This window comes from Anser anser (assembly GCF_964211835.1).
Source record: "Anser anser genome assembly, chromosome: 21".
Classification (NCBI taxonomy): Eukaryota; Metazoa; Chordata; class Aves; order Anseriformes; family Anatidae; genus Anser; species Anser anser.
The window spans coordinates 9292171-9577618 of record NC_139742.1 but is presented as its reverse complement, the minus strand read 5'-3'; the positions used below and the strand labels follow the sequence as shown (position 1 = coordinate 9577618).

At 49.9% G+C, this 285448-nt stretch overlaps 2 protein-coding genes and 3 long non-coding RNA genes across 16 annotated transcripts in view; all 5 read right to left on the bottom strand.

The window, feature by feature from the left end:
- Window positions 1-11509, bottom strand: part of LOC310885114 — a 19857-nt gene extending 8348 nt beyond the window's left edge. The window contains exon 1 of the long non-coding RNA XR_014574560.1: window positions 10794-11509. This is a non-coding gene — a long non-coding RNA (uncharacterized lncRNA). The remainder of the gene's footprint in view (window positions 1-10793) is intronic.
- A 15471-nt stretch (window positions 11510-26980) lies between these two features.
- Window positions 26981-59981, bottom strand: OLFM1 (olfactomedin 1). Of its 4 annotated transcripts, XM_083806879.1 has the most exons (7): window positions 59843-59981; window positions 58034-58201; window positions 45411-45560; window positions 40201-40356; window positions 37659-37878; window positions 31870-31976; window positions 26981-28735 (listed from the first exon to the last, which is right to left on the bottom strand). In XM_083806879.1, the coding sequence occupies exons 2-7, from the start codon at window positions 58097-58099 to the stop codon at window positions 28061-28063; spliced, it is 1374 nt and encodes a 457-aa protein (XP_083663005.1). In that variant the 5' UTR covers window positions 58100-58201; window positions 59843-59981; the 3' UTR covers window positions 26981-28060. The 4 variants fall into 4 exon arrangements, with proteins under 4 accessions (XP_083663005.1, XP_083663004.1, XP_083663003.1 ...); XM_083806878.1 differs by lacking the exon at window positions 59843-59981 and having other exon boundaries at window positions 58034-58640; XM_083806877.1 differs by lacking the exons at window positions 58034-58201; window positions 59843-59981 and adding an exon at window positions 47523-48131.
- Window positions 59982-67706: 7725 nt separating this feature from the next.
- Window positions 67707-90984, bottom strand: LOC310885025. Of its 7 annotated transcripts, XR_014574512.1 has the most exons (9): window positions 90015-90984; window positions 89825-89868; window positions 89391-89527; window positions 87757-87835; window positions 80794-85917; window positions 79835-79952; window positions 78525-78829; window positions 71514-76497; window positions 67707-70680 (listed from the first exon to the last, which is right to left on the bottom strand). It is a non-coding gene; the product is annotated as an uncharacterized lncRNA (long non-coding RNA). The 7 variants fall into 7 exon arrangements; XR_014574513.1 differs by lacking the exon at window positions 67707-70680 and having other exon boundaries at window positions 73045-76497; window positions 78525-78726; window positions 90015-90200; XR_014574515.1 differs by lacking the exon at window positions 67707-70680 and having other exon boundaries at window positions 73046-76497; window positions 78525-78632; window positions 90015-90199.
- Window positions 90985-106990: 16006 nt separating this feature from the next.
- On the bottom strand, window positions 106991-259187 carry COL5A1 (collagen type V alpha 1 chain). 3 transcript variants are annotated; one of them, XM_083807304.1, is made up of 66 exons: window positions 258842-259187; window positions 224140-224307; window positions 218354-218567; window positions 217580-217742; window positions 192439-192570; window positions 190477-190623; window positions 190078-190326; window positions 185986-186135; window positions 185591-185647; window positions 181869-181910; window positions 181528-181590; window positions 175062-175136; window positions 173687-173779; window positions 170813-170869; window positions 170608-170661; window positions 169696-169749; window positions 168795-168848; window positions 164035-164088; window positions 163217-163270; window positions 161776-161820; window positions 158935-158988; window positions 157580-157624; window positions 156905-156958; window positions 156292-156336; window positions 155030-155083; window positions 152643-152687; window positions 150504-150557; window positions 146962-147006; window positions 145755-145808; window positions 144095-144202; window positions 143589-143642; window positions 142320-142373; window positions 138482-138526; window positions 138076-138129; window positions 137157-137201; window positions 136068-136121; window positions 135415-135468; window positions 131893-131946; window positions 130440-130547; window positions 130159-130248; window positions 130013-130066; window positions 129276-129383; window positions 127856-127963; window positions 127257-127310; window positions 126365-126418; window positions 126051-126158; window positions 125899-125952; window positions 125708-125815; window positions 124872-124925; window positions 124394-124501; window positions 123244-123297; window positions 122827-122880; window positions 122324-122377; window positions 121856-121909; window positions 121016-121123; window positions 120492-120545; window positions 120340-120393; window positions 119870-119977; window positions 119323-119376; window positions 118855-118890; window positions 118033-118086; window positions 117451-117709; window positions 116987-117099; window positions 114901-114969; window positions 110918-111151; window positions 106991-108290 (listed from the first exon to the last, which is right to left on the bottom strand). In XM_083807304.1, exons 1-66 carry the CDS (start codon window positions 258927-258929, stop codon window positions 108144-108146), a joined length of 5499 nt encoding a protein of 1832 aa, XP_083663430.1. In that variant the 5' UTR covers window positions 258930-259187; the 3' UTR covers window positions 106991-108143. The 3 variants fall into 3 exon arrangements, with proteins under 3 accessions (XP_083663430.1, XP_083663432.1, XP_083663431.1); XM_083807306.1 differs by having other exon boundaries at window positions 114778-114969; window positions 258842-259186; XM_083807305.1 differs by lacking the exon at window positions 114901-114969 and adding an exon at window positions 114778-114846 and having other exon boundaries at window positions 258842-259185.
- Window positions 259188-262682: 3495 nt separating this feature from the next.
- LOC310884829 lies at window positions 262683-278306 on the bottom strand. Its single transcript, XR_014574427.1, has 2 exons — window positions 278267-278306; window positions 262683-264061 (listed from the first exon to the last, which is right to left on the bottom strand). It is a non-coding gene; the product is annotated as an uncharacterized lncRNA (long non-coding RNA).
- Between the last annotated feature and the right edge of the window lie 7142 nt (window positions 278307-285448).

The window sequence follows — 285448 nt, the reverse complement described above, 5'->3', positions numbered from 1 at the left end:
GCAACAAACCCTGTTCGTGTTGCTTTCCTCTATCGGGGTGATCTCTGGACCCTTCACTCTGTTCATTTCTTTTTCCGCCCCTTCCTGTGCCTGATGCCTGCCTTAGAAGCTCTCAGCTTCTCACTGGGTCCCGCCCATTTCTCTTGCTCTGCCTTCCAACTACACACAGCTAAGTCAGGAATCTAAAACAAGACTTGGCAACACCCCTTCAAGAATTATCTGAAATTGCTGTGTCTCATGCAGCCAGAAGGAGGTCAGAAAAGCCGTGCTGGTTTTGCCTCATGATTCTTCCCAGGATCTGTGAAGAATGGAGGAGATTCATGCAGGATTTCACTCTGATCTCAACATCCAAAAGGGATGAGACACCACAGGGCCGGCAGGTTTTAAAAAAAGTTTTTAAAGGCTTCTGACCTTAGGTGAGGGCTGCTAACTTCAGTCTTTCATGAGATCCATCCCTTGCTTACCAGAAGAAAATGTGCACCACTGGCAAGAGAAACTTGAAGGAGAGTGGTGCTCTCCCAAGCTCTCCTCTTGGAGCATGTTTCTCATCAAGCTCCTCTGCAGCCTCCTAGGTCTCATCCTCCTACAGTTTTGTTTCCTATTATAAGGAACAGCCAACTCCACAGCCCTGATTTATGCCCTCTGCCTCCAGGCAATAACAACCACTTCATCACTTCCTCCAAAAACACAGGAAAAACTCCTTGAAACATGTGGCTCTTCCTGACCCAACACGTAGCTGAGGATGTTCAAACCCAGAGTTTCTTTGTAGTGATGGTGATGAATGGGCTTCCGAACATTTCAGTCACAATACCTCCATCTGGTAATGTGAAAGCGAGTGGGGAAGGAAGATCTGAGGATAAGGCCATGGCACACCTCATAAGTCAGGCTATGCAGAGCCAGAACAGCCAGCTTTGAATTGCAAAGTTCCCCATGCTGGGGAAGGATGCAATCTATCTTGCAATGAAATAAACAATGGGTAGATGCTAAAACTTCTGCAAAGCTGATTTAGGGGTCCCAGAGCTGATTGTCTGTAGGGGAGCTGCCTGCTAGCATCCTGTGGGATAGATGAGCCTTTCTGAAAGCATCTCTAAACTCATTCCGGGGTCTTTCTTTTGCAAGAGAGAGGACTAAAGACAAATATTCACTCTTCTAACCCCCTGCATATGCAAGTATAAAAACAAGAGAAGGAAATAGATGTGCATGAGAAGAGAATCACCTGAGGATGAAACTGGCAGTCTGATTCAGGTGGGCTCCACCACACCTCTGGCAATCCCCTGCAACCCACCTGTGTTAGGTTGGTAAAACACATTCAGTCACTTATTGGAAGTTCAGCCTTTCTTGCTCCTGCAGGTAGAGAAGCCCCTGTGCTGCAGGTGCTGCACACTGATCCCTGGGGATGGGGACATCAGGAGCAGGACAAGGAACAGCTCCACACCATCCCTGGCCACAGCTCTGCAGCCCATTAACTGACAGCACGCAAAAGAAGGGCTCAGTGCAGAGCTGCAGAAGCATCCATTTGAAGCTTCATTTCAGCTGCTAAAAATATGCAAGAGCTGTGTCTCTCCTTCATGGTTTTCCCCTTACAAGACAAAAACCCTCCTGCTAATGGCTTGTAATCTCTCTGCCATTCCTAGTGGCAAAGAGCTGGTGAGTCTCAAAGGGCAAGGGAGCTGACTTCTGCTACTTCTGCTCTCACAGATGGGAAACATTAGCACTGACGGCTTGAGCTGCACAATATGTTTTGCTCTGCAAGGAGAGAAGATGGTGCTGCAGGAACAGCACAAACGAAACCGCAGAGCAGTGCAAGCCACCAGCTCAGAGCTGAGCAGGGAGGGAGCTCTGTCCTCGCTGGTCCCCTGGCAGCAACCTGGCTCAACCCTCTGCCTTCTGCCCAGCATCTCCCCTACCCCAGCAGGGAGGCTCCTCCTGCCCAGCAGAGCCTTCCCGAGGGCTGCAGTCATCCGGAGGTGGTGCTGGGCCATCGCTGCACAGAAGGATGAGCTCGAAGTAATCTCCTCCAGCAAGATATGGAGGCAGGCTTTTGGCCGGGATCCAGGTTTTTTATTAATATCCCAGGCTGGGGGAAGGGAAAGCTGTTCTTCCTTTCATACAGAAAGAGCTGAGAAGGGGGGAGAGACATTTCTGCTTGAGCTTCCCGCAGCCTCCAGGCTTTTGCTGCCCTGGAGGGTGTCTTGTGGGCATGTTTGCGGGTCAGCAGGAAGGCGTGGAGTGATGAATATTGACCATGGAAGGACGTGTGTAAAATTCCTTTTTCATTATACACACTGGTAGCTGGAACTGAGGGGAGGAAGTTTGCTTATTTATTTTTAATCCTAGCTTGTGAAGGCACCTGACTCCTGGAGCAAGTGCTCCAGCCAAAGCAAAGAAACTGCAGAATTCTGGCCAGCTTGGGGAGTTTTAGGATGGAAAGCGCTGTTATCATCTCTGCTCTGTGCCCAGGGGTGCAGCACGTGGCCAAGAAGGGAGGTTTCATCCCCAAAGGCTGCTCAGCCAGCCCACAGTTCCCCACAGGGATCAATTTGTGCCTTAATTTGAGCATCAGAGCTTCAGCCATGGCAAACAATCTCTGCCAATTATTTGTTTTAAGGCAGCCAAGATGCCCCAAAGCCTCCATAAGAAATTTTAAACGCAGAACTGCTAGTCAAAAAGGAAGGATTTGGGGATTAACAGAAATATTAACAGCAGGAGAGAGGCGGAGGATGGTCCCATGCACTCCAACTTCTGCAGGTAATCAGGTAATGTTTATTTTTAGGCTATTTTTAACCTTTTCCTTTTTTTTTTTTAAACAGAGGTTGGGGGTAAGGCTCTAGACTGTCACAGATGACACCACTAATTTGGATTTCAGGAGGCCCTCAAGGAAGATCTCTGGTGACAGCTCTGTTTTTATTTAGCTACTAAAAAAGCCAAGGAGATAGAGGAGAGCCCCGAGGGCAGAGCAGGAGGACAGACCCACAGCCAGCCCTGGACAGGCAAGCCCAGGTGCATTGCATGGAAAGTTCATCTCCAAGGAGCATAAACCAAGGTGACACCGGGAAGCAGGCACCCTACCTTTGGAAAATGTCACCTCATTCCAGGAGCATCATGTTAAATCACATAAGCCCTCCTTCACAGGGACTCGCGTTTCCCATGGCAGCCACAACAGCGTTTTGGATGCAGAGGGGCTGCTTCCCTGCTCTGGAAGGCACCAGGATGCCCCTGCCATCCTGCACCTCCCCGCTTCGCTTCCCACTGCCTGCACAAGGGAGGCAGAAAAAGCACACTCCTCCTTACAGGGCCTTTGTGGACTGTGAGATTTAATTTGCCTTTCTGGGGGATCAGCTCCTCTCCTCTCAGCAGCTCCATATGATTAACCAGTTTGAATTTTCATAATGCCATCACTCATTCAACGGATACATAATGGGCTCTTGCTGAAATGAGGCTTTCACATACAAACAGCATTTAATCTAGGCTTAGTACTTCTTCCTCACAGTTAAATGCTGCACCTTTATTTTGTCATCTCCAGCAGCAGCACATCGCACTCCCCTGCCTAAGCACACTAAAGCCACCAAACACCAGAAACCCAGGATCTTAATGAGCAAACAACCAAGCCCCAGCCAAAGTCCCAAGTTACCCAGGCAGAGAGCACAGTTGTGCTTGTAAATAAGTTGCAAGCAACAGACAGAACAGCATTTTTTAAAAAAAATGTCTGCAGGAACAGGAGCACATTTTCTGCTCCTGTGTGCCCATACTGCTTGTGACATGGAAAAGACACATCCCAGGCCAAGTCTCAGCTCCAGGAGGCTGAACCTGTAAGTGAGCTGCTTTGAAATCAGTGCTCACAGGGCTGGGAAGGGCACGTTGCCACCCCTCCTGCTGCCCCTCCAGCTCCCCAGGGAGTTCGGGGCAGGAAAGCAAAATTGGAAAAACAAGTAAAATCTTCTACCACTCATTAACCACGCTTTTGAGTTTATTCTCACCAGCGAGCATCTGTGCTTACAACAACCCCCTGTCCAAATACAAGGGAGATGTTTGGCTTAGAGCTGTTACAAAGAGCCAGACAGTTCAAATTATACAGCTAGTTTGTACTACTCAGAGACTCCTCTTCAGTCACTTTTACAGGCTTTAATAGCTATGATTCCTAACCCATCCCTTGTTTTTTACATGACAGCATGTATTTAAATATATGTACACAGTTTCTCTACAACAAAGCCCGAGTTCTTGAGAAGCAAACCCTGTTGTTAAAGATCCCAACATTTGTCTTGAGCATCAGCATATTGTTATGTTTTTTTTTTTAAAACCACATTTTTTCAGCACTGAGACCCAGAAGTGGTCAGAAGGGTGGGAGTGCATCCTAGCCTGCAGTCCTGATGCAGGCTGGATTCTCAGGGCTGGCATGAGGCTGTAGCTCTTGCCTGATTGCAGGGAAATGCGAGCCTGCTCGGCAGAAGTCAATACTAAAAGCACAAGTTCACCCTGCCCTTAATGGCTTGTTATACCAGCAAAAAGTTTGTGCCCAGCAGTGCATGAAGATTTCTTGCAGATTTTTCTCAGTGCCAACCTTTAAAAATTGTCTCATTTTCTGAGCTCCTCAGGCTCATCCCCGTTTCACAAACAAGAGCTGCTTCATTTCCCACGAGCGTTCCCACTCCCCACCCTGCCCACTGTGTTCTCTCCACAAGGCTCACACATGCCCACCGCCTCTCCATCCCCAGCCCTGCCGTCCCACACCTCTCAGCCCTCTCATCACCGAGGGAATGAAATCCACCAAGCAGTGGAATTGCTCCTCACTGTCCTCATCCCCAGCTCCAGCAGCACCTGCACTCGATTCAGCACTTCAACCTCTCACCCAAGCCTTCTGTCTGCACATACCTCATTTTTCAGTGCACCAGGCAATTTCAGATCAGTCTCTTCCACCTTGCACTGAGACAATTCAGTCCCCAGGTCCTTATTTAGGAGGCTCTTAAAGCAGTGACCACATTATGTATTCCCCCCCTTGTCCATTGAACTACAGCTCTGCTGTCCGCTCTGACAGGGCTATGGGCTTTACTTCCATGAGATAAAGGAGTCTGCTTTCCTGCCCCGATAAAATAGCACTGGTTGCACAAGGAAGAGGTGTCACTAGATCAGATCAGCCCATAATACATGGCAGTATCTGAGATGAGCCACTACTTCAAGTTAGAGACTGCAAACCCAGGAGTCAGACTCGAGAGGAAAACAAGCCAGCAAGTTATGCTTTCAAATGTGTTTGGACCTACTAATTCAGCAGCTGCATTTTCAAATCCAGCAGCAGCAGGAGGCAGAGGCTGCATGGCATGAGTATGCATTGGGCCTGCAGGATCCCAGGAAAGTCTTGCAAAAAAAACTCCACACTGAATCACTCCAGGCCAAATAAATGTTGAACAACAAATGCTGTGAGCACAGGACAAGTTACTGCTGCTGTGGCCAACACAGTGAACTGCTCCATGGGTACCTTCAGAGCATCAGCTCCTGCAGCTGGAGGGATGTCTGGTGGGACTAAGAGAGAACCAGAATTGCCCCAAGTAGCTTGCAAGAGACATTACACTGGCCAGTTCTGCAAGATCAGCAACCTCTGCTCTGTAATAATCCCTCAGCTGGAAGTACAAAGTTCCTGCTTAGTGTCCTGGAGAGCAGCACAATGGAAAGAGCAAATTACAGAAGCCAGGACAAAGGCTGGGAGAGAAGTGTGCAAGGAACAGTCTATTAATACCTGCCTGTGCTGTCATTGGCTTTAATCAACATTAACAATCCCTCACTGTCAAGAGCATTTCCACTCACCCTCTAATTTTAAATAATTATTATAATAAGGATTCTACTAGAAAATGTTAGAAACAAATTCCTTGTCACTGAAACTGTCTAGGAATTGAAAAACAAACCAGCAGAGGATTTTATCAAGCACACATGCAAAAGAAAAGAACATTAGCTACCGCACTGGAAAAAAAACATTACTTGTCATAATATATTAGGTGTTTCATTACACATCCTGCTGAAGCTGCTAACGCATGGAAACCCAGCTAGTGTGTGGGAAGGAGAGACCTGAAGAGTCAACTTCTTCTAGGGCAAATAAGATTCGTTCACTTTGTCCTGCTCGAATGAAACAACCATCAGAAGGACAGACTTCTAGCTCAGGAACTCGAGGATCACTTTTTTGGGTGCCTGGGAAGCCACCCACCCAGCTGCACGCAGCTCGTGAGGGTGTGAAATCCTTGACGCACATCAGCATCACCCATCTCTGAGTTAATTTTGGGCATTGACTTTTCTCTCATTACTTTAATTCCATCTTAAGGACATCCTTGCCTTTGAACTATTGCTGCTGTAACGCAGCTTCATGGGGCTGGAAACTCTGTGCCAGGAGGGGAGTAGTAGTGCAAGCCTAATTAAGACAGAGGAAGAAAGGCTGTAGTCTCCCTGATCAATTAATCGATTTCTCAGTCACATAGCACACTGATGGGGGCTGCCCAGTGAGCTGGGCAGTTGGGCTGTCCAGGGAAATGAAGCATGAGCCCAGCACAGCAAAATATTTCTAGGCTGCAACAGGAGGCCCTCCCCAGCACCCCCACGCCCACTTTCCTTACCCCACCACCACTTGACTCCCAGGGCAGACACCCTGCAAGGATGCTCATTTTAGGAAAAAAAATGTATTTAGCTCTGTTTTAGAGTTGCAAAGCACAAGAACTGGTTTGTCTCTATTCCTTCCCTCTCCCTAGGAAGTCTGGATGGAAAACGAAACCAATTAGTTGCATAAAAACAGAACTGCAACATAAATTTAATTATTTAAGTACTGTAAAAAATACCAGAAAAAAGTGGTGGCTGCAAATGTTGCTCTCTACAGAGAGACAGAATTTTGTCATTAAGAATAACCACGATGTACAATTTTCCACTGGTGCTACCAAAGGTGTTTAAGTACTTCCCCACATAGCACAGCAACAAGATTACAATATAGACAAGATCACCCTTCCCATTTCATTAAGCATGGACATGAATCCCAGAGGCGATAACAGTTTGCTTAAAACCAGAAAAAAACAGGAAAGAACCATAAATCTCAACTCAGTTTCCTTTTAGCTTTTCCACGGGCTCAGCTCTGTTCCTAAAGAGCTACTCTTTATGTGCCACCAGCTTCTCCTCTGCATTTTACTGTCCTTGAAAACAGGGACTCCTAGCTTTGGCTTAAATTTATTATTGATAATAAAATAAATAAGCAATCATTGCAAAAAGCCCTAAAAGGCTTTCATGCTTAATTTAAATGCACCAGTATAACATTTGGAATAATCTCATGAATAGATGCAGAAACTAAGATCACGTAAAATAACATCAGCAAATTATCTAGTTGCCAACACAACTTTCTGATAATAAAAGGCAGCTCAGGACAATTTACCATTGTTTAAGTTAATTTATTTATCTGCACATAATAGCAGCACAGCCCTAGGGAAAATACAGAGGGGGAAATAATTGGAGTTGATTTATTTGTATTTGTTTGCTCTGAATTGGAGCAAAATAAGAAAGGTAGAATATTTTACAGAAAAACATTCCACGAAGAAACGATATTCTTTTGAAGGAGCTGGTTTTTGGTTGTGAGTTGCCCACCAGGTTCTTCGGAAGGCAGAAAGGAAATTGGGCAGCAGCTGTCCCACAGGCACCAGGGAACAGCCGTTCCCCTTCCCAAAGGGGCAAGATCCATTCTTTCATTCAATAAATCCATTTTTTTGCTGCCAAAAAATCATGATTTTTGTAGAAAGGCTATTTTCCTGCTAAAATGCCAACCCAATCTGGAAATAACAGAGCAGGCCCTGCTAGTGGGAAGTTTGAAAAGGTTAAAGAAAGCCTGAAAGGGGTTTGGAAACACATGGCCACCTCTATGGGAAAGAAAATGCATCATTTCAGAGGTAAAACACAACCACCTGGGCTCTGCAGCCCACCAGACATGTTTTTTTTAGAGCATGCAGAGAAGATGCATGTCTTCACCTGCTGCAGGCTTGACAGGAACACAAGATTTGGGGAGAAGAACAGAAAAGCTCATTCTATATTCAAGACTTGATGCATTAAAGACACCTATTTGCAGAGGAAACAGAGAAAGGTTCCTGCACACATCGTGGTATTTGAACTGATTTTCTCAGAGAAGAAAGTATCCTCCAAACTGACTGCTTTTGGCTGGACTTTCTTGTAAACCCAGATCAGATTTAGACTGAGAAAGATGTACATGAATTTCAGAAAAGCAGAAGGCAGTGCTCCCTTAATTGCCAAGCTGGGAATCTGGTGACAAAACCAAAAAAAGAATGAAATCTGACATGTAATTTTGGATTAGAACTTAGCAAAAAACCCTCCTACTTAGCTCCTTGCTGCAGAAGCTTGCCATATGAGAGCATGTCATTGCTCCTGAGCTGGAAGAGATGCTGCCAAAACGCTCACCAGAATCACCAGTAGGGCAGCACAGGCTGCTCCTGTCTCCCCTGGGAGAACTGGGATCACCCAAGCCCTGTGTGGCTCCTGGCTTTAATTCCACCACCACAGCACAGTCTGCAAGCACTTGGCTTTCTATCTAGAAAGAGGTCACCTTAAAAAAAAGAGCAGGACCACACACTTAATATTTTGCTAAAGTCTTGCTTCTGCATTGAAATCTTCACATGAGCAGTAAGACAAGTTTATTCGTCTAAATCCCATGCCACTGCTGATTCCCTCTGTCCCCACCCAGCCCCATCCCAAAGCTGGGTAAGGGCCAGAGGGGATTTGGGAGGGGATTTGCTCTCCACCTCTGCAGGGCCCCCATCGAGTGCCCTCTCCAACAGCACACAGCTTCAAGCCAGCCTCATTTCTGCTGCTGCTCAGCTGTGCACTTGGGAACTCAAAGCTGTAAACCCTTTCAACAGTATGTTTGTTGTTTTCCTTCCACTGTTATCCATTTAACATCTTTATACATCAAAGCAGGCTATTTATAGTTGCCTTCTGGAGGCAGATCTGAACGTCTCCTTTGGCTGTAGCAGGAACTCTTAGCCATAGGCCACATCAAGCGAGCACACAAACTGAGAAAGATCTGTCTTTATGTTGCAAAGAGGGCTACTCTTTCAACTCTGCCTATAGACAAAGCCAAGCAGGAGCAAGGAACCCAATTCTCCCAGGGACTCTCTGCCTCATCTGTGAAAACAAAGTGCCTCGCATTTTCCTAGCACTAGGCTCTGCTCTAAGTTTTGTCTTGGCAAGAACATTTCATTGCCAGACTGCCAAGGCTGAGATTGCCATTAATGATTTAATTTGTACACAGCTTCTCAAATTGTTTGGGCCTAATTATTCCACTAGGTGGACCTGCTACTATTTGCAGTGCCATGTGCCACTAAAGGGCTGGTGGTCACTGCCCTGGGACAGGTCTCAGGGAGCAGGAAGACGGCCCCAACACAGAGCAGCTCTGAGCAGTCCTGGCTCAACATCCTAGAGCATCAAAGTTGCATTACAATTTCTTCCTTGGTCCCACATCACCATCAGATCTATGGGGAAACAATTCCCTCCAGTCCTTTGCTTTAATTGTGTGTTACAACACCATTTAAATTAAGCTATGGCAAGACCCGCACACAGCTGCCGTGGGGTGCTCCCAGGGCTGCCTCTCCCCTGCCTGTTATTGAGCAGAAAAACACAACAGGAAAAAAATTTGCAGACTCTGTGGTTTGCCTTGTTTTTGTGTCAACCCAGCCACACTTTCCCTGGGAACAGCTGCAGTGCTGCAGGATGGATGTCCATCTAAACAAGACAGCAATCTCTGTTGCCTTTGGCATGTAGGTAAGCTGCCCCATTGGCATTCCTGTTCCCCATCCATCTGAGAGATGCAGATGGCAGGCCTCATCAATATTTTATTGACCTCTGCCACCATCTAAAATCCCCAAGCAGTTTAGTTTCTGCTTTCCTAAGTCTACTGAAATAGAAAGTTTACCCAGAGTGATTTTTCAGCCAAGATGACTGAAGACGGAGTCCTCAACTGAACTCCCTCCACTCTCCGATGGCACAGCCATTTTCAGCTCTTTTTACTTGAAAGTACAGAAGAAATAAAAGGACTGGGCTCTCAGACACGCAGGTGAGCACAGTTGATCTCTACCAGTCAGGTGCCTGGACCAGCACAGGGACTGCTGGAGCCCGGCTGAGTGTTACTAGGAGGGAACAAACACAGAGCTGGTTCCTGTGACATCCCAGGGCCCATCCAGAGAAATGAGCAGTCCAGGGAGCCTGTGCAAGTTAACTCCAAGCTGCTTTCAAGTCTTAGAGAACCCTACGGCTTGAGCAAGAGTAAAAGCACTCACAGTGTTATTAAATGCAACTAAGAGAGGGTTTAATGCCATGCCTAGGCTGATGCTGCCAAGGGCAGCTGGGGTGCGTTTAGCACAGGCTGTTGCTAATGGGCTGGAAGCCTGGCACCACGGGGATGTACACACAATGTGCTCAGCACCTGGGTGTCCCTGCTCTGACCATGCTGGTGATGAATGCACACCCAGACTGGAGAGAAGCCAGCCCACCTTGCTGCTGCAGAGGCAGCCCTCACCTATCCCTTAAGATCACATCACCACCAGCAATCAAAGGCTGGAGGATGGACATCAGAGGTGGCTCTGGAGAGGCGCAGTTCATTCCCTGACACAGCACCCCCAAACTCAGGAGGCAGGCACCAGCAGAACCAATGTCTATGGGCTGCACCCTCCAGACAAGGGCTCCCACATCTCTGCCCAGCTTTAGAAATCGAGCAAGAAAAGCAAAGCGACACAGCCAAGGTCACACAGACAGTGGAGATGCCAGGTACTCACCAAGACGCAGGGCTCCTCTTTGGTCCGACTATCAAACAGCAATCACCCCCTGCAGCCTGGGCCCAGGCACAGCTCCAGCTCTCTGGTCAGAGGCAAACTCCCACCCCCAGGAGCTAGGCTCTGCTTCTGGGGGGGGTATTTCACTGCTTATGCCAAGCGGGAGCTAATTAGCCTCCTTTCTCACCAATTTCCTTCTCACCTGTTTCTTTTGCTGATCAGGTACCCTCTCAGCCTGTTCAATTAGCACCCTCTCCTCATGGGGTGAGGGTGGAGGGGATGCCTTGCCAGCAGAGATTTAACCCTTCACTGAAACCCATCCGGAAAGCCCACAGGCACCAAAATGCCCCTCTCCCCTTGCACCCGTGGCAATCAGGCTTTGGTACTGGGGGTCCTGCCCTGCTCACCGTGATGGTTCCTTGGCTGCATGGTTACAGTTCCCAGCTGGCATTTACTTCTCAAGGCAACACCGATTTTATAAACTTACACCTCTTATGCCAACAGGAGCAATTTTGTGCTTTGTCAGATTTGCGCAGCATCAAGCAGAAGGTTTGATGCAGGAGATGGGGAATTACTTGATTAATTACTTACACAGACCTCCCTGAGATGTCTGGACACTGAAAAGAACTGCTTTCTTTTTTTTTATTTTGTCCTTTACAGCTTAAGATTCTGCATAGCGTCTGCTGATGAATGGTAATTCATGAAGCCCCCATAATTTAATCTCCTGCAACCATCTACCCACATCTTGAGCACTGCCAACAAGAAATGTTGTTTATGCAACTGTGGCAATTTATGTTCATAGGGATGCTCTAGGGCATCCTGAATAATCTAATCTTTAGATGTGATTTGTATACACATTAATGCATGTGTCTTTATAGACAGCACCTTCGTCTCTTCAGCTAGACGTTAAATTGACTAAAACACAGCCCCCAGAACCCAAACCCAGTTCCTCTTGAAAACCTGTGGATGCTGGTGTTTGCTGGTCTGTCCGCAGGGATCCCTGTGCTGGTGGCTCGCCACCAGGTAGATCAGGAGGCCACCAACTGGGGTTCGTTGTGTGGCAAGGAGCTGTGCTGAGCCCCATCCTGGCTGTGCGCTGAGCCCCTGGGCAAGCACGGCGCACCGTAGCAGCATCCCTCCGCAGCTCCGCTCCTCGCATTTTCCCTGAAATAATTATCTAGAATCCAAAACCTGATCAACGAGTGGGTGACGTGGCCCAAGAAAAATACACAGCTGGGAATGCACCAGTACGTCTGATTTCTCCAACTCGCGTTATAATCCTACATCATACTTTATAATGACTCACCCTCCGTCTGTGTTTTTGCGCTCCTGAAATATATTAATGTCAGCTTCTTTGCCCAGTGCTGGGCATTAAAGGCACTGCTGGATTTGAACTGTAATCCTTGAAGCAGAAGTGTAATCCAAGCAGGACGAGCGCGCGTGTGTATAACTGGCCAAAACACCAGATTAAAGGGGCAGCATCTGCCTCAAAACCTCCTCAGGAATTCCTATGCTGCTCAGTGCGAGGGGATGAAACAACTCAGTAGTTTAATTTTCATTTCAAACTAACCCAAATCCGCATTTCTCATCTTCTCCCTGAATTTTGGGGAGGATTTCAGGAACCCATTGGGCAGGTTCTCCCTCCCCTGCACACGGCTGCTCCTATGCCCCAGTTTGCTCTGCTGTGGGGGCAGGCAGGGTCCCACATCCCAGGGACATGAGACCCCATCCCAGCCCTGCTCTCGTGAGGTTTGCAGTGAAAGGCACCAAAAATCAGGGGCGATTTTCTTGGCACTTGCACGTCCCTCCCAGGTTTCGGGTTGGCAGGAGGAACGATGAGTGAGAGGCGCCTGCAGTTTGGGGAGGCAGCGGGCCCGGGTGGAACAGCTTTCAATTATCACGAGCCTCAGACACGGTAATGAAAATAGCGTCCTGCAGAGCTGCAGCCTCTACCAGCAAGGACAGCTTCTCGGCGCAGGCAGCACCCCGTGGTTTCTCAGCTGTGGGGCTGCGTATCCTGCCTGCACGTCCCCACGTCGGGCTGCAGACACGGCCACGAAAGAGGACAAACTCCCTGAAGCAGAAGGGACGGGGCATATTTGCACCAGCTGAAGGTCTGGCTGCTGGGTGCCGTGCTCTTGCTGGATCTAGGCACTGGTGGCTGTTGCCTGCACCTTTAGGAACAGATGCCGCCCCATGCTGGAGCTCCTCTCTCCCCATGCAGGAGCAGGGATTGCCCTGCTCCAGGGTTTATTCTCCTGGGTCAGAGACTGTAAGCCAGAGCCCCAGAGAAAAACCACTTGGTTTTCCATGCACCCTGTGCCTTCCCCACCTCCACCACCTCCCTGAACACTGTCCCTGGCCGCAGGGTAGCAGCAGAAGCACCCATCTGCACATCCTCATCAGTCGCTTTTTGTCTCCTTGTCCGTGCTCCTCCTGGCACCCTCATTTGCAATTTCCCCATGTTTTTGCTCTGTTTCCCTGGACTATAAATCAAACACCCGAGAAAGGCAAGCTGGGCTGACAGAAGACATCAGCAATAAGCCAGACAAGACAAGAGATACCATGGCAGCAGAAAACAGGACAGTGCTTTAATAATAGCATCTATTTTATTTATCATGCCATCTAAAAGTTCTTGCCGTCTGCGTCTGAATACTGAGTGCCAGGGGATGGGAAGGACAGCTGGAATATAATAAGAGCTGACCTGAGCTGTTGTGAGGAGCTGAAACAAAAGATGAATAGGGAAGAGCCTGAACGATAAAAAATAACCTCAATAATACAGGTCTTCAGGTGCTGCCTGCTCTTTCTCAAATCTTTCGTGGCTGATGCACAGCGATCCAACACCACCTCCGGACCTGCCTCGCCATTTGGGGTTGACATCTGGGATGGGGTTACTGGGTACTCCATTATACCTGGTACTATTACTTGCACCAGGGCCACAAGGGTGTAAAATGCCACCGTTGATCAAGGGAATCTACCACATGCTTAGCATGGAAGAAAGGGAAAACCCAAAGGGCCACTGTATGGCCACCAGACCCCTCAGGCTTACAAACCTTCCTGGAAGGACACGCGTGGCCCAGACCCACTCCCCCAAAGCATTGTCCTCAAGCTTTGCTGCTGCCTGGCACACAGCAAAATGGAGCAGGACCTTCTAAATATAGAGGTTTTCTAATGGCTGCAAGTGGTGAAAATATCCCGGCTCCATTTATCTTTGCAGGGGAGCACTATGGGGATTTAATAATTAAACTGTGCGCATCCAGTTGCTATGGAGCTCTTACCAGTCCCTGCATCCATCATCCAGAGGAAAGTGGGTCAGTGTAGCTTTTCGCAGCCACCGGTTCCCAAATCTGGTTCCTTCCTCCCAGACCATTGCATTGGTGGAGGTGACCACGGACTGCAGCAGGCTCGGTGCTGGGTGGGATCCCACAGGGGGGCCCAGCAGCATTTTGGGGCTCCTGGTCTCATGGCTATAGCATGGACGAGGCCATGGGAATCTCCACCACATCACTGCGACTGAGCTCTGAGGTTGCAAGGAGCCCTTGGAAAACCTGCCTTTGTTTTTCATCTCTTCAACACCATTAGTCGTAACACTAAAAAAAAAAAAAAAAAAAAAACAGGTAGAAGAAAAACCTTCCTAGCTGAACACCACAGACCAGGTTGGTTGCTCCTCCTTTCCTTCAATTTCTGGCTGCAAAATTCCAAGGGAAATCTTGGAGAAGTTCTTCCTGGAGATAGACGTGCTCTGCTTCACTTACCTTCATTTTTTGTGAAAAGAAGTGAACAGCCCTGCTACCCTGCGAGCGATTCCTTGGAAGAGAGTATTACAGACAAAACACATCCGTGCTCCTTCCTTCAAACCACTCTGGGAAATACACGTGGATTTCCTGATCACCTTTAGCTGGGTTTACGTAAAAGGTCACAGCAGCTGCATCCTCCCTGGATCCAGGGGAGGGGAAACCAAAACAGACAGCCGAGCAGCTGTCCTCAAGGTGGTTTTGACCTTATCAGACGTAGGCAATGCAGGATAGCACATTAAAAAAAAAATTAAAAAAAATATTGCTGGTGCAATTAGGCAGATGCCTCTGAGACTGGGACACAGAAAGCTCCTGCGCAGCCAGCATGGGCTGCGACGTGGGCTGGAGCTACAGCACGTCTGAAAATTGCCAGGCAGTGGAAAGCAGTGGGATATGTGCATATATTACAGGATTAGTGGTAATCTCCCAGACCCCTGTTTGGAAGAGTCAGAGGGATACGTTATTATTACTCATGTTCAATGCAAGAACTTCAAGATTTTCTTTAATCAGCCGTACCACTGGTGATGATTAGTGTTTTGCTGGCTCAAAAATACGCCAAGATGGGGTTTTGGCAGGCAAGCCTGTCCCGAATTATCACGGGGTGTTACAGACCCGCTTGCTGAGCCCGTCAGGAGGAGGAACGTGGGGCAGTGCCAGGCTCCTGGGAGCCTCCTGCTCCTGCTCCTATGGGGCCACGCAGCTCCCGTGGGACCACAGGACAGGATCAGCCCAGTCCTGGCAGGCCAGGACTCTTCCCATCACTTTAATGTAGGCTCGGGGTGGAGGTGGCCCCATAAAAGCCCTAACGAGCACTGCATGCAGCAGAAGGACACTGAGGGATTTCATTTCTTGCAAGTGCCCCCAGCTCCTTGCCAAGGTGGTCATTTACAAACCTCGTTAGGCCACAAAAATAAACCGGCTGGGTGCTCCGGAGCACCGCAGCTTTTATGCAAACACAACAAAGGTCTCTTTTTGGATGTCAGCGGTGAGAGCTGGAAGAGGAAGGGGGCCATAAAGAAGTGATGGATGGAGGTGTGGGAAGGAGAGCCTTCCACCAGGAAGAGGCGATGTGGGAGGCTCTGCCCGGTCTCAGGCATCTGCTCGGTCTGGGAAAACAGTGTCAAGCGGCTGCCAGAGGTTTGCAAGGCCCAGAAGGGTGCCTGGGGACAGGGCAGGGCCTTCACAGCCTCGGCACGAAGCTGGGGCATCGCAGTCGCTGAAGAAGCAGCCGAATAAATCCCAGCCCCAAGCCCGGGCTCCTTGCGAGCTCGCTCCCCAGGGCTGAGCCGGGACTGGACAAAAATCTAAGCAAAATGCAAAGTCCACTTAATGAAGCTTAATTAAAACGTGGAGCCTGGTGCCGGCCTGCAGCTGCAGGCGCATCGGCTGTGCCATTAATACCGGAGGGTGCTGGCAATTAGCGCAGCGCTGGCAATTGCTTGTTTGCTGCTCGTGTCGGGCTTGCTGTGGGTTTTCTCCTCGGGAGAGGGCTGCAGACCCCACGCACCCCCTGAGCCGCTGCAGACTGGGCCCGGCTCCAGGTCAGAACTGAAATGTTGTCAAAGGTGCACCCAAGGCACAGCCAAACTGCAGGGAAAAGAGAAAATTGCCGAATTCTAATGTAAAGACTAACAGCGCAACAGAAAAAAAAAATATTCCACTCTTTGATATTTTCTAAACAAAGGGGTAGCCCCAGAGGCGAGCTCAGGCCCTGCCGGGGAGGCGGAAAAGCACATTGTGCAATTCTGAGAGTTTCCAGGGCTGTTCTTTGCTCCTGAGGTTATACCTCGTACATTTATTTATGTGCCGCGGACTTAATTAGATGTTCTCCTGTCTCAGGCGGCGGCGAGATGAATCAGCACTCCCGCGCCCTGCAAGGTCTCTGCTCGGAGCAGCCCCGGCTTGGATGGGGGCTCGGAGGGGAGGCTGCTCTCGCCCCACACAGGACCCTGTCCCAAATCCGCCCAGCACCGCATCGTCTGCTCCGGTTGCAGCAACGCTGCTGCCAGAGGATATGAGCAAAGGCACCACCACGCTGGCTGTCGGTTGCATCTCAGGCACAAGAAGCCCAAGGCCCCGGGGGCGGTGGGCTCGCTGGGGCTGGGGAGGGGTGTGAGCGGAGCCCGTCCTGCCTCTCCTGCCCCTCGCACCCCAGGGATTTGCTGCAGATCAGCTGGAGCTTATGGTGCTAAAACTTGTCAGGCAGAAGAGCCAGAAAAAGCAGATGAAAAGGCTCCTTGTGATTAATCTTTTTTTTTTTTTTAATTCTGCCTTTGCTGATTATGTTCTTCCTCCTGCCCACCGCTACTTGAACACATGTCCCCCACTTCCAAACCCCTTCTGGCATCAGTATCACACCCCCTTTGCAGCACCAGAGCCATTTATCCAGCGCCCCCTCCCCATTCATCACGCCCAGGTGTGCACCCACAGGGGCAGGGCTAGGGGCACCCTGCTCACACCACAGAGGTGCTGAGCAGCCCCCATCGCTTCAGGGCCATGGGTGGGCACCCGTCTCCTGCAGGCAGGTCCCTGAGGGCGTCCCGGTGCAAGTGCAGAGCACCCAGAGCTTGTGCAGGTGCTGCAAAGGGGCCCTGGCTTCTCCGTGCTGTGTTCTGATCTTCTTCCAGCAGAAGGACTGTTCTCTTGCTGTTTTTTTATAAGCTATGCCCACATGGTCATGTTCAAAGTGATGCAAGCCTGAATTAAGTTTTACACATTTTCCCCACTATCTGGTTTCATTTTTCTTCAGCGCTTTCCTTTAGCATTGCCAATATCACGTTATAAAGCAAATGCGTGACTCTGTCAGCCAGATGCCTGAACTCCAGCACATTTATCAGCTACCAGCAATTCCTCCTGGCTCCAGAGAGGGGCTGGACACAGGTTCCTGCTCCAACAGCATGCAAGGGGCACGGAGCACAAAGCAGGTGCCAGCGCCTAGGGTACAGCGCAGGCTGCAGCCATTCTTCCCAGCTCTCTGTTGCTTCCATTTGGGCAGGGTTTGTAGCTAGCAGATGGGAGTGGGCTGCAGCATTATTTGATTGCTACCTATTTATGGCAGTCTCACAATATTCTGTTCAACCAGGGCAAGAAGCCATTCGCAGAGGGTTGGACATGTGAGTGGGAAGTCGTTAGGAGCCGCTTTTCTTCCGCCCAGTGGTTATGCAAGAGAGGACGGGGTGTCCCACCTGCAGCATCGGCTGGAGCTCTGCCCTGCGGAGGCAGGTCCCTTACGGGGCTGCAAGGGCCGTGCCACCCACGTCTGCTGGGCTGTGGTGGCCTCCCAGGGACGGAGGAGACAAAGCACCAGCGTGCCCACCCGGCTGCGGGTCCTGCGCTGCACGGTGCTGCAGGGGGGGTTGCAATTTGCTCCTCGTGCAGCCGAGCTCACTGCAGGCAACGCTCCACCAAATGCGGTTGGGCTTGCGCAAAGAGTCCTCACATTCATGTTTTCAGGGAGAAATTGGGATTTGGCAAGGGAAAGCAAAGAAGAACAGAAGTCTGGCTAAGCGCTCATAGCATTGCTGAACTGCACTTACACACCAGCCTTCTTCACGCCCCGTTACACTTAGATGCTTTCCCAGGGCAAAACCTCCTTAAAAATAAGAAAGCAGTGCACACCAACCCAGGAGAGCACAAAGCCTGTTGGTGAACCCCATAGGCATGGGGATTTAAAGCCCTGTGCATGGCTCTGAGCATCCCCTGCACCTGCATCCAGGTGCCCGCAGGCAGGGGGACGGAGCAGGGACCGGCTGCAGGAGCTGGGGTCAGAGCAGCCCTCGCACCGCACCGGGGCTGCTGCTGTTATTACTTCCACGGCAGAGGCAATATGATTTATTGAAGCTTTTTTTATTTCCCAGTAGCTCATCCAGTGCTGTATGTGTAAGGAAGATAAACTGTCTCATTACTGTCCTGATCTCTAATCATGTCACATTTTCAGTTACTCTGCAGTCACGGTGACATGTTGGTGTTTTGGGCTGCTCTGATGAAGGGGAAAAAAAAAAAAAAAAGAGGAGAAGGAGTAAGGGAAGCTAATGCAAATGTGATTCTGACTCCAAACTAGCATTGTCCTGGCTTTCCCTGGAAGACCAACACACACTTAAAGGACTCTGCTTGGGCCTGTGGTGTCACTGGAGGCAAGGCGACTGTGGTGTGTAATGTTATCTGCATGCACACAGAAAATTTGGGGGTTTCCAAGTGGCACGTGCTGTTCTGCATGGAGTCAGTGCTCATCCAGATCGGGGGGGGAAGCTGAAGCTCAAATCTGGTGGAGGCGCTGGGTTATTGCTGCACGTGGTTCTTGCAGGGGCCGTGGGCTGGTTCACCCCCCTGCACAGCCCTGGGACAAAGGGACATCGCCTGCCCCAGCACAGACACCTCCACCTCCAGAGGGCCTGACAGCACAGCACAGACTCGTAAAGCCTCCAGGAATCCGAATCAAGAAGAAAAATGGGATTTTTTTTTTCTCCCTCTGCATAGGGAGGCGACACATGGAAAGGGGGAAAACCCTGAACCCAGCCATCTACCTCAGAGCCAGAGGGGTGCTCTTAGAGAGGCCTTTTATCTCCTCCAGCGATGAACTCTCACCTCTACAAGCACGCTAACAACACACTGCTGTACTGACGGGGTTTTTGGTCCCGATGGTGGAGTTCCTCCTTGGGCTGGGGATGCTCCGGGTGCAGCGAGGGCTGCAGGCACAGGGGCGAGCAGCGCTGCGGGCTCTGCCTGCAGGGCCTCTGCATCACCTGCCGGCAGGATGGCTTTCCATATCTAGGGCAAATGCTTTACACAAAATACTTGGTTTTATTCCTTTTTTTTTTTTTTTTTAATTTTTTTTTTTATGCTATCATTAAGCAAGGGAATAATATGACCAGATGCTCTGAAAGAGACTGCTGGATTCATCAGCGAACAACAGAGAAGCTGTAATGATTAAACATATTACATAGTGAAAGACAACAGAGGATTAATTTCAGCACTTAATTAGAGTACCTCTAATCTTCCCTTCCATCACGATTTTCCTTCTCTTCCCTTCCCTACTTTGTCCACATGTGCTTCCAGAGAGCGTCCTTCAGGGAAGAGGGAGGTGTGAGATATGCCAATGTTTATTTTAACAGCTCCTTTTTTAGGGATCTGCTGCGAACACGCTCCTCCTGTTGAACAGGCTTGTTGCTATGGGGTAAAGTGATCCAAGTTCCCCAGTTTTGTACTTTTTCTCCCCTGTGCTTACATGCAGCCCCTGCTCCTGGCTGGCCATACAGCAGCACTGGAGGCACCCCTGGGAGCGCTCCCATGGCACAGCTGCAGCCTCAGGAGCACCCAAGGGCTCCCATGAGGATCAGGGCAGGGTGTGAGTGTTTGCCCTAGCAGCATACTTCCAATAGTGATTTAACAGATGGGAATTATAATATTAATACCGCATCTAATATTTAAAATGCAAAACATCTTAGAACAACGCTGAGGACTATCAGGTCTGGTAGCCTGTTTCCAGAAGCAGCGACCGCTGTGTGCTTTCAGCAGAAGGCAGCACAGCTCCTAACACAGCCCATTAGGTAGCATCACCCCTAGGACAAATCTCTGCCTGACCCTTAGCTGACAACCATCATGTGCCCTGGTGCACGAGGGCTGACTGCCCTTACGCAGCTTTTATCCCATCTGCTTTAACTTCAGAGGCTATTTTTATGCCCGAGACTGGAACGTTTTACAGTTCTTTATCCCCGATTTGCTCGTGCTGGGGATGCTCGCCCTGGCTCCCAGCCGGCCATGGGCAGCGCTCGCCTGCTGCTTGCTGGGGTGGCGAGGGGGAGCGTTGCACGGGGTGTGAGCATCTGGCAGGCATGGAGCAGCCTCTACTCGCTCTCATTATCATAACGCAGTAACGATGTTGGGTAATTAAAAGTCTGACAGTTTTTTCCTGTGCAAAACACCGGTTTATTGAGTTTTTGAAAGAAAGTGTTATGGCTAAAATCTGGGCACGGGGCCCTGCTCGTTTGCAGCAGCTTTCCCTCCCTCCTGTCTTCCCAGGTTCCCAGGATGTGCCACAGGCACCTGCACTTGAGCAGCACTTGTGTCTGTAGCTGTTGGGCACTTCTGGAAGCTCTGCAGGAATGTGGGACCTGCACAGCACCCTGCCTTTCCCAGGGCTGCTTTCCCTTGCAGACACGAGTGGGGTTTTGAACTTGAGCTTGGACTTCTCCTCGCTGCAACAAAAAAACTGCGTGTGGCTTCAGGAAAATGGATTTGTGCTGATTCTGCCTGCTCTGTCGGGGGAAATGACAAGAAAGCAGAACTGTGGAATTTCTGAGACATTTCTCGGCTCTTGCCCGAGCTCTTCAATGCAGCCTGTTGGTCAGCAGCTGAAGGCTGCCAGCTCTCGAGCAGTGTTTGCAAGAGGAAATCTTGTTTGAGAGCACAAATATTTGTGCTCAAAGACGCTGAGCCTAACCTCACACCTTTCCTTCATGCAAACCCCTCCTGGATTACAGGACTCACCCGAGTTTCACTTCCCACTTTTCTCCCCAAGCACTGCCCAAACCCTGGCTCCCGGGGCCACCAGATCCACGCACATTCCCTCACCACGGCACTGCAGAAAGCCCCGTCCCTGCCTGCATCCTTTCATCCATCCCTGCACCCAGGTCACCCCATGCTTCTGCCTGCTCATGCTGCTGGTCATGAGAAGCACCACCAGGAGCCTGGTGCCACCGCCGGGCTTCCCTGAACCTTGCTCCTGCAGCTGAGCAGGGCTGACTGCCCTGTGCTCATGGCCAGCATCAGTGGCAATTAGTGCTCAGCTGCTAATTTAAAATCCCAGCACAGCTCTCGAGACTCACCCTTGCGGCTTCACATTGCAGAATTGCAATAAAACTTTAATTGAATGCCTCCTGCACAAGGGGACCTCCCTGAGCTAATGTCAGCCCCTCCGAGTGACCCTTCGCAGCCACAGTATGTCTATTTTATTATGGCATGCCATGGCCAATTTGATGGGAAAAGGAGACTGCTCGGGCCGCAGAGAGGGAACGCTTTAACATTCATTCAAAGTGACAGTGCCCTAGTGCAATATGACTGGTAAATGCTAAATTGCCACAGATGGCAGATTTATGTTTCCTTTCCCCAAGGTCCCTTGCCTGCCTTGCTGGGACTCGATGTGTGTCTGAGGGAGGACCCACACTGCTGCTGCAGGTGTTGCTTGGCCTGTGGACACTTTTTTTCTTTGTAGCTGGATCCTCAGAATGTATGATCCTCAGAAATGTGAAAGCATGCATAGAAAGGCATAAAAAAAATATCCTGGAATTGATGAGGTCTTTAAAAGCCAGTTCAAAAAGCCAGGAGGAAGGTGAGAAGCAGAGCTCAGCCCTGGCCTGTCGAGAGGGAGCTGATTCACTGCGAGGCCACCCCAAAGCTCCGAGGACACTGGGGGCCAGCAGGGAGGAAGCAGCCTGTGGATAAATGGAGAAGTGGTCCTGAGCCCCCGCCTGGGTGCTGGCTGGTGCTCCGGGATGCTGCTCCCTGTGCTGGGGTGCAGCTGCTGCTCGGGGTGCCTTGTTCCTCCCCCTGGGGCACAGCAAAGTCACGAAGCTGCCCCTTCCCGGAGTGGCCGTGGATGCCTGCGCAGCGAACGCCTTATGTAAGCCCTCCTTTGCATTCCTCCTCTCGTTCTTTTTTTGGTTTTATTTGACAGATTTGCTTAAAAAACAGCGTGGGAATACAAATGACATGTTCAATACAGATCAGCTCACGGCTTTAAAACATCCCAAAGAACATAAGCACCACATTATCAGAAGTCCTCGGCGCAGGCTGAGAACAAAAGCCCGGCGCACGGCGCACGGAGGGGCGATGCTCGTCGTGCACGGTGCTGAGCTCTCCTCGCAGCTCTGCCCCTGCCAAAGCCGCTTCCCTCGCCGTCTCCCCTCGGTGAGGAGAGCCTTCCTGGGGTGATTAGACAAGATTCTTAATGGCCGTGAACTTGTTCAGCCTGCCGGGCCTGGGGACTGCTTTGCAGGAGGAAGAAGCCGTTTGCGGTCGGTTAAAGCTCGGCGCAGCTGAGGTTTTGGTTAAAGCCTGCTGCAGACAGGCTACGTCCCTCCTGTACGCTCTCCGGGTGTGATGTGGAGACAGCCGTGTCTTCTAAATGGCTTGGGACCCATTTTTAAGAGGTTTTAGGCAAATCACTTAATCCTGCCTTCACCCCAGGACTGGGGAGCCACCGTGGCTCCGGCGCTGCCTCCTCCTGCTCTGCCCCAGCTCCGCAGACGCTGGGAACAGCTCGGCCCTGGGCTTTCCAAGAGGCCGCCCACCTCCCTCTTTTTTTGGGCCACCGGCAGCAGACGCACCCGAGGAACCCAGGCGAAGTCTGTGCAGCTCAGTGCTTTGTAGGAGAGACCCATTTTTCTTATGTACTCATGTCTTGGAGCTGCACTCCTCCGGTGAACAGCTTGCGCAATACAGCGAATATAATCCATGCCCATCTGGCTTTTATTTATTCATGACGGGCCTGAGCCTGCAACGTGCTGCCGGAGGAGCTGAGACTTGCAAACTCCTGCCAGCCCCTGCACAAACAGAGGGGCTCAGCACCTCCCCTCATCTGGCAGGGACTTATCCAGGGTAAATTGATATAAGGAGGGATGCGCACATTTGTTTTTATAGTTACTGTGCTGTAAAAGTGGACTTATTAGGAAATCAGCCCATAATTGCCCTCTTAATGATTCTTACTCGTCTGCACTCATTCACAGAGAGTTATCTCTATTGTGTTAGGTATAAAAAGTGTCATTGGCATAGTTTATGACTTTATTAAATCCAAGGATTTAATATTAATAGCTATCATCTCCTCAGCTATATTTCCCTAATGAAGGAAATGTGTGTATTTGTCTAGGTCCAAGGTAATTTGTAAACACAAAGTATTAAAAGGCTCAACAATTCCAAAAAGTTTTAATTGGAAACTCACCAAATTGCTTGCAACATCTTAATGCTTCAATATGGAACTCCCAGATAATGAGGAGCTAATTAAGGGGCCAGGATTCATTTTTTTATGATAACTGTCTCCATATGGGCTCTGCATTCGGTGCTTGCAGAACTAATGAAGGTCAGAGAAGTAACAGCAAAGAAAGAAAGGAAAATTTTGAGCTCTCGGTGTTGTGACGATGCTAAGCAGCTGCCAGCATTCCTGCCCGGGTTGGAGGCCAGGTGCGGAGTGAGCGGCACACAATGGAGTGGGACCGCCTGGCTGTGCACTATCGCAGCACCGAGCTGTATTTCATAGCCCACAGGTGCTCCCGATGGGCTTTGCTGCTGGTGGGAAAGGATGTAGGGATCCCGCGTGTCAGAACAGGAGCTCCCCCATGCACACAACGCCAGCTACGCCTGTACCAGATGCAGCCTGAAGCACTGCAGGACTCCCAGGGTCAATCTCTCCACGGAGGTGCCGAGCCCATTGCTGGTGCCCACGCTGGCCAGCACCAAGCCAGTTTCCAGGAGGCTGTAGCTGTGCAGGAGCCGTGCCATGCCCCAAAGCTGTGCCAGTGTCCTCCAGGACAAGCACTGTGGCTGCAGGGAGGAGGCCTTGTCCCAGGGTGAGGGCCAGAAAGGACTGGGGCTGGGGGAACTGCAGGAATGGAAGCCAGCCTCGTGACAACACGAGCAGATATACTCCATTCATCCCCAGCTGGAGAGCAGTGTTCACCCGACTCAAAGGACAAAGGATAGCGGAAACATGACAGGCGAAATTAAAGCTGCTGTTGTTTGCTCAGATTCCTTGCCAGGACTCGTAGGGCTGGGAGCAGACCCTGGGCGCTACGGAGCCCTCTGAGCACAACGCTCCTCGCCGTCCAACTGAAACACCCACAAATACCTTGTAATACGCTTTTAAATTAATCCCTTGTAAAATATTAACAACACATAAACAGACATACAAATGTATGGTCAGATGTTTTTCTGAAGTAACTCGCTGACTCCCATGACTAAATTTGGACCAGCAAGCCTCGTGCACCAAATAATTAAGTCATAGGCTATAGAAAGCAATCCTCTGGGACGTACTTGTCTTTGACTGGCTCATCCACTTGAAAAGTAATACATACCATTAACTATATGACCATATGGCATCCATTTATAGAATATTGCACTACAGGCAAATAGGACAAAGGTACACCCCTTAAAGCACTTTTCTCATCTCATTAACTTTGGGTACATGTTACAGAAGAGCTGCTCTGCCTTTGTTGTGTTCAAGGACATTTTGTGCTGTTGAGTCTTGTATTAAACGAATTGCACTAGGAAAATTAGAGTCTAAATGTAGCTGTGCCCTAAAGCAAACAGCATTATTTTGCCTTTCTGTAATTCAATTTATTTTTTGCAGATCAATGTTTTCAAGCAAATTTGTTCTTTTGTCCTCAAATCTTGCTTAATGACAAAACTGACTTTGGGTAATTTGGTGCACAAAGAGGCCCGCCAGTGCTTTGGTGCTAGCAGGTTTGGGTGGTGCCCTGCTATGCGCATCAGTATACCCGAAACAGCCACGTGCACCTCCCTGGAACTTCACAGATTGGCTCGGACAACCTCTGTGAGCACCGACAGACGTCCTCGAGAAGACCCATCTGGTGCTCAGCGTGATGCGCTCAGCTCCGTGGCTTGCAAGAGGGCAGGAAGCAGAGTCTGCAAAGCCCAGTTGCTGGGACAATAGGCTACACCGAAAAGCAGTCCTTTGTGTCCTGCAGCTGACAGTGGCTACGATTCAACACTTCAGAAAGACTGTGCGGGAGGAACACCCCGACACACACAGAAGCTGATCCATGAGCACGCTCGGCTTGCTGCAAAAGCTCAGTCCTTCTTGTAGGCATCTGCCCCACTGAGTCCTGCAGCTGCTGCATCCAGCTCTAAAAATTATAAACATGCTGTGCTCCCTTTAAGTTAATTTGCACTGAAGAAATGCATTTGTTAAGTAGAAGTGAGTGTAGGTGCCTTAAAGTATTTTGGCTTAATAATAGCTTTCTCTTGTACACTGAAAATCAATATTGCTGCCAAGTACACTGTGGGTCTATCCCCCTTTCTAGCTTCTTGGAGGGAAAACCACTGCTATATATTGAAGATCTCCACAAATGTGATGGTCCAGTGCACTAGAAACATAGTTTGTAGTAGAGAAATGAGTCCTCAGAGATGTTCCCATTCTGGATACAGCCAACATCTCAGTAAGAGGAGCAGTGCTGACACAGGGCAGTATCTCAAACCCATGTAACTAGCTCAGACATCTGCATGTGGAGGATCATTCATTGCTCATGGTTTAATCCAGCTCTGGGAACCACTTAATGTCTTTTTTTTTTTTAATTTCTTTCCCCTCTCCTCCTGCTGAAGAGCCCAGCAGGGACCTTCTGCAAAGGCTGAGAGGTTGAAATCCACACACGCAATTAGCAGCAATCACCCATTGCTTATATTCCATTTCCTGACATCGGTGAGCCTCTCTCCTTCCAAGGGCGCGAACACTCCAGTCTGTTGAGTTTGAAGGCTGAACCTCAGCAGCGAGCGTAGCTGTTCACATACCACTTAGCTGAAAATAGGCTGCTCAGAAAAAGAGGCAATAGTCTAATGGCACCTTTGCACCGTTTGCAGGGCTCCCAAGCACACCAGCTGCACGTGAGCTGTAGCACAGGGGCTCCTTAGCTGGGCAGCGAAGGCAGGATGAGGCCTTTCCCTTTCCCCATGCAGTGTGGGAGCATGCTAAGCATTGTTCTGCCTGCAGGCACCTGCAGGGACCCAGGGCAATGGCAGCAGTGACCCGACTTGGTGCAGGGTTCCCGGTAGAAAGAGCCCTGCCCGTGGGGAGAGCACAGGGTAGAAACGTGTGAGGGGATAGCAGGGACGCGTGGGATTTATTAAAGGTGCTTGAGATGAGCACGTTAGCATCCGGCATCCTCAGCTCCAAATATTAAAAGCTTTAGGAGTGTTCAGCTGGAAAAATGCCCTGGATCATCTCGAGGTGCGTGCTGCTGTACTGCAGCAGTCTGCAACGCCGTGAGGTCTCCGCCTTGGCAAAAACAGGATGAATGATTGTGTGGAGTGCTCAGGCCCCAGCAGCAACTGGTGCTTGTTATAATAAGCATTGCGGTGCTGGCTGCATGAGATGGAAGACTTTTACTGGTGTAAGACTAGCAAGATCACGGTGAGAAGCGCTCTAAGTGCCTGAGAAGGAAAAGGACCCAATTGCACCAGGCAGCTCGAGGAGAGTCCTGCAGAGGAGAGAGCCAAAGCCTCCAGCCTCTGCTTCCCAGCCGCAGCTGGGCATCAGGTAGTACTTGATTCCAGACATAAAGAAAGTCAGGACGGTTGCTCAACCATCACCCCGAACCCCACAATACTTCCTGTATCCTGCCCCCATGCACCTGGCCACTCGTACACAGAACACGCAATGACCAAAGCAGGGAAGTCTCCTAATATTTTTATTGTTCCTTAGATAACTGTGGATAGTACAAAGTTTTCCTCTTAAAAAAAATTAATTACCTTCACACTTCCATAAACAGAGCTTTCCATGGGAATCTGATGCCACAGAATTTCCACGGAAGCGATTTCCAACCACCATAATGCTATGTAGATATTATAACAGTAAGAGAATATTCTTGTAATTATCAACATGAAATTGGTTATCTGTGTATAAGGGTGAACACTGATCTTTTTTTCTTTTTAGAAACAAAACCATCATTTATTAATCCAAACTACATCATTGCATTTACAACATTCATTGCATAAACTGGACATACGAAGTTTTGCCACCTCTGGTAAATAACAGACATACATTATACAATATATTTGCTGAATACATAAGTTCAAACAATATGGGTACAACAACTTGTTCATAATACATACTTAAACCATCGTGTTTAATAGTTACTAAGACACAGATCCATGAGCTACTTCGGGTCTCAGCACAGTTAATCTAAGTGACAAGAACACAGTTGAGAGACAGTAGCTGCAATGGAAGGCGAATAAAACTAACCTGTGATAGGTCTTGTTCAGACAGCGAGAGCTCCTCACGGGTCAGCTTTTCTGCTTAGAAATACAAATCACACATCCATCACAGCTGACCGCGATGTCGGAAAATGTCCATGCAACCCACACACAGAAGAGAGCGAGTCTCCCAAGGATAAACTTCCAACAGTCATTGCCTTACTGCTTTAGTATGTACTATAGATTTGCTATCGGAACAGAAACAAAACAAAACCCCAAACTTAAGTGGTTCTTCAGGTGCAGTTCCAGCTGCAAGTACATGGTTAGTCGTGAGTCTATAACACAGGGCCAGACTTCTGGAAATGTAGAGGTAATGCTGATCTGTCAGGTTTATGCTGAATAATCCTCCATGACGTTGGTCTTAATTTTGGCAGCTGTTTATTTATTTACTTATTTAAAGTGTGTTTCCTCGATATTAGTATTTCTTTTTAATTCGTTTCTCCCTTTTTTCCTTTTTAATTTTTTTTTTTTCTAAATCAGTTTCTAAACAAGGATGGACTACAACTCATCGGACCTGATGACGTGGAAGAGGGTGACATTGTAAAGTATTTGGTGCCCGTTGTTCCAGGCATAGAGGGCCCGATCCTTGGGGTTGTAGTCCAACATGGAAATGTGCGAGTACTTGTTTTGGAACGGGATGTCGATGTACTCGTAGGTGGAGGCGTTGGTCTGGTAGGCGTAGTGCACCTTGGTGCCTCCCGAGTAGCCGTTGGTGACGTAGAGCGTGCCGCAGATGATGAAGGCCTCCCCGGCGCTGCGTTTCGGGTAGCTGGTGTTCCAGGTCTGGAGGCTCTGCAGGGTGTTGGGGTCCAGCTTGCTGATGACGATGTTGCCCGCGTTCTGGTTGGTGGCGTAGACGGCCCACAGCCCGTTCTCGTCCACCATGAGGTCAATGTCCGAGTGGCCGCCCCAGGCGTAGTGGTACATGTTGTTGTAGCCGGCATAATCCAGGCTGCGAGTCTTGAGAATGGTCTCTGTTTTCAAGTCAAACCTGATAATTATGTGGCTTTGGTATTTATTGAAATAGATAGAGCCGTTGTAGACCACTTGACCGGTGCCTGACCATGGGTGAGGGAGACGGTGAGAGGTAAAGTTGTCGGTATTCATGAAATCTGCCATGGATTTGTATTCGCGGACGAAGCGGTTGTTGTGGTAGCTGTCCATGTACCAGACCTGGGCGAGCAACAGAAAAAGGTGGGGTTAGGAAAGAGCAGAGAGCTGCCCGAGCCCTCCACCAGGGAGAGGTTCTTCACCCCCGCACATCTCCCTAGAAAATGAGCTGGGTGCTAAATCTGCGAGGAGGCCAGCTTCATCGAGCCACCCGCTGGAAAACCACGTGCCCAAAGCCTGTCACCTGCGCCCAGAAATAAACCTCAGCCTGCCACCCCAAATCAGCCAAGAAATCAAGTGAAGAGCGAAGCTTTCCCAGAGGTAAGCCGGCATCTCCCCGGGGGCTGGCACTGTCCTTCCAGAGGGCAATCAGCATCTTTCTCTGGCTAAACCCAGCACATTACATTGATGCTGCCTCTAAGCCCCATCACAATTGCACTCAGTAAATTATTGCAGCTGCTGTGCAAAGCTCCGTTAATTTGGCACGCAGAAGCAATGAACGTAATCGCTCATTGTCAGGGAAATGCAGGCAAAGTCCATATTGGTTTAAAAATCATACACTTCTGCATCAAAAGCTTACACCGAGGCTGCTGAAATACAAAAGACAAAGACATCAAAATCTTGCTATCAGGAGATGGGGGAGAGATTTTAGACCATGACTTAAACACCGGTTCACTGGGGACAGTGTCTAGACTTCTTAAATAAAACAAAAAGAAAAAAAAAGAAAGAAAAGCAAAAGCTTTCATCATTTGAAATCAATTCAGAGGCAAAGAAGAAAGAAGAAATATCCATCCAGCGAGTGACATCCTGTATGCCTTTGCTGCCTAAAGACGAGATAGCTGCTTCCTATAAAAAACGTTTAGGAAGGTAAAGAGGTAAATGAAATAGCAGTGGGGAATGCCTTTAAGGATGCAGATTTGGGTAATGTTGTAGTGCACGCTCCCTTTGCAAACACCTTGCAAAATCTGATCATACCAGAGCCTCAATACAGCTGTCTCCAGGGTCCATTAGAGCAGCAGACAAACATTTACACATGCCTATGTGTGCATACATGTTTGGGCTGCTGTATTTGAAAGGCCAAGTAAGGTCTGCAAAAACTTTGTAGGAAACTTCAGACCTCCCTCCCAGAAACACTGCAGAGGTAGAGAATAATCCTGTGGCAAATTGCTCTGGTCTTCACACCTCCGCTGTAGGCTTGAGGATGGCTGTCAAAGCACCAGAAGAAAACCACACATATCCCCGAGCCCACGGCAGAGAAGTACCTGCAGCCTGGGAGAGCTTCTGCTGTTGGACATGGTGCTGGAGAGCACTCTTTGGTTAATGAAAAGTCTGCATTCAACTAAATAGCTTGAGAAATTACAAAAAAATCTTGAAAACTGACTGTATCTCTGCTGCTCCTGTTTCATTATTTGGCATTAAATAATTCCACGTGTCAGTGCATTGTGCTCAGTTTTTGGAGAGACAAAGAGAAGACCACAAGAGCAGACCCTGTATATCAGGCTGGTGCTGCAAGGTGGCAGGATCCGACGACATTTCGTGCTTTGGAGAAGCAGAGATTGATCGGTAGCAGTGCCTCGTCGTGCCGGCTGGCTCTGAGCAGCCTTCTCCGCACTGTCCTGCCAATACACATCAATCCCGGCGCTCAGCATCCACCTGCTGTCTCGCCGCTCCTGCGAGACTTGCAATTGTGCCTGGCTGTGTTCAATGATTTCATGACACGAACAAATGACCATGAAAACCACCAAACACCTCCCGGGGCCTGGCGAGGGAAGATGGATATGATAAAGTGCCAGTGTCTCCCCATCACCGGTTTCCCACTCCGCCAGGTAGCCAATGAAGTTCACTTGGGTGATTGTGTTTGTAATAAAATTCGCGGTAGATTTATACATTATACACACACACACACGCTTGTGAAGCTTGAGATACAGTCCAGAGAAAACTGCTTATGTACTCTCACAACAAAAACACACTGCAGAAAAAGACATGGGCAAAAAAAAAAAAAAATCCATTTTGAGATAAGACTCTCTGAAGACATGGGAAGATCTTTAGCACGTAATTAATGTACTTCAGCTGCAACCCAGCTCTCCCTTTACAGATGTATAAATCACGCCTAACCCTGTTAGTGCCAAGGGATGCAGCAGACACAGCCTGAAGGGGACAACTCCGTCCCTTCTGATGAGGAAAACAGTGTGTGATGTGGGTAAAACCTTCCCGTTCTACTTCCAAATTAGGATCTTCATGGGGTGATGCTTTGTTTAATAATTGCAAAATAAAGAGGTATTATAGTGGGGAGCCAAGCTGGCTTGCTGGAAGGAACTAGCCCGACATCCCAAGTCACTGCTGCTTCATCGCTGCACACTTCCAGGCACACGGAGCCACCCCCAGCGGTGGCTTCTGCAGAGCATCCCTCGTGCACTCTTAGCTACAGAAAGCCGATCGCAGGGCAAGCTCCCAAAATAGCTGCCCCGACACAGCCCTTGCCAGCGCCTCTATCTTTTGATGAAGGCTGCTTCACGCAGGAGGGAATTGCCATGCAGCCAAGGTCTGTGGTTTCTGTTTTGTTTTGCTGCCTGCAAATCCTCAGCAAACACTCGAGATATTTTCCATTCCATCAGTCATGGGAAGCCTGGATTGATTTTCAGCCAGTTATTGGCCTCCTACCTCTTTGGGATCAAAATTGAATGGTCTGAATGAAAAAAAAAAAAGGAAAAAAAAAAAAGACCAAAACAAAGCAAAACGAATCTCTCTCTGGCTGCAGTCAGTTAAATCCTCACAACATTGCAGGTGGAGGACAGAGGACAAACGGAGTTTGATGACAGTACTGGGGACACAGGCAGCAGAAAAGCAGCAGGGGCCAGCACCATGGGCCCCTCCGCTCTTCCCCAGCTCCCTCCGGGCTGCCAAATCCAGACAAGACACCCAATATTTGATCTTCCATCCCCAGATTTGGTGATACGTCTGAGACCAAGCACACGGTGGCCACAGTGAGGTTCACCTGCTCTGGGAAGGGACCACGGCGTGGGGCTGCTCCCCCCTCATCCTCCTGCCCTTGCCCACCCTCAGCCGAGGTCGGCAGAGCTCCACAAGACGGATTAGGCACCATGGGGCACTACCAGGGATTTGATGCTGGGATTTAAGGAGCTTTCCACGGATTCGGTGGAGGGGGGACCACGGGGACGTCGCCACCGCGCTCTTACCTTGTTCTCTCCCTCCGGGGCGAGCGGGTCCGTCATCCACGATCCGAACCGGGAGCCCGAGGTTTTAATTGTGATGGGGTCACTGATTCCTGTCAGCTTGCCACAAGCTGGAAAAAGAGTGCAAGGCTGGTGAGCACCATTTCCAACACCCTCCGCGGCCCGGGCCCGCGCCTTCTCGCGGCGGGTCTCTGCCTGCCAGGCCCCAGCACAGGGTGCTGTGCCCCGCTGATGGGAAGCCGGTTTTTATTTAATTAGAGGTAATTAGGCTGAGAACAACTGCCGGGTGCTTTTGTTTGTTTCGTGCCTCTTAATAACAAGTGTCCTTATCACACTGCCCCAAGAAAACAAGCTTTCCTGAAGCAGCCACGCTGCTCGAATGGGAAATGAGGAGAGTTAGCCAGGGTCGAGCAGCCAGGTGGAGAAATTAGCTGAATAGCTCTGCTCATTTCTGCCGTAATAGAGTGGGTGCAGCCAAGATAAAAAGACAGACGTGTCTATTCCAGCCCTGCTGGAAACGTGCATTTGTTACAGGTTATGCAGGGAAGAAGAAAAAAAAAAGGTGGGAAATTATAGGCAATATAAATCTCTTCCTCGCGAAGAGCATTTACCAGCTTCTAGCAGCCACCTTCTCTGCTCTCAGCCATGTCTGCTCGCTCAGGAGACACCTGAGACCACCAGCCCCCCGTGGCAACCCTGCTGGCCCCAGGAGGGGACGTCGGGTGCAGCAGAGGACGGAGGCCACACGGGAGCCTCCAGGGCCCAGCCTCAGCATCGCCCCGATGGGGACGTGCACCCACACAGCACCCCGGGGCTCGGAATGAAGGGCCGGGTTTTGAAGCACTTCACCCTGTTGGTTTCATGCCCCTGAACTTAATGTCAGCACATCTGCAAGTCCGGCTAAGCGCCTGGCTGCGTTTTTAAGCCATAAATACCAGGTGAGGCAGCAGCACCTCTCCCCTGTGAGCCTGCTATGCTGGCAGCCCATGGCAGCTAATTTTCCTTCCACCTATCTGTCCCCTGGCACTGAACCCAGCGTCCCTTTTGGGACACCCATGAGTAGATGCCCGCAACGCTACAGCCTCAGCATCGCAGGCAGCCCTACACCAATTAATTTCCTCTTTACATCGATATCCCCACGTTTCAGCCAAGCTGCCATTCCGGTCTCCCAAAACGCCAGCACTTCAGCATATGTGCACGACGTAATGACAGGCAAAGAGACCAAGCTGGATGCGGCAGGAGGGGCTGCAGCCGGTGCTGAAGGCTCTGTTGCTACGGGAGCAGGCATTTAAAATCCGGACACATTCCCAGACTGGCGGCAGCATCTCCTGCCAAGGTCAGCGGTGCAAGGGGACGCCGGCCCCTGGAGTTCACCAGGTGTTTCTGGTTTCTCTCCTGGGATGAGGATGCCCCTGGGATGCTGAGGAAGGGGAAGGTCGCGGTGCTGGGCTGGAGGGGATGCTCCAGGTGCTGGGTTGGGATGTCTGGGGCTGGGCCAGCAGGTGGGAGCCTGCGGGGTGCTGCTGAAAGGCACGGGGAGCTGGGCCAGCTCGGGGCAGGGTCCTTCTGCTCGGTCACCAAGTACGTGCCCCAGGAGCTCTGCACTACCCACCGGCTGCCCTTCTCCTCACCCTGGTCTCATCAGCCCCCTGGGCTCCCAGTTACGGCCACGGGACACATCCACATACCACAGCTCCGAGATGAGGGGCAAAGGGGCCACCTTAGCCTGGGACATAAAACAGATGAAGATTTGCCTGTTCTGCACCAGCATGACATGGCCATGGGCACCATCAGTCTCGCCACAGCCTTCAGACACCAAGCAGCCAAAGAGATCTCCCACCAAAAAGCAGAGAGCTTCCCTGGCCTCACCGAGCCATGGCAGGGGGAATTTGTCCTTCTGCCTGGCTGATGCATTCAAAGCCTCTCAGCTCAGGCGAAGAGCAAGGTATTGACAAAGGGATGCAATGGGTTAAAATAATAAATGCTTAATGTCTGGTAAATTCCCATTGCAGAGGACCAGCCTTCCTCTAATCACAGATCTGCTCAATGCTGCCTTCCATTATCACCGCCCTACATTGCTGTCACTTTATCTCTTTCCTTCCATTTCCCTGGAGAGAAAGGTTGTATAAAAGCTCATTGATCAAAAAAAAAAAGGAAAAAAAAAAAAGGAAAAAAGCAGCAGCAGCTGATAAGGGTAAACTAGTGTTGTTTGAACGTAGTGAGGCTACATCTCATACACGTTTAGCTGGAGGCACATTCACAACAGCTCTTCAGCAGTGCAAGAGGGCTGCTCTTACGCAGGGCGAGGTGTTTTCTGTCTCAGAGAAAATCTACGAGAGGCACTTATACAAGAGAGAAAGTTTGAAAAGGATCCTGGAGCCAAGTGCTTCCTGGCCCCTGGTGAGCTCGGTCCACGCAGCTCTCATAGGGTTACCAGCCCTGTGGTCCTGAGCTCGGGGCCAGGGTCCTGCTTACAGCCCTGCTGCTTCCACCGCGCTCTGCAGTGTTCTCGTACGGCTCCCAGACCGTCTCCCATATTTCATTAAACACAAGAAAGGCAAAGGCTGCGCTCACCGCTTATTTTCCTTCTGGGACCTTTTGACGCCGAAATGCTACAAGCATCTCGAGTCGCTCAGGGATAAATGTGCAGGAGGGAAGCGCGTTCTGGTGGCCGTGCCTGAGGGCACGACGTGGGGGAAGCCTGTGACCAAGGGACTTGGGGGCACTCATGGAGGGTCTGTTTTCACTCCCCTTTCCCCAGAACTATTTGGGGCCCACGGGGGTCTGCGTGTCCCCGTCCCTGGGCATCAGCACAGATCAGCCTCTCCCAGGACGACTCTCCAGGACTCCTTCCTGCAACCCCAGAGAGCAGCAAGGAGATGCCACCACCACGCACATCCCCTTCCTCTACCCACACCAGGAATTTTCCAGCAGCAGCAGACACACTTCCAGCCAGTTACAACGAGCACCGCCATCCCCCCAGGATGCTCACACCCCCGCTCCGTCTTTTTCCTAAGCTCCAGCCCCCCGGCGACGTTTAGCAGCTCAGGAACAATTTCTCCACCAACGCAGCCACCGCACCGCCACCAGCGCTGCCTCGCGCTGCACTCGGGCTGTTCCTGCCCAGCCAGGAGCCCCCAATCCCAAACACACTTGGGACAGGCTGGCAGGACCCTGCTTCTCCAAAAAGGGAGGACACGCTTGCTCTTCCCCATCTCTGCACCAGGACTGTGGGCTGGGATTTTTTGCAGGAGCTGGGGAAGGCTCGTGCCACCAGCAAACGCGAGCCTGTGGAGTTCAGATGAATCAAATTCCCCCTTGACTCGAGGAATGACAGCCTTTCCCCCATTTGAAGGCTCCTCTCAGGAGCATTAATGGAAACGTTAAGATCCCAATATAAATAGTGATCTTTAAGAATGTAAACAGAATAACAGATTGAACGTGCCATTATCGATTTCTTTTTCCCTTCACACACATGCCACGGTCAGGAAGTGTTTTCACTATTGATCCATCAATAATGCTTAAGAAACCCAAAATACCAAAAGGACCTTGTCTAAAGAAAATGCCGCTGCACTGTTGAGCATCAGTGCTACCTGGAGGATAAGGAGAGGCGAACGGGACAGGAGCACAGCACATCCCCTCTGCCTCCCTTGTCCTGTGCTCCCCGGTCCTGTTTTTGGTGCTCTGAGCTGTATCCTGAGCTCTAGCAGGCCAACACACACCAGGTGAGCAGTGCTGCTGGCCCATGCAGGAACAAATTTAAGCTAAAACAGGCTACTTGAGACTCCAGCGCATCCCTCTGAGCAGATAATTTGCAGCTAACAACAATCCTCAGCAAACAGGGTCTCATCGTGTGCCAGCAAAGTGCCTGTAAGGTTGTTATCTGAATTTAACTCAATTAACTACCATTTTCACTGGTTTACACTCTGGAGTGATAAACAACATTGGAAATTCAGTCTGTGCTGTTTGCTGCTAAATGACCAAATAAATCACCCTCCCGGGCCAGCAGCAAATGCTCCCGGGTGCACCCTTGCAAGACTCAGCACTGGTCTCCGTGAGCAGCCGGGGGGGGCTGCAAAGCCCCAAGGCACAAAAGCTGCCCTGGACAGCACGGACACAGAGGGAGCAGACAGGCAGGGGGAAAAAGAAGGGGCAAAGCCAGAATGCCTAAACAAAACCTCAAAGAAATACACAAAAAAAATCCCCAAACTTTCTAGAAAAGGTTGCCCACCAGATCTCAGCACCCCACCTGCCTCAGTCTTAGCTGGGCTGGTGACCTGGCCGGTTGTCCCAGCTGGAAGAACTGAGCATCGGGGGACACAATGAGCCAGGACAGCACGGCCCAGAGCACAAGGGGCTAATGGTGCAAGATCAAACTCGGCTATTTTGAAGCCCTGAATGGTTTGGGAGCAATTTCTTAAAGCCTGCCCCGGGTCTGTGGGAGGATCATCACAACATCCCTCTCTCCGGTGGAGCCAGCCTGGGCTGGGCAGCTCCAGCAAAGCCCACTGGAGAGGGGCTGTGAGGGATTTATTTAAAGACCTGGCCCTAGGAAGGCAATTGCACAGCCCAGATTCAAATCCCTGGTCCTGCTGCTGTTCCCCCTACCCATCAGCGGCAGCTTCTCCTATTCCTCAGGAGATGGGCTGAAGGCTACAGATGCAGCAAGTGGATCCTTGGCACCATCTCCCCCAACCAAACCCAGCCCTACCCTCCAAAATTTCACTGGCGAGGTAGCTGAAAAGGGGAAACGCAGGGAGGAGGCTGCTTGCAGGGGCGTGGAGGTGTCTAGAAACAAGCAAAAGCAATTCCAGCAGCGGAGGCACGAGAGAAAGGAAACGTTACCTTGCCAAGGGTACACAGTTCTGAGAAGAGATCAGCTCTTTCTTGAAGTTACCTGAGAGTGTAATTTCATATGTGCTACCAAAATAGACTGCAGAGCAGTTAATGTGTTTAGATTACCTAAATTGCTTAACGAGAAAGTCAATAATGTAAGGAGAAATTAAATCAAGCCAATGAGCGGCAGGGAGCCCTGCAGCGGCGGGAGGCAGCACCCTCCTTCCCCCCTGCCCGGGGGCAGGACGTGGATTTCGGCTACAGCCGGGACCCCTCGGGCGGGTGCTTGGGCAGCCAAATCCATCCGAAGGGCTCGGGGGCATCTCCCTGGTGCTAGCACTGCTATGACCCAAGGGGCTCCCGGCTCTTTTGGGGAGGGAGGAGGCGGGGAGGGGTCCCATCCTGCACAGTCCGCACCGAACGCGAGCCCGCACCGGCTACACCATCATGCTCTTCTCGACAGTGGTTTGCAAGATGCAAAAGGAAAAAGGAAAACTGGGTCCCCGCCTGCACGCTCGCTGCTTAAGCGGGGTGCAGAGACATTTGGTAATGTGCCAGCTCCAGTTAGCAAACGGGTTGGACACCGATGCGTAAGCGGAACGGGTGCATGTGTTTGCTGTGCATAAGCGTTGTTTAAGAGGCCGCGTGTCGCCGCATTTCACCGCCCGCTTATGCAAACGCTGCAAAGAGTCACATGCCTACTTACGGGCCCGATCCTGAAGCACTTGCACCATGAGCAACATCAGTCGTGCAAGTAATCCTCAGCAGGACTACTCCCAGGACGGATGCTACTTATAGCGCAGGTAGTTGCAGGATCGAGCCTGGCCGGGCGAGCTCCTCTCGCAGCCAGGCGAGGCACCGGGAGATGTCCGGTCTAGCATCTCTGTCTGCAGACGTGACGTGTGTTTTAACATCGATGGTGTTTAGCCAGTGCCACCATGTTGTTCTGAGCCTACCTAATTTTTGCATGCATGCACGAAGCCTTTCTTCAAGATTTGACACTCTGTTCTGAAGCTCTTCGTAGTCATAGGCGCCAATCTCTTCCTGGAGTTCGTTTAGAACTGACGTCAGATTCTGGACCTCCTCTTTAAACTGCAATACCAATTTTGCATCGGCTTTGTACTCTTCCAACACTGGTATCAAAGGCCTAAGTTCCTCCATTTTCGCTTTTATTGCCTGCAAGGTTAAAATAAGCTTGGTTCAGTGCTATGCGTGCAAAAATCTGCAACACTCTGCCTTGACCTGGTTGCTTCCTACGTGAGTGCAATGTTCATATCCCAAAATTATTATCATTAAAATTATTTAAATTATTATTTTGGTCCAAATGATGTATTGGAAAGAACATATTAAACAGGCTGCAGAACACCAAAATATTTGGGAAAGGCCTTTATTTGTCATTTTTAGAATGCAACATCTTAGGGTTACATGCTTCAGATCACATACACAAAGAGTTCTTTTTTTTTTTCTTTCCAAAAAATAAAATAAAATAATATATATGCATTGACAAGGGTTTCAAACTATTCATGAAATGCATCTACAATTGCATGCAAAGGAAGATCTCGGTTGTGTGGTTCAAGGTTCCTTAGTGAGATATGGTGCTAATTTGGAAAATAATCAAAAAAATAAATGCATGGTGCAAAATGCTCTGTGGCCCTCTTTTCATGGTTACATGGGAGTGAACTGCTTCTTCAGTCACTGCAGCATTGAAAAAACTTGCTTTTAAGTTAGCCCTGTAAGCAAGAAAATGAAATACTGTTGAGGATCTAGCTCACTAACCTGCCTTATATAGATAGCCATTCATAGACAAATACAGAACTAAAGAGAAAACAAAACAAAACAAAACAAAAAACAACACAAGATCTCCAAACCACTCATATTTTAACGCTGGCATTAGCAGAAACAAAATGCTGTGGCTGTTATTTAAAATGATGCTTTGGCAGCAAATCATACAAAAATTCCTTACTGTTTTCAGGCCTGCTATGAAGAACACAAAAATCCAAGTCATTACCAAATTTATTTTGCTGCAATGAAAGCTTGTTTTTGTTTTTTGTTTTTAATTAAATGAAGGCCTTGTTTAAAGGCACAGTGTGCAGCATTTTGTTAAGGATGCTTTGCTCCAGCAGCTAATGAGTAGACATAAATATGCATGCACCTACCCGTTAATGAAGCATGTCAGTGTACAGGGTATACCTGGCGCTGCTTACACCAGCCAGAGCAGCGCAGGGGAAGGCTCAGGCTGTGACCTCTGCCTGCCTGGTGAAGCAGCTCCGGGGTGGACAGCATTAGAAACTGGCCCCCAGCCTCGTTTCTTTGCCTCCTATTTAAGTCAAAAGGCTTTCCCTCCTGTGGTTTGCACGTGGGGAATTTGTTTGTTTATTTTCTTAGTGGCTCGGGCTACCTGGTGCAAGCTCCCTGGCAGGCGTTGGGGAGCATTAAACTCATCTGAATGGAGAAGAACAAAAAAAAAACCAAACTCTTGCTCCACTCAGAGAGCTGGGCCTGGCATCCTGGCTGCAGAGCTAAACAGGGTCCTGGGGATGGGGAGTGGAGGAGGCAGAGCTGGTGGAAAGTTTTAAGAGCTTTCTTCCCAGCTTTTTATCACATAATCTTGGTATTTCAGCATGTAACGTATCAATTAAGAAATATCTGGTTTAAAACACCAGTCAGCTGGGCAGCAGGATGGGGATCACTGGGACCTGTCCCCAAATTTCACTAGCAATCTTCCCAATTTGTGCTTAATTCTTAATCCAATATATTACAGAAGTGTAACATTACAAATAGTAATGGCAGTCTCTTTTGGGCAATTTCATTTGGTCTCAGCCAAGTTCTGGAAAGCTGCTGCATTGGCAGCCTCATTTAAATGGCCATTTTTTCCTCCTAATTTGCGTGACACCAGGACAAAAGGCACATCACTGACCAGAAGGCGCTGGCTCTGCTGCCAACATCCTTATTCAAAACTGGACATTCGCACCCCTGAAGGTGCTCAGTTGGCCAGCCTGATGACAGCTGAATTTGTGAATCAGTGAAAAACACTGATTTTTTTGGGGGGGTTGTTTGCTTGACTGATTGCCCCACTGATGCAACCCCGCCAAGGAGGGCAGTGAAGGGGCGAGAGCCTGGCGTGTAGAGAAGTGAACACAAAGCCTCTGCTCGTGGCTCCTCCCAAGGGGAATTGGAGCCGGGCAGGCGTGGGGATGGGGACGGGAGGAAGCCCCAGCTCTGCCTGGCCTCATCCTGCCCAGGCTCTCCCACCACGGAGCCCAGCCTTGTTGGGGCACCACCAGCCTGTGGGTATGGGAATGTGGCGATAAAGGCTTTTACCCTGCAGAAAAATGCTCTGTGGCAGAGGAAGCAATGCTGCAACCTGGATCTGGCCCTGCTTTGGACAGGAGGGTGGCTGGGTGGCCACGAGCACAGTGAAGCAGGGCTGGGGACACAGTGCGCGCCCCGCGGCATCTCCGGCCACGGCTCGGTTAGTGGATTGGAAAGCACACCTACCTTAAACTGCCTTGCCAGGTGCTGCTTGTGGCTTTCTTCCACTTGCTTGAATTTGGATTCCAGTCCCCTCATCTGGTTTTCCATCTTCTCCACGTACTGTAGGTCTCTCTGAGTCCGCCTGTCCAACACCTCTATCGACTGGGACATGTTTTGCACCTGTCAAACGAGAAGGGACTTGTCACGCACAAGGCACATATTCAGCAGCAGGGCAGCGCTGCTCGCGGCCGAATGCAGATGCTGACATTTTCCCCGAGTCAACAAAGCTAAAGGGCAATCAGCAGATGCATTATTTACTGGCTAATCAACAGCATCTCCTCATATTATGACCCCACGCTCCAAACCAGAGCAAAGTGGTTTCATAAACGTTTATTCTGCCGTGCTGCAGAGAATAACTCAGCGATCCCACGTGCAAATGAGGGCTGTAGTCAAGTATGAGGTGCATTAGTGGTAACGGCCTCTTTCGGTCTGGAAGAGCACCCGACGCCTGCTGCTGCACAAGGAGAGCCTATTAGTTTAACGGGAGCACATCTGACTCCGAGAAACGCCTCTGCTGAGATGCACGTTATCATTTCTTCATGCATGTAAGTGACACTGATTGCCTAAGTGCAAACTTTCCTCCCAGCTAGTAAAACTCGGTTACCCAAACAGCCCTACGGTTTATGCAGCGTCTGTCACAACGAATCCAGCTAGAGGCGAGGGCGCCCCGGAGCTGGGGAATAACGGGTGCATCCCTGCCCCGCGGGTGGGTGCTGTGCCGGGCACTTTCCTGCGTCCCCCTGTGTGCCCATCTGGCCCTGCCGAAGGAATGATGCAAGGTTTGGCCGGGCTCCTCGTGAGAAAAAGCTGCTTGTGGCGGAGGTGTAAGGAACGGGGTGAAATGATAGCTTGAATGACCCGATTTGGAAGGCCGGCTGTCCTCTGACTTACTAAGAGATTTGCTTCTCATTTTTCAGGCTATGAGAGGGCAAATGAAGCTCTGACTTAGGCAAGTACCTAAGCACATATTTAGCATCAAGCAAGGGGTGCAATTAAAGGTCTTTGCATCGGGGAGGGTTGTGTTTGTACCACGGTTGGTACATTCTGGGGCTCATCCCACGAGCAGTGCCCCCACCACTGCCACGGTACCCACAGAAATGCCCCGGCCCTGACGGCATTTGCGGGGACAATGCCTGTGTTCAAAGCGAATCAGGCATCCAAGCACGGCGCTGCACGGTGCCTAGCATCAAAGGCCTCCCGGTTCAAGCCTCTTCCTCTGTGGGCGTCTGAGCAAAACCCAACTGTGAGCCAAAACCATCTCCGCGAGTCGCTTCCGAGAGCCCTCCAGCTCCGCTCCAACTCTGTCCATGATGGGGCAAAAACGCAGAAAGCTGAGACGGGGAAAGAAGGGTGTAAGGGCAGCGCTTCCTCCAGCAGACCACACGGTGCTGCTGCGACTTACCTTAGAGGTGGGAAACCCGCGTGCATCGGGCTCTCGCAGCCTGCCTGCTGAAAGCAGCGCAGGTCAAATGCCAACTTTCGTGTCTGCATCTCCAAAGTGATCAAAAAGCCCATCGCTCATGCACGCCGACAAGAAAACTATTACAGGGAACCATTAAAAATGTATGGGCAGCTGGTATTTCAAAGGCCAGCGGCGAGGAAACGTTTTGTACGACCAGCGCAACTGCTCTGGGTCTTTAATAGTCGTCCTCAGCAGAGGTGAAGGTATTTGTCAGTCTGAGACCCTCCGCAGCACCTGGGCTGGAGGGTGCCCCTTGGAGGGAGAGGAGAGGCCTCAGACAAGCATGACTTGCCTGCAATCCCTCCTCTTAGACATCCTTATCCTGTTAATCCAGTCTATTCTCCTTTGAGTCAAGCCATATCTACGTAGCAGAATTGTTTCAAAGGGTCGGAATAGGAACGACTTGTTGGGGTCGCACAAAATTGATCTCATTTAGCCCACTCATGCCCAGCCCCAACTTTAGGCCAAGCAATCAGACGAGCAGCGCTGCGACCATACCATGGTGTGCACCATCACCCGGCCCTGCAGGTGCTGAGCAGGGGGCTCCCGGCGCTGCTCTCGGACCGCGCAGAGGGAGAACAGACTGTGCTGGGAAGTGAATCAGAGCAGCTCGCTCAGGCTCCTGCTCTGAATCACCTCTGGAGGAGCCTGCCTCTCCCCCGACGGCAGAGGAAATTAGCCTCCTCGCAGGGCTCTAAACTCAGATCTCTAAAATTAGCCGCCGTGCTATTTTAGGGATGTGTTTTACAAGTTCAGACTCTCGCTATTTGTTGCCTGTATTGTTTTCAGCCAGGCGGGATTCTGGCCAGACTGGTAAAAACTCAACCTCCGTCATTCCTAATCTCTGACAGTAATGCGTGCTTCATCATCTGGAGATCTACTTGTTTTCCTTCATTAGCATATTAAGCCCTTGATCCAGCAAAGTACTTCGGCACATGATTAGATTTCAATGAGACTGCTCACAGCTTAAACTTAAGCGTGTACATAAGTGCTCTAATGAACTGAGACCTGAGGATATTGTCTCAGATTCCCTCAGCTTCATCCATTAGCTACTACCCTCGAACAGCAGCTAAAATGCTTTTCGCCCCCACTGGCTGAGCGTGCGCTCTCAACGTGAAACCTCATTTTCCATCAAGCTGATGAGAGAGAGAGGTACCTGTGATTGTCTTGGGGAAAAGAGTGCACTTTAGCATTCAAAACAGAAAACTGATACAGGCAAAACTTCCAGTTCTGTTCTTGTCATCTTCGACAAGAGGTCAGGATGACTTCTTTGTCGTCTTGAATCACAGACCAGTCCTGACCAGCTCAGGAAGGCAGTTCAGAGCCCGTTTTGGGGGTCTGAGGCAGGATGAATGCTTAGCTTGAGCTTGGGGTAGCTGGACAAACTGATGGAGCAATAGCTTGAGACATCTTGAGGGAGATTGTTGTGGTCTACAGGAAAAAGTGGCAGAGAGAGGGACTCAGCCAAGGGATCGGTACAAGAGAAGTCCGTTTTATAAGGATTGTGGAAGGCTGAGCAGATCATTGTCCTCTCTAAATAACACCTCAGAGCGAGTATCAAAGGAACAAGAAGAACTGTTTAAGCTGGAAATCAGTGCTGGCAAAGAATAAGCGTTGGCAGGAAACGAGAAGTGGTTTAACTGTCAGAGGAGGAAGTCCTCCCAGATAACAGGGCCAAAAAAAAATAAAAAAAAATCCATTTGAAGATAAAACATAATCTGTTCGTGAACAGGATTTCGGTGACGGCTGGGTTTGGACGCAGCCCAGGATCTGGCCTCAGCACCTGACGCACGGAAGGCAGGAAGGGCTCCGCGCACGGCCGCCAAGGATGAGCTCAGACACCTCGGTGTCAGAAGGCGGCCTGAACAGTTTGTGCGGTGGCGAGCAGACCTCGCTCACCTTAGCTCACTCGCACCTGCTGCTCCTCACACTGACGGGGTGCCCAGGAATCACCTGCAAGCAGCAGGACCCGTGCCCATGTGCTGAGGGGAGCTGGGGTCTCGGCAGCTGGGAACCTCAAGCTGCCTTTGGCTGCTGGTGCCCCTGTGCAGAGATTTTCACTGAGGATGCTGTAACTGCCTCGTGTACACACACACAGAAAAGCAGCTTTCTTCTGGCCCACAAAAGCAATGCCTTATTATTTCTGTAGGTGAGTGCCAGGTTTCCTGCTTTGAAAATCCAAACAGAAATACCTCTCTGACACATTATGCTTCTTCATCTGCTGGCAGAGAGAAATCCGGAGGTGAGAGTTTTCCCATCACAAAACTAGAGGTAAAATGTCAGACTGGGGGAAGAAGCATCCAGGTCTGAAATCCTTCCTGGGGAGCTGGGAGCTCTCCGCTGCAGTTGCGTTTTCCTATAGGGATTATCATTTCAGCCTCGATCAAGATCAGATGTCTGGCACCAAGAGCCTACTCTTTATTTTGGGGTTTTGATATAGGTTAGCGTAGGAGTGAGATGCAGACAGATCCGCAGGCAGGTAGCACATCCCCAGAACACATGCCTTCACGTACCGCTCCCCCCTCACTTTATCCACTCGCAGCCGGAGAGCTGCCCAAGGGAAAAAATCCCTGAGCGTTTCCACCCTCCGCAGTGCACCTGCTGGTATCCCAGGGCTGCTACACCCTGCTCGCCTGCCCATTAGCAGAGGGCATTGGGTCAAACCCTGCTTGTTTTCTGCATGTGAGCAGTTCTGGGAACACGAGCGGGCTCTGACTGCCGCAGCAGCTGCTAGCACAATGCCTGCTGCCTCTCAGACAAATGTGCTGCCGGACCAATTGCCGGTATTGCTTAGAGAAATAGAGGCTTGAGTGCGATTATTTTTAGAAGCCTATGACATACAAAATTGCTGTTTAAGGGCTAAGTGTTTTCTGTCTGAGTTTATTGTCCTTATCACATAGGAGAATCAGTTAAGTGTAGGTTTAATGCTGTTATGAGTTCCTAATACATCAACTTCCCGAGAGCATCAGGGTGGAAGTTATTTTGTCATGCACAACACACGCCAACGTAGCATTAGGGCACAAAGGATAATTACATATCCAGCACACGAGTCCACTTATATTTTAAAGAGAAGAGGACCATTTCGCATGAAACGGCATCTCTTCAATGAAATCTATTATCTAGAAAATTTCTTGTTATCAGGAACGTTTCCCTAATGAGATTCTTTGATCTCTTCGGACAGCAGACTATTAAAAACTAATCAAGTGGATGTCAACATTAGAAAGAAAACCACTAACTGCCATTTCTATAATATTTGATGTTGACAGCTTGTACTGTTCTAGTCGACCTTTTTTTAATATCAGCTCCGCTAAGAGTGCATGGGCTTTGGTTTTTTAATTCTATCTCCTCTCACCTTGTTGAGGCTCATCCTTTCAAACTGCTTGTGTTAACGTAATGAAAAAAATAAAAAGTAAGTCACATCCTTTTTTTTTTTTTTAAACTGATGTGATTCAATATCATTGCTTTGATCTCAGCAGTTTTAACCTGACCTCAGGCCATGGTCCCTTTTCCTCCGTGCCTCAGAAATATTTAGATATTTGTCCTCCTGGCTGATTATTCTCCACTGCATGCCTGGGGACAGCAACAGCACGGGAGGGCTGGCCCAAGGGGGCTGTCTTTTCTGGAAACGAAGGCTCAGCCCAACTCTCTCGTGTTTTTACCCCCTGTGCCACGTCAAACCAAACCACCTTGCCCAGAGCGGGTCAGCCGTTACCTTTTCTAATAGTTGTCTCAGCTGCTTTGTCCTGGCATCACGCGAGCACATCGTCTGTTGAGGTGCCACCACTGTGCATATACAACGTCCCTCGCTATCCTGGGCAGAGCTGTAGACCTGCCAGCTTTCCTCTGGGTTGGTAGGCAACACCTAATTAACACAGGGAAAGACGGGTTAAGTCACGGAGGGAGGGGTGGGGGGAGCCGATGAGGAAGAGGAGGGAGGAAGCAGCACGGAGTGAGAGATACTGGGGCTGTGAAGCAAGCGGAGGGAGCTCCTCCGAGGGCCCAGCCGGCAGAATTCACTTGCAATGCAAAAATATGGATTGGGGACAAATAAAGGAAGGGTCTAAAAGGGAGAGCAAGAGCTGAAGCAGACAGGGCAACGCAAGTGGGGAAGCAGGGACAGGAGGAAAGGCGTGCCGCAGAGAGGGTGGGTAGCGTGCTGTAAGGCACCGAGCGCACCGGGGTGCCGAGCTGGTGGGAAATCCGCTGCCCGGCTGTCATTACAGAGCACTCATCTTCTCCTTGACACCGGGAGAAGGATGTGCCCGAGCTAACAGGGGGCGTACGGTGTCCTGGCTGAGAGCTGAGCAGTGATCAATGAGCATCTGCAGAGCTCTCCTGGAGCCGGCGACAGGAAAATCAGCTCTTCTGAGGAAGCAGATACCAGGAGTTACGTTTCCCCCGTCCTCTGCCAGGTTCACCAGGACCAGCCACTTCTCTCCAAACGTTCTGTGGGTTCCGGACAGGGAAACCCTGGTGCTGTGCCCCACGAAGCACGCCCGCAGCAAAGGGATGCAGGATCGGTGCCTCCGTCAGAGCTTCCAGGACGCAGCACAGAAAGGGAGCCCAGCCCCAAACACAGCACATGCCCCAGCCCCCCCGTGTCCCTTGTGCTCTCCAAAGCTCTCTGATCTTAATTTCCCTTTGATCTTGCAGCACTTTGCAAAATACATTATTTAATCACAATTCAGCCTCCGCTCACTTTGAAGGTACCACTGTTTTGCCAACCGAAAGGGAAATGTTCTTTCTACAGTTTTAATATATTACAAATAACCTTGCAAATACCCATGTGGACAGACACTCACTGAGAGACGGCTAGCAGACAAACAATTCGATTCTCTAGCAAAAGTAACCAGAAATAAAAAAAAAACAAAAGGTCTCATCATCCCCGGTAAAATGGAAAAAAAAAACACCCTAGCTTCATTCACAACCAGCAGAGTCACTACATTAAATACTCATCCTGGAACAGCAGAGCTGAAATACGTTAGCTCTTTTCTAAGGCACAAGCATGCAGCCTGGAGGCAAAAGATTCCCGTTTTTTCCTGCTACGGGAAGACAAGACGGAGGGATTGTTTTCCTCAGCCATTTCCAAAGTGGCAGGACCAGCCACCGTAGCAGCCCTCCAGCACAACAGGGACAGGAAACATAAGGCACGACCGAAATACACCGCAACTCCTCCGCTGCATTTTCCATCCCATTAACGGCTATTGATTAAAGGCAGGGAAGCAAATGAGACCTTGCGGGACTTGCACCTGCTGTCCCAAGCTGCTTCGCCGGGCGACGGCAGAGCAGCGCCGAGGGAAACTTTGCGATCCTCTGGCTGGAGGCAGGGCAAAGCCCCCCCACTTTGCCCATGGCTCGGGATGGGTGAACCCCAGAGCTGAACTGGGGGCGCTCCCCGCACCGCCACCCCACTCCCCCATCTCCTGCCAGCCCCCGCGACCCCAAACCGACCTGACCGTGCCTGCACAGCGCGGGGGGGGCCCTGGTAAAGCACCCCCCCGGGGTGATGCCCCCATCACCCGAGGGGCAGCAGCGCTGCCTCCCCCCCCCCCCCCACGGGGCGCTGCTCTTTGCAGCGGGGGGGGGCTCCCGCTGGGTCTGCCGGGGGGGGGGTGGCAAGGACAAACCCAGACGGCCCGAGGGGGGGTCCCGGGGTGGGATTTAGGCAAGGAAGGATTTTGGCGACCCGGGGGGCACCCGGGCGGGGGGGGACCGGGCGGCCGGGGGGAGCGGGGCGGGAGCCGGGGCGCAGCCACCCCCGGAGGCAGGGATGCTCCGGGCAGACCCCGACCCCCCCAGGCCCCCCCCGGCCCCCCGCACTTACTCCCGTGCTGCGATCCAAGGTGCCGCCCGAGGCCGCCGTGAGTTTGGTGGTGTTGAGCCCCACGAGGGAGGGCAGCGTCTGCGACATCCAGTTGGTGATCATGGCCATGGTGCTGAGGACCACTCCAATCTTGAGTAAAGGCACAGACATGTCTGCGGGGGGGGGCGCCGCGCACCCTTCATTCTGCACCGGCGCCGGGCTCCATGCCGCTGGGGACGGGCTGCGCCAGCCGCCCGGCCACCGCCACCGCCTCTCGCCGCCTTCCCATCGTCCAGAACCTCGCCACGGCCCTGCCCGGGGCTACCGAGGATGCTGAGGGTGTCGGAACCGGTGTCGGAACCGGTGCCGGTGCGGGAGCCGGTCCCGGAGCGGGGCTGCCTCCCTGCGCCCGCCGCCACCGGGCGCGCCCCAGCCGGAGCCGAGCGGCTGCAGGAGGAGGGACGGGACCGGGAGGGAGGGGCAGGGTGGGTAGGAGGGGAGGGGGGGGGAGGGAGAGCCCAGCCTAGCCGGAGAGGCTGCGGAGGGCGGGTGGGAGGCAGAGGGGAGAGAGGGAGAAGGAGGGGAGAAGGGGTTTGGGGAGGGGAGAAAGGGTTTGGGGAGGGGAGGGGGGAGCGGGGAATTTGGGGGAGGGCGAGAGATCTGCTTTTGGGGAGGGGTAGGGGAAGGGGGGAGGGAAAGGTTTAGGGACGGGGGGGGAAAGAATTGGGGAGAAGGGGGTGGATTCGGGGAGCGGGGAAAAGGAGCCGGGGAGAGGAGGAAAGATTTGGGGTGAAGGGGAAAACTGGGGGGAGAAGGGGAAAGAGGCGGGGAGCCGGTACGAGGTGGTGGTGGTGGTGGGGAAAAAGAGCTGGGGAGAGGGGAAAAGACCTGGGGGGGGCGGGGGGGGGGAGAAGGCGGGAGGAAAAGAGCCGGGGGGGGGTCTCGGGCGGGGGCCGGGGCCGGGGGGCGGCTCCCCTATGCGGCGCGGCGCTGCGGTGCCCCCTGCCGGCTGCCGGGGGGGGGGGGGGCGCGGGGCGCTGCGGGGCCAGGGAGCGGGGCCGGGGGGCTGGAGGGCGCACAGCCCCCCCGGGGACCCTATGGAAGGCCCCCCCTGCCCGAGAGGCTGCTTCTGCGGGGGACAAAAGGGAGCTGCTGGCCACCGGGGGGAGTCAGGAGCAGCACTCTGCAGCCGTGCCCCCCCTGTGAATACTCAGGTGCAGGGGGCTCCCCTGCAAACCACGAGGGGTGGGACCCAGGGGTGGCACTTGGTGGTCGCCAGGCCTGCAGCCCCCCCCCCCCCCCCCGTGTTGTGGTGTATCGGAGCATCCCCCGCGTTCCTGCGTGCCCCCTCGCCAGGCTGCAGCCTCAGCCGTCCGCCAGCACCGTGACACGCCACGCTGGAGCTAAACCAAAATGTGCCAGGAAATCAGCCTGCCCTCCAGCTGGCAGTGCCACCCCTAACGCTGCTCTCGCCCCGCTCCCAACAGGCAGGGTTGTATGGCCAGGGGGGGTGGGACAGCACTGGGTGCTGCCAAAATGTCCCCCAAACGTCCTGCAGTTTGAAGAAACCTGGCTTTCTGTGCCTGGTGCGGCTCGGAGGCAAACCGTGGGCTGTTAGGCTGTGAACAGGGTGGTGGCTTTGCCCCATGCGGCTCCTCTGCACCGAGACAGCACTCGTTTGTGACCCAGGTTTCCCAAAGGGGTTCGCAGAACTGTCCCGGTGACTTCAGATCCTCAGCCAGCAGAGAGCTGAGGTCCCCTGCACGTCCTTCCCTAAACTGACCTTAATCACTCAGTGCAAAACAAATCGTGAAGTTGATCCCCCGGCCCTCTCCAGAGGATAGAAGTGATGCCCCTTGCTCCACCAGCACAGCACCAGCCTCAGCACGATGGAGCAGCCACCAGGGCCCTGCTCCAGGACCCCCTGCACTGCCCCACAGCCTCAGCACCCCCAGCCTGGCTGGGCCCCGTGGGGGTCTGATCAGACGAGGTCCAAATCTGCCTCCTTTGGCACCGTTCCTCCCGTGGCACAGCTCCTGGGGGTGGTGGGTGTCACAGCTGTGAGGGCACTGAGGGGCGCCCCAAGGCTGTGACCCCCCTCAGGACTTCCTTGCCACACAGCACCCAGGCCAGTGTGCAGAGCAAATCCCAAATGGGGAAGTAGGGAACCATGCCCTGAAATGCGTTCTCTGCAGAGCTGGCGTGTCCCTAAAGGGACCTTGCCCCTGGCTGGGGACCTGGCCCTTAGCATGGGATTGTCCCAGTGCCCCCCAGCACTGCTGCTGTGGGCAGAGAGACCAGGGACGGACGGCAGCAGAGTGGAGCTGTCTCTGCAGCGAGCGCAAGGGAGTTTCAGTGAAGCACTGAGCATACATTTAGCAAGTCCACCAGGTGGAGAAAAAGAGATGAGTTACAGCGTGAGCGCGGACGCCAGGTCGGATGCTGCCCCTCTGACAGCGCAGCAGCAAGATGGGATGCTGCCAGCTGGGTGGCACTGCCTGGTCAAGTCTGGGATGTTGTTCCCTGTCCTCACTTCCCAGCACCCTTAACCCTGTCGCCCCTGCCCTTTTCCCTGCTGTTCAGGACAGACCAGCGCTATCCCCAGTAAGCCAGCCAGCCGACGGGTCCGTCTGCTGCGCTGAAATCAGTGAGAAAACCACTCCTGACTCTGGGGCAGAAACTGTCCTGCTCCGGGCTCCTGAACTAGCTAAACTACTTCCATCCCATGAGATTGGTTGCACCCAGAAACAGGTCTTCCTCGAGTTTTTGGGCATCCCTTCCATGGCAAAACTGCTGTCAGCTTGTGCACAGTCGTGCCTGTGAAGGTGGTCAGCACCAAGGAGGTGTTTCAGGTGTTTCAACCTGTACATGAACAGGTTCTTCAGGCAAAAGCCTTGCATGACTTCAATATTTTAGAAAAAAAAATTGCAGCTCCTGTTCTGCCTCAGTTCAGCCTGTGCTGCTCTAAGCAGGTGCTTGTGCTGTGCTCAGCACTGCACTGAGACCCTGATGGCGTATCTGATATCATACCACGTAAAACACTGGAGAGCTACACTCAAATCATCCCAATGTTCATTCTGAAACTGAATTTGTAGGTAAAGTTTGTCCCTCGTATTTGCCTACTCCAAACACATGCAAAGGACTTAGACCTACAGACCCGTTATCATCTAAAGTTGTATTCAGTGAGGGAAAAAGCACTCCTGTGCCTTGCTGGGGATTCCACCAGGACTGAAGAAACATTCGTTTCCTGACACCACACACACCTGATTTCATTCACGTGCCCTCAGATGCTGGGCAATGATTAAAGCTTCTGCAGGCGGGGATGGCAGGGCTCAGAGGAGCAGCAGCCACCGGTCCCTGCCATGCAAGGAGGGGCCCAGCACCACGACCCCCATGCAATTCCCCAGCCCACCCCCAGCAACCAGCAGCGCTGCTCTGGCCGCCTGGCGTGGAGCCCTCTGTGCCAGCTCAGGGAGAGGCTGCGTGTGCAGAACCGTGGGAGAAATCAGTCTGAATTTGCTTCTTTTGCTTCGAGTATTTGTGAAATAGCCAAAGGAAGCAGGGTCCTGGGAGTCTTTGCTGCTAACATAAGGGGCGTTAAGGGAGGGACAGCATGAGACCCACGGTTCTCCCATACCTTTTCAGAAAGGTCGGTGCCTGAATGCACTGAGAGCTGAGCAGGATGGTGCTGAGCCCTTAGGACACAGCTGTGCCGACAGAGAGCCAGGGCCCTTCCCCAGAGCCTCTCGGTGGCAAGGCCACGCAAACTTAGCCCACGGCAGTAGGGCCGAAGCAGGACCGGGCACACAAGAGGTCCCCAGAAGTGTCTCCGTTTTCCTTTCTTAGGGATGAAAGGTTTTCAGAGGCGAGAGGTGGTGCTGGCTGCTAGGCACGGAGATGCTGCTGGTCACCCCGGGCTGTGCTAGGCCGTGGGCAGCAGGAAAATGACTTCGGTCACTTCCACGCCCAAAGCAAACGACCTGCAAATGTGGAAAGCTCTTTCCTACCCCAATGGCTTCCCCAGTTTTAAAAGCCTAGCAAGAGAATAAAACCGAAGAAAGCAAAGACAACAAAAAATACAGTAAGGGCACGAACCTGCTGCAGGAGACCAGCATTCACTGACGGGCCTTTCAGGATCTGACCCTTAGAGAGCAACTTTCCATCGTAACATCTGCCGAAACCTCTTCGGTACCAGTTTGCCAAGCTGGTCGAGTTCAACCTTTCTCCTGATCGCTTTGCTTTGTATCACCCAGGGCACTGCCTTGAAAAAAAGGCTCCTGATGTCCCTGAGTTGTCCCTGCCCTGATCTGTGTGCTACATCCACCCTCCCTGCAAGACCCGTGCGCTGGTGTGCACCTCGCAGGTGCCCCGAGGAGAGGAGGGCTGCTGAGAGCAGCGAGCGAACAGCAGGAGAGGACGAACAGTTGGGGAACAAAAGATGCTACTCGCATGCACGTTTTCTGAGCAGAGAAAGAGGAGGACAGAGAGATAAAAGCAAATGACAGAGTCTTCTGAAATAGCTGCTCGGTGGAAAACTCCACTGCTTGGAAGGTTTGTTTTCCTGGGGCAGTGCAAAACGGGACCGGGTGCTGCAAGGAGACCCACGAGGGTCAGCGCCCGCAGAAACCCCACGCGTGTGCGTGTGCGCGCGTGTGTGTGTGCACACACGGCGGTCATTGTCTCCCTCTCCTGGCTGGTTCAGAGAAGAGGTGCTGGAGTCTCCCTCACCACCAAGCTTTAGCGGAGCTGGTGCCCGCAGACCCCGAGCAGAGCGCTCCGCTGGTGGCGCGGGGAGCCAAGGGGGCCGCCTTCAAATACACACGCCAAATTTTAGCAGCCTCGGATCTTGCTGTTGCTCCAAGCTGGCTCGGCTCAGCTGGCACCCAACATCCGCAGCAGGGACGGGTCCCGCCGTGCTGGTTGCCCGCAGCAGCCAGGGCAGGGCCCAGCACCTTCCCAGGGACTGCGGCTTTCTGGAGCCATGTAACTTCAGGGATTCTGCTTTGGCGCTGGGGTTAAGGGTCTTTTCTTCAGAACTCTTTTCTGTAGCTGATGGACAGGCTGTGAACCTGCCTCTGGTGGTCTCTGCTGACCCTTTGCATCCCTCCCGGCAGCCTGTTGTTCCTACTCCTGCCCCACCTCCAGGTGCTGCAGCTCCTGCAAAGCCACGGGGACTGTGTGGAGGTGGCGGAGCAGCAGGGTGGAGGGGACCCACCCTCTACCTGCCGTCACACACGGATGGGGAGAGCACCCCATGAGCTGGGGCGAGGTGCTGAGCTCCCCAGCACCGGCAGCAGAAAGCCCCGGGGATGCTGAGCAGCTCTGCGGGGAGGGGCACAAAGGGGCTGAAGGGAGGAGCAGGGGCTTTGGGCTGAGGTTAAGGAGCCGTCAGGGCTCCGAGCCCACCCCGGCATCACACGAGGCATCGCTGTGCCCCGCTGCTCTCTGCCTGGAGCTGGGGGGGCTAAGGGGAGGAGGACGATGTCGTCCCCCCCCCCCAACTTAGTGAAAGTTCTTCCTCTTCCCTCGCATTCCCCATCACCTGTGCTTGCAGCAGGGGGTGTCCGAAATCCCTCTGCACCAGTATATGGGCACTGAAGAGCTCCAGGTCCACGTTTCCTTGACCTTTCAGCTGTTTTTCTCACTTCTGGCTGTTTTTGTCACTCATACCAGCTTGCCTCAGCCCTGGAGCTGGATCCTGCCACCTCGACACCGCACCAGCACACCTCCTCCCATCACGGGCAGGGTGTGGATGGACAGACAGGGAAAGCAAAGAAAGAGACTGGCACTTAAAGACCCCAACGTGCTCTGGAAGCAGTGTCCCCAACGCCGCAGGTGGCAGCTGCACCTTGCCCCCGGAGCAGCCACATTTGGGGTCAGGCAACCCAACGTGCTCCAGAAAGCCCCTGCAGGAGCTGGGACACCTCCTGCACACAAAACACTCAGCAATATTTCCCTTTTATTGTCCCAAGGTGAGTAGAAACACGCTTCTGCGGGAGGAACATGCTCTTTGTGTTACACTGCAACCGAATAATCCCCTTTGCAGGCCTTCGCTTCGCTAAATCTGTGTTTAGCTAAAGCTGCTCTTGACATTAAACCCGTGCTCTAACAGAGTGCCAACACGCGTCAGAGCCCCTGGGCGAGAGCTGAGCCCGTTAAAGTCAGCCCAGGTTTCACGGGCGCCTCAGCGGGCTCCTGTTACTCCAATGTTTTGGTTAGGAAGGATGATTTTTTTTTTGGCGTATCTCCCCGGGTCAGCCGCATGCCTCCAGTCAGAAAGTGCCTGTGCATCGAAAACTTGCCGGGCGCGCTGCTTGCTCGGAAACACGGCATTGTTCCGGGCTCGTTGGCTGCAGAACGGTCCTAGACCAAGGGCTGGGCCATGCTCTCGTCCTGCTGCCCATCTGCCCAGGAGATTTTTTTGCATTTGGGCTGATTTTGGATGGGGAAGAGGGCTGGAAGCCAGGACCTGGGTCCTGAAAGGGGAGGAAGCTGCACAGGGCCAAAACCCCAGACAGAGCCATCAGGAGGCAGGGGCTGGGGCTCAGCTCTGGGATGGTGGCAGCAAGCAGTGCCTATGGCCTGTAAAAGAGGGAGAATCGGGATTTTGAGGTGCTTTTCCCTTGTGGTCAGGATTTGCTGGTGCTAAGACACAGCTTTGGCTCTGTGCCTCAGTTTCCCCAAGTGCAAGCTTCAGGGGGAACAGCCTGACCAGATCGACCTCTTGGGTACCCTTTTCCAACCTAGGCCTCCCCAAAAGCCCGGCAGAGACACCCGTGGGCAGCACACCCCAAAGGGATGCTCCTCGGTGTCCCTGTCCCTGCCCTGCCCCCGTTTATTTGTGGCTTCCCCAGGGCAAAGCCGAGCCAAAACACACCACTCGTAACTCGGGAATTACCTTCATCCACAGCCGGTGCAGCCTACAGTCTGCATCCATCTAATTCACTCGGATCGTAATTAGTTTTGTATTACTTTCCGCAGTGATGCTAATACTGATTACAAGGACTGATAACTTGAGCAATAAATACAACCCGGGGCTGAAAATTACCTTCCTTTTTTTATTGGTTAAAGCCGAAGTTAGCGAAATGAGACACAAATTGGTTTATGAGATGAGGCAGCTGCCTCCTGTTACAGGCTGCAGATTTGCAGCTTAATCCTGCCACTTCCATGTGTGTCTCCCCGCCAGCGGGGGGGAAGAGTCCGGCCACCAAAGTGGGCACGGGAAGGTCCCCATGGGTCCCACGGCCAGGCTCTGGGGTGGGGACACGCAGGCACATTCCCAGCCCGGTGGGGCTGGCAGCGCTCCCCCTTCCCCCAAAAACAGCCCTGAGAGACCCAGCGAGCATTTAGGAAAATCAACGGCAAAGTTCTTTTTCACCTCGACTCGCCGAAGCCCTAAACGTTTAATCCGTCCCCGCTCCAGGAGCACATTTCTTCCCGTGTGGTTTCAGGGATTGCGGGGTGAGCGTCAGGGCACCAGCTGCCCCGCCAAACTTCGAGGAACGCAGAGAGCTTTCCCTGGAGGTATCCTAGCAGAGCCAGCCAGCACAGGGAGGGACAAAACGATGGGGTGGACAGACGGACAGACAGCATCCTGCACCCCTGCCTTTACTACAGCTGCCCACACCCGCTGTCCTTCTGGCAGCTCTGTCCTGCACGTTACAAGCAATGTGGGGCGGGGGGGGCAAATCCTTAGAGTGTAAGTTGGCTCTGCTCACTCATGGCCACCCGGCGAGCTGAACCGGGCTCTCCTGGAGAAGAGGACCAGGACAGAAAGCCCTGTGTTTTCCCCAGGAAGCCCCAGCCTTGGGCAGCGAGAAGGAATTACAGAGCATCGTGCAGGTCTGGCTCCCGCTGCCCCCCCAGCACTGCCTGCCAGGGGCACGTGGGGGCTCCTGCAAAGGGCTGGGATGGAAGGGAGCGTGTAGGGGCAGCCCCCCCTTGTTTCCCAAAGGAAAACCTACCACCCACCTCAGGCAGGTCCCAAAGCCCCTGCCAAAACTGGGGACGCAGCCTGCAGTGTGTGCATCGCCCGTGCGCTCTCAGCTGTGCACAGGCATCCTTCCTCCCGCCCGGGTGGACCATCAGAGGATGCTGCAGTGCCAACATGTTGAAGACAATGCCCTCCCCTCCACAAGAAGAGCTTTTCAGGCATCCAGCATGGTGCCGGCTGGAAGGACAGTCACGTGCTTGCCCCCTGCAGCCCCTTTTAACAACCGTCCCCCTCTCCATTTCTTCCCTTCTTGCGTGCTGGCATGTCAGTGCCACTGCAAGGAGGGAGAGGAGAGGAAAGCAGGGGCTTCTGCACCATCAGGGAATGCTGCCTGAATCAGCAACCTCTCCCCCCTGAGCCTCGGTCCGTCCTCCCCCAGCACGGGATCTCTGTAGGGGCAGGCAGAGTCTCCACGCACGTGATGGAGACATGAACCCGGCCCCGAACTAAACGTGGAAGACATGGAGCTGGGCGGTGCCTGGGATGAAAGGCATATTTGGGGATTGCATCTGGCAGCTGTGCTACAGAAGTGAGATGCTAAAACTCGGCGAGGGCTCCGCAGTGCCAGGCGAGGCAGCAGGCAGGCTGGTGGGACTGCTCCGCGGGGCCTGGCAGGAGGTGGCTACCTGCAAGCACTGAGTCCTGGCCACCCCTGTGAGCCAGGAAAATGCCAGGAAAGTGCCCCGGCCAAACCCAGCTGGGCAAAGCCACGGCTTCAGAATAGGCTTTGAGCCCCTGCCGGTGGCAGGGCAGGGCTGGGAGGTAGCCAGCAGCGCTCAGCTCTACAGCTCGGGGGGTTCACTCCCCGCTCCCCCCCGCTTTAAAGTTGGGTGAGAAGTTGGCACGCAGCGCTCACAGAAAGGGAAAGCAGGAGGAGGAGGAAGTCGCCAGACACAGAGGCATCCTCAGCGTGAGAGGTGGTAACTCGGCCTCCTTGCACAAACCACCGAAGCAGAGCAACGCGGAGTGACAAAGCCAAAAAGGGGGTGGCAGCACCCGGAGGGGTGCACCAGTGGCATCCCCATGCCACGGCCGCTTTCCCTGGGGCAGACGGCAATGCTGCAGGGGAAGCGGGGCAAGGGGTGACCCCACGGCACCGCTTTGCTTCCCCACACCTCTGCCAGGCCCCGGGCCGGGTGCTGAGCCCCCTTTTTGCCGATTCCCGAGCGATGCCGTGGGATCGGTGGCTGCTTTGTCCGGCGCGACGCATGCGCACTGCTGCGTGCCTCCTCTCGCACACAATGGGCTTCTCTCGGGCACTCACTCACAGCTCTCCTTCCTTCCCCCCCTCCTCCTCATCCAGAGCCTGGATGTCTTCCCTCACCCCCCTCCCCGGTGAATTATTCCCCCCCCCCCCCCAATCCCTTCTCTGGAGGGCTCCATGCAATTAAGGCAGCTCTTACTCGAGCTCTTGCTGGGGGCAGCAGAAATACTCCGAGGGTGCAAAGCCCAAAGGCTTCAGCTACGGAAACTTCAGCACCAGGGCAGCGACAGGAGAGAGCATTGTCAGCAGCAGAAAGGAAGAAATAATCTACATAAAGCATCCAGGATGAGAGCCCAGCTGCTAATTGCTCCTACACTAAGAAGCCTCCATTCCCCTCCTATTTATAGCGTCTTTTTCTCTTTTTTTTTTTGCTTCTAGGCAGCACCACAATTAACCCCACAATCTAGAGCATCCTCTTGCAATTACTTTACTTCATTTCCCACTGTCCGTAGGAAAAAAAAAAAAAAACCACAAAACACAACCTCGCTGCCTCCCTCTCCCCAGTGATGTTAAAGAAGTCAAATGGAGTTTTTATTTCCACTTGCCAGGGACGTGGCCGTGTGCCTCCCCTCCTGCTCCCTTCCACCCCCCCAGCCCCACTACTTACTCGGTGCAGGGGCCAGGAAAGTAAAGGCAAGCATTAAAATCTGGTGAGAAAAAGGGGGAAGGGCTGGGGGGGCAATAAATAAGATGCTTCTCTCTCCCACAAGCCTGTCACAGATGGAAACGTTAAGGGATGCTTAAATGTCCCCTAAAACCCGGTCAAGCTGCCCCCACGCCAGCTGCTGCACGGGCAGGGATCACCACCAGACACTCCCAGCGCATCCCCGTAGGGACACGGGGGGGACATGCGGGGACACGGGACACGCAGCCCCAAACTTCCCCAAGCCGTAGGCAGCGAGGGGCCACGGAGCCCCCCCAACCCACGAACACGAGTGGGGCTGTGGGGGGGCACCGACGGGCCCCGTGTCCCCTAGGGGGGCTGCAGGAGACCCCCCTGCCCCTTCCCCACCCCAGGCAGCCCCTCTCCTCCCCTCCCCAGCCCCCCTCTGCCCGCACCCCCACCCTGTGCCCCCCCCGGCCCCGCTGCAGGTGCACCCACGGCACGGGCTGCAACAAAAGGGGGGGGGGGGCTGGGGGTGCAATTTCCTACTCGAGGGGGATTAAATTTTATTTTTCTTTGAGCTCTCGAGGTTTAGCAGAAAATGGCGTTGGGGAGAAAAAGGTGAGGGGGGGGGTGGGGGTGGGGGGAGAAAAAGCAAGAGCGAAACCTACTTGAGTGAGTTCTGTGCCCATCAGGATGAGAAAGAAGAGGGTCAGGAGCTTGCTTGCCGGTTGCATGTCTCGCACCCCGCTCTAGGCACCTTGCATACAGATCGCCTCCGCTCCTCCCGGCGAGCCTCCCTGTGCCGATCACCGAGCGCCTCGCTGCCTCCTCGCTCCCTTATTGTTAGGATTGTTTTAATTAAAAATAAATGTACAAAAAAAAAATAAAGACAACGAGATGCAATTTAAAAAAATAAAATAAAATAAATCGCTGATTCTCCGGGCGGCTCTCAGCACCCCCAGGAAGCAATGCAAGAAATCTGCTTAGCAGAGCCTTCACTTTGCATATTTATTGGGATCCCAGGTTCTCTCCTCTGCTCTCTGGCAATTTTTTTTTTAATGGCTCCCCTGCTAGAAAGACATTTGCGAGGAGAAATTCACCGGAGCACGAAGCGATTATCCCTGCTATTGCCAAAAGTTTGCCGTGAAAAGGGGGGGGGGGGTGGGTGATGGGGAGAGGACAGGGATTAAAAAAAAAAAAAAGGGGGAAAGGAATTGGTAAGGCTGGCTACTGGCAGGGGATGGCTGTGGAACAGGATGTGACATCAACTAAGGCGGGGGAAATTTAACTAAACACGGCAAAGGGAGAGGGGGAACGGGCAGCCGGCGAGCGGGAGGCTCGGGGATGGGGTGGGGGCGTTTACCCCCTCCCCGCCTGCACCCCGGGGCAGAGGGGCTCCTGCACCCGAATTACCAGACCCCCAGGCAAAGATGCGTGCCCAAATCAAGCCCTCCCGGAGGGCTCCGAACATCTGCTGGGAGGCTCAGACCCGAGCTCACGACAGCAGTAGGGCGGCCGCCCTCTCACTCAGCATCCTCTGCACCCACCGCCCTGCCAGGGCTCTGCCGGCAGCACCCTTCCCCTCCCCTAGGGGCTGTTCCCCTCCCTAAGGTCCCCAGGGGCTATGCACCCCTCATTTCTCCCTCACGCACCCTCTGAATGCTTTCCAACCCACGGTTTTCCCAGGACCTCATAAATGCTATTAAGCCTCTTAGCATCTGGCACTGCAGGTGCCGAGCATCACCTCCCTGTCTCGGAGGTGAGAAATGCAATGCAGAACTTCTCTTAATGATCATCGAGTGTGTTAATAGAAATCGCTTGCTACCGGCCCCCAATTAACAGAGGCCCCACAAGAGGATTTTTCCCTTCCTTGATTGCTCCTTGCAAAGGGTTTCTTCTTCTGCAGTCCCATGGCACAGGTCACTGCAGGAGGGGGCTTTGGGCTTCCCATGGGGATGAGCTGACACAGGGCATCCCCCATGCCCTGAGATCATAAGGGGTGGCAGTAGGCAGAAATTGAGGAATTTGCAGCCCCCTGACCCTGGGCTGAGGTTCAGCAGGGATAAACAGCCAAGAAAAAAAAAAATGCAGAAAAGCTTCGATGTGTTCCCATCAGCAAATGGCCAAGGGAAAGCTGGGCTGTGGGCATGGCTGCTGCATGGCCAGACCTCCCTGCAGGGGGTTTCACCAGCACCATACATCAAGAGAAATCAACAGATTAGTTTAGAAAGAGCTCAGAAAAAGGCACTCCAGAGAGCAGCCGCAGGAAAGCTGGCGTGTCTGGCTATCCAACATAGATCTCTCTTTAATATACTTCCCCCAGCACCTCCCTTTAAGGTCAATGTTTTATAGCCCATAAAAACAGAGGACCTTTAAAGAGCATTAAACTCCCCTTGACTTTAGCAGGAGGAGTGCACAGAGGCCAAAAGCATCAGTTGCCCAATGGGATCTGAACACGCCCTCCCCTGGCACCTTACCTCGGGCATCATCTGTCCCCAACTGGGACCACAGTGGGATGCCTGCCCAGATCGGCTCCAGCACAAGGCAGGGGAAGGCTGGAGAGTTACTAACAAGTGGTACCAAAAATGCTATGAAATGGTATTTTTCCCCCCAAGAAAACCACAACATATTCCCAAAGTGGAATCTCTTTTCTTTTCCCCCCTCCTTTGCTTTTATACACACCCAGCTTCATTGACTTTCAGGGTAATAGTCACGGCTTGCACCTGGGTAAATGACAAAAGCATCAGCTGTGTAATTTAATTTATTCCTCTTTTACACTCTTTCATAATTAACGTCAAGAACCTTGTTTTAGAACTTGGGCTCCGGGCTCCCAAGGGTGAGGCCCTGTAGAGCCACCCTCCAGCCCTGTCCCTCGGAGCTCCCCTCCCAGGACGTAAATCACAGAAACCAGGAGAAATGAAAGGAAAAAGGGGCCCGGTGTGACACAGCCGAGGAGCCTGGGAACACAACCCAGATCCTTTGACTCCCGCGGTGCCTTAACCAGACTTTGAAAAAATACCTCCAGAAAGTTGGAAAAGGTTCAGAGCTGTGAACGTTTCGGGGTCTGGAGCACCTGCCCGTGGCGCCAGACTAAAGCAGCTCCAGCTCTCCCACCAGCTAAAGGGAGTGCTACGAGGAGGCGGCCTGGGGGGAGCTTGCTGTACATGAAGGCTCTTTTATCTGACAAAAAAAAAAAGGTGAAGCTGGAGTCCACAGTGTGGAGTGGAAGTCGGAAAAATTCTGGTTAGAATTAGGCCCTGTTTTTCCCTCGGGGGAGGGTAGTCAGAGCGTGAAACCGCCCGGCTGGAGGCACGGTGCCCCCGCTGCTTGGCACAGTGAACTCAGAGCCAGGAACCCTTCTGAAAGAGGCATCCCGGCCCCTCCAGAATTACAGTGCAGTCAATGAAACTCTGCTGTGCGATGCAGGAGAGCAGATTACGGTGCTGGCGGTTTCCCTTCTGAATCAATAAGTCACAATTTTGGCCAGCGCTCTGCTCCCTGGAGCCTGCTGCCCCCCTGCCCTGGGTGCTTGCATGGTGCGGGCAGGGGGCGGCGATGGTCCCGAGTTGAGCTGGTAGCAACATGTGGAGGGGACGATCACACATTTTCCCCTTCCAGTATTGACTTGAGGATGCTGAAACTCCCCCGGAGTCCTGCTGAGCTCCTGCCTGCCCCTGGCAGCTGGGTTTGGGCTGCTTTGTTCCCTTCGCAGGCGTTGCGGAGCCACGTCCACGGCTTTCGCTGCAGAGGGCTCTTCATTCGCATGGCCTACTTCTCTCTGCCCTTTGCTAGGCTCTGGATCTAAAGCACAGAACTTTCTATTTTCTCCTGAAAGAGCGACGGTGTCCCTTGCTGTGAGCTTTCCTGGTTCTGCCATCTCCTCTCGCCTGCTGTTACGGCTCTCTTAAAAACCTCTCGTGCAGCCAAGTGCCTCTCGCTCGCTAGGATCCGGCTCTTCCTCCCCTGCTGGGATGAAGGCTATTCCAGGTGGGGTGAAAATAGCTTCTGCGATGCTTTGTTAACTACAGAAATGCACATTTCAGACAATTTTTTCAAAAGACCTAATTTCACACTCATTTGTCACGTCCCTTGTATATATTCACTGAAGGCACCTCCCCATCTTTTTTTTTGTGCCTTTTCCCTTGAAATTTTGGTGTCAGGAGTGCCAGGGGAAACGTCTAGCGCAGGCGTGGCTGTAGAAATGCTCCATGAGGACAAGCCAGCTTCTTGCTGCTCCCTGCATGGGCCTCTCCTGCAGAAAGCCACAGGGAAATGAATATTTTCCAGGCTGCGGGTGCCTGCTCCACACCTGCACATTTTTCTGCGTGGATGCCAAGGGAAGCCCCGCACTGAGGGGGGCTGCCCCAGGGCCACCAGCCTGGGGGGCTTTAGAGGATTCACAAAACCAGGGCGGGGAGAGCTATGGCAGCACTGATACAGCCAGAGGACAAAAGAAAGTGAACTCAGTGGAACAGGAGAGATCTTCCACTTGGGATGGTTTGGATGAAGCACTGGAGACTCTCAGCAGCCCCAGGCTGGCTGCCATGGCCCCAGCAGCCCTTCACCCCTTGCATTTCTCTCCTGCCCCCAGTGTGTGTGACCCCAAGGAGGGATGGAGAGCAGCGAGCGACTCTGGGAGCAGCCACAAATAGTTCGCACAGCCAAAATCCCCCCCAGGGGGAAGCAGGCCGCCACGCTCATGGGACAGATGTGGTAGTGGCTCCAAGGGAGACGGCAGGATTTGGACAGGCACTGGGGAGGGCCAGCTGCCCTTTCTCCCTGCAAAAAAAACAACAGGCAGGAGAGGCTGTGCTACCTGGTGATAAATACCCCCACTGAGTCATGCAATTGAACTACACTTGACAACAGCTCCAATCAACACAAAACCCAAGGATTCTGCTCCACGGACACATTTAGGTACGTACATTTGTAAAACATTCCCGTCTCCTCCCCTGCTCTCCACTTGCACCCTCGGGGAGTCCGGATTTTTCTTGTCCCTTCCTGAGGCTCCTGGCTCGGCCGGAATTTGTTGGTGGTCTACATGGGCTGCCAGTGAGAAAACTGACTTTCAAAAGAGACCCAAAGTATCGATCCCTTTGTCAGAAAGCTGCCAGGGGATAGAGGAGAGATGCCTGGCATGAGCATCACTGTCATGGGGCTTCAGCGCGTGTGACGGGAGGACTCGCTGCAAGGACCCCTCGGGGAGCACTCAGTCAGCAGGCAGCGAGGGCTCTGTAGCATCTGATACTCGAGGAGCAGGCAATCTATCCTCAGAGGAAATCATACGTGTGTGAGCCTCCTGAATAGCCCATTTCATGCAGACAAACTCAATGATGAACACGGGATGTTTTCTTCTGGCAGCCGGGATGCCACCGTGACTGTCTGCGTGATGGATTTCTCCTCATCTTCCCTTAGGAATCACCTTGGGATCCCAGCTACAGATACTGGGGGAGAATTTATCTGGTGGTGTTTTTTACTGACATCAGTAAAAAAGAAAGCAAAACTGTTGTTTCTTGGAAAACTGGCCCACTCTGGTAGAAGATGTTAATAAGGACAGTACGGGTGGAGACACCAGACAAAGCTGTTCCACCCCGCTCATCCAGCCTGCCTGTGGTCACCTGCTGCCCTGTTCCTTCTTTTACAAAGTGGAAGCATTTGGGGAAAACAACCCCCTTTTGCCGCAAGTTTACACAGCATGTAGTCCAAAGTGGCTCTGGGCCATGACCCAGTGCTGTGGTCCAAGCAGTAAACCTAAATTAACGCATTTCCTCCTGCTTCATCACCAACTTCTGTGGCTTCCCTGGTGAGGGTGCTGGCTCGGCCGGGCTCCCTCTGTGCGGGGAGAGGCACCAGGAAAGACGGATGTGCTCCTTTAAGGCAGGGCTCCATGTACCTCGGGCAGAGCATCACCATAACGTGATGCGGCAGTTGCTAAGGTAACAGCACCAACATATTTTTTCATGAATAGCAAAGCAAATTGTCATGGAACAGTAAAACCCACATACATTGCCAGGATATACGTTCCGTTGCCCCAGGGTTACAAGTATTTACAGGCTGTTTATTCTTTTTTTCCCCCATCCTGAAAAATGATCCTACATGTGCCCATGTGCTATTGATGTCCACAGACATCTTGCTTGCCCCTGCCCTTGCGCACTGACAACAGAGGCACCAAACCGATGCTGTGCGTTCAGTCAATGCACGGGAGGGGAATTCATCTGGGTCAAAACGCCCCTAGGTTTGAGGTCACTCTTTGCTTTGCTCCTCGGCTGACCAAATGTTCAAAAAGTGGCCCCTTAGTGCCTCCTGGTTCTCATTGGGAGGTTTTGCATTTGGACCCCAGGTGCAGAGCTGAGGGACCCCAGTGGGCAACAGCCATGCCCATTCCCTGCCCTCGGATGAAGACAGCTCTGGGGCCAGGCACACACCTCCTTGCAGATCGGGCTGGGCTGGGTCTCTGCTCCCGGGGGCTGGCTTCCAGCCCGGGTCCTCCTGCCAGAGCCCAGCCCCTCCTGGGAGGTCCCCTCCTCACCTTCACCAGCCGAGGAGAACCCGCTGAGGATGCACAGAGCGTGCCGGTCACGAAGGCGGCCTGGCAAAGGCAGGGGTTGAGCTCAGAGCCGTGCTAACACCCCCAGGTCCCACGCAGGCTCAGTCGGAAGGACCACGAGCAGGAACAGGGCTCCTGCCTCCCCCCGCTGCAGCTGGAGATGCGAGGCTTCAGCAAAAGCCTTCATTCCTGCGTGCCCCACAGCCGCGGCCTGCTCACAGCATGGCTGCAAAGTGTGTGTCCACACCGACACTGGAAAAGCTGCCTCGGTGTCTGCCCACACCCTGTAAGCAACCTAGGGCCTACTTCGGCTGGTTTCAGGCAAATAGCACAGGTTTCTCTTAGGACCTGATCTCTTGGGCTGCTGATCCGAGGTCAGGCAAGGCCACATCCCATGTCTTTTCACCTGTTGTCTCAGCACCGGGGATTCAAAATGCACCCAAAGGACAGAGGAGATAGGAAAGAAATGCAAGTTACACATATGTATCTGAAAAGATGGCTTGCTTTTTATTATTATTATTTTTTTTTTTTTTTTAATTTCAGGAAACAACTCTCATTCTCTGCAGCTCTTCACCTTCCTGCTCAGAAGCGGGTAGAGGAGCAGACACTGCCAGACTACAATCCATCCACTAATGCTTCAGGGAGACCAGGCGAGAACAGGTCAGAAAGCAGCAGTGTGCAGCAGGAATGGTAAGAACCAGCCTTTTACATCAGAGACAAGAAACAATCCAGCAGCTGAAGAACCGGGGAGGTGCAGGAGACAAAGAGTAGGAAAGGAAGTGGAAAAGAGCTCGGTGCTTGGTTGTACCTGGCTCTTTCAGCTGCCACCGTAGCAGCAAGGAGGGTCTCGTGTGTCTGTATGGGATCTGCCTCGGCCTGGGGGGCTTCCTAATTAAACTAATGAGTATGATCTTCCTCAGCCCTACACCTCCCATCTCGGCGAGGGGCCGACTCCTGTCCCCGTGCTGCACCACGTCTCGAATGGTCCTAATGCAAAGTCTGCTGCTGGCTGCAGTGCCCCAGGCAGGACCAGGCTGGTTACAATCCTATAATTGGTCCTGAGTTCCCTTTTTCTGGTGCAAACCACATGCAGATATTCTGCCTTTGTGGCCTGGTGGTTTCCTGGAGTTTTTACAGGTGTAGCCAAAATTTCCAGGTGGTTGCACAGCTAGTTCCATTAGAAGCACTGCCTTTTCCTTTGTTTGCCTTTACAGTTGTATTTTTTCCTCATCAGACAATTCGGTCCAAAGCTCACAGTTGGAAATTTTGTTTCACTGCTTTTAAAGAGTAGAGCAATGCCTCTCCTGGCCTCTTCATTACCGAAATAATTCAAGGACTTGAGCAAGAAAGATAAAACCCCACGGCAGGCAAAGCAGGCTCTGAAGGGCACAATTTTCTGAGCCAGCTGGCCACGACTGCCGGGCATCACCTTCCTTCCCGGCACCGTAAAGGGCTTTGTGTTTTCTTCTTTTGTACCTGACACATTCTCTCCAAGAGAAAACAAAATCCACATTAGCAGACTTTAAAGGGCTCGTGAGCTTTTCTGCAGCCTCGAACCCGCACGAGGACCAACACTTGGTGACAACAAACCTGACTGCTATCCCAGCCGGGCCAAACCTCCGGTATTCTCAGGGTTTCTGACACCTGGAGAGAATCAGCACTTTCTGCCATGGTTTTGTATCAACAGGCAGGGTCAAGGAGGATAATAGCTGGCGTCAGAGGCTCGGCGAGCTCGATTCATACCGGGAATATAGCCTTGTACAGCTTAGCAGCCAGATCACTTCTGAAATAGCACTAAATTGTGCGTGCTTTCTTGAGGAGCCACTTGCTCTCTGAGAGGCTCCTCTAAAAGGTGGGAGTGAAGTCATTTTGCAGTTTGCCTCTTTCCATTTATTTGTGACACATAGATAACAGGATGAGGACTTCATGGGGCTGTCAGGTGCGTGCCCTCCTGCAGCTCCGTGGTGTCCCTGGGTGCAGCCCCTGGTCGGATGCTGGCTGTGATGCTGCTGCTGAGGGCTCTGCTCGCTCAGGTAATTCACAGCTCCTGCAAAGCAGCAAGAAGCCTCATGAAAGAAACCCAAATGAATCAAATAGAAAAAAAAAAATTAAAAGAAAAACAATGCACTCCTGAATTTCCAGAAGTGATATTGGCTCATTGGGAGGGAAGTGCAGACAACAGCTTATGTTGCTAAAAAAACAAGTTTGCACTGTTTTGGGTTCAGCGTTTTAGCCAACTGCTAAGAACTTTAGAGTAAATCTCAGCATTTCCCAGGGCCCAGATTGCATATTGGACCATATACCCTGAAATGTTTTTATTTAATTTGAGTCCACATTATGCTGCCTACATATGGTGACACACACATTTCATTTTATGTAGCAGATGCTGCTTTGCTATTGAGAATGTAATATACTGAGTACATTATAGTATCATTTGGTTTAGGGTAACTGCGGTGTTTTTCAACTCTGATTAGCCTTAATTTTAAACCTGATTTCCTAAGGAAATGAAGCTTATGAGATCCTGCTCTGTATGCATGCTCGTGCGTGCCCATCATCCATCCACTTGCCCATCATTCTCCTGCTTCTTTTGAGCTCGCAGGGCAATCTCAAAGCAGGATGGGAAAACCTGGTGAGCTCCCCCTAACTCTGCACAAAACAACTTCACGTGGGAGATGAAGGTCGCGATACAGGTTCACGAGTCCTGGGAAATGGAGCTGACCCAGCGCTTTCCCCTGAACCGTAAGGACTTCTGAAAATTAGAGAGCTAAGGGTAATAAGGACACTCTCCAATAGCTTCCAGAAGGAGGTATCAGTCAGGCTGAACTGTGCAGCTCTGTGCAGAGACAAAAGCCCATCTCAGTCTTCATTAGAAGCTGATTAAGTCTCCAAGTGATTTCCGCTTTGCTGACCTCTCTGCTGGACCCACGGGCCCCAGGTTTGAGCTGCAGAGACCGGGTTCCCATTCTGGTGGTGATCACGTTGCATCAGGGCAGTCCCAGACACCAAGACGGGTGCTACATGGCAACAGCTCTGACTGGTCTGTTAATTGCATCCAACACATCCACTCCTTTTTGCAGTTTTTTTCCTCAGATTTAACACTTGGATTTGCTGAGATCTTTTAAGAGGCAGCAGGGCACAGCTGTGATCAAAGCGAACTGCAGCGTGAAAATGCAATGTTTTTTATGGAGCTAAAGTAAGTAGTGTTTTGCAATTCTCTGGCACTTTTCAGCAAAATATCACATTTAGCATGTTGAAATAGCACCCGTTTGCTGCACCTGCTGCAGCAGAGGTGCTGCCCGGGCTGTTGCACGGCCCTGCATGTGTGAACTCTGTCTTGTTACAGCACAGACTCCAGCAAGTGTGGCCATAAACAGCACTTAGTGATGCATAATATATGAAAATGGCTCACGCTGAGCTTTTAGATACAGAAGGATTTTTTTTTTTTCTCTTAATACTCTTACAACATTCTCCTGCAGCCATGGAAGCAGTGTCATAAATATTTAAAAGGAGGTTTAAAAGACCCAATCTGTGCAGACTGAATATTTATGGCCCCCAGAACCCTGACCTTTAGATTTAGGGTAAGGCACACATAAACCAGCCTTATTAAACCGTACACCACAGGTCAGCCTGGGGATCAGGTCAGAACTGAAAGCTCCTTCTGGGTACTTAGCATTTTTCAAGTTCCCAGTGGTAAGCAAGCAGAGTGCAATGAAGAATGACTCTATTTGAAGCCCGACGAGATGCCTGCCGTCAGGGGAAGAGATGGGGCACACAAAGCCCAGCAAGGCTGGTGCAGGGATGCCTGGTGCCAGCCCAAGCAGTCCCAAGAGAAGATAATTAGCACTGGGGTAAATCAACAAATATTGGCCACGGTGTTGGATGCAGAGAGAAAATGCAACGCTGGCTGCTCCCAGAGGAATTGCTTGCAATTCTGGAGAGTTTGTCTGGCCTCTGCTTCCTTCGATTTGTCCCTCTATAGCACTAAATCCCCGGTTACACAGAGCCGGGTGTGTTCAGCTGAATGAGGACCTCTTTGCCTTCATTCAGGTTTTTCTAGCAGACCCGCTGCAGCTAAATACTTCAATCAGAGCCAATCAGAGATTTTCAAAACCACCATGCCTCCCAGCTGGCACATCTTTTTTTTTTTTTTCTTTTTTTGTTCCGTTTCTCGAGAATTATGACTCACACTCCGTGTTTTCAAGTTAAAGCCTTGCATTCCCTCTGCACGCTCAGCCCAGTGCCTTCCTCTTCCAAACCCCTGCCCGAGATGGAGCCAACGGGAGGGGGACATGAGCTGCAGGGACACAGGGTTTGGAGGGGGGTGCAGCTAAGGGAGTGCACAGCATCCCTGCGTTTTTTGGAGCCAGGCCTTCAAGAGCTCAAAAGCCCTTCAGCTCTGCATGTAGTCAGGAGTTTGAAATGCTCCTCTGATGTATTTGCATATTTAAAAATAAGGGAGAGGCAAGAAGATAAAAGGGAAGAGTCTGTGCACGGCAGGCAGTGACCTGCTCACAGGGAACACAGAAAGCTGCTGAAATCCCAGACATGGTACTGGAAAACAAAAACTCCATGAATTTTATATCAATTTTTTTTTGCTTGTTCTCGGCCTGCTCCCTCCCTCTCCTTTTCTTGATTTTGTGCTCTCCCTCCCCCGGGAGAAGCAGCCCACCTCCGGCACAGCAAGCTGCAGGCAGAGGGGGCTGTGCTGCCCCAGGGACAGGCAGGGGGGGGCTGCAGGTACCCAGCAGGAGGCTGCGGTGGGCTCCCTGGGTTCCTGCACCCAGGGGTCCTGCCCCGCAGCCCCACGCTGCAAACCCACAGGGTCCGGAGCCCAGCGTGGGGTGTGCTGGGCAGCCCCAAACCAGCACTGCCTGTTGGCTCATGTGTACGTGGGGCCAAAAATATGTGACTGACAGAGCCACCAGATATTTGACATCCACAACGCTCCTGGCAAAGTCCGTCGTGGTGGAGGTGAAGGAAAACGGGCAGAGGCAGCGGGAAGGATGCTCGGGTTTCTGGCGGTTTGCGCTCCAGCTGGGCCACGTGCAACAGAGCCCATGTGTTAAATAACCCGAGCCCAGCGTGGATGAGCAAGGAGCAAAGCTAAAGTGCCACTTAGAGCTTAATGGGGTTGGTAACAAGTGCTGGTTGCTCGGTTTGGACGTCGCATTTTGAACTCATTTGCAGCGCGATGCCAGATGAGCACCATTCAGATGCCACTTAGAGTCCTGCGGGAAGAGTTACTGCAGGGAGCGTTTGCGGCTGGGTTTTTGTGTGTGCTGCCTTGTTTCCAAGCACAATTTTCCCGTCTAGTCAGTGGCTGGTAATAATCAACAGGGCAAACATGCTTCTCTTGCTTTGCCGATGACGGGCTTTCTATGATTTGTGTCCACTTCTGTGAGGCGTTCCTAGCCCTCTGCTATATCGCTGCATTAATCCTGCTGCTGCTAATAACCATCTACAAGGTGTACGCCACAAGTTCTCCAAGGGAATTGCACATCATTTTTCTGATATTCCCAGATTTGTTAGCTGGAATTGATCCTGCTGCTCCATTAGCTGGAAAACAAACAAACCCACAGCCAAGCTGGCTGCATGCTTATTGCTAGGAACCTGCTAGAAAAGACAAAAGATCCAATATTGCCATTAATAGGTCCACAGGGGCATTTTGAGAAGAGCTTCCATGTCCTCACTTTGCTCTGAACCTTCACAAAGCCTTCAGTGCTTCCTTCTGGCCTGAGCCAACAGCTGCTGCAGATGATCCCTGCGCTCCCCAGGCTTGTTCCCCGTGGGGACCCACCGGGATCTGCTTTTCTCCTCCTGTTAGTGTCCTCCCAGGACTGCTGACAGCTTGGAGAGTTGCAAGGGGAAGCCGGGACATCTCTCTGTCTCAGCTCCTTGCACAGACATCGGGTCAAAGAAGCCTTTCACCATCCCAGGCTCCAACCAGTCCCTTCATACAGGGAGCAAAGGAGCAAGCCTGGGGGCTTGGGTCTTTCTCTACCTAACCCCTGTTATTGTTGTTTTTTGCAATCCCAATGAAATATCCTTAAAATTTATCTTCCTCTCCACCTCGGACAGTGCCAGAGATCCCGGGGGTGCTGCTGGCACGGAGGCATCGGGGCTGCTTCGCCTGCTTCCCCAGGAAGCGCTGCCGCCTGCCAACCCGGCCAGAGATGGTTCCTGCAGCCTGGGGAGCCAGAAAGAGTAACTGCAATAATTCCTTTTGTATGTAAATACTTGGAAGGCGTTCAGATGGGCAGAGCTGCGTGGAGCACAGAAGGCCTTGGCAGGTGCAGGAAGGATCCGTTAGTGGGGGCGGCCATCAGACGCCCAGAAAGGGGTGCTGGCTTTTGGGGGGGGTTAACACCTGCTGGGGTCCAGCTCTCATCTGGGGTGGCAAAGGCAAGGATGAAACCTGAACCCCTGGAATCAGACCTATTTGTGGTCCCGGGAGGATCTGTCCCCATCCTGTTGCATTTGGAAGCCTCAATGCAGAGGGAAAGGTTTTCTCACAGACGTCCTGAGGGAACCCCGGGGAATTTTTGTCACCTGAGAATTCAGGAGCAGTCTCACTGCCTTGTTCCCTGGGGTGTTCAGCAAGCTTGCCTCCTGCTGGGGTTGTTTTCACAGGCTTGTTTTCACCACAGGCCACCTCTGAGCCTGGTGGTCTCAGTGGCCGGAGGGGACGTCAGGGACTTGCCCTGTCCCCAAGGATCCCTCCTGGGCTTGTACCCTCCATGCTCCAGCTCCTGGGATTTCAGCGCCTGCCTGGGAACGAGCAAGGAGCTGATGGAGTTAAGCCATTTACAGAAGGCAGGAGATGATATACATCAGCAGAGCAAACCTTTATGGGTGTTTGGCTAGCAGCTCTTTGTAGGCACTTGGCACATTAGCAGGGATGCTGCCACTTATTGTGTAATCGTCAGCTTAAACCCTCTCCTTTTATTCCCCTTACTCCGCAATACTCAAAACAGAGCAATAAAAACCCCACCCGAGGGCGACAAATAATCACCTTTACCATTTGCCCCTGAGCCTGATGTGCTCGCTGCTGGAAAGCTGGCTGGGAGCGTGCCAAGGGCTTGTCTGTGCTGCCTGGGGGGTGAGCAACACAGGGACACCCCACATCTCTGCCGCCCCCCAGCTGGGATGGCAACACCCCAAGTGGGTGAAGGGGAAGGGGACAGTTTGGAGCAAACACGCCCAGGCCACCTGAAAAAAACCTTTCTGGTTTGAAACTGGTCCCGCTTTCCTTTTCTGTCCACAGGGGTGAGGCAGAGCCAAGCCTGCAAAGGGAGCTGGGCTGGTGTTGTCTCTGGCTCAAAGGCTCTCCAATAGCAGTGGTTTTTAAAAATTAAATGCTGGCGTCCGCTTGTATTTGCATTGTGTAACGTCCTTACCCGATGCAATCACTTCAAATCACTGTTCTTCAAATCCTCTGGGGCATCTGCAGCGAGCAGAGTGCCCAGGTCAAGTATAAACCTTCTGGTTTATTTGGGAACGCGTGTGTCGGTGTTACCACCGCATTAATGAGCCGCGTAAATCACGGCCAGTTGTTAAATAACGAGGGGGGGGAGGAGGGGAAGGCAGGAGGGGCTCTGTACCTTTTGCAGGCAGAGCTTTGCAGCTACAGGAATGATCTGTGTCGGTGTTACAACTTGCCAGCTTGGAGGACATAAGTTTCCCATCCAAATATTGCTTCTTCAGAGGCTTTTGCTGCTCCCAAGGGATCCTGCAGAAATTTGTAAAGCCCAACTTCAGCATGTCCTTAGAAGGGTTTTACAGAAGGCTAATATGAATGCAAATTTTGGTTATTAATAACAAGGCAGAGGGAGGCAGGCTGCTCGTCTTTTTGAGGCTCTCCCTGCAAGACTGGGATGCAGAGGTCGGACTCGGACGCCTGTCGCTGGCTCCCAGACGCACCGGGATTTTTCTGGTTTGCCCATCACCCTTCAGTCTGCACATGGAAAAAGCCCAGTCCCGACAGGCATTTGTCACTTCTGCATAATACACTGTTATTACTTTAGTATTAAAGCAAAAGACAGGGGGGGAAGTGGGAAAACAGACATATTGCTTGGCTGCAATCGTATTTTTTTTTTCTGGCTGCCTTCCTTCCGTCTCCGGCTGTCCCTAAAGCCAACATCCTCTCCAGCCTCAGAGCCTCACCAGAGCCCTGCAATGCAGACGGGTAGGATGGGTTTGTCACTGGATAGGATATTTTGGAAGAATATTTGGAAGAATAGGATGCTATGTGCCAGACGGGTGGCACAAGGTATTGCAGCCAGACCCACAGTGCAAACCTGGACCAGGAAACTTCCACAAACACACCTTTACGCCACGGTAAACAGCTGCTGGATGGGGAGGGAGTGTGGGGCTGGTACTCCATTTTTGCCTAAGAGGCTGCTCATGACACTTGTAAAAAGTTTATATTTCCTATCCATTTTATCAAGGAGGTTTTATTTCCTCTGTGTTTTCCCTCCGCAAGATTGACACTCACATTTCTGGTGGAAGCGCTTCTTCACTTGCTGCAGATGTGCTGAAATCTTAATATAGCTTAAATCCTCTCTGCTCCCTTTCCTGAGAATACAAACCGGGATGGTATAAGGCAGAATTGTTATTTTAGTTACCACTCTCCTATGTCACCTTCACAAATCCATCATAATATTCCTGCATACAGGTTGGAGTGAATTACCGTTGGCAAAGGTGTTTTGGGAGCTTTGAGTTTTGATGTGACAAATCAGGTGCGATAAAAAAAAATATAATAGTTCATAACAATGCCATCTATTACAAAAAAAAAAAGCAATAATAATAATATATATATAAATAGGGGTTATTTCTATAATGAGCTTTAAGTATTTCAGTATTACACAGATTACTGGAAAAAAGCTGGTAGGCACCATCAGCTGCGTCCCTCCTGCAGAACCTGACCTCCTCACTTCCCTCCAGGCTGTGGACACAGCCTAACGAAGGCACCAAGGTAACTGGGAAATGAACACATCACGCAGGGAGACTGTTTGGTTATGGAACTGGAGTGGCTGAACTTAAATATGCTCAAAAAGCTCGGGAAAAAATTGGGGTCGGAAAGTTGTGGGTTGGGCCCACCCCAACCCACCCCTGATAAAAGGGACTCAGGTGTCGCAGTGAATCATCCCGAGGCACAAACCCGGCTTACTGGAAACGAAACACCTGCTAGAGAGACGTCACCTGTGCACTGATCTGCAGCCTTCCCCAGTCTGATCTGAAACACCCCGCTGAAAACAGGAAGAAAAATGTTAGGTGCATCCAGCAACACCAGGACAGAGTTTTCCCTTCTCTCCTTTTTCTCGGTGTCAGATCATTTGGATCATTCCCTGGGTCATTTAGATGGAGGAGACGTGTGTGCTTGCACTTGGTCAGGTCTGGAATCAGTCATCCACAGGGTAAAGAGTGACAATATTTCCTGCCCACGTAATCTGCCACGTGAAAGAAATGAGGCTTACGTGGTGCTTGGGCTGAGCTGATCTTTATTTCCTGGGAAGACACATTCCCTGAGCACATCATAATTATTGACACGAAGGTTCAGAACGGCGTGCTGCTAGGGGATGTCAGCCACACGAGCAGATCCCATCTGCCCTGCTCCAGGAGCTGAGCTGCCACCTGGGCTGCCTGGGGTTTGGCTGGGATTGCCTGTGCATCCCCAACCCGTGGGGATGGCATCTGCAAATCCCCGTCCTGCAGGGCCCCAAGGAGGCCGAGCAATAAAGCAACGATGGACCCCATCTCTCTGGCAGGAGGTTGAGCTGGCCCTCAGATTGCAGGTGGTTGTAGTGCAGCAGGGAGGGCTTCAAAGCGGGGGGTCCCTCAGCACCCCCCTTCCAGCCAGCTACAAAGACGACGACCCTCCAGGTTTTGGCTGTGCCAGGGTTATGGGGTGTGTGTTGATGACAAGGCGGGGATATGGGTAGAAGCATGGCCAAGCTGTGCTTGCTCATAGTCAAAAAACATATTGGAAAAGCGCTGCTTATTCCAGACAGCTCAGAGCCAGGCAGGGAAAAATGGCTGAAAATAAAAACCCTGCCCATGTGTTTTGCCCCAGCTCCTGACCAAGCCAGCCTACTATGGCATCTCTGGAGCAGTGGGATTCCTCAAATCCAGCCTCCCTTTCCCCCAACAGCTCCCAAGCGAGGTGAATGAGTGCCTTGGAAAGGAGGGGGAAGGAAAACACAGGAACTGCAAAAGAAAAGTGGTTTCACCATTTTGCCCCTTCATTACTTAACACAGCTCGCACGCCAAATTTCTGCAGAGAGCAGCAGCCGCGGTTTGAAGCCCGACAGAACCCATCAGCACAAGAGCCGTGGGTTGTGCTCCCCCGATTGCCTCCATCACGCCTGCACCCGGAGCAGAGCCCCCACTTGTTTCACTTGGCAGCCCCCTGCGCAAACCCAATCCATTTCCACCTCCGCTGGCGCGCAGCCCCGCTGCACGTTTTCCTCCTTATATCAAAGCTGACATTTGCAAATTGATCTATTTATACATAATCCCTTCTTCTGCTGAGGTGTTTTTTTAACCGGGCTAGAACGAGACAGACACTCATTTTTTTATTTAATAGCGAGATTCCATCAATGCCTCAAGCTGCGCATTTTGCACCCGCAGGAGTCGGGTATTTACGTGCCGGAATAATGAACCATCAGCTGAGGGGCTGCAGAGTGACAGGGACGTTCTGCGTTTTATGGCCTTTAGTGAAAACAGTCCCCAGTCAATAACTACCTATTTTCTCGAGAGAAGACCCTATTTGCAATCGATATTTTCAGGGGAACCGTACACTCGGAGCAGGGCAGTGGCACAGGGTGAGATGTCGCTGTGTCGGAAATAGCCAACATCAGGCATTGATCTTCATCTAGATGTGGCTGTGTGGGACCCAGAGCTGGAGAAATGTAATAACAACCTGATTTTCTATTTTCTCTGCTGAGATGAGTAGCTTTGGAGCTCCATTATCGCACCCCATTTCTGTGATTTAGTTTTAGGGTTTTTTGCATGTCAAATGCTGCTCCAGACACCTGGCAGGGAGCAACCTCAGCCCTGGAGCACACTGGCGGCAGAGGGACATCACCCCGAGGGCTCCCCTGCTCACCTGGTCTGGACCCAACCTGCCAGACACAAACAGCATGGCTGGACAAGTCCCAAAATCTTCACAATTTGAGCGATTCCAACACCTGCAATGGAGGAACAGGAAGGGAACTTGCCCCAACCAAGCTGCTGACAACCTGCTCCTCTGCTACACCATCCTCGGGCAGCTCAGCCCCACATTTCTGTGAGATCAGGGCCAGGCACTGGATTCATTTTTACCAAAAAACCTATATTTGCTGATGAACTCTTCCCAGAAGCACAGAGCAAACTTCAGCGTAATGCAGGGCTTAAAAACTCCAGCAGCTGTAAGCAGGAGATGTTTTGAAGCATTTGATAAAAAACTAGTCCTTACTTCCAGGCTGGCAAAGTTTCACTTTATATTTCTCCCTCTATGGAAGATTTTAGAGTAGGGAGGATTTTGAATACATCCACATAATGCAGCTTCAGACAGCAAACAGGATTAAAACCCGACTCCAGAAAACGAAAGGAAGTCAGATTACTTGTCAAAATTAAATTTGCCTTTGGATGCCATTACTTCCTACATTAAAAACCTCTGGGGATTAGGAGATAAAAGAGCTAAATCCAATCTGGAGACAGGCTCAGAGGAAAATGTCAGCCAGCCGGTAATCCAGGCTCTTTTCTTTAATAGGATCTTCCCGAAGTCAAAGAAAGTGAGAATAATTATTTAATTCCATTTGGAAGCCGGGCTTCCTTATCGACCCGGCTCAGCACCACTGTCTCCGCGGTGAATCAGCCGGTGGCCCAGCCCTCGCAGCTCCACGAGGTGTTGGCTTCGCCCTCCGTGCAAAACGGGCCCTGCAGCTGCTCCGTGCCCTCAGCACCAGCATCCGAGGACCCAGCAGGATGGGGCCGTTCCTGGCAGGTTCCCCTCTGTGTTCTGAAGCACGGAGCCAACCCTGCAGCCTGCCCCAACCATCCTCGCCCCCAAAAGACTGTAACCATGGTTGCACAGCTATCTGCAGGCACGGTTATCTGCACGGCCACACGTGCACTGACACGGGGGACGATTTAATTTTTTGGTGGGGTACAACAGCCACGAGGAGCCCCATGCCATCCGACGTGCTGATAGATTCACGCCGAAGTTTTCTTTAATCCAAGCACCAGACAAAGCTCCTCGGCCACCACCGTGGATGAAAATCAGCGATCAATAAGCATCAAAATGCCTTAGGGCTTAGGGAGAGACCTGAGGCGAGCAGCGGCGGTGGTGGAGGCGTGCTCTGGTTGCCAAAGCCGGGGAGAGCAGGAGATGGACTGCGCTTTGGGGTCTCGTTTAATGAGGGCCCGGGTGACCCTGGGAGCTCAATAGGTGGGCGAGAAGCAAATACTTGCTATGAGAGTGCTATTTTTAATAGGAGAAGGAGAGCGGGAGTCTCTGGAGCTAGAGAGATCACGCGCTGGAGTTCAGCTGAACGCGTGTCAAACTGCAGGTCAAGAACTGTTTATCCACAGACACTCGCTGCTCTGAAAAGGAAACAAAAAGCAGCCGTGGAAAGAGGCGGCGGGGCTCTACCAGTGAGTAGGGAGAACAAAGGCTCCACCAGCCCCTGGTGACTTTGGGTCTGGAAAACGCACCTGCTCGCACAGGGAGGGCAGCTGGGGGCTGCTGGGCGAGGAGGAGGGTACGGGACATCTAACGCTTCCTGCTGGGACGTTACAGGGGTCTGTGCAGGAGCGGGGCTGACAACCCCCACCTTGCCTCAACCACAAACACTGCCAGACCCAGGGGACTCCCCCCCCTCACCTCCCATCCGAAATTAAAGACTTGCCGCTAGCCTTCAGCTCATCAAAATTACGCACATGCAAATGGGAAGGACGGCAGGGCCAAACGCAGCATCTTCAGATGTCGTTTGCTTAAACCAACACACCCCCAGGCTCAAACGAGGGGCAGTGAGGGAAAAAAACTGCAGTGAGGCCGGCCGAGTGGATGCACTGGAGGGGACTCGAGCTGGCAATGAGGGTTTAATAACACAGGAACTGGTTTGGGTGACGTGCCCCCCCCCCCCCCCCACGCCTGGATGCCACTGCCAGCTTTATCCCTTTATCCGTGCCAGCCCTGCCTGTGCCACTTTTGACAAAGCAAAGGTGGCCTGTCACGCCTGATGCCTTTTTTTTTTTTTTTTAATTAAACTAGCTGTAGGGAAATATAACATTTTCCTTCAGTAATTCATCCCCACGGCTCCCCTATTTTGTCATTTTAATTAAAGCCAGCCCCAGCCACAGTTTGGATGTTTGCAGCGATTAGTATTAAATCAAGCTCAGGCCTCGGGGACTGGTCCCTCGTCTGCTTTCGGTTGGGTTTTTACAGCAAAAACCAACAGGACCTGGGGCTGAGTGCCTGAAAAGGGCAGCACAGGCACCGAGGCAGAGATCCGGGGCTCGGCCGGGGCAGGATTTTGCCCCTTTGGTGGCGCTGCCCCTGCCTCTGCTCACCATGGCCAGTCCCAACCGAGCTGGAGTTTCACCCACGTACCCTGACTTGATTCTTCTCTGGAGGAAGCACTCCGTTTTAATTGTTTCTCATTAAACACACCCTCACTGCTCACCTTGTATACACAGAGGGATAGAGAGTTGTTAGGGTTTAATATAAGGGAGGCAAAGGGGCTGGGAGCTCAGCTGCCACCCCAGCCCTGCCCATCCTTCCCTCCCCTGCAATCCCTGCCAGCACGTGCACCTCTTTCAGCCGGAATTTTTAACGCCCAGCCTGAACCTGCCTTTCTTTGAGGTTAAATAATTTGCCCGCAGCTGCTTTAATCATTGTTGCTCTGTTAATCGTGAGTTATACGGTATTCAGAGATTTTGTTAAGCCCACAGCTTCGGGGAAAGGTAGTTACTTGGGTCTCACACATTTCACTTGTAAAAAAGCTCTCATGTTAGCCTCGGAGGTGTCAGAGCAAAGGTGGAGAAGCGTGACCCGTGAATCAGCTAATGGCTCAGAAACAAAGAGAGGAACAAAGGAGGAAAACACCCAGGAAGGATTTGTTAAATCTAATTTCTCCATGATTGCTTTGCCTGGGCCCAGTTCAGAGGATTTCTGAGCAGCAGCAGGGTGGTACTCGGTGTTTTGGGTGACTGGTGGAGCCCAGGAATTGCCGTGCTGCCAGGGCACAGCTCCGCCACTGCCACAACCTTGAGTTTCGCCCCCAGCTGCTTCTTGGCAGGGAGCAGCAGCTGGAGGTGCACAGGGCCAGACCCAGGTACAAGCCCCCCCCGGCTGCTTTTTGACCCCCAGCAGATCCCCCTGGGGCCAGCACCCATCCCCACAGCCCCCCCAGGGGCTCAGCTCATTTTAACAACCCAGCTGCTTGTTGGGAGAGGGCGGCTGAGCCCCGTGCCTGCCCCAGAGGCTGGAGCCAAGGGGGAACCCAGGCTGGCAGCACAGTTACCCGAGCAATAAAACCCTAAACAAACACCCCAAATCCACCGGCTGAAGCCACGCAGGGTTCTGTGTGCGTATGAAGGTGAGAAAGCTCCCCCAGGATGTCAGGTACCTTTGCTTGACCTTGCAGATGGGCACAGGAGGACGCTCGGCGCTCGCTGCGGCACGGGGGCGAGTGGCGGCCAAGGGGGGAAGCAAAAGGCAGGCAGCGCTGCCAGCTCTGCCCGCCCGAGCACCAGCAGATGGAAGAAACAGGAGGAAGCATCGCAGAGTGAGTCAAGACTGTGATTTTGCACAAGGGAAAACTGTTCCTCCTCCCCACAGCAAAAAAATAAAAAAAAATAAAATAGTCGTCTTGTCAACAAATCTTCAGGATTGTGCAGAACACGAGCGGGTGACGAGCCCTCACAGGGACACCTGAAACAGCACCAGCTTTTTCTAGCTGGAATTACACTGGCTTGGTGAAAACGTACACAGAATTAAAAGCTATGGAAACCAAGGGCTTCACAGCCAGAAGCAGGAGTCGTGCTTCGGTTTCTCATCCCCTGCGCAGTCAGAGGAGGAGAGCAGCTGCTGCCACCCCCTGCTTCCCCCCACGGCGCTCAGCACCGCCAGCAAGCTCCGGCCCATCTTCCCTATGAGAGCCACATCCACCACATCTGCCTCACCTTGACCCCTAGAAAATGAGATTGTGTATACAAAGAAATCGAAGTCTGGATACAGAGACCCCAGAGAAATGACAACCTTCTCTAAATGCCAAGTGAAAAATAAAAATACTTCGGTAACAACCCTAGCCTCAGAGGGGAAGGACCAAAACGCTTGCACAAACCAAACCTAAAGGTGGAGGAAGATCCCAAAACTCCTCTCTTCCACCAGACTTCCGCAGCCTCCTTGGTAATGACTTAGTACTTAATTAAGAGTGGTTAAAGTTATTCGTCACACCTGACTTAGGCTTGTCTATGAGGAGAAAAGCTGCGGAGGCTTTGCACAGAGGAAGGTGGTTTAACCCCTTCCCCCCCCCAGCATCTCCGACCTGCTCCCCGGTCTCCTCCCGGGGCTCCGCACATCAGCAGCAGCCAGTTCCCAGGTGTTGGGAAGGCTGGGTCTGATCCAGGTCCCAGTCCACGTAGCACAAGCCAGGCAAGCCAAATCAAAGGACTGCAAAGCAAAGTGCTCATCCACAGGGTGACTGTGGCTGCAGAGCAGCAGATGCAGCCCAGACCTGGCGTGCAAAGCTGGGCGTGCTGTGGGCTTGCAGTAAACACCCTGCGACCTGCTTACTGACCCGCCTGTCTTGGGGTGAAGGGATGTATTGCACACATCCACACGGCTTTATGTAAGGGCTACAGAGATGCTTAAGAATAAATTAAATGCATCCAACTCCCCTCAGAACGATGAATCAATCTCATTTGCATGTCTCACCCACAACTCCCGAAGTGCTGATGCTGGGAGAAAGTTCCTCCAGTTTTCTTTTTTCTCCTTGTCTGTCCTCACACGCATTTCTCCAACCTCCCTCGTGTCTTGGGCAGCCAACGCCACGCTGCGAGGATGAGATGAGTCAAACCCCCTGGAGGAGGGTGGGCACCTGCCCACATTTTACCACTTTTGTGAGGGTGTTTTACAAGCCCACAGCATGCACAGGCTCGTCTGCTCTGCTCATCCCCCCACACTGCCATCCCCAGCGATTAAGGGCTCGTAGCCCTGGCTCGGGCTGCCCTGTGGGGTCGTCCCCTTGCTGCTCCCCTCCCACCCCACCCTAGCCAAGAGCTCACCTGTTTCCAGTGGGCAAAGTGTGTTCATTGATAGCAAAACAGCTCATGGTTGCTAAATGTGGGTGTTCTTGCACTGACCTGGGACAATCAGCACTCCTGGTTAAATTAGCACCAGGGCATTGTTCCGCTCTGGTGCTGCAGCCACCTCTGACCAGAATTGAGTTTTCATTGCCAGATATTTCCGTGCCTTCCTACCTACCACATCGCCAGTGGGACCTGACCCCCCATCAGCTACTAAAAAAAATTCTGCAGATACTTCAGGTGCAGAGACTCCGGGCTCCTGCGTTTTATTGCAAAGGAATCAGTTTTGCATTACAAAGGCCAGCGAGGAAACCTTTCTGTGCTGGGTCTGCAGTTCTCCTCTTGATGCTAACACAAGCTATAAACCGAGCTCACTGAAAGCCTAAAATATTTACTGATCATCCTACTTCTGCTAGCCACGTGGAAGTAATAGCCATGGAGTAAACCAGAGAAAAGATCCATTTATAGCTCTCAGGGAACATTTTTCCCTGAAGGAAGATACCACCTCTCCCCCAAATGTATGAGCTTTGGTCTCCCAACGTACACGTGACACTTTTTTTCTCCTTTTCTCTCCCAAAATCAACACACCTGCTGGCAGCGAGGATGGAGGAGAAATGCTGAGGACCAGGAGGAGACGTGCACCGCAGGCACTGGCGAAGCTCTCGGGGTGATGTGGCTCTCCCTTTACCCACTGGTAGAAATCCGGAGGTGTAAATGTGTGCACCTAAGGAAGCGAATGAAAGGCTGAGCCTCCTCTATTTAGGCCAAGTACATCTCCAGGGTGGGATTCTCACCGCGGAGCCTCAGTGAGCAGCCAGGATGCCCACTGGAGACACAGAACAAGGAGCTAACCGTGCTGAGCGACGTCTGTGTGTGCCTGGGGGCTGCCAGCAAGGAAACTCGGCATGAAGCCGCCTGCTGGACGGGGAGCAGAGGAAAAGAGTTATGGGGGGGATGCTGCCTGTGCTAATTGCCAGTTCAGAGATCAATACAATTATAACCCTTGGGCATACCGCCTTTGGCTTACCGGGAGGTAACGCATTTCTGGGATTTCATCCTAATCCCTAATGTTTATTATCACCTGCTTCCAAACTGAAATCTGGGTATTAAAGGTGGTCCTCGCGGAGGGGCTGGCTGCACAGTAAGGGGGCTGTGACACGAGGTGGCAGTCCCCAGGGCCATGTCCCTGCCCCGTGGGGTCTGCCTGGGGCTCACATCGTGCTCATCCACGGGCATAGGGCAGACACCAGAGCCCCCGTGCAGCCCAGCACCCTGCAGCTCCACGCCTCTTTCCACAGAAAGACTATTCACAGGCAGTGAATAAAAAAAAATGATGTAGTACCAGCTTTACAGGGTTGGCTCGCTGGTACGGAGTAGGAGGAAGCCTTCAAACCCCAGCACTCATTACGAGCCATACATCCGCGGCTGTTGTGCGTAATAGTCTGTTCCTAATGAAGCTTGAACTGAAGCCAGTGAAATCGTACAAATGTAAGAGAGAGGGGAAAAAACAGGCCTGGTGCTTTAAGTCTGCATTAAATCTTGCCTGCTGAATAGCTGTTAAATATCACGGATCGGTTTGCACCTGTGGGTGATGAGAGGCAGCAACCCTGCACCTGCTGCGTTTCATGGTCAGGCCCAGCACGCCAGGTATCTGAGACATGGGCTGCAAAATACCTACCTACACGTGTTGGTAGACATGATCAGCATTGTATGAAATTCTTCAATGGTTTTGCACAGTCTGCTGAGCCACTGTAATGAGGAGGAGGAGGAGGAGCATTTACACAAACCTGCAGTTTATGAATGTGCCATTTATACGCTAAACTTGACTGCTGTTTATCGGACTGGATCTGGCAGCTCAGAGTGAGCTGGAAACAGCAAATCACTTAGTACATTGCCTCCAAAACTAAGCTAAATAAGACTCTGGGGAGCAAGGCAGTCCATGGTCACTGCCTCCATCATATTCTTTACTCTCGACATGTTTTTTTTCTGCGGTTTACATTACAGTGAGGCTACAGAAGCATCTGCTCCAGTCTTTAACTGTATCAGCTTCCTAATAGAGATGCTCTGGTTTTATTTTCTTTTAATTTTTAAAAATTTTAATTTTCTTCTCTGAACATCAATGGAAAGAAAGATGCAATGTTGTCAGAGGTGTGAGTGGAGAGAGAATATTTTATAGGGCTGCTCACCTATTCCTGTACAGCCTCTGCCTGCACAGCTTTGCCAGGGACTTTATCAGGCACTTCATCCAACTCCCAGATAATCAGCGGCCTTGCTCTTAGTAGTTACCGACCCTCATTTGGCACCACCTCACACTTGAGGGCTCTGGAGGGGGCTCAGAGCAATTCCCTGCAGTTGCGCCCACAAAGAGCTGAATTTGGGGGAACGGAGCTGCGCGGGGTCTGCACTGCTATCCGCTTCTGATAACAGCAGCACTGCGAGGGCAAGGTGCACGAGCCCCGTGTTTACTCACATCCGTGTGCTCATCAGGTGAGGAGCAGTGCAGTGCATAATCTTCTGTGACAAACAGATTTTTCCCCAGGAATCTCATAAAGGACTTGGAAAGGACATTTATGGCTTCATAAAGCACTTTGCTAACGACTTGCTTTACCACTGCTAAATCAACTGAAATCATTTAGCACTGTCCTCCTGTAACTTTCCACATTTGGTCTACAGGGGAAGAAAAAAAAAAAGAGTGCTGACATTTGCAAAACACATCTCAACCCATATTAGATGGTGTTAATTAAAATGACTTGCTGGGTAATGAGCTACAAGGGAAAAAAAAGAAATCAATCAGAGGCTTAGCGCAATTAAAGCCAGCTAGCCCAGCTCTGCGCCAGCGTGGCGGCACCAGCACCCCTGGCATGGGGCAGATCCTGCATCCCCGCAGCATGACGGGCTGTGATGGGGCTCGGGCGTGTCGTGGGACTGAAAGCTCCAGTGCCAAGGGGCAGCCAGGGCCTCTGCAGCCCTCTCCTTCCAGCATTCCTCGCCCCATCCCCGAAAACAGAGCATTTCCATCATTGCTGGAGACTGAACACCGTGCATGTGGTGCTGAGCCCGGTGCTGCCCTGCCTCACCTGCCTTCACCCACAGCCAGTGCCTCAAGACCTGCATCTGATCAACACCGGCGGATAAGTCTAAGAACAAGAAAAAAAAAAAAAAGCAATGGGAATAGGGAGGAAAAAACAACAGTATGAAGGAAATGGGCTATTTCTTCCCCCAGAAGGTGCCTTTCAGGTGGTTAGGTCGTGGTGCAAATTAACAGTGTGCTGGGACACCATTGCAGGCATTCTGTGTATTTGGAGACTGAATTACCAAATTAAATGTGACCCTGTCTCCAAAGAGGGGAATTTCAGTGCTGTTCTGTGGGGGGAAGCTTAGCCGTACTGTCTCTAAGCATTTTGCAGCTTCTGCTCCAAAATTCATGTAAACGTCTGCCTTAGCTTAAGTGCTTCCTCAACACCGGCGTTTGCCGAGCAGGGGCCTATTGCAGGCAGTGCAATACAAGGCTTCTGCTGCTACAGCTCTTATTAAGTGTCAGAACAAAATGGGCAAAACTTGCTCGTAAAAGGAGCCCAGCTGACAGCAGCAGGGTAAGTGCTTTTTATTCATCTTCCAAAAAGGTACTTTCAGGCGAGCAGCAATAAAACCTCCCTGCTTGGCCCAGGCCAGACGATGCTGTCCTGGAGGACGATATGCCAAGACAGGGAGGAAGCTCAGTCTTGCAGGCGTGCCACCAAGCCCATACAGCAAGCAATAAATAACCATAATGGGCCCTTTTCACTGCTTCTCTCTTGAGGCTGTCACCCAAGTCACCAAACTGTGGAATTGCATTCACCATTTTAACTGTTTCTAAGAGAACTGAGGACGGAGTTAAAATCGAACAGAAGACGCAGTTTTCTCCTCTATCCAGCTCTCCTCACCCTGCATGTTCAGTCACAGCCCAGAACCATAAAATCACAGAACGGCTTGACTTGGGAGGGACCTCAAAGATCCTCTCGTTCCACCCCCCTGCCACGGACAGGAACCAATACACCTTTCCAATTTTTAAATAAAGAAGTTATCACTGCACGAGTGTCCGGGCACCTCCCTGCTCTCACCTGCTGTTCTGTCCTCCCTCGTCATTTCTTGCGTGAGCAACAGGAGCCAGGGCAGAGCAGACCTAGGTCGGCAGGCAGATAACTGCAGAGGAGGATGAGCATCTTCTGCTGCAGGGCCAGGGCAGAGCTCTCCTCCCAGCTTGCTCTTGCTCCATTACTCTGCCTCTAACAACGAGGCACAGCTGGGATGGCTCTGCAGGAGGAGAAGCCCTGGGTGAGCCTTGACCAGAAAGCCTTTCCCCTGCTCACACACACACGTGGCAAAGGGGAGTAGAAAATCCCTACTTGTCATCAGCAGCAGAGCAGGCACAATCAAGGGGAGCCAGGATTTCAGCTGCCAACAACAAGTGGCATCATGGCACGGATCCTTCACTTCATAACACGGACCCAGATAAATGATAAGCACTGCCAGAAAGATCTGAGAGAAGGCAACTCTCTGGCCAGCCAGACCAGAAGAGAACTTTATTTATTCCAGCAAAGCCCCCGGTGACCATCAGAAGGATGGTCACACACACGCTTCAGATTTAATTTCTCTAAATGATGCATTGTTAGGAGGGACGGGAGCTGTGGAACCGCTCCGGCAAGTCTGTTTGCAGTGATATACCGAAGGCAGCTCCGAAATATCATAGCTGTGATACGGCACTTCAGAGGACGGGGCGGATCATCGATCCAGATTTAGGCCTGTGTAAAAAGCAGCTCATGTGCAGCAGCACACGCAGCACACCTTTATGAAAACCCCTCCACCTCCCTGCCGACAGTGACGAATTTCCCTGCGTTTCCCCAGCGAGGGACCGGAGTGCCAGCCATCCCTCGGGGGAAGGCAGACCCAGGGAGACAAGTCGGATACAGATCGGGAGCAAAGCAGAGGGGGGGGGTTATAAAGCAAGGGGGATGTAGCAGAGCTTGGACAAAGGTTTTTGACAAAGCCGAGTACCCCCACAGGGCTGGGAGAGCACCAGGTGCCCCCGTCGCAGACAGCCCCAGAGGGATGCGCCCCCCCCGCAGCATCGCCGTGCCATGCCTGCTCTTCACACCTCGGGAAGACTGAAGCATCTCCCCCACACGTTCACAGCCAGCAAAAGTGTTCACATTCTCTTAAAGGAAGACTCCAAGCAAACAAACGGGAGTATAAGCAATTCATCACCGTCTGAAAAATGATTCTCTTTGATTTGTGAAGCTCTCAAAGGGTAAAATAGGGAAACGGGCATGCTCGGTCACACCTGAGCTGCCTTCGGCATAGCTCCTCTTTGGGGATGCGTGGTCATTTTTAATTACCTATGCTAGAGGGTATGTTTGGGTAACTGCAAGAAAGATGGGAGGATATATATATAAACCCCCTTCTTTTCAGAATGAATTTTTACAGAAACCGAGCCAAGTGTACACCGTCACCCTTGTACCCAGACTTGAAAGACTCCAGATCTAGCACAGGGACATTCGCTAAGGGAAGATGGGAGCTCCTGGCTCAGAGCAGCCGCTACCAGAGGCACCAGGGAGACTCCACCGTTGTCTCTTCCTCACCACCAACTGATTCTGTCCAGGAGGGCGGTGCAGCTGGGCATTGTGTCAGGAGCCAAAGCACTGGGCATGTGTCAGGAGCAGCACGTAACCAGCACTGTGAGAGGGGTGAAAAAAAGAATCACTCTTTCCTGTAAACTTAGCAGGACTCTTCAGGAAAAAATAAATATAAAATTGCCTGTGTCATTAAAAAAAAAAAGTATGGCTTAAAGAAATCATCAGAGGTAGAGACGCCAGAGAAGCCTGTTGCCTTCTGAAAACACTTATCAGCATCTTTGTCAGAAAGAAAGCTTTATTCTCTTCCTTGATAAACTACCATGAATGATGGAATGCAGAAATAAATGATGAATGAAATGCCTTAATTAAATACAAACTGAGAGCAACTTGGGGCATTGTATTTTAATTCAGTCCTTTGACAGCACTTCATAAGCCTTAGGACAACATCTCACATTTTGTAATGCAAATGAGCTGCTACACTGGTAACCTTCACCCCCCAACAGGAAAGATGGGAGAGCTGAGAGCTTTGGAAAAGACACCTCCCAGGAGCCAAGTGGAATTTGCCTTTTTTTTTTTTAATAGGAAAAAATGTTGGGGTAAGCAGTTTCCCCAGGACTCAAGAGGCAAAGTCCTGCAAGCTGCGAGCACCCTGGGCAGCCCAGCCAGGCTATGTGGGATTCCCAAGGAGCTGCTGGAGCAATCCACCGAGACCATGGCAGAGGAAACTCCATCGCCCTGGGAGGAAGCATTCCCACGGTCTGGGACCATAGGACGTGGGAGAAAACGTGCACTGCAGTGCATGAGGTGCTGCCAGAGGAGGGACTTGCCCGAGCATCACGGACCTGGCTGAAAGGCAGGAAGAGTATGAGCAGAAGGGGGTCACAAAGGTTTAGGGTGACAAAACCCATTACAATTCTAGGAACTGTCTTTTTAAACAATTTCAGAGACTTGCTATGTTCCACCCCAGACACCAAACCTACACACCCTTCTGGGATTAACGTGAAGAATAGCTGCTCAACCAATGCTGGCATCGCCTACCATTAACGTGTAGGGGCCAATTAAATTATCAGTGCAGTCAGATTGCAAATGCCTCTCACAAAGCGATATTTCACCTTCAGTCCCCATCATCATGCAGTGCAAAAAAAGAACAGAAAGAGCATTCCCTCTGTGGGAATTTTCTTCTTTTCTCTCTCTGCTAGTCCTTCCAGATCTAATAAACAGGGCTAATAGACAGCTACATCCAAAGATTTACTGCATTTAAGCCCGACACAAGGATCCGGAGATGTAGCCCTTAAGCACTGATTTGTATTCAGCACGAGACGCTCGCTCGGGGAGCAATGCCAAACTCAGTGCTGAAATACCTGATTTCACAGTGGAAGACTTAAAAGGCTACGAGCACAATGTCATCAGAGAAGGTCTGAACTTGTTCATGAGTTTTTTAATAAGACTCTCAAGCTCCCCGTTTGGGTTACAGGAGGATTTATGGGTTTAGAGAAGAGCTCTTCTCAAGACGTTTTATCAGAAGTTCCAACAGGAAGGGAATAACTCCGTGGCAGACAAACGACAGCGCCAGGGCTGGTGACAGGAGCTGGCTCCCACAGCTGGATGTGCTCCCATCTGAATCCCCTCCAGGGCCTGAACAACACCCCTCTTTCCCAGAAAGGGTAAAGAAGCAGGAGGCTCATCCACAACCCGCATTGTGTTCATTTGCCTCCAATAGTTCAAGCTTTTAGGTACTACAAGGAGCCTAGAAACATTTCCAAGCCTTTTTTCTCCCAGATGTTAGGAAAAAGAGCCTCCAGGATCTCACTGATTTGGGGCTCATGCAAAAAGCAGGATTTGAGGTCCTGCAGAAGGGCGGGCAGATCCATTCACACCCTGCTGTGAGCACATCTCCCGCATCCTCCTCGGAGGCACTGCGGTGCCCATCACTGCTCACCTCTGGTGGACAAAGTGACAGCTCCTTGCTCCGCCATCACTATTAATCATCTCGTTAATGAAGGCTTGGAAAACCAGTCCTGGAGATGGGGGGAAGGGAAAGAAAGGATGAGATCAGCAAACTAATCCATCTCTAAGATTTTTTTAAGCTTTTGACTATAGATTTCTTCCTTCCAGAGTCTGCCAGAGCAGGGAGGGGGTGAGACCTGTGCAGTTAAACAAATCAATTGATGAATTTTCTCCATGACATTCAAGGGCTGAGTCCTGGGCTAATCATAAAAAGGCACTGCCAGAGGATTTTAATAAATCCCCTTAATTAAGTGATATGTTTTAGAATTAAATTATGATGAAAACTATAAATCCTTTCCCAATGAATGGAGTTCAGTGTGTACAGAGGGAGCAGGGCATCCCTCTTCTATCTTTCTGTTTTTCCCCTCCTTAATACAACAGGATTCAAACAATTAATTATCAAACAATACAGGAAGCCATGTCATTTATCACCCTGCAATCCAGCCTTTTGAGAAGTGAGATTTAACCTTGCGCTAACTAATCCTGTGCCGGCAGAACAGTTTAAGGCTTTTTCTTCCCCCTTCTTCCTTCCTCTCCTCGCTGAAGGACTCCAGGGCTAGTGCCCTCAGCTTGCCAATGCCCCTTTGGAAACCTTGTCCCTCTGCCTCACCTGCGATGCGGTGCTCAGCCAGCCAGCCCCATGGACGTGCAAGCAGAGGTGGTGTTTGCACCACTTGGTGCTCACAGAAAGCACAGGGAGCTGCCTTCGTACGTAAGGAGTTCATACAGGGAGAGCTACAATAAGATGGGGCGAGGTAGATGGGTCACTTGTCCCTGACCCCAAGAGACTGTGCCCGTGTGCCTCATTGATAGTCACAGCCAACAATGGCACCAAGCTCAGCTCCAGCAGGAACAGCTTGGTGCCCTGCTCCTGCCCTTGCAGGGACCCCTGGTCACACAGATGGTGCTTGCCCGCAGCTCTGTGGTACACGGCTTCCTGGATTGAGAAACATCCCTGTGGGACCGAGCTCAGCATCCCACAGGGCAGGTGAATGGCTGTCGGGCAGGAAATTGCAGGTGGGGCAAGAAAGATCCCGGTCTGATCCCCTTGGCCAGAGCCAAGGGCAGGGCAGAGGCATTCACTGCTGTAAATTGGCATTAAGGGATAGAGGAATGCATTAAAAAAGGAGCTGATGGACAGAGGAGAATTACAGCAGGACCCCAGAGGAGGGAAAGGATGGTCTCAGCACCCTCCCCATGCTTCTGTGCTGATGACTCTGCCAGGGTTGTTTCTCAAGAGCTGGTTTATCTCCTACACTGAACACAGCGCTCATACATTCAGTACAGGGAGACCTTGACCCAGGACAGCTGAGAGCAGGAAAGAATAGAGAGATGTAAAGGAAAACAGTTCTGGAGAGGGGGGAAAAAAAGTGTATATAGCACAAAGCTTTACCTGCACAATGGGTTGCTTTAGCTGTAGCATTGTTATACAATGCAAAAGCTGCCATAATGCAGTGGAGGGAGAGTCAATATGAACTGGAGAGAAACTTAACAAGAGAGATTGCTCCCCAAGACACAGCCTTGTCACAGCTGATGCAAACAGAGGCTCTTTGTTAGCATATTTACCTTGCTCCACGATCATTTACTTGCTGCATAAATAGAACTGTTCATTTTCTTCTCCCAGCCAGCTCTTCTCCTCCGTGGGGATATCAGTGCAAATAGCTCAGGGTATCAGGCCAATGTAATATCCTTTTCCAACAAGGCTGCCGGTAATTGCAGGAAGAAAAGGAGAAGACAAAAAAAAAATCAGTTGTAATAGCTGCTGAAAAGTTGCAATTAAAGCAAAGAAAATACGCAAAAGGAATAATACAGTACTAAGAAAATAAAGTAACTAATAATAGGAACTTCCTTGATATTGACTTATCTGTAGCTGTAGTAGGACCAGTGCCCTGCTGCTATTTCTGTAACCTCCAGAAGCTACACCAAGAACAAGAGCAGCACTTAGCACGCAGCCATTGCTTTCACTTTTCAATACACCACTCCATCGCTGAGCAACTTACCAAGCAGCACAACAGCCAGATGAATTTTTCCAATTAATCTCCTTCTGAAAGAGAAATAACTTGGGGTCAATAAATTCACGAGAGAGTTTTCCACGTTCATCTGAAAATGCCTGTTGTTCAATAAAAACCCTGAATGCTGATAGGATTTATCAGTTTCCAAATGCTACCAGCACTAAACCTTTTGGCTTACCTCTACTTCAAACTATCCACAGGGGAGCTTCTTGCCCCCTCAGTCTGCAGGGAACAAGAGGGGGAGCAGCTGCTGGCATTTTATGGGGCAAAAGCAATCAGGAGCTTCACCTGGCGAAAGCCTTGGTTTACTACCACCTGTCTCCGAATTGCCCTCTCAAATCTTGGTAAATACAGCAAGTCTGAATACTTTCCAGGGCCTCCCACCCTGAAAACATTTTCTGGGGTTTTTCATTAACTTTGCCACAAACACCACTGGTTACAGAACAGAGGTCCTTTGCACAGGGACATTCAAAAGTGTCACCTTGAGTGGCATGTACGCACGTCACCTCTGTATTGCCAAGCAGCCCACAGGGCCTGTGCAGGTGCAAAAATCCCCTTTAATCATGAGAAATGATAAAGTGGGAGAAAGAAGAGCAGTATCTGCTGTTTATCCATCCCCTAGTGAAAGAGAGAATCAAAACATTTCCCCATTCAAACTCTCTTGAAAGACGGCAACTGGTGAAATGTAACTTGCTGCTGGTAAAAACACAATTGTTTTCAATAATTAATATACAAGATACTTTAAAGAAAAGCAGAGGTCTCGTGGAGTGGAAGGTGCAATTATTGTTTCATTAAAGATTGATTGCGTGTGCGGCCATTCATTTGAATAATGGCGCTGCTGACACCTTAAATGGAATGATAAATGAGGTTTGGTGTACTGCTGTGACTTGATACACAAGTTGGCTCATGGATGCTAGTGAGAAACAGCAGCATCCCTCCAGCCCCAAAGGTCACCTGAAATATTAAAGAGCTGAAGATCAAGTAACAATGAATAAGGTCGAACAGAATGTTACGGTGACAGGACTGGAATTAATTGGGTGATAATTGTCTTACATTTTTGCCTTTATTTTTAGTTTATTTTTCTTATGAAAAGAACCCAGAGGCATGGCCCCGCTTGGCAGTGAAATGCAGCGCGCTTGCCACCAGCCGCAGCAGAACAGTTTCTCTTCTCGGGGGGAAAGCAAGGTGCCCCCAGCAAGCGGCAGGGGCCATCTGGGAAAGGGGCTTCCTAAATCCCAGCTCTGGGCTAGGTGGGATGCTCATCATTCCCATCCCAGCCCCAAAAGAAGCCTGGAGGGCAATGCTCGCTGAGAGTACCCCTACTGTCACCCAGAGTGTTTGTGCTTGAGATAAAAGTGTGGTTCCCACGATGTTTTTCTCCAGCTGCTTGGCTGGGGAGAGCAGAGGGGGTGGGAGCGTTCCCCTCGTCTCCTTGGCAGGGCAGGGGGCAGACCAGGGCCACCGTCCTTCTGCAGGCAGCGAGGCTTGCAGGGCAGGAGTTACAGGAAGAACAAACACATGTTGGAAGTAAATGCCTTAATTATATTCATGATCGGTTTTGCCCTAGTCTGCAGCACTGAGGAGACCCCCTTCTATCAAAGTCAATTAAATGGATGCTATTCTACTAAAACCTAGCAATAAAACAAGGGCTGTACATATCCATTAAACTGCAGTACATATCCATTAAACTTGCTTTTGCTGCTGCAGTTCATTTACTGCCAGGTTTTGGACTCGATTCTGATCTCATTTACGTGGGTTTTACCCTGGTGTAATAGCAGAGACTTCTCAAAGTCAGTCCGGCTGATTTACTCCAGCCTGGTACAGATATTGACACAGTTACAAAGGGATGAGACAGATACTTTCATTTCAAAGACCTGCAAATAATCTTTGAGCATCAATAAACCCCAGAGATTAATGGCTTGCTAAGCAGCCAGGTTGCCCTACAGACGCTCACACACACACACATCTAAATGCAACTCCTAAAACAAATTTCTCCTGGAGACAGGAAAGCTTTCTCCCCGACCACCCCAGCAGGATCCGTGCTGATGATGCCCTCTGACTTCATGCCCCTTCTGTCCCCACGGGCCCTGGGGACAAAAGCTGGAGGTGACAATGCGGGGGGCAGTGCTGGGGCTGGGTGGGCTCTGAGGGCCCGGCCAACCCAAAGCAGGTCGTGATTCCGTGCTTCTAACAGATTTTTTTTTTCTCTTTTATAGGAAAAGTGGCTCAATGCCTGCTTGTGTCAGGGGGCGTAACGCCCATACGGCCAGGACTGACTTTCTGTTTTAACAGACACCAAGAGCATCCCTGGATTTTATACCCTGCTGTCATATTCTATAAATTTATCTTTTATATACATACTGATGCTTTTAAAATAAACCTTCAGAAAAGCATCTTCAGCTCCTTCCCTTCAATCTCCGTCCACCCCTGGCCTCTCGTGGTGTCCCTGCGCAGAGGTGACATGCTCCTGCCCTTGTCCCCAGGGACCCTCACACAGACAGTGCTGGGGTGGCACCTGCACCTCCGCCAGGCATGGCACACTGCATTCAGAACAGAGCGGTGTGATCGGGGTGAAATTTAACATTTCATAGCTGCTTTTTGTATTTCAAAGGGCTTGCAGGCAACCCGCTCGTGCAGTGCAGCCCGGAAGCTGAAGACGAGGTGGTGAAGTTATCAGCACTTTAAAGACGCCTTTGCTTTCTTCAGGTTTCCTTAAGGAGTCTCACGGTAGTTTTCTTAAAGGGGGCTGAAGATAACAGGGAAATGGCAGCACGTGTAGAAAAGGGAAAGGAGAAATCCGTGTTTGCCTGTAGGCAGAGCAGCAGGGAGGTCAGGCAGGCAGGGTGGCTCGTTCTCAAACATCCACACAAGTTAAAAGCTTGAGTCCCGGTGACTTTCGCACAAAGTTAGGAAGATGCCTTTGAAAATATGATGCACGCATCCCAGAGCATCAGCAGCTCCGTCCCCATCCGTCTTTAGCCTCTGTGGTTCTCACTGCCCTGCTCCGATCAGCTGGAGACGCACGGAAGGACACGCACAAGGGGAGACAGAAACCAAGGACGTCCTGGTTTGGGACGATGTGCTGGGTGCACCTTTGGGGTGACCCACACTTATGGCTGTCGTTTTGCCTTAAAAGCAGCTGCAAGCACAAAGCTATAACGCTTCACGGCAATAAGCAGGGATTTAATGAACTTGACAAAAAAAAAAAAAAAAAGGAAAAGGTCACCACGTCCTTGTCTATTAATGTGGCCCTGCAGAAAGACCCAGTGACTAATTAAAACTGTGGGCTTCGCAGCCAGGAATACTAATCTTTATATCTGCACCGGCCTTAATTATCTGCCTCTGCGTGCTTCTTCATGAAGTGGGAAAACAACCCATATTCAATCTAATTGGCTTAATTTTTATAACTGTGTTCCCCCCTGAGATCCATTTCTAAAACAATTTGGACCATTCTTTCAATATCCTTTTCTTATCTCCTTATGATCATCTCATTCACTCTAATTTGGAAAGAGGCCCATGAAAGACAGAAAAAAAAAAAAAGAAAAAAAAAGTCTTTTTTGCTTTACAGAGTGCCCAATGTGAATTTTCTGACAACAAAACTTCGAGTTACTTTGGGCTCTGCTAAAGACAAAAGGAAAAAAAAGGAGGTGAGAGCTCTGAGATTTATGGCACCCAATGAAGGCTCTGTACATCGTGATTTACACAGCCACAGCAGCGGGTTGAGTCTGGAGAGAAAAATGCGTGGGACTCTACGATTTATGAACACCCACCTGGCATTTTCAAAACTCTCGAGCAGCAAACTATCAGGTCAATAATTCTGCAAGTGATCAGCACTGGGCACTAGGTCAGGTACCAGACCCATTACAAACACCTTTGTGCCCATTTATTTACTTGTTTAAACCGCCTTAACACCAGGACTCAGCGAGGACACGCTCCGGGCCATTGACAACTGGATGCTCCTGCAGGTTCCCAGGCACGGCTGTAACCCTACTTTCGTGGCCAGCTGCACTGGGCCATCAGGCCAAGGCTTTATTTTGGCAGTTTCACCTCTTGGGGTTGAAGTCTTCGTGGGCCCAGCCCTGGGACTCGCCAGGTGCCCCAGCGGGCACGAGGCAGGGACTTACACACAGATAAATAGCAGATAAAGAGCAGAGGGAAAGAACAATTTGGTGTGCCAGGCGTGGCAGCTAGGGAAGGTTCCCAGCGGTGGCAGGCAGTGGCGAGCTGATGAAGAGGAGCAGGGAGGAAGGCTGACTCAGAGGTGTGGCGTGGTGGAGACAGGTGAGGTGCTGAAGGACGAGGACAGTAACGAGACAACTCTTAGCATTACGGGAGGGTAAGTGGTTAGAGGTGATTGTTAGCACAAGTTTCCGGACTGTTAGCATGCTAATGAAGTTTTTAATAACGTGTTAAAATTTTCCTCAGTCCTCCACTCCGGCAAATCACACCGCTTCTGTGGGTGGGTGGAAAGGGCTGCCCTGGGGCCATGCAGAGCTTCCAGCTGGTGAGGCCACGCGTGCAGCAGAGGAAGGAGGCTTGGCTCCAAAACCAAACCTGCCTGAACCCCCCCGAGCTCCCTGCAGCTCCTGGCACCGCTCCCTCCGCAGGAGAATCTGCTTTGCTACTTGCGCTATTTTATTGCTGGCATTTATTTGTTGTTTGGCGGATTTTAGTTTTCCATAAGCAGACATGGCTGGTTAGAAATTCAGCAGGGATAAGAGATGCCTTATAGGTGCCAAAAAGGAAATATCAGCAGATGCTACGCACAGACTGAAGGTGCCACCGAGCTTCCTCTGGCTCCCGTGCTGCTCAGGAAGCGCATCGCCTTCCCTCGCTCCCAAACTCTGTTTAGTGAATGAAACTCATTTTCTCGTACAGCATTTCACAAAGCTTCCACCGGTTACTGGCTGAGGATGGGCAGTAAGACAAAAAACCCTCTCCCTCCATCTCTGGGAAAAACAGCTTTGGATAATATTGATTCCTCCACTCCTTAAATTGTTTCGCTTTTGTTTCACACAGGTGGCTCCTCCAGCCTCGTCTGACACACCGTCAGTACAGACACACAGAGAAGATGATTACACACGGTTCCTCCTCAGTCCTGGCATTGCTGCAGGTTCGGAGACGTCTGCTGCAAAGGGCCGAGCTGCCACCTGAGCACTGGCCATGCCACGGGACCGGGGAACGCAGCGACGGCCCTGGCCTGGTGCCTCTCGTAAGCTCCCCTAATTTCATTTTTCTTGCTGTGATTTATGACACGGGGAGAAAGGCCCTGCTCGAGCTATTTCTGAGGAAGGCGCTGGGGGGGTTGCAGGCAGCTTCGCTCTTTGCACCAAGCGGAAAGGGGAAAGCAAAGCCCTGCTGTGGCTGCAGCAAACGGAGAGGCACCGCGCAGCCCCACAGAAAGCAGGGGCACGGAAACTTCGCACCAAAGGGCTGAGAGCTGTGGATGGCAAAGAAAGTGCTCCTCTTTCCCTGCCTGCCTGGCAGCCAAAATTATTCATCACAAGCGAGCAGGCAGTCACAAGGCTGCGTTTCTTTGGTATTCAAGCATATGGGCAGAGGCTCCATCGCAGCAATAAATGAACCTCAGCAGATTCAGGAAAGCAGCTGAAGCCCGGATCTGGACAGGGACAGGGAACTTTCCCCATCTCTGGGGAGCCTGGAGCCCTCTCCCCTCTGCATGCCCCGCAGGGACGTGCAGGAAGCGGAGCCCATCACACCCAGGGGCACAGCCCAGGCTCGCTGCTGGCCCAGCCGGGGGACGCTGGGCACCACGGGGACCCGGTGTTCTGCACATCAGCAAATGCATTCACAAGTAAAACCGACACAAGTTGAAAGAGATGTTTATCCCCTGTGGCATCCCACACAAGCCCCGTCACAGCCGGACCTCCTGAACATCCTCCTGATTGATGAGTATCGACCCGGAGGTGGTTCGCCTCCCAGCACTCTGGGTTTGGAAGCCTGCCTCTAAAAAGTGAGGGATGCACGTGCACGGGCCTGTGCTGCTCGCCTCCTCCTGCATCGCCCACGTCCCCGAGACGAGCCTGGTGCAGAGGCAGTGCTGCAGAAACGGGGCTGCTCCTGCACTCAGGATTTGAGCCTCACCTGGTGCCACGGGACCCGGCACCGCAGCAGTCAGTAGAGCATCGGGGTTCTGCAGCAGCTGGGGAGAGGGCTAAGACTTTGGTTTTATCGAGTGCAGTCAAGAAAGCTTCTTCACGCGATCCTCTCTATAAATCATCTATACAGCACCTATAAATCTCATCAGTCAAAGGCAGCAATACTCGATGATTTATTTTTACAGCTGGCTGAAAAATCTCCTTCAAAGTACCCCTTCTGGGAGAAAATGGCTTTTTAACAACACGGAGATCTGCTAAAGTTTCTCACTTTGAAAAGTTTCCCATCCAGAAAAGAGCAGTTTCTGGAGATTTCTGGAATTTTGAACGACGAAAGGGAAATCGAATATTTTGTTTTAGGTGTTCTCCCTCTTCCCCACAAGAAAAGGGATAAATATTTTTCATCCCTGTGTCAATTTACATTAGTGGCTCTGTTTAGGCTCTTGCATTATAGGGCTTCCATAGCTTTATGAGACACAGGAAGATCGCTGACCCAGGGAGAGTACAGCCAGGCCTGAAATAAAATGGATGAACTGGGAGAAAATGAGACAAAAGGAACAGGGTGCAAAAGCTGCAGGCTTGGAGAGGGCGACGGGCTGGGACCTGAACCTGCGCCGAGTCCCTTTACTGACCTGAACCTCCTTGTGCCCTTGACCCCATCACTTAACCCACGCTCTTTACAGGAGCTGTGAGCTGTAGGGCTGCTGCTCCCACCCGTCCCCGGTTCACTCTTGCTCTCGTAGCTCCAGTTTCTGGTTCCTCGTCCCCACAGTGGCCCCTGCACTCAGCCAAATCTTTAGGGCCGCTGCGATGCACGGCACCAGTCACCACATAACGAGATGGCCGCTGCTCCCCACCTTCGTTTCATTTTCAGACTTGATTACCGAACTCGTATTTCATCCAGATAATTTACGGTGTCTTGGCTGCGAGCAAATGGGCAGTTTATTATCTGCAATTGGCCTCTGCAGCAGGGTGGTGTCTGTTCTTGTACCGCTGGGCTCGAGCTCGGGGTTTTTTACCTCGGAATGATATTTCTAAGCCCTTTCCCAGGCGAGGGGAGATAGCGAGTTTGTTATTGATAGAATTTCCATTTAAATTGAGGACGTTGCTCAGCGCAACACGTGTACCAGTTAAACGAGACTCCTCCAGCAAAAAGCAGAAAATTATATGATGGGGAAAAAAAAAATGTCGGGAAGGGGAGGGAGGAAGGGAGAAATCACAAAACCTAATATGAAATCCAGCCGGATATATGTCTGCAATAAAGCATCTAGATCTTAATAAGGCTGTGGGTAAGGCTCGGATTACACTCCCAGCTCTCTATGCTATCTGCTAGTCAGCAGCTGCTTCTCTTGAAAGCTCCTTTCTCTGCTTGCCAATCCGATTAGCTCTCTAGAAAATTAGAAACAAAACAACACAAAATCCTTCGCTTTTAGAAAATAAATAGAAAGGCAGCCATGAGAAGGGGGGCGGATCAGCCCCGAAAAGTCTTTTCAAGTGGGTAATGACATGGGACAGACGTTTCAGGTGGTTTTCTTTTTCATCTCACATTTTAATTTACTCTGTAATTAAAGGGAGGGATGCAGGGAACAGGAGGAAAATGCTTCCCTGCGGGGCTCTGCCCGGCCTTTCCAGCCACTTCCCCAGGCACCCAGGGCTGCACCTCCTCTCCTGCATGGCCCCGCAGCGCCAGCTCTGAGCCTCTTACCAGCAGGTTAAGGGGGTCCTGGTGCCCCTCACTCGGTCGGAGCCACCGGGGCTCTGCTCCCAAGCTAAAACGCACAAAGCCCTGGATAACGGGAGGGTTTCTAGCCAGGAGGACTGGGCATTTCCCGGTCTGATCGCTCTTCTCTCCCAGCCCGCAGCTGCTTTCTGTCGCCAATCAGAAGAAAAATGCTGTGCAACGAACCCGTGCAAGCAGCGTTAGTCCCTGCAAAAAGGGGAAACCGTCCTGCATCTGGCCCAGGAAATGCACCCAGGCTCAGGCCCCCTGCACTGCGCAGGCGAAGCTGTGCCCGCTCTGAGTTCCGGGGATGGAGAGGTGACACCGGGGCCGTGAGCTGCTCCCTAGGACTGATGTGCTGAGCCCTGCTCCGGCTCCTGGCTGCTCTGCTCCTCCCGGCAGCACAGGATCCACATGATGAGCTCTTTTTTTTTTTTTTTTTTTTGCCGTTTGCAGGGTCACCTCTAAGTCTAAATCACAGGTGTGAAGCAATCAGCTCCATATTGTACGTTGGCGGTTGCTACGGGGGAAGAAATGATTAATTTATCACCCATTCCAAGATCTGAAGAAAGAAAGATAGGGAGGGAAAGACAGAAAGAAGGAAAACAGAAAAAATAAAAAATAAAAAGAAACAGCCCCAAATAATTCTGCCCGAGCTGCGCGGCGACATTATTTATGGTCCAAAACTTCCACAACACTCTGAATGTAAAGCAGGATCCCCAGCACTGATAAGATCGTGCCCTGATCGGAGGGAAGAGACATCTGAGGGAGGGAAATAATGGCATATTTTCAACTAGCCAGGGAGATTGCAAAAGGATTTTAATTCCGAAGATGCTGAACAAATTGCAGGTGAGACTCTATGAGAATAAATAGTGTCTGGTCATAGATCAGCACAACTTGACTTTCTCCCCCTTATGGTAAAGCGCTATCAATCTTTAGAGGGGAGGGAGGGAAAAAAATCAAGGTGGAAAATGAATTATTCCTCAGACCTTTCTCCTCACGTGGGAGAAACAGGAAAACCTTGCACTCTGCAATGTGTGTGACCCCGAGGAGACGGGGATGCTCCTTGGCACGAACCCCGGGGGAGCAAACGGCTTCGTGCAGCGACGTGGCGTGCCGGCTGGAAAGGGCGATGCTGCAGTGGGTGGTGTGTGTGGGCTCCCCGTTACTTCATCTACAGCACTGAACACAAATATTTTGTTCCCGGAGCATCGCTGACCTTATTAACAATATCTAATAGCAAATAGCTGGCTTTCAACCAAGGGTCTCAAATCCTTGCGGAAACATTTATTTAATTAGACGACACAGCACTCAGCAGTAAGGATGGCTGTGTTTTGCCATACGCCAAATGGAAGAATTAGAGGAAAAAGGGAGCAAAATATGGAGAGGTGAGTTGTACATCCCCCTCGGGCGTGCTAAAAATACCCACGCATTTGGAGTTCTCCAGGCCCTGGGGAAACACTAATTAATCCTTGGGGGGCTGTGGCAGGTGGAAGGAAGGCCGGGAGTACTTTGGGGGCCTTTTCTGACCTGTTTCAGGGTGTATATTTGAGCCCCACTTCTCTTGCCCCAGCAGGCCGGCGTCCCTTGCGGCAGTCTGACCTCTCGGGGCAGGAGGCAGCGGCACCGGGGCCGTTCTGCACAGGCTCAGAGACGCCACCCGTTACCCACAGGGGTTTCTGTAGGGCCGCCGTTGTGAGCAGGCGATGGGGAGCACCAGCAGGGCCATCTCGGGCTGGTGTGACCCCGCGGGGGCCCTGCCTGGTGAAATCCCTCCCGGCGCACGGAGATGGCCGGGCTCCCCGGCACTAATAAACGCAGCAGTAGCACCGCTGGTAGGAGAGCGATTAGCTCAGCGTAAAACCCATAAGGATCGGAGATGAGAGAGGCTATTTGGGACTGAATGGCTTTTCCAAAGGCATATTTCATCCCCAGAGCACTGAGGCTGCGGGCTAAATCGTGCATTTTCTTTGCTCCTTGGACATCAGCAAAGGGCGACCGCGAGGCTCGCAGGGCTCCGAAACATCCGGGGCTGCAGGAGCAAGGGACGGGGGCTGCTGCACCAGGCTGTGCTCAGGGACAGACGTTTCTACTCAAAATAACATTAATGCTCATTAACGATAACAGACTGATTAGCAGCTACGTTGTGCAAAACCGCTCGTGGTCCAGGTGTGCTGCTTTGCTGGGCAGACAGGCTGTGGCAGGTGAAGCAGCCAAAACGCAGAGCTGGAGAGAAGGGGGGAGGGAAGGGAAGAGGAGATATTTACATACAACATATATTTGTCTCTTCTTGGTGTTTCCTCCTGAAGAAACTCGGAGCAGGGATTAAGTTTTATACATTCTGCCTGCTCTGCTAATGCCCTTCAGCAAGGTTAATCTTTGCATGATGCAGGTTTGGAAATTAAATCCACGGCGGTGTACAAACTTCCCGGGTAGTTTGATTCAGTTTCTTTCATTTGCCACCAAAATGATATATGCGCGTCGAATTCACAAACGCTTCCTTTCAGAGCAAATAATTCACAAACAGGCGCTCCCCTCCGTGCTTCTCCCCGTCTCTCCCTGTTGTGTGTCTTAATTAATGCTTCAGGTCCGGCAGCTTTTTGATTTCCATTTCAGCAGGGTCTCTGATCAGCCTGCCTGAAAGGCAAACCGCAAGAAAGGACATTTGGTTTTCGGGTGGCTGCTCCCACTTTCTCCTGAAATTGAGCATCACCCACACGGCCAGGGTCTGTCCTGGAGCAGGGACGCTCCAGCTCTTGGTGAGACGGGGCCTCAGGACCAGCCCAGCACCTGGGACCGTGACTTGGCCACTCTAAGGGATGTCCCCAGGGTCACACAGGCCGTTAGGACCAGCACGGTGCTCGCCCAGCACGGTGACACCATCGCCCACCCTGGGGTGTGAGGGAAGGGTCCCCTCGGGTGCAGCCCCCGGCTCTGCCCCCAGGGCAACGGAGAGAACAGAAAATCCACAGAGCCAAGGAGCAGCTGGAGAAAAAGCCCAGCCCAGCGCTGAAAATTTCCTGCGAAGAGGAACGTCTCATTGTCAAATTAACATACTAATAATTAGCCAGCACGAGAACGCGACGTCCCAGCGCAGGGCCCGAAGACGGCACATTTGCTCTCCGCATTCGGCTGTGTCGAGCTGTGATTCAGGGGTGCCTCTGAGCGTGACAGCCTGTGCTGTACAAGATGTAATTTTAGCGCTTCAGAGCTCTCTTAGTTATGCATCTCCTAAAAAAAAAACAGAAGTGTGTCGGCTTCTCTCTGAATAAGAAAAAAACAGCTTCCTCTTTAGGGTTTTCATGCGTTTGATTTCTTTGGGGTGTTTAGTTTTGCTCTGGGCTATTTGAGAAAACCCATTAAATACGAGCATATATTGCTAAGTTTTGTTTGCTGGGAAGGTAGAAGCGCACAGGGCCTGTCTGAACTATTGAGTTTGTGCCTCTGGAGAAAATCACTTCGCTGCCATGATGCCCCAGGATGAAAAAATCTGCAGCCAGAAGTTACGAGGAATAAATGAAACAGCGATAGGTGCCATAAATAAAAGCACGGCGCATTAACACTCCCCCCACTTCGGGGATCAAAAGCAAAATAGCTCTCAGTGTTGTGACATGGGGAAAATCCAGCGAGAGCCCCAAACCCAGCAGGCTGATTACATGCCCAGCAAAGGCTCTGGTACCGGAGCTCTCCTTGCATTTACACACGTACAAGGGTCGTATTCAAGGGGGCTGCAATCCCCCCGCAGCTGGAAGCACTGGTGGAGGGATGGGTTAAGAATAAATTCCTTCCAAGGCTGTTCTGTGGACTCTAACGCCAGCAGTGCCCCCTGGTTGGATTCAGACCTTGGATTAAGCCTTGAAAAGCTCCGAAGCTCGACCGTTTTGTGCCACTGTAACAGCAGGAGAGCAGCACCGCTGGAACAGCTGCTGCAGATGCTGAGAGCAGCAGCCCAGGTTGGCTTCAAAGGCTGCCAAGCAGCGAAGTCACTCTTGCCTTAAAGTAAGAAGAATAGACGGCAAGAACAGAAGAAAGGAAAGACGAAGCAGAAGGCCCCACTGCGGCGATGATTTATGGATAATTACACGTTGAGGCCCTGCTGCCCACCTGCTGCTCCTGCGCCATGCGGCAGGGCAGAAAGGAAGCAAAGTGGGAGCAGGAAAGGAGAGCAGAGGGGGCGGCCGTGTCTGAGGGGCTCAGCTCCAGCCCTCAGCACCAGCAGGGGCCAGGGGGCTGCGGGGACGGATCCTGCCCTGCCACCAGCACAGCACCAGGCAGAGCAGAGGACGTGGTGCCACAAACATGGGGGCACAGCTTAAGGATAACCGATTATTTCTTCCTGATTCCAAGGCACGTAATGGTTGGAAAAAAAGTCTAGAGGACTTTCCGGACATCTGAAACCCCCAAGGGTCTGTCTGTCCTGCTCAGGTCACCTGCATGAAAGCAAAGATAATCGGGAAGTTGCACGTCTGGTGGAGCGCTTGCTGGAAGGAAAACCAGCAGCGAGCTTGCAGTGGCACAGTTCCCATGCAAGGTGTGAAAGGGGAGGGCAGGCCTTCAACCTGCGCTGAATTGGCTTCGCTGGAGACTCCACAGCTTAATTTACAGGTAGCAGAGAACTGCCAGGAGGTCTCTCCAGCTCACTTGCCCCTTCTCATAGCAAGCCATGGAGAGAGGCTTTTATTTATATGTATTTTTTTCCCCTGGAGCTGTGAGTCAGATCACTTCAATTCATTTGATTGAGATGTTAATAAAAAAGCAGCCAAACCAGGCCTAGCTGAGGAGAAGATGCTGGACAAAAAGCAGCTGAGCACTGAAAATAATCCTAGTTTGCCTTTCACACCATGAAAGCCACACTCTACCCAACACTTTGCATTCCCTTCGTGCTAGAGCTTATTCCTCTCCCCTTCTAGTGACTGCCTCCCACTTCTCCTTGCTGTTTCGCTCTTTCCAGGAGAGCTTCAGTCGCACTAAGGAAGCCCAACACTTCGTATAAAACACACATTCACAGGTTTTCTTCTGGGTTGGTTGCCCAAACTCACCCAGACCATAGGGAATAAATCCCCAGGATCTGCTCTCTAAATTTAACCCTAGCCAACGCTTCTTTTTTAGCCATTTTTATTTTTACCAGTCTCATGCAGACGTGGTATTTAGGGAGCTGGGAGGAGCATCGCTTCCAGAGATAATAATAGAGCACAGCACATTGCAACCAAAAGCTGCCACGTCTTGCAACGAGCAAACAGGGCGTGAGCAGGGCATGAGCATGGTGTGAGCACGGCGTGTCCCAGCACCACGCAGACGGGACCAACACGAGCACCCGGTGTGCTGCAGCACCTGCCCTGTGCCACCAACCCTGTCCCCGTTCCCATCCCACAAGCTGTGAGGGGGACCAGGAGCACGTTGGTCACCAGCAGCACATCCCCAGGGCTGAAATATGAGCGGAGGGTGCTGCATTTTGGCAGGGATGCTCTGCACCACGCCGGGCGGAGGTGGGCAGCTGACCTGGCAGATGGCAAGCCCATGGCCACGGCTCCATCCCTATGTGCTGTGCCCACACCCACCGAGCACGCCGGCTGCTGTCACACAGCCCTGGACAGGCTGGGATGTGCCTTGCACCCACGTTTCATCCTGCTCGAGTGGTGTGGGCATGGGGCTGAGCTCCAAGGAGCCTCCTGTCCCATAGGTAACCTCGGTGGGGTCTCAAGTGGCTAACGTGGGGCTGAGCTCGTGCTCTTTTCTCCACTCTACTCGTATGAACCGTGCAGGGATGCACTGGTTTAGGGACAGCCACTGCTCGGCCAGCTGAGCTGAACCGAGCTGCTCCAGAACATGAGGTAGGCAAGGGGCTGGCAGACACATGGCGAGCAGGAGGACCTGGGCCGCTTCCTCCAGAAACAGGGCTAAAAAAATAAAGAAAATAACTCGTTGTAACCAGAAAGCAAGTCACAGAGCAATTCACGCTTTACCTTAGGAAGCAGCCTGGGAGCAAACGCACGCATCCTCACGCCGGGGTAAGCCTGGGTAGCAGGAGGGGAAAAGCTCTTCAGGCCTCACGCAGAGTTAAGCCCCGGCTCTTTGGGGACAGCGAGGGCACAAAGCAGCCCCCAGCAGTGCTGCAGCCCCCACGGCCACTGGGAACACAGGGGGCTCGGCGGCACTGGGTGAGCTCCTGCTCCCGAGGCTGTGCCGGGGTAGGTGCTGCTGCTCTGGGGGCCTTCCTCAGTCCTGGTTTCTGTTTGCACCGATGGGATCAAGTGGGAAGAGCAGGGCGAGGAGAACCTCAGAGGATGGAGCAAAACTGAACTACCTCGGTGTTCCAATAACTTGCTGCTTTCTGTTGCGGATCATCCCAAAATTACCTCCGTATTGCACTTGGCAGAGTTACTGCCCTGTAGCTCTCGCACCAAATCACGGGCTCTTTGTTGTAAGAAAAGAGGTGAAAACCTGCCGTGCCTTCCAGCTCTGGCAGCTCCAGGAACAGTCAATCCTTCGCTCAGATCTCTGTTTTCTCCTAATGGCAGATCAAAGCTCCTCTCGGCAGCGAGACCCCAAGGCATTCGTGAGAAATGTTCCCCGCAGCCACTACGACCTACTGCAAACCTCAGCTAGCAATCAGATGAGGTGAGCGTCTCCTTGAAACACCATCAGGATTAAGTTAAATCTTTCTAGCCAGGCCTAAGCAATTCAAGCTCTTTTTTTTTTTTTTAATTACTTTTATTTTTTTTTTAATGTTTGCCCCAGCTGTGGTACCTCTGCATTTCTGTTGTCTGTTTGGATGAAGATCTGGCCGTAACATCCCACGGTTACCCAGACCACTCCTATAAGCTAATTTATACGTAGGATAAAGAACTTTGGCTGCTTATGTGAACAGCTCTCTTAATCAGAGATTCACCACTAATTACAGCCAAAGGATGAAGGGGGAGGCTGACGGGACACAGCTTGCCTGTGGGACACATTTCTCCCGTACCTACCTGCTGCACTGCAAACACCAAGCTTTTAAGGTGCCGACGTCTCCTGAATCTGCGAACCAGCGGCACCAACCAAATGTTCTCTGCAGGAAGCCCTCGAGAAGCAGAGTAACACAAATCCAGCAGCATGGTGCTGACATACAGACGTGCCATTTCTTACAGGGGTTTCCAAAGGAGCCGTCATCTTCTTGTGCGTCCCAGGAGCGAAACCCGGAGAGGCAGGACAAGGAGTACCCCATGCTGCGTCCCCCAGCAGCACCTGGAGGTGGAGGCAGGAGGTCGGGATTGAGAAGCTCACCAGAAAGCTGCAGAAGCGGGGTTTGTTTCCTGAATTCACCTCGGGGCACAGTCAGGCTCCTCGGGTGTTGCTCCTGGGGTGGAGAACTGGAGAGCTGGTGGCCTCCGATCCTCGTCCACATCCCAGCAGCTGAAGTCCCTGCGTGGTGTCTTTGTGCGGCCGGGTCAATCCAAGTTTGTCACTGGGAAATAGGATTCCTGGAAGGTCTCTCTCAGATGCCTTTGCTTTCGTGTTTTATGGTGCGTTACCTTTAGGTGCTTTCACCGCTCCTCTGATGAACTCTTCACGTGCCACCGAGCAGAGGGGTCGTGGGGAAATCCCGCTGCAACCAACTCCAAGAAGACATTCACATCATGTTGGTTTAGGTGGAAACAGTAAACTTGATTTATTGAAAAAATCTATTACATTTATTCCTTTATTACACAGGTTTAAAATATTTAAAAATAGCTCTTATGGGCATTACACTTAAATTTTATGACATGTTTATTGGACTTTGAAGAAATGTACAATATGTCATTTGACAGTATATTTTAAAAAGGGCCTTATGTACTAAATTTTTTTTTTCCATAGGTTTTATTTTTCTTATCAACATTTGTTCAAGTCATATATTAAGGGAAGAGGGAAATAAAATTACACAAAAAGAATGTCTGCAAATACAAGTAGTAATTTTATTGCAATATACCGTAGCTAAGTGGTCTGGGGAAATCGGAACAGTTTGGAGCTCAGTACAATTACAACACTGTGGAATTCAACAGAGGATTTTTTTTTTTCTTAAAGCAAGGAAATAAAAGGAAAAAAAAAAAAAAGAAGAAAAAAGCTCCCTTGATGAAAATTCATCGTAACAGAATCACATGACCTAGACAGACGCACACGTGTGTACATACATTGATATATGGCTTATCTGTTGCAGAGAGGAACGTGCAACCTTTCCTGACCTTCCCACTGTTCCCGGACAAGGCTCTCGCCAAGGTGAGCAGCTAAATTCTGCGATATACCATTTATATACTCATCTGCACTGCTTTGCTGCTGGAGTCTGCAGTTTTTTTAGGATAGCACCTTTTTCTTTTTTTTTTCCCCCAGTGGAAAAAAAAAATAGACAGAACACAACACAAGAAGGGAGACGGATGGACACGGCTCTTGCAGACCCAAAAGCACCACGCAGCGTCGCAGCTCCCGCCGCCGCCTCGAGCCAACACCACGGGCTCGGGCTCGGCATCGCTCCCTCCTCTGCTAGGGAAGGAGGGGGGAAAAGACATCATATATAGGCTCTTCTTCACAGTAAATGTGATGTCCTTTCCTTTACGGTGGCAGGCCCCCCTTGGCTCAACCGTCGCTGTAATACTCCAGGCCAAATAATAATAATAATAATAAAAACCCTGCAACATCTATTTGCCAGCCAAGAGATCTAAACAAGGAAATGGCCAGGGAGAAAACAAACAAACAAATGGTGAAGAAAGGTGGTCTCAGCTGGTTGCGATCCAAAAATGCTGCATGGAGAGAAAAAAAAAAAAAAAAAAGAAAAAAAAAGCCATCCTGGCAGCCACCGTGGGCAGACAAAGAGAATTGCACACGCAGCTTCGTCCTCGCATCCGGACAGCGAACAAGTACATAAATTAGCACCACAAACATTCAGCGACTGAGTACAATCTGGTGTGATTACCACCGTATAAAATGCATGAATATTTTTTTTTGAAAAAAAAAAAAAAAAAAAAGGCGTAAGCACATTTAATACTTTCTACACGGGCCGTAAAAGCTACTGTAATACAATTAAAGAGAGGAGCAGACCTTCTACATAACGAATATGAAGGTGGCATGCATTTATAATCAAAGACTGTAGCAAAAGCGTGCAGTCTGCGTTGGAAGTGGCTAAAGCAAAGGCCAGGGGGAGACTGGCCACTGGCAGGGTATAACCAGTGTTGTGTAAATGTTACTCGAATAGATAGCACCACAGAGACATGTAAAAATAAAAAGCACCTTTTTTTTTTTTCTCTTTTTTTTTGTTTTGTTTTACACTTGGTATTCAGAGAGGACAAATGGATTTCCCCTGCCAGTGCAATCTGCCGCTGGGAATAGTTTTTTTTTTTTTTTTTTTTTAATATTTTAAAAGAATGCTGAAGGAAAAAAGGAGGCGAGAAGAATTAACTTAAAACACATATATTAAGGCGAGCAGGGGTATAAAAGGCAGAGATGCAAATGGGATTCTGCTTTTAGGTCGGCGTTTTGTAGGAATCTTAGCAAAAAGTGGCTTTGTTTTCCTTATTTTGGAGTGAATCCTTCCAAAGGCATCAGTGGCCGGGGGGGGTTGGGGGGGCCTCACCCCACAGAGCCTCGTGCCTGGGTGCAGCCCCCGGGCATGGGGCAGCGCCAGGGGGGGCGCGTGTGGCGGGGCTGTCATCGTACGGACAGGGTCACATGCATGTTATGAAGCCAGGAACGTTTAACCACTTAAAATAATACACAATACACATACTTACTTACAAACATACAAAAATATAAAGCACCTTTAAGACACGGGGAAGAAGACGCCCGGTGTGGCTTTTAGCAACCGAATTGGGTGGGTGAAATTTTGTAAAAAGTGGAATCAGGCGATTCAAGGGAGGTACTACAACTGCTGGAAACGGCCATTACATCTGCTTGCTAGACCCGATCCAAATCTCACGGAAGCCAACGAGATGACCATGAAGAACTTCAGCAGGGTTTGGATTAGAGCCAGGACTGCCCCGGTTTCAACGTCAAGCCGAACGCAGGAGTTTCAAGTTTGTTTTTTTTTTCCTGTATTTTTTTTTTTTTCTTAGAAACAAACAATAACCTCCAGCCAAGCTCTGGGCATCATCTCAAGTCTTTGACGTGTTTCCATCTCCGGACGCCTGGGTGGCTGTGCAGAGGTGGCTGCGGGAGGGAGGTGACACGGGGACAGGTCTCGGGGCCACACGTGCGGCCTCAGGTCATGCGATTCTGGTCTGTCGCGGGAACGGTCCTCGCGGTTGGGTTCGTGTGGGTGCAGCGGCACAGAGGAACTCGGGCAAGACGAGGAACAAAACAAAAGGAAAAAAAAAATAACCCATCGCTGTCCAGTTTCAGAACGTGCATGTGACAAGGAATTCTTTTTTTCTTTTTTTTTTTCTTTTCTTTCTTTTTTTTTTAATTAATTAAATGGCGCAATGAGGTTACGAGGTTGCTCATTTGGAGACTAGTTTTCAGGTGGCTCTTAGCCCATGAAGCAAGCCGGTCCCACCTCGAATCCAAATTTCTGTGACGCTTCTCCGAAGTCATTGAACATGATGTCGACTATGGGTACTTGCTCGACCTTGGGCGTGTTGATTTCCAGGACAGTCTTCTGATAGCCCTTCTTTGCCTGGCGGGGAGAAGGGGGAGAGAGAGGAGCTCTGGTGATGCCTCCAACCCAACACCAGCCAGTTGTCACGAATGAGAATTTACTGGTCAGCTGGGAACACGGAGACCGTATCGCCCAGGTATTTCCTGAGCCGATTCAGAGGCATCCAGCACCAAAAAACAACGCATTTACCCTGCAGATGCGCTAGATACGCTCTCAGGCAGGATGACTGGGGACCACTGAGCAAACCCTGGGGGGGACAAGTGGCCTGAGCACGGACTTTGGAGCAGAACAGCGGTTGCCATGCAGATAGAAAAGCACGAACGCTGCCTTCAGCACGTCTCAGAGCAGGAACGGGAGCCTGGTAAAACTGTTGTGGCTGTGGTATAGCTGTGTTGCCTCCCCGAGGACACGCATGGGTTGTTGAGCAAATGTGAGCGATTTAATTTGAATATATTAGTTTGACTATTATCCGAGCGCTACCGAAAAGCCCACGTTTAAAGTTTGATGGAATTCACAAGGTGATGTTGTCTTTTTATCGTGCCTGCTAGCCATACAGTTATTTCTGAAATATAAATAATTATTGGAGGAGCAGAAGTGCACCCGGGGGCATACAAAGCTGCACAAACAAGTGAATTTATGGAGCAGCTTTTGGCTCTACCTTACCCTCTGATTTGTGTGTCTCAGAAGAATAGGCTATAGCACAGCTACTGAGAAAGGGCTGTAAGATCAGGAAAAACACATCCAAATAATGGCCCAGACATTAGCCCTGGAGTTCCTCCAGCGTGGGCTGCAGCAACCTCAATCACGGTGAGCACGCAGGTCCTGTTGGGACCTCTGTGGCAGTGCCGTGTCGGGTAGGCAGGCCTAATTTTTCACTTGGTAGGGCTCAGCCTTATCAAATCTTGCCCGTGTTTCAGGAAGGATGACCTGCTGAGGTCACAGAGATGGTGGAGGAGTGCAGGAGATGCCGAGCATCTTTCTGCAAGGCTCTTTGAGGGTCTCACAGGGATGCGGCTCTGCACCAAATCGATCCCTGAACGATGCAATGAGCTCCCCTGGCATATTTTACCTCCTCTTCAGAGCCCTGCAGGAATGTATCCTGCAGAGGGGGGCAGGAAGGAAGGCCTGAGACCCAGCAGCTCCAAAGTGATGCCCAAGGAGCCAGGAGACGGCTCCATGCCCTCTGTGGCACCAGCTCCAGGGCTCATCCAGCCTCCCCCTCTGCTCCTGACTTCTACCACGGCCCCTGCTGCTCCCTGCCTAGTTCTTGCCACAACCTTTGATTTTTGGCACGGAGACTGGGCCTGCTGACAGCAGCCTGTGCTACAGCCTTCAAGGAGAAGCAACCAAGCAAATAAACGCCACGGAGCAACAGACCCGTTTCCATGCAAATATCCCTCGTTAGGGAAAAGGGAGAGAAATGTAGGGCACCTAAGCGGCACCGCTTAAGCTGAAAGGATTTTCATCAGACACATCTGCCTTAAAATTCGCAACGTCTGATCTCGCAGCTTCCCCAAGTCTTAAGAAAGAAAAGGGAGGGGAAGTTTTTTTTTTTGCTGAGGACAAGATGTGTTAGCAGGAGACCTGAAGTACTTGAGGATGAACTTCCCCATGTGACTTCTGAGTGTTTTCAGCAGAGGGATGAATGCCCTTTCCCTCTCTGCGTGAGTGTTAAAAGAAGTGATTCTAATTTGATTTTCCTCATTGCTCCTACAGTAAAAAATGTGCGTGCGCCAGAACAGAATCACTTTCATCTCAAATTATGTGGAGGGCTTTTGCTGTCAAACATCTCTATCTTTCAGTCCCGTGGGCTTCAAGCACTGCAGTTGCAGAGGGTGAGAATTATGCAGGCTTTTGCACTGGCAAACTGGATCTCAAAATAAATACAAGCAGCACCTGCTTTGCCAAATTTTCAGCTCCTGAGGGCAGATTGCTCAGAGCTCAGTCCCAAATCAGGTGCCCAAAAGGAGGAGGAAGAACCAAAGGCAGGATGTTGGGCCCCTATGGAAGATCGGGCCATTGCTCATTGCAAAGGCTGGGAGCACTGGGGGCTGCTTTGGCTCGTCCTTCGCCAAGGGCACGGGCAGACCTCGTGCAGAGCAGGCACAGAGCAAACCAAGCGCTGTGCTGGGCTCCTCTGGCAGCTCGGGGATGCCCAGCAGGAGCTGAGCCGCAGCTGCACCCAGCACAACCTGAGCCCTCCTGGAGCTGCACACAGCAGCGTGCCACCAGCAGAGCCACCACCACCCCAATATAATGCTTTGCCTCCAAGATTTCCTGAAAGTTTCCTGAAAGCACTTGCAAAATTATTATATCGAAGCCTACAGAACTCCCCTGCACTTGGGTGTCATCACTCACACCTCCCCGCGTGAGTCAACTGAGTAAGAGCAAAGGCAGGAGGGAATGTTTAAAAGCAAGCAGTGATTTTAGAAAGGTCCCTTCTTTATGCAGAGCCAGCAACAAACCCAACGAACGTGGCTTCTAGAGGTGCTACAGCTTCCCCTGGCCTCGAGATGAGCCGTGGCACAGGGAAGAGCAAGCTCGAGGTCTCCCAACCTGGGAATAACCCTCAAGGCCACCCAATGGCATGGGAAATTTGGAAGCGATTTGCTCAGAGACCCCTTCCGCAGGGGCTTCCCACGTACCGCGCAGCCGTCGAAGGCGGCTCGGATGTAGGGGTTGTTGTCGTAGGACATCTCCTCGTCGTTGGAGCCCAGGAAGCGGATGGCCTTGTCGTAGCTGTCGGTGGTAGCATCGTGCCAGGCTACGGACTGGTAGCAGTTGTAGGTGATGTTCTGGTGGGCCGAGGCGCTCAGGAGCCGGAGGAAAGTCATCTGCACCACTCCGATGGGGTTCCCATCCGAATCCACGTAGGAGAGCTATGGGAAGTGGAGAAGGGGAAACACTGGGCAGTGAGCAGCAATGCAACCTGCCTGGGGGGCTCCAAGGACCACCAGTCTCACCCATCCGTACGCCCACGTGCACGGGCACCCTGCCCTCTGCTCTGGACCTCCCCACCCCAGCGGGGCACGGATCCTGCTCCTGCCATGCTGCACGGCACAAGGATGCTCTGGTTCTTCTGCTGCCAGGGCAGGTTTTTTCTCTTGCCGTTTGTGATCTGTTCATGAGCTGAACCAACAAGGCTAACACAGGGCAGGAGGAGAAAGGAAAGGGGATTTTGGCCCTGGTTGCAAAAGGGTGCAGTGCTGAGCAAATTCGGGGATATATATCCAAAAGCTATTAAAGCCAATACTGAACATACCTCTCCAGCTTCTGAAGAGAGAAGAATGAAGACTTACGGAGGAGCTTGGGGTTTTATTTTCCTGCCCCATTTGACACAATTTTTGACTTCTGTAGATATTTTGCTCTGCACACACAGGGGCATTTCCCATTCATGTTTCCTGGATACCAGTGCAACAGCTTTTAAGCAATCCTTGCAACCTAATCTGCAGGAATCCTGTTCCTGCCGACAGGGGCTGCATGCAGCTCTGGCTGGAGAGGCTCTGTCAGCCACAGGGAGGTCTGCTTGCTGCCCTCGGGGCATGGCGTGAAACGCAGAGCCGCGCAGCTGCGCTTGCACAGGGATTTGCTCTGTTCTGCACATCAGGCTCCTTCTCTCCCCCAAGGGAGAACGGTTTCTGGAAATACATTTCTGCAAAACAAATTACTGAATCCCCTGCAGCACTGCAGGATTCGGGCCTTTCCAGTACTTTCTCTCGTGCTTCCCCACCAAGGAAGCAAACACAGAGTCGGCCAGCCAGACCGCAAGTACAGACCGGCTGTACTCGAGGTGGTGTCTCCAGACATGGCCAAGCTACCAGAGCTGCTGCTGGAAACTGTCCTCTACAGACAGCTGACTTCTTTAGACATGACTGGGGGAAAAACACAGCACAGAAACAACGCAGAGTTCTTCGAGGTACCATGAAACATCAAATTATGGCGCGAGCTGCAAACAGTAGAACAGATTTGTAACCACATGACAAAATCACGAGTAAAAAGATCGTAAAAGTAAATAAATGTATACCAACCGGTTGTCAGGATACCGTTGCGCTGTCCTCCTGAGAGTTAAATATGACTGACCATGAGAGAGCCACGCATGCCAGGTGGAGAGAGACCAGAAAACCACCAGGACATGGAAGGAGAGGGACACAAAATGCCAGCTACTTGGCACGCACTCAACGTCTCAGCTACCCATTGACCTGCAAGATTTGCCTTTCCTTGCACTTTTATTTCAAATCAGTGCTTGGCCTGGGAGCCTGGCTGCTTGCTAAGGGGTCTCAGTTGCTGTTCTGCCTCTGCAGGCTGCGCGAGGTTTGCAACTGGAGCCACTGGAAACTGGTTGCACGCACAAGGCTTGGCTGGTTCTGCAAAAATCAATCTTTTCCTTTTTTCCTGTGTGACAGTATTCGCCTGTGGCAGGTGCCATATGGCACTGAAGGATAACAGGATGGGATAGGTGGCAGGTCTCGTTAGAGCGACTGGGAATTACGGGTGTGCATGAGTAACGCACACGGGAGGAAAGCAGAGTCCAAAAGAAAACATCTGCAACCCTCTTATCCCTCTAAATGCAGGCTGGCTGCATCGTGAGAAATCCTGGGAAGTTAACTCCAGGTACTCTGTGTCATTGATTAATGACAGTGGGGAAGCATCAAAACAAGATGGTTTCTTTGTATTTCACGTTTACTCTGTCCATCTTACTTCAGATGCTCCCAGAAGAAAGGCAAGCCTTGGCACCACTGCACACCTTGTGCGAGCAGAGATTCCTTGGGGTGCCCCATAAGCAGCCCCATGAAAATCCTCCCCATGTCTCCAGGCTCCCCGGGGCTCAGCCCTGGAGAAGCTGGGGCAGGGCTGGGCCGGGCACAAAAGGTCTAGGGATGAGCAGAGCACCCCAAGGGGCACTGACACCCATCCTGCCAGCCTGTACAGACTTCAGTTGATTCACATCCAGGCAAACATCTTCCCCATTTACTGATCTCATAGCTCCAAATACAAATTGGTGTGAAATGGAGCTATTTTTTTTGTTTTAAACAAACTTTACATTTATGGCCTGTGCATTTAACAGTTCTGTGGTTTGCTTAGGAAAGTCTTCTATGTGCTGGTGGCTTTTTTCCAAATGGAAAATGTGAGACAGGTAAAAAGCAAGAAAACGGCAACATGGAAAGATGGAACAAAGGGCTCCAAGTGGCACTGAAATTCCTATTTAAAAATAGGGCCCTGAGCTCTAGGCTGGCCATTCAGTCTCTAAAGTAGCTGACAAACAGACTGGAAAGAAATAAACAAAAGCAGAGAAAATGGAGAGATGAAGGCACTTGTATTAATTGATGAAGAGCTCTGTGACTAAGCTAGGAGCAGTTGCCCTCCAAGGAGCGATGAGGCTGAAGCCTTGGCTTTGCGGCCTTGCCGGATGGTGCAGAAAAGCTGCAGAAGCCATATCCTTCTTGTGGGCAGAATCAGAGCATACACGTTTAGTGGCGATGAAATGGGGCTTAGGAAAACAAGGCAGTGTTTTCCTTTGTTTGCTCTTTAAGGTGGAAGTTTGCACGTTCTGCAGGAAACCTCAGCCCTGGCCAGCGGGGCCATCGGCACCTCCACCTGCTTCTCTCTGCTGAGTATTTCCTCCTTCCCTAATCCTCCTGATTTGATTGAGCTCATTACGTGCATCCTGCTAATCCTACACGAATTGATACACACGCGGGAGATTTCTGTTTCCGAAGGAGAGCTGGATCGTGCTAATCACTTGCTGACGGGCTCTGTGGGAGAGCAATCCATCCACCACAAACCTGCTACAGGACAAAACCCTTTTTACGTGTTGCTGCCTTGGCTGCTTGCTGACACCAAGCATTGTTTGGCCTCACAATAGCAACAATTAAGGATTTTTTAAAGGAGAAAAAAATCAGTAAAATTCCAGGCTACCAAGCCTGGCACACACTCACGGCTTGAAATCTTCGTTTGACTCAATGACTTCACCTCTCCCAGGCTCTGGGGGTGCTGCGGGAGCCCCCCATTCTTCCCCTGGGCACAGCCTGACCCAGTCCAGCCATGTGCAGACTCCCCAGCCCAGCCTGGCTCCACACGAGGGTTCTCTGAAGATAAAGCTACTCTCCTTGGGGACAGCAGCATGGGGACACCCAGTTTGCCTTCTCCAGAATGGGAACGGCTCAGGAGGTAGCAGCACCCTCCTGCAGGGCACAGCCTGCATGGGGCAAGGCAGACCTGCAGGGGCTCCAGCCCTACCAGTGCCCGGGCACATCAGTGCGTCCCCTTCTGATGCAAGGAAAAGCTCAAGAGCTGCTTGTCGACTTAAAGCCAGGCAGAGTGCTGGCTGAAAAAAAGTGTCCATATTGGGTTTTGCTTCTTTTTCGCCTTACATATTCCACCTTAAATGTTTCAACTGCAGCTTGTGATGGTGATTAGTCCAGCATGCAGAGTGCAACAGGTCTGGCCATACCAAAGCAGGTGACGTGCTCTGATTCAGACTAGAGGGCCAGGGTTAGCCACTTACCAAAGACCCCCGCTTGTATTGACTATACCATGTGGAAGGCTGTTCTTTGGGCCAACGAGCCATTTTACTCTGTAAAATACGACACGGGTTAAAGAAAACAGAAAGCACTGAGATGCATCTTACCAGTTTACCGCGCTTGAATTCACTGAACCAGGAGCCTGGGTTTTCCTTTGGCCAAGAAGTAATTCTAGCCTAGTTTGTGGACGGCAAGGAGGGAAGAGAGAAAGAAAAGAAAAAAAAAAGAAATAAAAAAAGTTACATTCAGTTCCATGAGTAGAGTCTGCAAGTCTTATAGAAAATGTCCGATTTCTTTTAAAGAGCACGTTTTCTTAATCCTTATAAATCAGTAATAAGACCAGCCTGCAGAGCCCTAAGGTGCCAGCAGCCTCTCGAGCAGAAGGAGATGCCACTGCTTGGCACCAGCCTCCTTCGCTAAGGGCTAATGATCACTAACTCCGGATACTTTGGATGCCAAACTGGCAGTGCAGTCTGTTGGCAGGAGAGCTGAAAGGAAAGACATAGGGGAAAAAAAAGGAAATATGAACACTAAAAGTGCTGGTAACAGACAAGTCTGCTGTCACTCCAATGTCAAATCCAGATGCTGTGGGGCTAGGAAAGGCAAAGAGCACGCTTAAGGAAAAGCCTCCATCTGCCTCCTGCAGTTGTGCAGCAACAAGGGGCAGCACAGGCAGCACATCCTCCTCCATCGGTGCCGGACCATTGCACGTGATGGAGCTCCAGCCACCTGGAGCAGTGCAGGGGGTGACCTTGACAAGAAACGTGCTGTCAGAGCATCCTTTATGGCAGACCGTCCGAGCAGCTGAAGCATTTTTTACAGTCAGAGCACAAGGAAGGAGCGCGGCTGCCGTGTGCTCTCCTGCTTTCCTGAAACCTCCCTCGCTTCTGCCGTAAATCTCTCCAAAAACAATGGGCAAACTTTATGCAGGTGTCTCGGGATTATCCCCTCCTTTCCAGTCTGTGAACCATAAAGCTGGTCAGCGTGCTTCTGCTGTGCTAAGGATGGACTGAAAGGGGAGATGTCAAACTCTGCAGAGACTTCTAATAAAAACCATTCAGCCAACGCTTCATGCTGCTGTGGTAGCAGTTCTCATCCCTCTCCATGGAAAACCAGCAGGCTGAGCCTTTTTCTCATTACGGCATTATTGCAATAGTGTAGCACAGTTTGCATTTGGGGAGCATCACAGCGTGTGCCCACAAGAGCAGTTGGATGAAGTGGGGCCCAACAGCCACTGGCAGAGTCAGTGGGGCATGAATGTGCTCTAAGATTGTGGGCAGACTCCGCTTTTTTAGCTGCCAACACTTTGAGGAGATTCATGGCAAGGTAATGCAAAGGAGAATAAATCTATCTCCTATTTAAACAGCCCTAACAAAAAAATCAGGGAATATTTATGCTCTATGTTATTTGCCCTGCACTGGCACATATTTCTGGTGGATAAAATTCAGCAGGCAAACGGCTTCCACTGGAGCGAACAGCTTCATCTGCACCTTGCGCCAGCTGCAGCACAACCGTGACGTTGGGAGCACTCCCTCGAGCTGCTCTGCAAAAAATTTCAGCTTGGCCAGCACAAGAACTGGTCCCAGGCACTGGGGAGAGGCGCTCCACAGAATAGGGTGTGTGGCTATGGGACAAAAATTGTGAGTATGGGCGAGCTAAGCACATCAGTACATGCTAACTTAATCAACCTTGTGCTTGAGTGCCTGGAACAGCGCTGAGACTGGCTGAAGTCATTTAGGAAACCAGATATCCCCGAGAAGCAGCAGGGGAAGTTACAGGAGGTGAACATTTATTTGCTCTGCCTGAAGACACAGCCAGGGTGGAGGAGGCTTGTGCACACAAACGGCAGAGTGGCAGCCCAGCTGCAGGAGGGAAGACAAGGAATGAATTAAACGTGGGGAGCCACAGCTCCTGCACCAACACAGTTCTGCCTTTGCAAAGTAAAAAAATAAGGTTTTAGCATTTATCATGCCTGAAAACATCAAAGTTTAAAACTGACTTACTCAAAAAAATTCTCTTGGTAAACACAGTCCTTAGTATTTTAAAAGCCAGCATTGTACAACAAAAGAACAGTTCTGGATTTTTACTTGCTACTGTTCAATTCACCTGATATGGATTGTCTGTGAATATTCGCATTAGGAAACAACCTCTTTCATCATAATATATAAGAAAAAGAAAGTTGTACGGACTTACTCCTTCAGACTTCTTATCCGGGAAGATGCAAGTCTCTCCACCAGCTGTGAAATTACAGTAAACTTTGAAAGAGTCCCTGGAACATCCTTGGTTAGGATCAACCCAGTATTCACCTGGATGCACGACAGGGCAGAGAGGGGAAGAAAGAATCAGCACTGTGGAGGGAGGACAATGGGCACTTCAACAACCATCTTAGTAGGTACGTTTCATCTCATTCACAGGCCAAAAAAATACACTATATGTATTTTTGGGAGACCGTTTGTTCTGATTCCAGGTGATACAGTGGCACCTTTCAGAAATAGCTTTTTTTTTGCATCAGGCATCCCCATTCTTCTCTATGAGTCTGCCACGTTCCTCAGGGGACGCAAGGGCCAGAAGTCCCCCAAATCTTTCCCCTTGACTATTCACTATTAGTGGGAAACCCACAGCGTTTTTTCCCCGTCCCTGCTCCGTTCAGGACGCACCATCTGGGAAGTCGGGATGACAGAGCTGCAGATCTTTGCAGGTACGAGCTGGGTTATGCTGAGTTCCCAATGGATGCTTCATTTGCTCAATTTCCAGTTTCAAGGAATTCAGAGAGCCGAAAATTTCCTCCATGCCATCTGCATAGTCCATGTAGTTGTCAGCGTTTCCATCGTCCACCAGCTGGCTGGCATCGATGTTTCTCCTGGTCCTCTTGGAGGCCTGGATGGGCAGCGGCTGGATGACTTCTCCAGGAGGACCCTGATTTGGGGGGAAAGAAGAAAACTTCTCATTGGGAACGGGGAACAGGCAGAAGAAATGGCCAAAGCAGCCACCAGCACTGACAAACAGCACCACAAGACATGTAAAACACCCACGATGGTGCTAATGAAAACCCCAGCCACCAGGCACGAACACGGAGTTCATCTTCTCTTGTCCTCCTCCCATTACTAATTTCTCCCTTCACACCTCTTTTCTTCCCTGGCAGGACTCAGGATATCCTGAATCTTTATCTGGAAATCTACATTACAACACCTGTTAAATCAGAACCTCATTTTACACTTCATGCAATGGGCTGTACTTACAGGAGGCCCTGGGGGCCCAGGAAGACCCGATTCACCCTTTGGACCTGTTGGACCCTAAGTGGAAAAACAATGGAAAAACATAAATCACTCAGAAAAAAAAGCATTTGTTACTGATACTGCACTCTAGTATTTCTTTTAATAGCCTCTAGCAGCAAAAACTATCTTCCTATCCCTTTAGGCACACAAAGGGAGTCTCCCACCACCCTGACCTCCAGTAAAACATTTATTTTGTTTACTCTCTGATACTTGGTAAGAGAAAATGTCTGTCAAACGCTTGGTATTAAGCAGTCAAATTTTGCTCAAGCTTCTGCAGAAAAGGAAGGATATTTCAATGTATGAAATCTCCAAATCAATTCAACAGGTTTATAAATCAAATAAAATCTTAAAAGTGATAAAATATTTAATTCTGCGTGGAAAAAAGACTTTAGGAAGTTGCACAAGAAGAATTTTTAGCTGCCTGAATAGATGATCTGTAGTATGAAGCCTGCTTTAGTGATGCATTTCTCACCTTTGCTTTTCAGCTTGCTACCTACCGCTTCTATTTTTAATATCCTCTGCTTTACAATAGCGGGTTTTCTCCCAAGGACTATGCATTGGATTCCTCCTTATGATCTTTTCTACACTGATGTTCAATGAAGTACAATGCGTGTAACAGAAACCTTCCCCAATTATAACTTCTGGGCTTAGACAGCCTGAAAAGGCTGCGTTTGCTACAGTCATCTTTGGCTAATTGCTGTAATGCGACTGATGGGAGGTGTCGCAGCAGGTTATGCACTTAATAAGAGATCCTCAGCCTCTTCATTTAACAAAGTCTATACTCACTGATGATCCTTTAGCACCTTTGGGACCAGGTGGACCCTGTGTAGAGAAGAATGAAGAAGGGAGTTAGTTTCTTTGTCAGCAGAGAAGTCAGCCTCTCCTTACAGACACAGTACTGTTATATAAGTTTCTGCAATTTTAACATTCACTTTCATTTTTGTGTCCACTTTTCACATCCATTTGAGCTGGATGCTACTTTTATTTGCAAACAGATAAAAACCATTGGTGATAAAAACCAGTCTGCATCCCTCTCACAGGTCCATGCATGCCCTCTGACTTCTACACACTGGGTACTCCTGTAACTCATTCAAGTGTTGTTAACGGGCTCAGCAGGGAAATCCCAGTTCCCCACAGCATCCTCAAACAAGGTCATGCCAGAAGGGCTGAACTGGGTTATCTGGGAGCATCAAGGTGACCCCAGAAGGGCTGTGGAGCTCCCCAGGAATTCAAAGATAATTACTTGTCACATACCGGTAATCCTGGTGGCCCTGGGGGTCCAATTGGTCCAGAAGGACCTGTGATACCCTGAAAAATAAAAGCAGAACAACATTGATTTGCATGCAGTGATGCTGGCCTATTACTATGCAATTAACATCTGCTCACAGTTGACCACCTGATTTTGGAGGACATTCAAATTAGAAAAATCAATTATTATTATTATTTTTTTTTAAGTGTGTGCATCCAGACAAGGTTATGAGGAGGAAATCTCATTTAGGCACACAGTGCTAAAAATCATTCCTCCTGATGCATATTTAATGTTACCATCTCTCCAAGCCTATTCAACTCTTTTCGTATGAGCCCTGAGAAACTGCTTTCCACTAAAACGGGTCATTCTGGAGCACCTCTACATTTCGCATGTAGAATAAACAACATTAATGTACAAAATAGAAAATATTCCTGAAAACTCAGCAAGACTCCCTTGCTGATATTGACCATCTCTGCTATACCGCACCTGCTCAAAGGCAGCAAACCCCCCAGCTCAAAAACGTGTTTAAAGGAGGTCTTATGGGACGTTTACCTGCTCTCCTTTGGGTCCTGCTGAGCCCTGGGGGCCTGGGAGACCTCTGTCGCCCTTTTCTCCCTGCTCACCCGGAGGTCCAATAAGACCAATTAAACCTGGATGACCCTAGGGGAAAATAGCAGATGTTAATTATGATCTCTCTCCGGAGGTAACCGAACGCCAAAGCTACCCATCAAAGACATTTCCAGGTACACAAACAAATACCTAAGCAAGGTGATAGGAGTTTGTAGCTATCCTTGACACCTGGAAGTGGCAGAGCAGTGAAAGCACGAGCTTTTTGCAACGGGAAATGCTACAAATGCAGAAAAAACTGCTGCACCCAAGTGCCTGCTCATTTTGTACGGGACATATACTTCATACCCTTCTACGGGAAGGAGACTCCTGCCCTAAAGCAAGCCGGGTGTTTGCACCGCCCTGTGCCCCACAGCCAGACACAGACATCAGCGAGGTCGTGCACGGACTCTTACCTTTTCGCCTTTAGGGCCAGAGTCTCCTTTAAGACCAGGCAAACCAGGTGGGCCCTTTGGGAGGCAGGAGGGAAAACAAAGGGGAGAATGAGTTTATGGAAAACACACTGTCCCATTTCAAAACCTCATCAGATGTGATGGTCTGGACGTACCATTGGGCCTGGAGGACCGTCTGGGCCAGGTGATCCGGGGAGACCTTGTTCACCCTGTAAAACAATACAATTCCCTCAAAGCCATCGTTCATGCCAGCAGTGTTCCCAGCTGGGGCTACTCAGATTATTCACGCATCCTCATCTGGCCACTGTGCCAGGGAACATTTGCCCTGTTTTCTCAGGGATGGTGAAGACAAATGTATTTCTGTATGTATTTCAAAATCCTTTCGTGCTCCAATCTCCACTGGAAAAGGGGCTTTCAAGCTCCAGGAAATGTTGCCCCAGAGAGGAGGCAAGCAGTCCCAGCACTCGGATAAAAGGTGCTGGGAGCTGGTATTCATCATCACGTTATTTCTATTTCCACTGAGTGTGTTTTGCTGTCAGACACTGCAGCACAGGAACTCTCTGCCCACTTGCAGACAGCACATTACACTGGGAACAAACCGTCTTCCACGGCAGATGCCCCTAAAGCACAGCCCTGAGCAGAAATGTTCTCAGACTCTGCTCCGTTTGGGAATACTCACGACTGGACCAGGAATTCCTCGAAGGCCGTCAGGGCCGGGTTTCCCTGGAGCACCCTGGGGACCGATTGGGCCCGTCTTCCCAGGAGGTCCTTCCAAACCAGCTTCACCCTGCACACAAAGACAGCGTGGTTTAATTTGCATCGGGCCATCAAGCGATCTTCTCAGAGATGCAGCGGCGGCTGGCAGGATGTCACAAAGTGAACACAATTCCCTGCATAGCATGTAAAATTTTCCATTCGTTGGTTTTCCTGCTGCTTCCCTATCCCTGATGTGCTGGGGACAAGTCTCCAAACAGCTTCACTTTTCAGCCTTGCCTATTTCTGCTGATTTACAGCAGGAGCGGTTCTTTGCTGCGAGCCCTCCAGAGCGTGAAGCTTTCTTTGGTTTGGTCCTGAGAGATGTGCTAGCAGAGCACATCCTCCTCCACTAGCGTTCCTGTGCCTGCCACAACAATTAGATCTGTAATTTGCAATCCCACTTTCCGTTTCCCCACCACCCCTAATGAAACTGCCACGGTCCAATAATGCTGTGTTTGCCCTGGGATATGATGTACGGCTCTGCATGCCGTATTATTCACAACACATTAAATTGCCAAATATGGCACTCTGTCATTTCAAAGCAAGAAAAATATTCCCATGACCTTACCAGGCTCTAATCATCTCCACAGAGTTTGTTCAAAGATGAAACATACACTTCAATTTGAGGCCAACGGCCCCAGATTCAGGCTATTTTGTTGTAACACAGCAAAATCCAATCACTGTCTTTCAGTAACAATGTCAGAGGGTGAGTGCATTGGCACATGAAGGATATGGTAGAAGAGAAATCCCATTCAGCTCTCACCTTGGCTCCTTTCTCTCCTTGCCTTCCTTCGGGACCAGCTGGACCAGGAGGGCCCTAGAGAAACCACAAAATAGATGCAAAACACAGTTAGATCACCCTGATCTGTAACGGCCTAGTGCAATTACCAAAACAATGCTACAGCCGCAGAGAAGAAGACAACATGGAGACAAATATCTCTGAAAAGCTTTATAAATTAGCTCCTTGATAAACAAATCCCTGGTCTCTACCAAGAGAGAGAAAGTAAAGGAGCACCTTAAATTTATATTTTCTTTTGGGTGTTGAAATCTTTAAAAAAAGCAATGAAATTTAGCTGATAACTTCCCATTGATTTCCAATGGCTGTGGATGGCATGTCTTTTTTTTTTATACATGCTACTGCCTGGCATTTACTTTAGACGGAGTAATAAAATCGGTTAAAAAAAATCAACACGAATACATTCAGAAAAATATTTTTAAACAATCAGCTTACCCTTTTTCCTGGGGGTCCGGAGGGTCCTGGCTCTCCCGTGGGACCTGGGGAACCCTAGATGGAGAGTGGAGGAGAAGCCATGACTGCACCACGAGACATGGGAAGAAGGAGCAAGCGTGCAAAACTCCAGCTGAGATTTGGAGTTTGTGCTAAGTCGGGGCGTGGGTGGCCAGCACAACTCCCAGCACTTCCTTGGGGTGCAGGTGGTATCTTGTTTTATCCCTTCCCACCATGTAATACCATAAGGCATGGCGAGCTTAAAACGAAAGGCTAGATTTTGGTTTTTTTTTGTAAGCTAAGTTTTGCTTTTTGGATGTGTTGCTGAGCAGCCTGGATGGATGGCAGTAGCCAGGCTGACACAGATGGGAAGGGATGGGACGGGGCAGGCAGCAGGGGAAGGTGCTGGTAGTTAGTTGCTGTACGTCCTTCTGTGTTAAAGCCCTTGGACCTGCACAAAGACACTGTGGGGACTGAACACAGATCCCTTCCATCCAGTTACTCACAGTCTGACCAGGTTCGCCATCATCACCTTTGTCACCAGGGGGACCATCTTGACCCTGAAACGGAAGAAGAAGGAAACAAGGAGGAATATTTAGGGTACAAACGGAGCTAAACAAAGTGTCAGACCCAGCAGGTGTGGTTCAGCTTGTCCTCACGTCACCAGGAACCATCCCTTCCCATCTCTTGCTGGGAGTGCCAGCAACAGCAAACCTCCCAAGTAGCATATTTAATACTGTGGATAGGAACTGCCACTGCCCCAAAGGCTGCAGGGTGGGCAGAAGAACAGTCTTACGGTGGGACTTCCCACGCTTTCTCCGAGTAAAGACCAAAGGAGCTACTGGTGAATGAACAGCACATAATCATATTTCACAAAATCAAGGGGAAGAATCTAATTGCCCCTCTGTGAGGCAAACACTTACAGCTGGACCAGGTTCTCCGGGAGGACCGGGGTCACCAGGGAAACCAACTGGACCCTGCAAAGAGAGAAGAGGGAGACCCCCAAGTCAGAGGTTGCACCCGGAGACCTGCAGAGCACTGTACCTGTCACCCCACTGGCAACATGGGGAGACGCCCCATGGAGCAAAATCCCAATTCCCTACCCTCAAACCCAGTCCCAGTTCACATCCCGGTTTTGTGTCTTCAGTAACTTCATCCCATTACAGTTAGCAGCAGCTCTGCAGCCAGACTATACAAAGCTCCAGTACCTACACAGGGAATTTCATCTAGTTTTTCATAAATATAGTAGACAAGTGACAGTGAAATCCTCTCAGCTTTGGAGAATGTGCAGATTAGAAGGTTTTGCTTTTCTTTACTACACGATGTGTAACATTTTTCACCTGAAGATCTTCTCAAAGCATTTAATGACTAAAACAACTCCACCACTCTCCTCCATATAATGCCTATTGTGCACTTCAAATGATTCTGAGAACAGCGCTCAGACACTAAGTTTGAACCGATAATGCAATATCCCCAAACCCCATCTGTTAAGAGAGATGACTAACTCCCCTGCCTCCTTTGCTGTTTCATGCCATCTTTGCTTATCGCATGATGAATTTCTTCAGCCAACAAGCATCAAAGGAGCAGGCAAGACAAATACTGTACCATTGTCATCTGGTATAAATCAGTACAGCTCTGCTGGCTTCCATAGAGCTACAGCAATTAGCATCAGCAGGGATCTGACCCCAGAGGTACCGCTCCCAGATTCACATAAATCTCCTCTATGCTATCTTGGAAGCTTTGCTCTGGTACAGAGGCAGAGGACCCTTGCAATGCATAAGCTCAAATGTAGAATAATCCTGTTGCAGGCCCTCTCCATAAGTATGAGTTTCCTGACAGCCTGCAAAAAAGGACTAACGATTCAAGTAATGCTGCAAGATATGGTACAGCTGGGTCTTTTCCTCATTAGCACCCTAAAGGAATGGATTAATAGCACATATTATTTGAGGGGAAATTCTCTGGCTGGTAAACTATTTCAAGTTTCCACAACAATCTCTGGAAAACATCTTTCCACGTGGAAATTTCCACAGGGCGAGACAAGGAAGCACTATTTTGACAGCAGGGGGTACTTACAGGGCTGCCTTTGGGCCCATCATCACCTGGTGGACCTTTGGGACCAGGCGGACCGGCAGCACCAGAGGGACCTGCTTCACCCTTTTCACCTCTTTCACCTTTAGGACCCTGTAAAAGAAAAAGGATGTTTCTATTATCCAGTAAACCAACTTACCGATCCCTAATTATCCTTTAATCAATTCTGAACAAGACTCTCTTTGTATCTCAAAGCACAAGGACGTGATTTAGCAGTTCCTTCCCACAAAGATTTGATGGTGTTCCTGTTGTTGTGGGCAGCGTGCATTCAGTGACTAAACGCTGTCCTATAAATACCCCGTACCATGGCAATGCCTCTGCCTGACGCCCAAACCGAGAACCCGGCTGGTTCAGTCCCTGCAGCCCCATCCACACCCATCCCTCCCCAAAACCCCTGCCACCAGCTCCCTGGGGATACCACGGACAAAAAGCTCCTCTCCACCACGTCCCGTAGCGTACTCACCGGCAGGCCAACCTCCCCGGGAAGACCAGGCTCGCCAGATTCACCGGGTTCACCCTGCAGGGGAGAAAAAAGGAAGCCTACAGCTCTGTTTCTGCCAGGTGCTGAGCTTTCTGCTGACGTGCTGAACGCCTCGGGCCTGCTGAGAACCGTGAGCCCCAGCAAGGCACAGGCTGGGTGCTGCCACACCACATGCCGGGGACACTTCACTATTTTCTATTCAGGTACATTTCCATCTTTTTGGCTTATAATAACAAAAATACACAACGTATATATATCTCAATAGATCTGTTTACTTAATTGTGAAGAAATCACTAGTACAAGTACCTCAAGGACAGCATTAAACATGTTTCAGGTTGGGAGAAGCTGCCTCTTTTTAAATGGCACCTCTTTACAGACCAGGTGGATGAACAAAATGACCACAGCCATGAATTTACCCCATCACCACCCCACTCACCTGCCCTAATCCTCACCTTATCACGTGAAAATACAGCTCAGGCTCCAAAATAAATCCTCCCAAAGTTTGTTAATGAGCCTGCGGCAACTGTGGGAATTGGCACAGTCTGCAGTGGCACTCGTCCACCTGAGCCCTCTCGAGATCTCATTTCACATGAGCGCAGCAAGGATGATGCTCACATCATGGGAGCGTTCAGCATCCCAGCTAGGCCAACAAGCAGACTGCCTTATCTTCCTGGACAGGCTTTTCTATTTCCCTTTTCCATTTTAAATGATTAACGATACATTGATGTCTTAATGAAGAAGACCTCCTTATTAGCAAAGCCCCCAAACAAGTAGCAGACTTCTTGCAGGCTTCAGTTGGGTTTGTGCGGATGCTTTACCTTCTCTCCTACTGCGCCAGGATTTCCTATTCCACCGGGAGAACCCTGGGGACCATCTGCTCCTGGTGGTCCGGATGGACCTCTGGGCCCGGGTGGGCCTGGCGGGCCCTGGGGAAAGGGGAGGCAAACTTCAGACAAGTTCTTGGAGAAATATTTACATCGGTAATGAAAACAGGAGGAGAGCATCTTACCATTTGCCCAACGTCACCTGTTTCTCCCTTCTCTCCGGGTGGTCCAGGCAGGCCCTGAGGAGATGTAGGAAGGGATAATTTTTAGCTGTGAACACCTCTGGTGGAGCCCCAGCTTTCATCACCCCCAGCACTGCCTTGATGCTACAAATTACCTGCAGGCCCACAGGGCCAGGGGGACCAGGGAAACCTCGAGGTCCTTCATCACCTTTCTGACCAAAGAGGCCTTGCTGTCCTCTGGGACCTGGCTCTCCATCGGCTCCCTATGAGGAAAAAGTCTAACGTGGCTTAGCAAGGGCACGAGGTGGGTGCACAGCCCCCTGCCCAGCACCTCCCACTGCAGCCAGCAATGTTCATCCCCATGCACTGGGTATGAGCAGTGCCAGGCAGAAACTGAAATTCTTTACAGAGCTTCCCAAAACATTTTTTTTATTTGGTAAGAAGCAGGATTCCTGCTAACAATACTCACAGCTGGGCCTGGCTGACCGATTGGACCCTGGGGGCCAGTAGGACCTGGTGGACCCTGTCATGAAACAGAAGTGCAAGGTCACATTTAGGAGCAGGAGGTGAAAAATCTCACCTGTAAAATAAGCACAGCATCCATTAAACCAGCATAAATCCCCGAAAGAGGGCAGTGGGAGGACAGGGCCCCTGGTGCACCAATGCTGGTGCAGCAGCACTGTGCCCAAGGACATACTTAAACTCATTTTGCAAAACACTTTCTGGCGGCGGTGGAAGCTGGAAATCTTTCTGGAGAGAAGGAAGCCATCTGTGTGTTTCTGTGTAGCATAACATGTCTGACAGATCACCGTTAACCTCCAGCATCCCCTCCTGGGGCGTGCAGCTACCTGTCTCCACAGCCGAGAAGCCAAAACCAGTGCAACCTGACCTCTTCCTTTGGTACATTTACAGGGGAATTTGGTTTTAGCCATCAGTCACACATCTCTGCTGCAGCAAGGCAATATCACACCACTCAGTCCCCTCTAGATACACACGTTCAATTTATTTTCCATCCCTCAGCCTCTGAGCACACAAAGGATGCTTCAGTGTGCTATAAGCAACCAGAAAGGTAACTGCAGCCAAACACCCAGCTCTAAACGCAAGGGCTGCTGATGTTTCAGACATTTACACAGTCAATGGGTGACATGGAAACACCTCAGTGTGTTCCAGGGAGCTGAAGGAGAAAAACACTTAAGGCGCTCGCTCTTGTTTCACATTGTGTGGGTATTTGATGAAGCAAAGGAGAAGAGAAAGGAGTGAGAAGTTGTTAAAACGATACCGTTTTCTGTTTCCAGCAAGCCACACAACATCACCACACGTTCCTCCAAAGAGCAGCTGCTGGCGATGCCCGGCGCACTCACCTGCTCCCCTTTGTCGCCCTTGCTGCCCTTCTGGCCAGGCTCCCCGATCTCGCCCTGCCAGGAGCAAGGGGGCACAGTTAGCTTCTGTGTCCTCATCCAAAAGATGCTGATTCCCACAGAACCCCCGCCCCCAAAGTTCAGAAAAGGGCCAGTGATTTGGCTGCTCCACGTGTAACCAAACCCTTTTGTATCATTAAACTTCCCCGAGCCACCACACGATGCAGGACACAACATCCTGCAGGCCTCGTTAGCTGTGATGAGTGATACATCCCAGCTAACGCTTTCTAAGAATCCTCCAGTCCTAGAGGGGCTTAATGAGAGAGTGGGAAAGGTAATTAATTTGGAAAGGCCAGGCACCTGAGGGCAGGCCACCTGCTACAGGCTCGGGGAAGGCTAACTGGATTTCAGTGAGTGGTTTGGCTGGCAAAGTGCTGATTCTCTCCCAGACCCGACACTGCTTGAATTGCAGGACTGTGAGCACCACAAAACATCCCTGTTTTAGCAGACAGCACGTCCCACCTGCTGCCAGCACGGTGGCAATGGGGCAGGTGGCCCCGCTCCCCCCCAGTAACCCCACACAGCAGGGGGACTGCTCCCACCTTGTCTCCGTCCTCGCCGGGGGGCCCGACAGGACCTGCTGGGCCCGGCAGTCCCACCGGGCCCTGGATGCCGTCCCGACCCGCTGGGCCTTGAGGACCCTTCTCGCCCTGGAAGCAGAAGGAGCAGACAGGTCAGGCAGAGCTCACCTCCACCCTCCGACCGACCCGTCGCAGTCCAGTAACATTTTATTCAGCTGAAAACGACCCTGACTGGACGGGCATGTAGAGCAAGACCGGTTTCCAGATGATATTTCCTGGATCTCTCTCTCTCTCTGTGCTTGCTCTCTGAACAAGACAAAAATTCTATCTCCAGAGATAAAGAACAAACAAATCTAAACGGCGAATACCCAGATCACAGCTGCAATTTCGCTGCTGTAGCTATACAATTAGATTTAATCTGAACCCTCTGCCGCCTCTCTCTGAATGACAAACAAGTCTCCAACTAATTTTTATTCCCACAAACCAGTTCTTACTGATTCTGGTCCTGACTGCCCCAGCTCCATCCCTGGCTAATCCCTAAATAATGGCCCTGAGCTCTCTCCTGAGCCTCCGGACAAAAGAAAATACATGAAGCAAATAAAGCAATCTCTGCTGGCCTCCTGCTTAAACATCTCCTTGTATTCCTCAAGCCTGAAGCCTTCACTCAAATTTGTTTGTTTATAGGAACTGAACAGTGGATATTTTTCAGTTTCCTTGTACATAATTTAATTGCATCTGAATCCTGGATGCTCTCTTCTGAATAATTAGATGCCATATAAATTGCCTATTCATCTGTCCAATAACACATCATATAGATACTTGGCAGGACAGATGTTCGTAAAGATGATTCACCAACAAATTCTTGCCTCTGGACTAGCTGTTGGAGTTCCTAATAAGCCAGCAAATGTGGAATACACTGGCTGATAAACACTTCTGATAACAACAATCAATCAGTGCAAGTGTCCTCGTGCAGTCTGAAATCCCTGATGCCAGTATTTGCTCATTTTGCTGGATCTGAGGCTGAGCCTGGGCATGAATCAAAGCAACCCAGATGTCAGAGATAGTTCCAGCAATGCTCCTGGGGCACGGATTCGAGGCACAGCCTTCCCCTTTGGGACTGCCACGGCACTGGCCTCCTCAGGGACAAGCAGAGGCATCCTGCCCACTCCCTGCCGCCTGCGTGTGACATCTCACGTGCGAGCCGAGGGACTGAAAGACGTGAGAGTGTGCACGGGCTGGCTGGTGAGCGCTGGGAGAGGACCACACAGGGCAGGACTCCACCGTGCTCTGCTTGCAGTATCTTTCCACCACATGCTCACACCACAGGAGCACACAGCATTTGTTTCTTGTTTCCTTTTTTACACCCAGTCCAGGGACTGTCTCCATGCTCAGCTCTAGTTCTACGTGACCCACAGCTGTTAATTGGTGTACTGGTACTTACTGGGGCTCCCTTTTCACCTGCAGGTCCTGGAGGTCCCTGAGGGCCAGGTCGCCCTGGCAAGCCGATGGGGCCGGCTGAGCCCGCGGGGCCTCGCTCACCAGGAGAGCCCTGTTTGGAGAAGGAGGGAGGAAACGTTACTGGATTATTGAGCATTATCTATATACAGAAAGAAAGAAATGCAGCAGTAGGATGCTGCAAATGCATGAAAGTAGTAAGTGAGCACATCTGAGGAGGTGAGTTCCATGCAGTGGCTTGGCACCCTCAGCCCCAGGGGTTCTGCAAATCTTAATTAAAATCCTTGGAACGGCTGAGTTCTCCCCTGGCAGGTGCAGGGTGCTCAGCTCCTGGGGGCACGTTATCAGCTTGGAACATGTGCGTGACCACTTCATGGTTAACGCAGCAGGGAGGGTTCAATGACGAGTATTTTCTTCCAGAAGGGTTGCAATGAGCACAAATCTCAAGTGGGAACAACTTTCAGAGGCAAAGCTGGTGACTTAAAAGCAAAATTCTGGATGTCCTGGATCGTCCCAGTTCCCCCAGCTTGTCACGTATGTTCATAGCTAACCCCATAAAATAACTGAGCTATTACATGTGTGTCTTGTAAAATAAAGCAGTATCCAGAAAGCAATCAGTTAGCGCAGTAACGGAGGAGGCACCGAGTTGTGACTAACCCTCTGTTTTGGCTTGCCAAGCTTGTAAATGCGTTAGGTGGTGCCTGGGAGGGCAAGGATACTCACTGCTGGACCGGGGGGGCCTGGGGGACCTTCGTTGCCTTTCAGTCCTGGAGCACCCTGGAGGGAAGAAGATGGGAAAATGGAGTCATTTGGGGAGCTGTGTGCTGTGCTGCTGGGGCATCCTTCCTGCTGGAAGGACAGAGACTTACGATGGGGCCAGGGAGACCTCGCTCTCCAGGGAAGCCTCGCAAGCCTGGGGGTCCATCCTTCCCGGGGAGGCCGGCAGGACCAGGGTCCCCCTGCAACGACAAGAACAAACAGCTAAGGATCTGCAGATGCCATGGGGGCACAGCTCCTCTCTCTGTGCCAGAGCCTTGACGAACCCTTGCGAAACATCATTTCTTTACTTGATCATCCCTGTCCACCTCTGGGAGAGGGGAAGCCGTCCAGGCGTGCAAGGAGAGGAAGCCAGCAGGCTGCTCATCCCTACCTTGGTCCCTTCCTTTCCAGTGAGGCCAGGGAGACCTTGTTCACCCGGGGGACCTGGAGGACCTGGGTGTCCCCGCTCACCCATGGGACCCGTCTCACCAGTTGGACCCTGAGGACAGAGAGCAGGGAGAAGGCGGTGGGTGTCACCAGAGCAAAAAAAAAGAGGAGGAGGTGAAGGGTAGCAGTTTGCTCCTTTAGGCTGCCACGGGATGGAAGATGCTTCTTCCCTCATCCATCCCCTGCAGCATCACCAGGAATTCCTGCGGAGATGCCTCCTTTGGCACCTAAAAGATCTCTGGTGTGGAAGTGGACAAAATTGCACTGAACAGACAGGAAGTATTGGAATGAAAGCGTTCACCTAAATGAGATTATCACTCAAATTATTACGCTTGGTTTTTTAATTGAAAAATTCCTAAGTATTCTACAATCACGCTGATTTGTCCTAATATGGGGAATAAATAATGGATGAGGCTTGTACTACACGGCGATTGCTGCCTGGCTCTGTGCCGTACACGGGCACTGATGGTGATGAGTGTGCCACGAGGCCCGGAGCTGAAGGTTCCCCAGCGGCCCGTTTTGGAGGAGGACACAAGCCGTGAGCACAACGCTACGACAACCCTGCACGCCGGGGTCTGCTGGGACCATGGTTGTGATTCGTGTCACACTGCAGGGTGCCACTTAGCCTAAGCAGAATGAGAACGCCGCAATCGCTCGGCAGCCACACATCACACTAACTACACGCTGCCGAGCCAAAGAAAATTGCCACGGAACCTAATTTGCACTTGAGAAGACAGACACAGTCAGGGAATTGCCCCTAATCATGGAATTTACAAATCAGAGAATTTACACTGTCATTAAAGAGGACAAATTAATTGCTTTGTAATTAAAGAGCAACCTCCCTGGCAATTCAGGAAAGAAGACAACCAAACCCCAGTCCTTCTCAGCCTAGGATTCCACCTACAAAACCGATGCACGAGCCCTGCATGCTTGTACTTAAGGGGTACAAATTCTGGCTGTGTGGTTATTATTTCCAGATTGCACTGAGATCATTGCAACTGAAATAAAATTAAGAGAAAAAAAAAAGCACAATTCTGACAGAATCTGGCAGCACTTTATGTTAAGCAGGGATGCACTTTCTCATAACGAAATGTCACACCACTCTTGCATCATGCTCCTACTGCTCCGATTGCCCCGGTAGGTTGCACAGCCCTTCTAAATCACATCGAACTCTTCGGTCCTTCTGTCAGGCTGCACACAGCTGGTCTGCGTCTCCCACCCTGCACCCGTTTTACACCAGAGCAGCTCTGTTAAGTTCACAGGAGCCACCTCATCTCCAGCGGGCCTCACACACCTTGTCTGAGCACCATCCTGTTCTCTCCCGCCCTAGGACGCATGCTGTACCCAGAAAGATGAGCCACAAGCGGCTGATGCAAGCACCAATATTTGTTCCTTACCTGAGGGCCTACAACGCCGGGGGGGCCTGGAGGGCCGGTCTTGCCTTGGAAACCCTGTTAGAAAAAGGGAGAAGACAAAGAGATGACACTTCTGCCACGGAGCACTCCCATGAGGCTCACAGCCGGCTGCTGCCTGCTCCTCCCCGGCGGAGCTGCTGACCGTGAGCGATGGGCACCCGAAGGCAGAGGAGAGGAGAAATCAAACAGAAGATGTAAAATATGTATCTGTACATTTATGGGGGCAAGAGAGTGGTAGAGAAAGGATCTATCGAAGCCTTTCGGCTCCAGTGGAGGGTTCTGGGTGCTGCCTCAGGGAAGGAGTGGGTGTTTTAGTGGATGACCATCAGATCTTCAGCTCAGCTCTGCTGGTTTGGTGGAGCTACGGTGGTTTGGCTGAAGGACTGGCCATATAAAAAAATAATAATAAATTGCTACGCTCATAAAACCTACAGAGGAAATGGCTACTAAGGAGTCAGAACGTGCACCGCTCTTAATGCTTAGCAATTCTTTATCACCATTTCCTTTCTCCTGCTCCCAGTTCCAGAGCGGTTCCCAGTTTGAGCTTCACTCCTCGGGAGCTCTGAGGCTGGGTGACTGCAGGCAGTGCCAGTCCCCAGCCCTGCAGAGTTTTATTTCCTTCCTCAACGTCTGCTGAAAGAAATCACAGATGTGTTTCTCTCTGGATGGCCAAATGATGAGTAACGAAGTCTCCACGACAGCTAGTTATAATGACATTTAAAGAGTGGCAATAATGAACTATCACCACTACAATTGTTTAGTTCTCCTAAGCCACTCTTTAAAAAGCACATTAATTATCATTCTTACTGTAGCAGGCTGACAAGCTTGAGAAATGTCAGTTAGGGCATACAGGCTATTTTCTCATTGCCACAAAAGATGAGCAGATAAATCCCAAGCCAACGGTTCTGTGTCATGCTAAGAAACTACTCAAAGCTACTCTAGCTGTCTGCAGATCGCAGAAAATATCGTGTCATTGATGAGGAAATGGCAAGCCATCATTAGGAAATGAATGTACAATTTAAGCTCTTATCTTAGAAAAATACGTCAAGTGGCTCCGTGCGGGACTTTTCTTTTTAATCTGAAGAAAGGAGTTTCCTTTTATCCCGTCTGAACCACGGGCACAGAGCTTTTAGGGTTTTTTTCTCTTGTTTTTTTTAGATTACATCTTAATAAATCTAATACAGCCAAATATTTTGGCTTCCTTCAGCATGACTGTTTGCTCTTAAATGAAGAGCAAAATCAAGGGAACTATTTGACACACAGACTTGTTTCAGTGTTTTGGTGTTAGGTTTTCTTGCATGAAGGTACAGAGTGCACTAACAAGCTTACTGATGCGGAAAACATACTCAATTTGTTATTATGTTCACCTCCTCTCTTTTTGGCACTGTGCAAGGCAGGAGGACAAAACAGTGACTTCTGCTACCTGGGTCTCTGCACGTGTCTGCATGCATCCCAAGAGGATTCAGGGGAAAGTGATCTTTGCTTGTTCATGGGGAAGATTAACAGGCTTTAGAAAGGCAAGTTACTCCCAAAGGCAGCTATCAGGGAATGCTTTCAGACCCAAAATGATTGAAAGCCCATTTTCCACTCATATTCATGCAGACTTGAGAATCTGGCATTTTATTTCAGTCTCAGAAGTTAATAACAGCAGATTCAAGTAAAATTTCTACTGCCTTTTCTGATTTCAGCAAAGGTGTCCTGGCTGTTAGAGATAACTCAGTGAAGGAAGACTGAATGTCACAAGCAGACTCTGGCAGGTGAAAACTCTTCTCTCCATCTTTAAGTTAATCCTGACCTGAGGACTGTGCGCTCAGAATACCACAACCAACGCCATAAAGTCTGACAGAGCATAAATACCCGGTGTGGCACCGAGCAGTGTTTGCATTGCCTGGCTTAGCAAATGCCAGGCAAGTTAATTAAATTGTTGTGTTATAAGTTGAGGGGGGAAAAAACGCACGATGTGCAAAGCCTTCTCAATGCTCATTTGCTAGGAAAGGCGGTGAAGAAAAACACAAGGCTGAGTGGAGGAAGTTGGGTTTCCTTCCCATAAAATAAACACAGAACAAGGAGTCTATTTGCTAACATGCAGCATGCAGTGCTGGGGAGAGAGACATACCAACAGCAAGTGCACTGGATTGTAAACAGCCGAGGAAAAAGAATCAACATCCCCAGAAATGCCAAACAGAGAGGTACTAATTACTGCATGCAGAAAAATACACGGCAGAACAGTCATTTTTGCTTAGGGTATCCTTCAAGCAAAAAGGGGCAGAGAACAGACCACCAGAGACGCACGACAGCCATCATACCTTCCACATGCCTCATCATTCTCCTTTGGTGAGAAACACTGATTACATCTGTGCAACGAAACCTTTTAAAATTGACAAAGCAGTATGCGCACGACGCGGTGAGGTACCTGAACGGCCAGAAGCTGCTCCGTGGGTTGCAGCAAAGGACATTTGCTGGGGGGGAGGCCTTAAGCAAAACTTGGCGAGACCCTTGTGAGTAGCTTTGGCTAAAAGGCAGCGCAGCAGAGATGCTCTGACTGATGTGCTAAGGCAGGGCTGAGAGGTGAGAGTGCTGCAGTAACCGGCGTGGACAGAAAAGCTAGAGCAAAACCATTGCACCACGGATCTTGGTCGGGAGTTGCCTTCCTCTTGAAACAAGCACTGCCAAAACGGGGCTGTAACTGTTTTCTGGTGTGCAACCGTTCTTGGTGCTGGCCACATGGTGCATCAAGAAGGGAAAAGTGTTTATTTCTCCCCATGGCGGGCTCCAGAGAAAGTAAAACTGCCCCTGACCTAAGGCAGCTGTATGCAGAGAGCTGAGCGCTGCCCAGCTGAGGAGTGAGCCTGTCTTGCACGAAAGATCTCTGTTATCACAGACCTAGAGTTGTGAGACCTAAAACCTGCACGTTACCAAAGGGAGGAGTAGGGAAGAAAGCACGGATTCACCCGCAGTGCTCCTACGAGTGGGGCAGAGGCACAGCCTTCCCTTCATCCTCCTTGGAGCACAAAGGGACCAGTGCTTTGGCGAGTCCTTGGGGTACAGTGCCTGCACAGAAATCACTCCCAGCTCCTTCTCCACTTCAGAAAGTAAGCACCACGGTGAGTCCTGGGGTGCTGACCCAGCCACCATCCTCCCACCTAGCCAGGAGCTGCCCCTGCAGCACACAGAAAGCCAGCTGCTCCAGCACTGCTCGCCGCCCTCGCTGCCTCTCTGCTCAAATCCGCTCCGTGCACGACGCACGTGCCCCCCACGATCTACTACAGGGCCAGAGCGAGGGCTTGGTGCACGGCCTTCACCCCAATCATCATTAGCCCGAGCCGTCCTGCTCAGAAGAGGGTTGCTTCCTGTAGACCACCCCACGCAGCTGGGGACACGCAGACCTCGGGGGGAAACAAACGGGCGGCCCCATCTCCCCAGCTGCACAGAGGGCTTTAGAGAAACCAACCAGCAAGACGAGGCTCAGGACTAATGATCTGCCCAGGATTTTTGGCTACTTACAGTTTCTCCTCTCTGTCCGGGGTGACCAGGCAATCCATCCTTCCCAGGAGGACCCTACAGCAGAAAACCAGGGTGAGAGGGACCATGACCAAGTGCAGTAGTAAAAATAAGGTAAAGGACTGTATCGAACCTGCTTGCATCCTTGCAATAATTCCTACCCATTTTACAATGAAATGGGGGTGCTTAGAACTCTGAAAGATATATCCCTTTCCCACACATCCCCCAGAGATCTTACAGGTTTATATTACAGATCCAGACATTGAGCGAGCTGTCACCACAGGGAAAGAAATCGCTCCAAAAACTTTTCTGCGGCTCCCCACCAGTGTACAATAATTGCAGAGACAGACGTGTTACTCTGTTGTGCTGTCATCCCAGTGTACAGAGGAAAAATAAAGAACAGAGTAACCATGAAAGATCCTAGTGATATTGAGTCATTAGGAAATGAACATTTATAATCAGCTGTAATTTACTTGCCTATTTAAAATCTTAAACCGCCGGGTTATTATCATGATGGCTCAGTAATGCCTTTTATTGGGCATGTCACCACTTGTCAGAGAAGCAGCTAAGACTGAGATGGCACAGACAATTACAGCTGGCTGGAAAAAAAATTCTTTATGTACGTTTTTGTATGTTCTGGAAAGAGAGTTACTCACAGGGGGGCCTTTTGGTCCGGGAAATCCAGTTGGTCCTTGAGGCCCTGGTGGTCCCTGGACACAAAACAAGGCAGAGAACGTATGGTTAAGGAGTGTATATGCTTTACTATGAAATACCAGCTCTGTGTGAACAGTAGATGATCACAAAGAAATGGAAAAATGGCTCGTTCTGCCCCAAAGAAATGCTACTGAAGTGCAAGGCACAGCTGCATGGGGCCATCCCTCCAAAAAAACAGCTTGGAGAAGTAAGAACCACAGGGCACGTGTAGCCGAGCATCCTCGCCAGTTGGGAAAAGTGCTGCAAACACAAAGAGGGTCATCCACCTCTTAGTGCCACCTTTCCCTCCCAAAGCTGTGAAAAATAGGTCTTCTCCCATCCCAGCTCAAGTGAGGGCTCCAGGAGCTACCAGCTCACGCAGGGATGGGAAGGAGCCTGGCTCTTTTGGGGCCGGTGCTGCAGGCACCCGCTGCCCTTCACAGTGCTGTGGTGTCATCAGCAACTGCCCCTTCGCCCAAAGCCATCGAAATGTGAAAAGCACAAGGCCAATTCCACGATTCCCGCCTGGGAAATTTTGTAGAGAATTTAGAGGCAAAAGAAAAAATTAAAAAAATTGCAGATATTGAGGTTACAGTCACAAAAGTCCCATCGCTTCACTATTTTCCACCGAGCACGCTGTAGGCTGGGGAAAGCAGAAGAGGGCCTGGAGGATCCAGCTCCTCCAGAAACCAGGCTCTGGCTGTCAGCACAGACAGCATGGGGGGCTTTTCCCTTTTCCCATGGAGCAACGTTGGCACAGGACATCCAAAGGCCCACTTGAGCCTCACTTGTAGAGCTCAGAAGCGCCGTAAGGGCTGTGTGTGACCTGTGAGACCTCTCTCCACACCAATAATTTTCACCTGTCTTTATTTCTAAGCACTTTCTTAGGCCGTATCCTGGCTGCAGGGAGCTCCCCACCCCTTTCTGCTTCACGGGGCACTTGGTAGGGTGCTCGCTGCAGGAAAACCCCCGCGCTGTGAGCCCCCCTCTTCTGCCGGGTTAAACCAGCAGAGGTTGCGGGTGCCTGCCCCAGCCCCGCGGCGCTGCCTTACCCTTTCGCCAGGAGGACCAGGGGGGCCATCGCCACCAGAGTTGCCCTTTTAAGGATAAACAAAAAAACAAAACACCATTAAAAATACATGCATCACCACTTCAGCTGCTTCGCACGAAGACTTCAAATGGCACCGACCCCATGGTGAGAGCCCACCCCCCAACCCCTCTCTATCAATAATTCTCCATCAGGGACAGCATCCGGCGACAAACGAGCGGCTGCTCATTCCCCCCACACTGCTTGATAAAAACACAGGGAAGATAACATCAGCGGGTTCGGGACATCTCCACCAGCTAACAGCCTCCCTCGGAGAGATAAATGCCGCAGCAAAGCCGAGGTATTTATCAAAAATTCATGCCAATACAAAGCCGAGGCATTTATTTTTAACGCCGGCAGCACGGCGGTGACAGTGCCTCGTTACGGCAGCTTTGCTTCCATCACGCCCAGCAATTGATGGTCACTTCACTGATTTCTGCAGCAGGTGCTAGAGCTGAGAACGCCTCCGGACTGGCTGGCAGAACAACGTCTATTGTGTCTGATGGCCAATTGTTGGCCGGCAGTTTGCATGCAAAGCGGCTCGGCATGGTGCAAGGTTGTGCAGGGCTCGGGGGAAGCGTCAGTGGAGCACAGGGTTGGGGTGGTCCCCGGTACGGGGTAACCCTGGGTGCAACGGGGCCTCAGGTCAGGCTTTGTGCTGAAACAAAGCCATTGCATTTTTAGGACCTGTGCGTAGACTTCTCAGCTGGGTTATGAGCTATTTGGCTGGGTAATGCAGATCAGGAGGGCTCAGCTTCCAAAATACAATGGAAAAAAGGAGAGAAGGGAAATGGAGGGCAATGAAGCAGATGGTCTCTAATGCTGACGTTTTTTAGGACGTAGTTCTCTTCCTAATTACTATCGTAGGCTCTCCCAAACCTTACCTTTGGGCCAGGTTTCCCAGTGCTTCCCCTAGGGCCTCTTTCCCCACGTGGACCCTTGGAAAGACACAAAAGATGACAGTTTAGTGCTTTGGGTAGCAAGAAGAACTGCACTGTGATAGGCAAAGAGCTCATGAGCACCTGAGCTGCACGAGGACAAAGAGCAGTCCCACCAGCAGCGCCATGATGCCAGGAGCAGTGCAAACTGGACATCCCATTTTGTTATGGCTTCAAACCAGAACCACTGGTAAACCCCAGCCCCAAACCAGTGTCCCCTCTGCTTGGCTTTAAGGCTGAAGGCCAGATATAGGGCCAGATCCTGCCCAGGTAAGACATGAATCAGAGCACACTTCATCTGGTATTAACAAGCTTTCAAAATGCACAAGAAGGGTAAAAAGAGGATGATTACCGTTGGACCGCGCTGCCCCCTTGGACCTGGTTTGCCAGGTGTCCCCTGCAAGGAGAAGGAAAGCAGGTGAGTCACGGGCCAGCAGCAGCCACAGGCTGAGCTCGCAGCAGGGGAATGCACAACGGAGACCTATCGCACACAGACTGCCCCCCGAACCTCTTCAGTTCTCATTTGCAATTAAAAAGACAATAGCAGTTTTACTCGTACAGTTTTTATACTGTTTGGACGCATCTGAACAGTAACCCCGATGCCCAGATGGCATCTAACACCTGAGCGACAGTCTTCTAAAAGTACCCAAAGTCCTTTAAACCCCACAAGGATACACCCAACTCCTTGGACCACGCAGGCTCCTAAAAAGCCAGCAAACACACCAGGAGCAGCCAAAAGCTCTTCTGCTCTGCCACCCCAAAATCCATAACCCCTCTCCCTGCTGATCTTCGCCCTCCCCTTCTCCCAGCTCACGCAAAGCATGAGCTGATGCACACACACGCTGCAAGACCTGCGTTAAATACGTGCAGAATGACAGCAGCAGAGCAGGAACCCTAACCCGAGCAGTTATTTTACGCTACACAAGCCAATTAAGCTGCCCCACATATTTACAAATCTTCCTTCATCTTTGTGAACTTTGTGCTAAACAAGTAATTTAAGACATTGCTTTGCAGCAGCGACAAAACAGCAGGCTTATGAGCTCTGACAGATGCAGTCAGTTCCCTGTAATGGGCGACTGTGATTAATTCTGACAGAAGAAAGACAAAGACGGCTGGGTTCTAAATCTGGCATTATGCTAAGCTCCATTACCATACGCCTAAAAGAAAAGTAAAAGCCCAGACCTTGCTACCTGAGGACACTGTTTTGGCTAGTATCATTATAAAAAAAAAAAAAAAAAGCCAACAGGTTTGACTTCCTTTGACCTTCCTTGACTTCCTTTGGACCAGCAGCCTACTATTTTTTACCAATCACCTGTTAAAGAAAGGAAGAGCAGGATTTTCTATGTAAGGAACACAGACGCTTAAAATATCATTTGCCATTTTCTGCCCCAAATCCATCATCTAAAAATCTTGCCTTCTCGTATTTGGCACTCATTAACCAGGCAAAAATAAAACAAGAGCTGGAAAAGTTTTAAATCAACTTTCTTCCAGCTGCTAAAATTAGCCCTGCTGAATCTTCCTTGTTCTGCGGTTCCATTTAATAAACACTGCTGGCATACTTTTTAAATTAATTACAAAATATCATTCTGAAGCACTCCATCTGGTTTTCCTTTCCCTACGTGAGGCTGAATTTGGATCAGGTGGTGCAGAGTGCAGCCTCCCTGCAGGTAGCCCCCCACACTCCCTTCCTTCTTCCTCAATTCTATTTTTAAGCAAAATTTTCCCCCTGCTTATTGCTATCATTAATCATGCATACAGCGCTGTGTACTGCTGCTAAGAATTTATATAGCACTGTAAATGCACACAGGCCTACATTTTTCAAACACGGATACCGAAAGGAAAGGCATCTAAATTCAGATTATTTTTTAGGCACCCAAACAAATGGCCTGGATTTTGGCTCCCCCCCTGCACCCTCCAGGCTCTGTCAGCCAGGGCGAGCAGGGAGATCTATTATCCCGTGCTAATGGCTGGGGATTATTAGCTCTAAAAATAAAGATCACTTACTCACATTTCCAAGTATTGATTTCATGATCAGGTTTGGAAAGCGCCCAAGCCAGCCCACCCAAACTCGCCTCGGGCTGCTGGGTGAAGCTGGGCACCGTGATGGGGAGCCGCTTGCCAAAACTACCAGGATATTTTGCAGGGCACTCCTTTCCAAAGACACCAAACACCCTTTTCTTCCTAATTTTTAATTTTGCCAGCCCCTGCGTGCAGCCAAAAGCTGTGGTTTCAGCTTTGGGGAGCTTTAGCACTGCCAGCACCAAAACTCAGCTGCTGGTGCTGGCCCAGCTGCTGATGCTGCTCGCGCTGCTTTTTATTTCACCTTTTTAATTTTAAGGGGGGAATGACTATCCATGTTGTTGAAATAATGAGGTAGAAAGCTTATTTCAATTCCTAGATGATGACAACTGTAGGAAAAACCTGTGATTCTTACTATTCTGGACACGTAAACAACCGTGTGGAGTATCATAATAGTAATACCTTGTAAAAAGAAAAGACAAACAGAAATGATTTTTGGTTGTTTCAGCTGCAAATTGGGTTACCCCGCAATGCACTGGAGAAGCAAATCTTACAAACTCTCTTTCTTGACTGCATGTGGACATGCTCATAAAGTAGCAAATTTACTGGTCTCGGGAGAAGCAGAGTGTAATTTATCAAGTCTAACTCAACGAGGCTTAAATTCAGTTGATGGTCTCCATTTGGTTCGTGCAGTGTGATACTCGCTCAGTCTATTGTTCTCTATATAATCGCTTTCACTTATTTCAAATCAGATACTTGGGAGGGAAAAAAAGAAGGATACCAAAGCAGTCATTGAAAATCTGTATTTCTGCTCCTCTTATAAATTTTTCAAGCTGAGCTCCTTTTACTAAAAGGAGAGATTTGTCCATGAAAGTGTTTCTCTCTCCCACGCAGACAAACGCAGCAATAAAACAAGGGCGAGCTGCTGGACTAGGTGCAGAGTGGCGTAAATGGTCCAAGCGAACACTGGAGCGAATTAGAGTTCACCCAGCCTAATCCTTGATTATTTTTTCTCATTCTTACAGACAACCAGCTCCCACTCTGCTCCTGAAGAAGTCTGCCATCCGAGCGAGCTGGCTCCCCGTCCCACCAAACGCAGCCAGATGAAGCAGGAGGGGTGCAGATGCTCAGGGGGTGCACAGCAGTACATCTCCCCACCACTGCGGTGCCGATGCCCTGGTTTTTATCACCCAAAAATGCAGCCCAAGGATTATTTTTCTTTGCATATTGGATAAGGCGGGTGGTAATTATACGGCTACAGTAAATTTGAGGCTGCCGTGGCAGCTGCCTCCCTCCTCCTGCCTGGCCGGGAGTGGAGGGAGGGGGGTTGTAGTTCAGAACGAGATGAAAATTACTCAGTGGGAAAAAAAAAAAAAAAAGCAGGGATATAAACCAAATTTCAGTGGCACAATATTAATGCAGTGCAAAGTGATTTATATTTTCTGTGCTCCTATCAAACACGTCTGTTAGAAGTCATTTGTATTTAAATGAGAGTAAAAGGGAAACTAATTCCACTTACTCTCCTTACTCCCCCTATTTTTTGCCTGGGACCAGAGCTCATGTAGAAAATGACTGCATTTGTACTCTCCATCCCCTAACTCAACCTTGTCATCCACAAAATAAAATAATACAAAATAAAATAAAAGATCACTGGTGTATTTAGACAATTCCCTGCTACTCAAGCACAAAGCCGAGCAGGGGGTGAGAGGTAGAGGTGAGTTCAGGGGATGGAGCCTCCACATTTCGAGGCTGTTCAGGAATTTAGAATAGCTCCACTTATTAAAAGGAGGAACTTGTTAAGTGTCTTTTCACCTATGCATTTTGAATCTCAAGTTAGGTTAAGATGGTTCTGGCTGCTTCTGAATAGATTCACCCATCTCTAACAATTACCATTAATTAAAAAGCTCTTCATGCCCCGAGCAAAGTCTGGCAGCAAGGAAAGGATTCAGGTTCAGAGAAATCTCTTGAAATATCCTGAGGGAAAGCTTCCCGGTGTGTAATAGGCATACACTGTGCTGTCACTTGTGCCCACCATGGGCATCAGGAGCATCCTGCCCCAGGGACCAGGAGGTGACAGCTGCCAGCGAGGGATTTCACCACCATCAGTCCTGCCCAAGGGCTGCTCTCTGGAGGGAAAAATCAGCGAAGCGGCCAGCCAAAGCAGCTCTTACCCGTGTGCCCTTCTCGCCGTTGGCTCCTGGGAATCCTGGGAAGCCGATCGAGCCCTTTTGGGGGAGAAAAAAAGAGAGGGATGGTTCAGGACACCAGACGGGGTGGCTCTGTCCGGCTGTGCCAGGCGCCCGCTGGCCTGAAATAACCCCGGCCAAACTTGCTGATGTCTGCAGCTCCTGGTGCTTTTTTTTTTTTAAAACCTTCCTCTAACAAAAACAAAATCGAAGACAGACCCGAAATGACCTCAGAAGCCAAATTTTCTCCAAAAATAACAAACCAAAATAAAAAGATCCATGCCTCATTAGAAGTCGCTGCAAAGGCCCAAGCCCACGCTCGCACCAGGTGCCTGGGGAACAGCAGGCTTTTGTGTTTAGCTCCTAAGTCACTATGTTGCACATGAAAATTTAACTCCTGGCTTGTTCCTTTATGATGTAATTGCCTGGAGAATAGCTGCTGCTGCTTTTAAAATATGAATTAGCTGAAGAAATGCAAAAAAAAATTTACCCCAGAAAAAAAAAGGCAAATTAAAAAATAAAACATCAACACCACAACCAGAAAACAATCTCTTGCACTTAATTATGTCTCCAGTGTTAAACAAGCCTGCTTTTTGTTTTTTAAGCAATGAACATGAATAATAAAATATGATTCTAAAAAGAAAAAAAAGTTAACAAAAACATAAGTTCCCAAAGCCTCCAGGGCATGTAAAAGCTGGGCTTTAGCTTCAGTCTATGGAGTGGAATTTGCAGTTTTAATTTAAAAAGGACATTTGAAAATGGCCCAAATGAAGGTGGGCATGTAGGTAGGATATAAAGGATGTTTGCAAATCTGCAAATAGCAGTTTTATTTTAATTTCAGGGAGATCCTGATTCATTAGCTATTCTTCTTCATTAATTAAAGTAGCTCAAAGTTTTGAAGATGCAAGGCCCAATACCGGGAGAAGCACCTCTATGCCTATAGCTAGCACGAAAGCTCCCAAAGAGCCCATATCTGCTGCCCCAGCAGTCCTGCATGCCCTGGCGGGGGCTGCTGTGCGCACTTTGCAGCCCCTGTCCCTGTGCATCTCCTCCCATCACGCTGCAGGAGATGGAAGCAATGCAGAACACAGCCCATTCCCAACCAGCTGAGGGCTGGGAGTTATTTTTACCCATAAATTCATCCTGCTTCAGGCTGCCACACGCCCCGGCCCCCAGCCTGCTGGGGGTCACCGTTGCCCCCCATCCCCGTGAGCAGGGCTCAGCTGGGCAGCACCGCAGCACCCCCCCAGTTACCTTTGGGCCCTGCCTGCCCGGGTAGCCGGGCAGTCCTGGCACGCCGAGTTTTCCCTGAAACACAAAAAGAAAGAGGGTCAGCGGGGGCAAGGGAGGCCTTGAGAGCAGCCACAGGTTTGCACCAGCGAAAAGGGGAGAAGTTAAACACGTAGAAGTCAAGAGCCAAGCTTACGTAGGTGGTTTCCCTCCCCGGTCTTTTTTTTTTTTTCTTTTTTACCAAGACTTTGCACCCAAGCAGATAACCCCAAAGAGACCAACACCTCGATGCACCCAAGTCACATCACTGCAGTAACTCCATCTCCCCTGGGTCCCCTCTGGTACTCACGTTGAATTGCACATGTCAGCCTTTACACAAAGCTCCTGCACCTCCTCTTCATCCCTCTGCCCCAAAGCCACCCCTTGGTGCCCCATGCTGGGCACTGCTCTGGCCAGGCACCACAAAAAAGCCCCAAAGCAGTGTGTTTTGCTGTAAAACCCACGTGGGCATCTCCATCCCACAGACTCACCTTCTCTCCAGCAGGACCAAGAGGACCGGGATCTCCATTGGGGCCAGAGCGACCTTTGGGGCCTTCGGGACCATCCTCACCCCGTGGGCCAGGAGGCCCAATCTCCCCCTGTAAACCACAAGACGGGCACTGACACAGCAATACACGCCATCAGATACTCCCTGGAGCTGCTGAGACAGCTCCTGGAGAAAGTGGCTCAGCCGAGACCGTCCTTGAGTAAATTGTGGAACGTTATCAGAGCACCAAGCTCCTGCTCACGCAACCCGGCTATTATTTCCGACTACAGCCGTCTTTTCCCGTGGCCCAATTATCCCATCTACATGAAGCACATCTCCACCGAAACAGCCTTCATTAGCTCTGATTGCAACGCACCCTTCCCGGCTCCCACATCGCAGTTTGATGTGCAAGCAGGCCCCGGGAAGTGTTTAATTGAGGGCTGAGCCGGGCAACTGGAGAATAGAGATCGGGCTGGAGCTTTTGTGCTGAAAATCATCAGGAAATCTGAGCACGGGCAGATGGAGCCATTAACATGAATTGTTACGGCACTACGGGCTGCAGCACACACAACAGCTGTCATTTTGTCACGGGGCAGCAGGACATGTCTCCTTGCTGTGAATATGGGCTGCGGCCTTCTCACTCACCGGGTGAGCCACAGATCTTTCTGTGAGGCTTTTGGACGCCGTTGTCCTTTCATAGCTCGCTGTAGATCACACAGATAATCATAAAACAGAGAGTTTGATGGTGGGAGCTGGAGCTGTGGGCACCAGGCGAGGACAGCAGTCGCCTCCCCGGCAGGCCACCCTCAGGCCTGCTGAAGCCCTTCGAAGCACCAGCTCCGAGGCGACACGCGGAGTGTGAACCAGGAACCCCACCAATTACACGTTGAAATGCCAGGATTTAAACGGAGGATTTGATTTATACTTTTACAAGCCTTCACGCAAGGCATTCATTTTTCCTTTAAGCACAGGCTCTCCTGTGGCTGGGGGACACACCAAGCCCCGGGCAATGCAACCACTCGAAGAGACGGGCCAAGGGCAGTCCCTTGTCCCCAATAGCTGGATGCTAAGGACGGACAGACACCCTGCAAAGCCCTGTGCTACAGCTGCTGCTCGCATCCAAGTGTGATTTGGGGTTTCTGGCGGTGTGTGTGTGCTCCCAGTGCTTTTAAAAGCTTTGAAGCCAGGCAATGTGCCCCGCTGCTACAGATAAGAGTCTGATGTAAACCTGCACCCCTGGCAGCTTGCACTGCACTCTATTAAAGCGTGTTCCCAGTAACTTTACAATCCACGCTGATGGCATGGAGACACATCAGGTGCAGCAAATAAAGACGCCTACCAGACCCTAGATGCAGTATTATGGGAGAAAAGAGATAACGGAAATAAATATGACACAGCTAGATTGTGCAGGATTCTTAGCTGTCAAAGCAGCAAGACAGGGCCCTCTTTTACTACTCAGTTTTATTTTACCTTCAAGATGGGACTAGAAAATTTAGGAATTTATAACCCCTGTGCTTGATGTGAACATGAAATTCCTGCATTCCTGCCTCGAGATCGGATGTGCCAAAAGGACCCTGACCAGAGCCTGCCCTGCTGCTCCCCTAGAGCCGCGTCTGCAGGGCTGGAAGGAGCACTACGAGACCTCATCGGTCACAAGCTCTTACCCGGTCTCCCTTGATGCCCATGTCACCTTTGAAGCCGGGGAAGCCATCTTCACCCTAAATAACAGAGAGGGGAAAAAACAAAGTGTATAGATGAAAGAAAAGAAAAGAAAAAAAAAAAAGAAAGAAAGAAAGAAAGAAAGGGAAAAAAAGGCTTCTCTAGTCTCACTGTGTGGCCCCTGCACAAGGAGAACAACGTCAGGTCCCTGCACTGCCCGTCACATCGGCTTCTGTAAGCCCTGGGTGCACACAAGCAGGCACGAGGACATGCCTGGAAGCCCAAGCAGGCTGCAGCTGTCGAGGTCCCAGAGGGATCCCAAGCAAGTATTCCTTCACATCCCGCACTGGCTGCCAGTCAGGGTATCACAAATCTGACTCGATATGAGTAACAACACCTTGCCAGTACTGGGAACCAATTATTTCTGAAGTACAACTGGCTTTATTTTCATGGAGGATGTTTTACACCATGCTTCAAGGGAACCTCTAGGACAGTGGCAATATTTCTTTCAGCCAGAAGGTTTAATTGCAGAGCTCAAATCAATAATGTATTTCATCCTACAGCAAATCTCTCATAGGCAATGAGGACACCATTCCCAGAAAGACCTTTCAAGTCTGTAAGGTCCCTGCCAGGACTCCCTAGCTCAAATGCCTAGGAATTTGCTGAATTTTGCTGAATTTTTTGCTGAATTTTTTGGAGCAGGAACAAAGGAATACAGAGCTGTTTAGGGCTGGAACCAGGCAAGATTTTTCTCCACTTCCTTTGGGAGTGCCCAATTGCATCTCTGACATACACACAGACAGACTGTGTCCTCGTTTTTACTGACTTGGGTCTCGCGAGCTGGTCTAATGACCGGGCTGGGTAGCACATCCCATGTGCTGTACTCCCTGGGTCCAGCAGTTCTCCAGCTGTCACATGCTACAAAAACTTCACCTCCGTGGAATCGTGCCCAGAAAACTCAAGCTGAAAATTTTGTCAGAAGGAAATCACCCCAAAGCTGGACCTGAGCTATCCGTAATGGCTGGCTGCAGCAAACAGCCCCGGCCCCGAGCAGGTCCTGGGGGCTCCACTGCTCCCGAGTGCAAAGAAAACAAAATTCTAACAAAACCCCCTGTACAAGAGAATTTCACAGAAAACACATTGTGCAGGACAGGTCTGCAGAAACACTTAGATGCTATAGAAAATCAAACAAAACATAGGGTGTTAACTCACCTTTTCACCTTTGGTGCCTTTCAACCCACGAACACCATCTGCTCCCTTGGAGAAGACAAAACAAGATGTTACATGGTACGTGTAAGCTTAAGGCTGGAGAATCATTAACAATGGTGATTTTTGCTTCCAACATCGACGATGGCATCTTGCAAACTGTGACGGTCTGAATTGCACTGTTAATTGAACATCACCTGCCTAATTTCCAGCTGTGAGTGCCTGGGGACTCAAACCTCTTGGGCTCAGTGTGGCGGGTGGGATTGGTGGTCTCTGCCTCTTCCAAGCCTAACCCCTGGAACCATATTCCCAAGGATAAAACTCGTAATGAAAAGCTTGTTTTCTGCATATATTTTCCACAAAAAAAACATTCTCTGAGTGCTGAGTCCACTTGTGCATTCAGAGAAAGGCGGTGCAGGAGCTGGGCAGGGACACCTGGGCCGTGAATTCAGCCTGAGCACACCAAGGAGATTTCCCTGCGGCTCTGCAGCACCCAGTCTAGCAACCACAAAGGTTTAGCTTGGTTCTTTTTTTCACCATGGTTCTCACCTCTGTGCACGCACTGCTTTATTTTAATTTTAAAGCATCCTGCTGTCATATGAAACCCTGGCGCTCCTCAGATCAACGGCAAAGCCTGGATTTCATTTCTCCTGCCTGGCGGGGTGCAGCCAGACCCTTTGCAGAACAAGTAAACATGTTTGAGGCTGCTCCTGAAGCACCCATTCAGCTTTTGCTTACCCTTAAGCTTTTGCTTAAGGCTTCTGCTTGCTCTGCAAGGGTAGCCCCAGCTGGATCCAGCCCCTCTGCCAGCTGCGAGAGTGCTGCAGAACAGCTCCTTGTGGTGGGATGGGGCTGCCAGGAGCCCGTCATGGCAAAAACCAGAACAGGGCTCTAGATACTGGAACCAGGGCAGGAAGCAACACCGAATGGTGATGCTACTGAGGATAAGGGAAAGAGGATGCAATTTTCCAGTAGATACTACAAGTCTCAGGATTTGAGAGACAGCCAAGTATTATCTAGCACTAAACGCCTCCCCAGATCTGTCTCATTGCCCTCTTTGTTATTATGCTGCACTCAATGCGAAGGCCACCACGGCTCACAGAGAAGCGATGGGTGGGAAGAGGAAAAAGCAGTAAGGCTGAACCTGGTCTAGGATGCAGTGCATAAACAGAAAACTCACTTTTTTAAGCAGCACTGGGGTAACTAAGTGCATTAATGTAGGTCAGTCCCTGTTTCCTGAGCTACTGGTTCTCCAGTAGCTCAACAGAGGTGTCGGGGGAAGATGATGAATTTAGCACTTCTGATGGAGGGGAAGAAGGGGGCAGCAACACAGAAAACTGCCCAAGGAAGCTGGAGGAGGTGAAGGTATCAAGCAGGAGCAGAGAGGGCTCCACCTCAACTGGCATTTCACCTCTGGGAGAGGGACGTGGAGCTCTGCAAGGGTTGGGAAAACCTCATGGGATCTCCTGCCTGGGGCACGGCCGGCTCCCGAGCTACCGCAGCTTACAAAGGACATGCCCAAACAAGATTTTCACCCCCTGAGAAATTTCACCAGGTTATAAATCAGACACGGTGATGCCGAATAAAACCCCAAATAAAGAAAAATAAGAGTTCAAAAAAAAAAAAAGAAAAAGAAAAGACGACAACAAGAATGCCTGCAGCAAACTGCTGACTGAAAGGAGATTCAGTGTCTCCTGGAGGCGTTTGCACAAATACGATTGCTGACCAGAAGCAGAGATGCTGCAGCACAGATGATGCCTGGCACAAAAGCCTTGCTTGGCACATCGTGTCCTCAGCCTGCAGCCGGCTCTGCGTGCTCCCTGGCCATCAGAGGGAAAAATCACCTTTCAGTGTGTTTTTTGCTTAGAAAAATCATTTATGCACTGAAAGGAGAAAAGAAGCAAAACAAAACTAATCTGACTCGTGCAGGCATTTGTGACATTGTGCAAACACGGTGCAGAAACCCTCCAGAGCTTCTCCAAGGCGATCAGTCCATGGAGGTGCTGAGCGCGGTCAGGATCTGCCCCCTGCTCTGCCACCAGCCCTAACCTTGCCAGCCTCCAGGCTCCTCATCTATCCTGCCTCTTGGGATAAAATGCCACCCTAAGGTATCCACGCCAGCTGAGCAGTGCAACTCCTGAAATAAAAAAGCCGAAGATTTTTCTCTTAAAGGAATATTTTGCGCAGGGCATTTGAACTTTTTTTTCTCCCTTAGGCATGTCAAGAAAAAGTATAATTAAAAGTACATCAAAATTTGTGCAGTAGAACAGGGTTCTGGTGAGGCGAGATCTAAAAATTATTTATAGCTGCAAACCCAATGAGACGCATTTTTCTCAGAACTGGAGATTCATTCATTTAATAGGATGCTGCTTGTAGGAAGCAAAACCTCTTCTGTACGCACTATGGATTTGGTGCATGACATACTTTCTGTAGATCACTGTAATGTGGAACAGTTCCACTTTAGCGGTAAACACAACAGCAAACCATTCCCTAATGGACCACTATGTCTCAATCTGCAACCTTGCAAGAACCGAGATGAAAGCTTGCTTTGGTTAAATACATTCAGCTTAAATTTTGAAGGCAGAACGGCAAATGGGTTTCTGCTCTTGAAAAAATATACAAGGGGCTTTAAGAGGGTTTAAATTCACCTATCGTCACCAATCCAGCACAGATCCCTGCGGATTCATTGGACCTTCGGGAAGCAAGATGCAACTGCACCTGAACTAATACATCTTGATGGGGCATAATAGCCAGAGCTGAATCAGGAAAAACACCCAGCACCTTCTTACCGGTGTGCAAGCGCTGCAGGCAGCAAGGAGCAGGGAAGAGCTGGAATTCAATCTACTGAAAGAGCACATTACTGAGACATACAAGCGCCGTCTGACAAGGTTTTGGATCAGGAGCATGAAAAGCTTGCTTTGTTTTAGTAATAGGCTATTTTGTTTTATTAACAAGCCTTGTTAAAGTCTTCATTCTGGCTGAGATTTACTTTGGCTGTAAACTGGAAACGACTGGAATGGGACTGAGCCATGCTCACAAAGAATTAAAAGAAAAATCTCTCCAAAGCACTGGAGGATGCTAGAAGGTGTTATTGGAGAGCAGGGCACCTGTAATCCTCGTGGCCTGCAGGAAGACACAAGACTGAGGCTGAATCGAGCAGCAAACACGGTGTCACCAAGGTGGCCCTAAGCACCTGTGCCCACCAGCAGTGCTTCCTTTGCAGGTAAAAGCTTCTGGACCTGCCAGAAGGATTTGTTTCCTCCACTGTGGGCTGGAAGCTCTGCAGGTTTCCCTGTGGCACTGCTACAGGGCAGGTAATGTGTTACCCATGGGAGTTCCAGGTCATGCCCCAAAAGCATGCTCTCCTACTGCCCCTCACCGTCCGTATGGCCACAGCACCAGAGCACGCAGAGGACCCTTCCCCGGGGTGCTTCGTGTGACTGAGAGGACCTTGTCCAACTCCAGCATGAGGTAGAGATTTCTTAAGCTTCTTCTTAAGAAGTTTTAAGCAAGCAACAGGGCGGACGCTGTTTTGGCATCCTCCTTACCTTGACTCCGCGTGGTCCTGGATAACCAACGGGGCCCTGAGGACCTGGTGGACCCTGGGGTGAAAAAAATGCAAAGAAAAACACGTCAAGTCCATGCGAAGGTGCAGCAGTAAGGAGAACGTGTGGAAAACAAATATCCCAGCCATCTGGCTGCTTCAGACTGGGTGGAAATGGCAGTGGCCATCTGAAAACAGCTCAAAATAGCACGGAGTGCTACAGCAACATCACTTGGAGCAGGTGCACTCAGCTCAGCCAACAGCAAAGGTCCGTACAAAAGGAAAGGATGAAGGAAAGAAACAGCAACAACTCAGTACAAAGGGATTTATACATAAGATCAATGACTTGTGTTTCGGATTGAAAAAGAGAACAAGTCCGAGAGAGGAAGGACGTGCTCTACTGCTGCCTCCCCGCTCCTAAACCATCCTGGTTTTGCAGTAATGCACCAGCCCTGTTCGGACCCGACACGGCTCAGGGCGATGATCACAGGATCAGAGGAGTTATTGCTCGAGGCACATGCCTCGGGTGCTGTCCTTTAGCCTTGGCGACATGGCAGGGAGGTGCTCATGGAGCTCCTTTCTGGCACCGAAAGCTGCCAGCCACCAACGACACCACGAGCACCCACCAGGAGCCGTGCAGGTGGCTCCATCACCACCCCGCTGCCACGCCATCCTGCCTGCTGATAAATCCCGCTCTTTATCAAGCCCAGTTGGCTCTTATCCTCCTCAATCAGCCAGCTAAACAACTACCCTTCCACTTCCTCCAGCCTGAGACAGGCACTTTTTCCAGCCTGACAGCCCAGCGGAGCCCAGGCCCCGCACAAACATCAAGCCCTGCTCCAAGATCACGGCTGCTGGAGAAATAACTCAAGCAACAAGCGGCGCGCCGGTCCTGCACCTCCACCTGCTGACTCCCTGACGTTTGCTAAATGCCCCCCACCACAACCACTGCCTGGCTTCTCATATTCTGCGGCTGCGAGGGTTTTGATTTCTCGGCCGTGAGGGATGCCGGCAGGACAAGGGGCGCAGCCAGGGCTGCAGCCGCTGCTCCGCACGGGGCTGGGGGACTTTGAGGCAGCCGGGCTGTGCTCCGGTAAAACACTTTTGACAAATGCAATGTTTTTCAACCGAATGGGACGCAGAGGGAACGCAGGAGGTAAATCTCCCAGACAGACAGACACCCGTATAATTCAAGGGCTCTAGCCCGCGGCAATATTCTCAAATATATTGTTAGAGAGGGACTTCAACCAAGGGGAGTGGAAGAAAATGGAAGGCCAGGAATACAAAAAGAGTTATTTTCTGCATTCCCCTGTGCCACAAAGGGTATTTATTTATGTCTGCTTAGGCTTCCCTGAGCAGTTTCAGCTTTCACATCAGCCGGGCACTGCTTGCCAGGAAGGAGGGCAGAAGGGACGGTGTTGTGCTGGATTTCAGGGGCAACAACTGTGCATCACCGGAAAAATCACAACTGCCCCCTCTCCTTTCCTGCCACCAAAGCAACGGAGAGAAAATGCTGCGACAAAACCACTACAAACACCTTAACGGAGATCCGAGGGCTGAATAAGCTGCAAACGTTACAACACCCCCTGGCCCTGGGGCATTTTTGGGGTTGTCACAGATGCTGAAAGAACGCTTCGCCATTTCTGCACCTCCCTTTCCCTGAGCTCACGGAGAAAGCTGAGTAAAAAACAGCACAACGGAGAGACCCAAGCAGACGAGCTGGGCTCAGCTTCTGGAGCTGTTTCAGTGGGGTTTGCTTCTCACCAATCCATGCCCTGGCACATCCCGGCAGAGCCGACCCCGTGCAGCACACGGACCCGTCCCCAGCTCGCACCCCGCTCCTGCCCGGCCTTGGCAGCATTGCTGTGTCAGCCAAGAATGCGAAACCGCTCAACGCAGCTCTGCTAGCACAAGTTCTAGTGCTGGCAAACGTCTTCTTGACAACAGTTTGTTTTATTTTGGGAAGAACTATGACCCGTAACAGCGAAATCTCGCCCTCCTACAAGCAGCAGCTCCAGCAGCGAGCTGGCTGCAGCGCTTTCGTGCCGCCCTGGCAATGAATCTTCACTTTTAAGGCTAATGTTAAATTCTTAATTTGTATTTTGCGACACTTAACGGTAATGAGGAGCTTGTTGACACCTACCTGACTCCCCTTCTCTCCAGGAGGACCTTCCTTGCCAGGATGACCCTATTAATACAAGAGACAAACAGAAGAGAAAAATGGGTTTAGTGCATGCCGAACGCTTCGGAAGCCAACAAGCTCGCTCAGGCAGCTATGATTTATTTGCAAGACAACAGTTGCTCTCCAGGAAGCTCTTACTGATACAAAAAGCCCTCTGAAGCCAGGAAGCATTTCCCAAAAGAAAGAGGACTGCATTTAGTCCGTGTTGTTGTTCTTAGATATTTAAACCTTCTTACCCCTTACCACCTTTCGGCAGAGAAGCACAAACCATTCTGCAATATTTTTCGCATATTAGAACATCTCAGTGCGTTCAGCGGCAAGCAGCATATACATTTTGCAGATGGAAAAAAAGATAAAATTATCTCTGTATTTAACAAGCCTGTGAAGGTCACAAGATGCCCAGACTGGTCAGAGCCTCTCGTTAATTCCCTAATTCCTGGAGTCAGTTACAAGATCTCATGACAAAGCCCCAGCTAACCTGCATCCCTGTCAGACGCAGGCTGGCTGAATGCTGGCCAGCATTCCCCTTGGGATTTGATGCTGAATAACCCAACAGCCAAGAGCCTCCACCACGTTCTCATTCACAGTCTTTAGAAGCCTTTTGCTGGGATTTCAATCAGCAGGAAAAAATGGTGTGAATTGCCTCAGGTATAACAGGAAGGATTAGTGAGAAACTGGGGAAATCCTTGAGAGAAGTTTTGAGTGGTGATTTTTCTACTGCAGGAACCGAGATGGAGCCGGGTCAGAAGAGGAATCTCTGTCTGGCAATGCAAACAAAAGCAATAAGCCCTCTGTGAGGGCACTCGCTGCACACCTCAGGACTTTTTTTTTTTTCTCCTATTTTTTTTTATTTTAAAGGAGATGAGAGCACATCCAGCTGCTCTAAAGCCACTAAGACCTTCAGTCAGTAGTTTCTTTACATAAGAACTCTCCTCTAAATACTCAAAATAGAGCGATATAACAAGTAAAATCACGAGACTATTTTCCATAATCAGTCTTCATGACAGCAATGTCAGACAAGCAGGAATTCATAAAACAAGCTGGTTTAATAAAGAAACAACATGACAGCTGTCAGCTATGTGTCAATAACGTAGAGAAAATATAATGTGAATTTGCCTTGTGGTTTTAAACGGCACCAACAGCATCAGTGCACAAAGGGGGGCGCATAAGCACTTGCCTTCGGCTCCTGACATCTGCCTGCAGCCCGGGGGAAGCAAAATGGAAGTGCAACAAGACTTCAGAAGTGCCCGTCCACTCCACACTAAATCATCACCGTTTGCAAAATGCCCATCTCCATTACCAAGATCAAAAATTGATGAGCAACTTGCTTGGCTCTTGCAGCGAGATGCTTCAGGCCCTCGGGGATTTGCAGATGCCTTTCAAGACCCATTTCTATAAAAGGCACACAGGCAGGTTTTGTCCTTGGGAAGAGCAACCCTTACGCTTACAAACCTACACCCTGCTCGCAAACGACGTGGCTACCAGCGGCAAAGGGCCAGCGTCTGGGCACAGCCGTGCACGCTCAGCCTGCTGATCTCACACAGCCTTCGGCCTGCACAGAAATAGACCCAGCGCCTTCTCCAGCTGAAGCTCCCTAGAGGCTGCTGCAGGAATTTCACATCGAAAGCTACAGCCTTAGAGATGTTCTGGGCTTTGCTTCGGCTGCTCTGTTGACTCAGCTAACAATGGTAAGGATGTTTGAAATGCCCCTCATAGGAACGATAATCCCAGGGTGGGAAATGGATTTTTTTTTTGCCATGCTTTGCATTTGCATTAGTGGGATGTAACTATTTTACATTTGTCGCTCGTAAAATCAGGTGTCTCTGAGGTGTGCAAAAATGAGATCCATTTTAAAGGCCAGAGATTTTAGCACCAACTTCTAGAGGAATGAGAAAATGTTGTTTAAAGGAGGATTAGGAGGAAGCTGCAAGAATATCATGCTGATATGCCATTTCAGCCTCTTATCAGCGTTCTGCAGCAGTGCCCAGTGGTCCTGAGCAAGATGAGGACCACCGTGTGCTAGCTCTGCAGTACACACACACACACACACACGAGACCATCCTTACCTCAGTGAGCTGCCAACCTACGTAAAACAGAAACGGAAACAGGAGGAGGGGAAAGAGAAGCCCAAAGAGACGGCGAGAAGTGATCTGTGCTACGTTCTGAGGCTGAGCAAAGCTCAAAGCAGGGCCTGGTCTTCTCCAACTCAAGCCCCGCAGCCCAGGTGAAACATGGGCAGGCTGCAGGCTCATGTGCTTCACAAGCCCACGGTGCACCCAGGCAGGATGGGTGCAGGATCACCCCTGCAGCCCCTGTGCCAAGAAAAGACTTGGGAGCGGATGACTTACCGGAGGACCGTCTGCACCAGGCATCCCAGGAAGACCAGGTTTGCCCAGAGGCCCCTAAAAACAAAGAGAAAAATCATCAGCTGCAATAGCCAGAGCCCCCAGAGCATCACTTTTGCTTGCTTTAGTCGTGAAAGGCTGCAGAGAGGTGGGTCTGTTGGAAAAGCTGCCATGACTTGCAAGGAGTCTGCAAGGAGTCTGGGATTCCAGCATCCCAGGAAGCTGCAGTGTTAGTACCAGCACCTTACCCAGGCCTGGCAGAGCTCAGAGCGAGACGTTTGGGCACGAGGCTGGGAGCAGAGCCCAGGGCTGAGATCAAGCGGCTGCCCTGCAAAAGGCACTGCGCGTAAGCACAGGTGGGAGCAGGTCAAAGCACGGGGCTCGCTGGGCCAGGAAATGCCCACTCCTTGGTGACAAGTGGCAGGAAGATTAACTGGCAAAGGGAGAAAATCAGGAGTGGAGCTGCCCCCATTTACTGCACCTTGCTGCTTTAACGTGGGGAAGTGATCACTTTGTTAATTAAGCAGCCCCCTGATTTCTCACGCTATCGAGGAGCACCACTGCCGCTGCAAGCGTGTGACTCAGCACTAAACCTGAGAGCCCTTTATCTGCTGGAATTGCTAATGTGCTCCTTCACTCTTCCCCTGCTGATCGATAATTTCAGCACGCTGCAGGCTGCCAACATGAGCAGGGAGCTCTCTTGCAAGCATGCTGGATGGATCCCCTGCCCATGGGAGCTGAACTAGCACCCAACAATAGCTGCTTTGTCATCTCCGTAGGCAAAAACGATGCCCTTGATTAAACTCTGATGGTCCCAGAGCTGCTGGGGGAACGAGGACGGCAGCCACTCCACGTCGACAGCAATGGGAAATCAGAGAGAGCTGGCACAGGTCGGGAGCAGGGAGGAGGTAGCACGAGGAGACCTCGGCCGAGCGATCCAACCCCCAGCTCTTCCCATTACCATCCCCATCAGACTTCCAGGCACTTAGCCCAACAGAAAGAGACAATTTTCAGTCCTCTGCTAATGTTTTGCCATAGGCTGCCTTCAAAATGTTTCTGTTAAAATAGGAAATGAATGCAAATATTATGAATTTGAGGTAAACTGCGTTTTCTTGTCTCTCTTCTGTCTGGAATGAGACACATTAGACTTTCATGGACACGGCTGCAAACAGATGTTGCATATGGGGCAAAGGAGCAGCTGAAGCAGCAAATGCATATTAATGGCAACAGTTGTCTTAAGTCAAAGCTGCAGCATTTTAACCTACTTTCTCTCCTGGGGGACCGATGGGGCCTTGTGGACCTGGAAGACCCTGCGAAAAGAAAAACCTAGGGTCATTAAGGAACGAGTTATTCATTCCAAATGCATTTTGGCAATGTCTCAGCTGAGCATCGTTCTAGTGCCTGCGACGGCTGGGGATTTCCCCGGCTCCATTCATTCTCAAAACGCTTTGCACCAGCTGATAAAACTTCATTTTTGTAATTTCATTTTCTCCCCCAGGGAGCCATCGCGCCTCGCGGTGTGCAGCCAGGTTCATCCCCACGATGGGAGCAGAGCCATGCCGAAGGCTGACAGCAGGACTCGGACATCTGCGTTACCCTTCTGGCTCCCAGCATCTGGATGGGGGATGCTGAAAGTCAGACAGGAGCCACAAGATGCGGCTCGGCTGATGAGACTGCTTGGACCAGGGCTTGGCTTTGTATCGTGGCAGCGAGAGCCAGGTGAGGACAGGAGGGATCTGAAACTGGGACCGTTTTCAGGAAGATTTTGGGCCAGCGACGTACATCAAGCCAATTCCCAGCAAATCTCCTTATTGCTGGTCCATCCCTTTCTTCCAAACCAGCATTCCTGTTTTTTCATTCCAGTTTTTTCCCTCTTACCTGAGCACCTGGGTTGCCCTGCTGTCCTGGGGGGCCCGGCTCACCTTGAGGACCCTGTGAGGAGGCAAGGGCAGAGCTGAGAGCAGGAAAACCAAGAGCGGAGCTGCCCCCCTTTACAGCACCATCCCTCTTACATCTCAAAGCCCTCTCTTACCCACTGCTGGCAACCAGGAGCTCCTGGGCACTGAACACAGCTTCACTCCATGGCAGGGCAGGAGGAGTGAAGTTATTTCGCTGCACGCACACTTCTGTGCATGGCCATGCAGCCCAAGCGAGCTGCAAGGGGCTTTAATGCTGCCTGGCTCTGAACGGGCTGTTCTGCAGGAGTCCCTTCAGCCTAGTCGTGCCAAGGAGGCGGCACAGGAAGATTTTTTCCCACTCAGTTAAACTACAGTGCTTCGATGTTCATTAGAACAGCACACATCTTGATGAGAATGTTTGATCTTTCACGGGGAAATAATGTGTAATTCCATCAGAAATTATAATAAATTAACAGCCATTTGCTGATTTGCTGTAGGAAGATACTCTCGGTGGTTTTCACAGGCCCTGATAGGAATCTAGACCAGGCTAAAAAGCAATTAGCGAATCTAATTTAACAGAGTACATTTTACACTTCGCATACGCTCTCTCTATATAACATCTGAGCCGTCTGTAAAATTTGCCCTGAAAACTTACCACATTCCCCTTGGGACCTGTTTGTCCATCCATACCAGCCACACCCTGGGAAAGGATTTAAAAAACAGCATTAAGAAAATATCTGCATATGTTGCACCACAAAAGCAGGGAAAATGCAATAAAAATAAGAAAACATCAGGAGGCCCTTTGGACTGTGTGGAAATGGAACAATTTTCTAAAGGTGTTTGGTCAAGCAGCCAATTCTACGAATCCAGCAAAAATTAACACTTTAAAAAGTCATTTCAGTATTTTCCCACTGGTTTAACTTGCCTGAAAAAGCAGAATCAGCACCAGATCAAGAAATCCTGGCTACGTACTGCAGTCAGATTGCTTCTGACAGCGAGCAGACTGGTAGTAGCTCTTGAGAAGGAACAACTGGACACAGACCTCGCTCGGGACAGGAATGCATTGTTCAGGTGAAGCCAATGAAGCTGTGCCAAAACGAGGATTTGACCCAGATTGTTCTTCATGGTGTTAAAGACAAAGCAGAGCCCCCAAGGCTGAGGTTTCCTCATTAAGAAAACAGAACCTCTGCCCACAAAATAATCCCCCTTGTACCTGAGGGCCACAAAAAAGGCAGCCAGGGTCATGCCTGCTCTGATCATCTTCAGTGAGGGTGTAATGTGGTACGTGGTCAATGCAGACCTCCTGCCGGGGCTTCTGCGTTCACCCATTTGCTCTAGGGCAGGTTAGGTTATCCATTTTTAACAGCATGCTCATGTGAGACCTGTTTTGGAGCAGATCCTGAACCCTCATTTAATTTCAGCAGACTAGGAGTTCAAAGTGAGGATGTCTCCATATCCCAGGAGGGGTTAAGGACCTCACCACACTCACCATTAAAACCCTGACCCCTTCAGCTCTAGCAGCAGCCCAGGGTCTTGTTTTTAAGTCCTGGGACCTCAGTGAGCCGCAGTGCTTTGCCGAAGGAGCCCTTACATCAGCACTTCCCTGGCCAGCAGCGCACGACAAAGAAGGTGGCTGCCTCCTGCGTAAAAACTGCACGTTCTTGCCTTTGCTTTTGCCCGAAACCTGAACAAACTGCTTTAAAGGTTCAACACCCTGTAGGCAAAAGTTAATAGCAAAGCCACCACGTTAATAGCTCCCATTCTGCCCTTCCAGGCTGAGCTAGGCATTAACTTCTACTCGGGTGGGCCAAATCTTGGGCTGCCATATGCGGAGGTGACAGCACTGAAAACGGGGCAGAATCCAGCCTTTGAGCAGCAACTTTTTTGAACACGTCTTCTCATGGCACAGACAAACAGAATCATGAAGATGTATCATCTGCTTGAATGACTAATTGGGGCAGGGTGGTTTGGCTGAGATGACACAGGAAGGCAGCAGCCCCGGGAACTTACCGGTGGCCCTGGTGGTCCTGGTGGCCCCTTCGGTCCCAGCAGTCCTCGGGGTCCCTGTGGGAGCAAACAAGCAGGGTTAGTGCATCCCGTGCTCCCCCATGGGTGCCAGGCACCGCTCTGCCCAACACAGCATCAGGACTGGCCACGACCCCACTGGTTTTGCAGTAACAGCAGCTGCCTGGGTTTAAAAATCAGTAAGAGAAATCCTGTGTGCATGCACCCCTGAAGTGCTTTTTGTCAAGATAATATACATGCATACAGTTATCCCTTGGATTGGAAGAAGGCCTGCTTCAGCCACTTTTTTTTAATTTTTAAATAATTTAATCATATTCCTGGGTTACCCTTTAATGCACACAATGATGCAAAACGTGTCACAGCCAAGTCATTCCAGCCAGAGAGCGCTATGAAGAATGAACTGATTCCACTAATGGGTCGTTAAGGTTAGCATTTCAACATCTCTCCAGATTTAATTCTGGTCATTGACAATCTGTACAATGAAGTAAGGCTGGAAAAGGTTTTAAGCCTGCAGCATAACAGTGCGTTTTCAAAGGCATTTGGTTCTTAAACCATGACCAGCTATCATTGTGTTTTCTTGCCATTCCTAGCTTTCTCACCAGATGAAACCTAGCATCATCTTCAGGGAAATTGGTGAGATTTGAGTACTGCATTGATGTGTCAGGAGAACTGTATCCATGTGAGAGAGTAAATTTGACAGCTAATGCTTCAATGTACTTTGCCTGACTTTGCAAACCCCACTCCGGCAGCCCCTCTACCTGGTGGGTTTGCAGCAAAAGGAAAGGGAGGGGGCCTTGTGTGCCCACCTGAGCACTCAGATGCAGATCTGGAAGCTCGTCTTTTAAATGCAGGCCCTTTCTTCAATTAGAGACTGTAAAAGGACTCTGGACATTTACAGGGATGGCATTCATTCACCGTCATGGAGGAAAACTGTTCTTGATTGATGGGCAGTTTTATCTGTCTGCCCAAATATTGCACATCCCTTTTTATGACGCAGAGGAATTAAAATGAAATGTTAGAGGACAGAAGAGCAGACATTATGAAAGGGTCTGCTCTCAGAGGCCACGGGGATTTTGTTCCTGCAGAAAAGCAGTTTGCAGTGCCAACGGGATGCATGGGCACGGGGCCCTTCCCAGCCACCGGGGTCCTGCAGGGGTTGGGGCTTTGTACCCTGAGCCCCAGGAGAGCAGCTCCTCGGCTGATGCTTGTATAAACCAGCTATGGGAATTGGAAGGAAATGAGGCAGGATGAAGAGGAACGAATTTGGACTTCCCACCACTCGTTTCAGTTACGATTAAATTTGGTAAGACCCTCTTTTCGCTCAGGGCAGGTAGAAACATGCAGATCTGGGACGTGTATTTATGACCAAAAGTTTCCTGTAATGCAATTTAAACCTTTCCTCTGGCCATCACTGATATTTTTTTTTTGTATTGCTGCTATAAAAATAAGCTTCCCTGCACGCACGATCATCATTTAAGTTCCTCTTTTGTTACTCTGTTACCTGAGCATATAAATGCTTTTAAGAAGTTAATAACCCATAAGTTATTGCTTAGACATGTGTTGAGGAGATAGCTGGGTTGATTAATCTTTCCCAGAAGTTAATCAGACATCTCGTCTATAATTTAGTTCCAACGAGTCCGTAAATGCCAAGCCTTCCCTTTCTCATGTGAAGTGTGTCCAACAGTTCTCATCAATTACTCTCGGGCCACCATGCTGGGCCGTGCAACAACAAAATAAGACATTCTGAAAGCAAAGCTGATGGCCAATGATAGATAGTTAATGTTCTTTTTACAACAAAGGAAATGCATTTTGGATACAATGAGCAGCCAATGACTGTACTACACACAGAAATCTACGGTCAGCCAGAAGCAGAGTTTATCATTGCCAACAAAATCAAAAATAGTTGGTGCTGGGGACAGAAAATGCCTTAGGAGTCTTGAATTGAAAACCCAACTGTTTCTTTTTGGTGGGGTGCTCCCCAAAAACACTTGCCGGGATTGTTCAGGAGGTTTTTGTTCAATTCATGAGCATCTCCTTTTCACCTTACTGTTGATAGGAAGTGCCCCCTTCGCTAGCCCCGGCCTGGCTGCTCCAGCGGTAGCAGCACGTGGAGCTGCAGGCCCAGACACTGACAAACTCTGCAGATTTATGAAGTTCTGTGCACTGTGAACAGAACACCGACCCCGCTGAGGTCATGGCAAATGTCCCCTTGAGTTCAGTCCTGCTGAGACTGCGTTCTAAGGTTTAGGTGGGATCACTCACGCTGCACAAAACCAGGGGTGCAGGTGAGGAGCCGCATGGCTAATTGCTGCCATTGCCCCTGCAATAGCAGACAAAACCATTCCTCACTGGTGTTTGCTATGAACACTCACAAAACTCACATTTCACATATGCCTAGCATGTGCACTTCACACCCCAGCCCACTTACCTGACTCCTACACAATCCAGATGAAGGACGCATGCAGGAAAAATGAGAGACCAACCTAAGCTAAGCTTTACCTTTAAAATTACAGGGTTTAAATTTCAAATATCAGCCACTGAGCAAATAGAATCACCGAGAATTTTGCTCATTAGTAACACAAGATCAGAAAGCATCTTCTCTCTACGGTAGGCATCTTGGCGAAAAAAGCAGAAGACAGTTAAGGCAAAGAGACTCCCAACCGTTCACTTGGATCTTCAAGCAGGAGAAGCTCAGTCCCTGCAGGAACTCGGGGGTCTTGCTTAGCACCAGAGGAGCTGCCCCATGGGACACCCAAAGCGCCCTGATCACATCCAGCCCCTGACCAAAGCGGTGCTGCTGCCCACCAAGCCCCAGGAGGTACTCACAGGCTCTCCAGGCAGACCTCGGGGTCCAACTTCTCCATCATCTCCCTGCTCGGCAGCGAAGGCACAGAGGGAAGCAGCAAAAGAGACAGAGCAAAGCAGTTATATTTCAGTCACATCACAGGTGTTTCATTCTTGTTAAATAATAATCACACGGAAAACCAGCTTCCCTGGAGTAATAAAAGGGTAGCCGTGCATAAGGAAGGCCTCGTAAGCCGCGAGACTAATACTGCGTGTGCAGAATTTACCGAGGATTAGAAATGCTGTAAGGATACTTCATAATTCATGTCAGTGTTTATAAAGATGGATTTTGCTAATAGACAAGATACTGTAGGAACAATTTGGGGCATGTGAGTCAATAACCACAAGATTTAGTACCTACTGAACGGGAGCATGGGAGCGCTGACCGGGGAATTTGATTTAGCCACATTAACCCACTGGCTCCTCAGATAAGCCAGAGGCATCAAAGGGGTCATTCTTCATCCCTCCACACCCACCTCCTGTTGATGCCCACCGATGGTGCTTCCTCCGAGTTGCTTTTAAACCACCTAACACTTGAGGCTCCCCCAGGGACACCGTACCGCAACCCGGCACGCTCACTCTCAGGAAATCAATCCTAGCAGCCAGCCCGTGCAAACCCTCCTCTGCTGACGATAAAATGCATTCTCTTCCTCCCAGCTATGCCCTCTGAGCTTCTCTCCCCCTTACACGGTTTCTCTTTCTCTTTAGGATTAAAGTTCTCCAGAAATTTGTTCTTCCCCCCAAAGACGCAAGTTAGGTCTTTCCGACTTCAAAGCCTTTTACATCCGTGACTAATTAATCCTCACAACTTTGTGGTCAGGAAGGCGTTATTATCTGTGCTTTACAGAGGGAACAGATAGCCAAAGGTGGAAAGAGAACATTGTGGAGGGGGATTAGAGCCTGGGAAATCCATACTCCTCCGACTGAACCACACGCTTCCCAGAACTATACATGCAGCATTTGCAATCTCTTCTCTTAAACCAGCCCTCCTAGGCCTCTATCGCTTAGTTTAAGCTTTGCTAAAGGCCTTGCGATTATCAACTGCACGGTGTTAAAGAAGTGAACAATTTAATCTTTGATTCCCATGTCTATGCGGAATCCCCGTTCCCCAAGTCGTGCTGCAATTTGCCGTATCTCAGAAAACAAGCAGCACACCTAGTTGATGACATTATTTTTCATAACAAAAACAGAGTTTTCTGACCAGATACTTAAAATCCACATTCCTCATCATTTTTCTTCCCCCCTCCCAGCTCTGCCTGTCCCATGTCACTCCAGTCCCGTGGCACCACGCTGCAGGGATGAGGTGCTGCTGCTGCAGGCGATGGCAGCAGGCGACACGCACCCGGTGCTGCCATCGCATCTGCTTCTCATTTACAGGGCTCAGTTATGCATTCAAAGGACTGCTGCAGACAGACAAACTTACCCTCTCCCCATCTTCTCCGGGTGCCCCTGGGGGTCCGTGGGGGCCTGGCTCGCCCTGTAAAGGCAAGGCAGAAAATCCTCAGAGAAAGTGGACACAGTCTGGCAATGGAAAACATTGGGTAATAGCGAGAAACCTAGCAACAGGCTTGCCTTTTCTGTCTGCACCATGTGCTGAGGATGCTCGTATCCTCACTTTCCTGTGCATGAGGCACAGGATTTACTCGTGACATCTCGCTAGGGGTCTGGGAAGCAAGCAGATGCTGTATCTCCTTCAAGAAAAGGGGACTCGGGCTCTGCACACAGTTACTCCTTCACCCAAGGCATCCCACTATCCCACTTCTGGCTAATTAAGCATCTCTCTCAAGCATTGTCTTCCCTTTCCTGTGTAGTTTGTAATCATGATGCAATCTCCACTGTTCAAGAACTCCCCAGCTTTATAAACTAATGGTTTAACTGGTGAGACAGTGGCTCTCTCTAGGGAGAGGAGACAGCCCACCAGAATAACTAGCTTCTTGCTTTTTTCCCCCATTGTTTAATTATAAGCCAAAGCGAAGTATCCCGTTGTAGTTTTGGCAGTTTCCATCCACAACTGCACTAAAAGCAGGTTTTGCTTCTTATTTTTCAGTCTGCATTTTATTAAAGTGATCTCCCCCCTCCACGAGCAATGCTGTGACATCCCGCATTATCCTCCAGGACACTCTTGTTCTCGTTGCACTGTTCTGGCTCATCCCCAGCAACAGCTGCCCTCCTCCCAGCCATGTCCTCCTGCCAAGGTTTCATTACAGACCGCAGCCAGGAAACAAGTGGAATATAACTTACTCTATTTCCCTTCTCACCAGGCAAACCAGCCAAGCCATCAAACCCTCGGTCACCCTAAAAGAAAAGCCAGGTTAGTACACGTTTCCACCTGCTGTTGAATGTCTTTCCAATTTGTTTCCTTTCCGTGTCAAGGAGGGATTGATTTTCTCCCTCAGACATTCAGCCTTCACCTCCCATCAGACCAGCGATGATTTCAAAGTTATAGATTAAAAAAAAGAAAAATGCCCAGATAAAGTCATTTTACCTCCTCCCTTTTCCTCCACCACCTACACACTTGTTATTTTTCCATGTGAATTCCGGAGTCCCATCACCTAAAGCATCTCCCTTCTGGACAGGTTATTCTAGTGCAATTATTTTATTTCATTTTATTCCACGGAATTACAAATGATGACCCACTGGTAGCCAGCTGGGCACCAGTATTCCTGCCAGCAGGTCCCCAAACACCACCTTGGGCTCCACCACCATCCATCCCATACGCACCCTTCTAACCCAATGTGTAAGTTTTCCTACTCACTGCCAGTAGCTTCTGCCTACTGCTTTAAATACAGCTCTGGGCCAAGCAGGGCTTTGGCCATGCTGGGGAGCACGATGCCAAGCCCAAAATAAGGAGCTGTGCTGGGAGGGCGGGCGTGTTACTCTGTGCTTGGCACCACGCTGGGAAAACAAAAGTCGTGCGGACACACTGAGCACAAGCAGCTGCTCGCTCCTCACGTCCCCTGCCCAGCTCTGCAGATGCTCCTGAAGGAATCGGGCGACTCACTGGGAAGCTGAAGCGTGAGGAAATAAAATTAAAACCCAGGTAGTTCAAAGAGCTTCCTGGGGCTCGGACCAGTGTGGGTCCCCCAGGGCTGCGATGCAGCCAGGTCCTGGTGAAACCTAGCAAGCCACAGCAGGGCTTCTCCTCTACACAGCTGCTTTTCCTCACTGAATTTGTGCCCTGTTCCATTTTCCTGTATTCTGGGGGGGGAAACGGGGCAGGAATGCACTGAGACAGCCTGTCCGTGAAAGTCTCAGCTCTTTGGAAAAGGGAAGTCCCAAAAGCACCTGCAAACCGCGGGTGATGCTGTCACACAACACCCGGCACGGAGAGAAAAGGAAAGTCCAATTTTCTTTGTATAGTGGGGAGCCACCTGGTCAAAAGGCACATCACACACTAGCGGTAAGTGGAATGAGCACCACTCCTTCCTTCCACAAACCTTTTACCTATGAACGAGGAAGTCAGTTACACCAGAGCATTTTGGAGGATAAATCGACCTGGCCAAGGCTGACTGAGATGCACCAGGGTAACTGACGGCTCCTGCATTTTTGTCAGCTCATGGGGCGTTGCTCCGGCTCTGTTCACAGCAAATTTAGCTCGTTTCCAGAGCTGCTCATTATTCTGTTTTCCCTTCTTCCCTGGCATCCACTCCTTGGAGGGCAGTTGACGCTCATTAAAGCACTTTGCTGGATAAATGATTTGCAGCCTCCTGTATCAAAACCCCCCATCTTTTCCAGCTTTAAGTATCTACACAATAAAGTACTTAAACCTTTAATACGTGATTCCCTGAGCAAACTTTCTTTGCATTCAATTTCAGTGGAACAGCTCCTTTCTTGCTTGATAATACCAGCAGATCACAGCTGAATGAAAGGATTTTGTCTCAAATATAAATACAAGGCATTAAAATTCCTCACCACGCCTTCTACATTTCCTCACCCACTTAATAGGTATTTTTTGGTAGTTATATTTCAGAATATTTCCAACTGCTCATTCATGTTTGTTTTTTGTAATTAGGATTCCGAAGTATTTGTTCTACAACTGCAGCCAAGGGAGCATGTTTCATTCTTAAGAGGATCCAGCAATTCAATAAAATTGCATCAAAAAAAAAAAAAAAAGGAAAGAAAGAAAGAAAAGAAAAGACAATCTATTGCTGTTCCGCCTTTTAGGTGTGTGTTTACTTTCACAGATTCACAGATATTTCTAGGTTGGAAGAGACCTCAAGATCATCGAGTCCAACCTCCGACCTAACACTAAGTACTCCACTAAACCATATCCCCAAGCTCTACATCTAAACGTCTTTTAAAGACCTCCAGGGATGGTGACTCCACCACCTCCCTGGGCAGCCCGTTCCAATGCTTAATAACCCTTTCGGTAAAGAAGTACTTCCTAACATCCAACCTAAAACTCCCCTGTCGCAACTTTAGCCCATTCCCCCTCGTCCTGTCACCAGGCACGTGGGAGAATAGACCAACCCCCACCTCTCTACAGCCTCCTTTCAGGTAACTGTAGAGAGCGATGAGGTCGCCCCTGAGCCTCCTCTTCTCCAGGCTGAACAAGCCCAGCTCCCTCAGCCGCTCCTCGTAAGACTTGTTCTCCAGACCCCTCACCAGCTTGGTCGCCCTTCTCTGGACTCGCTCGAGCACGTCCATGTCCTTCCTGTAGCGAGGGGCCCAAAACTGAACACAGTACTCGAGGTGCGGCCTCACCAGAGCCGAGTACAGGGGCACAATCACTTCCCTCGACCTGCTGGCCACACTGCTTCTTATACAGGCCAGGATGCCGTTGGCCTTCTTGGCCACCTGGGCACACTGCTGGCTCATATTCAGCCGACTATCCACCAATACTCCCAGGTCCTTCTCGGCCAGGCAGCTTTCCAGCCACTCATCTCCCAGCCTGTAGCTCTGCTTGGGGTTGTTGCAGCCCAGGTGCAGGACCCGGCACTTGGCCTTGTTGAACTTCATGCAGTTGACCTCAGCCCATCGCTCCAGCCTATGCAGATCCTCCTGCAGAGCCTTCCTGCCCTCGAGCAGATCGACACACGCACTTAGCTTGGTGTCATCTGCAAACTTACTGAGGGTGCACTGGACGCCCTCATCCAGATCATCAATAAAGATATTAAAGAGGACCGGCCCCAGTACCGAGCCCTGGGGGACTCCACTAGTGACCGGCCTCCAGCCAGATTTGACTCCATTCACCACAACTCTCTGGGCCCGGCCATCCAGCCAGTTTCTAACCCAGCGAAGCGTACGCCAGTCCAAGCCCCGAGCAGCCAGTTTCTTGAGGAGAATGTTGTGGGGAACGGTGTCAAAAGCCTTACTGAGGTCAAGGTAGACCACGTCCACAGCCTTTCCCTCATCCACCAAGCGCGTCACTTGGTCATAGAAGGAGATCAGGTTCGTCAAGCAGGACCTGCCTTTCATAAACCCATGCTGACTGGGCCTGATCGCCTGCTTGCCCTGCAAGTGCCGCGTGATGACCCTCAAGATAATCTGCTCCATGAGCTTCCCCGGCACTGAGGTCAAACTGACAGGCCTATAGTTCCCCGGGTCTGCCCTGCGGCCCTTCTTATAGATAGGCGTCACATTGGCTAGCCGCCAGTCAACCGGGACCTCCCCCGATAGCCAGGACTGCCGATAAATGATGGAAAGCGGCTCGGCCAGCTCCTCCGCCAGTTCTCTCAGTACCCTCGGGTGGATCCCATCCGGCCCCATCGACTTGCGCACATCCAAGCTCCGTAGCAGGTCGCCAACCATTTCCTCATGGATAGCGAAGGCCACATCCAGCTCCCCATCCCCTTCCACCAGCTCAGGGCACTGGGTGTCCGGAGAACAACCGGTATTGCCGCTAAAGACTGAGGCAAAGGCGGCATTAAGCACCTCAGCCTTTTCCTCATCCTTAGTAACTAGGTTTCCCCTCGCATCCAGTAAAGGATGGAGATTCTCCCTAGTCCTCCGTTTCGCGTTGATGTATTTGTAAAAGGATTTTTTGTTGTCTTTAACGGCAGTAGCCAGGTTGAGCTCCAGATGAGCTTTGGCCTTTCTAATTTTCTCCCTGCACAGCCTCGCTACATCCTTGTAGTCCTCCTCAGTGGCCCGCCCTTTTTTCCAAAGATTATAAACCCTCTTTTTTCTGCTAAGCTCCAGCCGCAACTCTCTGTTGAGCCAGGCCGGTCTTCTTCCACGCCGGCTCATCTTTGGGCACGTGGGGACGGACCGCTCCTGTGCCATCACGATTTCCTTCTTGAGGAGCGCCCAGCCTTCCTGGACTCCTCTGCCCTTCAGAACCGCCTCCCAAGGGACTCGGCCAACCAGCGTCCTGAGCAGCTCAAAGTCAGCCCTCCGGAAGTCCAAGACAGCAGTTTTACTGGTCCCCTTCCTGGCCTCGCCAAGAATAGAGAACTCTACCATTTCGTGGTCACTCTGCCCCAGACAGCTTCCGACCACCACATCTCCCACCAGTCCTTCTCTGTTTGTGAAGAGAAGGTCTAGCGGGGCACCACCCCTGGTAGGTTCACTGACCAGCTGCGTCAGGAAGCTATCTCCCACGCTCTCCAGAAACCTCCTAGACTGCTTTCTCTGTGCCGTGTTGTGTTTCCAGGATATGTCCGGGAAGTTGAAGTCCCCCACGAGGACAAGCGCCGACGATTTTGCAACTTCTGTCAGTTGCCTATAAAACTCCTCATCCGTCTCCTCATCCTGGTTCGGCGGTCTATAACAGACCCCCACCAGGATGCTAGCCTTGCCGGCCTTCCCGCGGATCCTAACCCACAGGGATTCAACCTTATCATTCCCAGCCTGGAGTTCTACAACATCGAAAGATTCTCTAATGTAGAGAGCCACTTTCCCTCAGCTCTCAAATGTGGAGCCCACATCTTCACAGGAGTGGCTGGACCATTTCAGCCACCTCCTCCAAGTAAAGTGGGCTCCTCCTGCAAGGGTCCCCTCGTTCCTGCTTGCTAACCAGCTGATACAAATTCCAAAAGCACACAAATACGTGACGCTACCTTTGGTCCTGTCTGGCCTGGCATTCCCCGGGCACCATCGCTGCCAGCTCGTCCCTGCAGCAGAGAGAAGCAAAGTCAAACACGAAGGGTAAAGTAGGACTGCGGAGACATCTGCTCTTTGGTCTGTGGCTGAGCAAAGCTTTATTGAAACCAGAGCTTGCCGGCTGGGCAAGGAGAAAATGCTGCTATGTTCTTGAGCAGCATCCTGGGTCAGCCTTAATAAACTGGCCTGCAAACCATCTTCCCTGCTATTTGTCTCCCACCCCTCTGTAGTGGGCTTACATGTAGGAGACAAATAGCAGGGAAGCTGGCTCATAGCATGGACACTGGGATATGGTCATCAATTTTCATCTGAATAGATTATCTTCCATTACACTTTAAGATACGCTAATGTCGATGTTCACAAATTGAAATGAGATAAAAGTTTATGAAAGCCGGATGTGAGTCACACAAAAAACTTTTTAATTTCTTCCTCTGGTAAGCTTACACAAAGAGCTGGAGGACTCCGTAAAACAAAAATTAGCATTTGTGCAACGGGGATGTCAACAGAGCAAGTGAGCACCATTTCTGCCAGCTTGGATACCCCCAGGGACCAGGTCCTTGCACGCTGCAGAGACCGGGACTGCCCAAAGCAGCCCAGGGTGCTCCCGCAGCTCCCACCCCAGCGCCGCAGAGCAAAAAGCTGAGGCCTAAAACACGGGAAGCGTGGACACGCAGCTCTCCCCAGCTTCCCTCCTCCCTGCCCGCCCGGCCCCAAGCTCTGATCCCCGCGTGCGTCTGCCCAGCTGGACCGAGAAGGCCTGGACCAGCCCCTGGCTGGCCGCCAGCCCACGCTTGTGCAATGCTCTCAGCGCTCAGGAATTGCTTTGGCTGCGGGACGAAGAGCTCCCGGGACACTCACCCTGCGGCCTGGCTTCCCTGCCGGGCCGGGAGGGCCCTGGATGCCTCGTGGACCCTGTGATGCAAGGAGGAGAGAGAAAGAAACGCCGTGAGCCAGCAGCACGACAGACAGACCCCGCGCAGCTGGCCAGAGCAGCAGCCCTGCAGGCATCCCCAGCCAGGCCCCACTGGGGCGGTGAGGGTCAGTGGGGTGACAAAATGGGGCGACAAAATGGGGCGTGAACCCCTCGAGCAGAGCCCGTGGTTCAAATTACATAGCGGGATGCAGGATTGAGCATGTCTGGTTGGGAACTGCACGCGTTGACCCAAGGGTAAGCCTTCGCCCTGTGAGCAGCCCTGCGCTTGTCACGGGCTCATGGTGGCGGGGCAAATCCCTTCCCCCCCGTTAGAAAATCTTCCCTTGATGCAGGATTTACAACTCAGGAGAACAATTTGGTGAGCGTTAAGAAACTCCCCACACTCCAACCTGTCTCATATTTACACAGCCACCCACGCCACATCTCTTTTCCAACGTTTGTGGCCAGGGAATGGCTGGGGCCGAGGGCAAGGTGAGAGGCTGGCCCTGCACCAAGAAGCCCCCTGCAGGACCCCCCTCACACCATGCCTCCGGGGTGCACACAGAGGGATCTGGGGGAATTGAGGGCCTTCAGGACTCCTCTGTGGATGCCTTTGCAGGAAAGGAGAACCACCTGCAGAATTTTACACTGCTGGCTTGGAATTGTGTCTTGAATCTGCACTTGGATGCTTGAAGGGACATCTGTCTGTGAAACAGATGTTCCCACACCTTCCCTGTTTCAGCTTGCATTTGTAGGCTCTGAGCTGCTCCCCCACGGCAGCCCCTGAAGCAGGGCTGGCTGCTCCATACCTGCATTTCCCCAAAGCTCCCCCAGCCCCCCGATCTTCCCGTACACACCTGAGGCCCCATTTCTCCAGCTTCACCCTTCAGTCCTCCACTGCCCGGGGGTCCCTGTGGACAGAGAATGGGATTCACTGCATTTTGCCACAACAGAACCAGAGGGAAGAGCCAAAGGACGTTAAGGAGAAGACATTCATGCAGGTAACCAAGAGCAGGTGCTGAACCAGTGCCAGCTTCGTTCTCTCCTTGCTTCTGCACTCACCATGGGGCCGGGCCGCCCGGTCAGACCCATTGGGCCCGCAGGTCCTCGCAGTGCCAGCTGAAACAGAAAGACAAAGCTGCTTTACTTGGTGTCCCTGTGTCACCACCACAACGGGACACAGCCACCGCCGTGCCACGAACTGCGCGTTCCCTGCACGCCCCGAGAACAACGAATCCTTGCAGCAACTTCCATGATCTAAATGAATTCACCCCACAGCGTACACTGCGCTGCTGATCAGCCCTTCCTGCATCCACTCATGGGCCAAGCCCCTAGTTGGTGGGTCTGCCGAGGGGACGTACAGACCTACAGCAAAGCTGCCTGCAGCCCCATACAGGTAGATGCCTATAAACACCCTGGTCGAGACCCATGGCAGATAGAGAGCACAGATTTTCCTGCATTTGAACCCTTTTTCATCAACACATATAAACCATGGCCACTTTTAGCAATAACCTCTTGAAGGTAAACGACAAAACTTTACCCAAACAAGCTACAGGGGTTTGCTGACATCCTGGTTTAGGAGGATTTTTTCTTTATTAAACTAGCAGTTTAATTTTGGAGGATTTTTTATTTTTTTTGTTTTTTAATTACTACTTAGCATCTTCCAAATAGAACAATTCTATTTCCAATGGGGGGCGTTTAGCTCGGTAATTAAGGAGTCATGTAACCATGCATCAAGTCGGTAATTTCCGTGGAGGGTAATGGGGCCGTCCACAGTTCATAACATCACTTGGACAATTTGTTCCCTCGTGACAATTCGACACTTTAAAAGAGTTGTAATTATCTGCGTACAACAGGAATTAAAATCTATCCATGACTGAACTTGGAATGGTGTAAATATTGTACAAATGCTGGGTTATGTGGCATCTTTTTACAACTCCCCATTAAAAGGGAGCTGCTCTGGAACACTGCTGGCTGGGACAGTGTCTACTTTCAGTGTCTACTGAAAGCCAGATTTTAAGGGAATAAATCAATCTAATAATGCAATTAACAACAACACCCAAAAAAAGAAAAAGAAGAAGCACTTTCCCCTGCAGGACTCTTTTTTTCATTCCTGCCACATCCCGTAACTTCCCCGCAGAAAAATTTTTATCTCCCTGTCCACTTCAGCATCAGGGTTTTCAGCTGAAATAGCCTGATGATAGGCTGATGTTTGTCAAGGAATGGATCTTTCTGTTTATGGAAATAATCAAATTTTCATCCACAGCCCAAAAGTTGCCCAGGATTTGTTAGTTTCTTCATTTTTTCCCATCGTTTTACTGAAAATGAAACAAACAAACCACAACAAAACACACACACACACAAACAAAAAAAAAAGAAAAGAGACTTTTCTTTGGGGGGGGGGGGATACTTTGTTTTTTCAAATCAGTCACTATTTTTGACGGGCAGAAAAAAACAAAAACAACAACAACAAAAAAGTCTGAGAAAGCAGATGCTTCTCATGAAACGTTCATCTGGTCAAAAAAAAGCAATTTCCCAGCAAAATAAACGCTGATGGAAAAACTGTAGGCAGCCTGGAAATTAAGACTGACGAGGTAACACGAGAATCATAATCCACCAATATCATTCTCAGAGTAAGGTTAATGGATAGGAAAATGCAGTGGCTGGTGGCATCAGGGCCCTGTGCTCTGCCTGAACATGAGAAAAATTGAACTCCTTAGTTAAAGGAAAGCTGGATGGAAAGCAAAGTAGCACCAGCTGAGCCAAAGCCCTCATTATAAACCCAAAAGGGCATGTGTCACCTAGCTGGGTGGAGATCCTAAAGGACTTTATTTCACTCAAAGGTGAAAGGAATTGCTTTTTAGCCCATCGACAGCATCTGAGCGACGAGACCCAGCTGCAGACAGACGCAGGCTTTGGACACTGGGAAGCACAGCTAAGCTATGTTCTTTGATGGCTGCATTTGGCTGGGAGAGAAGCAAATCACCCCAAAGCCATCCCCTATCATTTTTCGCCTTGCTAAACCATCTTATATTTTCCCCTTCACTGCTCAAAGCCAGGATCTGGTCCCTCCTGGACAAGACTGGGGCAAATAGATCAGAAATGCACTCGAGGGGTCCCTGCGTTTTCCCTTCTGCTGTAATTGTGCCTGCTGCTTTTCTGCTTTTAACATGCTAATGATCAAATGTAACCTCAGACAAGCACTTACGGAAGGGAAAATTCAAAGCTCTACTGGCTGGAAATGAAGTCTTATTTTGAACAGCTGAGTATGGAGCCTTATACACTGACATGCTCATCCAGCTAGGGAACAGGAATTGTACTGGGAACATGCATGGCCCATCTTGTTTCACCAGTGAGCCTAAATAATAAACGCTGCTGGGGATTATCTGATCATTAATCACTAAGGTCATCTAACAAAAAAAAATGGCATAGATATTCATCATGTATTTTCAATAAATATATTAAAGGAAATTGCAGGCTGCCTGCTGAGATTCATGGAGCTGGGAACAGCTTACATCTGTGACATACATTTAATTATTGAGTGAGATTTGCTGGAAAAAATGAAAGAAAGAAAGAAATCCCCTACAGCATACACCACAACTTTTCATACAGATTCTCCAAACTGTCAGCATAAACAGCAAAACGCTGCAGCAGGTTTATGTCTACTTCCATCAGCAGAAGGCCATCTCCAAGGTCTGTAGACAATTTAAAACTGAGCTTTTAGAGCCTGGCCTGTTGCTGGCCATTAGTAAAAGGCCAAGTCATGCAGGTGTCGTCACCTCAACCCATGCAGCAATCCCATCTCAGACCTAGGTCAAGAGACTGTTACCAGCATGGATGGTGCAAGCATGGAGACATCTCCTCTGAAAAGTTGAATCTTGTCCTCCTCATCAACACAGACCTGCTGCAAGAGACATCCCGCTCCCCTTCACTTACCCTGGCCTGCTGCAGGATGGCTTGGGCTTGGGCCTCCTGGGCTGAAACGAGCGGTCCTTTCGAGCCAGCGTCTCCTCCTCCGCTAAAGCGGAACTGATGGGAACAAGACAGACAAAGCAGGTCACGGGGTTGCTGTGTCTCCATACTCACGCTAGCCTGGTTCCTAAATAACTCTGTTCAGCATGACTGCCCCAGGCCCATCAGTGTCCTTCCAGACCACCCCATTAAGCAGCGCGCTCTCAGGTCGCCCAGCTCGCCGGCGCACACGGACTGTTTCCCATGGACATAACCGCACAGCAAACGCTGCCAGGTCAAAGCATGCACAAAAGGAGGCCTTGCAGGCTTTGAACTGTAAGGACCTCACGCACCACCGCTCAAAACTAACGCCGAAGTTCTCACAGGCCTGAGAGCCCCCGTGCAGATGCTGGTGGAGATGGGGTTGTGTCGGGTTATTGGGCTGGAGCTGCCTCTATGCCACGGGACCAAGGCTGCATTTCCCAAGCGTGGCAGCGTACTTCAGGGAAACTCATCCTAATGTTTAAGCCCAAATCCTTCAACACACGAAGGATTTAAAAAAAAAGAATTATTTTTTATTTTCCTGAACTTGAAAGGGAAGGAGTTTAACGTTTTCTTCTGTCTCTTCCATCTCCAATTCCTTAATTGCACGTGTTTTGGGGTTTTGCAAGAGGAGCTCAGCAGAGTGCAGAACCTACTTGGAAGGCTCTTTCACCTCAGCTTCACCTCTGCGTCTTGCTTGGTTGGCTCTAGGTATACGACCACACGAACTTGGCAAGCAGATCCAAAGAAACAATTTATAGGCCTACGGTTGGTTTCCGTAGGGGCCAACAAACGTATTGTAATGGCCAGCTAAGCTCCATGTTGAGCACTTGGCCCAGGCTCTCCTCGGCACCCTGCCAGTAACCTACACACATATCACCCTGCGATTTGGAGCCCGTACAAGAGTGCTGCGGTTTTTCACTAAAGCCTCTTTCCCTTTGGTACCTAACCACTCATTTTCAACAGCTGGTTTCCTGAGGGCTTTTTCTCATATCAAAGGAGACACAAAATATAATCACTCGTTTAGTGTCCCGGGATCAAGAAGGCTAACTTGGCTCTTGCTAGCTTCATGTAAGAGAAAAAGACAATGCAAACTAACCGCTGGTCATCAAAAGAGACCAGATACTAAAACCATGAGAACCTGGATGAACTGCTTTGAACAGCCATTAGAGGTTCCTCACCTTAAGAAGCAGGGTTCTGCTCAAAATTTGGCCCTTGGAGGTGTCTTTAGTTGCTCCCTCATGACTTGCACCCTCCAACACTTAACTCCAAGGAACCCAAGTCATTTACATGTTTTTTTGGTTACATTTGTACTTACAGGCAACATAAGCATTGTCCCTGGTGGTCCTGGTAAACCATCTGCTCCTGGAAGACCTGGACGGCCAGGTGGTCCCTGTAAGAAAGGGAAATAAAAATAAACTTCTGTAACATCATCTTAGTTATGGCTGTAAAGACGTGTTGTGACACAAAGGGCTCCCTATCTTGACAGCTCATGTTGAGCACGCTGGCATCCTGATGGTCTGGCAAATTTTGTGGAAGCACATCTGTAAGCACACATGGTTTTTCTTAGTAATTCCCTCTCCTTACATCCTGGCCCCCATATTTTCAGTGTCTGCGATAAGCAATATTTGAGTGAACAATAAAACCCTCTGCGACGTTCCAAGTCAATGGAATCAATGTTTAGTAGGGTCTCCTAAAATCTATTAAAAAGGTATATGAAACTTCATAACTCAGGTCAGCGAAATAGAAATGTGGAAAGATAAATACATTTCCGTGCATGTTCAGTCATCTGGGTCATTCCATTTTTCTCTCTTCAGTCTTTTTTTTTTTTTTTTTGTCCTGTGAGGCTACTTCTGTCTACAACGAAGTGATCCTGTCAGCAGCTGTAAATCAGCCAAACTCTGAGGATCTCAACAGAGCTGCGCTGATTAACATCAGCTGAGTACCTTTAACTTACACTAAAGAAACAAGTACGTAATAAAAGATGTATTGACGAAGCTATAAATAATCCAATATGACCAATTTCCATAAGACAGCCCACGGATTATTTGCACTCCCAGTTGTGGACTTGGCAATAAGTTTAAGTTAACCCAAATTTGCACATCCATCCACCAATCCTACGTACAAATGAGGATGACATCCAACCCCTGCAAGCAGAATTGCAATTTTCACACCAGCTTAAAGGGCTGAGAGTGACTCGATCTTGACCCAGGAGCTCTGGTGCTCACTTCATGGCAAGGTAGGCAGAACTGCCTGGCCAGCAGCTCAGGCTTGAGGATTTGGACACTCCCCTGGTCAGTAAATGCCAACAGTAAAGTCATCTATGGAGGACCAAAGCTCTTAGAAGGGCAAGTGATAAACATCCCCGTCAGTTCTTATCCTCTCCCATTTGTCTGAAGCTCTCAAGCCCATACAGACACCAAACAAAAGGGAAAATAAAATCCTGCCATGATCCCAGATGCTTATGGACTCGCTGCACGGACACAGAAGAGCCAGGCCTTGTCCTGAGAAGATGCATGCTCACCACACAACGCAAACCAAGGTGGGTGAAGCTGGGAGAGGGAGGAGGGAAAGACAAAAGGGTACAAAGTCCCTAAAGCAGAGCATTTAAAAAAAGTAGTTGAGGTGTTACCATTGCCCCACTGCCTTGCATTCAGATCTGGGTGCTCGTTGGGTCTATTTCTACAAATGGGGCATCTAAAAACATCCTTCAGACCTGCCTTGGTTTGGGCTGAGGGTCTCAGGCCATCCTAGAAGTGATGTTTTCTTCCCCCACATCTCATCTCAGCTGTGCAGCTCCCTGTTTCCGCAGGTGCACCGGACTTGGCTTCACCTCACATCTTTTTGCTCCCTCCCCTTCCCTCTCTGCCTCGTTTAACCTAACATCTCCTTCGTCGTCTCCCTCTTAAAAAGGAACCCAAAGCAGTCAAGCCAAAGTTCCCAGCCCTAAATTAGAGCCCAGCCTTGGGGAACGACGGCCACCGTCACCCCACCCCGCCGGGCTGCTCCCCTGCCCTGCACCACAATCACAGGGCGGCGCGGTGCCGCGGGCCAGGCGCCCAGCTCCGCACTGCAACCGGCCCGGAATAACAACGCCGCTCCCAGCGCCGCCGCAGCCAGCGCTGCAGCCCGTGATTTATCATCAAAACCACCCAACAGCTCCCTCAGCGCCGAAGGAAGGCTGCGCGACACGCCAGCCCATCCATTTTTCAAGACAAGCTCATGATGTTACATTCCCGGTGTTTACTTAGTCTGGCCGACACCGGAGTCCCTGGCTCTGCTGACAAGGTGCAGAGGGCAGCCCCATCTGCTGCACCAGCAGCACGATAAATAATTTAGGCCAGGCTCATCTTGTATAATAAACTTTCCTCCCTCTCTCTCTCCTCTCCTTTAGCTCTGGTCCCCCGTATGACGGATCGGGAATGAGCTTGTTTATCTCTTGTTGTGTACTCTGCCCGGCAAATGTTGGTGGGATGTTTTTCTCCATAAACGCCTCGTTTTGTTTCAGGTTGGGTGCGTGAGGTCTTTTCCTTGTGGGGTGGCGCAGTAGGGGGGGCAGCGGTACGGAGGAAAAATCAAAACCACAAAGCACTTTGGAAATTTAAACTGAGGCTGGTTTGCAGAAACCTCTGAATGCCTTCAAGAAATGCAGCGCGCCAGACCCTCCGTTGGTGTAAATCTGTGTCACTCTCATTATGTAAATAGAGATCTGCTGATATACAGCAACCAAGGATGGGAACTTCAACTTTCATTTGGTGCAGCGCTCCAAGATGCCACGCTGAGCACAAACGCTAATGCAATATTTCAAGGGAACGTTTAAACTCACATCTGTGTTAGTTCTCGTGATCATCACATAGGAGACAGTGATGGACAGACACACGGTGGGTGTTGAGAACGGTGCCCAGCAGCAGGCACACAGACCCACCCACTAGCCCACAGTTTTGAGCTTTAAGTCAAGGATTTTTTTTCTACCCTGGCCAGAGAATTGCGTGAGAAAAGATCTTTCTCACAGCGTTTCGGGTTTTCTGTGTAAGGCACCGCTTGCAACCTGATGGAAGAAAGGGTACCCTGAAAGCTTCAAGCCTTTCAGAACCGCAGGAAGGATTTTAGGGATCCTATTAAACTCCTGAGATGAAAAACTATTCTCAGTGGAAATAAGGCCATGGAGACATTAGGACTGCATGAGCTTGGAAAATGTAAGGAGGGCTTTGAGACCAGCTTTTGCTCAGAGCTGGAGGGAGGCTGCTCAGAAGCCCAGCAGCACCAAGGCACCCACATTTATTTCCCAACACACAATGGGGTCAGCGACCAGGCTGAGATTTGTTATAATGCTACAGACCATCTTGTTTAAAATAAAAAAATAAATAAACATCTCCCCGTTTCTTCATTCCATTCTGGAGTACCCGCGAAACAGCTCTCTGGCCTCCTAAGTGCCATATTTCTTTCTTCCCACTGCTTGAAAGAAACCCCCCGATCAGCCCTCTGCTACCTCCCACAAACAGGCTGCTCTGCAGCTTTGCTGGTGATGCGAGCTCCTCTTTGCTTTGTAAAGTAACTGGGATAAATGAACAAACTGACATGATGAATAAAACAGAGCTAAATGAGTGTTGGCCAATATTAACATAGCTGAACATTGTTCGTATATTAATTCGGTGCACCTGCCTGATTGCAAATAAGTCTTTATCAGATGCAGGCATAAGGAATGTTCCTCACTGTACACATATAAGTGCCATGTAAATTCATGAGCTATGCACAGGGTTAATAATAAACAAATTAAAGAGGAGCTGCTCTAATTGAAAAGAGTGTTTTAATACACTTTCAGTTCCTGGCTCTGCGAGTTCATCACTTCTCCATGCACAATAAGTTGGATTACATTCTGTTCTGGACACTGTAAAAGCAGGATGTGCTGTCTGGGCTAGAATGCAAATTAAGCCTTTAATTCCAGGGTGTGTAACGACAACATCAGGGACAGCGTGTCTGCTGCTGGTTGGCTTTGCACTGCCATTCAGGAGGAGCCTGGCCAGCAAACATCTGTGTGGACAAGCGGCAGAAGCACTACCTCCCTCCTCATCAGGGTCAGCACCCATCCTGGCACGCAAATAATTGTTAGGAGCAGGGGAAGAGCATCAAGGGGAGCAGAAGAGCAAGCTGGACCCATGGAGGCTGAACATGAGGGCAAACAAAGACTACCAAGGGTCTGATGGAGCCACACAGCTGTGCTGACTAATCCTAGGCTGCTGCAAGATTTGTGCTGCAAAACACTGCTGGGACCTTGCCCGGCTGAACTGCGGATGGTCCCCTACAAACTCCAACACCGAAGGATGCAGAGCCCTGCCAGGGCACTGGAGGAAGGCTCAGATCCGTGGTGGCTCGAGGGTTAAGCAAAGCTCGGAGCGGTGGCCCTGGTGCCCAGCCGCGGGCTCGTGGCTGCGTATTGACTTTCTGAGCTCGCAGACACCGATCGATGGAGCTCAGGCAGGGCCTCTCGTTCTCAATCATGTCACAACCACAAGAAATGTTATTACTGTTCCATCAAAAAAAACAACAATAAAATACACCAGGAGTGTAAATGAAGCGGGGGTCTTTACAGAAGGGCTCCGGGGGGTTGCAGCAGCATGGCAGCCAGCGAGCTGTAGCCAAGGCCCCCGGGACCAGCGAGGCAACCAGGAGCCTTAATTAAAAATACGGGGCCCAAGCCAGGGTCACTGCACACTACCCCAACACCTAAGCAATCTCCTCAAGTACACCTGAAAACCACACCAGGCACCTTCCAGCACAGGCCAGCAGTGGTTTTATTTCTCTCAACACTTGCATTTTGCAAGACATGTCCTCAGGGTGCAAGGGCGGTGCTGGGGAGGACAACAACTCAGGGGGACATGGGGCTGAAAAGAGACCCAAGAGTGTTGTTCCAGAGTGACCCCAAGCCTTTTCTGCAAGAGACCACAGGTGGACTTTAAAAGCTGAGGGTAGGAGAGACTGGTGAAAACCAGCTCAGCGCCTGCTTAATGCAGAGAGCCCCGCTACAGAGGATTTAGGGAAGAACATTTAGCTGGTCTAGCTGGAGTTTTCACATTGTGGTTCATCCCATCCTAGCGTGGAAGTGTGCTCAGCCATTTCCAGAGTGCCTGCCAATGGTGCTGCCTGCCTGCAGGGTTAAGGAGGAATAAAACCCAGAGGATTTGATGCAGACCCGATAGTTACTGCAGAGGCAGCCATGCAAACCTCCAGCATCGCTTAAGCATTAAAAACAAAGCTACGCTGAGCTCCTTTGTAGCACAGAAATCTCGTTCTGATTCTCTGCAATGGAGCAAATTCTCCCTCGTGTTCATTCTGGGTCTTAGGTTATGCAATTGAAATAGAAAATAAAATGGAAAATAGATAAACAGCAATGCTACAACACGAATCCTTAACAGGAGTCGCAGCAATTTGCTGTGTTGAGATGTGCACCAGAACAGCACAGCACCCTCGTCTGCATGGACATTCCCATTTGAGCCTGAGCAGCTTCTCCCACCCTGTACAGACAGGATCCAACAAAATCCAAGAAATTCTGCCAGCAGAGCAGGAAACCCTGCAGATGCAAAGGGTCTGGGTCTCCCTGTCCTTTCCCTGCTGGAGCCTGGGGACAGATAGGACAATTCCCCACCCAGAAAGCAGCTGCTAAAACAGCAGAGGACACCGTGGTGTGTAAGACCCTGCTGCGTTATCTGCCGGGAAAAGCTGTTGAGGCCCTGGCCATCAGATTGGGGAGTGTTTGCTGATAAGTGCTCCCTCCATCGCCGAGGCATTCTGCATTCACCGGGTGACAGCACTGACAGCTGCGGGACGCGGTGCATCCAGGCACATATCCTGCAATCAGCATCACTGCTGCTCTCCTCCCGCCCGCGCTTTCCCAGAGAAAGGCTGGAAAAATGGATCTCCAGCCAGCCTGCCTTCAAAGAGCCATCTGTAGGCATGCTTTTTGGCCTTTTGGTCACTGGGACTCTATGCCTCAGGCCACAAAGAGCCCTGTCCTTAGGGCTGCTTTTATTTTTAGGTGAACTTCTAGCACCCGCTAAAATTGCTCCCAGCAGCAGCCCTTGAGCCTGACGTGGTCCTGGACACTTGCCTTGGTGCAACTGCCTGGCCCCATTACAGCTGGTTTTGCTCAGTGAGGACAATCCAGGCTTTCCCTGCCTGCCTAATGCTTATACACCTCTTGCTGAGCTGAGGCTTGAGTTCAGCAGCCCCCAAAACAGGGGTGAAAAACACAGCGGGACGGTGGTGTGACCCCCAGGGGCTGTGCTGGATGCAACCAAAACCAACCCCTCTGCCTCAGGACTCGCACCACCAGCTGAAAAGAGGATTCAGAATCAGTGAACTCCAATTTACTGTGCTCATGGCTGTTTTGTGCATTGGCTCACCCTGTTTTCCCAGTGCCCAGCTCCCATGCTTTAATAAGCAGCAACACGCCAAAGGGTGCAGGCAGAGAGCGGAGGGTTTGTCAGCCTTGTTCTTGGTTCTAACCCGGAGAAAACTGTTTAATGCAGCTCACTAGTGTGGCTAGTCCCCAGCCATTTGTTCGTGGATGCAAAGGTCCGCCCTTTACCCTGGCACAAGCATCTTTTAGGGCTGACATCCTCTTCACCCAGCTCTGAGGCTTTAAGACCAAGGACTCAGAGGGGGAGTGCTATCAAACGCCTCGTGCAACCAGCAGAATTTAGGGTTCCAATGACGCACCGCGGTCCCGCTTTGAACACAAAAAAATGACAAAAGGCTTCAAAGAGGAGAAGAATGGGGGTACTCACTCTCTCCCCAGGGTCTCCCATAAGGCCCACGGGTCCAGTTGGTCCTGGAGGTCCTGGAAGGCCCTAGGATAGAAAAAAAAAAAAAGCCACTGAATGAAAATGCGCATTATTTGTAACATTCATAGAAAGCGCAGGAAAAGAAATAGAGCTTTCTGTTTATTTTTGCTCCAGGAAATAGACTCCAAAGCGCTCTGTACACATGCATGGCACATGGAAGCGATGCATCCCGGACACAGATGGGTGCTGAGCCCTCCGCGGGCATCAGCTCCCTGCAACACACACGTCCCGCACCGCGGAGCCACAAGCACCCTCCAGTGAGGTGTAAACAAAGTGCCACTTACTGCTGGGCCTTCGGGACCAGGGGGGCCCTCCACAAGCATTCCCTAAACGAGACGGAGGAAAAAACACAGTGATTAGCAGGGCGCATCCTCAAAGTCACCTCAACATCAGGGCTGCAAACCCAATGCTTTGTCTGTCCTTAAGTATTTCATGTCTTGCTGCTCGGTCCGGGCACCCCAGAAGCCGAGCAGTTCCCATTCTCTCTCAGTGACACCACCTGCCCATCGAAAAGCCAAATACCATTTATCTGGATCACCCAGGGCATGGCTTTCCCCCAGCACCAAGCCTTGCCACAGCGCAGGGTCACCTCCCATACCAAAACCCTTCTCCCTTAGCTCAAGGGCAGGCAAACCCGGGGCACGTGCAAACCTCAGCTATGCTGCACTGGGAGAAGGGCTCATTGTCAGGAAGAAGCTGTCTCTAAGCACAAGCAGCTTTAAAAAAAAAAAAAAGTTAATAATCAAACTGCAAGGTGCTTTTTTTTTTTTTTTTTTCTGAAATTACTTTTCCTAGCAGGCTGCACACCGTGATTTACTCTGTGTACCTAGGAAATCACTGTGTGGGCAAAATGGTAGAATAATGTTATTTCATTCCTTTTAATCTAAATATTTTGTCATAACTTTAAATCAGATCTATCATGCGCTCAGTAGAATTGAGACTTTTTTTTTCTTTTTTCTTTTTTTTTTTTTATTTTCCCCCTCATCGGTATGTAAGAGGCAGGAAAGAAACCTCCCAATAAGCCAGGCAAACGTTTTCCAGCAGGCATCAGGACGCTGTGCTGGGAAGAGCCCCACAGCCGGCGCTGCCCTTTTATCTCGGGACCGGGGACCATGCACCCAGCGGGCACCTCGCTCGAGCCACGGCGCTTTCAGCCCTTGCCAGCTCCCCTGTGGACCTGGGGACATCGCTCCCAGGGGATGCGAGCAGCCCACGAAAGCCTGCAGACCCCCACAGGCTCCCCTCGGGGGAAGCAAGTGCTTGGTCTTGGGCCACCCTTGGCTGGGCTCCGGTGCTAAAAGCGTCGGCTGAGCCCGCGGCAGCAGACGGGGCTGAGCTGAATGAGTCTGAAATGGGGAGAAGAAAACCCAGGCCTGCCCCCAAAGCCACAGTGTCTAACCCCAGAGGAGCAAAAATTAGACCAAGCATGCTGTCAGGAACCAGCCTTGCTTCCACTAGCGCTGTTTCGGCACCGTTAATGCAGGGCCAGCGCTATTTTCTGTCCTTCCCCGCACCCATACTCTCCATTACCATGTCATTTAAATCTGCTTTCCGCTTCATTTGGGTGCGTTTGGGAAAATGTGCTACTAGCACCTGCATCGTTCTCCACGGGTAAAGAGAACAGCCCACGGCCTTTGCCCTGAACCCGTTCTGAGAGCAGTGTCACTGACTGCCACGGAGCCACAGCTCTCTTTCGGGTGTAAATTAGGGGGAAACCTTACACAACACTGCCTCAACCCTCGCTAAGTCAGCTGTTTGCTGTTGTGGGCTAGTAAGATGTGGCAAGCTATGCCGATACAGAAGGCCCCCCCCAAGGAATGACATCTGCTAAGCACCAGCTCCTTTTCAGTCCCCAGCGAGGATGTTGCTCAGAAAACCCCGGAGCTCCCAGCAAACCCACAGGGGCACCCCTAGGCCCGTCCCTGGTGACACCGAGACCAACGACGGCACATTTTGGTGTGGCAGGCTCCGAAAATGAAACCAATGCCAACCCTTCCCCTTCACCAGGCTAATAAGTGTCTCCAGTCCGGTGCTGAGAGCCACAGCCCACCTCTGTCCCCCCCCCCCCAAGGACTTTTTTGGGGGCTGCTGGGTGCCAGCATCACCACAGCCTGAGCACGCACAGCACCAGGGCTCTGCTTCCCACGGCTCCCCGGCACGGAGGGGTCTGGGCTAACGAGCCAATTCACAACGCAAACATCCTTGGCATCTCCCCGTATTTATCTGTTGGTTTACGTTGAGCCCTAGCTTTAGGGACATCTGGAGAGTCTCCTCGGCAAGGGATCTCTGCTGTTTACACAACGGGCTCAGCAACACGAGGGGCAGAAACACGACGAGGAGCTGGGACCCGCCAGGCAGGGCAGGGCACCCCATAGCTGGGACACGGTGGGGGGTCCCAACATCCCCGTGCCCCCAAGCAGGACCATCCTCACCCCACGCCTGTGCTGCCCTGCTGCCTCCAGCGAGCGTCAGCACCGAGCAAGGATTGAGGGCCGGGCGGCGTGAAGGAAAAGCTGAGAAAATTCAGCAGAACCCGCCTTCCCTGCTTGGTTTTTATTTCCCCGTTCTGCTGCAGCCCCGATCAAAACCGAGATAAAGAGCACGGCGAATGCGAATTTCTCTCTGCTGAGGAGGAACCGAGCGGAGAGGAACGAGGCAGCATTTGGTCCTGTTTACTTTCTGGCAAAAGCTATACGTGGCTCCAGTGTTTTGAAATAGCAAAGGCGGCCAAATTCTTTCTGGATGATTAAACTTAACTATTTTGTTCGCTCTGTAGCGTTTCGGATTGGTTCTGGCCGAGGGCAGGCTGCTGAAGCCGTTTTCCCCGCGTCTTTCTGCTCGCCCCCCTCCCTCCCCATGCCACTGTTCAGTGCATCGCTCGCTCCCTGCCCTTTGTTTGCAGCCTGAGAGCAGGACCCAGAAGGGAAACGGAGGAAGGAAGGCTCGGAAATGCTTTTATCAAGCAGGTGGGGAGGCTTGCAGAGCCCTGCTGCTGCCCCCCCAGCTCCTCCATCGCCCCACCGGCACCGGCAAAGTCTCCTCAAGAAGGAAAGGGAGGAAAAATACAAAGGAAAATGAGGGGCTGGGGGCGATGGGAAGTGCTGCTGCCACGCTGGGCGCCGCACGGGCCCTCTGCCAAGGGAAATTAGGTTAATTGAGCTGCTGGTGTGCAGCGAGCCTGTGCTCGGCCCTTTGGGGACGCTGCTGATGGGGTAACTGCAGGGATGCAAAGCCCAGGGGCACCTTGGCACCCAGCAAGGGGCAGACAGACATTAACTGCCCAAACTGAGCCACAAGTGGCTGTCCCAGCACGAGCAGGGCTGGGGACTGCGGAGCCCCCAGCTCCATGCACACCTACAGAGGGATGCTCGCTTGGAAACCCACATTTTCTGCAGACTGCAAAGGGCGTGGGCAGTTTTTATTGCTCTTCAGAAAGAAAAAACCACCTCGGGAGTGGGCCAGGGCAGAATTGTAAAGAAGGAAAGCACTGAGTTTCCCTCCTGGGACAGTACAGGGCTCCTCTGGAAGTGCAAGGCTGGGGGGAGCCAGGAACAGATGGAGGAGCAAGCCTTGCTGCTCAGCTCCCACCCTGATGTGCAGTGGGAACCCTTTTATTTCCACAGAGCCGACCCCATTAGTTGCACCATTAAAGGCAGCCCCGAGCTGCAGGTTCAGGTCAGGATGGGACCTGGCCACCAGCTGCAGAGGTCCTCAAAATCCCACAGAGCTGGGGACGGCCTCTGCCTGGCACTTCCATTTTACATGGCCTGGGTTGTTACAGCGAATGAGAGATGTCATGGGAAATTTTGCACTTCCTTCCTAATTTAGGCTGCTTTGTGAAATTACAGAAAAAAAAAATGATTACAGGATTTTATATTAAAATGAACCAAGTAATTCTTTCATGGGAAGTTTTCCTCCCAGCTACGCAGCAGAATACAGAGCACACCCTTTATGCCTTTTTCCTTGGGAAAAAAAAAAAAAAAAAAAGAACAGAGATCGATCTTACCGGCTCAATAATTGCAGGCTCCCCCTTCTGTCCTTTCTCACCCCGCGGGCCCCCGATCTGCAGCACAGGACAGAAGAAGAAAGGCAAAAAGTTGATGAGAACATCGCTCACACCACCAACACGGCCCCACGCAGGACCTGGGGATATTGAGGCAGCTTCTGCCACCAGAGGACTGCGGGTTTTTGTAGGGCAGAAATGGGACACCTCCACCCAACCAGGACATGGAGCTATTTCTTGTGCAGCAAGCACATGCATCGAGGTGGATGAACCCAAGCGGGATAGGACCACTGCCTTTTGCAGTGCTCACCTCTATGCTATCATCGTGGGAACGTTCAATAACATTAAATAAAAACATTTTGAACTAAGTTTACATCCGATGGAAGAAGCACTCTCACCCCTTCGTAGATGGTATCCTGGTTTGCAGGCATCCCCGGCCCGATATCAGGAGACACGGTTCTGTCGTAGTAGTTGTAGTAATTTCCATCGTATTCTTTTATCGTTTCCTCGGTGAAATCTTTATCCAGGTCGTCTCCTTCTTGAGGGTTCTGAAAGCAAGAGGAGGAACACATCAGGATGTAAACTTCTATAGGATGCACATGCTGAAAACCTAAGGGTAGACAGTGAGTTTGGGGAAGTGAAGCAGCTTTATAATAATAGCTGCAAATAAAAAGCCGGAAAGTTCAAATCTGGAGTTTTAAGGTCTCCAGTGACCTGCGAGAGTCTTCTCCAACGGCAGGATCTTCACATTGATGTGTACCCTGGCCTTCCCTGGGATTTCTCCATCAATCCCAGACATAACACTGGGTGTAACAGCCTGAGCGAGGGCAGCAAAGCAGCACAGAAAGAGCTCACGCCAGGACAACCCAACATGCTCCAGAAGCTTGAAGAAACATGGAACCAAAGTTTCCAGCTCCAGGCCCTGCTCATCTCTCTCAGCCTGAATATTGGAGTCGCTGGATTATTAAGCACCAAAAAAAAAAATCACATCCAGTCTCATTCTAAAAAGTCATGTCAAAAATGCAACGTGTCATTATGAGAATCCAATTACGGGAGGAAATGTGGAAAAATCCAAGCTTGCTTATACAAAAACCTCCTGTTTGTTTTGTCTGGGATCCAAGTCAGTTGTGCTTTTCCAAAGAGCAGTAGCAGAAATTTTTACAAATCTGATTCATTAATCCCTAAATCCTGTCTGAATCTTCACAGCAACAGATACTATGGTCTATAAACAAGGATATATAATAAAAAGCAGAATTTCCTTGCTTATGTCCATCTCCTTGCCCTTTCTGTAGCCTTGCAGGCAACTGTCTCTGGCACCCTTCAGTTTGAAGAGCACCATAAAGAAGAACATGTGCCGATAATCATTTTGTTTCTTTCCCATCCAGGTAATGACCAAAATGGTCCATAAATTGAATTATTTCCAGTGCTTCCCAGAGAAATCATCTCCTCACTGCTGTGAATTCAGAACTACTTAAATGCCACCACCACTTCCAGACCTCGTTTCTGTGCCCAAACTGCTCAGAATCCACAAGCAGGAGCATCTGTACCTAAATGCAAGAGGATTTAAAGAATAAGCCTGGTGCTAAGGCAAACACACAAAGATTTAGGCTCTTTCATATCACTTCCAAGCCCTGCCCACTTTATCATTTAATTAGCAGGGAAAAATTCATGACAAATCATCCTGTCTCATATTCTCTTGGATCAGAGCATTGAAAAACCGGGGACAGAGGTAAAATCCAAAAGAGCACCACAGAATTTCACGGGCCTGGTCCTGCTACAAAATAATGCCCTCTTAATACCCTGCTTTTCTCTCCCTCTTCTTTCGATATCATTGCCAGCTTCTCAGAGCCATTTGGAAACTGATTTTGCCCGATTCTAACATTAGTGAATTGTCCATTCATGGTATAGAGCAGAAAACTTTAAAAGCAAATTTCTTTGCCAACATTTAACACAAAAACTTTGGTCACAATTCTCAATCCAAAGTCTGGGCAAGGCTAAAAACTGGCTGCAGGTTCTTTTATCAAGTTTGACACATTTCCTAAGTAGCATCTAAACACTTTTGGAAATGGTATTTGATAGCATCACTGATAGACTCGAGTTGCTTCTAGATTAATTTTTTGACATAGCAGAAATTTGCAGCTTATGTTTATGGATTTTTTTTTTTAAACAACCCGATAGTGACTCTTGCTTAGAAAACTTGGAAAAATGAGCATTATTTTTCCTTTGTACCATGCAAATGGATCTAGTGCTATCACACCTCTTATCCTGTTAAAAATCTTTTATCTGGGTTTGCACTTTGAAACCTCAAAACCTGTTTATCTTTCTATAAAGCTTTTAGAGATAATACAGCAAGCTTTTTTCAAATTGCATTTCCTGACATTAACATCAAAAAAGTCCGTTTTGATACTCTGATATCCCCAAATCAATTTGCATGGAAAGAGGTAATATTCTGAATAACTGTGCAGAGCAGAAGGAAAGTTCTCTATGCTGAGATACGCAGGTGCTTTGGAAAAAAAAAATAATAATCTCCTTTACAATGAGAACACAGCCCAAAAAAAACAAGAGGTCAAAAAATCATCGTGCACAATACTGCGATTCTTTGCTGATAACAGCTTCTTGTAAATCACCTTTTAGCCTTCCCTTTTAAGAACGCGATGCAGATAGGAAGCCCTTGGTATATGCATCTAGACAAGCAAAGTAAACTGCTTGATGAATAGCGGGCAATGAACGAAATATATCTGTCCCCTGCTCCTTTTGTTCATGGGAGTATTGCCTACTAAATCTCAGAACTGCTCACTGGCATTTATCACGGAGTTATCAGCCATAATGAAGCTCAAGCCCAGGAAAAGTTAATAGACTGCACCTGCCTCCAAAACCTCACACATCACCCCCTGAAAGGTCCTCTTGTGTAAGACTGAGTCGCCTTATAAATTGAGATGGAGGAATTGCTATTTTCCCAAAACAGGTGAACTCCAGCGCCAGACACCCCCACTTCCACGCTGCTCGCAGGCAGCTTGCTCGGCCGCTGGGTTAAAGGGTTCTGTTCCTGTCTCCTCGAGAGTTCACAACTGCAGGTGGGGCCCTTACCTTCCACATCAAGGCGTGAACCTGAAACCCACATCCTCCGCTGGGATCCTTGCGCCTCAGGCTGCCACTTTTGGGGAGCCTTTGCCTCGGTGCGTGGAAGTCTCCCTCAGCCGCACAAGCTGTCCCCCTTCCTCTGCTCATCACCGAGCGATTCAGTGGAGCAACTGGGTGAACTGGAGCAGCCTCCCACCCCTGCAGCCTTCCCCTTTCACATGCAGTCCCTTCTGGAGTTTCTGGGGACCAGATCTGGGGACGAGACATCTCGCACGCCCACACCTACAAGCTGCTTTGCTGAGAGCAGGCTCAGTTTTCACAAAAGAAAGCTTTGCAGTGGGTTTCCCTGAACTATCCTCCTCTTCGATTTCCTTTTCCTAAAGGAAAAAGTGCTAACGTGGCCCTTGAGCCTCTTATTTCCTTCTTCAATTTTTTTTAAGGTCACCCTATCCAATCTTCAATTCTTCTTTATTAGAAAGTTCAAGCTCGGCCAGAGATTTCTGGCCGTTTGTCAGGAAACAGAAAAAAAGTTTCCCATCCACTGGTTCCCTCAGGTTGGTGCTCACTTCCCTCAGACATGCTGGAGCGTTTTCTGTTTCTGCGTATCGCTTCGGGCTGCCCAGCTGCCTCCTCCGTGGCAGCTCCAACCCCAGCTGCTGGGCCCGATCCCATCACCCTACCAGCCCTCGCCTCCTGCTGTGCTCCAGCTGCTTGGCTCTTCCAGACATTTTCCCTCCAACACCTCTGAATTCAAGTTTTTGGGTCCAGCTCCAGTTATTCTGGCCTCTTTTGCCACCCTCCAGCACCTCCCAGAAAGCCTCGAGTGCCGCAGTCCCATTCCTCTCCACTCAAGGAGGAACCACAAAATTCTGCCAGGTCCTAACAAATCCCCCCAGAAACACCATCCCACTATTGATGCCCCTTGCCGATGCTCCTGGATCATCTGAGGATGAGACCAACGTTGGACTACCTGAACTCCTACATAAAAACAAAAACCGGGCAAGACTTAAGGGTAGAATGGTCTCAAGTGCGGCATATTTCAGTTGAAGCATATTAAGTAACTAAACATGCAATTACTCCAGAGAATATCAGCTCTAAGATCCAGACTGATCTCATTTTTAGTAGATCTGTACTCAAAATAGAGGTCTATCTGTGGACAAATGTAATAGTTTAAAATCCAGAGCAGATTTTTCCAGGATAAGAGTCCTCAATCAAATCCTAAATATCTGTATTCCACACCCTGAAATATCTCGAGTAAGAGTATCTCTTATGAAACGTCTTCTTCCAACAGCTGCCCAAGCCACCTAGAGATTTACCATACGGATTATCACATCTCCTTTGCTCAGGGCTATGAAATATCAGAAGTAATAAAAAAACAAAGCGGAAGGAAAAGCATTCATTAAAATTACATCGGTCTCGTTGTAGGTGACGACGGTACTCGTGGGGAGCTCAGCTTCCACGGCGTTTTCGGTGAGTCCACCCTCGGGGTCTACTTCTTCGTTGTAGTTGACATCTTCGTACGGGAGAGGCGTGAAGTACTCCTCGTTGATGGTCTCGTAGTTGTACTCGTCCACGAGGGGGTCGTCCACCGCAGCGTCCCCTTTCGTCCGCCCCGTGGGGTTCCCCGTGTCGGGTGACGGTGTGGGGGCGGGATAGTCCTGTTGGAGAAACACAGCTAAAATGCCAGAACCAGAGAAACAGAGCGGGTGTTCTGCACCATCCTCCACCCCCCAGCTCATGGCTTGATGAAGGTGCTTTTTTTTTTTTTTTAAACCAACCACCCCATTGCCAGGACCCCGCGTCGGTACCTGCTTGGTCTCAGGTCGCTCTCCAGCAGCCACTTCGGGGGGGGCAGGTTTGGTGGTGGGTGCCTCAGGCTTTACAGCTTCATCAACGTCTTCGTAGTAAGGGTACTCGTAGTAGTAGGTGTCACCTTCTCCCTCCCCATCGGTGTACTGCAAAGAGAAAACACGAAGCAGAAAATAAGCTGGTGGCCCCCAGCACGCTCCTGCCAACCCTTTCTAGGTTTTATTTCACATCAGTGGGCCATGCCGTGGTGCAGATCAGCACGGCACCATCTTTCCCTTCCTCTCGTTCATCAGCTTCTGCAACACCTTCACCAAGGGCCTGCCTTTGGGCTGATTGCTTCGACAATTGCTGTGATTTCAGGTTCCCAACAATCTGAGCCATGGGGCATGTTCTGCCTTAGACAGAGTTGAAGCCACCTTGCTGGAATCTAGTCACCCGTGATAGCATAATCGAACAAAAAGTGATTTTTTATTATATGTCCAATTGCTGAGCCCTCTTGGGTCACATCTCAGACACGCAGAGGGGGATGAACACACACTCAGAGAAGCAGGGCTGCTATTTTCACTCCTCTGATTGCACTAACGGTGTGCGTGTGATTTCCTATCTGCCGTGACCCGCAGGCGGAAGGGCTTCAAAACCAAGATATTTTCAGGGTTTTCCACAAGGCGTCAGTCATTCTTCAAAATGAAATACAAACCAAACGTTTGGTTACAGCCAGGCATGGCAAATCTCTTTGCCAGTCCATCGCTCTTGCTGGCAGCAGACGCCAGCACACAGAAGAGTTATCCTTACACAGGGCCTTACGACAAGCCAGCTCTTGTTGCATTGCTGGCTCAAAAAGAAGAGATTTTTTTTTCCTACTGCCATATATTTTGACCACAGAGTCTATTTTATTTTGCTTTTTTGTTTCTCCAGAAGCACTGGCGGCACAGTTACAGCACTTCGCTGCCGTGCTCTGCCCCACGCTGCTGCAAGCCCTGTGCTGCTCCCCAGAGCAGATTTTTAACCTAAACCCAAGCTGGAGCAGGGCGATGGCATCGCAGCTTGGTGGGGATGTGGCAGGAGCCTGCAGACCCCAGACCAGCTGAAAGAGAGCGTGCACACGAGCACCTACAAATGGGGCAGAAGCAGCAGCCAAGGAACTGAGAAGCAGCTGAGGGTGCCAGACACTTTAATTGCTGTGAGCTGGGCTCAAGACCTCTCCTAAAAGTGTAAAATTCAGGTGATGGTCTCCTGGAAATCAGCCACGTCCAGGCATTTCCGATTGAGCAGCAGAAATAGAGGCACACCATCAGTTGTTTTTTTGTTGTTTGCTTGTTTGTTTTTTGTTGTTTTCTTTCCATTTCTTTTCATAAAGAAATAAATCTGACTGTAGAAAAAAACTAGCTAGCACAGCAGCATGTACAGGAGAAATCATTACAGATCAGCTGGGAACATTTCTGCCAAAATGAAATTCAAATGGCAAATGCACAGGCAAAAAAAAAATACTTCTCCTGCCCTTGCCACCTGTTTCAAGAAAGTACTAATAAAAAAGTGCTTAATCTCTTCTCAAGTTTAACAGTAAAAATTGGAATTTAGGAACAGGTGCGTGTTTTGGACAGGATTCGACCTGCCTGGGAAGGTCGGTGCTTCGGAGTCAGCTCAGGCTCCCTCTGCTGCGAGCTTTGAGCTCAAAGCGACTATTCATTGCTGGAAACAGGAGGAGTGCAGAAAGGAAGGGAAACTCCTGGGGGCAAGAGCCAAGCAGGCAGAGGCCAGGAGTGGCGGATCCTAAAAACAAAGCTCTGTCTGGGCCGCTGCCTTATGCTGGAGCTGCAGAAAAGGCAAACGGGATGAAGGAGCTGAGTGTGTCCACAACCACGGCGTGGAGCCTGATGCTGCTGCCCCCAGAGCATCCCCATCCCCAACCCCATCCCCATCTCCCCCAGGGGTCTCCCCACCCGACGTGCCCCTCCACTCACGTATTCGTCCTGGTTGGGGTCCTGGGACTGGGGCGAGTCGGGGATGGCGGTGTCGCAGTCGGGGCTGTAGTGCTCGCAGTAATCGTGGGCTGCTCGGGGGTCCGCCACGATCAGGAGCTGCTGGATGTCGCCCTGCGGGGAGGCAAAGCAGCGTCAGGGTGTGCACAGAACCAGCAGCCCCACGCCGCAGGTGAGGGGATAAAACACCACGGAGAAACAAAAAGGAAAAGCCCCGGTGCTGGGCTGCTTCCCAGCTGCTCGTTAGCCTCAACACTCCTGTTTTTCCCACCCCATCACCTTGCCTCATAAAAGAGACCAGCTCCTCGCTCTAACTCCCGTCTCACCTCAATTTTCCACCTGCAGCAGTGGCAGATGCAGAAAGATTAGAAGTACACCTGATAATCGGAAAAAAAAATAAAATAAAAGCAGAGGGAGTTTGCAGAGACTGACTGAGAGCCAGGTGCACTGCAAGCTCCCCAGACGCCAGGCCGGCGCAGCAAACCCGGCACAGCCAAAGCCCAAAGGTCAGAGCGGAAATTGCTCTTTAGTTCCCTAAAAAAATCACCCTACTGTTTATCCACAACACCAAAAACGCAGTTTATTCAGTAGATGGTTACATAAGAAAAGACCTTGCTACTTGGATTTTTAGAGCTGATGCTTTAATTAGGGGGAAAAGCCTGGCTTAATAATAGAAAAATATCGCTAAGGATAAAAAAAAGGAGCATGACAGCAGAACTGAGAGGACAACTCGGGCACGTAATAGGAACCAGAAGCTCAGACCGGAGCCTGGCCAGAACGTCTCAGAGCCCCGTGGAAAACCAAAGGATGTTTTTGAAGCACGAGGCCAGGGCTGCCTTCGCGCACGCAAGCTGCGCTTGTTCCAGGTGCTGGCCTGCGGTGGGGGACAGCCCCCCAGTGGCACGGTGTCACCTGAACACCACCATCGGACCTCACCAGAAAAGTGCTGCTTGCATTTCTGGCAGCGATCCGCAAGGAAAGCAAGTTTGCAAGAGCGTCCACCTCTGCAGAAGCTCTAAAATGCTATGCAAGTTATCCTAAAATTCAGCCGTGGTTTAAGCTTTTTAGTCATTGCTTCCTCTGAATAACCTTTAGAAAATTAACAGAGATGTCTGCAAAGTGGTTTTCAATTACCATTTAAAAAAAAAGATTATTTTTTTAAAGTAATTCCATGGAGTTCAGTTCTGTCATTCTTGCTTTGGCTTTTTTTCCAGCTTGACCACAAAAAAGGGGGATGCAGGACCAGGAAAATGGAAAATATGCTTTTGTCTCACAGAACATCTCCCATTTCCAGCCAGCTCCGGCCACCACCTGCAGGGTGACCTGCTGGAGGGTCGGGGTTTCTCACCCCACGTAACATCATCCCAGCCTCCCCAGGCGGCTCAGAGCAACAGAGCAGCCTGCCCCTTCGGATGTACCTCCAGAGGAGGATGCCCAACCTGGGCAAGACGATTTGCTTGATGCTCATGATGTGAACGTCCTTGCATCTGCTATTTCTGAGCGCAGGACCCCAACAACCACCCCTGCCCTCGCTGAGGACCAAGTTAAACCATTTACGCCCTTCTCAGTCAGGCAGAGCTCCCCCGTTTGCATGAGGTCGCGTGGAGTGTCTGGTGCTGTTGGGATAAGCTGAAATAAAACAGCCGCAGAAGCAGACTCAGTGCTTGTCTCCGAGAGGCAAGGAAGGAAGCCTGAAAGCTTTTTCTTCCTGATAAGCTTGGATTTACACCTCAAGGAGAACTGATAGCCTGTATCCTATAAGCGACCAGAACTAAACTGGTGTATTCACCAGGAACAGATAAAGCAAAGAAAGGCACATTGGATAAACACAGCGCAGAAGATTAAGCAGGAGAGAATTTGCTAAAGCCGAGTTCGCTTTTAGTCTCAGCTGACGGCAGCTCCTGAGCTATGCATGGGAAGAAATCCTGGCTCAATCCTGCCCTGCTTCCCAGCAGCAGAACAGGAGCAGCGCGTCCTCTGGCAGCTCAAGGCACCGGCGGCTCCTCTGAGTACACAGAAGGACGGCGCTGCAAGTCCCAGCACCTCCACGGTCAGGCTTCGGAGCCACAGCAGACACCCCAAACTCACCCAGCCCAACACACCAAGGGATGGCAGCGGCCCAGCAAGCAGGGGAGGAAGAACAAAGCCTCCTGCTAGCTCCGGGTTGGGAGCTTAAAGTCAGTGCTTATCTGAATAAATCTGGCTTGCAAAGGGTGCCAGGAGAAGGCGTGAGCTGCATCAGACAGCTCCTTCAGAGCTCACCACGCTCCACGAGCATCCCTCAACACGCTTCCTATTTCTCCCACTTCCTTTCCAAACCCCATCACCCCGCACGGCAAAGCCCATCCTTCTCTTGTTCCAGCACGCAAAACCAGAAGGAAAACCAGGGCACCAGAATTTGGAGGAATGAGAGCCCCAGGGAGCATCCGAGCTCAGTGCCCTGCCGTGGGTCGAGCAGCTCAGTGCTGGGGGAAGGAGGAGAGCTCAGGGGCTGCCAGACCCTTCCTCCTGGTTTCATTAACAGCAAGTGCACGGCGCTGGTGGGCGTCCCTGTTAACACTCGTAAAAAGCAGACAGGAGTGAAACCTTGTTAGCAAAATTCCCCGTCAACTGACCTCATCCCTCAGTGCAAAACAATAAAATGGGCTAATTTAGCCTGTAATAAAAAGCCCCACTATCTGAACTGCACAAAAGATGCACAAAGCTCCGCTGTCAAGAGCCCCATTTCTTTGATTTAAAAAGCCGACTTTAAATGGAGCAAGCCGTGCTGGGAGGTTTGCGAGCCTTTTGTGTCCTTTCAAGTGTGCTGCCGCTAATAAATTTTGCCGAGAGATAGCTGCCCCCAGCCCCACCGCGGGCTGACAGCAGCACGGCCAGCCCCGCTCCACGCCACAGGTCTATTTGTTTCACTGTTATGGTTACACAAAGCACCCCGGCCTCTCTCCTCCCTATTTCAGCATCTGCTTTTCTCAGCAAGAGCAGCGATAACGAAGATACCATTAACTCACCCCCCCTCACGCCACCCCTGCAGCAGCCACAGATTTTCCACGAGGCCTTTGCAGAGGAGAGGGCTTACCGTGACACCGCGTGGTTCGAAGATTTTACCTGCCAACTTATCTAGGTTTCAAATAAAGAGGTATCTCAGCTGGGGAGCAAGTCAGTAATGCATTGGCATCGCTTTGTAAGAAATCACGAGCCTAGCAAACTCCAACCCCCCCCGGCACACGGTGGGGTAACCGCACACACCCGGGTCACCTCTGGACACAGATGCCCAAAAAAGCCCGTCCGGGCACGCTGGGGTCTGAGACCTGCATCGCTTGACCACTTATTATTCCTATAAAAAATCTCTTCTTTTGTCTGAAGATAACCCATATTTCATCCGCCAGAAGAGCTACTTTTAAAAAAAAGGCAAATAAATCAAAAGTTGACCTTTATTCCTAGAACTTCCTGGGAAGAGGCAGAGGCAGAACAGCGCATTTATGAAAACGATTGTGAATTGTGAGGCTTCTTTTTTTTTTTTTTTTTTGCTCCACCGAACAGATGTAAGTGCTAACTGTCATGACCAGTACGAATTTGTTTGACATTTATGGTAAAGCCATTTATGCCTGATGACTCATTTGCTTTATGGATTAAGTTCCATCAAGCCAGTTTAACTCAACTCCCCAGCCAGCTCCCAGACACGACTGGAAAAGCTCTTCTGGAGCATTTTTTAACACTTATTCTATATGTGTGCAAAAATGTCACATCGCTTCCAATGACATCAACTTCAGTAACTTGGAGAAATTGCTGTGGTTCAACAAAACAAACAGCTGGCGAGGATAATCGGAGTGACTTCATCTGGCATTGGCAGCAGCTCCATAAATACTGGGATTCTTCAGGGCTCCCACTGCAACGCACGAATAATTAACCAGGCTGTTGTTTTAGTGCATTACCACAAGAAGTCTTAGGGACACTGAACTATAGAAGAATAACGACTACTTGATGAGCCTCTTAAAATTCCCACTTCTGAACTGGACAGCCACAAACTCAGGATGCGTATCTTAAAAAATAATCTTAATTATCAGAAGCAATTGGGATGTTACTGAGTTTTACTACCACAAACTCACCGCTTTCATAAATGCAAACCCCATCAGGTAGTTTAAGAGCAGCAGAAGTTCAAGGGGGCCCTACGGTGAAGTGAAAGCTTTGAGATCCCACCAGCAAGTTTCTAAAAAACCTAATCCCTGTCTCAGAGATGGCCTGCCAGCCTCAGATGCTCCACTTGATTAAAGCTCTCATTAGCACTTGCCCATGGGCAGAGGTTTCCTGCTAAGGACACCGCGGCCGCCCTGTGCAGGGCTCCGTGTGTGCAGAGAAGTGGTGTTGGAGAGGTCGGTGAAGAAGAGAAGCAATAGATGACCCAAAATTCACCATGGCCCCTTGCTGGTGCAGCAGGACACCCAGTCGGACACACGGCGACTGCTCAGTGTCGGTGCATCCTCCGTGGTACCGGCGTCACCCGGGGGTCTCTCCTTTAAACACAGCTGCTGCAGAGGAGAACCCAAACAGCAGTAACGGGGTCAGGCGAAGCCTCGTCCCCCTCGTACCTGCATCCTGACCTGCTCTCGCTGGACGAGCCTGAGTGACTGGCACCCGAAGGGCATCCTTCAGGCCTCCGAAGATGTTGCGCTGCAAAATCAGATTTTTAAAATCTGCAAAATTGGAAGCAAGCACTTGGAGATCTGGCTCAGTAAAAAATGAAATGAAATAAAAAAGGGAAGGGCTCGGTTCACACGCAGTCATGAGTCAGCTGCGAATACTTGGTGGTTTGGATGCAGACAACCCGGATGTTTGCTTCCCTGTCCTGCGCAAAGGGGGCTGCAGGAATGGACGGACGGTTTTGCTGCGAGACCTCTGCTATTTCCCCTCCTGGGCTCGAGTCACCACAAGAATAGCTCTCTCCTGGCTTTTCGCACTCAGATAGGAGCCTCTTCTGAGCCCTTTTTAGAAAAAAACAAGTTTAATTTTGCAGAAAAGGGACAGAAGTTTCACTAAAACCAAGTACAGCTTCAAGTAAAACCCTTTCTCAAGGGCTGACGGTAGATTTCTTTCTCACTGCAGCTCCACGTTGGAGAGGAGGTACCCCAGGACACCCAGCTCTCACCACGTCCAGCCCAGTTCTGCATCCCCACCTCAAAGAGAAGCTGCTGGCATTCCTGACATTAAACTTTGAGAACAAAAGAACTACAACAATTATTTGAACAGCCTGTGTGCCTCTCTCCCTGACCACAGCAACAAGAAAATAAGCCCTTTAGCTCTAAGGTAGTTAACCTCCTTAGGAATTTCATTTTTTCATATTCATTTTTTCAATTTTTCATATTCATTTTCCCATCACAGGGGGATGCTGTGACTCGCTGCTCTCATCAAAGGAGCGAGCAGGGGAACACCACTGCACACTCGGGTCAGCCCGCTCCAGCTTGGTTCTTAGAAATGATGTTTTTCATAGCAAGAGGATGCATTAGGGATGTAGGCAGCGGCAGTAGGGTGATAGTTGGACCAGATGATCTTGGAAGGCTTTTCCAACCTTAATGATTCTGTAATTCTATGATTTCTTGTGTTCTTGCACAGGCCACAGCACGACACTGTGTTGGTTATGACAGATCTCAGCCTAACACAGCAATACAAATCACGAGCAGCTTAGCAACAACTCCTCAGCAAAAGACAAGGACAAGCGACTCCCTAAGAGCTCAAAAGCCAGATGGCTTTCCTAATTCTGGAAAGCTCCCCCGAAGAAGCCGTCGCTCTGCCAATACCCAAACACCAGTCAAGGGCCCAAGCCATTAACAGACTGGGAGACACTACAGCAAGCTTAGTTTTTGAGTGGCTACTATTCTTTTCCCCCCGAGCTCGGCTCCAATAGCCACGCAAGGTAAATAACAGCCCGAGCTAATGTAAGCACTCCTCAGCCAGCGCCTGCAGCCCCAGGCTCGGCGCCGAGCACCCGCAGCAGTCACCGAAGCAAATGCAGAGCCAGAGCTTGTGCCAAAGTCCATTTTTGCTTAAGTGACAGCTCGGAGCTAATTCCCAAAGACAACATACGCAGCATTAATCAGCAGTATGGATTATTTACACAACAGTGCTCTACAGGCAACGGACGGAGCCGTCCGCTATTTCGGAGAGTTTCCTACTCGTAATGGATGAAAGATTTTCTTGCCTTTCCAAATGGCTGAGTTTGTCATGGCCATTAATCATCCCCAATTTCTCCCTGAGACTTTCCATGGAATACTCCCCAAACCCCGGCAGCCCAGCGCCTTTCCCTTCCCAGTCCCATCCCTCTACCAGTAGCTTTCCAGTCGCCCTCCCCTCGGCTGCCCGACTCCACAGCTCTCACGTCCCACCCACGGAGCATCTTGTGTAGGGACAGTCAATACCCCAAAGAGAAAGGGATGAGACGGAAAGGCCTGGCGATGCTCAAAGAGCCCTTTAACGATGGGCAAGTGCCCAAAAGGAGCTCCGGGCTCGCTGCCTGGGGGACCCAGGTGCCCCCACCCTCCTGCACCAGCTCCCCGGCCCCTCGCTGCCTTCCCACGCCAGCACCAATTCATCCCCCGGCACGGCGCCTAATTGAAACCCTCGTCCTTTCAGAAGGGACGTCTAATCACCAGCTTGAAGGTCCCAAAAAGCGGCAATTGTACATAACCTTACTCAACCTTGAGCCTGACTGCCTGTGAAGGGGCTGCAGTGATTGTATGCAGCACCATGTGCGCATTGCACGTGCTTTGCTACCCCGTGGCTTGCCTTATAAGCCAAAAAATGAGCATCGCTTCCAGAGTGCTGTGTGTCTTCCCCAGCTAAAAGCCACTGCCTAGACCCTGGAGAACAGTTTTTACCCCAAAATCCACCAAACGGGTGGAAAATCCCAGATAAGGTGGATTAGCAACCTGCCACTCAACTAAGATCCAGGAATTTAAGGGACATCAGGATTATTTTCCTCTCCGCCCCAAGAAACAGGCAGCTTGGAGAGCAGGTGGCACTGGCAGAAGCACAGAAAGCATCAAACCCACAAAGCATTTACTGCGAGGCTCTCGCAGCAACGCAGTGCTCCCTGGTTTTGGTTCCGAGGGGGGAGAAACCCCGGCCAAACCCAGGGAGCCAGGCTGCCCAAGAGGCACGGCTGCTGGCAGCACTGCGCTTTTCTCCCGAAAAATAATAAGCTGGAGGTTAAAAAAAAAAATAAAGATGACCATGGCAGCTGAGAGGCTCTTGTGGGAGCATCCCGGGTCGGGAGGCAGCGGTGGCCCCATGCACGTACCGGGGACACGTCCAGCTTTCCCTTGACTCACGTCTGGTGCCGCGAGCTGCCAGACGGCGGCTGCGCTGCAAAGCTGACGAGGACTTTTAATAACTCTTAGGGCTAATTGCACCAGGGAGCCGGACCCACCCAGAGGAAACCGTGCTGAGAAACGGCTCCTCGGCTGCTGGTTCTTCTCACGCCCCATGCAGGCGGCCCTACAGCAGCTGCTGCAAACGTGGTAGCATCACCGTCGTGCGCTGCGCTCCTCGGAGAGGGAATAGTTGCAGGCTTTGGTTTTTCTCTCCCTTTTCAAGCTCCCTGCCCTGCTGCTAACCCAGGTCCCTCTCAAAACCGCTGTGATGGGGTGGCGTGGGCAGGGCAAAGCAGCTGCCAAGCAGTAGGGACTGCAGGAAAGGAAAAGGCAGCCAAGATGACTTTAAAAAAAATAAAGCAAATACAAAGACTGCTAGAACACCAAAAAAAAAAAATCCTTAAATCAACAGCCATTGTGCCCAGATACTCAGCTCCTTTTGCTATTTTTATATGTTTTATGTCTTTCAAACAAACTGCCATCTATCTGCTAGGATTTTTGGGTGTGAAGCAAGCAGTTAGGGACACAGAAAGCGCACTCCCATCAAACAGCTTCCTCGAACTGTGCAGCCCCAGCCTGGAAGGAAGGAGGAACAGGGAGAGTGGTGTTACAAAAGGCTGCTTTATATTCGCTCCTTCTCTAAAGCCTGGCCAAGCACCGTGGTAACACAGGCAAAAATAATATGAGATGTGTCTGTAGCTATTTCACAAAGAGGGGAAAAATAATAGCACAGCTCAGGTTTTTAAAGGTGAAAAAGAAAAAGAAGAAAGCCCCTGACAGTCCCAACCTCTCTCCATCCCAATAAAGAGGATATTACTCTCAAATTTTATTTTCTTATTGTAAGGTCAGTCTTTATATTTGCAAAATGAGCATTTTTCAACTTTTTTTTTTTTGGTAAATTGTATGTTCTCAGCAGATGTCAGAACGCCCCCCCCCAGCAGATTAGAAACATATGGGAAGAACAAGAAATCCAAACCACACGTTTTTATTAAACTGCATGACTCCTAGTTCAAGTTTCATCACACTGAAGTAAATATTTTCTCCCTAAAGTAGCAGCTGCAGGTTAAGTTATCCATAATAGGTATTTCATATACGTATGCAGGTGCCCCTACGTGCACATCTCATCATTGCTGGAAAAAACTTGAGATGTCAATGTGAGGCCACAAGGCTGAAGCTGATTGTGCATTTCTTTTGAAAATAACCTGCCTGTGAACATGTACTGTTTTTTTTTAAGCTGCCAAGACTCCAAAACTTCATAAGTACCAGATTTAAGGTTGTATACGGAACCCTAAATCTATCACTATATAGACATTTTAACTAATGGTCTAATTACCCTGGAACATGAGACTTTGAGACTTTTCCAGGGTATTTCCACTTCAGTCAGCGCACAAGTGATGAGAAAGCTTTTTCCGTAGCCCCCCTGCTTGCCTCTCTAAGCCTGGCTCTGCAGCCACAGTGCTTACACACGTTATCACACAACTGCGCTGTGCTCCCAAGCACATGCACTTAAAGTAGACATCTATTTATCCATAGATGCAGATGTTAAGCCCTGCTGGCTTGAAAGAGCTCCTCCACTGATAGAGGAGTTTTCCAGGAAAGATTTGGATGCTTGGAAGACGCCGACTTCCTAGGGAATTAGCTTCCACTTGAAGCATGGGGCATGCACCCTGCTAAAGCCTGAGGCGGTCCTAGAGGTTTTTCTGAAGCCAGGGCTTAATCCTCATCACCAGCCTCTTCCCGCGAAAGCTGCGACTTGGCAGGCACGGGCCTGGGCCTTTCCCCGGAGCAGAGGACACGACACATCCCCAGGGACGGACCTGACCCAGGCAGAGGCACTGATCCTACCAGGGGACAACCTGCACCTCTCCACCAGCCATGAACCCCATCCCTAAAGGGCTGACCCAGGCCAGAGTGAAGCCAGTTGAGTACGTGCCATTTATCCCCCTCCACCAGTCACCCACATCAAGCAATAACAATCTTTACGAGATTTCCATCACCTGCAGCAGATGCAAAGCCAAGCCCCACAACCTGCTCCTGTTCCCCTCCAGTGCTCCCATTTCAGCCCCAGCAGCGCAGGAAGCCAGCACCCTCGGTGCCACAGCTCCAGGGAGACTTTGGGGCTGGGGGATGAAGAACTGCATCGGCCTCCTCCACAAGCAGCCTGCTGTTGCTCTCCTGGGCCGGCTGACGCCCCTCTCTTTTAAGAAGCCCTTGCAGGTCTCCTGCAGTTTAACACCTTGCCAAGGAGAGAAAATCGACAGCAGCCAGAGCCCCTTGAATTGCTGGGGCTGTCACCAAAGCCCCAACAAGTTCTCGTAGAGCTTTGGGATGGAAACCTCGCAGTGTGATCCATTCTAGACCATGGTATTATCCAGGCCTGGTTGGAAGAAATAAATCCTTTGCTGGCTTCTTTTTTGAGTTGCTGGCTGGGCAAAGGTGTTCTTTCTATTTCTGGGGCAGGGTAAAAAAAAAAAAAAAAAGAGAAGATAAAAAGCTGACTGCAGAGAGCTCTTCCAAGTTGACTCAGTTTTCTTTGGCTGCCCAAAAAACTCCCGTAACATGGTAAATAGCCTGAATCTCTTTTCCCCCTCTCTAGTTTTGACTGAAAAGTAGGAAACCTGATTCTGAGAAGAGCTGGAACGAGGGAGAAGCAGCTTCAGCCGCCCTGCGTGCAGGGCCAGCTTGGCTGAGGGACTTGGCACACGCGTGCCATCGCCTAGAGGATGTGTGGTGTTAGGGTCAGACCTGGTGGAGGTCCTTGGCAGACTTCCTCTGTGTGTACTCCTTGTGTGGGATCTTATACCTTGCCTCCCATCACCCAGCGCTCGCTTTTCTGCCAGCACAAGGAGCTAGAGCAGAAGTGTCTGTTTTAATAGGGTTCCTACCTGGAGGAAGTGTTTGGAGCACACCTCCTGCATGTACAGCAGGGAAACACCTTCAAAGAAATGGCCCAGCCTCCTGGCCACCTCTGGAATTACATCGCTAGCAACCAAATACTCATCCTCTTGTGTACACCACAAACCCCACTGAGTTATTTAATCTGAAGGTTTAAACTCTAACACATGAGGAAGCATTCCCCTCTAATGAATTTGTTAGGACAGCAGTGCATTTTTTGGCTGTTTTCCCCCAAAAGCAAGCCATGTGTGACCTCTGCGCAGCTACAGGTGTGTCTGTCTACCTCAATAACTCTCAGATCTGATGGCCGATCTCAATCACATTTGACAGAGGAAAAAGGCTCGAGATAATTAAATTCCTATAAACGTCATGGAAACAGGCAGCCAGGTAAAAGAAAGGCATCACACAAGTTCACTGTCTCAAGGGGGGGCTGTGCAGCACGAGCTCACTTCTGATCAGCGACAGGAGCGTTCAGGACAGGACATCTCTAATGTTCCTGCCATAGGAAAAGCTTTAAGCGACCACGAGACAAATTAGAAGGAACGCAGACTTGACTCATCTCACAGCATCTGACGTTCCCAATTGCAGCAGCAACTGGAAAAAGATGAGCTGAAGCACCACAAAATAAGCGGTTCTTGTGTTTCTGCCTATACATAGCAGACACCCTCTCCTCCCCAATTTTCCAGACCCAAGGAAAGTGGAGGAGAAAATTGAGCATCTCCCGCTCTCGGCTAGCTGGGTCCCCTGGCAGTTCAGAGGAATAACACGGGACGCAGCAGAGCCCAAGGGTTTGTTGCTACCTGTCATCAGGCACCGGTCACGTTCAGGCTGGCACTGCCACCAAAGTGACCTCAGCTGAGCCTTCGCTCGGTGACTTATCCATCTGCACGACAGGCTTGTAATCATCGCTGCCTCGCCAGCAAACACACTAAGAGCAAACCACGGAGCTATCTTTTTTTCCCCCCCCTGTATACGACCACACAGCAGCTGGCCGCTCTGTGATTTCTGCTTTCAAACTCTTCATTTGGTAACTTCAAATCAACATGTCACGCTCCCCACAGACAAATTACACCGCTGATCCCTAGAAATAGACGTCCCACAATCACCATGTGCTCCGCTGTCACTGTTTTTACTCCTAGCCCAGACACAACCCTCATGGCAGAACCACTATGGGGTGGTTACGTCGTGGTTTTTTTTTTTCCAGATTACAAATGTTTAGCTATAAATAGTGCAAATCTATAGGGCAACTTCTAAAGGAATGCTTTAAAAACTACTCACAAATTGCACCGAGTTCACAGGTATTCTTTTAAATAGTTGCAACCACTGTTCCTCTGCAATATCAACACCACCTAAGAGTGACTTCATGGCAGTGGATTATTCAAGATATCCCATATCATTTTAACGTAACTATACAGAGTTCATACATTTGTTTTTAAAGTCACTAGCTACTCCAAACTGCTTGCAAAATAACCTGTGAATAACTGCACAGCACAAGTTTCTCAAGCAGTTCCTTCCAGTGGCTTTCAAACAGGAGCCGATTTGGCCGAGAGGCGGTGCGGCCTTGTTCCCTAATTGGAGCATCAAGTCAGATTATGCTCCTGAACACTTTCAAGCAGCAAATTAGACAACTCAAATAATTTCTCTCAATAGTCACAAAGCTTCACGGTGCGTCGGCAGGGCTCAGAGCCCACCAACCAGCAACGCCAACTGCTGGGACAAACTGGGATGCAACTGGAACCAGGGAAGTCTGGCTTCACATCAGGGACCGCCGCAAGAAATGAGAGATTTTCACGAGCACTGCCTCCCTGGTGCTCGAGGCTGGGTGCAGGTTGGCATTGCCAGGACGGCAGCCCCAGAGGCAAAATCCCCCAGAACTGGCATTCAGCCCGCTGGAGAAGCGTGAGCTGACAGCCTGCGCATTGTGGGAGGCATTTCCATCAAGGCGGGACAGTGTCAGCCTGGCCTTCCACTGTCCAGCATGGAAATTAAAGGGAGAAGGGGAAAAAAAAAAAAGGGAAGACAGAGCAGGCCAACCAGGCCAGGCCTCTGACAAATGAATAGGGCAAAATGAATAGATGCCATTGTCTGTCATGATCTGCCAGCCCTTAATAAAAGCTGAAAGATGAAACAACGAGCAGTTTTGCAATAACACCCTCATTTTGCATCCCGTGTATTCCAGCTAAGTCCTTCTGAAGCATATGTAAGAGGCTCAGGGGGACTGCATTTTGCTTGGAAGATGACCTTTGGTAAGAGAGGCCCATGCACACCATCCTTATATGCTGCTGGATTACCTTAACCTATGCTTACCAGATCTAAAAACGTTCACTCCATGTGCCCATACAGCCAGTTTTTAAGGTAAAAAAGTGGATCAGAACCACCGAATCCAATCTCTGGCTTAACACAAACCACATAACTGCAGCCCATGTGAAGCCCAGAGGCGCTCAAACCCCTGCATGCTTTGCCTGGCGTTTATCAGCATCTGATGCCGCAGGCTCCTGAGTAGCAGCAAACCCACCCTGACCATCAGCAACGTGTTCCTGTGGTTAACAACAGGCTACAGTTCTCCTTGAAACAAGTGGTGGATTTTTATTTTTATTCCTGGATGGATTTCACTTTACTTTCAGCTCTTCTGTCATTAATTTAGGATATATATGCACTTTTTTTTTTAATCTGTGTTGGTTTCTTCTATCTTAATTTCCATGAGGTTTACTCATGGGGCCCTCCCCATCTCCCTTGAACCCCCTCCCTGCAGGGGGGGTGGCTGCGATTTCATCCCAGGAGACAGCTTCCAGCCCTGGCTGGTTGCTCAGCCCCATCAGCGGTCAGCACCTCAGGAGGCAAAGCCCCCAGCCTGGGTAACCCCCGACACCAATGGGGATTCTTAAAAGGGAGACTTAGCTCTCATTCAGCAGATCAAGTCCAAAAAAAGTTATCTGCCCCATATCTACCTCCATTTCTCTCTCACATGCACCAGGAAGGCTCTAGGAACCCTTGGGAGAAACTCAAGCCCCCCGTGTCCCTTGCCCTGCACGGCTCCTTGAGCACTTTACCCCCCTCCCCTGCCAGCTCACCCACCCTCCAGGTCCCATTTCCACCCTCCAGGTCCCATTTCTCATCACCCACGGGTCCCTCCCTCGCAGCAGGCACCCTCACGCCCCAGCTGGTGTCCCCGTCCCCCACAGCCCGAGGGGTCAGCACTGGGCAGCGCCCTTTGATCCAAGCTACGTTTCTGCACGCAGCCTCTGAAAACTCCACTTAAACCCAAATTAGAGAGAGGAGAGGCTGCCAAAGGCTGCCCAGCCTTCAAATTTCTTCTTGTGGTCTTGCAGCCCTGACCACATACTCAAGCTCCCTATTTTCTTTCCCGTTCCATTCGGTGCTGCCTTTCCCCCATCCAACTCCATCTCCTGATGTCACCGGGTTACCGAGTGCTGATCCCACTGTTCCAACTTTCCCCTCTTCATCCAAACCAAATAATCCACTAATAACCGAGCGAGGGGCTGGCTTTTTCCTATAGAAGTTATTTTTCAATGACATATGTGTGAACCATAAGGGATAGTTTAAAAACAGATTCTCCCTCATTACAGGCTGCAGCGCGGCACATCGCGGCGCTGCTCTTTTGTGTCTTCCCCCCCCCGTGCTGAGCGTTGCTGTTTCCTGGCTCCGGTTTCACGTTGATTTATTTCCCTTTCGTCTATGGAAAATGAGGAACGAGATCAGCTCCTGCTCGCTGCGCCGCCCACACCAAGCTGGATATGCGAGCGTTGCGCGGGGCGCTCGCACAGTGGAAAATATGTCGTGGGGGAATGGAGCTGCTGGCCTGAGCTACGTGTTTGAGAAGTCGCTGTTGGAGCCACACTGAGCTGGAGGGGGGCAGTTGGTCTGTTTCTGCTTAGCCCTAGGTGAGCAGGGTGGCAGCATCCCCCCCGGGAGGTGCTAAGCCCAGGATCACCTCCGCTTTGTCTCCATCCCTACCCGCCGCAGGAGATGCGATGGAAATAGAGGCAAGGGGAAGGTGGTAAGAAGTCTCCACCTTGGTACAGAACAGAAAGAGGCAAAAGACCAAGCCAAGGTCTCCAGGAAGCACCCAGTCACGGCCATCCACGAAGGTCCAAGCACACTTCTAACTCTGTGTTAGCCTTTGGCAGCTCCGTTGCACAATTCACGACTTTGCTACATGGGCAGAAAGAGCAACCAGGTGCAGCCCCTTGATGCTCCTTCATGGATTTCCCATCCTCTCCCCTCCCCACTCCCACTGCTTCCAAGCTCCAAAGCTTTGGAAAGCTCCAGCTTCCCCCGGGCTCACTTCCATCACCGAAGGGTGGCTTTGCTTCCAGCAGCACATCAGGGCTTCCTGCTCCCATCCCACACCAGCCGGAGCTCTTCTGAGCACGGAGGTACCTGAGCCGCATGCCCCTTGCTTCCATCCCATATTTTTCCCCCTCATACTTGGATTAACCTGGAAGCTGAGCTGCCGTTCTCAGCTCTGCTGAAGGGTTTTCCATTCACACACTGCCACAACCCCAAGATCCACCCTGGGGTTTTATCCAAGCCCTCCGCACCGAGGTGGCTCAGGATCAAGGGTTTTGTGTACACAGAGGCTTTTAATCAGGACTTGGAATGTTTTCTGCCCCAGGAGGTAAATACAGAATCCAGGTTTTATGGATTAAAGGGAATGGGGGAAAATAGAACTGGCTGCCAAAGTTATCTCAGGATGTAAGTGGGATTACGCGCTTAGCCATGGGGATAGCTGCTGACACATTCAGAATTCAAACTTAACACCAAATCTTAGTTGGGAAAATGTTCCTGCATTTGGCAAGCGACGATCACCAAACCATGGAGCACGGAGGGCAGGACGCATCTGCTGGGACCACCCCAGAAGGAAACTTCAGTGCAGGTTCCCAGTGCTGCTCCCCAATGTTTCTGCACATTTGGGCAGTAATGTTTAGGAAAGAGCTGAAAATGGACAGCAGAGCTAACAGGCACAGGTATATGCAATACCTCGTCCATATACAATTCACCCTCCGTCTTTCCCCAGGAGACTCAATCACCTGTCCTTTCTCAGATGTTCACACACCTCCATACTCCAAACCACTTCTGCAATTATGTTTGTACAGTGTTGGCTGTCCACAAGAGATATTTTTTCTCCTGCAAGAGAACTCTATGCAGCATCTCCCATCCCAAAATCCACCACTCAGAAAGCCTCGTGCTGAAACAAATCTTGCTTAGCTCCCATAACGAAGTTCACTGGGCACCACCCAAGCTTTTCATCCCAAAAGAAGAGCTGGGTTTGTGCACCCTATGGCCTGAAGAGCAGATGTGAAGCTCAGCCCAGGAACGCGGTTATCAGAACAAACCCCATCACAGAGCAGGAATGGACGCAGCGTGACCAGCGCGGCCGGCAGTAGCTGAGCATCACAGCTCGCATTTCAGTATTCCGAGCAGCAAGCTGGAGAAGGGTAAACATAATTTGCAGATAAAATTTGCTTATGCAAGGCATCAAAGCCCCAGGAAAACCTTGCTATGTTTGCAGACATTCCGGAGCAGAGAACAGTACGCGAATGTAATATTCGCCACAAATTCTCTCGTCTCCCCACACATTTCGCTTCAGTGGCCAGAGCACTGTTTGTTCAAACAGGCCTGACCTCCTGAACCGTGGCCAGTATGCGGCTACGTGTGGAGAACAATGAGCCCACGGTGAGAGACTTTTTTCCGTGTTCTTAGAGGGAACAGAAAACACACACACACACACACAAATACACAAACCCCATCCAATATTCTGCACAACTCATTAGGAATACCCTCTTCCAGCTCCTGTCCCCGGGGTGATGTATTTATTGCGAACATATACATTTGATCCCGCTTGGCTCTGTCGAAGTGAGTAGTACACCTGCACACTGGGGATGTCTGGAGTGGGCTAGGATTTTCCTTTGGGCTTTGGCAAGCAGCCCAGACTGCCTCAAAAAAAATAAAAATAAGAAGGCCTCACCATGTGTAAGGAACATGTGTTTCATTTGTTCGTACCTAAATGACAAGGGAATGGGTTGAACGCAAAGTCAGCTAATAGAGGCTTCTAGTTAGGACGGACTCATCTACACTAGGTTTACTCCTTCCTTACTGCAGCGAGATGCTACGTATGTAGAAATCTGACTTCGAGAAGTGAAAGATGTAAAGCAGTGTCCTGCAAAGGCAGGACAATGGCAATCAAGTCCTAAATTCTAAAGAAACCTCAGTTTGAGCACTGCCAGGTCACCCAGGACACAAGCCCGCTGCCTGCCTGACCTGCACACCAGAGCTCAGTGCCCATCGCCCTGCTCCTCGGTGCAGGGGCTCTCCCCCGAGCTTGGCTCAGACAAGCCTGTGCTTCCTATAACAATTTGCTGCACCCATGCAAATCGGGCTTTTTGTATGTGGAAGGGAACGCATTCCCATCCAACAGGCTTCTGCTCCAGAAATTCGCTTTTATGCAAATAGAACTAATTGGTGTGACCTCCCACACACAGAACAAGGTTTCCAAATTAGCAGGAAAGGGGAAACATGCCCTGATTTGGGCTGGTGGCACGCCACTACTCTCGCTGCTCTCGGTAATCACTTTTACATATTGCACAGCAGCGCTGCCAGTAAAGCTCAGCTGGAAACTTCTCCCCAATAGCACAACTATTTGGCTTTTCCCCCATGCTCAAGCTGCAGAAAGTAATCTCTCCCAAACTCCCCAGCGCATCTGTTTGCTCTTCTCCAGCATCTCACACACACCGGGTCCCTTCGCAGCGCCTCCTCTGCTCCCCAAGCCCCGTCCCCCTGCCTGCTCCCAGGGGACGTCCATGTCCACAACGCCACCGTACGCCTTGGCATGTCATCACCGGAGGGGAGCAGGTTTCCAGCATTACCTCACCCTGTCTGGGCTCCGCAATCGGCCCTCTGCACCTCAGAGTTTCCATGGAAGAAACCAAGCCCCCTTCTCCTCCCTCCCGCTATCCGGCAGGGGAAGAGGGCTACAGCCGAAGCCATGGGCTGGAGGAGTAATGACAGCGCACCGAGCTGCATCCATCACGTGTAACGGGCCTGCCTCTCGTGCTGCCTGCCAGTATTTGAGCACAAAACGCTGCCAAGCGAGCGCCAGGAGCAGCCAGACAACTCTGCTCCCCAAACCCCACAATCCCTGCAGTGGACAAACTATTCTGAAGGATGAGCTTCGCCTTCGAGAGGCCTCCCAGCTTTCCATGTCAGCTGTTTGAACTGGTCGCTGCTCCCTGCAGGAGGTTCTTCAGGCCAGGGAGACTTGGGCTACAGCCTGCTTGTCCCCTCCAGGCCAAACCAGGCTGCTGTGCCACGGCCCGGGAGAGCAGCAGGGACTGGGACCCTTTGTGGCACTCAGCACCCTTCCCACTGACCGTTCTCCCCTGCTCCCACTTGGCATCTCTGCTGATACCCTCCAAAACAGCAAAACCCCAAAAACAATTAGCCTGCAGGAATCACTAGTAAGGAAACCAGACTCAAAGCTTCTTGATAACTAATAAAAAAATAAAGTAATAATAATAAAAAAATTGTTTGTGCCATGTTGCTGCTACTGCAGCCACTGTCCCGGAGCGGGCAAGGAAGCCAAGCAGTCCCCCAGCCCAGAGACCTGTATCCTTCACTGACTGCTTACAGAGAGCATTACCTCTAGATTTTAATGACTGCTAATTACTCCATATCTTCACCTTTCACCATGCTTTTCCAGAGAAATAACACAGAAGGAGCCCTCCAGAAATTGCTCCAGAGTGGATAACTTTCCCCACCTACAGATGACGACCATCCTGTTCCTGCATTTGGGTACATGCCTGCAAACTGCAGCTACCTTATTGTGGGCCAGTTCAACCAGCACAAACGTTAACCAACCAGTAAGAGAGAGGTGCTACCCTGAAGCTAGCATTAACAGCACCCATCCCATTAACAGCACCCATCCCAATTACAAACTCATGCTATCAGGGCTCCGATGGTTTGTCCGCAGAACTGGGGCTTGGCTCCAGGCAAACTGCAAGAAACGAAGCCATACAGTTTCCTGGGCCTGGTGTGTAGCTTGGCCGTATTAAAAGATAAATGATGCACTGCATAACTTCAGCATCAATAAAAGCACTTTTATGGTCTGTTTGAACAATGAAACACGTCACCCCTTGCACTGGATGCAACCACCGGCCAGAAGGCATTCGACAGCAACAAGCTCCAGTGATTACCTACACAAGCCAAGCAGTTTCTTTTACAGTTTATGAAATGGAATTTATCACTAACAGTAAACAAAAAAAAGATGAAAAACATTAAATATTTGTATTTTGTAATTATGACTAATAAAGCTACATCATTACAGGCAACCCTGACCCAGTCACAAAGCTTGACTGCAGTCCAGATGTCTGAGCTGCCAATTACCCAGCAAGGCTAAGTGAAAAACAAGAAGTTTGAGCTAAGCGCATGCAAACAATTAATCCAATGTTTCCACCCAAATCTTTACTCTTCTTACAGGAACCTGACAGACAGGGATTGTATGAAACGGTGTCACTTTTGGATCGAGATGAAGCTACCTGCAGCACAGACTAACTCTTACAAGCTGTTTTGCAATTCTACTTCTGGACAGGGCTCTGCCCCTCCCTCCAGGCAGGCACGCATTTGCAGACACGCTGATAAAACCAGATGACGTCCCTGGGCACCTGTGTAAGACGATCCCATGTGCAAGCCCTTGCCAACTGGAGCCAAGTATCACATTTGGGTTTTGATTAGACTGACTGCATTGCTTGGCCTCTGGCACTAAAATCTCACCATTAATTGCAAAGCCATCCAGAGGCATAATCTTCAGCAATTGCAGACATTTTCTAGGCAACATTGCTGTTCTGGAAGAACCTAGCTCTGTGATTTAATCCATATGTCTCAAGTGCACCATCTCACTAAAGAGGATCCCTTTGAAAAAACAAAAGCAGAAGAAAATGACGAGAAAACCAGCAACTAAATGGAGAATTATTGGGAGACTGGGGAAAGCTATAGACATCTTCAGTAAAGAACCCAAACGCTGGCTCAGGACGTTTTATTTTCCATCATCTCACACCATACTATATGCTGGTGGTGTAAAACATCGACTCTTTGCACTCCCTGAAAGGCTCTACAGCAAAAGAGGTGAAATCAGATTTGGCAGGGCTAGGAAAGCAGGCAGCCAGGACTGTAAATTAGCTTCTTTCAGCAGTCTGCCGAGGTAGGGGAAAATACACAGGAACATGTGTCTGCGGTGCATCTCGACAGAGAAATTCAGGTTAGTATAAAGCCCTAATTAATTTTCAAAGTGTTTTTTGAAGGTTGACAAACCTAAGCACAAGCTCTGGCCAGTTCCTTCCCGCCCAGGTCTTGCAGAGGATGGGTCCAACACGATGCTCATGAGAAGCCCTGCTGAGCTCCACATAGCCACTAAGATATATTCGGTTTGAGGAGACTGGGGACCTTCTTGCTTCTCCTGTAAACAAGTAAATGTTTCCATGTGCTCCAACGCCTTGCCACTGCTGTTTACATTTGCACAAGAGGACCTAGACATGAATCAGGCTCAGAGCCGAGGCTCCCACAGTAGGTTTTTCCCCACAAGATAAAGCCTGCAAGTTTTGCAGTACCACCAATCTGGCTTTCCCAAAAGCCCATTGTATTAGTAGTACAGTTATCCTCCTGCAAGAGCTGATTGAGGCTATTTGACATGCTAACAGCAAATCTGCCTGCAAAAGTAGAGCCCTAAATCTGTCCTCAAACACCAAAAACTACAGTAAGATGCACTTTCATTGATAGGAAGCCCATTTTCAGTTGTATACCTTTTGCTAGAGCAAAATTTATTGATCCAATCTTGTAACCTTGGAGCTGTCTGGAAAAAAATAACGTACAGAAATGTAAAAGCTATGAACTTTTTCCAGAGCTGGAAATGCTAAAGCCAAGAACACGGGAAGGGAGAAAGCCATGACGATAGTGAAATGAAATCTGGGACTATCAACCCTGGTGATAATTGTTTTTAAGTGTAAACAAGGCAGAAGATGAAAAGGGAGCTGGCATTGCAGCCCAAGAGCAACAGAGCACCTGAACAGCACCAATGTCTCGGCTAAGAGCACTGGAGCATCAGTTCTGCTTTCTCTTGTTGCGCCTTGAAACGTTCCCCGGCCCTAAGAGCACCTCTGGCACCTCGCCCAGGCTCTCTGGCTCACCCCAGCGCAAATCGCTTTCCCTCTATTTCCGATATCTTGATTTTGCTAGCGGTCTTCGGAAACCACAAAGGAAAAGAGAGAGTAAGGAGCGCCATCCTTCTCGCATCACCGGGCCCCGTGCAGCGCACCACGTCTCATCCCAGGGCAACGTTTGGCTCACGCCATCAGCTCTCAGTTTCACTGCCTTGGCAGGAGGGCGCACGCAGGTGTCTGAGACCCTCTCGCTTTGCACCTTGCTTGGCACGATGAGAAGAAACCATTTGGATTTTACAGGACCAGCCAGACCGACGAGACACGGGGTGCTCAGACCAAATGAGCTCCTCCTGTTTCCAGAGAAGCCGGGCATAAAAGACAACCCCAAAAAGCAACGTACACACTGAACTTTTCCACTCATGGGAAAAACAATTTAATTTCGTCTACATCAACACCAGACACGACCCGAACATTACTTTTAGAGGGTCAAAATGCCACTTAGCTGGTGGAACAGCCCTATACATTTTTTCAACAGCTGAATCGAGAATAATCAACATGAAGTTTCCTCAGTTGTTACAAGGGTATCCTCAGTTTTTTTTTTAATAAAAAAATTGATATCTGCAGCACAGTTTTAAACAATGCCAATTCCAGCTCTGCCAGCTAGGTGCTGTAGTGTTTTGTTTGTTTTTTTTTCCTAGACACTGCAGCCTCACTCAGATCTCTTCCTGAAGACCTGGAAGAGACAAATCTGGAGCTTCCAGCAGAAATACGGACAACAGCGCACATCTGGGACTTCGGCAAGGTCTGGACAAATTTCCTTTTGTTCATCAGCTGCGAAGTGCTGCTCTACAGAGGAAGGCTGAGCTGTAAAACAGGGCTGGGCCTCATGTTCTTGCAGAAACCAAGCTTCTGGGGATTATTCTGGGGGATTACCGAGATGCTCCAGAACAGCATCGCAGAGGGGTTAAGCTCACCTCACCCAGCACAGGCGGGACGTGTACCCGCCCCAGACGTTATGCAGCACTTTCCATTCATAAAGACCCTCCAGCTGCGGGTTATGGGATTTCTTTCTTCACTGCTGTAACACAGCCATTTCTGGGACAAACGCAGCACCAGCGACCTTCCTGAGCCAGGACCTGAACTGTGTTTCAACCCACGTCTGCAAAACCAGAATGACTTCTGCAGGCAAGAGCTGTCTGAGCTGCTTTTTCCCCGGGACCACCACCACCACGGCTGGCTGTAAGAGCCAGCCCCCGGGGAGATGCTGTCCCACACAGCCCTCGGGGGGGTTAAGCGAGCTGCACACCGCTTTTACTAAACACAAAGCCTCACCAGGCTCTGCCTTGAGGTGGGCAACATTCAAGCCAGGTTGCTCAACCCGCTAGGAAGGAGCAAGGCTCAGCAACACCCCTGGCACTGCCTGAACCCAGCAATGAGTTGTACATGGAGCAGTCACGAGCGCCTCCCATGGGAGCCCACAAAGCATCCCAAAAAGCTGCAGCCATGGTTGATGACCTCTTCACAGAAGAGCAGGGGCACCGAAGGACAGAGCCACCACCCAGCACATCTCGGGGACACTTTCTTTGGAAAGTTCCCCCTGGCTTTAGTGCTCAGCCTTCTGGGCAAGTCCCTTTCCCAACCTTCATTCTCCTTTTATTTCTGCGCAACAGAAACAGACTGCTAGAAATCACTTCCCAATGTATAAATCTTGCAAAAGAAACAGTCAATCCCTCTAAAAACGAGACACTTTCACATGCCTTCTGACTTCCTCCCAGTGTTGCCGTAGCCACAGGAACGCTGCTTACAACAGCCTGCAAGCAGAGAAAAGTGTTTGTCTTGCACGAGAGAAAAGACCAGCCCGTGGTGCTCTGCAAAAGGCCCTTTGCTGCCTCACAACGGCGTCCTCTCAGCCACAGCTTGAAGCCAGCCGCTGCCGCCCGAGCCCAGCGCGAGAGCCCATCCTGACGTTTCTGAACAAGAGCTCAACACAAAACTCAACTTGTACAACCTAGGCTCTCGGCTTGGCCCCTCTTCAAACCTACCCGGCGTTCCCAGAGCCGCACAGAGATCCACACAGCCTCCCAGCTAATTGAATTTTAATGAGAGGAAGTCGTTTTTCCACTGGAAGAATGTCACGCTAGAGAAATATTTTGAAACTCCTCGAACTTTTCCTGCTGGGCTTTTTCTGCAGCGGGGAAGTCGCCGTCCGTGCCCCCAAGCTACGAATGCAGCAGAGCTGCTTCCCTGCAACCCCAGCTAGATCTGGAGTTTAAATAATTACAACTTTCAAAACAAGAACCGTTTGGGGTTTTATTTAGTTCCAATCCTGATCGGAGTCCAGGCAAGGAGGATAGGAATTCGCCATGCTTAGGGCTCTTGCTGATCCGAGCTGAGACACAGCCTAAGCCCTCCCGGCCGCTGCCTCCTATCCCACCCACAGCTAACGGGGCTGGAGGAGCTCCCAGCAGCAGGGACAGGTACGCAACACCCAGGCAGCTCCACGGCCGCAGAAAACTTCAAAACTTCATCATCATCATGTTAACTAGCTGAGGATCGCAGGGCATAGCTCCTGGACTGACTGCAGCAGTGGGAGAGCTGAGCATGCCCTGGAAAGCCCACTGCCGACACCTTCCCCGCTGTCCCGAGCCACAGTTTGCTCTCCTGAACCGCAATTTGCTCTACACAGTTTCTGCTTAGGCTTTTTCTGCTTAGGCTTGCAGATTGCAGAGAAGAAAGGAGGGGCTAAAGGAAATTAAGTTGCCGAGATATGAAGGAAATTAGGTTATAGTCCACTGCCTTCATGAAACCTGTTAATTACATTCGGTTTAAAGCTGCTGGTATCTTGATTAGTGTGCATGAGTGTATGTTGAAAACCCTCTTTGTTTGATGAGGAGGACAAAAGAGAAGAGGATAAATACCAGAACGGAAGAGGTTGCTTTTTAAAAAATGTACTGATACAGTACATTCTTACAACACGCAGGAGAAAGATGTAGGAAAAAAAACCTTGTTAATTGTTGAGTTCTGGTAGAACAACCACAGCAAGTTTCTCAGGAAGTGCCTGCAATGATCTCGTAGCTGTGTTTTGTACCCAGAGCTGACGACAAGGCAACAGCCTCCAGAGCAGGGGAACAATTGCTCTATTTTATGCCACCTCCCAGGATCTAAGAGGTTTCACAAGTCCCCTGAGCTTATACTCCTAGATAAATTATTTCCAACAAGGCCAGGAGACTTTGTTCTCTATAAAGCAGAAGATTGTGCTCACCAAATTGCAGCAAAACGAAGTAGCCTAAATTAGTTTTCTTACCCAGTTTGGATGCAACAATTTCTTTAAGCAGATCTACTAGATCCCTAGGTCCAACGGCTCCCCAGAAAAGCTCGCCACTTTACATAACAGCTCCATTTAAAATACAGCAACCAGTGCTCAGTTTTCTGCAGAATAACCAATACTTGCGAGAGACACTCCAGTGCCCATTAAACCCAGCTTTTACTTTCCATTTTAATTGTTAGACTTCCCAGGGAACGTCTATTAACTTAATGCAATTTCAAAATCCAGTTCGAACTCTCTAACTGGGAGTTTGGCAGCAGTGCTTAGTCCATGCATTCTTGCTGTGTTTACAGCGCGCCAGCTCCCAGATGTTGGTAACGTTAAACAGACTGGAACTTTCCTTCCCAGTGACAGCGAAGTGCAGACAAAGGCTGGCTTCGCTACAGCCCTAATTATCCACCACTGATAGATGTTCCCCATCCCTTTACTGGGTTAGGAGGCCCATGAGATACAGCACTTCCTCCGTGGAAACGCAATAAATAAGGAGATAGAGAAGTCGATAGGTCTTCCTTTACACTCCATTGCACTGGCACTGATTTCGGGGAAGCAATTCTCGCTTGCAAGCAAGATCAGGGACAAGATTATTGTACACAAAAGCCTCGGAAGCACAGCAGACCACAGAAGTTGAAATTGCTAGTGAAATGCACATATTAAGCTAGCTGTTGAGCTACAGGAAAAGATCTTCTGCCATATGTACTTGGTCTATAAATAAGTCTCTATCTCTTTGCTTAAATCACAAGAGCTCATGGGAACATTCCACCCATCACGATTTTGGTTTGCTTTTTAAAAAGCAGTTACTGTGTGGGAGGTGACAGGGCTGCCAAAGAATCTGTCAAGGAGACTCCTCATGTCATGGTGCAAGAAACCAGGAATCAATGACCAGTGCACGCAAAAAGAGCAAGTTCCAACAACCCCGGAGAGTACCACGAGTTGTAAGGGAGATGCCTTCATCTGTTTACTGCCCTTCAAATATGATTTCCCTTCAAATATGATTTAAATCGTAACACAGGGATGAATGAAAATCCTGTTACTTCCCAAAGTTGGAGCCCTTCCCACACTAACCGAGCTGAGAGCACAAGAGGTACAGACCTACAAGGTTGGTGCAGGGGCTGGTCTAAAACCCCAGCAAGGGCATGAAACCAGAGGACCAGGGGAGTTAACTCCAACAGCGATCTGGCTCACTAAACAGTACAGAAAGCATTTGACTAGTCAGAATAAAATCTTTAAAGTTTAAGTTACATGTTGCAGAGTTCTTCTATGCAAAAATCCAAGACAAGTCTCAAAAAATGAGCTGCAAGTCCCCCAGCCAGAGCCCTGCTCATCAGCTCTGCGGAATGTCGCCAGAGCTGCTCGCTGTCATGACTTACCTCAAAGACTTCCTCATCTAATATCCTCGTTCCAAATACAATGATGCCATTGACGTCAATGATGGGATGGTCACTTCGGTCCAAGAACTTGGTTATTTTCTTTTTACAGTCCAATATCAAGGTGACGTTTTTCTTCTGCACACTGATGGCTACTCTGTGCCACCTACAAAAACAATTCACAGATGTTAAACAGAGCCTCGGACTTCTGAGAACAAGCCAACAATTGCAGTAACAATGAATCCTTCATAAAATGTTCCTGCAAGCCTTCATGACAGCTATCGCCTGCAAACTGATGCTGATGAAAATCAGCCTTGGGCAGACCCTAGACTTCTTTGAAATAGAAGCGACAGTGTTGGCAGATGTCGTTTGATTCTCACCCTCCAAAACAGGCAGGAGAACACCTCTTCTTGCTTCACCTAGAGGCAGGGGAACCACCCTAATAACTTGCTATCTAACTTCCCTCTTCCACCCTCCTTCAGTCCTGCAAGGGACTCAACGTGTTTTTTTCTTAACCAAGTGATTCCTTAGGGCCCTTTGTAAGGATCAGTGCTCCTATCCCTATAAACACCACAGTTTGCACTGACTAGTGTGAGATTCACCCTTTTTATACTCAGTGTTTATTTGCCAAAGGGTACAGTTCAGGAAGGGGACTTTTAGCAGCAAAGGTGTCTACATACATTATATATGACTCCTATTTTACATAATGTTCAACGCATGCTGGTATTGATATAAACAATGTACTGTTTTTCCCTCTGTGCACAAAATTTCACTTACTTGCCATCTGCTAGGTTAATGCCTCTAAAGAGAGGATAGTCTTCTGGGCCTGGCTTTCCTGTATGGTCTTCATACAGGAATACAGGAGATCTACCCATCTCCACACCAATTTGCTGGATCCCTTGCTCATTGTAAATTGAGATCAAGAAGGACTGACCTCCTTTCTTCGCTTTTACAGTGGTTAGAATGGAGAAGTCCTCTGGGAATGGGGAAGCTGGAGTGGAAAAGCAAAGAGGTTAGTCAGGTTTCCCTGAAAACAAATCCCTACAGAAACAGTGCTGTCTAATGACCTATGGGGAGAACGCTGATTACTGTATACCCCTCCAGATGTGTGCATCCTAAAGACACATGTTGGGAAGCATTTAGTTGCCAGCTGAAGATCCATCTGTTCCTCTAAAGCCTACTGAGGTGCAAGGCTGGGATGTGCTGCAACCCAAAGGAGATTGCACGAGCAAAGCCAGAGCAGGGCAGCATGTCTCAAGGGCTACCTACTCCAACAGCATATTGAACATCCAGACACAGACCTGGGCATCACTGGGAATCTTCCCATTAATGATCAGAAAGCCTTTTTCCAGCCTTTATTGCAGTCTAAAGAGCTAAAAGCCACCCCACATTTGAACTTCCAAAGCAAAGCACAGTGAGGGATCTTCTGATCTGGGATGGGAACATGATGCTGGGAAAGCAGAGGTTCTAAAAGAGCTGTTGGTTTCAATCTACTATTTGCACCAAACCCTTCCTTTGTGTGTCCTGGAGCATTTAGGAGAGAAGGCAAAAACTCTCTCTATTTCATTTATCACACAATCTCCAAATTAACTTAATATGTCTGAAGGACAGAGGAAATGAAGCATTCCATGCCAGTTAGGCAAATAAAACCCTTCAATATTGTGTGTAAGGGAGCAGGGGAGTTGCATCAGGTTTCATCTATTCTAGACCAGAACAGAGCATTCTGTGGCTTTGGCTTTCGGGGTTGGTGCAGGAAAAAATATCTGCGAGCAGAAATAAATCTGGCAAACAGTAGGAGATGCTATTTTGTCTGCATATTAAGCAGCTAACAAGTTTCCTAGCTTTTTCTCCACTCGGGAAAGCAGACCGATCTCTATTTTTGCAAGGCTTGCGGAGTTTCACACTGGCATGAAGATCACCAAGTCATGCTCTGTTCAGGATACAGCTCCTTGGTTTTTATTTTTTTTTCTGCCATTCATACAGAAGCATTAAAAAACAAAAAGCCTGGACGCACATCCCAAACAGGTCTTTAATAACACCAGGAGCATTACTAAAGGATCTTCCTTGATCAAATTATTACCGGAGATAGGACCTATTGGAAATGAGGGTACCTACAAGGGCATAACCTGCTCGCATGCTGCATTTCAGCAGCGTGAGACTCGCAGGGTATTTCTCCTCCAAGGTCCAGGCTTTCAAAACAAGGATTGCATTGTACCGCTGGGTATCTGCTTGGGAAATCTTACACCAAGGCACAGCAGAGCGAGGTGGGGTGGCCCTGCCACGGGCAGCACGGTGTGTGCGCTGTTACCATCTACACATGTGGCAGCATGCAGGAAACGAAGCAGCACATTTTTTAAACTGCAGATTTGCAGCCGTATATATCACCAAAAAATGTCAAGCTCAATACCCAAAAGCTTCAAATAGGTTTCCTCTGCCCCATAAGCTTTTCTTAGATGGCATCTCAGAGCTGCCTAGGGGATTTTGCCATGGGTACAGGACCCAGGGTGAGAGTTCCTCTAACCACAGCGAAGCTAGGAAGTGTAAAAATCACCCTCTTCTGCCTGGGAGTTGTTCAAACTTTAACAACTGGTGCTTTAAATGCATTAGGCTTTCCAGCACAGGATGACAGCACAGGGCAGCGGAGGAGGCAGGAGAAAGCCCGCTGAGCAGCAGGCTCTGCTAACAAGCACTGCTGCAGACAGCTTGCAAACAGCACCCGAATGGGGCACCTGTGGATGCCTACGGAGACATTGCATTTACACCCAGTTAACATCCCTCACCCTCGTTAAATAGCATTTGGAAAGAAGCATAAAGCATAGTCTGAATGGAGGACTCTGTCAATAATTAAGTACTGTGATTATAGACTGATTTCCCCCCTAGGACAAAGGGCCAGATATTTGGCAAAGAAAGGCATCTGATTTTCGTGCCTCCCATAGGATGAGCTGAGCTTTATCTCCCTCCTGCTGTATACAAATCCTCCTGTAGCACTGAATCAAGACCATACGCCTTCCTGGTTCCAATTACAGGCTACAGTTTTGGGCCTTTTATGTAAAATAGTTCATGTCCAAAATTTCATTATGAATCCACAATACAGTACCTTTCAACTTGAACAAGCTGCCAACTCATTAAAAAGCTGCTGTTAATTTTTTTCATTATTATTAAGATGTCTCCATGGTGACGTGAGTTTCTCAACCCAAATAACCATAACGGATGAATTATAGCTGACATTACTGTTACTGCTCTGCTGTCCTGGCAAAATAACAATGCATTCACTGTCACAGAAGTGACCCAGGCTATTGAACAACATATGAAAACAAATCCACATACACAATGACATATACATGACAATAAATATATGAAGCACATGGAAACTGACCCAAATCCCCTTAAAGACAAGGGAGTCACTCCCAACAATGGGTCTGGGATTAAGCCTTTGTTTTCAATCCATTTTAAGCAAGCTTGTTCTGAGATGCTGTACATCCATCTCTTTACTTAACAGCACCGCACCAATGCAGAATTTGGCTCAGTGCTTCTTTACCCCATGGCCAAGTCCTTCAAAATTCACTACGCTGCCTTGCAGGAGGGTGCGTAAAGGGAAGGACAGGAAAGTTTTCACCATGTAATAAAAGTGAGCAACAATGAGCTGATCCAGTTCCCCGATACAAACACAGCGCAGATCTGCTGTGCAAGACGGTGTCATTTCCACAGCCACTTCCCAAAGCAAGACAACTCTTCAGTGTCGCCAAGTTCTGGCCTTTTTCTTCATCTGAGAAAGCTTCTGATTTTGGAACGGCTCCTTTTCCTCAGAGATAACTGTCCAAGCTATAATAGAGATTTCTAAGCCCTTAAATACATACAGAATATATAAGCAGACACCCACAAGCAGTGCAGAGAATACAGAATTTGCTAAACGAATGCACATGACATTTTGCTGGCTGCCACTGAAATTTTGCCTTTCTTGCCTCTGCTGGAAGAGCACAGTTTTGCTGGGAAGCAGAACTTAGAGCAAGGACAAAGAGCATCTCAGCAGATTTTCTCACTCTTGTGGGTTTGAAAAACAGACAGGCTTTATAAATATATATCTTGCTTTGTTGGCTGCAGCTGCAGAAGCAGAACGTAAAGCCAATAAAATTACCATCTTAGAAGAACACCAACTTCTAATTAGCACAAAATATTATGTACAGTGTACATTTGCCTACGGTGCCTGATAGCAGAGAGGGCAAGTTACCCTACAACCCGCCCGCCTGTTAATGTGGGATGGCTAAAACCACATTTCCCCTGGTACACTGCCCTACAGTTACTTTGTCATCCTTACCTCCCCTCTCACTCATTTGGTGGTGTGAGCAGCAGTCACATCTAGTTAGAGATGTGCTGAGAAAACCTCTGTGGATCTGACGGAAAACACCAGTGCTTCTTCCCTCCCTACCTCCTGTCAAGCAGCAGGGCAGACTTTTGGGAGACTCAGGAAGGACAGAGCTACTTCACTGGCTCCGCTGTTGTCTAGGTGAACTGATTGAGAAGCTGCTTGATGACACCACAGAAACATCCACATCCAGATCTTCTCACCCATGAAAGACCATAGGTGCAAACCAAGAACTCGAAGAGGATGTACAAGTATTAAGGTGGGTCAAAAGCAAGAGCATCTCCTACAGCAGGGTTCTTTGACCCCAGTTCAGTTCCGCATGCTCCTGGGTCAACCTGTCTGAGGTGGCAGCATACACTTTTGGCTCTATTAGCCAAAAGACTCCACCCTTGCCTTTTTTATTTTGGGGTCACCATTGTTGCTGGTTTCCACACCACAAAGGCCATCAGACAAGATTTCGTGGTGGCTACAACCACTGAAAAGCTCTTAAACCAGCTCTGGTTGTATACTCCAAACTGGAAGAGTTTCCTCAAGCAGTTCTGAGCTTGAACACATCATGCCAAGCCTGGGAGTGCTTCCAGACACATGGAGTGCATGACAGCAGGCACACACATGCTGGTTACATTGAGCTGATCTTGCCTTGGGACAAGATCATTGACACAGGGGCTGCTGCAGGGCCCTTGCAGCCCATCCCTGGGATGATTGCTGCTCCCCGTCCATACCCATGGGATGTTCCTTGGGGACAAAGGCACAACCCGGCCGAGGGGTGCCATCAGGCACGTGGTAACAGCTGTAGTCGGAAGGCTCTGCTAAGCTTTAAGCAGACACTAAAACAGGGCTTGAGGCAAAACCTAGCAGCTCCTCCACTGGTGCTGGCACTGCCGTGGGCTGCCAGCCCACAGCCCAGGCACACCACACCTAGCTCCATGCCACCCTCCTCGCGTCAGGCTCTCAGATCTTATGCAAAACATGCTGGAAGGGTGAACAGTGCGCTCCTGCTCACCACAGAATATAATTCACCTGCTTACTGTCAAAACAAGCCAATAATGAAGTCTGAAAATAACCTCAGTGATAATGCATGCAGTGATGGAAATACACAACTAGAGGATGCAAACACATTTGCAGTCCAGCCCCAGAGTCCTCATTTAGGCCACCGACAGACTGGCTCTGATAGATGCAGCACGTTAATTAAAAAACATTAGTAGTGGCACGCCACATTACCTCTGATTTAGCTAATGGATCTTGTACCATTAATTCTCTTAAACACCACAGGAGCGTATGCATGTATCTGTCTGCTCTGCTTCAGTCATCTGCTGCTTCACAAATGAGGGACATCTTTGTGCCTTGTTGCTAGACCTTCAAAGGCACATTTTCCCACCGAACCTAGGAAGCCCTCCAACACCTGCTCTCAGCATCTCTACCCTTACTTGTATAACGGGTACAGCAGCACTCCTGAAGGAGGGCTTCCATGGTGGCCATGTGTTCACTACCGAAGCTCTCACACAGTGAATAATTTGATCCGTGTCTGGTGATATGTCCAGTTTTAAAACCACATTTTACATTAACGACCCTTGGCTTGAAAAATTAAGTCTCCAGTGCACCCCAAGCAACAAGCAGAACGGTCCTGAGCCCATATGGCCTCCAATGGCTTTGTAAACTCCTGCATCTTTGTGGCTTGCTCTAATGAACCTCCAATTTCCTTCAAACAGCTTTTCTTGGGACATCTGTTCTTGTGGGACAGTCTATTACTTTTATATGGTGATTATTTGTGTTATGAGACGCCACAGCCGCAGAATAAGACCCTACTGTGCTTGGCACTCTGCAAACAGAGCAAAACACGGTCTGCATTCCTTCATGTCTTCCAAGTCTCTCTCCCCAGCTGGATGCCACTGTGTGATAATGAGACAGTAGAAACTTTCTAATATAGGAAGAAACAGATGTAGGCAGTGGCCACATCTCCCTCAGTGAAACCTGCCCCCATATTCAAATGGGTCAACAAAAGAACTTACTCTGGTGTTATCTGATAGTTGAAAGCTTACATTCCCCCAAAATAGCAGAATCGCTCCCTGACAAGGGAGCACACATGCACACACAAAAAAAATCAAGGAATTGTGCATCTCCAGGCCCTGTATGTGCCTGGAGAAACTGAGAACAGGATCAGATATTTCCATATGACAAAAAAAAAAAGCTGCATACTCACCAGGATACAGCTGCTTTGTTGGTGCACTAAGCTGAGCATCTTTTGTTACTCTATAAGCAACATCTGCTTCTTTTGAAGATCTTCTGCTTGTGCAAAACCCTGTTGTTTTTGTTATACCATCAGGTAAATTATGAAAATCTAGGACCTTCAAGAGGTCTGCAGGTTCAGCTGCAAAAAAAAAAGAAAGAAAACAAGAATTAACAGGCAACAGGACTGGCGCTTCAAATCCAAATCATTAGCCTACATCACAGATCATTCCACCCCTTAAATAACAGATGGCATAAGTTTTCAATACATCTGCAAATACAATGTTAATATCAGCTTCAAAGCTAGGATGCTGTATTGTTGGTCAAAGACACTAATTCAACGCAGAGGAATAGTTGATCAGTTGTCTGCACTAGGGGAGAAGGGAGAATATACTGTCTTATTAGCTGGAGTAGTTATATATTTCCTGGATGTCTTCACCCAATCTCCATCACACAAGCACATCCGCAAAGATTAAGCATCAGAGGAAATTCATGATCTCAGGGAAAGGCTTTAAATCAGAAAGTTGCCAGAAATTTGCTGATGCAAACGTTTCCATTCTTAAGTTGGTTGACAGAGAAGACAATGTGAAGCAAATTCCCCCAGCAAGTATCCTTAAGGGTCACACGCTTGTACCATGCGAAACAAGTGCATGGTGACTCCCACCAGCTGGAGTAACAGGTAAACCCGAAGCGTGGCTGTGGGTTGTAACAGCAGAGAGCCACAGCAGCGTGATGCTTCAGTGCTTAAGATGCTCCTGCTGCCTGCAGGCTCACTGACACCCTCGCAGGGATTTGTGCACAGCATCTAACCTGCCCAGGGCAAAGCCAGCAGGTTTTGTGCAGGAACAGAGCTCAACTCCACCACAGGCAGCCCAGTGCCTCCCCTACCTACATCTGCACCCAAACCGTGATGAGTCCTACCAAATAATTCCCCCGTGACATGGTTTCCACTACCAGCAATGCACACAAGTGTGCAGCTGCACTTGCTGACAAAACACACGAGCTTTACAGGAAAAAGCACAGTTACTCCCCAGCTTGCAAAAAGCTTGTCCTGGTTTGTGGCCTCCCGCAGTCCATCACCTCTGCCAGGAATTTGCCAGGGCACAGCACAGCCGCTGCAGACTGCCTTGACCACATCCCATCAGGCTCCCATCCTTACTGAGGTGTGCAGCAGCAATAAAACTCCAGTTGAAAGCTAACGGAGCTGCTCACACCCCGCGCTCCCTGCGCCAGCAGAGCCTGGGCTGTCACCTCCAGGCAGTTCGGTCTCTCCAACAGCAATTAAATAGTGCAAGCGAGCCATCTCATTAGTTTCCTAATCTGGTCTTGCTCATGTCAGAAGAGAAGGCATCACCAGAAGTGGAGTAACCAGATCCGACTTTAAACACTTAAAAATAAATAGTTTTTGAGTTTTGACCTGATACTCGCAGCAAAGCGCTGTCAGAAAGATGAACCAGCCAGCTCAGCAAACCCCTGGCAGTGCCCAAAGCCAACGCCTGCACAACAGCTTCATTTAGCCTCGCCTGGACAATATATCTCGGCTGTGTTCTTTTGCCACACGGTCCATTATTTTCTCTGAAGAGTGATATTACTCAGATCCTCAAGGACAGGCACGCATCAGGTGCTCTGATGTTTGCAATAGCCCAGACAACCCCCGGGCTGGCTGCCCCAGCCTCCATCTGTGTCCCAGGACATCTCACCACGCCGATGGCCAAGGGTGCAAAGCTCATTACCAGCTGCTAATAGAGGGTTTGCAAGAGGGTCTTCCAAAACCTGTGCCAGACACCACTGGCTTCATCCATGGGGATGAGCTACGATATATATATGTTAGCACTGAACACAAAAAGGCCAGCACTGGAAAGAAATACGAACAGATCCTTCACAAAAAAAAAGTTTTGGTTACCAAGAAGATCTGCCTAATATTTGCATGGAAAACTCACGTACATTGTTAGGCAGCTTTAAAAAGTTTCCACAATCCTGAGAAATTGGGTCCTCAATGAGAGATTGCAAACATATGGCAAATCCAAGTCAACACAGCAGATAATAAACCAGCTGAGAGAGTTGGGGCCAAGAAGCATACAGCTGTAATGTTTCCTCATTTCTCATTCTTGTTAGACAGAATATGGATGACATTTGTCTAAGCTGTCTTTGCAGCTTGGATCTTCCCACTGCCTTTAACCATGCTTTATTTCATGCAGAAATTCCTACGTACTCACAGCCCAAGCTGCCTATAAGCAACGAAAATGATTATACTGTAAAGTCCAGCTCTGCTTCCAGCTCCCTCCCTCTGCTCTGGGAGATTCAGCTCAGCCAGCTCCGGGCTGCCTCCAAAATTTATTTACAGAGAAGAGGGGAAAAAGGCAGCGAGGCAGGGGGAGGGGATACGAATTCCAGACTCCTGACATCAGCCGCGCTCCCCAGGCGCGGGCTGCAGGGGATTTGGAGCCTCGCTCGCAGCTCTGCACGCAGCCGTCCCGCAGCAGGGCCGAGCTGGCTGCAGGAACAGAAACTGCTGCAGAAGAATCCACTGCCCAAAATCCCATCTCCAAAAATCCCATCTGCTGGGGTGACCAGAATTGGGCAAACACTGCCAGTAAAGCAGTCCCGGCACGCTAGAGCCAGTTGGAGGCATCTTGGAGATGCGCACAGTGCTGGATGGGGTCAGTGCTGCCTGCTGCAGCTGTGCAGTGTATGGAGGGGAAGTGCAGTACGAAGACAAAAAAAAAAAGCAGATTTTGCCAGCTCTATGCATTAACCGAATTACACCACTTCCAAGTCAGAAGGCAGCAGCTTGCCGAAAATACCCGCAGCAGTTGCAGCGAGGCAGTGTGCGTTCGGAGCCGGAGCTCCTCCAGCAGCCACCAGCAGGTTGCAGGCTCTGCTCTCCAGCCCCTGCTCACAGCCCTCCCAACCGCCCTCACCCAGCACCACGGCACCCAGCACCCTGTGCAGGGCTCCTCCTTTGTGCAGGATGCTTCAAGCATCTGCCTGCCAGCCGCTGCTGCTCTCCAGCTCCAAACGCAATACGCAATTCATCTTCATTTTGAAGATCCTCTACACCTCTAACTGTGATGGATTATCTCAATGCAAGAAATTAAAGTAAAACAACAGCGTGGACACCACACAAAGTAAGAAACAGACTGCGGACCGTGCAGGTAAACAGCAGGAGAGGAAAGCCTCTGTTGGAGATGTGCACGAGCATCACCTCTGCTCGCTCCTGGGAAGGCGAGGGGCCAGCTCAGACCCTTCACTCCGTGCTTCGGCACTAAGAGCTCCGGTCCGAGTAGGATTTAAGCAGCATGAAAGCCTCCAGCTCTTTCTAGAAAGACGCAATTCACACAGGAGCAGCTCTTATTCATGCCCAGTTAACCAGTTTACTTCCCCTTGATTTTTCAGCCAAATTTACACCCAGCAATCTCCTGTTAGGAGCTGCGACGGAAGCCGCAGAAGGACAGAGACCAGCCTGACCGAGGCCAGGCCCTGCAGGGTATTTCTTACAAGCTTGCACCGGGCTTGGCCTGCATCCAAGAGCTGAATTAGTTGTTGCTATATGAAAGCTCTTTTTTTTTTTTTTTTGCTATTTTATGAATAACATTACTATGCAACATTACACACTGGGTCATTCTTTTCCTTGAGATGCACAGGGCTGCCCGAGGAGACCAGCAGCTCCGTCCCTGCTGCACCACAGGATGGCAATAAACCCAGTAGGCAAAGAGGCAAACCATAAATAGCCAAAATCAGACCAAAATCAGGGCTATCTTGAGCCAGAGGCTGCCCCAAAAGCCTGCCTCAGTAGTGGGAAGCCCTTGAATGAGACAGGGCACAACTCCCCACTTTTAACAGAGACGAGATGAATTACACATTGAGCCCACAGTGGCAAAAGCAGGAATTAAATCTTTAATTCCTCAATATCTAACAAGGGCTTTAACCACAAAACCAACCTGTGTTAATTGGGTTCCTAATTTTTTAATTACCTGTTAAAACCTGGGCTAGAGGCTGCTGGGTTTAGCTTTACCTCCACCCTCCGGGCTGCAGAGGCCAACTGCCTTTCCCCTCTCACACATCAGCAAAAAGGAAAATCAAGCAGCAGTCATGAAATAAACCCACTGGCTTGAGGCTGCACACAGGCTCCAAGCTCTGCCCTGCCACACTCAAATGCAGCCAAACAACCCGGTCAGGCTCAGCTGTGTGACATGGAAGCAGGGCAGAAACCCTGAATCAATTCAAGGAAGCCGGAGCATCCCTGACATCTGAAGGTGCACACTGCAGCGCACTGAGCACCCGTGGCTGCGGGCAAGCCACGCTCCCAACGCAACTGGGTTGTTCATTCTCACCCTTCCCTGTTATTTAAATTAAATTACAAGAAGGGAGAACAGGTCTTAAGCCCTACTGATCCTTCAGGACACATGCAACAATAAACAAGGATTTTTTTTTAATGGCATTACACTTGCTAGCCATAGAGAAGAAAGGTGGAGAACCAGACTTTTAGACACTTCACTGAAGGTCAGTTAAAGACTTTCCATGCACCACATGGTTACGCAAAGGTTAAACAGTTTGACACAAAGTTTAACAAAAATCTCAGTAAGAATAAGATAGCAATCAGGTTCAGTCCTCATGGTTACTGCCTGATCTATCCCAGAATAAAGGAGCTACCTACTCTTGCTGGAAGTTTCCCATATGTACCTCTGCAGACACCTTTGCTGGAAATTTTGGGGAGAACAGCCTTTCCCACAGACTTCTTGCTTGCATGGCGCAACACCCAAGCTCAGCCAGAGCCCATTGGGCCTATGGAAAGGAAAGGGAAGGAAATTCCCTGAAGACAGGATCTCCAAAGGGATTCGGCCCAAACGGAACAAGCGGTCAGATCCCATTGCACCAGGTTGACTGAACTGCAGCGAGCTCTTCTGAAATTGGGCTGCTTTTTCCACCAGGCTTGATACCAAACCCAAACCCTCCTAAAATTATGCCTTCTGGCCGAGGCACTTTGTTTCACTCTCACCTGCAGAAGCCAAATTTCTCAGTATTTCTTCACTCCTACAAGAGCTAAGAGGTGCCAGCCCAGAGAAGGGCACACTGCACTGGTTCCCTGCTCCTCTCCTTTCATCACCCACTTGGAAGTTCTCCAGCTTTATGTTCCTGAAAGCACGATGGATCACCAGGAAAATAAGACATTATATCCCCCCTCCAAAGAAAACAACCCATGCAAATGGTGCTGCTGAAGCTCAGCGCAGTATCAACTTGCAGCTTCTAGAAACCATTCTGAAAATCTGAGCAGATGCAGCCTTCGCCAGAAGTCATTAATCTAAGCCATATTTATGCCTGTAATAATAATGCCTGAAGCAATGCTCCTGAATGGGCCCCAAACCATTTTACCAAGTGTCAGGATACATAAGTAGCTAATACATTACCTGGGGGTACCTGTAATTCCAGTGTCTGAAGGATTACCAAATATTTTACAAATAACAAGCCTCGAAACAATTCTCCCCCATCATTTTTCAAGGCATTTAAGTAAATCCTTATCCCCAAGGAAATCTCTAGTATTTAAAACTGCCACTGAGCTGAAGACTGAAGCTATTGCAGCCTGGCAGTACTGGTGACAGGCGTTATCCACAGCCTCCCTGCTTCACGGGGGGCACTGAGCTGCAGCTTCTCCTGCCCTGCCACACTGAGCAGCACCAACAGGCACCGGGCAGAAGGAAAAACAGGTGGTTGAAAAGAGCATGGAATGGATTCCAGTAAATTATAATGTCTATATAGTTGGAAAAAAACACAAAGATCAGTCCTTTTTATTTAAAGTGGCCTTTTAATTATACATAGGAAATTTTATAAATCTTGTAAGTTGCCTTCTAGTTTTTCCAGGGTGATGTTCAAGCTCTTCCAGCTACCGTTCAGGAAGATTTATTCAGGAAGACTTGTTAAAATGAAGCTATAACATGACTCCAGCAGCATAGACCTTCAGATAGAAAACAAGAGAACTCCACCAGGTATCAAAAGATCCCTCCAAAAAATCCCTCAAGCAAATCCCAACAAGTTGCAGTGCTGCAACACTGAATCTCAACTGCGAGTTTACAGCACAAGAATGAGATTTCACGTCACTGCAATCCGTGCTGTACCTGCAGCACTCTGCATATTCCTTGTGAACTAGCTCGTAAATCAACCGCTTCCATTCACGGATCTCTACGCATTTTCTAGTGAAGCTGCAGGGGATCCTATAGAAAGACGTGGTATTGCTGAAAAAAACACTTGCTTTTCCAAAAGTCCTCAATGAAGTTGAAAAAGGCTTTAGCAGCAGTTTAGCACTGCACAGTGCAGTATGCATGCAGAAAGCAGCCACACACCCAGCTGAGCCCAAAGCTAGGTTTAAGAAAAACTTCCCCTTCCACTTAATACTATTACCATCTTGAGGTACATATGGAGCTTACTCAGTGATATCTGACATCTTGCACATCTTCAGCATCCTCACTATGTTCCTAGAGTTTAGGAGCCAAGAAAGTGTCCTTTCTCCAACTCTTTACCTTGTAATACCCTTCAAAGTGAAGATATCCCCACCTGTATCCTGAAACATGCTTTTATTGTGCACAGGCAATATATTTTTGCATTCATGTAAAAACTGCAACATTGGAGTGTCTGGACAAGAGGTCACTACCCTGTAACAGTGGAGAACCTTTCTTCTGTATCTGGTTTCGTAACAGTTGAAGGGCATCCAAAGACTTTCAGGACTTCATGACACAGCACTTAGTCATACTACAGCTTACGTGAAATTATTGCCAGAGATCTGAGATCACAAGGTGAAGAATGAATAAGCATTTCTGCTCCCAACTCACTCCAGGTGCCCTCTGCAACTTTAGCATTTAATATACAACCCAGTCTGGGCATTTGTACCCAAGTGTCACCACCAAAGAACCAGGCTTCCTAGGAAGGAAAGCCTTCCTATATGAACAAGCTATCTCAGCCCTGAGCAAGTAGCGACAGTAAACAAGGTGAATAAGGATTATTTCAGAAGTAGTGTCTCCTTGAAGATTACCTTGAATCCTAAAGAAAAGGAGGAACAATTTTAATAGAAAAATGGAAGAGGTGCACTGCAGTTACCCTGCCCACAAATGCCCAGGATTAACCACCTAGCTTAGGTTGCCTCCTTTATCTTGCACAAATTCAGAGATGTAAGAGTTGCCCCTGGGTTCCCATTACCAACACCAAGAGCAGAATACAGCCCCAAGCATGGACAGATCCAGCTCCTGGACCCAGACAAGTTGCTGGCTCACCCGCACAGCCTTGGCTGAGCCATTAGTGCCAGGTGACCTGATGGACACAGGGTGGATACGGATGGACACAGCATGGATACTCAGCTCCCTGGCTTTAGTGAAGCCAGAGAACCTACTCCTTCATATTCCCCATCTCATTTTTGTCATCTTTAAGCCGGAAAATCACCAGTATCTGTGTTTTGAGATTAGGAGACATTTTATAAGGATTTACAGGTACTCAGTTGACAAGTATGACATTATTACCGAATTTCCCCCAGTTAATAGAGTCAATATATCCTGCACAAGCAGCATCAAGCAGAGCACCAGTGTCTCACTTATCTTCTCAAACAGGGAAGGAGGGCTCTGCAGGGCTGCCTGAACACACAGTAAAAATGCCCTCCTGGGAAGAGATGGAGGAGAGATTACTACTTATTTTTAAAGGAAAAAGCGATTTCCAACAGAAGCCCAAAAAGTCCCTGAGCTGTGAGAGGTCGGAGCTGCTGGCACAGCGTTGCTGGAACGACCAGGGACAGGAAGAGCCCGCTGTGACCCAGCAGCAGCATGCTTTAATCCTGACCCGGGAAAACCCAGCCAAGGTCCAGGTCCCTCCGAGGGAGCTGAATCTCAGCACCAGAGCTCCCAGCAGAGCAGCATGCTGGGCACCTTGCTGCCCAGCGTGGAAGCCAGCTGGGGAAAAACACAAACAGACCCTTTGTCTTCCATCTTCACCAGCTTCAGCTTTTTTTCCCCCCCAATGCTTTTCCAAAATTGTTTCTTAGCACTAAAAGACTCAGTTATTTCCTAGCCCGAGCCAAGGGGCTGCCCTTGGCACAAGGAGCAGCAGCACCACAGCCAGACCTGCTCAGTGGGATGGGTGCCTGTTTCACCACGTTTAGGGTTTCTCTTGTTCCCAAGCCCCTGCCCAGAGGTTTAAATATCCATGATTATAGCAGGAATGATTCAAGCACCAACAGGTAAAGGCTCCTGTACTGAAATCTGTACTAGACAGCTAAATGCAGATGAGAACGAAACTGCTTCACTTAGCAACATCCGCTTCGTGCCTACAGAATTTCAACAATTTTTGCTCCTTATCTATAAGCTTTTCACCACTGCTGGACTTGGGCTCCAGCCCTCAGATAATTAACTATCCAAACAAGATGACAGAGGCTAAGACAACAAAAAAATAACCTTAAGCTCCAGTTGCCGTTGTTCAAGCACCCTTTGGATTGAACTAGTAGCCCCTTGAATTGTTCAGCATGCCAGCAGCCCAGTAAAACAAAATGACATTTGGACAAAGGAAAGGCATTTTAAGAAGGATAATCAGGGAGTCTGAACTGCAAGATTGAAGCTCTGGAAGTTTGTTCCCTAGGAAGGGGCATGCTACAGCAAAAAATGCTGACTACGTCCAGGGTCAGATCCTCATCTGGTGCACATCAGCTCAGATCCAATAGCTGCAACAAATCCGTCAATTCACATTGCTCTAGATAGCTGAATATTTCACCAATGACTCATGTCGTCCCCTTATGGGGTTTTTAAAGGCCCAAGTAGTCCCAACTGTGAACAAAGGAAGCCATTATACAGAACCAGATTCAAAAGATCATATGCACAGTCCCAAAAGGGATAGAAAGAAACCCAGAACCGATATCAGAGCAGCTCTGCAAGACTACATTAAAACCCGAGGATCAAATAATCTTTGTTCCTTTCAGCATAAACCATTTTTTTTAAAAAAATCAATCATTTGGGTTTCGAACAAAGCAGTGGTGTTAGCAGCCAGCAGCAGAGAGCAGGCCTTCCCTCTGCAGAATGTAATTAAACCACGCAAATAATCTCTGCTGCAAATGCCACGCAGAGAACTTCAGGACAATTCACAGCAAACAGGCGAGCATTTAAGACTTCAGGGAAACTCCCAGCCCCATTCAAGATGAGGAGCAAATATCCCATTCATTTTGAAGAACGGAGGATTTCAGATTCTGCTCTAGAGGAAGAGAAAAAAACACAGCTTTGCAGGGCTGGCTCCATGAGCACAGGGATTTGAAGCACGAAGGGTGCTAAAAGGGTCTGGGATGACAGCAGGCCATCTCCTGACAGGGGAAGCTCTGGCCAGGGCAATTCCTGGGAGCCCAGCACCATCAGCAGTAGTGCAGCCCAGTGACACCCAGCACATGGAGGCTGGGGACAGCCGCTGCTGCATGCCAAGAGCACATCAAAGAAAGATCCTACAGGAGGGATTTCTGCCCCCTCTGAGGAGCTGCTGATCCCCATTCCCACAAATACTGGGAAAAGAGGAGCAAAGGGAAAGGGCAGTGGTGGCCTCCCCAGAAGGGCAGCCCAGTGGGGCAACAAGCCAGCGCGCACAATCCCAATCCCAGCTCCCACCCATCCCTGCAGAAATCCCTGTGATTTTTTTTTTATTTTTTAATGCATCTGTCCCCAAAGAGGGGGCCGCTGAAGCGAACCACTCCAAAAAAAAAGCACAAACCCTTTTAAGGCAGAGCACAAGGACGAGCCCAGCCGCCCCCGCCCCGGGCCACGTCAGGGCCCAGCACCACTGTTCAGTGTCCAAGCCGTTTTACGGGCCTGTCCTGACAGCAGGGTCAAGGGAACGAGGTGAATCCCCGGCCTCGCCATCCCGGCCTCTGCTCGCGCGCCTGGGCTGCGGATGCCACGCATTCCGCCCTGCCCACGGCCCCGGCCGGGCCCAGCCCCGCTCCCCAGGGCCGGGGGGAAGCTCTCCCCCTTCCCCACCGCTTCCCTCAAGTGTTTCTGGGTCACGGTGACATCTTGGGAAGCTTTCCAGCAGGATTTGTTACTGGCAAGAGCCTTGCCCTTCACACGCGGGAAGGGCGAGCGGACTCGAGCTCTCAGTTGTTAGAGCTGCATTATTAGAGCCACAAGCACGCACTCAGCAGATCTGCAAAGGGAAACTGTGACATGGCATGACTTCATCTTCTGAATGATTAACAGGGAGGCCCAAGACCTCAGTTTCAGGAGCAGTTTCTCAATGCCAGCCATGAATGGATGCAAGTTCAGTGCAGATGAACCCGCACCCTTCTCTTCACCCCCCCCCCCCCCCCCCAAGAAAGTCCCTGGTTTGTTCCTTTTTTCAAAAAAGGAAACACTTAAATCCCCACAAGGCTCTGGACTGCCACAGTCCTGAAGGTGCACGTGCAGACAGAGAGAAGTCACTTCCAAGGGGCTGCCACCTGCCTGAGCACAGCCTCGTCACAGCCTTTTGGAAAGCAGCTCCACAGGTGCAGCACTGAGCTTTTCTGGGTTGAGGGTAGGGGGAAATCCTGATGGAATTGTCCCCAGCTGCCCAGTGCCTCGTGCTTTTCCACAGGAAGCAAGGAAGAACCAGCCAGCATCTCCGCAGGCACCCAACTGCAGGAGCACACAGCCCAGCCCCACGGCAGGAGGGCCGCGGGGGGCATCTCTCCCGCACCAAGCTGTCCCCCTGAGCACGAGCTCAGTGCCAGCACAGGACCACACGTGCAGAACAGGATGCTTCAGGGTCTGGGGACAGCAGCATCCCCTGGGGACCCGAGTCACACTCCACCCATAACCACTCCGCACAGCCCAGAGCAACCCAACCAGGCTGCAGGCCTCACCCGAGGCAAAAAGAGGGTTTTAAGCCAAAAACTTTCCTGCTTTTCTCAGTGATCATTTTCTGGCTGGGGCTTAGGGGACACGCACTGCCTTTCCCAGCTTCCCTGCACTGCCCGGGGCTCAGCGAGCTGCAGGGAGGGCTCCGAGCAGCTCTCTGGAGCAAAGCCCCCTTTCGAGGGGGAAAGGCATGTTCACCACTTTGTCTCCACTCCAAGGGGTGCAATGTGTTTCCAGACACTCTGGCACTTGGACAACATTTGCATTTTCAAAGTACTTTGTAACGATCAACTAATTAATGCTCTTTACAGCCTGCAATTAGGGCCTGATCCAACAGTGCATTCAAGTCGGCCTGTTTGCAACCAGCGTTAGTGCAGTGCAGAATAGTCACTCCTGCACTGAACACAAGTTGACATGCTCACCTCCCAGAATGGGGAAGGAGGAGCACACAAAGCTGCTGGAACACCATCAGAGCAAGTGTGAGATCCTGCATCAGCTGCTGCAGCACACTGCCAGGGCTACCCAGACCTTCCAAGGTGCTAGAGCACATCACAGAGCACCTTGCTTCCTCTTTTTGCCATCCAAAGCTACCTGGAAATTAACCAAGAACAAGGGTACCGCCTCGTTTAAAGCCAGGCAAATGTGGATCAAGGCCATGACCCCCTCTGCGTGACTTCTCACTCTGAACTCCCCAAATACAAAAAGGTTTTCCTGCTAAAGCAATGCTTCGTAGCCCTCTGGGTTATTTTATGTTGGCTAACTGTCCCTCAACCCACCTGTATTCTGGATGCTTATAAGGACTCCGTGTAAAGGCACAGGGAAAGGATCTACTCCACGCAATGGTCCATGACATCGCTAGAAACCAAGCTCAAGATGGGCACAACTTCTGCAATGTCTCACCCTCCATGCATAAGATCATATGGACATCATCAGCTAATCCACGCTGCAGTCAGCCCTGGTGTCTACAGATCTGTCAGACAGTTTAGGAACAGCACAAGCCCTGGTCAGGGCTTCTCCCCCTCGTCTCCCACACTATTGACTGCAAACAGTTAAACCAGGATGAACATAAGCAGCCTACAACTGCACAGAATGGCCAAAGCCACATCTCTCCTGGGGTCTTCATGGTCAGAAAAAGCTCAGCAGGACACTTTCTAAACAGGAACCTGTACCAAGGGAAATGGGACTGCCCTCACTCCTTGCAAGTGCAGGGCAAAGAATTCCGCTCCCTCCCAGCGCTTCCCAGTGGTACTCGGGGAAAACAGGAGATGCCAAAGAGGTACCACGGGAGCAGGCTGTCCAGTAGCCATGGCAGAGCTGCCATGGTGCAAGGACACAAGGGACAGTGTTCTGTCAGATCACAGAACATCACACATTGGGACGGACCCACAGGAACAAAGACGGATCGACACAGCTTGCAAAGAGCAGGCAAAATGGACAAGGTTTGGGGGAACATCCACCATTTTGGGATATCCTCTTTACAGCCTCCCTATAACCATGCCCAGCCCTTTAATTCCGTTAGCACTGCAAGCAGACTGCCCAACCATGAGCACTGACACAAGCAACCACCTAATTACAATTATTTCCACCGTGGTAAACACTGCAGCTACAGCTGGGCTAGCGACCAGCATCAAGTCACCAGTGCATCACCCCACCACTTAAAAAGGGAACGCAACCACACAAGGGTTTGCTGCAGGGCACTGCCCCACACCCTGCGCAGGTAGCCCAGCTGGGATGCTTCCACAGCAAACATTCCAGAGCTAAAACTCATTTTCATGCACTGTGGGTGTTTTGCTGTCCGCAGAGTTTATGGGACCAAGCATAAGCAATTTTAATTTTCAAATGTTTTATTGAATTTTTAAGGAGCCCACTGAATTATTTCCAGCACTACTGAATACGTAGATATTTTTGAAATAAATGTAAAACCAATTCTTCTTTTCAGATATTTAAATCAATAAGCTGTTAGCATTTACTTTATATCTATATCTGATTTTCCTCCTCAGAAATGTAGCTGGAAGACAGATTTCAAAAACCTGCTTCACTTGATGAAAAAGGTTTCTGAAGGCTGTTCTCCAGCATTAACCATGAACCTCCAGCCACAAGTTTCATCAGTTCTCAAACACCACAGAACAGTTTTGATGCCCACGAGGTGACTATGCAAGCAGGAGAAATTCAGCACTTACATTGCTAGCCCCTGATGATTTTTCCCTGTTCTAACCCGTATTTATTCAGCAGACCTTATTCCTGATTAGGTGTTTAAATGAATTTGTTACTGTCAGTAGGGAAAGGAACAACATTTTACATTAAGCTGAGTTTTTAGGGACTAGTTAGAGTAATATATAATCTGCTGATGGCCAAACATGCACAAAAAGAGGCTCATCCAAATGCAACACTCCAGCTCCCATTCAGCACAAAAAAAACCCACAAGTAGGCTATATATTTTCCCCTTCCACCCGAATCAAGAAGCAGCACACAGTGAGGCTTTGCAGTCAGAGCACTGTGAGGTGAGCAGGATGCCCCCACACCACAGCCCTAAAGGCTGGAAGGGGGATTTGGGGTTTTCACCCCCAGGAGCTGAGCAGAGCAAGCAGCATTAGTGCAACAGCACGAAATTAGTGCGCAGCCTTGACTGACCTTTCTGATCTCTGACCCTAGGTCAGGAGGTGAGAAGGGCAAGCCATCAACCCCCTCGTTAACTCAGAGCAGCCTCTCCACTACACAGCTATCAGGAGCCAAATAGGAGCTAATTACCCTACAAAAATCTCCTCCTCCCCCTGCACCATCCTACCTGTGGCAGGAGACAGAAATCCCACTACTGCTTCAGGAGCCAGTTTAAAAGGGAGGTTTGTTTTTTTTTTTTTTGATCATGTAGCAGTATTCCTACAAAATCATGGCTTTTTGCTTAAAGCCCACAGCTGCCATCAGGGCATATTGTGGCAGTGACCAAGAGGGACAAGAATTGATTTTTAGAAAACTCGAGTCACCGGATCGGTCATCACCGCACAATCATTTTCCCCTTTCAGATATTTTCCATTAAATTGCTTACAATGATTTCTACATTGACTGTTCTTGGAAGTGTGCTGCATTTAGCAACTGAAATGTCATTTCGGGTCTTCCGTTATACACGAAGGAGAACTCAAACCCAAAGATAGCAGCTAGATCGAAATATGCTACTATAAGAGCTAACAAGAAATATCCAAGAAAACCATCCAAAAAGCTTTCCCAGGACTCTAACACTGGCCCAGACAAATATTTACATAATTATTCACATCGGTTTGTTTTAAATAAGGCCTTTTGTTATTGTTCCTTTGGCATTAACCATCTAATTAGAGGCCAATGGCAGTTACAGAACTCACTGCAGCTCTCCAGCAGCACCAAGGAGTGCTGCTTCAGTCACCTCCTGCTTGCTGGGTGAGCACAGGGCAGGGAAGTGTCAAAAGGGAATAATATCTAAGGAATATCTTCCTGCAGACACCAGGGGATGGAGGAGCAAGAACTTCTGTGGCTGGCTGCGTGCTGGGAAAACAGAAGGCTGAGGGGCAAAGGGTAAGAGGTCTCCTGGCAGAAATACCCACAAACACCAAGTTTTCTCAGCTCTAATACCGGCACTGCGCTACGACCCTGGACGAGTCACTTCTATGTACAGCTCTGCCTTACATCCTAGCTTTTGGGACTAGTCTTCCCCTGGATGCACGCAGACTGCCCAGCATAACTCCAGCACACGGGCTAGACGTGGCCAGAAGCAACGCACCACTTAGCACAGCAACTTGAGATAAACGCGTGCCAAGGCACTCGTGGTGGTCTCCAAGAAGAAAATGTGCACAAGCCAGTTTTAAGGCAAAGCTCCAAGTATACTGATGAAGTGGAAGATAAGAACAACCCTTCTTGGTGCCACAAGCAGCAGCCAGGAGACTGAGTCCTTCCCATGGCTGCTCCCCCAGCCACACAGCTGGAGATGCCCCAGCACCCACACACACGCAGGCTCCTCTCAGTCCTGTTATTAGAAGACTTTTCTACACAGTCCCTTTTGCTACGGCACGGCCAAACAAACTTCCACATGAGGTGCTCCAGGGGAGCCCAGGGAAAGGAGACCCTCAGTATCCGCAAGGAGAGCTCAGCTCACCACGAGCCCATTTAACTTGAGCAAGAAAGCAATTAGTGTTCCCTCCTAGTAAAAGAGCAGACAAATACTACGTAACCTTCCCATGAACCTGTCCCAAGGCACCAATAAAACCCCCGAGTCAAATACTTCTGTGTGAATTAAACTATACTTGCAGCTTCGGATTCCAAAGTGATTTCTTCAAAGACAGAGGAATATTTTGTGACTGCTGAAGATATGCATGGGCTTCCACTAGCTTCCACGCAGCCAATGCAGCGCTGCTCTCAAGCCCCTACATTTTACATCTGAGGGGTTAAAGCACGCACAAGGACTTCCTTTCACATCACAAGCAACAGGTTACAAAATAAATTCTGCAGCTGAGAGGATTCTTCTACTCATTTCTTCCCAGCTGATGATTTCCTTGCATAACATTCAGCTAGCACTGTGACTGCTGCTGCATAAAGGCTCTCCATAGGTAAGAGAAGGGCTTTGGCTGGGTAGCTCTATCTGCACGACATCTTTTTTTACGTGTGTAAGCAAAAACACATTTTCCCCTCAGCATCTGGGGGGAGAGTTCTAGTCCCGAGCTTATTCTCATTTGCTTGGAACTGGTTCATGGCACGATCTCTTAATCATACTCAGAGGTTTTAAGAGCTCAATCACAACTTTGATCAGTCAGGCCCGTAATATCTGCAGACACTGTAACAACAATGCTTTTCATATCCCGATACATGTATGTATCCCCCAAGTGCTTTCAGGAAATGCTTCTGGCATCTGGCAGCTCCTTGGCAGGAGAAAAGCACCAAAACAAGGGGGCAACATAAAGGAAGGCACAAGCACGCTCCTGGCAGAGGGCAGCAGTAGGATTAGTGTCTTCCACAGAGCATCTTGGGCCACCCTTTGCACATTTAGGAGCAATTTTACTGCATTGCATCCTTTGAGTCACCGTCCTCGGGCAGGCAGAGGAAAGCACAGCAAGGCAGGGACCCATTCAAAGCAGGTTTCGCCCTCCTGTGTTACTGGTAAACTTGTTTTTCAGATCACAGTTACTGTGGTGCATAAAGCATAAGCAAACAATAAAAGTTATATACAGATTACGCGTAGAAAATGATGATTCATCTAAATTTGAGCTGTTCCAGAGGTCTACCAAGAATCAGACAATGACAAACTCGTAGCACTCTTGGTGCTGCCTTAGGAAAAGACAAAGATGAAGAAAATTGAGTCTCATTGCCAGCAGCAGTGAAAAGCTTTTAATCCCAAACATACTCTTCCCCACATTTGAGACAAAAAAATAGAAAGCTAAAGAGACACTAAAAGATTAAGTTCTCTGCAGGCCATTTTTCTGCTGTCCCCCCCCCCAGCCTAAAATGGTGACAAAAAGGCTTCTAGAACTGTTCTGAGTTCCAAGGACCAGGAAAAGCCCACAGCTATATGGGAAAAACTCCATTTGAAGCCAATAAACCACAGAAGAGCAACACTTGACGTGCTGGCCATTAAAACCCAGGCTTTTTGTCTCATTTGATTTTTGGTAGCACTAAAGGACCAATTTTCTATCAGACAACTGAATTCTCCAAAGGGAAACAACTGCAGCTTTGTAAATAAATGGCTTAGCAGAGCTAAGGTTTGACGCAGAAGCCTAGCACAGCCATATGTTCCCCACAATTCTTCCAGGCCCTATTCCCACTGAGGAAAGTATATTACATTGCTTTCAAACAACCCCAATATGTTTAGTGGCAATTTACTTAATAAGGTGAGGTGATAAGGCTGACGGAGGCTGTCCCTAAGAGGGGGGTAATCAAAAAGCAAATTTGTAAAGGAGCACAGCACAACAAGCATCATTTGCATGATGCTCAGAAATGCAATCACAGCCTATCGAGATTCCCGAGCAAGATCTAACAGCTCCTCAGGCACCTACAAGCAGCATCAGTGCCCTGAGATCTACAAGCAACGGGACCCAGCTTCTGCACCAAGCTTAGCAGCCCCTGGAAGCATTGGGCTTCAAAATCCTGATCCAGGACAGCTCGTCTAAATGCAGCTTGGTATTGATGTGCACTCTACCCGTACCTCTTGACTACGGTACAAGCACAGCCCACACCACTATATTGCAGGAGGTAAAAAACAGAGTAAAAAGCAGCACAGAAATCAATGCCCTGACACGTTAGCCTCATTTTAAACGGTTTTCTCTGCTGTATAATACATTTACTCTGACATCGCCCTTTATTTGTTTTAAGGGCTTACAATACTTAAGTTTTCTTCTGTACCAAAAGCAGGATAATACAAGTGAACACGAGCAAGGTCACAGGAATCAGTGACAAATGGAGACAGTCCATCTGCAGCTCTGCACATCGGACATTACCAACTTGACCATCCAATAAACTCCTCCTTTATCACCCAAGTTAGGCATTAAATGTTAATTAAGCATGTGCTTTAGAGGCCGTAAAATGGATTTTTTTTTTTTGCCACTGCTATTCAGTCCCAAACACAACCTTCCAACTGCATGCACAAGAAGCTGCTTCACCTCGAAAGCCCCTCAGCTGCCCCTCTGCAGCGACATGTCGGTCATCCCGTGAGGGCAAAACTAACTTTACTAACTTTAACTAACTTTACCAACAAAACTAACTCCTAGGCACTGCCTGCAAGCAGCAGCTGCTGGCCACCTCCGTGCAGCCCCAGGTGCACCAGCAACTTGCACGCACGCACGCCTGCACAGGGAGTTTGCTTCTTGCCAATTCATAAACCAATACCTTGGCAAAAAGCGTCTGCTTTTCAGGGCAGTGAAGAGTAGAAACCGCTCCTGACCACCGCAACGCTCATCCGTCCTTCCCAACCCCATCCTCTGTCCCCCGAGGCAAGTTCATCACCTCCCAGAGGAGCTGGGAGGGACAAGCAGCTTCTGTTCCTGCAGTTAAACTGCTTTCACCTCCTCTGTTCATGATTTCATTGAGGGCAGGGGAAAGAGACCCTTCAGGCCCAGGACGCCTCCTGCGCAGCAGCAGAGCTCTGTCACAAGCTCACTGTCTCTCTACTGCAGAAGCTGTGCAGTATAACAGAAAATTGACTTCCAAAAGCACCATGACTGAACAGCACAACATTTACCTCCTCTCCTAGCCCCTCCAAACACGCTTTTACACTCGTAAAAACACCAGCCAGGCAAAGGCACCTGAATAAGAGCCCTTCACAAAGCAAAAGGACAGACTTGGATGCTCCAGAAGGACAGCCAGCTCCCAAAGGTGTTTTTGGAAACGTCACTAGCCTAAATCGCATCCGCCCTTGGTGGCGGCAGTCAGCACAGGTAACTCCTCCCAGCCACAGCACAGCCTGCTGGAAAAGTTAAAGGCAGAGGGAGAAAGGCAGTAAGCTTGGCAGGGGGCGAGGCTGGACCCGGAGAGATTTATCAGCACGCTGACAGAGCCAGCAGCAGCGCGGCTGGGGACAAGGGAGGTAGGCAGGTGGCCGGGGGATGCTGCTCCAGCCTACGCTTCAGGGTGGTCACCGAAAACCGAGCTGGAAATCTTTTCCCAGGCAATGCCGCGCCTGTGCAAAGGCCAGAGCTTCGGTCAGCAGCAGGAGCAGGACTTTGATTAACGAGATATTGATGAGGTGGGAAAACAGCTTAGCTATACATCAGGAAGGTACCACGGGGCAGATCGCCACGTGGTGTAAAACAGCATCGCTGCTGAAGGCCGACCAGAAGCGTGCTGTTTCTTGCAGAGAAAGATCCTTCTCCGACACTCAGAGAAACCACAGCCTCGACACAGGACAATTTGTGCATGAGAAGAGTTACCAGGTCCTTCTTTGTCCGGATGTGACACTTGAAAAGCAACCAGACGGGGTGGGTGAAGATGCCACCGAGCAGGAACATTTGGAATTCAATCGCACCAGCATTAAAATACCCAGAGACAAGTATCTGGGGGAGTCACACAAATAGCCGCCAGCTTTAGGCAAAAGCAGATGGAAGAATAATCTGAACTACAAGTGTGCAGAGTCTCGTCCCGGGGGAGCCTTACAACACAGAAGTGGGAAATATTTGGGAAAGTTTGGAGCCTTGCAATTAAACTTCCAGCTCAGCCCAAAGAGGAGCCTGTGAGCCAGCACAGCTGGGTACCTGCAGGTAGAAAGGGAGCCGAAAGGCTTTTCGGAAACATACTGCGGCAAAAAGACAAGGGTCAAGGGAAAAAAATACAAGCAGGATCAAGTCTAATTAAAGGAGCAAAAATAAGTGACAGCTACAAAAAGGCAGGGGCTATTTTCATACCGAGCAAAGGGTCGCTGCCACATTTGCAGAGCCACAACGCCCAGAACGCCGGGAGAGAAGAGGTCCTTTGTGAGAGGGATGGGGAGGCATGGGAACCAAGGAGCCCCGGGGTAGCTCGGAGGCATTACTGTACTTAACACAAAGGAGAGAGACAATAGAGGGCAAGAGGAGCCAGGGCTGTTTATTTTTCTGGGTACCAGAGGCAAGGGAGCCTTCCAGATAGCGTTGGGAGAGACCAGAGAAAGTGGCCACTAAGGCAGTGTCAGGCCTGGATAAGAGGCTGGAGAGGCATGGAGACATCGAGGGTGTGAATCCTAAGTTTGAATCCTAAGTTAACCACCGCTGGAAATTCTCTGATAACAGCTATTTCCCTAAAGTAAATGGCAAACCTGCGATCCACTTTCAGAAGTGCTGCAGGGCATCATCTAAAAGAAACCCCGGTGCTAGAGGTGCAAAGGGTTACTGGAAGGAATCATCTAGAAAATCCCTTACAAGAACAGACTCTAAGGTAAAATGCAGGGTGGAAACGAAGCACTCCAAACAGATGCACAGTATGGTTTCCAAGGATCTGGATGAAGCCTCCCAGCCCTGCACCTGAGCCAGTGCCTGCATGCAATACCAAACCCAGTGCCTGGAGGCAATGCCAGACACCACCGTAGCTCTGCCCACTTCCCAGAGCCAGGACAGCCACGATGCGCACCGAGCACAAGTGGGACAAGACCTGTCATGAACCAACGCGTTCCGTTACTGATTTCTATAGATTTTCATAGATTTTATTTTCATAAATTTATGTTCTATGGGACTGTCTTGAGACTCATCCAGCCCGGTTTCCAGAGGTCAGGAGAGCTCATGGCATTCACTCGGAGCTGCTAAGCTGGGATTCAGTCCTTTACTGCCCTAAGTTGGGCACCAAACCAAGCACCCATCCCTGAACTTGGCCAACATCTGACCACCGCAATTCCTCTACAGCCCTGCCCAGCTTAGGTAGTTCCACAACTGCTATCCCCGAGAAGCCTGCAAACTTCAAAGCACATTAGGTGGAAAAAAAAAAGGCATCCTCTGGCAGACAAGCAGAAAAACAAAAGATTAAGGGTAAATCTAGAGCTTACTATAGCGCAGTGAGAGACGTCGCAGCAAGCTCCAGGATGCTGGCACCGCAACCACAAACAGGACAAGAGCAACAGAAGGGCCTGGAGCCAGCCTAGCAATTGCATTTTAACTCGTGAAGGCTGTTGCTTCTTTGCAGCGTGCGACTTTACCCCACGCTGGGGGAACTGAGACAATCACTATCACTTCAGTTCAAGTCTGGTAGTAATTAATTTTATTGAGTTTGACATTTGAAATAAATGAAGGAACATGCTTCTACCATCTGGAAAAGTGCATGCTGACACTTCCAATCACTTGTGCATCCATTCGTGAATGTGTGTAAGGAATGTTTGCTATTTTTACATATATACAGAGCGAGAAGGCAAACGATGCATCAAGGCACCACTCCGTGCAGATAAGCACAGCAGCCCAGCACCACTCATCACACAAATGAGCAAAAAGTGTGTTGAGCAGCAGCCAAATGAGGTAAAGCATTTGGAAAACCAGAGAAAAAGCAAATGCCAATAAGAGTTATCAGCAGATTTTGGGAAGACTGATCTACACGTGGAACATACTTGATATTTTCTCCACCAGGAAAACAAGCTATGTATGCAGTACCTTGTACAGGGTATATACAGTAGCTTAAAAGCAATCTGTGTACATTTTGTGTGCCATCATTTACAACTCCGAGGAAGGGCAGATTTTTCATAACTACAGGAAAACAAATTTCACCTTTATAGAAGAGCAAAGACAACACGCTATGTTCTTCAAAGATACATTGAGATCTTTTCCAGAGCAAGGAAGAGAAAGCCATTCACTTTGACATGAAGACAGCCATCTTAGGAAATATCAGCTACATACAAGACTCAAACCCATGAGAGCTTGGAAGGAACTCTGCCCTTTGCCAGTGCTATCCTTGCTCCTTTTGCCCATTTTGCCTATTTCAGACAAAAAGCATTAAGACAGATGCAGGTAAGTTCCAGGTGCAAGAGCATAGCTACACGCACACAACGGAACAAAGTTTCATACTAAAACCCAGGACATTATGGGTCAAGCTAACCCGTGTCAATTCCGAGCAACCGTAAAAACTCCGTTGTTTCTGCTAGCACCCCAAAAATCAGCCAGACCTCAGTGGAGCAGCAGCCCCTCCAGTGACAACTGGCTCCCCGCCCCTTGGCTCCAAGGGGCGCAGACATTTTGCCTTACGGAGCAGCTCCCTGCCCACATCCTCCCTTCCGTTCACTCAGGGGCACTTCATGCTCGACAAAACATCGGAGTGCAGTAAGAGAGCTGCTTCCTCAGCACCGCGGGATGTTCTCCGACCTGCGAGCCTCACCCGTGCCAAGTATGCCACTTCCTCCCCCAGGCTGCTGATCCATCATTTGGATGATTTCCAGGGGCACAGACGAGGACTGCTGCTTGTCTACAGCAGGTTATTTCACCTCCCGAGCTCTCCAGCGATTATTTCTCACCGTGCTTTACTTCCTAGAAGAATTTTCCACATGCCTTATTTAATCCTGCGTCGATTGACGTTACGCAGACATGACATACCTGCCTGCTCTGACACCCCGCCACTGCCCTTCGTTGCTCACTGAAGTGGAAAGAAATGTATTGAGACAGATCTGTTCCCCCCAAATATTGCTTGCGGCACATCCGCAGGTTTGGTCCTCAGCATAGGAAAGCTCATTTCACAGATCCTCAGGAGCCGGGCTTTTCAAGTGACCCTAAGGCCACAGACCTGCAATCCCAAAGCTTCAGCTTAACTCTGCAGCTGGGGAACAGGGGGAGCTTGCAACGTGAACCAGAGCCCTTCCTGGCAGGACAGAAGCACAGTGATCCTTCAGGAGAAGGAGAAAACTAAATGCGCTCTTTCCTCCATGCCCCAAAGGGGAAAGGGGAGGGGAGAGACATACGGCCATGGTCCTCTGAGGAAAGCAGTAATCTGTTTCTGAGAGGTCGTGCATGCATACCAGATTATCCCTTCACATCCTAAATTAGCAACATACAGTCAAAGAGCTTTGTGTCCCAAAGGAGGTTAAAGTAATTTCTGCTTCACAGTACTGAAGCAGTGATCTTTTAGGGGCATGGAGGCCCCTCTGCAATAGGATACAGAGGGTCCTGTAATCTGCAAAGGAGACCCAGCTGGTTCGCTTCATCAGTCCAGGAGTATTCCCCTAATTTGAAGTTTGAAGTTTCCTAGAAGGTCTCATCTCTCACATATTTTAGCCCTTCCATTGTTGACAAAGACTTACTATATTTGCATTTCACCACCATCAGAAAAACACTAACCACCCAAGTCACAGCAAGAGGGGCAGGTACATTGGGCCCCAAACCCCACCCAGGTTCCTCACAGCCCACTACCTAGAATAATATGGCAAAATTCACCCACCCCACCCCTGCAAAGCAGATGTTTCTGCTTCATCCTTGGAAAAAAAAAAGAAACTAGTCCCACACCCTGAAGTGGCCAGCTTTGCTCAGGCAGACTCAGCTATTTCTAGGCTTGTGGGAATCGTGCCCATTTTAGCAGCACGCCTGTTCTTTATTTGGGATGCGTCCCCAAGGCCAGTAGGGCCCTGGCCCATCTGGCCAAGCCCTAACAATGCCCTCTACATCACTGCCTTAATTCCCCAGGTCAGCAGGAAGCAGGTCCCTAAGGGTCCCAGCCCCACGTGGGCAGACACCCAGAGCAGCACAGCGTGCTGCAAGAGCAGCGCTTGCAGCCAAGCACCAAAATCCTGCTTCTGCCCAGCCTCGGGGTCTGGGGGCATGGCAAAACTCAGAGCGCAGGCACCAAAAGGTCGGACTAAAATCCTAGCTGGCACACAGGGGTGACTTCAACCCTCAGCACAGGAACCCCCCTGCAAGCTGCATTCGGAGACCAGGTACGACACAGAGCATCCACGACCCCCCAGGGCAAGGCACCGCCGTTTGCCAGCAGCTGCGGGGCTCCTTGGCTGTGGTTTCCCATGTAAAGAGCGAAGGGCTGATCCTGCCAAGGGCTGATCCTGCCCGGCCCTGAGCTCTCGGCTCTGCTCCCAGCGAGCATCTCGCAGTCAGACCCTGCTGGGCGAGCATCTGCGGTTTGAGGAGAAAAAGCTGAGACCCGGCAGAAGCCTTCATGCTCCAGACCAGCTCCAGCAGAAAGGTTAAGCATGCCTGCTGCCTTCCTCCTATATATCTCATAAGACTATAACCTCCAGTGCATAAAGGATTCGCTGCTTCCTGTTATCTCTTGTAATTACAAGAGCACTGGGAAAATCGATGTTTCCAGAGCAGATATGGGCCTTATTGTTTGCTGTCTTGCATCCTGCAGGGAATCAGAGCTGAAGTTTTTTGAAAAGCCAGAGCCGGTTAGAAGCGCTGGGGGCTGCTTGCTCCTCCTCCTAGTCCCAGCTCCTGAGGTCAGGAGGGAAAGCATCCAACAGTGGCAGAAAGACAGATTGTTGTAATTTAAACATTTGAGAGAGGCAGAGAGAGGGACTTTCTCCCAAAGCGTACGAGACGTGATAGTATGCCTCTCCCGATCCCTGCAAACCCTTGCAAGAGAACATTCCGAGCAGTTTTCCTATATGAGCACTCTCCCACGTGTGCCAAAAGGCAGTGACAAGGATGAAAGCTGCTTCCTCCTCCCACCCTCACATCGCTTTTGGATCACGGAAACGACAAGGGGATTCTTTGTGATCTGCCCTCCCTGTTACAAAAAGCAGAAGACCCGAAGGGATCAAGAGAAAAACAACACCAGCCTCATTAAGAAAAGCATCTGCAGCCACAGGGCTCCAGGCAAGCACTCCTTATCCTTCAAGGAATCGACAGCTTTCCAAGGCGAGACACTGAGCAGCCCACAGCCAGGGAACAGATGCTGTAACTGGGGGATGGACAGCCTCACATCTTTCAGGGAAAATCCTCTGAGGGGCATGTCCTGCCCTGCAGCACATTTCTCCTGCATTGCAGCTCCAGTGGGGTCACAGCAGGGATGCAGAGCAGCTCTGCCAGCCCTAGGAGCCACGTCCTACCTGCCAGCAGCCAAACACACCTACGCCCACCTCATCCACCTCCAGAGGTGGACTGCCGTGCAATACCAACACGTCAGAGCCAAGGCTTCAACGCACAAACCAGGCACCGTCCTCCCATGCGAGCGCTGCAAGCCATCGACTCCTTCCTGCCTTACTACACCTGTAGGTCAAATCACCACATCATTATGAGAAGAGCCCACGTTCCCGGTCACTCGATATCAAATGGAATTTTTATTGAATTTTCAGCTAGCTTGGACAGAAATTATACCAGCAAAACTCCTTCAGAAGTTGCTTACGGAAATCATCTCGCATTAGGTGGGCAGTAAATGGGTGGCTTAGCTTCCTGCTAAGGCTACACTTTGATGGGGGAAGACAAATCGAGGGCTCTAGTTATTTTTCTGAAGGAATATCGGTTTTACACCGGAGAAATGATTTCACAACAGAAAAATCCAATGGCTAGAAATCAAAAATGTAAACATTTCTATGCAGTCTCTCAGGATTCATGCTCTGCCAAAATACCAGAGCAGCACCAGACGACACGCAGGGTGTGTGCCCCAGCACCACTGCCTCCACCACGGCACACGTGCTTCCTTCCCGGGACAGCAAAAAGCAATTAGCCCAAGTGCTGATGATCCCAAAGGAGAGCATTGAGAGCATTTCAGCCATGTGAAAAGTGAAACCCAGAGGTACGAGAGCCCAGGACTTAAATTCTATCCCACTAAAATGAGCATTAACAGCTTCTGTTTTCTGGCCTCCTAGCCACCGCTGCTGCTTTACTGAAATTGTCCCAGCAGTATCAATTAGAGGAAAACTCTGGCCAACTCCCCATCGTGTCCCACCCACTTGGCATTAACCCATGCACAGCCCACCGCTCCCCCCTCCACAAGTGCAACCCAGAGCCACAATTTCTATTTTCAGGGCTGTGCCAGTGTGGTTAACCAGCTGCCTGGGGCTTGTAGAGTCAATCTTCTGGGCAGGAAATTAAAAAAGCTTAATTTACAACAGGGCATTTACTAGGGCCAGGAAAGGGGATGGTGGCAAACTATAGGGTGTGCCCACGCTTATTTCCAGGCACCCTATGGACTCATACATCCCACCACCCCGCTGTAATATTGCAGCTCCTTCCCTCCAGGATGGTGCAGCGACCAAGCCAGGACCCATTGCCTGAAGTCCACACCTTTTTTTTTTGCCGGCTTTTCAAGAGATATTGTCCCAGGACAGCATCTTAACATGACTAGCCTTGCTAAGCATTGGAGGAAAGCATCCCGAGTATTAGGAGTTACCACATTAATTTAGAAGTGGCAAGGAAGAAGAGGAGCTTACTAACAAGCTCCAGCTTTGTTTTGCAAAGCCACTGAAGCAGTACAGCAGCAACAAGCCTGCTTCCAGAATATTATCCAGGTTTCTCCGTGTACAGCCTACATCAGCGGTTGGTTTCAGAGCCCATGGCAGCTCCAATTGCCAAACCCCAGCTCCAGACCCTTGCTAACATTTAGGTGCTTGAACATTTCAGATTTCAGCTGAGATTTCGTCTTGTAACTCTCAAAATACAGTGAAACAGAGCTGTTTGGCACCAGCTGAAGCACCTGGCTTGGAAGCTCCTTTTTTTTCCATTTCTTCTGAGCAGAATGACACTTGTATTCAGCGTGACTCATCTCCTTGACCTTTCTATTCACTTCTAATGGTGCAAGCTGGAAATAAGGGCATACAAACAATGCGCTCATTATTCAGCTGGTGAACTGCAGCCCTCGGACCAGCTCTCTACCCTGCAGCAGACAAGAGTACACGGCGTGTGCATCTCATTCCAGCGCATCCAGGATGAGCCCCTCCAAGACCACGCAACCCCGCTGCTTCTCACTTCGCAGCTGAGGGGTGCAGCCCGAGCAGCTCATACCCTACCGGCAGAAGTCCGTATAAAATGGTGCACGAGTGGAAGAGATCCTGGGAAACCGGCACTGTCACCTCCAGGAATTCAGCTGCAAGGAATTCTTACCGAAGTATTGTCTTGGAAACTGAAAAGGGGGTGGAGGGAGGAAGAGAAGAGGAAAAGGGGCCGGCAAGGCTCTTGGTGAGGATACAGGAGGCGCTCAGCCCAAGCACGGCTTTCCTGCATGTCCACATAGAAAATAGAAACCCCAGCTGACGTGTAAATGAAACTAAATCCGGCCACTAAAACTTCCTGAGAGTCCCTCCAAGCAGGGGCTGCAGCAGACCCCTCGGTGACCTCTCCTCTCCAGGAGTTTCCCCTCATTGACTTGGTGCAGCGTTTCCAGAGCTGCAGCTTCAAAACAGAGCACGAAGAAAGAAAAGGGCTTTCAACAGTTTGCCTAAAAGCTGAGCCAGGAAAAAAAAAACTTATTACTTTATTTACTCTGAAAGACTTAGCATCTCCCTGGCTGCAGAGGCACGGCGTGATGCAGGCAGGGATGGCACGCGGGGTCAGCCCATGCCAACAGATGCAGCTGCATTGAAGCCCCACAGGTCACTCAGATCCTCAGCAGGCAGCAGCTTTCTAAGGACAGCACAGCCCCTGAAACACACCCCATCCCTCACCAGGAAAACAGGGTGCCCAGGTCCTTTAGGTGAAATCCAGACGCTGTTCAGATAGGTGGGAAGTTGGTCCCAAGCTTCATGGGCTGAGCGCCCCAAGGAATACAGCATCGGGCATGGGGGACTTCACAAGAAATCAAACCAAACTCATTAGGGACAAACGCACTCAGCCCAGGGCCTGGATGAGGGCAGGGCATTCAGTAACAACACACTGGAAGTGCTTTCTTATAGCAGCAAGAGCTGAGCATCTCCAGCTCCGAGGCAGTAACAGACTGACATCAGCCCACCTTACAGCCCAGGGTTAGTACGCAACACCCACAGGGTGACCCAGCCACACTATCCAGCACCCTGCTTCCATTTCCACCCCTCCAGCTTCCTGACGCTTTTCTTCCCAGTAAAAGAAAGCGTGTGGTTGCCTAACAGACCCTCCACCTCCTTCAGATTTCACTTAGAAAGCTTCAGAGCATCGAGAGCAGCAGACGTAAGGACATAGTGGTCTGTATTATTCTCCATCATCTAAACTGTAAGAACAATCTGTTCAAAGTCTGAAGACAAAAATCCAAAGAACTTTTTGGATTTGCAGCACGTAAGGCACTAGTGTTGCTAGACAGGAAGAGACCATCCCACAGAGGAAAAACATTTTTCAAGCAGACAACTCAGACCACAACTCAGAACATAACCTGAGGCACAGGGATGAAAAAGGGCTCAAAACACTTCAGTGCTTGCAAACAAGTGTGTCTTGCTGGTGTATCAGCATCCAGCCTTACTTTTGTGTTACAGCAGTGACTCGATGCCAGGTTCTGTACAGGGAGAGAGGATCAGACCCCAGGGCATCAGAAATACAGGGGTTTGCCCAGGGGCTGAAAGGCTGCAGCAGAGCCTGGGAACGAGCACTGCTGCAGCTCACTCCACTCATTCAATCCCCAAACCATCCTTTTTCTTTCCAGCTTATTCAGCCATCTTTAAGAAAAACTTGTGTTGTAAATACATTACTATCATTTTCCTAATTTCAGAAGTGACATCTCGACGTTGTGAAAGCTTCCAGATGATGCTAAGAATCCTGTTGGCTTCTGTAGAGAAGAGTCCAGACTCAGAGCAACCAACCTCAAAAATTCCTTTTGTGTAGTTCCTTCATTTATTTTAGTTCTAAAGATTTTCCAGACGTGTCCACAGAGAAACCACGGCATCATCTGGATGGTTCACTCAGTGCTAGGCTTCTTTTCAAGAGCCTTGAAATCTGCCGACAGTAACCCAGTGGCTAATTACACCCCATTGCCAACCTAAGTTTTTTCCACATAACATGAGATTGTAGCAATTTTTTCCATTCTTTCATGTCTCAACTTTTTTTTTCCGGTTTTAGTCATTCTTCCCATTATTGGGTTTTTCTTGATTTGTTTGTTTCACACAAAGGTTTCAATTTTAAGGAAAACCGCCAGTTTGCGAACTCAGCACATATCCACATGAGCTTCAGCAGAGCTACTAAGGATAAAAAGCTTTGATATACAGCTGCAGCTGGAAAAGGGTCCCAGCAACTTCTCTCAAGCAAGACAGGAGGGCAAAGGAGGGGAGCATTGCCTAAATAGCTGAAGGAAAATTGCCTAAACAGCTGAGGGAAAAAAGCAGGTAACATCAGAAGGCAGAAGATCTTAAGGGTCTGAGGACAGCACCCTGCTTACCTTGGTCAAAGGTTTGCAATGAAAGGTCTAGCAATGAAACAAGCCTCTGGATGTGGCCACTGGTCCAAGCAGCCTACAGTTTGCAGAAGGTTTCAGCTCTCACCAGAAAAATAGTTTTACGCAGTAGCCCCACACTCTAATTCTCCAAAACCTACTCCGCAGTCTTGGTGTCTTGGTCTTCGAGGTAATTTTCTGCTAAAGGATGGGTGTCAGGAGCCTTAAAACTCTGGGTAAGCCACACCAGCAGTTCTGCTCCGCAGGCACAAAGCAGCTCCTGACAGAATTGAACTCTGCACAAGGGGCAGAGCTTTCCCCAGAGCCAAACCAAGCCCCACAAACACACTTGAGCTCCCCCTCATTTGCCACAGCGCACCACCCCGCATCCCGCTACAGACATGGGGCTCGCTGCTTTCTCCAGAAGGCACAGCGTTCATCTGGAAGGTTTCACTGTCCTGAAGTCTCCTAAAACCTCTCCAGAAAGCCACCCTCCCAAAAGCAAGGAATAAAAAACAGTGCTATTCCTGACAGCTCTGTAATAAGGTGTGGGGTCGTAATCAGAGAAATCCAAGTAAAAAAGAGCCAAGAAAGGCACTTTTTAAACAGCCCTTACCCAGACGAACACAACCAAGTCCACATCTCTGCACAAATCAAGTTCGGAAGGCAGCAGGAGCAGTGCCTTTTGTGGCACGGGTCCTCCCTTGGGGCTTCCCCAGCCACCACCGATCCAAGGGGACCCCCACATTGGGACAGGCAGGGGGTCCCAGCACTGCGCCACTTCCAGGTCCTGCTGCTCGTACGGGACAGACCTGCCATGAATCCAACTCAGATGGTTGCCTTCCATACAACAATTCTATTCCAAAGCAGCTCCAAACATCAATAGCTCAGGGAACCCAGCAGATCATCAAGCCGAGCAGCGGAAGCACAATTGTGCGCGCATGCCTTTGTGGTGACACTGACACTTACTGTTGGGCAAATACTGAAGATATTTAACTTGACCCAATTCCAGCGGATGACTGAAAGGCCTCAGCATTCCCAGAGTGTCCTCAGTCACTGTATCAGACCTGCAGAGTAAGGGCTTTCCTACAGGCGTGAGGGGAAGTCTACACTGGAAAAAGTATTCCTCCACATGAATGGAGTTTGAGGTGTAACTTGTGGTTCATTCATGGTGTACTTCCCAAATAATCTTGTTTTAAACTGGAATTTCCATTCTCCTAAGTTTTCACATGAGAGAAGCAATCCTGTTTTCAACCAAAATCCAAATCTGATTTTTCCTTAGTTTTATAGAATAGCTGCTTCCTAAGGATAAGGTTCCTGCTAAGCAAACTGGGTGAGCACATACATGGGCACATGCATGCAAACATAAGTCTGGCACTTCAGCACATGCAATGCAGCGGGGATTTCTCCAGTCATAGGGACTGCTACACTTCAAAGTCAATTCACCCTGTAGCAGAACAGGAGGAGCTCAAAATGCACTTGTTCTTCCCAAATCACTTGGGCTGGGCACCTCTACCCCCAAACCAGCGTACACAGACCATATCCTAACCATCTCTAAAAGAGGTGCCAAGCAGGAAACGAGCCTCTTAGCTCAACCCTTTGAAAGCCCTTCAAGGTCAAGAGCCCCCCCTGCACCCGCAGCGTCTGCTGCTGTCCGACAGCCCCGGGCTCAGCTCCTTGCCCCCAGCCCTTCCCAGGTCCCTCCATCCTCCAGCTGCGTCCCCAGGCAGCCACAGCAGCACCGCGCTGATACCTCACACCCTACCTACACCAGCTCCTTCCTCCAACTGCCCCATACAGGGTTTTGTCAGCCCAAAAAGCACCTGATCTTCGACCTGCTTCCAACGGAATGCACCTGCTTCCGACGGAAGCATTCCCAGTATTGCTATACACGGTTTTTGAAGTTTGGGAATTGCATGTTTGCCCAGTACAGCTGGCCGTGCAGCTTCCACCTGGCCCGAGAGCAGCCCCGCAATGCGCTCCCCACACCACACCACACCCCCAGCACCCAGATAGCAGCCTAAAGGATCAGGTCATAAGACAAGAGTACAAAAAGTAACTCCAATTCAACTGCCGATTTGCTTTACTGCTACAGACAAAGAAAAATTCAGTCTGAGGAGTGGTTTCCTGGAAAGCATTCCCTGATTTATTTCTGAAGTCCAGACAAAACTCACATTACCTAAAAATGCAACTATAAATGGTACTTCCCAAAACGCCTCTGCATTAGCGATATGTGCCACAGCAGTGCCTTCTGCTTTTTTAGCATCTGCTGCAATAGTTTGTCTTGGCTTAAGGAACAGATCTAATTCAAAGCAGTTATGAGAACATACTCTGAAACCATGCCCTGAAGCCAGGCGGCGGGACAGATGGGGAGCTTTGAGGCACAGACAGCACCGGGACCTCACTCCATCACCACTGGCAGAGGAAAAGCAGTCCGGCACACACTGCCGGGGTGATAGGGCATCCACGCCATTAACATGGTGGGCCTGTGACAGTGGCAAATATTTTTGTGTTGGAGCTCTGAGGGAAAGAGATGGTACTTTAAAATTAGAACTGCTATGCTGAGCATCACAGACAGCGCTGCTGCCACACCGAGCAACGGCGCTTCGACGAGTTCCCTCAGGAGCTGCCAACAGCCAGCCCAGGCACTAAGCAGAGCACGGATAAGACGATCAAGCTGGAGACAGACTTAGGAACAATGTGTAATATATACTAAACTTAATCGCCTTCCAACTGTCTCATGGAGTTTTTACACCAGATAGAGCTCTCTCCCAGGCTCACACCTCCACCCGCACATCAACTGTCCCGCTGCAGAGGAGGCAGAGTTCAGAGCAGGAACCACAGTACTGCATCACCCCCAAAGGTGGGACATATCACATCCCACAACACATGATGCAGCTACAACTAACCAAGAAAAAATGGGGAATCCTATTTACACTGTAAGAACCTGAGAAATCCATCCCCATTCAGCAACAAAAAGTAAGGGGCAGGGGACAGTACTCATTTAAGAGGATGCACATCCCTTTTGCGGTCCCCCCTATTTGTTCTAGGGCAGGATGTCCTCACACACTAGGAATAATACAAGTCCTGTTTATTGGATTACTCTTGCTTTTAAAAAAGTCATTTATATGCCAGGATCCAGAAGCGGCATTCTGACATAGCAATGCCAGCAGGCAGGAGGTCCACGCTATCATTGCTCTTTGTACATCAAAAAGGATCAGCAGTCTTCAGCAGATTTTGCCTTAGAAAGCTACAACCTAAAGACCAGAGATGAAAAGGGACCCAATCCCCAATGACCTGTTGCCCAAGCAATGCAGCCGTGCTTTGGACCGCAGGGCCAGCGTTCCCATTAGCCCTGATGGGAGTCGGCACAGCCAGCTCCTCGATCATGGGTCAGGAACCAGCTCCTGCATCCAGCACTGCAGGGAGGCGAGCGCCAGAGCAGCCTTCAAGAACTGCCTCTAAGGGAAGGGCCTGCAAAGGGTTTTCATCTTGACCCCAGCTTACATGGAAGAATAATAAATTACCTAAGCCGAAAGCCTCTACCACGTCCCCTGGACAGAGCACGGCTGACAGCTGGGTTGCTTTTAACTTAAAGCCCTGTTCCAAACTGGCAATACGCTGACAGCATAATCCAGGTTTTACACTGGAAATCAGAGTCGCCATCAATTCCAAGCTTAAAGTCATATTTCTTCTTGTAAAACAATATCAACGCTTTCAATTGGCAAAATATTAAACAAAAGGACTTCTAACTGGCTGGATAAAGATTATTCTTTAGCTCATTCTGGATGACTGGGGAAGAGCCAAGGGGAGAAGCAACAGATGGTAACTGGATACTTCATAATTTCCAGCATTTTTATTTCTTCTGAAGAGCATGCCATGTATTATTACACTTCTCTACCACTAAAGGAAACTGCTGCTTCCAGAAGTTTTCACCCAAAAAAACAATTCAACTTTATAGGCATTTGTAAAAGTATAGACAGGCTCCAACTTTGCGGGTTAGATTTGCGTGACATCATCTGTTAAAATATGGGAAAATGTGAGCTGGAAGGGCAGTGTTCAGAGGCAGTTCAGTTCGTGCCGTTCCTGACACTGGGATTTCTCTATTTTCCCTGGAAGCCTTCTGTCCTGGGTTCTTCCCCCTTTCTTTGGGGATACCTGATGGATCTGCTTCTAAGGATGAGCCCAGAAGTGTTTCGCCCCTCCATACACAGAAACCAACTAAACTGAAACAATCCGGGCTGAAATAAAACCCAAGAAAACTTGGAAAGATCAAAAAGCTATAAAAAGCATTAGTCAATGCCACCAACAGTCCAAATCTGACTCCTCCCTCATTTAAATTATTTGATGCCCTATTAGGAGGCTCATTAAGAAAACTCAAAGCTTTCACTGCAAGAGTCATTACTTGGAGCAGGGAGCTGGCCCTCCAACAGCTCGCCAGCCACCCAGCACATCGTTAGCTCCAGCCAGAGCAGAGCTTTGCTTCCTGCAGCTGCCGCCCAGGGCTGGACCCGGTACTGCCGGAAAAGTTACCTGCTAACTTGAAAAGGAGCTGGGTCCTACGCTGAAACTGTCTGAAGGATACTCGCTGACAGGCAATACGTCTAAGGATGCTCTGAAACCACTGAAACATCAGTACGGCCACAGACAAAAGAAGAAAACAAAACTTCGTAAACTCTCCTTTGAAATAGTTGAGACTGGGGGTAGTTCAATTTTCAATTGCCACAAGGTCAGGGTGGCCAGACAAGCTGGCTGCACAAAAAGGGAATCAAGAGGAGCTAGCATCACCCCAGTATTCTCAGCAAGAACTGCCCCAGCAGCCTGACACTTCTGCAGTAAAACAGACTCCAGCAGTAGGTCTAACTGCCGATAACTTTTTCTGGCAGTGATTTCTATTCATTGACCAGCAACTTATTTTCCCCATCTTGCTCAAACTCTGCAAGCAAACCAGCAATGAAAGCATTCCTCATACGCCAGCTTTCTTAAGGAAATGTTAGGAACCCATAAGCTCTAGTTTGCAGCCACGCTGCTATATATAGAGTCCCACAAGCATTAACCCTAAGAACCAGCCCTGCCATCCCCACTGCCTGGGCTTCCCAGGGAAGACAGCAAGCACGCAAGTATCAAGCGTGAACGCTGAATCCCAGACTTTTCAGCTCTTTGCTCTTCAGAGTACTACCCCGTTTCTCAAGTTACCCTGCACAACTCCAACTTTTCACATTTCCGAAGCAGCCTCGCCAACAAGCTAGCCTTCCCCTCGCGGTACTGTTCAAAAAGAGCTCGGTGCACCAACACCTCCAAGTGCCTGCTACAGCCTCAGCAAACACCCTGAGAGCACGCGCAACTCTTAGAGCGGCTCCACAAGTCTCCATCCAGCCTGCTCTGGCATTTCACATCCACCCTGGGGACGGCAGACATTTGGAAAGCAGAGCTCTGGAAACGCGCTCTGCAAAACCAGAGCGCTCGCTTGGTGAAACCGAGCGCTCAGCCCCGCGTCTGCCCGGCCGTCCAAGTGACGTTCCCGGCTCTCGCTGCACGCCCAGTGCCGCTCCACATCTGGAGCTTCACTACGCTTCCTCCTGCCCCGCTCAGGAGCAGCGATTTTAAGGAGAAACCCAGAAAACCTGGGCTGGCGAGGCGAGAGGGCAGAGCGCGCCTTGGGGAGCCGAGCAGGAACTTCTGCACAGCTTTTTTTGTGCGTGAGATCTGTGCTTTGATGTACGGGGGGAGGAAAGCAGATTACTTGTGGACAAAAGTTTCTGCTCCTCGGGGAGGAGAGCTGTGCACGAAGAGAGGCTCGGTTACACACACATCCACACGCCCGGCCATATAAAGAGCTGCAGCCTCCACCAACGCGTCCCAGCTTTTTTTGCTCCGGGACACACACACACAAAAAAAAAGCAACAGGCAGACTCTTTAAGAAAGACGAATAAACTATTGTTTTAAGGGTTTTTTTCCTCCCCTTTTACGGGCCCCCTGACAAATGGCATTCAGACTCGAGCAGCTGAAGGGTTTTTTTCCCCCCCGGAATGCAGCCCAGGAGCGCTTCGCCCCGCACAAAAGCCCCGCTCGCAGGGCGCAGCGGCCCCGGCTCGCTTCTGGCACCCACCAAAGCCTAAAGGGGGGGGGTTCCTGGGGGGGGGGTCTCCCCCTGCCTCTTACCTGCCCGGCCGAGGGACACGGCACCCAGCAGCAGCAGCAGCCAGCTCCGTATCCAACTGCGCCTTTTCCACCGCGTGTGCGTATCCATGGTCCACAAAAAACGGGGCACCAGCTCGGGACAATTCGGGGGAAAAAAAAAAATGCGAAAAAAAAAAAACGCCAGAAGAAAAAAAAATAAAAAAAGCAGCTCGGACCCCCCCCCGCCAACCCACCCCCCCCGGAGAGCTGCCGCCCTATAAAGCCATGGGATGGGCGAAAAGCTCTCGGGGGCTCCGCCGCGCTCGCTCCACCGCGCTGGCCCCCGGCCCCTGCCTCGCTCCTGCGGCGCAAAACTTTCTTTTCTCTTCCCCCCCCCTCCCCTCCTTCCCTTTTCTTCTTTTAAACCCGAGGCAAGAGTTTGTCAATCTGGGAGCCGAGCAGCAAATCAGGGCCGGGCGGAGCAGCCCCCCCTCCCCGGCCGGCCCGGCCCCCCCGCCCGCCCCCCTAGCCCGGCCCGGCCCCAGTCCGGGACATGGAGGGGGGGGGCTCAGCACGGCTGGGTGGCTCCTAGCAGCACCCCCCCAGGCCTTGGGCTTGTCGGGGAGAGGGATTTGGAAGGGGTAAAATGCAAGGATTTGGTGAAAAGGAGGCTGGCGCTGCGAGGAGGGAGGTGGAGAGGCAGCGGGGCTGCTCGCCCCCCAGTCCCAGCGCTGCTCTGCTCCTCCTGTTCCTCTTTTCGTGGAGCTAGCGAGCGCTGCTTGCTTGCACCCGGGGGCAAACAGCAAGGGACATGCACCATGAGTGCCAAACTGCAAGGGACGGTGCGTGTCCCTTGCACCATCAGCGATAAACACCGAGGGATGGTGCAAGGGACACGGACCATGAAATGAAAAACGCCTAGGGACACACCACCAGTGACAAACGCCAAGGGACACACACCATTAAGTGACAAACGCCAAGGGACACACACCACCAGCGACACCCCAGCACCCAAGCAGACTCCACATCCACCCCTCAGGCCCCGGGGTCCTGGCAGAGCCTGGACCTCGCGCTGTAGGGCCAGGGGCACACAGCGCTGCAGTCCGCCTGCAAGCCCCAGATCAGACAGGGAAAAAAACAAGCAGACACGGCCTTCCCCTTAACTAAAGGTCTCTGAGGGTGCTCGCTAGCACCGATACTTGCTGCCATTGCTGACCTGAACGATGCCCACTGCTAGCACCCACCCAGGTGAAGAGTCTCTAGTCCTGTGACTTCAGTCTCTGGGGTCACCAAATTTCAAGGAGCAGTGATTTCTCTTATAGATTCATGCCCTAAACCTCACCGAAGCATCCCAGCCCTCGCAGAGCAGCACCTTGAGGCCCTTTACTGTCCATAGGGGACAACCTACGCTGTCACCTAGACTTGGCACCCTGCCTCCTCATCCAAGGGTTTAGCACTCAGCACTGCAAGAAACAGGACAGTCAGTGGCCATTTCTGTTTATCAACAATCAGGTGGACAACACATGATTTGGGGTCACTCATCCTTGTCCCTGCTTTGGGACATCTGATGGAAGGCTCAGTACAACAGGGGTTACACTGAGCTATTTGCTCAGCATTGATCTTGGAGCTGCCAGAAGCTCCTTGGGCAGGTAATCGCTCTCAGCTGGCACATCAAAAACCCAAAAACACAAGAGGCCAAATCCCACCAGATCCGTACAAGGGAGCAAAGGAAAAACAGGCGCTGCCAGCGCGCTCAGCTTGGAGCCTAAAGGGGCTATCTCATGGTCCCATGGAAAAAGACGCAGGAAGCATTTCCCCTCACCTCAACCTGTTGGGATGCCCTCCCCTCCTACCAGCCTTCGTGCAAAACTGGAAAAGCCTCAGCCTGAGCTACACACGGGAGGCTGTTTGCTGATGGAGCTGCTCACCGGAGGCAGGGGAGGCACACGCTGGCTGCACGCCCGAGCCAGGAGCTGGAGGAGGCACGCAGCTCACACGTGCTGGCTGCAGCCACGCGCAGGGCGAGTACGGTGCCAGTGGCACTCCCGGGCACATTTCAGATGAAAGCCTCTTCCAGTACCCACCTTTCATTAGGAACCAGATGACTGGAGGCTGGCGAGACAAATTAAGTTGGGCTCTGTATCCAGGAGGAGCCCGGAGGCAAGTTCTTTTGGTACGAGTAACACCTGTGCTTCCCTGCAAACACCAGGGCAGCATCCATCACCACTGCACCTCCTGCTCCAGCATACCCAAATACTCACTGTCCTTCCCACAGGCTCACAGGTGCCTCTGGCATGGAGCAGAGCAGCTACTCCACAACTCAAACACCTCGTCACAGAGGGAGATGTTCGCTCTCCCCTTCAGTCACATGGAGAGAGCCTCAGGTGTACAGATAAGGACCTACGGCAGCTAAAAGGACCAGCAAAGCCTGCAGGTTGCAGAGACACCTCCCCAATAACACTTGTTGTGATAGCAAAACAAATCAGTGATTTCATCCACAATATTTCTATGGATGCCCAGAAGCTGGAGAGCCCTCGCAAGGTACTGGCAGCCTCGGTGACAGAGGCCGTGGTTGATTTCAGCCTCAGCCACACAAGCGCCAGGACCCTTTATCTGCTCACCCCAGATGTTGCTGGCATTTCTGACCATACAAGCAGCTCATTGTTTTGGGATGAGACCCTTTTTGTCTTCTCCAGCTGCAGGTGAAAATCCCGTTGCCACCTGAACACTCAAAGCGTTGAGGTCGCCTTCCCTTTCGGAGGCGTACGGCAATAGGAGGGGGATATCTACTGCATTGAAAGCACAGCAGACGAGGAAATAAAAGCAGGTCGGAGCAGTACAGTGTTCATCTACCACCCATACTCCAAGGGCTCCCGAAGCAAAAGCCAGAACACCCAAACCTATGCCCTCAGCAGATGCAAAGCCACTTTGCTTTACACAGCAGCTGAGAACCTGGCGTAGGGAGTTGTGCTGAGCAGTCCAAGTCAGCCTCCAGTTGCTTTCCAGGTGATTTAGAAGCTTGCACAGACCTGTTGGCCCCTCCTCGACAATAGCAGAGAAACACAGAATTAAGCTTGTAAGAGCAAACTGGAAAATTCCAGCATTTGCATGCCAAGTTTAAAGAGCCAGCCTCCGAGCTGGAGCAGGCTGGATCATCTATCTGCTGCTGCGGGCTCCAAGTAGGCTTACACGAGTTGGGGTGGTTCGCGCCAACTCCGAATCCCTCCAGCAGCCAGTTGGGGTAACATCTCAATAGCCAAAAGAATAGATTGCAGCAGGGGCAGAAGGCCAAAGGTCTTTAAGGAACAGGAGATATATATATTTTTTTTAAATAAAAGTATTAAAGACTACGTGCACCTTGAGCTCTGCTATTGTCTATAGGATGGGAGACACTGGTGAGCTTTAAAAGACTCAAGATACACAGGTAACAGAAATTGGCAGTCATTTATATACTATGAAACAAGAGCATTCAGCCAAAAAACTCAAAGGCATTCTCTAGTTTGAAAGTAAATATTGGGATAATCAGAAAAACACTAGATTTTACTCATAACCAGATAAACCCTATGAACACCTGATGAGAGCAGATTGAAAATGAAGCTTTCTTAGAATTGCTTGAGCTGTTGCATAAATAATCCAGGAAGACAACTGCTATCAGCAACGATTGGAAATGCTATTCATGAAGAGCATAATCTGTAAAAAGTTTTCCTCCTTTATTCCTGATCTTACAACCTGCCCTTACTCTTCGTAAAGATAAAACACATCCCTACCCCAACCCAACCTTTACGAACTGCTTTATGCTGAAGTCATAATCCTGACCTATGATCTCCCACCTGTTACCATAGAAAGGATTCCTTAAATTCAATTTAAGACTTAAAAAAACACAAGCTTAGTGCTGAAACATTTTGAATTAAGAGATTTGAAAAAAACTATCCACCTATCTACAGGTGAAACACCATTCAGAAGAGCTTTATGTTCCGATAGCAGCTACAAAATTAATTAATGTGAATTCTTCCTACAGTTAAATCTTGTCTCAGAACAAAAATAAGAACATGACTCTGGTGGTTAAACACCTGTTTTGGCTTTGCAGGCCAATTCCTTTACAAAACAGCTCCAGCACTGGGAGCTGGACAGACTGCTCGTCCAGGCTTCAGCTGCTCTGGTGGAAATTAAATCTGATTTTTGCCATGAGGTGGCACCAGGACAAGCCCCATCAGTGAAAAGAGCAGCCAGCACAAGGTGGGGCTTGTTTTTTTGTATGTTTAAATGCTTCGTAGTCAAAGAGGTTTGTTTAATAGAGGAAATAGCATTATAAAGAGAACAGACTTTCCACTCCTCCTCTTTTTCCAGTGTTGTTGCCTTCTCCTGAGTTTGGTGTTAGCTCCAAGCCTTGTGTGTGTTTGAACTGCATTGATATTAAGCACAGAAGGGCAGAAATCACACCGCTGTGCCCACTGAGGAGGATGAACTCAGTTCACCTTCACCTTTCAGTCTGCTTCCTCTCTTCATGCCCAGTGCCAGGCTGGAAGACCAGCAGGAGAGCTGCTAGTCGCTTTCCATATCGGTTTTATTTCCAAATGCCCTATGATCTGCGGTCAATGGCCCAGGCTAAACCCTATATAATCTGTCTAGACTGCAGGCAGATAATCCTTGGTGCTACAGAAAGCATTATGTTAAGCCCTGAGGCTGCACACTAACTTCACGAGGACCTATGAGTTACCCTGTCATCTTCCCAAGGGTCAAAAATGAAGATACTCCTAAATTACTCACTCTCACTGACCCCAAAGAAGGCTTTGTTGAATACAGGACTGCAGAGTTAATTTCTGAGCTCTAGTTTGCCCATCGTAATCATGTCTGAAGATTAAAGGTGAGCCCTAACCACAAGGCTTCCACGTGGGTCCAGAATTCCCATGACATTTGGCTTCAGGGGCCAGGCTCGTGCGCCTGCTAGGAATATTCCCATTTAGGCCACTGCGGTGTTTCTTTTCAAGCCTGTCCATAAGAAAGGCTTTAGAATTTTCCTCTGGGATGAAAAGGGATTGACAGGAGTCAAACAAGTAGGTGACAGCTCGCATTTCATGTACCTCCACTTCTTGTAATTTAATGGTGGTCACAAGTTTGCCTTACCCACCACCTGCCAGGATCACTTCTTCCAGCAATTGTTGGGTTTCTCATTGCTATTCCAGGAATGCAGATGAGCAGTTTTGATGGTATAGCCCATTTTCTACAAGTGAGGTGCTTCTCCTCCTTGCTACCTCAGATTACCTGCAATGCCAATCAGGACAGATGTCAACTGTGATCACATCACGTCCTCCCTCCTTACCTGCTTCTTCATGTGTTCAACCATGCTATTTTTGTCCATGCAGTTATTTGATATTACTGAATACCAAAACCGGGGATTTCTAAGTACAAGCAAGCTTTCATGTTGCACGAAGTAGAAGTCTGCATTTCATTTTCCCCTACCACAACGAGCAACAGTAAGATTCTTCAAGAACTCTCGCCTAAAGATGTGCTGGAATCCTACCCAGGGAAAATCCTGCACCTGAAATGAATTGCTGGAAATTTGGGGATATCAAACTGCATAAGAAATTGGAAGTTGTAAATTTTAACCTACAGTATGTGGAATAGATTTTATAAGCATGGCAATCCACGCTCACATCTCTGCTCTGCAGAGATTTCTAAAGCTACCTTTTTTCCCCTGTATTACAGCAGTTCCAGAGCTCTGTAATCCCAAAAAGTGACAAGGTTCTCAGTCTGTGCCACCTGAGTCTGCTGCTTATGCATATGGGAGGGCACAACACCAACCAGGTAGAGTTTACGGTTTCAACGAGATTACTGGATGGAAATTAAGTACCACAAAATTCAGTCTAAGATACCGGGAAAATAATCCTTACATCAAGGTCTCCTCAGCCATGGAAGATCAGACTTCCCAGAGGAAGTGGCGAAAAATCTGATCGCCTGAGTCACATCAAATCAGTCTGGACAAAGCTATACATGGCTGGGAACAACCCTGCTCTGCCGTGAGTGGGTTGGATGACCAGAGATCTTTTCCGCTGATGGTTTCTGTGTTTCAGTAATCCTGAAAATATTTGCGTGAATTTCACAAGAAAGCGTGGTCACAGCGCTGAGAATCAGGGCTCCTGCTCCCACCATAGCGCAAGCTGGTTCAGCCTTCCCCTGCCTCAGACACCGACCTTTGCTGGCAAGCACCAGGCAGGCCCTCTGACAGACCCTCCTGTTCACATCTAGCACGCTCTCCTTAGGACAAACAGGACATTTGATAGGTTTATCCCCACACGTGAGATGGTGAAAAAAATCACAGATTTTTGTCCCTATGACCAGTAGCAATACAAAAAGTGAACTTTTTACATGTCCAAGCACACCCCAAATTGGTATCATTTATGAATTCATTTATGAATTACTCTATCCACATCTAGTAACTGACATAAGCATCCCAGCACATTTCGGTTGCACCAGCTGATGGTCCCTTTCTTTAGTCCTTCCACTGAAACAGAGCAGCTTCAAACCTGGAGACTTCCATCCAGAGCTTTTCCCCAGTATTTCTGTCAATTAACTCTGACACAATTTACAGGCAACTATTTCCATTTGTAATTTTATTGCATTAAAGACACAAAGCAACATTCCCTGGATTCCCCTTTGATTTCTCAAGATTACAGGTTCATTCCTCTGAGGGCTTCTGGAGTGACAAAGCCCTTAATTTTGTTGTCTTTTCCCCTCCTTGCTGAAGCAGTGGTTTAGAAATTATGAGAATACGAGGATGCTATGCGCACCACCCAGCTATCAAAAAGCAATTCAGACAACGGGCCACAGTCTCGGTAAGTCTAAGCTACTTTCTAAATAGAGAGGGGAAATAAAATGTCAGGCAAAGCAGTCATTTTTGTGGATGAATCATTCAAGGAATCCTATCCAGCTACCAAGTGGTCTCTAACATGACTAATTTTTACTTCTGTCTGTTCAGTGTTTCCAGTAAGTCACCTTTTCAGACACATCAGCACCTTTCCACAAGTCCCTGCTGTATTTTACTCCCTCTTTGCACTGATGATTTTTCCAGTTTGGGCAGCACTGGGGCAGGCCAGACAGCCTGGAATAAGGTCCAGACCTGGGCCAGACCCCTCACTTCTGCTGGGCTCCAGGGTGCAGCACCCACAAGTCCCCATATTCCCTACAGCAGACACCCGGTGGTTTGAGGGATGATACGTTCCAGGCCTGGTGTCTTTCTGTAGCATCTACAGGCTGCTGGATTTGTTACCAACCCTTGCATTTATCTGAGATTTCAGGCTGGCTGGTCTCTTCCTCAGACAGCTTTCTGTACAAGTCCAAGGTATTTTGGACCCATTTTCAGGACACGCAAAATACTCCACCAGCATTTCCCATCCCTTCGAGCGTCTGATCCAGAAAGAGAGACCACAGCAGAGTATCAACCCTAGTTGTTCTTTCCTTGGGCGTTAAAACTATTCTCACAAAACTGAGTCAGGGAACAGGTAGCAGACAGGCTGTGGTCCGCTGTGCTTTGCATCTGAGCTACAACCCACCCATAACTTTCAGAAAACAAGCAAGCTACCTACGTGCACACATACTTGCATCTCCCTCTCACTTGCAGCACTGTCCCCAAACAACCTGGGAGATCTCTAGGAACCCTGATATTTGCCCTACCGTTTGTAACTGAGTTAGATGTTGGGTACAGTGACACAGCAAATCTTGCAGGATGCAATCAGCTTCGTCACTCCCCGTGGTTTTGCCAGCCCTGGGAAGCAGCGCTCTGCTTGCTGGGGGTTCTGCAGACACGCACAGAGCCCCCAGCATCCACAGGCATCCGACGCACATAGGCAACAACTAAACATCAGCACATCGGTATCTGTATAATTAACACTGGGGGGAGGAGATTAAGCTAGCATAGAAATTTGTGGTCCTGATGAGGACCAGATGTTTTGTCTTTTTTAGTGCTGCTCACAACAGGAATTTGGCAGGACGCTTCAGAAACAGGAGGGGAGGCTGGAAGACGGCTGGGTCCTGCCCTGATCGCTGCTCACCTGGTGCAGCCCCACACCTCCGACCACCACCAAACCACCTCAGTGCTGCTACAGATTAATTCTCCTTCCACTTCTGTCCACATTCGTGCAAAACAAAAGCACAGGGCTACAGAAGACCCCAGTCCAAACCCTCTGCTAAAGGGCACCTCTACCCCAAACCATGCTCAGCTGCTCGCCTCCAGAGAAGAAAATCCCCCCAAGGAGGGCAGAGCACTTCACAGCTCATGACACCTCCGGGGTGTGCCACTTCCACACAGATGGGTGCCTAACACCTACCTGCTCCGATGCCTTTATTTTTTGCATACAGCTTGTTTTCTTCCAGCGAGACTTCCCCCCAGCTTTGTATTCATAAATCATGAGGCCAGAGGGGATCAAGTTTCAGAGGCCATGGGGCTTCGCTGAATCAAGTCTTGTTTGAACTGAAGTATCTTCTTTAGTAAACCAAACAAACTTCTTGACCTGACTTGTACTACAGCAAAATGAGCCCAGAAAACTCCTGGCTGCAGCGGGAAGGTATTTTGCTTGTAAAGTCAAGTATAACAGCTTCATGGCGCTGCTGAGGAAATGGAAGATCTGAGAAACCCTCATCCAGACATTCCACTGGGCCCGAGGCTGAGCGGAGTCAGGGCCCTCCATAGCCCTGGGGTACCACGAGGAGCCCTCGCCCTGTCCTCTTGCAGCTAGGGGTGCTGCGGGGACCCAGGCAGGACCACCCTGGCCCATCCTCTCCTGGTTTGGGACACCACCTTTTTTCCCCCTCAGTCTCCTACACATGCTCATCTTGGGGTCATGTTTGGCCCCACAGAGCAGTTTTTCCTCCCCCCGATCCCGGCTTTAGCAGCAGAAATGCGTATCTAGATCGGATGCTCAGTGGATTTAAATTGACGTAGCTCCTTCAAAGGCAATGGAGCTTCACACAATTATGCTCACAGCACCTCTGCCCCATGCCTTCCTTTATTTAAAGTCAACTACTTAATCACCAAGCATGACTGTGATTTAATTTCCAGGGTGACATTAACTCCTATCCCAAGCTGGACTCTCATTCTACAATCTTCCAAGTCCCACAGAAAATTCAGCCCTTTTCCAGCAATGCACATCCACTTCGACAACTTCTGCCTCACGCCTGGCTCTTATACAGAACTCCACAAGCACTTTGATTCGTTTGATGGGCAACATGAAGTAGCCAGCTGCAGAAGTGGGGTGCCCATTATCTCTGTGCCAAACCAAAAATCAGAAATTCCAGGACTATCCTCCCCAGTCCCATGCTCTAAGCCAGCTACTCACTTTAGGGACATTTTTTCCATTGACTCCGCTTTTAAGCATCTGTATGTTTAAAAAGACAGCAGAGACTTCTGACAGAGGATTCACTTGACAAAGGTCACCAGCAAACATGACTAATCCATTACGCTGTTAAACAACTCAACATGCAGGGGTTAATCAATGCTAGCCCTCAGCTTAATCCCCCTCTCTGCTAAATAACTCACTGAAAACAAACTCTGCCTGCTAATGTTCTGCAATGGAAGATAAATGCATACGAGGCTTGAGGAGGTTCGGTTTTCAGAGCTCTCCGTTCCTATACAGCCTGACCACTCTCAGCCTGGCCAGATGTTATTTCCATCCTCGCAAGGATGGGGATTAGGGGAAGGTTGGCTGGCTCCGAGCCAGCTTACAAGATTCAGAGCACTGGGCTCCTTAACCTGGGTTAGTAGGGCTATCCTGCGCAGACAAAGCAAGAGCCACTATTCCCTTGGGGCTCCGGCACATATTCCAGACCCCTATTTATAGCCATGATTTGTGCTTTTACAAGATGGTAATTTTATGCTGCTCATAAATCTCTCCCTGAAAACTGGTATTTGTAGGTCAGCAAGGAGAGCAAGCCAGCAACCAAAATTACTGAACTCCTGCAGAAACTGTACAATTGGACCACAAACACTGAAAGGCAATTAGGAGGAATCAAAGGACCCTGTGTTGTCTCTCCTGCTGGAAGGGGACATGTTTGTTCCATGAGGATCAGCGGCTGCTGCCTACACATTAAGGAGGTTGTTTGGGATCTGGGAAGAGGGTGACACCATTTGCTTACCTACTGGATACAGCTTACTGCGTCGATATGCCAGCCAAGTTTGGACTGGCAAGTCACATCCCTGACATTATGTCATGGAAGTGTTCATCTCTTGTTTTCTTCGCGTTTCTTACACCTCTGGGACCGCACTTTCCCCTCAAAAGGGAACAGATACTCAGATTTCTTTTGACATTTAAAGATATTGGGAGGAAGCTAACAGCAGTATGGACACCGCAGTGTCAGAAAATCCACAAATGATTGCTACCTTGCCCTTAAGACCCTTCTGCATCCCACTGGTTCTGGAGCAGCCTTGCAGAAGTCCAGTCCCCCGGAATAAATGGCTACAGATACTGCAGGTCATGCTAACTCCTGCATTCACTTCCTGCGGCATCACTGAAAGGTAATACCTTTTACTCCAAATGCCTTATTTTTTACATATTAAGTCTTTATAATTAAGACAGATGTGTCCAATTCACAGAGAAAAAGATGAAAAACTTTGTGTTCAAATGAAAGGGCATTCCAGCTTCCAAGTAACTTCACTTTTCATTGCAAGAGTTTTTCCTGCCTCTGATTAGCAATAAGTGACTTGGAGGATGTTTGCTGCTTGGCCAGGCACCTAAAACACTTGCTGCTTTTCTAAGCTGATTTTTTTGATATGCCACTGGAAATCACAAGGTTCACAGAAGAGTTCCTTAATGAATTTGCAAGCTGCTTTTCCTCTCAGCTCTCCAAGAACATCTATAATATGACAGACAGTCAAAAGAACACGATTACAAACAGTTAGTCCAACTTTAAAACTTCCAAAAAATTTTAAAATTAAGTTCCTCCTTAAAGCCCCCGCACCTGACCTCTGCCTAATTACACCCAAGTACATCAGCAAAACTACTCACAGACAAAGAAATCCCATTGCCCCATGAAGTTTCTTTGCTTCACCATTTTTTCCACACAATAAGGTGCTGAGATTGCTATTTGAATAAAGACAAACATTCACGGAAAGCCTGAGTTGTGCTCCTGTAGGTGGGCTCCCCCCTGCACATTGAGGCCACGGCAGCAGCATCGCAGCCCCCAGTTCCCAACTCTGGAGGGGCTGTGATGCTGCTGGGCAGCCCCCATGGACAGGGCAGGCACTTGGGCCCCTGCACAGCTGCTCTGACCTGCATCGAGGAATAGAGGAGGCAGCAAGTGTGGAAAGCAGATGTGAGCAGAGGAAATCAGGTTCACAGAAGACAAGGAAAGGAAACGCAGAGCAACCGGCGGGAGCGGCACCTGTCCCGGTAACACCAGTTGCATGCTCCTCATAAAATGCCTCTGCAGCAGAGGCAGGCCCATCGAGCAAGCAGTTCTCCCACACCCTCCGCTGATTTGTCTCAAGGCAGCAGGAAGCAGTCTAGTCTCTAACAGGTACTAGGAGACATCAGCAGGGACCGGGCCGAGCACTTCCAGCAGCAAGACACGGCTCCTGTGGGCTGGTAGCCCGCCACGACAGCTGAAGGAAAGCACCTCTCGACTGAATTGCTGGCCTGGGGAGGACGCCTAAATTATTTCCCAGCTCTAGAACTGGCTCTTTGGTGGATCAGTCACTTACTCTGAGAAAACCAATGTCAGATTTGTTTTGAGACCTACTGCCTGCCTGTTCTGGAGCAGGGATTTAAACCTGGCTTCCCCAGCTGCAGAAGGTAAATGATAAGCATCCACAAGTTCTAGCCCTGGAGATTCAAAGCTTGCCAACAGCAAAACAAGCAATCATATCAACATAATTCTCAGAAAGCTCTTAATAACATCCTTCAAGTGATTTTTCATTTCATCTACTTTGAGACAGGGCAGGGGAGAAAGTCAGAAGTGGCTCTTTTCAGGTGTGACATGCTCTGGTTTAATTCAATACTAATTCCAGGGTACAGGCATGTGTCAATTATGGGTGCATGTGCAGTATGGTACTGCAAGCTGCTCAGTCACATCACGGAAAGTTTAGATTTTGACATACTTTATAGCAGCTGAAGTGTCCTAATATTAGGAACCTCCCAGATGTGCTAGTTACATCATTTCCTAATCAAGCCATATGCTGGCCTCTTCAGCACCTGCATTTTTGCATCCCCAGAGGAGTACCTAAATACCTGACTCCGTATTTCTCAACTCTGTAGATTATGCATGGACCATTGAGCAAATTCTTCAGACAGGCTGGAAACGCTTTTGTCTGTAGTGTTGCAGCAACTCTGATATACAAAGTTTGGTGAGCTGTGTGCGCTTCTTTTCCTACTCTGGCTTTTCATTTACTGGAGTCCCACAAGCACAGAAGGAATCCGATCTTGCAATTCACAGTTCAGCTTTCAGGGACGCAGAGCATCTCTGCTCACAGAAGCCACTCAGCTTGTGGCAGCCCAGGTATCATTTAATAGCAGAAGGGAGATCAACATTTGCTTGTCAAAAAGCGAAGCATAACAGAAGTTAATTCACACGCAGATCCTCTCAGATGGCAATTCCCACACAAAACACACACACAAAAGAAGAAAAGAGGCAGCATTTTCTTTAACAGCGGTGGCATCACAGCAAAAATCAAGAGAAAGTTTGGCTATTCACACAAAAACCCTGGACGGATTAGATGCAGAATTTGTCCCAGCAACTCTGAAGGTGTGAAATGAGAGCACTGCCATTTGAAGACGAAGCCGTGAAGAACAGAGGGCTGTCACTCAGTGATTTACCTCCTTGCAGGCAGTCCTGGGAGAGGCAAGGCGAGCAAACAAGAGTGCTCTGGCCATCATAATATCCTCTCCTCCTAGCAAGGACACCCTTCCCTCCCAAGGCTCTGTTTAACCCCCCCCAGCACCAGGTGGGAACATCACTCCTCTCGCAGGCACACCAAAGGCTCCACGATAAAGCACATTTTCATCATTGTGCTTAAGCTGAAAGGCATTTAGCTCTACGGGGTTATTCATCCCCTCGCTGGCTATGCAGTTAACATTATGAGGTTAAACAGGGGCTCCCTTGTTCCCTGCATGCTGGGCTGGCATCGATAGCCCTGGGGATGAGGAGAGCTACAGCCATCGCTCCTGTCTCTTTTAAAGCACAGTAATGTGAACAGGAGATAATCTATGGGCATTGTTAGCAGACAGGAAGCAAAATTCCAGCTTTCTGTGGCTTTTGAGAATTCTCTGAACATCCCTGCCACAGATTTTTCACCATCATGTCTGGTTTATGCATGGTTACACTGCAGCCAACCTGCACACACTGGAACCCGTACAAAAAACCTCGGTATTTAGAGGTGACAGACAAGACCGCTGCTACGCTTCAGTGAAAGGCAGACAGAAGAGGCAAGTGCCACCACAAATGCTTGTTCTCCTCAGCCTACTTAAATTCTGTAAACAAATTTGGAAGTGCAAGAGGTTCTAGCAAGCAGGCAGAGTGCATCAACGTGTGAGCAAATACAAGGATTTCTTTCACATCCAGGAAAGAGTTCAACAGGAGAATTTTGAGGCTATCTGGTAAGGAAAATAAATCTCCTGCAAGAAAAAGAATGTCGCAGTATATCAGCTGCCTCCTAGGAGCTGAATTGCTTTTGGCTTTGCTGTGTTCATCACTTATCCCGTCCAGAGGTTAGACAGCAGTGCAGCTCCAGCTGACAACCCACGCCGCACGAGGAGCCGAGGCCAAGGCGCAACCCCACTCTGCGGGACACGGGCCATAATCTTCCCCACTGCCTTCCCAAATTAGCCAAGCTATTTGCATTTCTCATACATACCATGGCTTTCTCTTGACGCAAGAGAAAAAGGGATTTCTTCTTGCCAAACATCTCGCAGCTCAAAGACATCGTAACGAGTCTAGCAGACCTTTAATGCATGAGAAGGTATCGCATGGAAAAAGCTACAGTCCTGGAGACTGTTGGACAAATCTTGCTTTTTCCCTCCTTGTTAGGCCTGAGGTGGACACGAGGAACAGCTGGGATGTTGTTTTTTAAAACAAGAGCAACCAATTTAATGAAATGTGAAATTTATGAGCTGGTCAGCCTTAGGAATAATTGCCTTCAGGGACCCTCTGGGGTCCAGAGGCTCTCAGTAATGGAAAATCAGCTGTCTTGCTATAGAATCTATAGGCTGCAACGAACAAACCTGTAACCCCTTCGTATAGCTCCGGGACTGCTGCACACCAACTGGCATCCCGAGACAGAAGTGAAATGACAGTTGTGACCTGGAACAGCAGCCTCCCAGCACTTCTACTACAACACACAGCTGGCTTTTCCATTTCTTCTGTGCTTTGATTTTCTGAACTGACTCCGGTGACGTGAGCCTGGAATTTTGTGAATCGAAGCTGCGGCGGGAGCTCCGAGTCAGATTTCGGCTCAAAGAATGTAAATGCACTGGCAAGATAGCATGTGCGTGGAGGCACGGGGCTGGGGAGCCAAGGAGGGAAAGGCCAGAGTCTGCGTTCGGGGTGAGAGGAATGCAGGAAGACAAAACCCGTTTCCTTTGTACTCCTCTCAGCATAGCACTTGGGTTTGTTCATTTTTCACATGGGCAAATAAACCCCAGTATGCCACAGCAGGGGATGGACCTGCAATAGGTAAAGTCCCTGCTCCCCATGCTAGGGCTGTACTGAGTCTGAGGGGTGGGAAGGGGCAGCGCACCCCCACCACCACCCAGAGAAGAGCCCTCCCCTATGGCACTGCTCCAGGCACCGATTTTCAGAAGAAATAAGTATATCCCACTGATCAGGGCAGCAGAGATACAGCACTACAATGGGCAGGCAAACTGTATCAAGTGTCAAAACCTCCCCGCGTACTCCTCCACAGCAAAACAGCAAAGCAAAACCATAGCTGTAATAAACACAGCAGCCTCCAGAAGGTGGGGATTTAGCCAGTCCCCAGAAGGTGTGGATTTAGCCAGCCCCAGATAACAGGATGTCTGGTGCTCGCAGTGCTGTCCTCTTCACTTACCCACCACAACATCAGACAGCAGAGTGCAAAACTCATTGCCAATAATCCATCTGCTGCTGCCCAGTATTCAGCAGCCTCAACACAGGGCAGCTCCAGCCCTCCTGGGGTGTTTCCAGCACAGCTCCCCCGGGACACGAGCACCTTACTGGGTCCCACTGCTCTTAAACCAGCTTCCACAGCAGCAGCATTTCTGCACACCCAAACGCACAGCAATGCAAACAATATTTTGCAGGAGCAATCGCACAACTACAGCTGAAAACCACGCAAAGCTGGAAGCTGAAACGGCAGTTTAAGCTCAGGAGATTGTCCCAGCAGTTCCTTGTCCAAACCTGGCTCCCTGAAACAGGGACCAGCCATCAGGCCCTGCAAAGTGAGGCGATTACAGTGGATGCACTCGCTCCAGCCCCAGGATAGGGCTGTATTTGGGCTGTGTTTGCCTGGCCTGCTGCTGCAGTGATGGGATTGAGCCCTTCCCCATCCCTGGGAACACCAGCAGCCCTGGGGCAAGGGGGATTGGGGCAGCCCCACTGCAGCCTGCCCCTTGTGCAAGCGCCGCCTGCAGCTCCAGCAGGGCTCTCCTCCTCCCTCAAATGCATCCGTGGTCCAAGAGCAGCATTACCACGCTCCTGTCACCACGGGAGGAAAGGTTTTTATTTTCCCCCTTCCCCTTCAAAAAAGTTCACAAAATTCTTTAAGAAATAAATCACATGGTACCTTTGAGAAAGCTTAATACCTGGCATTAATAAGCAGCTGCCAAGCCACTCTTAGTTTTGAGACAGAAAACAGTCTTCTCAGAAATCCCAGTGTAGTAAATTAATCCCAGGAGGGAGCAGACTGAGCTTTTGCTACTGTAAATAGACTTTTTCATTATTCTGGAGCATTTTCAGGCCAAAAGACTGTCCCAACATATTGGAAAGTGTAAGTAACTGTCTCACTTCTCTGCAGAAGAGGAACATTAAACAAGCAGAGCAGGACAGATTGATTAGTTCTTCCATTTAGCTGGCAGGGGCTAAAGAGTGACTTTTGTTGCTGCTCTCACTGGAGAAGGAGGACTTGCATCCCAGGCTCCTCCACACGATGGAAAGAGCTGATGCAGGGAGAGCCCAGCTCCAAGGCTGTGAGCGCACAGGGCTGTTTGCCACCAGCACGGCTCAGGAGCTGCCCCAGGTTTTGGGCTCACAGCTACAGACAGTTGTCTCCTGGCTAGACACTGCGAGGTGACACTTATGCAAGCTGCAGTGGGAACTATAAATGGTTTTTCAAAGCCATGCTCGTACTTTTTCCCTTTTTATATAGGCTAGACAGTGTATGTGGCTCCTGCCTTGCAGCAGCGCGATGGCACGGTTTGTCGTAGGCAGGGAGTGATTGGGGGAGCTTTAAGCCCTCTCTGCTCTGTTGAATTCTGCGTAGCATGCAGCACAAGCATCCCCACATCTTGGCTCTGAAATGAACGTATCAGTCTGATCTCTTGTGCAGCAAGCATGCATTTAGCTTGCTGCAGTGAGATGAACTGCACAGTGTTTGTGCCATCTTCTGTGCCTCCCCATACCCCTTTCTTAAATTACGGCATCACAATGCCAGATTTACAGAAAGCTCAGATAATTCCAAAAGGGGATTAAAGAATTATTTCAGCATGAAATCAGAGTAAAAAGCTAAGGAAGAGCGGTAATGGTTAATGATGATTTAGTGTGAAGCAGCTCAATAGGAACATATGAGCTCAGGAGCCACAAGGTTATAAGCAATCTATAAAATGGAGAGGGAACACCACAGGAGAGTAGACGAGCCCAGCTGGGCTGTATGGCATGACCTCAAGTATGTCTTATGGGACCAGACCTGAACCCAAAGGCTTTGTTTGAAAGAAAATGATAGCCCCATAAAAAAAACACAGAACAAAAATCCTCATTCCCATTTTACAGGGAATTGGGAGTAGAGACAAAAAGGATAAGATCACACCCTGAACAGGATTTGGGATGGAAAGCAGCTCTTCCTCCCACCTTCCCCCCTCCCTGCTCCTGGATGAGGACCACCCAGCCCCCAGTGGGGGGGGACAGGGGGGCAGAGCCCAGCTTCAGGCCCAGCACCACACACCCCAGGGCCTGACAAGCAGCAGCTGCACCCCATAAGAGCTCAATTCTCACCTTTTCAGCAGTACTTCAGAAAGTGCTTTTAACTGCATATTTTCCACCAGCTTCAGACTCCCCCACACAACTTCCCAGTTATATTCCCCAGGCTTTTAGCACCATTTTCAGGGGGCCTGTTTGGCAAATAATGTCACAGACTGCAAGTAGTGCCACCTTATTTCCTTTTTACCCCAGCACACACCAGTGCCAGCCCCACCACCCCCAGCTCTCTGGCTCTCCAGCAGGCACCCACCACCATCCCCAGGCCATCTCTGGGACTGGCAACACTGCCCAGAGGTCAGAGACACTATCCCCTCTTTTTCCATATCTTTCCTCCAAGTCTGCTTTGACTCAATCTGCAAATGGATGACAGCTGAGGACCAGCAGGTAAAAGATTAGTTCCTGCTGTGATCTGGATGAGGAGGAAAAATGCTCATGGTAAGCTCGAAATTTAAGCACACAGCTGCAAAAAATTAGATTGAACCAAGCATTTCTGCATTGGGGTGCCTCAGTGCAAACACTGCATTAGTGCTCCTCAATATGCACTTAGAAATAGCATGAAATAATGAGAGTTTCTCACCTGCACATCAACAGAAGGACATGGAGACACCTAAAGACCATTTGTGGATAAACTTGTACCTATCAGCTCTGCAGTACTCAGCTCATCTTCATGGGGAAGCTAGCAATTATTGCTAATAGCTGGAACTAATTCAACATGGATTAAGAACACAAGACACTTGAGAAGAAAGCAAACTAACCCTTCGAGGGTCTCAGCACCAGCAGAGCTGCAGAACATCCTGATACTGCGGGCACCCCAACCCGTCTCCTCAGTAACTCAGAATTACACATCTTAATTGTTCATAAAGATATTTACTTTTCGTGGCACTGCAAGGGGATGCTGGTTCACACTGTCCTGGGACTTGAGGAATTTTTCAGCTTCAAACACTGCATCATGTTAGAGCTACTAAGCCCTTCTCTGCAAGTAATTAAAAACAGTAATTTTGGATTATCTTTAATTAATGAGGAAGAAGACATGGTGCCTCTAGTCCCTGGAATGCTATTCTGTGGTTATGTCAAATTACTTTTTAATTATCTAGGCTGAAAACTGTCTCTTCTCCTCATGAATATCCCCACAGCAGCTCAGCCTGGACCTAAGCAACCTGCATCAGCTTCCAAGGCTGAGGCTTCAGATGAGCTTTCATCATTTCAGGTCCCCATGCGCACACACACAAAGCTTACAAGCACAGGCACTGGATATATACTGTAATTGGAAACTTGATTTTGCCACCAGCAGCTAATGGGAGTTCTCCCTCTGACAAAGGTATAAAATCACTTTCCCCATCAGCTTCAGTGGGAAGCATGCATTGCTCCACAGCTTCCCTTCCCAGGGATCCCAGCCAGCTGTCATTTGGTTTCAATTTAAGTGGATTCACACCCCTTGACTTTAATGTGGCTTGGAAATTCAGGTTCAAGTGAATCAAACTAAGCTGCAAGCAATAAATATCACAACCCAAGATACCATGCCGCCTTTGCTATCAGTAGTAAGGAGAACATAAAGCCAAGCCCTTGGAAAGCTCATTAATATATTTGCAAAGCTGCTTCTCACTCCTAGAAAGGTTGTCCTTTAAATCAAGCCTCACTTCAGTAGAAGTTAATGTTTTCCAGCTAACAACAGCCTGTGCTCCCAGAACAAGGGGACAGAAACCTCCCAAAAAAGCAGGGGGGCCCAGGGAGCATCCCCCCCGTGGGTCACGAGGGAGGGGAAGGGAGGGCCTTTTAGGTTCATAGCTTTTCACCCTACACAAAATAACATACCAGTCTGTTACTGGGGTACTACAGTAATACAAATATTCTACATATTAAGTGTACTGAAATGAATGCCTCTCTATCATACCAGGCTCACGCACATAAATAGCACTTTTTTTTTTTAAGCTTCCTTCTCTCGCTCGGTCTCTCTGTAGGCATGCAGGGGTACGTCTGTAATTTCTAGATCACCCAGTAGCAGACTTGGTCTTATTCAAGCTATAATATTCAGCCAGCTGTTCCTACACAGCTATTTAGGGACTTCAGCCTGTCATTACCCACAATATCCAGCCTAGCCCACATCAAAACCATACGGGCTTTTTTTTATTTTTAAGATGAGCACACAAGGAGTAGATGAAATCTCTGTAAGAAAACATTCCCTGTGCCTTCACTCCAAGCTGGGCAGGTCCTCCCCATGCAGCTGTGCCCACAGCCTCCTGCACACCAGGACAGGTCCCCTGGATCCCCCAAACCAGACCAAGTTTTACATGGAGCTCTCAGAGCGTTTCCCACCTTTCACTGTCTGCAGAGGAACAGTTTCCTGAAGGTGTTCCCTGGGTGAGCAAGCGCAAAAGACGAGCGATGTCCTCCAGGAGCAGGGCCCAGGGGAAGCCTTCTCTTGGTGTCCATCCTCCAGCTCAGCCCTGCCCCAGCACCACCCCAGGAAGACAAAGGAAAGGGTTTGTACCTTCAGCTCCTAATAAAACCCGCTCCTGCCTTGCTCAATCACCCAGAACTGGGCTCAGCTGGTACCTCAGCCCTCCCTAATGTGAAACTTCATCCTCCTGCTGCTTGTTTTCTTTCTTTTTTTTTTTTTCCTCCTTCTCTTTCCCCCCTGAGCTTGGTTCTTCCACGGTGTTTCCTGCAAACCTTCCCTTCCTGTCCTACCAGCCCTATCTCGGTGGAGTTCAGAGCCTTGGCAGAGCGGAGCTGGGCTCTGCTGGCATGACGGGACAACACGTAGCGGGGTCTGCCCCCACTGCCCTGGTGCAGGCAAGCAGACGTTCTGCTGCAGGGCTCCTGGTGGGGCATAAAAGTGACTGATCCCACAAAGATCCTGTGCCAGTGAGAGCAGCGGGGTCAGTTGGTGGCTAATTCCCACCTCAGGGACACAAAGTCCCTCTGCGGCGTAAGTGAATGCGGAATTGGGTTTTATTTCCAGCCAAATGCTGGTAATACATATACATAGAGAGCATATATATCCTCTATCATACATATAATTCATCCTACAGTGTCATTTCAGAGCCTATCAGCCCTGTAGTGCCGCCACGTCACAGCTTTGCAGCTCCAGCAGCTCCAGTCCGTTGCATCTCCTGTCCCTTCCTGCGGCCATTTGCAGCCATTTCGCTGTTTGCCATTAAACCCCTGCTGCACCTCGGCCCGCAGATGGCCGCACGCTGCAGTGCCAAGACATCCCGTTATGTACTCAGCCTGCAGCTCTCTGAGCACCGAAATGCTGGGGGAAAGGCACCGCTGTAAATCAGCATTCGGCTGGAGATCCGCGTGGCGATTACAAAACCAGGTCCCACGTTAACGGATGAAGCGCTGCATAGACTAACGAACCTACAGATTGCAGACTTTGCGATTTTCCGTGTGTATTTACAACCGCGGGATGTCCCTTGGCATCAGTGCTCAGGCCAGGACAGAAACCAGAGCCGTGGCTAGAGCAGGCCGCTTTATTTACGTCCTGCCCCGATGGACCCTTGCCCACATGTAAGATGATAACATCTGCACAGATCTGCCATGCTCGGGGGCCAGCCCTGTTTTCTGTATGTCAGCATGGTTCGTTCACCACCCTGGTGAATATAGGGGTTTATTAACCCTCCTGAGCCCCCCTCTGTTGCACAAGCAGCTCATAGAGCCAGCTACGTTAGCCTCTTCCCTCCCACACAGGTGATGCTGCGCTGGGCTGCAGCCATGAGCGGGATGGAGCAGCCGTGGGCAGGCAATGCTTCATGTCGCCTCCCACAAAGGAGAATGGATGAGATCTTGTTTTCCAAAAGGCTTTTTTTTTTTAGGGGTGGGGGGGGTGCACCCTTAGAATAATAGCTGGCCACTGACACCAGGCCTTGCCTTGCTTCTTGTCAGCTTTGCCATCACGGAAGGGATGGATTGGATTTACCTTTGGAGACACGGCATGGGACATACTGCAGGGGGTCTCTGTCGCAAAGCAAACCTTGGTGGTGTTTGGCAAAGAATCCAGGGACCTTGCTGCCTTGAATATTCCAGGCTTTAAATATTCTGTGGGTCAGCACTGAAGAAATCCCACCCGTGAGAGATGCTGGGAGCACTCACTAGCACGCACAGGGAGAGGGTGCCCCACCGTGGAGCAGCCGTGGCCGCCCGCAGCCCGACGGCAGGACCGGCTGTGCCATGCCACGAGCAGGGAGGAGGAGGCTCCTTTTCTGTAAAAACATCCATCACACCTTCCAGCTGCTCTGGCAAGTGCCAAGCAAAGGATCTGGTCGCTGGTACCCTGGCTCTGCAGACAGACGCGAACACAAACAAGCTGATGTTTGTACTTGTTTCGCTCTGCCACTCTTGGAGCCAAATCCACCGCGTCTCTCAAGCACAATACTTTATTATTAATTTATTTAAAAATAAAAAAAATAAAAAAGGAACGGAGAGAAAATAACTCTCCGGGGAGAGGTAGAAACTTTAATTTAGCAGCTAAACGCTTGGCTGCGCCAGCTGGACATTCCTGGAGTTATGAAGATGAGGTAATTCTGACGTAGGTGAGATGTGAAGGTGGAGCATGTCCTCGGAGAAGGGTTCAGCGCCGCCCTGGCACCTCGGGCTGCGCCTCCCGCTCTGCCACAACCGCAGCAAGCACTGCCGTGGTCATCCTGCCCAGGTCCCCCCGTAGGAGTGACACGGGCTCCTGCCTGCTGGAGCTCAGCCCTCCTGCCTGCAGAGCCCAGAGATCCCCTGGAAGAGGGAGACCAGCCCCAAGCCTGTCTCCGCTCATTGCGCTCCAGACTGGAGCATGAAGGTCGCCCATCCACTCTACGTTTTCATTTGGGAACAGGACAAAGCCGAGGAGCCACTGTTGCTTGTGCTGTAGCAGCTCTCACAGGAGAGCAGCCCTGTGGTTAATGCTCAGATCTGGGTTTCGTTCTCGGCTCTGCCACATGTTCTTCGCATGACCTTTGTCAAGCTGTTTAATTGCTCTGTGCTTGGGCGGTTTGGCTGCAAAATGGGTGAATGTCTTTTTTCTACCACTCCTTATCTTGCTTGTCTAATTCCCATCAAATTTTAGTCCAGCATCTCTCTCTGACCGTGCATACGCAGCACTGAGGGTCCACAAGGAGTCCTCCAATTTTCCTTAATGAAGAAGATGAACAGATAACTCACCTGCAGATGAAGAGCTTGCCTTGCTAAAGCAGCTCAGCTTGCTTAGTACGGCAAGGCAGAGCAGAGGAGGCACAGCTGGGGAATGGGAAGGGGTTGCAGGGTAACACCTACGTAGGGAGATATTCAGGATCCGAGTCAATGCTGGAGTGAAAAGAAAATGAGTATAGAAGAGACGCAAACAAAAGTTGGTAACAACAGCCACCAGAGACAGCCTTTGTGGTTAGTTGGGCCTCTTCTGGCACAGTTTCCATACTGTCCTCCTGGGTGCTGAACACAAGCACTAGGATGATCTCAGGGACTTGCCCTGACGTTGCTTACAGTGAATCCTTGCAGTCGGTGCCGAAATCTAAACTGGGGTGCTGTGGGTGCCTGCTGAAGGGAGCAGAGACACACACGTGCCTCATGGGAATGCATGGTGGGGAAGGCCGGCACCTTTGGAGCAGTAGGGGCAAACTGGATACATTTTATTTTTATTAATTGAGATCCTTCTCCAGTGATCTAGCAGCAAAGATCACAGAGTTTATACACTCTGGCCAAAATACTGCACGTACATATATCTGTATACGTATTTGTACAGGGTGGTGCGCTCCGCAGCATGGGATCGTTCGAGAGAGGTTTAAGAGGGGCTGACAGGTCACACGGGGCCTGTAGCAGGATCCTGGCCTCGGAGGCCTCCAGCTGCTGATCCAGGGCTGTAACGTTCCCAGCCCTGCATCATCACTTGGCACCAGGGAGGCAGCAGCTGATCTTCCAAATCCACCCCGGGACCTCGGCCTTGCGGTGTCCTGCAAGCACGCAGCCTGCTCCCTTGCAGTTAAAATCAGCAGAACGTTTGCTACAGCTTCCCCGTCTCTCTGCTGAGCTGTACGTTCCATTTAAGTCAAAAACATCTTTTTTTTTTTTTTTAACTTTAATACAGTATTATTTACAAACACTGTTTTAGACTGGCTTCAGCATTGAAGGGAACCTTGAGGTATTGTTGGTTTTAATCAGAAATTTGGTAACGACTTTTTTATTTCCCCAACTGTTCCCTTGTCAAACTGCAGCTTCTCCACTTACCAAACTGCGGCAGGTTCTTGTGAACAAGGTTAATAAATGCTTCGAGTGAGCCTGTCTGTGTTCCCCTCTCATGAAAAATCACACGGTTTAAAGAGCCAGATCTACACAAGGATGCACAACATCAGGAGAGTTATACAGGCTTCTTATCCATTCAGAATTGCCACTCAGCTTTAGAAAATCCGGGTTTGTAAGCAGGAGTTTTCTGTCTTCTGTGATACCAAAAAAAAAGCCACTCTCCCCGTAGAAATCCCCCCGAAGCTCTTGCCCTGGTCACGCCGCAGCTCAGAGGACGCAGACGGAGCTGGAGCTTGTCTGGCCTTTCCTCGGCAAAGAGGAGATTTTCATTTCATACTTCAACAAGCAAACGCCATCCCTACTTATTTCAGCTGGAGAGCTCAAGTGAGGATAATTGCTGGCCAGCAAACCCAGGAGGGAGGCAGACCTTGCGGCAGACGGGGCCGTTATAAACCGAGCCCCTTCTCGCACAGACCCTGGTTCCCTACATCCACTCCTCAAGGCCATGACAGGACCGTTCCACGTGAACCTGAAACTTTCAGCCAGTTTTCTTGTAGAACCTCAGTAAAACTTCCCTAACAGAAGGCCCAAGTGCACCCTGTGGGATCTGCAGACCTTCAAGGCAAGGCTGGTGCTGGATGTCCCGCGGGCTCCCCGAGCACCAGCACTGCCGCTGCAAGCAGAGAGCAGGCGCTGCTCAGCACCAGCACGCAGGTTTTTGTCCAGGGCCTGATCCAGAAAGCTCTGGTGACAAGGGGAGCTGGTCCTCTGGCTTTGCTGAGCTCTGGATCAGGCCCCTGGTTTGATGCAGCTGGCCTGATCCAGGCTTCACTTTTGCGAGCTGACAGAGGGAGAAGAGCATCCAGTTCTCAAGGAAATAAAAAGCAAGCAGAGCTTAAACAACGGCTTCGGGTCCAGGCTGTTTTTTTTTTTTTTTTTTTTTTTGACTCCAAGAATACCTACTGGCTTGCAGAGCAACCTGGCAGCTTTCCTTCTCTGTATAACACGCAGCCTGGGAGATGACAGCAGTGATAACACGGGATTCCTCGGCAGACAGCAAGTGCCAGCGCGAGCAGCATCCAGCCCCTGTGACAGCTCGCGGGGTGAGCGGGACGAATGCAAATCACATCCAGTTTCGTGGCTGCGACTCCGGCATCGTCTGCCAGCCAGAGCTGGCATCGCGCTGTAATCTGTTGAGCGGAGAGCCTCAGACAGCAGCAGATCAGGACTCGGCGTGGGAGAATCATTTCTGAAGGAAGTTATGTGTTGGGTTATCCTCGCTTGTTCATGACCAGCTTAAGGAAGAGAGCTGCCTGAAATTAGATATGGCAAAGCAGCACCAGCTTCCCTACTTCGCTTTGCTGCAGGAAATGTGGCTGCTTTTTAGACTGGAGGGAGGCTAAAACAGAGAGGCAGCTGGAGCTGATGTAAGCCCCGTCAGAAGACTGTGGCTGGAAAGAACTCACCAGTCACAGGATCTGTGGTGGATCCAAGAGGACTGATTCCTGCTGTACCTCCTCCAGGGTCACCCCCATCAGGGGTGCCTGACTGAGGATTTGGGATCTGCACGAGTGCCATTTTTCCAGGGTGCCATTTATCCAGTGTGCTCAGTGCAAAGCAGCCCTGGTGAGATGCTGGCATCAGAGGAAGGATGCTTGTTTCCGTTTGCCCTTTTGGGTGTGTTTTGGAGGTTTCTCAAACACACAGTGTTCAGAGAGCACCTTTCACTCACCAAAACGAACAAATTATTATTATTTAGGGCAGCTGCCCAAGCGCCAAATCCACAGCACAAACCCATAATAAGAGACAATCCTCACCCCAGCAAAGATGCTTCCTAAACATCCAAATGTCTCTAAACAGCACCAAATCAGAATGGGAACGGGTGCAGAAAGGAGTGTGCCCAGCCTAAAGCACAGGACAGGTCAGGGAGGTCCCCTGAGCACCAGCCCGAGTCCCTTGGTGCCAGGCTGCTGGCCACAGCACGGCGTTAGGGATGGATATAGTGATGAGCTAGGGGATGGGAAGCAGGAAAGGGCCCTGCCCAGGCACAAAACCTGTGCGTGCCTGAGCTGTTATTTGCCCCCAGCTTAGTGGGGGAGCCAGGCTCTTCCGTGCATGGATTCCTGTGCCTTTTGGGTCCCTGGGGACTCCCATTTTGCAACACGCCAACTGTGTCTGAAAGGCGCCGCTTTGCACACCTCGCTGCTGAAGCAGACGGCGCCGTTCCAGCTACAGACCCTGCGAAGTCAGTGGCATCTGATTCCCTTCGCCGTGAAAGCTCGAGGAGGCAAGGTATATGGGAAGCGCTATAAAAATCCATCTTCTGCTCCATAACCCATGTCACCGCAAGAGCTAATTGCCTCTCAATATGCCAGGTTTTTATAAGGCAATTCATTCTTCTGCACTCAAAGGAGTATGCTGTGGAAGAAGAAAATCAGCCGGTTTCTTTGTTGTTTTCTAGCTTGTTTTAAGCTTTTCCCCAATCAGTGTTTGCTTGTTACCGATGTTTTTAACGCATCCCTCGGTCCATGTGGCATCCAGGTACGATGCTGAGTACTTAAGGAAGACTGATGAAGGCTGAAGGCAAATGAGAAATGTGGCTGTCCTGTGTCTGAGGGCTGGTGCTAAAGGAACCAGAGGCAAATTAGAAAAGTAGCAACAGTGTTTCTTCAGAGAAAAACGAGGATTTTATATGTGCTCAAGTGCAACAGCATAAGCAAGCAGAGCTGGATTCTGATTTTGATTAATAGTTGGCTAGAGATAATCTTACACTATTGGGGATTAGGGAAACAGTCCTCCAACATTGAAATCTTGGAAGGAAAAATCTGTCTGTGAGCCAAAAACCTCAAGCACCAGCTTAGAAACAAAATAAAGCAAAATTGCTGCGGACAGAATCTCAGCTGGTGACAGCAGTATTGAAACCTGTGGAGCTGTGCGATGTCCACCGGCAGCACATTCAGCTCAGAAAGTCTGTGAGCTGATGTCCTGGGACCTGGCAGCAGGGTAAACTGCTGGATGTTTTCTCTCTCTGTTATAAAATAGGGATTAGAAGTGAATATACTTATAGCAACAGCCTAATAACAGCTGGAGACAAAATGATGTTGCAAACTAGCAACATGCTAGAGAGAAACCCGTCTCAGCAGCTGGACCGGGGCTATCTATTTGAAGCAAACCCCAAGTGACTCAGTGTTGCCCCACTGCAGAGGAAAGCTGGAGCTGCTGCGAGCAGCGCTGCGGCCCCGAAGCAGCACGAGAGACTCCCCAAAG

What these genes read in the sequence shown, in the direction of transcription:
- OLFM1 (XM_083806877.1), bottom strand. Translation starts at nt 47,672, where the DNA reads ATGTCTGTGCCTTTACTCAAGATTGGAGTGGTCCTCAGCACCATGGCC. An exon ending in TGCATGCATGCAAAAATTAG is followed by an intron (nt 31,977 to 37,658) that starts GTAGGCTCAGAA and finishes CTCTTTTTCCAG; the next exon opens with CTTGTGGCAAGCTGACAGGA. An exon ending in CCCCGGAGGGAGAGAACAAG is followed by an intron (nt 28,736 to 31,869) that starts GTAAGAGCGCGG and finishes TTGCTCGCCCAG; the next exon opens with GTCTGGTACATGGACAGCTA.
- COL5A1 (XM_083807306.1), bottom strand. Translation starts at nt 258,929, where the DNA reads ATGGATACGCACACGCGGTGGAAAAGGCGCAGTTGGATACGGAGCTGG. An exon ending in CAGGTCCCAAGGGGAATGTG is followed by an intron (nt 156,959 to 157,579) that starts GTAAGTTTTCAG and finishes GCCTCCTCACAG; the next exon opens with GGTCCTCAAGGTGAGCCGGG. An exon ending in CGGGCAGGCAGGGCCCAAAG is followed by an intron (nt 142,374 to 143,588) that starts GTAACTGGGGGG and finishes CTCCCCCAAAAG; the next exon opens with GGCTCGATCGGCTTCCCAGG.